This window comes from Schistocerca cancellata, chromosome 9 (genome assembly GCF_023864275.1).
Source record: "Schistocerca cancellata isolate TAMUIC-IGC-003103 chromosome 9, iqSchCanc2.1, whole genome shotgun sequence".
Lineage (NCBI taxonomy): Eukaryota > Metazoa > Arthropoda > Insecta > Orthoptera > Acrididae > Schistocerca > Schistocerca cancellata.
In genome coordinates, this window is record NC_064634.1 from 183,328,627 (window position 1) to 183,616,984 (window position 288,358).

General features: G+C 41.6%; 2 protein-coding genes across 2 annotated transcripts in view; both read right to left on the reverse strand.

Annotated features, from left to right (window-relative positions):
* Window positions 1-54,199: 54,199 nt before the first annotated feature.
* On the reverse strand, window positions 54,200-217,906 carry LOC126100865 (hydroxyproline dehydrogenase-like). The gene is made up of 9 exons (XM_049911532.1): window positions 217,817-217,906; window positions 173,390-173,579; window positions 151,556-151,740; window positions 133,022-133,145; window positions 132,752-132,917; window positions 113,114-113,265; window positions 96,182-96,342; window positions 66,452-66,645; window positions 54,200-54,405 (listed from the first exon to the last, which is right to left on the reverse strand). The coding sequence occupies exons 2-9, from the start codon at window positions 173,555-173,557 to the stop codon at window positions 54,227-54,229; spliced, it is 1,329 nt and encodes a 442-aa protein (XP_049767489.1). The 5' UTR covers window positions 173,558-173,579; window positions 217,817-217,906; the 3' UTR covers window positions 54,200-54,226.
* A 713-nt stretch (window positions 217,907-218,619) lies between these two features.
* LOC126100891 (retinol-binding protein pinta-like) overlaps window positions 218,620-288,358 on the reverse strand; it is a 341,960-nt gene continuing 272,221 nt past the window's right edge. Inside the window, exons 5-7 of the mRNA XM_049911558.1 lie at window positions 241,186-241,296; window positions 235,529-235,631; window positions 218,620-220,180 (exon numbers count right to left, since the gene is read on the reverse strand). Coding sequence (XP_049767515.1) covers window positions 220,023-220,180; window positions 235,529-235,631; window positions 241,186-241,296 — 372 coding nt within the window. The 3' untranslated portion in view covers window positions 218,620-220,022. The remainder of the gene's footprint in view (window positions 220,181-235,528; window positions 235,632-241,185; window positions 241,297-288,358) is intronic.

Here is a 288,358-nt window from a genome sequence, read left to right on the forward strand (position 1 = left end):
CTAGACTCCTCACTTAATGGGATTTGCCAGTATCCTGCCGTTAGGTCTAAACTAGTCATGTACTTTACACCATTAAACTTCTGCAATAAATTATCTATGTTCTCTGGACGATCCACCTCCCTCTTCACTACTTTATTCAGAGTACGAGCATCTATCACTATTCGTACACTTCCATCCTTCTTACCTACTATCACCAATGGGTTATTATATGGGCTAGAACTCCGTTCAATGACCCCACATGAAACCATTTTATCTATTTCTTTTTGAACTGCTTCTTTCTTAGACAAGGGTACATTATATGGAGGTTTAAAGAAAGATTCATGCTCCTCTACCTCCATGCAGTACTCATAATTTATCACTCGTCCTGGTTTGTCCGAAAATACCTCCTGATTTTCTTTCAGAATTTGCCATAGATCCTCCCTTTGGGCATCAGATAGTCCTTCCGTTTTATCCACTACATTTCGAAGGAGTGTCTCCTTATTTCCATCTTCAACTATCTGCCTCACCAGAAACCAATCGAATTTTTGACCTATTCCTGAATCATGATCATCTCTAAATTCTACCCATCTCAGCTGGTTCTCTTCCATTACTCTAGATGATTCAAATGGTATTTCTAATACCGCACTATCAACTTTACAAACTATTATCCCTTTGTCACAATCTATAATTACTTTTTGTTTTATTAACCAATCAATGCCTAAAATGATCTCGGCACTGAGCTCTGGAACTACTAAAAATGCATTAGAAAATAGCTTGTTTTTTATCTTAAATTCCATCATCACTTGATGTTTAACAGGTTTACTACATTTCCCTGTCGCCCCTATCACTTTAACACCTGTTACTGGCATCATGACTACTCCTCGTTGCTCTTTGATCATCTCAAAAAATGCGTGCGAAATAGCACTTATTTGAGCACCCGTATCCAACAATACATATAAATCGTACCCACATACATTAATAGGTAGGATTGTTTGCATCCTATTGTCCTCTTTCATACTTTCTTTATCTTCCCATAATAAATCCTTTTCCACCGCCAAGTCTTGCCATATTATTTTTCCGGTTTTTATACTGACCATTCCATCCGGAGGTTTCTTTCTCCTTTTCATCCTAAATTCTTTCACCACTTTTTCCAATAGTCCTTCGTCTAGGCTCTTTAATGCCATCTCGTTCACATTCGAATCTGTCATGCCTGAACTCTCGGTTGCGGAATCGGAAACTTCCTCTATTTCTTTTTCTCCCTGGATGCTTTCTGATGATTCTGACGATAATTCCTCCTCCTTAGAAATATGACCTTCTTCGGGTTCAAATAATTCTCGCAAATTATAATCCATTTCAATACTTTCCCTTTGTTGGATAGTGCATTCGCCACTCTTACTTTCATTATTTTCCCCTACTAATGGAAATCCAGTCTCACTCAACTCATTTGCTTCAGTACTACAGGGATCACAACACTCTTTATCTTGGTTAGATACACTTTCTCTAATTTCTTTAAAAGAATCTTCATCACAGTCATGTACTCTTGCTGTCACTAGGTACACATCATAATCGGCATGGCTCTCTAACACTGTCATATTCGGGTCCAAATTAATCACTTGAGTGGAAGATCTTTCTAATTGTGCTGGCTGGCTTTTGAGCTGATGTATATATTCTGCATACGAGGCAATTTCTGAATCGGCATGCGTCTCTGCACTATGCCCCTTTTTCTTATCCACCCTTTCCTCTTTAATTACTTCTCGATGCGATTCGTCGACTATTCGTACGAACCTTTTACCATAAGTCACATCACTCCTCCCTTGCCCCTGCCTCTCTGCACAGTTGCCATCCCTACCGACAAACGACGCCTTCTCTGACTCTTCCTTCATCAATTCGTCACTCTGACCGCGAATTGTACTTATTTCATTCACGTGAGCCTTCACATCCGACCGATATTCTTTTCCTACTTCATTTCCCTTAATAATTCCTCCCTGCTCTCTCTCCTCTGTTTGTATCCCTGCATTATACTTCGCAAAGTTTCGTTTATGTAACTGCTCTTCAGGCGAACGACGCACTATCCTACTATAGTACTGCCTACTCCGATCTTCCCTATATTTGGGCCATTTCTTTCTTTCCGCGCGCGTTAGGCCCTTGACCTGCGCGGTATTTAGTTTTCCTGATTTTGATAATGCATCCTGTTTCCCTGATAGTGTCCTCTCCCTCGCTGAGAGTTACCTTCTTGACCTCTTCCTCTCATCATGTTAATTTGCGGTTCATTCCTACCACCTTTTACTATTCCATTCTGGTTTCTGAAACCTCGAAACTCTCTAGTTTCACGCTACCTATCTTCATTCTCGATTTTTTCTAAAAATTCATCGAATGTTCGATGAGTGCCTCCTACATAACGCTTTGAATCGTCAGGTAGCTTTTTCCACAACTCCCACACTATCTCCGATTCTGATCTACGATCTTTAAGATACTCCAAACGCTTGAACCATCCTTCACAGTATTCTTTCATGAGCCCACGCCCATGTTCTGGCATTCTGGCGACAACGAATTCTCTCCACAACCTATCTCTCTGTTGTGTGCTCCAGAATTCCTCAAGGAACTTTTCTTTGAAGTCTGTAAACTTCAAATTGTCGATATCCAAATTCAATCCCCAACGTTTAGCATGACCTGCTAAAGCGTCTATTACTAAATTAATTTTTTCTTTATCCGACATGTCTGTTGGTAAGACACGTTCACAATTTTTTATAAAATCCATTGGATGCCATCCACCTTGTTTCTTTTGAGGATCGTATTTTTCCTCCCTACTCAGTATTTCCGATTTTTGCATTACCAATGGGATACCACTACAGTTAAGAAACGTCTGATTCTGAACTTGCAGACTTAATAATTTTATCTCATTACGCAGTGTATTTTCCTGCTCCTGCACACATGCATCAAAACTCAACATGGTATTGTGCAGTGTTTCAATATCAGCTGCCGTTTCTTTAACAATCTCTTTCTTTAGAACTGGTACTATCACCTGTAATTTACTTTCAATTATCGGTTCTAATTTTTCACTAACCAAAGGTTCCACTGATTTCTCTATTCTCTGAATTTCGGTATCAAATCTTTTCTCTATTTCTGTGACTTTTCTCTGAACATTTGTTATTTCAGCCCTAATGCTATTTACTGATTTGTTTACCTCTGTGATACGTTGGCTTTGCGTATTCAAAATATCTAAATTGGCTTTTATTTTACCAGATAGGTTTTCATCCAATTGGGATATATGACTAGCCATTTCTGCTTTCAAACTAGCATTCCCTTCTTGAATTTGCGCCATCATCCTATTTAACAAATTTGTTAATTCCATATCCTCTCCCTTGTGACTTGCATCCACAGAAACTTTGGGTTCACTTTTCACTACCTTTGGTTTCACTTCCCGTTCCTCCTGTCTTATGGGTGTGGATTCATCTATAAGATTTTCCAACCCTACAACAGTATCTATGGTCCCTAATTCTGGGTCTGACCTTGTAATGTTTTCGTCTTGCTTGTTACTATTCGACTCCATCTTATGCTGCTGTATTTCGTGCCTAATAGAAATGTTTATTAAACCAAGTATTACTTGTTTAACTCCTACTATTGGACTTTCTTTTGCTGCTTTGCAGGTTGTCGCCTTGAACTTACCAATTGTGGTATATTTGTCTACAACAGAATTCTAAATTAAAAATTTTCTTGAAACTACAAGTTTATATAAAACACTTTTATTGCAGCCATTATTCTACAAACTTGGTTAGTCCTGTCACGGTCGCCACATGCGACCGGACCGCTGAATCTTTCCATCAGTAAATGGGGTATGTTCTCCACTGACTCGGTTGTTTTAACCCCCTCCACTGATGGAATGACCCACTTCCCAATTCCGTATGTATAAAACCAATACGGACTTGAAGCTGTCACGCCTTTGCGCTTACTGCTACGTATTTTAACTGTAAATAGCTCAGTCCCAATGGTAAGAGGCAGTAGTGAATTCACGTAGTTAATATTTGAATCCAGCACAGCTGCCACAAGCTTAGCTCACTTTTACTCCACTCCTACCCTCGCCATTGCACCACATTAACTAGGTGCTACGTGGACCTTGCTAAATTCACTTGCGTATACATTTTTGACCGTTACTCGCCAGTATTTACCTAATGATTAGTACACTCCTAACCGGACTATTTCCCTAAGAGCTGTGATGATTGAACGGGTTCGATCCACGGCCTACAGTGCCCTACAGTTCACATGGTAACACTGCCTACCTGACCCACTTAACTTGGTAGTGAGCTTATGTATCCAATCACCACTGCTAGCAGCAGTGGATAATCCTATCAGCACGACGAGAGCAGCAGACTTACCGTCGAATCCTCCTGAAAATACTTATAACTACGGTCGCCAGCTCTGAAGGAGCAAAAGAATAAATCAATTTTTCGGCTCGTTTCAAAGTGAAATGGCTTGAGTTGAATTTAAACTTAATTCTGAATATTACTATTTCTGATCATTCTAGATGATTCTACAAAGCAAATACTCTCTCAATTTCTGTGAGTTGGCTTGGTAATTACTACCAAGACAGGTTATGCAACTTCGGTTAACAAAATTCTATCCTTCAACTTATTTAATGATTTTGGATATTACTCTTTGGACCATTGATACGGAATTAGTTAAGTGACTTTACTTGAAAGGTTGCTCAGAAAAATTTAAGTAACTGTAAATAGGCGACTCATTCTGGTGTGACCATTGCTCTTTTCAACATTCTTATACGCTAAAGTATTCTACAACCAAAAGAATTGTAAATGAAAGAGGCGATGGTGGCCTCAGTCTGATTTCACTATACTATGTTTGAGGTTACTACACTTTACAATGAACAACATGCGTCATAATTTTACTCATTACTATATTCTGTCCTCTGCACTTGCATAAAAGAAAACTGGTATTCTCCTTTTACATGTATACAAAGTTCGAGTTAACAATTGCAAGCAGTCTTGCCTTGGGTAGACGTGTCGGTGCTGGTGGTGAGATGCATGTGGCTAACGCAGCTCTTCACGCCTCATGCCCTTAATGGCGGCTGGAACTACGAGCTGTAGCACTTGTATAAGCTACTGCATGTCCGCCATAAAATCTGGGCACAGGAACTCTTACAATCAGCCCCAGTGGCATAGAGGCGGCTTCAACAACCATTCGTCGCGTTTTACTCCAAAAACGGCGACGATATTCGCCTTTTTGCTGTTGCACAATCACTTTTGCGTGAGCACAGTTACGCACGTCCGATCACGTCAACACTCCCCAGGCCATTCCATTGTTCAGTCCCTGTGTCTCCAGCTACCCCTAGCTACGCTCGTATCACCAAGAGTGGGGGCGTTCCCCTACCACCTTTTTACCGAAATCATTTAGTATTTAAGAATATTTATATTTACTACCCTGGAGTCCATACCAGTCATAATAATTTACTACTAGCGTTTTACAACATTAAATTATACAGTAATAAGTTATAATTACCAAGAAAAAGAATACATTTGACTCTGAGAGCTTAGTGCATTGTCTGACAGCGCTAATTCCCAGTTTCGCCAATAGATGGCATCAGGGTGCACTCCCTGGCAGTCTCACACAAGCGCGCCCGTTTCAGACGCGCGGGCTCCAAATTACTGTCAGCCCTCCATCATTTCAGTTCCGTTACAAGTGTCGCCTCAGTTGTGCGACTGGATTCGTGATTTTCTCTAGAAAGGTCACAGTTCGTGGTGACAGACGGAAAGTCATCGAGTAAAACAGACGCAATATCCGGCGTTCCCCAAGGAAGTGTTATAGGCACTCTATTGTTTCTGATCTATATTAACGACATAGGGGACAATCTGAGAAGCTGTCTTAGATTGTTTGCAGATGATGCTGTTATTTAGCGTCTTGTAAAGTAATCAGATGATCAAAACGATTTGGAAAATGATTTAGATAAGATATCTGTATCGTGTGAAAAGAGGCAATTCACCCTGAATAAAGAAAAGTGAGAAGTTATTCACATGAGTACTAAAAGAAAGCAGTTAAATTTCGATTACGCGATAGGTCACACAAATCTGAGGGCTGTAAATTCAACTAAATACTTAGGGATTACAATCACAAATAACCTAAATTGGAGCGATCACATAGATAATATTGTGGGGAGAGCAAACGAATGACTGCGATTCATTGACAGAATACTTAGAAGGTGCAACGGGTCTACGAAAGAGTCTGCTTACACTACGCTTGTCCGCCCTATTCTGGAGTACTCCTGTGCAGTGTGGGATCAGCATCAGGTGGGACTGACGGATGACATAGGAAAAGTACAAAGAAGGGCAGCTCGTTTTGTATTATCGCGAAATAGGGGAGATAGTGTCACAGACATGATACGTGAATTGGAGTGGCAATCATTAAAACGAAGGCGTTTTTCTTTGCGACGGGATCTTCTCATGAAATTTCAATCACCAGTTTTCTCTTCCGATTGCGAAAACATTATGTTGGCAGCCACCTGCAAAGAGAGAAATGATCATCGCGATAAAATAAGAGAAATCAGGGCTCGCACGGAAAAAATTTAAGTGCTCGTTTTTCCCGCGTGCCGTTCGAGAGTGGAACGGTAGAGAGACAGCATGAACGTCGTTCATTGAACCCTCTGCCAGGCACTTTATTGTGAATAGCAGAGTAATCACGTAGATGTAGATTTAGGTTGTGCATGTTTCCGCTGCCCCTTGTTAGTGCGTATTCCCTAGGTCTCCCAGATGATCTTCTTGCATTCCGGCTCGACATTGGCGGTCATGTAGTTTACCCATGTAGATACGATATGGACTTTTGTCCATCATTAGAGATGAAGTAGACACAATAGCACCTCCTCAGCACACGGTAGATTGCGAATTTCCATGATTTTCAATTTTCCCTGAACAGGCAAAGCTCCGCTCTTCAATCATGTGTGTAAAACTGAGAGGCCGGAGAAAATGTCGTGCTTATGTAAGAATGCAGCAGTTACGCAACCACTGCAGACAAACCAGAGCACAACGTCGCGTGCCGCTTCTGGCGATCGGAAATAATTTATTCCACTAGAACCAGCATTGCGCTACGAAGCCGTACACACCACGTGTATTCTTCAGCGAGAATATGTATTATTTCTTTGCTTTAGCTTATGTCAAATTTTATTTCGTAGCACTAGTATAACTTTGCCACGCGATCATAAACATACAACCACGTCAGATGAATAGCGAATAATAATTAATCACGTCCTCACGGTATTCAGGTGAAACGAAATCTGAGAACCATGATGGCAGAATTGTCACATCATAGCCCATATTCTGTCCCATTCATTCCTGAAGAAATCTCAAAAGCTTTACAAGACACTAAATCAGATGAAGCTCTGTTTTGATGACATACATGTACAGAATTCCTTCTGTACGATGATAAAACATGGCTAGCTTAATTTTTCTCCAATATTATGGAGTCAGTGTTCATTTCAAGAGCCGGCCACTGTGGTCGAGTGGTTCTAGGCGCTTCAGTCCGGAACCGCGCTGCTGCTGCGGTCGCAGGTTCGAATCCTGCTGCGGGCATGGATGTGTGTGATATCCTTAGGTTGGCTATGTTTAAATAGTTCTAAGTCTAGGTGACTGATGACCTCGGATGTTAAGTCCCATAATGCTTAGAGCCATTTGAACCATTCATTTCACGAGCTATGAAACAGACGAAGATCACTGGCATCTTCAAACCAGGTAAACCCAACGACAAACCTCAAAGTTGTCGTCCTTCTGCCTTTCTCAGTATCATGTACAAATTACTTAAGAGATGGCTGTGTAGCAGAATACGTACCGAGATACTTGGAAAGATTCCTGTTGACTAGGCCGGATTCCGGGCAAACATGACTCTGTCGATCAATTACTTTCACTGACAACTCACATAGAATATGGCTTCCAGAAATAGGGCTTCTGATGTATTGATTGACCTGCCAGTAGCGTATTATACCGTGTAGGAGCAGGGTGTTGTCTTTCAGCCTTGCTCCGTGCAGTACCCTGCAGAAGAATAGCACAGTATGCTGAGTGACAGATCGTTTCAGGTAATTGTAGGCAACACCACAGGTGTCCAAAAGACTTTCAACAATGGCCTACCTCAAGGTCTAGCTCTGCTACAATTTACACTCCTGGAAATTGAAATAAGAACACCGTGAATTCATTGTCCCAGGAAGGGGAAACTTTATTGACACATTCCTGGGGTCAGATACATCACATGATCACACTTACAGAACCACAGGTACATAGACACAGGCAACAGAGCATGCACAATGTCGGCACTAGTACAGTGTATATCCACCTTTCGCAGCAATGCTGGCTGCTATTCTCCCATGGAGACGATCGTAGAGATGCTGGATGTAGTCCTGTGGAACGGCTTGCCATGCCATTTCCACCTGGCGCCTCAGTTGGACCAGCGTTCGTGCTGGACGTGCAGACCGCGTGAGACGACGCTTCATCCAGTCCCAAACATCCTCAATGGGGGACAGATCCGGAGATCTTGCTGGCCAGGGTAGTTGACTTACACCTTCTAGAGCACGTTGGGTGGCACGGGATACATGCGGACGTGCATTGTCTTGTTGGAACAGCAAGTTCCCTTGCCGGTCTAGGAATGGTAGAACGATGGGTTCGATGACGGTTTGGATGTACCGTGCACTATTCAGTGTCCCCTCGACGATTACCAGTGGTGTACGGCCAGTGTAGGAGATCGCTCCCCACACCATGATGCCGGGTGTTGGCCCTGTGTGCCTCGGTCGTATGCAGTCCTGATTGTGGCGCTCACCTGCACGGCGCCAAACACGCATACGACCATCATTGGCACCAAGGCAGAAGCGACTCTCATCGCTGAAGACGACACGTCTCCATTCGTCCCTCCATTCACGCCTGTCGCGACACCACTGGAGGCGGGCTGCACGATGTTGGGGCGTGAGCGGAAGACGGCCTAACGGTGTGCGGGACCGTAGCCCAGCTTCATGGAGACGGTTGCGAATGGTCCTCGCCGATACCCCAGGAGCAACAGCGTCCCTAATTTGCTGGGAAGTGGCGGTGCAGTCCCCTACGGCACTGCGTAGGATCCTACGGTCTTAGCGTGCATCCGTGCGTCGCTACGGTCCGGTCCCAGGTCGACGGGCACGTGCACCTTCCGCCGACCACTGGCGACAACATCGATGTACTGTGGAGACCTCACGCCCCACGTGTTGAGAAATTCGGCGGTACGTCCACCCGGCCTCCCGCATGCCCACTATACGCCCTCGCTCAAAGTCCGTCAACTGCACATACGGTTCACGTCCACGCTGTTGCGGCATGCTACCAGTGATAAAGACTGCGATGGAGCTCCGTATGCCACGGCAAACTGGCTGACACTGACGGCGGCGGTGCACAACTGCTGCGCAGCTAGCGCCATTCGACGGCCACACCGCGGTTCCTGGTGTGTCCGCTGTGCCGTGCGTGTGATCATTGCTTGCACAGCCCTCTCGCAGTGTCCGGAGCAAGTATGGTGGGTCTGACACACCGGTGTCAATGTGTTCTTTTTTCCATTTCCAGGAGTGTAGCTTGTAAGTTGCAGACATACCATCGTTGTTTGGGAACATGACGTTCATGAATGACTGCAAATAGTCTCCAAGTAGCCGAATACCCAGAGAACTCTCTGCATACCATGTAAACACACCATTATTGAGCCACCACCAGCTTTCACAGTGCCTCGTTGACGTCATGAGGTCAGCGCCACACTTGAACCCTACTATAAGCTCTTACAACTGAAATCGGTTTTCAAATCGTGTAGGGTCCAACCGATATGGTCATTAGCCCAGGAAAGGCTTTACAGGCGATGTCGTGCTGTTAGCAAAGGCATTCGCGGCGGTCGTCCGCTGATATAGCTCATTAACGCCAAATTTCGCCGCAATGTCTTAACGGAAACGTTCGTTGAACGTCCCGGATTGGTTTCTCGGTTATTTCACACAGTGTTGCGTCTCTGTTAGCAATGACAACTTTACACAAATGCCACTGCTCTCGGTCGTTAAGTGAAGGCCATCGACCACTGCGTTGTCCGTGGTGAGACGTTATGCCTGAAATGTATTCTCCGCACACTCTTGATACTGTGGATCTTCGATTATGGATTTCTTTAACGATTACCGAAATGGAATGTCTCGTGCGCCTAGCTCCAGCTACTATTCCAATTTCAAAGTATGTTAATTCCCTTCGTGCGACCATAATCACGTCGGAAACCTTTCCACATGAATTACTTGAGTACAAATGACAGCTCCGCCAATGCACTACCCTTTTATACCTCGTGCACGAGATAATACCGCCATCCGTATATGTGCATATCGCTGCACCATCTTATTTGTCCTCTCAGAATAATACTTCACCATAGATCCATAGCTTTCCCTATGCCAATAACAAACCATGGCTACGTGATCTGTCCCGGAGGACATAGAATAGGATCCAGACCAACCACAGCAGATGCGATGACATAGTCTACATTTTGGGAAAGACTACCATGCAAAGTACATCCGTGGATTCCCACACATTGTCGAAGAACACTCTCAAAATTCGTAGCAAATGTGATAAATTACATAAATAATATGTCTGTTCATTTGTAAATTCTGTATTGTATTTTATTTATACTGTATTTTTATTTCTAGAGTGATGTGTATGTGCCATACGATTAATAATAATAATAATAATAATACAGTGAATTCATGGGAGAAACATCAGAAGCATTGCACATCCATACTGGTGTTCGCCAAGGAGATGGAATGTCCCCCCTTCTATTTAACATGGGTCTGGAAAAAATTGTGAGGATGGGGAAAGGAAATAAAAGGAATTCAGCTTGGGATTAGAAAAGAGCAGAGAATCAGGGTGAAGTGTCTGGCTTTCGCGAACGATCTTGCCATTCTAACGAACAATAGAGAGGAAGCCAAACTTGCATTAGAAAAACTACACGAAATCTCACAGAAAACTGGGCTACAAATCTCCTACGAGCGAGCGGTTCTAGGCGCTTCAGTCCGGTACCGCGCTGCTGCTACGGTCGCAGGTTCGAATCCTGCCTCGGGTATGGATGTGTGTGATGTCCTTAGGTTAGTTAGGTTTAAGTAGTTCTAACTCTAGGGGACTGATGACCTCAGATGTTAAGTCCCATAGTGCTTAGACCCATTTGAACCATTTTTTTCTCCTACGAGAAAACACAGTATATGGAAAACAACCCTGTAGATAGTCTCCCCATTACTACCCTGTACGGGAAAGTGGCACAAGTTGCCCACTTCAGATATCTGGGAGAGATAATCCAACCATCAGGACTGAACTCAGTAGCCAATAAAAGAATCTCCAGATTACAAAAAGGGTATGAGCTCACTTGGAATCACTATAATAAGAAATCTATTTCTGTCAGCGTGAAACTAAGGCACTACAACACAGTAGTCCTACCAGAAGCCCTTTATGCTGCAGAAACAACAGTGATTCATGGTAATATGAAGATCACAGAGACTGAAAAGCAAGAATGAAAAATTCGGAGGAAAATATATGGACCAGTGTTTCGAGAAGGAATTTGGATGAAGACGCCAACTAGAGAGAGTTACAAAGACATAGAAACAATAACAGACACCATTAGAAAGAGAAGGGTGAAATTTTATGGACATATTAGTAGGATGAATACAAACAGGCTCACAAGGCAATTCTTTGAGATAGTAAACAAGAGCAAAACCAAGACAAAGTGGATCACTGAAACAGAAGAAGACATTAAAGAACTGGGGATCACACAAGACAACATGAACATTAGAGAACAGTTTAGAAGTAACTTGAAGAAACACACATTGAAACAAGAACACACGAAGAACAGAACAGGAAAAAGATGGTCGGAAGGAAACAAGAGAGAACTCAGTGAACGTATGAAGAGAATTTGGGAAGAACGAAGAAAGAAGAAGAAATCATGACTACTCAAGTTCAATCGCTCTCTTAAAAGGTGTAAGAGGTATGCGCCATATGCGCTGCCTGCAATAGGCAAGGCATAGGAGAGTCTCTGACCAGAGAGCAGTATGTAGTTAGTTGTTGCTTGTCGCTAGTCGGCAGTAGTCTGCGTGAGTCTTCAATAGTCGACAGTAGTCTGCGTGAGTCGGCAGTAGTCGGCGGTAGTCGGCGCGTGTCGGCAGTCTGCTCTGGTCGGGACTCCGGAGGATGAGTATTATTGTAGAAGGTAAAGAAGCAGCCTTGCGCATATCTAGTAATGTATGTTAACTGTCATCCAATTTCTTTAAAAAAATGCCCCAGTAATAATTTTTATAATATAAAGTAATTTTTTTTAAAAAAAGCATTTATTTCAATTTAAAGATTTTATTCAGTGGATTATCTTTCCTTTCATGAATCACAAAGCATAGGCCAGCATTGCACGGAGCTGTGCCGAAATTTTTTTATATAAGAGCAGATATATTCGCAGTTTTTATTGAGGTAAGAATTTTTGCTTTTTTTATTCAGAATACAGGGACGAGGCGCAGCGCTGCTGTCATCATAAAATTTACCAGGTTACTGAATTTTTTTTATTATTTTGGTGTTTAGGAATTTTTCTGTTTCGAACTTAACATTAAATGAGAAAAGTATTTTGTGGGAACATTAAATGTGAATGCATTTCTGCACAGAGATTATAAATGGGAGCCAATTTTGTTCAGAGGTTACAATATTTAAAAATTCATTTAATTATTATTTTTGTGCAGAGGTTACACTTGGTTCATTTAATTAATATTTCTATGGGGAGGTTACACTTGGCGACCCTGCCAGGATCGTATTTCTTTGTGAATCTTCTGAGAAGTAGTCATATATCTGCTCTTATTTACTTAAATGTAGTTTGCATCTGGTGCAACGCATTTACTAATTTGTCACTCTTTCTTTCACAGATCATCGGCAATTTGTTACTCTTTCTTGTAATTGTGTTTGTTGCATTTTTGCATTGTCCTTGTTCCATTTGGGCTTAATTTTGATTTGTGAAAAATGCCGCGAAAAACTGTTAACAGTACATCGCGATGTGTAATGAGTGAAATAGCCGACTCTAATAATTTGACCGATAATATTTGCGACACTCAGAGTAATGATGACAATCCTCCATTTACAGACAATCAGTGCGTACCAACCGCTAGTAATGATTTTGATCCTAATGATGAACAAACTGCTCCTAAAGGCGGAGGAGCCACAAGGTGGCCAACGGCATAGAATGGAGAAGGCAACGGGAAACCACTCCATTAAAGACCCGGGCGGGTATCCCAAGTATCAACAGCTTATGATGGAAAGCTCTTTGGTTAAATTCTCCGTAGGTAAAATAGTCCCCCATTCGGACCTCCGGGTGGGGACAACTAAAGAGATACCAAAATCCAAAAGCATTAATGTAAGAAGGATAGCAACATGGAACGTCAACTCACTTCTTAAATGTGGTAAACTGGAAAACTTGAAAATGGAAATGAAACGAATGGATATTGATGTACTGGGAGTCTCAGAAATGAGATGGCCAAACGCTGGTGACTTCTGGTCCCGGGATTACAGAATCATACACACTGGAACAGCACAAGACAATCCCGGGATTGCAGGAGTGGGAATTATCCTCAATAAAGAGATGGGGTTAAGACTAAAAGGATTTGTTCAACATAGTGAGAGGATAATCTATGTCCGATTGGAAACTAAACCAAGAGACACAATCATAATCCAAGTATACACGCCAACTACAAGGCACGAGGATGATGAAATCGACATGATGTATGACCACCTTGAAGAAGTAATTGGCAGAATTAAAGGAGCTGAAAACCTTGTCATCATGGGAGATATGAATGCCGTTGTTGGGGAAGGTAAAGAAGAGGATTTGACAGGGAATTTTGGAAATGAAAGAGGGGATAAACTTGTAGAATTCCGCCAAAGAAATAAACTTTGCATTACTAAAAAATTCTGTGAAGAAGGAAGACCAAGAGAAATACAAGAGTCTGAAAAATAGAATCAACAGAGGGGCAAAACAAGCAAGAGAAAAATACCTTGATGATCTCTGTATTTCAGTTGAGGACAACATGAGCAAGGGAAATATCGACAAGGCCTATAAATGTGTGAGACATTGCTTTGGAGACAGAAGAAACAAGTGTAGGGCTGTGATGGATGAAAACGGCAATATGTTGGATGACGATGATGAAGTTGCAAGAAGATGGAAACAATATATAGGAAAACTGTACAGCGGACCAGACCTGTCTGAAAACATCATGGAAGAAGAAACAGAAGTAGATGCACACAACATAGGTAAACCTATATTAAAGGAAGAGTTTGAACTAGCTCTGAAAAAATTGAAAAACAACAAATCGCCTGGTATAGACAATATCCCAGCCGAACTTCTGAAATCTGGAGGAGCAAAACTGAATCAGGAGTTGCATAATCTTGTTTTCAACATGTACGAGCAGGGTAAAATTCCTACAGACTTTGAGAAAAACATTATGATACCCATTCCAAAGAAGGCAAATGCTACAAGATGTGAAAATTTTAGGACGCTCAGCCTAGTTACTCACGCCTCTAAAATATTAACCTCAATTATCCTAAAACGCATAGAACAAAAAGTCGAAGCTACACTCTCCGAAGACCAGTTTGGATTCCGAAAAGATAGAGGAACCAGAGAAGCAATATTTGCTCTAAAACTAATAATAGAGAAACGACTAGATAAGAACCTGAAAACATACATAGCTTTCGTAGATGTAGATGTTTGAGGTACTCAAAAAAGTAGATGTTTGAGGTACTCAAAAAAGTAGATGTTTGAGGTACTCAAAAAAGTAGATGTTTGAGGTACTCAAAAAAGTAGGAATAGACCATAAAGATAGAAAAATGATATGGAAACTGTACAAAAACGAGACAGCAGTTATCCGTGGACGGACAAAACAAGAAGAGGTGCAGATACGGAAAGGTGTCCGACAAGGTTGCGCACTATCCCCTGTTATCTTTAATGTATACACTCCTGGAAATGGAAAAAAGAACACATTGACACCGGTGTGTCAGACCCACCATACTAGCTCCGGACACTGCGAGAGGGCTGTACAAGCAATGATCACACGCACGGCACAGCGGACACACCAGGAACCGCGGTGTTGGCCGTCGAATGGCGCTAGCTGCGCAGCATTTGTGCACCGCCGCCATCAGTGTCAGCCAGTTTGCCGTGGCATACGGAGCTCCATCGCAGTCTTTAACACTGGTAGCATGCCGCGACAGCGTGGACGTGAACCGTATGTGCAGTTGACGGACTTTGAGTGAGGGCGTATAGTGGGCATGCATGAGGCCGGGTGGACGTACCGCCGAATTGCTCAACACGTGGGGCGTGAGGTCTCCACAGTACATCGATGTTGTCGCCAGAGGTCGGCGGAAGGTGCACGTGCCCGTCGACCTGGGACCGGACCGCAGCGGCGCACGGATGCACGCCAAGACCGTAGGATCCTACGCAGTGCCGTAGGGGACCGCACCGCCACTTCCCAGCAAATTAGGAACACTGTTGCTCCTGGGGTATCGGCGAGGACCATTCGCAACCGTCTCCATGAAGCTGGGCTACGGTCCCGCACACCGTTAGGCCGTCTTCCGCTCACGCCCCAACATCGTGCAGCCCGCCTCCAGTGGTGTCGCGACAGGCGTGAATGGAGGGACGAATGGAGACGTGTCGTCTTCAGCGATGAGAGTCGCTTCTGCCTTGGTGCCAATGATGGTCGTATGCGTGTTTGGCGCCGTGCAGGTGAGCGCCACAATCAGGACTGCATACGACCGAGGCACACAGGGCCAACACCCGGCATCATGGTGTGGGGAGCGTTCTCCTACACTGGCCGTACACCACTGGTGATCGTCGAGGGGACACTGAATAGTGCACGGTACATCCAAACCGTCATCGAACCCATCGTTCTACCATTCCTAGACCGGCAAGGGAACTTGCTGTTCCAACAGGACAATGCACGTCCGCATGTATCCCGTGCCACCCAACGTGCTCTAGAAGGTGTAAGTCAACTACCCTGGCCAGCAAGATCTCCGGATCTGTCCCCCATTGAGCATGTTTGGGACTGGATGCAGCGTCGTCTCACGCGGTCTGCACGTCCAGCACGAACGCTGGTCCAACTGAGGCGCCAGGTGGAAATGGCATGGCAAGCCGTTCCACAGGACTACATCCAGCATCTCTACGATCGTCTCCATGGGAGAATAGCAGCCTGCATTGCTGCGAAAGGTGGATATACACTGTACTAGTGCCGACATTGTGCATGCTCTGTTGCCTGTGTCTATGTGCCTGTGGTTCTGTCAGTGTGATCATGTGATGTATCTGACCCCAGGAATGTGTCAATAAAGTTTCCCCTTCCTGGGACAATGAATTCAAGGTGTTCTTATTTCAATTTCCAGGAGTGTACATTGAAGAGGCGCTGAAAAAAGGAAGGGAAAATTCACACAGGTGTAGTAATTCATGGCCTACGAATAGATATGATAAGATATGCCGATGATATAGCTGTCCTGGCTGAAAGTGAAGAAGATCTTGTAGTCCTACTGAATAGAATGGATAAAGTTATGGGTGAAGAATATAATATGAGAATTAATAAAGCAAAAACAAAAGTAATGGCATGCGACAAAGAAGATCAAGTGAAAGTCCAAGTTCATGTAGGCAATGAACTGCTTGAACAAGTTGATAAATTTACTTATCTGGGCAGTAATACTACCAGGGATGGAAGGAGCAAGGCAGAAGTGAGAAGTAGAATAGCTCAAGCAAAGGCTGCTTTTAACAAGAAGAAAAACATATTAACATCTAAGAGCATCAGCCTTGAAATCAGGAAAAGATTTTTGAAATCGTATGTGTGGAGTGTGGCATGCTATGGGTGTGAAACATGGACTCTCGGGACAGAGGAAGATCAGAAGCTAAATTCTTTTGAAATGTGGTGCTATAGACGCATGCTCAAAATAAAATGGATCGACAAGGTCACAAACGAAATGGTTCTGGAAAGAGCACGTGAGAAGAGAAGCTTCTGGAGTTTCATTGTTAAAAGAAGAGTGCAATTTACAGGCTATCTATTAAGACATAAAGGACTCCTGAACACAATCATAGAGGATATGTCGAGGGAAAAAGACCAAGAGGAAGACCACGACTGAGGTACATGGATCAAATCGTGAAAGATGCGGGATGTAACACCTATAAAGAAATGAAGAGAAAAGCTGAAAGACGCACAGAATGGAGACAAGCTGCCATTGTAGCTGTTGCAAACCAATCCTTGGATTGACCACTACAGAAGAAGAAGAAGATGAACAAATAAATTCAATTGTGTCCTCTGTTAATTTAACGACAATTGATGACGCGGGACGTTCTGTTACAATGAACGTTACCCAGTTTAACACACCCGATTTGCAAAATTTGAATTGTGAACAGATAAATTTTTCTAACGAAAATGAACAGTGTACTCAAAGTACGGCAGATTTATTTGATTCCGAGGTAGTGACTAACAGTGCACATCCGATTGGGAAACATTTTCAAGAATCACAGAATGACCAAATGGTTACACAAAACGTGACAATTGCAGGTACGTCATCAAACAGCACAGAGAATAGACTAGGTAATATTGGGTTGGATCAAATTATGGCAGTATTGCTACAACAGAATGAAAAACAAGACAGCCTTAATGAAAGTTTCAAACAACTTAGTGAACAGAACAAACAACTTAATGAAAAACTGGATAACAATTCCAAACAGCCTAGTGAACAGATTACAGCCGTTGCCGTGCAATGTCATGATAGTAAGGAACAATTACGTGAGGAAATTAAGGCTTGTGCTAGGAACAGTAGTGAAGAAATTAGATCTCTGGCACAAGAATTAAATAATAGATATGCAGCTACAATTAAATTACCATCGTACAATATGCGTTAGATGAGTATGTGCCAAGCAAGATCGTAAGAGATGGAAAAGAGCCACCGTGGTTCAACAACCGAGTTAGAAAACTGCTGCGGAAGCAAAGGAAACTTCACAGCAAACATAAACATAGCCAAAGCCTTGCAGACAAACAAAAATTACGCGAAGCGAAATGTAGTGTGAAGAGAGCTATGCGAGAGGCGTTCAATGAATTCGAAAGTAAAGTTCTATGTACTGACTTGGCAGAAAATCCTAAGAAATTTTGGTCTTATGTCAAAGCGGTAGGCGGATCAAAACAAAATGTCCAGGCACTCTGTGACCAAAATGGTACTGAAACAGAGGATGACAGACTAAAGGCCGAAATACTAAATGTCTTTTTCCAAAGTTGTTTCACAGAGGAAGATTGCACTGTAGTTCCTTCTCTAGATTGTCGCACAGATGACAAAATGGTAGATATCGAAATAGACGACAGAGGGATAGAGAAACAATTAAAATCGCTCAAAAGAGGAAAGGCCTCTGGACCTGATGGGATACCAGTTCAATTTTACACAGAGTACGCGAAGGAACTTGCCCCCCTTCTTGCAGCGGTGTACCGTAGGTCTCTAGAAGAGCGTAGCGTTCCAAAGGATTGGAAAAGGGCACAGGTCATCCCCGTTTTCAAGAAGGGACGTCGAACAGATGTGCAGAACTATAGACCTATATCTCTAACGTCGATCAGTTGTAGAATTTTGGAACACGTATTGTGTTCGAGTATAATGACTTTTCTGGAGACTAGAAATCTACTCTGTAGGAATCAGCATGGATTTCGAAAAAGACGGTCATGTGAAACCCAGCTCGCGCTATTCGTCCACGAGACTCAGGGCCATAGACACGGGTTCACAGGTAGATGCCGTGTTTCTTGACTTCCGCAAGGCGTTCGATACAGTTCCCCACAGTCGTTTATTGAACAAAGTAAGAGCATATGGACTATCAGACCAATTGTGTGATTGGATTGAGGAGTTCCTAGATAACAGGACGCAGCATGTTATTCTCAATGGAGAGAAGTCTTCCGAAGTAAGAGTAATTTCAGGTGTGCCGCAGGGGAGTGTCATAGGACCGTTGCTATTCACAATATACATAAATGACCTGGTGGATGACATCGGAAGTTCACTGAGGCTTTTTGCAGATGATGCTGTGGTGTATCGAGAGGTTGTAACAATGGAAAATTGTACTGAAATGCAGGAGGATCTGCAGCGAATTGACGCATGGTGCAGGGAATGGCAACTGAATCTCAATGTAGACAAGTGTAATGTGCTGCGAATACACAGAAAGATAGATCCTTTATCATTTAGCTACAAAATAGCAGGTCAGCAACTGGAAGCAGTTAATACCATAAATTATCTGGGAGTACGCATTAGGAGTGATTTAAAATGGAATGATCATATAATGTTGATTGTCGGTGAAGCAGATGCCAGACTGAGATTCATTGGAAGAATCCTAAGGAAATGCAATCCGAAAACAAAGGAAGTAGGTTACAGTACGCTTGTTCGCCCACTGCTTGAATACTGCTCAGCAGTGTGGGATCCGTACCAGATAGGGTTGATACAAGACATAGAGAAAATCCAACGGAGAGCAGCGCGCTTCGTTACAGGATCATTTAGTAATCGCGAAAGCGTTACGGAGATGATAGATAAACTCCAGTGGAAGACTCTGCAGGAGAGACGCTCAGTAGCTCGGTACGGGCTTTTGTCAGTTTCGAGAACATACCTTCACCGAAGAGTCAAGCAGTATATTGCTCCCTCCTACGTATATCTCGCGAAGAGACCATGAGGATAAAATCAGAGAGATTAGAGCCCACACAGAGGCATACCGACAATCCTTCTTTCCACGAACAATACGAGACTGGAATAGAAGGGAGAACCGATAGAGGTACTGAAGGTACCCTCCGCCACACACCGTCAGGTGGCTTGCGGAGTATGGATGTAGATGTAGATGTAGAGACGAAATTAGTGCAGTCGGTAAACAATGCTCTGAAAACGCAACACAGTTACGCGACGAGTTTAAATTAATGTCAGCAGAACTTTCACGCACACTGGATGCAAAAGTAGACTCGAAATTTGATCAACAGAACAGTCAAATTGATAAACGTTTTAATCACCACCTACAAAACAGTGAACCGCGTTACTGTAAATTCATACAGGAACAGAATAAAGTAATGCGACAAGTGATGGAAACAATTACTGCACAGAGACAGGAAGATAAGCGTAAATTGTTTACGAAGGCGAAAACATACGTAGATAACAATATTGCTACAGTATCAGACGAAATTAATACTATCAAACAGTTGAACACCGAATTGCGTGATGAAATTTCCGATCTTAAATCAAAAACAGACACACACATAATAGACTTTCAGACAGTGACCGACAGACTTGAACAATTAGAACTAATACAGGATTCCGATGTCATCAAAGCAGACGTTAAAAAATTGAACGAAACCACACGTAAAATACAAAAACAAATTAATGCTTGTGACACTAAAAGCGATGATCAGGTAAAAATACTGACTGAAAAATATGATGAATTGGCCAGTCGTATTGACGTTATTGAAAGTAATAATGACAGCAAATCAGACGATACTTCACCGATTTCGTTTAATCAAACACCTGAATTCCAAAATTTACAGCAGACGATCAGTGAGATAGATTCGTCCAATAATACGTTACGTAGAAAATTGTCAACTTTACAGCAAGAAGTGACAGAGATGAAAAATGTTTCAGTCAATAACACGCCACAGTATACGGCACATTCCGAACATTTCTCACACTCACACAGCCAGTGTAACTTAGGTAATTTACAGAGACTACGTGACTTAGAATACGAAGTGTCACAGACAAACAGATTCTCACACAAACCTAAACCTGTTCATAAATTCAGTGACGATAACGTTGATTGTAAGCAATTTTTATCCGTAAGAAAATCTAAGGTATTTGAAAATGACAGAGCACAGGTACACGTTTTGAACTGGATACGTCGATTTACTTTTGTATTTTCATCAGCTTGGCCTGTAATGCAGAAACTAGAATTGGCATGGATACAGCAATTTGCTTTTGAATTTTCACCGGTATTGCCTGTAACGCAGAAGCTAAAATTTATTTGCAGCGCGTAATTGACCTCAGGGGATTCATTACGCTTTAATGAATATGTGCCGTAACGTGCACAAGGCCCCGAGCCGTAGTAGTGCTGTTTCATCTTTAGTTTTCTGCACTGCTGCCTTCTCTTCTACTATCCTTTATATCTATCAGAATAGCTCTTCAACTATCGATCTATCTATAATTATGAAAGAGTAAAGAAAACCTGATACGACAAGTTATACCGAAAGTGACATTTATCTTTAGACGCTCCAGAAATGACAACCACGAGAACTTTAATAACAGACAAAAATTTAATCATCAGTATGTGTAAAATTATCAGCAACAGCGAACGCATTTTGGTAACAATAGAGGTTTTTTCACCGCAACAGCAACAAAACCAGCCGGTTAGCATACCTAACCAACAATGTAATGTACAAGGTCAACCAAGCTTTAATGTTTCGCCGCCTGCACGTATAGCTTCAGCTCCAACAAATAGTAATGCACAGCAACAAGGAAATAACTACGTACAGAAAACACACCATTTCAATTCCTATCGCAATGCACCGTATAGAAATGACTATCATGACAGACGTAAAACTAATGAGCACAATTTTCAGCGTACGTTTAATAACAGTCGGTCTTACCAGCAGCAGAATCATCCGCGACAACTAATTATTATGAATGAACCAAACAGTAGATATCATCCCGAACGTAATACGTCAGGACGAAATAACAGAACAGTACAAATAGTGGAAATGCCACAGCATCCTCCCTCAGATAACAGCACGTCAGAAAGTATTTGACTAGATACAGTACAGGTTGCATCTTCCAGCAACGCAAGCAATACTTCAGATACACAGAATCTTGTTCACGAAAATGTTATTTGAAACATGCTTTGTTGAATGCACCAATTTTATCACATCCAGATCTTACTAGAAATTTTTCCATTGCCACCGACAATTCTAACACCGCTTTAGGCGTACACGTTTTTCAGGAAATTGAAGAAGATAGCACTACAGTAATTAAAAACATAGCCTTTGCGAGTCGCATTCTGTCACCTGCTGAACGCAATTGTTCTGTTACAGAACTTGAAACATTATGTGTTGTATGGGCATTTACGAGATTTCGGCAATTTCTTTATGGAAGACATACCACCGTTTACACAGATCGTAGAGCTATACAGTTTTTACTTTCCGTTAAATTTACACACGACAGATTGAGCAGATGGAAACTTTATTTGCAGGAATTTAATTTTACAATTGTTCACATTCCCGGTACACAAAATATTGTAGCAGACGCACTATCCCGTTCTCTCAGCAACAATCAGCAAGACATCGCAACCAACTTCTGCAAAGCAAATTTCAGCGTCATGTACATTCAAAAAGTTGCATTTGAGAATTTCATTTCGTCGTCATTACGAGACATAGCACAAGAGCAGAGTAAAGACAACGTATGGAAAGAAATTAAACACCTTTGGCAAGATAGGAATAATGTTACCATTAGAAATCATTACACTGTACGCAATAACATTCTGTTTCGCCGCTCTCACCCTGACAGCAACAATTGGTTATTATGCATTCCTGACGAACTTGTTAACAAATTAATTTGGTATACTCATTTAAGTTACGCACATTACGGAGCCAGAAAATGTTTTCTTATACTGAGACAGAACTGTTATTTTACCAACATGGAGAAACGTATTCGAAGAGTTTTAGCGTCATGTAAAATCTTCCAGAAAGCTAGGTCAGATACGACTTCACATATTCCTCCATTACATCCCATTGTACCTGTTAAATTGAGACACATGGCCGCTGTAGACATTTTTGGTCCGATTCCCAGAACTAATAGAAGTTTTTGCTACATTTTTGTCGCTGTTGAACTCACTTCAAAATTTGTTACCTTCACTCCGTTACGCAAAGCTACTGCTAAAACTGTTTCGAAAGCATTTGTAAAACATTTTCTATTTCATGTAGGGCATGTGTTGAAAGTAATTTCCGACAATGGATCACAGTTTCGATCTGCTATATGGAGACGTATATTACGAGCTAGAAACATTTCTCCGATCTATATATCCAGGTACCATGCTTCTTCGAACCCTTGTGAACGACTAATGAAAGAAATTGGTAAACTGTGCAAAATATACTGCCATAAAAAAACATATTGATTGGGACACACACATACTCTCGTTCCAGGATGTAATTAATTCCATACCAAATGAATCTACTATGCTATCTCCGACTGTTATTCTGAAAAATGTTGAACCACCTAACGAAATTAAAGAATTAGTGACCTTTCCTACATCTCGTCGACTACGACACCATGAAATAATTGACATTACGCTGAACAACATCAAACGTGCCGCAGAGCGCCGGAGAATACAGCAAAAACAGGTTTGTACACGCCGTGACTTTCACATTGGACAGAAGATATTAGTACGCACGCATTATTTATCTAATAGAGGAAAAAGTATATGTAGTAAATTTGAGCTTCTATATGCAGGTCCATATCGAATTCGCAGCATTCCTCACCCCAATGTAGTACATGTCGAAACTTTGAGAACCAGAAAAACCAAAGGGAATCACCATATCTCCAACATCAAACCCTTTATTGAATGAACATACTTTATGATTTATCACACTGTAATGTCATTTCCTGATTTTTTTTATGACCACTTATGCAATTATATTCACATGAACACTTACTTATGATTATCGTATTTTTTCTTGGCAAGTGCCCGGCAAGGTAAGGTTAGCAGGTCGCTTTTCTTGTCGTTACACATCAGACCATGCACATTTTTCCAGATAAACTTACATATTTTATGACCAATTATGCGATTCTATCTAGTGACATATTAATTTTTTCAAATTCTTTCTCCATTAAAGTCTTCAACTCTCGCCTCTATCAACTACACAACATACAAGCTGAACAAAGAGAGGCATTTCTTGTTGTTACACATCAGACCGTGCACATTTTCCATTTTTTATGTATGTATGATTGTTTTACTGTTTTGTTTGTATGCACTATGAAATATTTAAGATATAACAAACACCAATTGACTTTGACATTTTGCCTTATGATATCTCAACATCGTGACTATTTTTACATTTTTTTTTTTTTTTTTTTTTTTTTTTTTTGCTGCTACATTGTGATACCCTGTGTACATTTTTGCATCTGAACACTGTCTATGTTTTTTGACATATTACGTTTTCTGTCATGCTATGCTGTATGCTCAATTATATCACTAGAAACCAGCTTTTATTTAATGGGTATATGATTTCAATGCAAGACATTAATCATTGTTCATCATTTTCAGAAAGAAATAACGTGTAAAAGAAATAAATTAAGCAGAAATGGGAATTTCACCTTCGGAATGAACGAAAGAAGATGCAATACCTCGTCACGAAGAGTAAATGGATCAGAATAACAAGCATTAACAAGAATATACTATACACATCGTATGATAGCAGTTTAACTAATTTTTCTTTCAGAATACGAGGCGATTGATGCAGGCTGTCAGACAGAACTACACATCTTAGTTTTAGTGATGAAATATGCTAGAAATAAGGAACTTTATACTATGAATAGTTGTATGATGAAGTGTCTTTTTGCAGATGATAATGAATGATGATGAATAGTGATGCAGAATATTCTAATATGGATAATGAAGTTTTTCTTTACAGGTGATGATAATAATGGAATTATGGTGATATGGATAATGAAGTTTTTCTTTGCAGGTGATGATAGTAATGATAATGAAGTTTTTCTTTGCAGATGAAAATAATGATGAAGTTTATATATTTACTGTTAGTTAAGAAATGCTATGTAGTTATTTAGGTATTTGTTGCAGTTCGTTTTGACAGTATGTCTTATGTCGCATGGTATGATGACTGAAGGTTTTGCAAAGGACAGCTAGAGAAAGTATGCATTTAATACACATTTCATTACCTGTTAATTCGAAGATCACTACTTTTCAGCATAATATGCGTTTCTTCTTTCAGTTAAATAACCCATTTTGTATATTTTGCAGGAGAAATTATTCATGAAAGTAATGTGCTATAAGCAGTTGGTCATTAAACCTGTGTCATTCATGAATGTGATCACATATACTCTATTTGTTTCATAACCTTGCTACAGCTGACTCATGATGAATGACTTTACACATCTTCATTTGCAGCAATAAGTCAGATGCAAATATTATTATGCCCCAGCAATTAATTATCGATCCCAACGCAATGCATTGCTAGCACAAAAAAAGTATTACCAGTCCCAAATAATGCTACCAATTTAAAAGAATTATGAGTAATACTGAATGATGTTTTCTAATCACAGACTTTGAGTAATAGTTACAGAGTGTTACATTTTAATTATGTCTTATGTCACTTGAATGATGAGTTCTGAGTAATAGTGAATCATATTTTGTAATAATGCATGCATGCTCTACACTCATTAACTCCTGTTTTGAATGATGACTTCTGATGATTTGTAACTGGCCACTGAGTGCCAATAATTATTTTTAAATATGTTATATGTCACTTGAATGACGAAAAATGTTTTGTAATATTCAATACTTGCTGACCAATGAATGCCACTGTTTCTTATACTTTAAATTTATATTATGTCACTCTCATGCTATATATATGCATACCAGTAGCTTGATGCTACACTCTTTAACTCCTGTTTTGAATGATGACTTCTGATGGTTTGTAACTGGTCAATGAGTGCAATGTTCTCTGTAAATAGATAACTTATGAACATTATTCTGTAATACTTCATACATGGTACAGAAATGTTCAGTAACTGGGCGATGAGTGCCTCCAATTAATCAAATCAGTTGATAGACTAGTAATTATCAATGATGACTGGCATAAGACTTAATGTCCTTCACCTTCTGATCTAATTACCAGAAATTACTGTAATATCCGTTTGACCTGTCTATCCTCATGCTCATGGAGCACTATATTTGGTTTTTGCACGAATTCTACGTTGGTGTACCTTACAAGAACGTGGTGTTGACACGACATGCTGTCCACCACCTTGAGCGATGGAGATGTTATTATGGTCCCACTGTTTGCTGTACCTAATGTACTACCAAAATGATAACATGGAATATTACTACGACATTTCAGTGTCTTGGCTACACTGATTAATACTTCAGGGAAAAGAACTTCAGATTGTCTCACTTGGTGTAGTGCTTCTGTAGAAAGATATGGACTTTCAGTGCAGCTGCGTGCAACCTAATGTGCTACAACCATGATGCAATCCTTCCCTTTCCTATCCTAGTTCTTGTAAAATAGTAAAAAAAAAAACTACAGTGCGTGTGCACTTATGTCATTTGTTAATATGATTTGTATTCATTGCGTATACATTTTGTAATTTGCTGATATATTCTGAACTACAGTGCATGTGCACTTTTGCCATTTGTTAATATGTTTTGTACTCATTGTGTACACATTTTGTCTTTGCTTGATATGTTCTGTACTCATTGCATGTGCACTATATTTTATTTCATGTTCTGCACTTATATATATGTATATATTCTGTGATTGTAAACTTAGTTAATTAGGAAAAATTTGTTGCTCATGGCAAGTCCAATTGACTCACATCACTGCCAAATTTTTGCCCCCCCCCCCACCCCAGTGGAGGGTTATGTAAGAAGTATGTGCTATATGCGCTGCCTGCAATAGGCAAGGCATAGGAAAGTCTCTGACCAGAGAGCAGTGTGTAGTTAGTTGTTGCTTGTCGCTAATCGGCAGTAGTCTGCGTGAGTCTTCAGTAGTCGACAGTAGTCTGCGTGAGTCAGCAGTAGTCGGCGGTAGTCGGCGCGTGTCGGCAGTCTGCTCTGGTCGGGACACTGGAGGATGAGTATTATTGTAGAAGGTAAGGAAGCAGCCTTGCGCATATCTAGTAATGTATGTTAACTGTCATCCAATTTCTTAAAAAAAATGCCCCAATAATAATTTTTATAACAAAGTAATTTTTTTAAAAAAAGCATTCATTTCAATTTAAAGATTTTATTCAATGGATTATCTTTCCTTTCATGAATCACAAAGCATAGGCCAGCATTGCACGGAGCTGTGCCGAAAATTTTTTATATAAGAGCAGATATATTCGCAGTTTTTATTGAGGTAAGAATTTTTGTTTTTTTTTTATTCAGAATATAGGGCCGAGGCGCAGCGCTGCTGTCGTCATATAATTTACCAGGTTACTGAATTTTTTTATTATTTTGGTGTTTAGGAATTTTTCTGTTTCAAACTTAACATTAAATGAGAAAAGTATTTTGTGGGAACATTAAATGTGAATGCATTTCTGCACAGAGATTATAAATGGGAGCCAATTTTGTTCAGAGGTTACAATATTCAAAAATTCATTTAATTATTATTTTTGTGCGGAGGTTACACTTGGTTCATTTAATTAATATTTCTGTGGGGAGGTTACAAAGGGAATAATCGGACATTATGATACAGTTAATATACTAATAATAACTTCCAGGAGGCTATAGGCCTTACGAGATAGCTTGGGTAATGCCTCCTAGATATGGGTGGTACACGACAAATTAAATAGTCCTCGTGGTCCAACAGTCTTACACTAATGGAAGAAAAACCACAATACCAAGAAAGAGTTGAGCGACATAAACGAACGTTGGTAAGCGTGTTTCTACATCTGAAAGATGGTGTCTGTTAAAATTTCGCGCCCGTCGCAAGAGAAGATATGCAAATCAGATTTGCTTTCAATATGGTCTTAAGCTTTACTTACCTTAGAGATGGGGCGTGGCGAGTTGATGTTAGTCAAGAATGCCTTTAAGGCGAGAAAGACGCTATTATTAATAACCTCAGAGTTTAAACGAGGTCTTGTAATACCAACGAGGAGTTAGATGTTTCTTCTGCGATATTGCAGAGGAACTTAACAGAGATGTAGCCAGTGTACTTGGTAGCTGCCAGCCGTAGTGATGAGAATGTACAGTCACAAGAAGGCTGGACTCCGGACGGCCACGTGACACTATCGAGAGGGAAAACCATCTCGTTGCCATTTATGGCCATGTGTTGTTAGAAGAGGAAGTCAGCTGAGGCCTGCTACCAACCTGTTTGCGTTCTACACTCACTGGACCTATGTACATCTGGCGTTATGGTGAGGGATACGATTTCGTATGAAAGAAGGAATACTCTCGAGTTTATCCCATGCACCCTGATTGCAAATTATTACGTCAGTCTGGTGCTCCGACCTGTTGGACTACCATTCATGAACAGCATTCCAGGTCGTCCAGAATGAGATTCTCACTCTGCAGCGGAGTGTGCGCTGATATGAAACTTCCTGGCAGATTAAAACTGTGTGCCGGACCGAGACTGGAACTCCGGACCTTTGCCTTTTGCGGGCAAGTGCTCTACCATCTGAGCCACCCAGGCACAACTCACGCCCCGTCCTCACAGCTTTACTTCCGCCAGTACCTCGTCTCCTACCTTCCAAACTTTACAGAAGCTCTCCAGGACTAGCACTCCTGAAAGAGACATGGCTTAGCCACAGCCTAGGGAATGTTTCCAGAATGAGATTCTCACCCTGGAGCGGAGTGTGCGCTAATATGAAACTTACTGGCAGATTAAAACTGTGTGCCGGACTGAGACTCGAACTCGGGACCTTTCATTCCAGGTGGTATTTTCCAACATGATAACGCTCGCTCACAAGTTGCTGTTGTAGTCCAACATGCTCTACAAAGTGTCGACATGTAGCCTTGGCCTACTCGATCACCAGCTCTGTCTCCAAGCGAGCACATACGAGACATCATCGGATGACAACTTCAGTGTCATCTACCAACAGCACTAATCGTCCCTTCATTGACCGACCAAGTGCAAGCAGCAGGCATGGAACTCCACCCCACAAACTGAGATCCAGCACCTGTACAACACAATGCATGCGCGTAAACACGCATGCCTTCAACGTTCTGCCGATTACACCAGTTATTAAACTACTAGCATTTCAAATTTGCAGCGGCTTGTCTCGCTCGTAAACTAACTTGTGATCTTGCAATGTTAATCACTTAATTATATTACCTAGACGAATCTATTCACGAAATTTCATTACTGTACATTGATTATCTTTTGCTGTTGCGATTGTTTCTCCGTCAGTGTTTCTGAAGTATCTGTTACGTCCATTTCAGTTAGAGACTTCACTGACAATATCTTTATATCTTTTATGAGGTTTTTAATTTGTATGTGTTAAAAAAGCTTAGATGCACTGTGTTTTGGAGCCCACGTTTAGGTCAACCTGTAACTGATAACTCAGTTTCGAGGTCTGATGAATGTAATGGCTACAATACGCATTAAGTCCATGTCTAGTAAAGCAATGTGTGTTCCAACTAAACCGCAGGTTTAGGGCAGCTTCACCTTTAGCTGAAGTTCGTAAGTATGTAACTCAGCGTATGAACGATCATCTCATTTTTCAAATTACGCAGTTTGAGATTGCAAATGGGACCTTAAAGGCTGTGCGTAAGTCTAAGAAAAAAAGAAAGTTAATCCATAATACGAAGGGGAACCCAACAGATTCACTTGTGCCATGTAACATCAAGAATGAAAGTAAAAATAGACCAAAAGGACCATAGAAAAACTTATTTATTGTCGTAACTCAGTTGCCTGGAGAATTTAAACTCCAGCCGAGAGCAGATACGTCCATGATTTAAAGGAAGAACAATGATCCAGAATATGTAACATAGATCCACAAAAGATCTGGTCGTAAGAACAGAGAACTATGATAAATAGAGGTGATGTACATGGTGCGTCTGAAAAGTTCAGTGAATGGTCCCAGGAAATAAAGAAAACAAGGGTTACAAACAAAATACCTTTCCTGGCCTTCAAAGTGATTACCATTACTTACAAAATACATTTTACTTTGGTTGTAAAGCTGTTGGAGAATGTCAGCGAACTCAGTAGGACAGTGTCTGTATTTTATAGTGTCTCCATAGTTCGATGTAATGTTCCTTCGGACATACATGCACACATATCCGAAGGAACAGACACTGCTGATGATTGCCGTATTAAATTATCGAGCACATTCGCTAACTGGGAATATGAGTGTACACCGGCTATACGATTTACTAATAGTGTATGAAAATGTATTCCGGACTTGGACTCGAACCCGGATTTCCCACTTTAAGCGAGTGGTCAGCTTAAGCACTTTGGCTTTCTGTGCATGACTAGTGCCTAAACCCAAACTTCCATATGTCTAGTTTCAACATACCGTAGTGGTCACATACAAATCGTATGATTTCCGCACAGGGAGAGACATTGTTTTTGCTTGTCGGGTTGTCTTGCTTTGGGATGAAATACAGACACTGCCTTCTCAGTCTCTAACAAAACATCTGCTCACAGCCGTCTACCAAAAGGATCCATTGACTGAAGCTGCAGCAGCTGTGTCAGGTGTTAGACGATGTCCAAAACTCAATGGATATGGTGTTGTTGTTGTTTTCAAACCAGACTGGTTTGGTACAGCTCTCGATGCTAGTCGATCCTGAACAGGTCTCTTCGTCTCTGCTTAACTAATACACAATGAAGTGACAAAAGCTGTGGGTTAGCGATAATCAAATGTACAGATGGCATCGCGTACAGAGGGTATAAAAGCACAGTGCATTGAGGTAACTGTCATTTATACTCAGGCGATCCATAAGGAAAGGTATCCGACGTGATTAAGGCCGCGCGACGGGAACTAACAGACGTTTAACGCGGAATGATAGTTAGAGCTTTGAGGGTAATCCCAATGGAAGGTCTTCTATTTCTTTATAAGTACAGAACTCTGTTTGTGTGGCAGTTGGTCACACTGTTATGAAGAGTGCTTCACGCGCTGTGTGTAAACATGCACACGCCGCGCTGAGGCACTCAGTCTTGGCTCGGCAGCCGTTGAGAATGGAGTTCCCGTTGGATGTTACCGCCAAGTGCGAATTGCTCGCAGTTATTCGCATTTTGAACGCAAAGGGCACTGCGCCGATTAAAATCCATCGCCAATTGACGGAAATGTATGGTGAGTCGTACATAGATGTCAAAAATGTTCGTAAGTGGTGTAGAGAGTTAGCAGCTGGTCGGATCGAAATTCACGCCGAACAAAGGAGCTGGAGACCATCAATTTCTGAGACAATGTTGAAGGTTGGGCAAAGCATGAGTGAAGATCGGCGGATCAACCTGGATGATCTCTGCATTCTGGTTCCTGAGGTTTCCCGAAGCATCGCTCACAGAATTTTAACGGAAACATTGAACTACCGGAAGGTGTGCGCAAGATGAGTGCCACGCATGCTGACTGAGGACCACATGTGGCAACAAGTTGATGCTTCCCGCGCATTTCTTCGCCGCCTTGCAGCCGAACAGGACAACTTTCTGCACTCAATTGTGAGGGGTGACGAAACCTGGGCATACCACTTTGGCCGGAAAGCGATTCAGCTCCGACGACGAGGTGAAAGAAGAGGTTCATAACTTTCTGAACACCATGGCAGCGAGCTGGTATGACATGGGCATACAAAAACTGCCACAGCGTCTACAAAAATGCATCGACAGAAAAGGTGCTTATGTCGAAAAACAGCTAAATGTTCAAGCTGTTTACTTATGTAAACCATTGTAGAAATAAACAGGTCTATGTACTTATAGACCATACTTTTGGGATTACCCTCGTAGATGCATAGGACATTACATTTCGGAAATCATTAGGTAATTCAGTATTCCGAGATCGACAGTGACAAGAGTTTGCCAAGAACACAAAATTTCAGGCATTACCTCTCACCAGGGACAACGCAGTTGGCGACGGCTTTCATTTAACGACCGAGAGCAATGGCGATTGTGCAGAATTGTCAGTGTTAACAGACAAGCAACACTGCGTGAAATAACTGCAGAAATCAATGTGGGGCGTACAACAAACGTGTACGTCATGACAGCGTGTTGAAACTTGGCGTTAATGGGCTATGGCAGCAGACGACTGACGCGAGTACCTTTGCTAACAGCTCGACATCGCCTGCAGCGTGTCTCCTGAACTCGTAACCATATCTGTTGGAGCCTAGATGACTGGAAAATCGTGGCCTGATCATATGAGTCCCGATTTCAGCTGGTGAGAACTGATAGAAGGGTTCGAGTGTGGCAGAGCTATGTTCTCAACAAGGCACTGTGCAAGCTGGTGGTGGCTCCATACATGGGCTGTATTTTCATGGAATGGGTTGGGTCTTCTGGTCCAACTGAACAGAACGTTGACTAGGAATGGTTATGTTCGGCTACTTGAAGACCATTTGCAGCCACTCATGGAATTCATGTTCCCAAACAATGATGGAATTTTTGTGGATGGTAATGCGCCGTGTCACCGAACCATTCTGGACAATTCGAGTAAATGATTTTGCCAACCAGATCAACCGACACGAATCACATCGAACATTTATGGTACATAATCGAGAGATCAGTTCGTCCACAAAATCCTGCACCGGAAACACTTTCGCGGTTACTGACAGCTACAGAGGGTTCATGGCTCAATATTTCAGCAGGGGAATTCAGTGACGTTGAGTGCATGCCAGGTCGAGATGCCTTACTAAGCCGGGCAAAGGGAGGTCCGACCCGATATTAGGAGGTGTCCCATGACTTTGGTCACCTCAGCGTAAACCGCATCCATTTGAACCTACTTTGATGTGTTGGCAGAAGAGCCAACACCGTATAGCTAGAGGAGGCCGAAATGCACGCGTTAAAGCTCACGCAGGCTGGTGTGAGGTCTGGAAAATGACAAGGAATTATAGTAGCCAAAAATAGTACATAGCTTCTGGAATACTTAACTTTATTCCATAATTGGAGAACATCGGTCTTGATGATACATAAGTGCAATCTCAATATACTGGTAATGGCGCCTTGCTAGGTCGTAGCAAATGACGTAGCTGAAGGCTATGCTAACTATCGTCTCGGCAAATGAGAGCGTATTTGTCAGTGTAGCTTCGCTAACAAAGTCGGCTGTACAACTGGGGCGAGTGCTAGGACGTCTCTCTAGACCTGCCGTGTGGCGGCGCTCAGTCTGCAATCACTGACAGTGGCGACACGCGGGTCCGTCGTATACTAGCGGACCGCGGCCGATTTAAAGGCTACCACCTAGCAAGTGTGGTGTCTGGCGGTGACACCACATTCCTCGCCCGCAAATCGGCGAACGGTTGTATTATAAGGCTTCCGCCCGCCGTGGGGAGGACCCCATGTTGACGTATGCGACGAGGTGGGGAGCCTAACAACAGGCGAGGCTGTGCCACCCGCACCCGGCCATTCGGTCCGAGGGGAGCTAGGAAACGCCTGAAAACATAGTCCAGGGTGCACGCCAACATGCGGTGTATGCGCCCGTAGATAGTCAGGAGGGGCTGAAGGGTCGACCTCCATCGAGTCGGAGCACCCGACTGGCGAAGACGACAGATGGTCCGGAGCGGGCAAGAGTTCCATGGCGGAGGACAACTGGTCACGGGAAGCGATCGGCGGCGCGTGACCCAGGGAGGCGCCCGGCGGTTGCAGCGGGCGGCGCCGGCGAGAGAACAGGCGGCGGCGGCGGCGGCGCGTCGCCATGGGGCAAAATGGAAGGCAGCGTCGGTAACACCTGGGGCTGAGGCGAGCCAGTAGATGGGTCCCCAGGGCGCTGACAGGACGGCACCGTTGCTGAAAGCAGACGGGGAGCGGCAGAACCCGGGCGACGACAGAGGCGCAGCTGATTGAGATGCCGACGCACCTCACCAGAGGCCCCCAAAACCAAATACATCGCGCGGCCAAGGCAGCGAAGAATGCGCCCTGCGATCCAACGCAGTGAACCTCGAAAGTTGCGATAGTATACAACGTCGCCTGGAGCAAAAGCAGGTGTCTGCCGCTGCACAGGAACCTGATGCGGCGGATGTAGCAAAGGCATCAAGGTTCGATGAGGACGACCATGGAGCAACTCAGCCGGCGAGCGACCATCTCGGGGCTGAGAGCGATACGAGGACAAAAAGAGCAATAACGCGTCCTTCCGAGAATGCGACTCTTTCAACTTCAACATCTGTGACTTGAAAGTCCGGACCAATCGTTCAGCGGCACTGTTTGACTGTGGCGAAAACGGCGCGGACGTCAGATGTTGAATACCATTGGCCTTGCAGAATGACTGAAATTCTGCGGACATGAATTGTGGGCCATTGTCGGAAACAATAGTCTGTGGCAGACCTTCAGTGCAAAAGATAGCGGACAACGCTTGGATTGTGGCAGAAGACGTTGTGGAAGACATCTGGACAACAAAAGGAAAATTACTGAATGAATCGACGACAACCAACCATCGAGCATTCCAGAATGGACCAGCAAAATCGATGTGTAAGCGTTGCCAAGGGGAAGTGGCTTTTGGCCATGCAAAGAATTTCCGCGGCAGTGCGGATTGTTGTGCGGCACACGCCATGCAAGAAGAGCACATAGTCATAATCGCAGCATCGATTCCGAACCAAGTACAGTGCTGACGAGCAAGTTGTTTCGTTCGCACTATACCCCAATGGCCTTGGTGGAGAAGCTGTAAGACAGAGGACTGTAACGAACATGGGACCACGACCCTGGACTGATCATTATCAGAAAGCAACAGCAAAACACCACGTCGTACAAAAAGTCTCTCCTTGTGAGCAAAAAATCGGCGAACCAACGAATCCTCGATCCGTGACTTTGACAAGGGCCATTGCGTAGCAACAAAACGCAAAACGGTAGCAAGGACAGGGTCAGCTGCTGTGGCTGTGGAAACGATTCGACCACGTCATCGGTTTCCGAGTCAATGAACATGCAAGCAAGTTCGGAGGAATCGAATGCTCTATCCTCAGCAACAGCCAAAGGGGACAACGCATCGGCGTTCCCGTGCTTAGCAGTGGACCGATACAAGATATCGTAGCGGTACTGCGGGAGGAAAATAGACCAGTGAATGAATTTCTGCGCTGTACGCGGAGGTACAGGCTTGTTCGGATGAAAAAGCGACGTCAAGGGTTTATGGTCATACATGGCACGGTAATCCCATCCTCGTCGCCATGTGATGTGTTGGCAGAAGAGCCAACACCGTATAGCTAGAGGAGGCCGAAATGCACGCGTTAAAGCTCACGCAGGCTGGCGTGAGGTCTGGAAAATGACAAGGAATTATAGTAGCCAAAAATAGTACATAGCTTCTGGAATACTTAACTTTATTCCATAATTGGAGAACATCGGTCTTGATGATAGATAAGTGCAATCTCAATATACTGGTAATGGCGCCTTGCTAGGTCGTAGCAAATGATGTAGCTGAAGGCTATGCTAACTATCGTCTCGGCAAATGAGAGCGTATTTGTCAGTGTAGCTTCGCTAGCAAAGTCGGCTGTACAACTGGGGCGAGTGCTAGGACGTCTCTCTAGACCTGCCGTGTGGCGGCGCTCGGTCTGCAATCACTGACAGTGGCAACACGCGGGTCCGTCGTATACTAGCGGACCGCGGCCGATTTAAAGGCTACCACCTAGCAAGTGTGGTGTCTGGCGGTGACACCACATACTTACTGTATTCAACCTTCATAAAAGGTTTAAGTAGGCTGTTTAGATTTTTATATTGGTAATGCCACGTAGCACTCTGTATGAAAATCACTGGCTGTGCTGTGTGCAGTATGTGGCTAATTTGCATTGTTGTCTGCCATTGTAGTGTTAGGCAGCGGCAGCTGGATGTGAACAGCGCGTAGCGTTGCACAGATGGAGGTGAGCCGCCAGCAGTGGTGGATGTGGGGAGAGAGATGGCGGAGTTTTGATAATTTGTAATACTGGATGTCAATTATGACTATTAAGGTAAATACATTGTTTGTTCTCTATTAAAATCTTTCATTTGCTAACTATCCCTATCAGTAGTTAGTGACTTCAGTAGTTTGAATCTTCTATTTAGCTGGCAGTAGTGGCGCTCGCTGTATTGCAGTAGTTCCAGTAACGAAGATTTTTGTGAGGTAAGTGATTTGTGAAAGGTATAGGTTAAAGTTAGTCAGGGCCATTGTTTTGTAGGGATTATTGAAAGTCAGATTGCGTTGCGCTAAAAACATTGTGTGTCAGGTTAAGCACAGTCTTGTATAAATTGTTCTAAGGGGACGTTTCATATGTCGACCCTTAGCCTAGGATACCTCACTGGAATCTTCTGATGTTTTCTTGTAGTTTGTGTATTTAGTGTAGCTTTTGTTTATTGCTAGCGCGTAATTGTAGAGAGAATCTCCTTTGTAGTTGCAGTCTTTCATTGTTGTACTGTAAAACAGTTGTGGCATGCATGTAGATTTGCACCAAGTATTTCGCAGCTGCGCTTGTAATTAAGTACATATTATTTTCAGTGCTATGTTAATGTGTTCTCTTATTTTTGCTATTCAAATTGTGCTTTTCTGTGTTATCGTGCGAAATATTGTGACAATAATGGCGTGTGAAAAACGTAACACTCGGCTCCAAAGTAAACTGAGAAATGACAGTGAAGACGAAAGCCGTGTGTTGGCCCCACCATGTAATGAATTAACTAATATTCAAAGTAGTAATTTGGTAACTGTGCATAGGGAAATGGAGCGGGCGTCAAACAATGGCGTAGGCAGTGAAACAGGTAGTGAACAGGGAAGCATTATCGATCGATCGGTCGGCAACAGCTCGCCTCAGGAATCCGAAATGATAGGACACAATATTGCAAATACTGTAGATTCAGGTTTTGCGTCCTCACCGTTTTCTCAAATGAGTCAAGACACATTTTCCGCTTGTCAAAATGTGAATGTTGCCGGTGCAAATTCACTGCCGAAAAGCACTGAGGAACATGTTTCAGACACCAGTGCATTGTTATTACAGTTAATGCAACAAATGGGACAAAGGCTACAAAAGTTAGGCACAACGCTTGAACAAAATCAGAAACAAATGGGACAAAATCTTCAAAAGTTAGACACAATGGAACAAAATCAGAGACAAACACAGCAAAAGCTTCAAAAGTTAGACACAATGGAACAAAAGCTTCAAAAGTTAGACTCAGTGGAACATACGCTTGAACAAACACATGAAGATTTAACTACTGAGTTACATAAAATCGAATCGAAATGTCCGAAAGTCTGTAATGACGTAAAAACACAAATTTGTGAGCATTTCCAACCTATATTTTCGCGTCATGAAAATGCATTACAGAATCATGAAGCAGCCATAAAAGAACTGCAAACTATTGTTCATGAAAATCACGACACCTTGCAAGCTAAAATTGACTCAGTTGCATCTACCGATTTGGTTACGCAACTTGCAAAAACTCAGAAAAATTTAAAGGACACAGTAGATTCGATTTCAACACAAATGGACACTCTGAAACTTGGTTCAGAAAAACACACTGAAGAAATGTGTTCACTATCGGAGAAAGTAGCCGAACTTTCGGATCAGGTCACTAACTTATCTACGAAGGTAGATGATAATCTGAATGATACAAAACCGGTAGTCTTTAATGACACAGAAGAGTGCGAACAAATTAGGAAACTGAAACAAAATCTGAATCAAATCAATACACAGTACAAAAGAGAAATCCGGGAAGTACAAGATCAGGTGACACAGGTAATACAAGAATTACGTATTTCAGAGGACACTCGCGCCCCAATACGGGAAGAGGGACATAGAAATACGGAACAGCCACAAAATAATAACACAGGGCATTTCGGAAGTTATGAAAGAAATTGGCAATGTGCACCGAATTTTGAGATCGAACCGCCGACACGACGTAACAATGACCGATATGCTACTCGCCGACACGATGATTTTGACTATAAGCTGTTCATTACTACACGTAAATTCAAAATGTTTAAGAATTCTGCCAACGAGATTCATCCACAAGCGTGGCTCCATCAATTCTCTCATTGTTTCCCTCCTAACTGGTCATTGGAGCACAGGTTAGAATTTACGTGTGGCCATTTAGAGAATGAACCAGCTGTAAGAATGCGATCGGTCATTCACGATTGTCACAGTGAAGGAGAATTTTACCATGCGTTCCTCTCAGCATATTGGTCACAAGCTACACAAGACCGAGTAAAACATAGTATCATGATGATGAAACAGTTATAACAATCTGAATTTTCCAGTCTTGTCAAATATTTTGAAGACATGTTGCACAAAAATCAGTACCTGTCAAACCCATACAGCCCCTCAGAACTCATCCGCATTTGCTTAATCAAATTACCTGAACATTTACGGTATATTATTTTAGCAGGACGTTGCAAAGACGACATTGAAGCTTTTCAGGAACTTTTACAAGAATTAGAAATTGACACAGACAGTCGCGGGATGCGAAAACAGGAAAACAATCACTACAGGTCACATCCGTCACAATTCCGTGACGACAGAAACGATAACTGGACGCGACAAGGCTATTCTCACCACACAAATCGTGACCAAAATAGACACCACCCGTATGACAACCGTTGGCAGAGTAGTAATAATTATAGGGAAAGATCACCTCTCCGCAGTAATGACTATCACAGAGACAATCAGAGAAACAGACAATATGGGAACCAAAATAATTATTATCAAGGGAGACAGAATAACTTTAGACGCAACGGTCCAGCGCGCAGTTACGATTCAGGGAGAAATTCTCCACCACGTGACCGACAAGAAAGAAACTATCGAATCTACCGACATGACGACAGACGATATGATCGTAACGACAGACCTGAATTGCATCAGAACTGGCGAGATTTAAACAGAACAGAGCACTCTCGTCACGATGAATTTGTAGAAGTTATGTCTCCAAATCCCAATAACGATGCGCGCCAACAAATAGACAATAGGCAATGACTCACTCCGCTGGCAGCCACAATACGTACTTATGAAACTGACGACGCAGCTGCCGTAGCTAGTAATTACGTAAAAATGGAAGACATTAGGGACATCTTACTCCAGGAACACGACGTAAAACATAACAACATTGCATATCCTATGATTCACATTACTGTAAATGACGTAAAATTTACGGCAGTACTTGACTCTGGCAGTTCCATTTCAGTAATTAGTGAAACAGCTTTTAGCAAATGCAACAAATCGAACGATAGCCCCACACTTCCGTTACGTAAGATTAAATTACAAGGTGCAATCTTTGGAAAAAGTGTAGATGTACGCCAACAAACCAATTTAGAATTCTTTTGTCAATGCCACAGTTTCTCTATGAACTTTCTTATTGTTCCATTATTGTCGACGGAAATTATACTGGGAGTAGACTTTTTGAATGAATACAAAGCAGTCTTAAGCTTTCACGATGCTGAAATAAGTTTAGAGAAAGAAGGTAAGTCAATAGCTTTGAAATTTGAAGACTGGCTCTCAAACCATGATGAGGAAATTAATCGGCTTTACCTTCTGTTAGACAACAGTTCGGAATTTTCTACGGAACTAGACACTAACAATCACTCTGCAAGTACTGACAGGGATGACATCGACGGCATATTTGAAATTAATGAGTTAATTCAGAATAAAATTCAAACAATTGAGAATTGTAATGACACTGATAGGCAGGACCTTTTTGAGATTTTACAAGCACATTCCACAGTTTTTACTCACAAAACAGGAACAATCAAGGGATTTCAATACCAATTTCGTGTTCGTGAGCATACTAAATTTTGTGTTAGACCATACGTAATTACAGCACATTATAGGGACCGTGTTAGAACAGAAATACAATCTATGCTTGACGAGGGCATTATTGAGCCTGCAGTAAGCTCATACAACAATCCGTTACATGTTGTTGAGAAGAAAAATGGATCGATCAGGCTTGTCTTAGATTCGAGACAAATCAATACTATCATTATTCCTGAAACAGACAGGCCGCAGATGATGGAAGAACTTCTTCAAAATTTTAATGGTGTAAAAGTGTTGTCTTCCATTGATCTCATATCCAGCTTTTATCAGATCGAACTTCATCCAGAATGCAGAAAATACACAGCTTTCCTTTGTTTCGGCGTTTGTTATCAGTTTCGGAAACTTCCTTTTGGTTTGAACATTTCTTCGGCAGCATTCATTCGTGGGTTAAATTCCATATTACCTGAGTTCTTAAAACGTCACATCACCTTATATGTGGACGATATTCTAATAGCAGAAGCTTCATGGGAACAACATAACCGCATCCTCAACAGTTTGTTACGTATTTTTGCAGAATCTGGAATTACAGTTAACTTGGAAAAGTCTGAATTCGGTAGGACAAAGGTGAAGTTTTTGGGACATTTTATTTCTTCTGAAGGCATTCAGCCGGATCCTGAAAAGTTAGAAGCAATCAGAGCCATTCCAGTTCCATCCACAAAAAGACAAGTCCGCAGTTTTCTAGGTCTCGTAAATTTTTACCGTCGTTTTCTGAATATGCAAATTCTAGTTACACCAAAACTTTGTTCTCTCACTGGAAAAAATACTATTTGGAACTGGGACGAACAAGCACAGTTGGAATTCAATTCTTTGAAAGAAGCGTTACTTCACGCGCCAATACTAGCTCATCCAGATCTGTCACAAGATTTCTGCCTTAGCACGGATTCTTCTAAAGTCGGTCTTGGTGCCCACTTATTTCTAGAAGCCATAGAAAATGACACTACTGTTCAGAAAACCATTGCTTTTGCTAGCCGAGTGCTAAAAAAATCTGAAAAAAATTATTCCGTTACTGAATTAGAAGCTTTAGCTATCGTTTGGGCATTTAACAAATTCCGTTTCTTTCTTTCTGGTAAGCACGTAAAAGTATACAGTGATCATCGTGCATTACAATTTCTTATGTCTTCAAAATTAAATCATGGTAGGTTAAAACGTTGGGCATTGTTTCTGCAAGAATTCCGCTTCACAATAGTCTACATTCCCGGCAAGGAGAACATTGTTGCGGACGCGCTGTCACGCGCACCGGCTGGGCTTGAGAAAAGTGACACAGAAGGCAATCTCGAGAAAAATTTCAGTATTCTTTACATTCAGAAAGTCGCCTTTGAAAACTTCATCACCACATCTTTAAAGGACATTGCTCATGAACAAGATAAAGATCCGATTTGGAAAGACATCAAAAGTAAATGGCATGAAAAGACACACACTCAGATTCGGCATTATTACCTGGTTAGAAACAACATACTCTTCAAACGCTGCACTGTTGATGACAAGCTATGGGTACTTTGCATTCCAGACGATTTTGTTAATAAGCTCATTTGGTACATTCATTTCAGCTACGCACATTTTGGCCCACGAAAATGTTATCATATTCTTCGAACGACTTGTTATTTTAACAATATGGAAAAGCGAATTCGAAGAGTCTTGTCTATTTGTAAACTTTGTCAAAAGGCGAAACCGTCTACTATCTCGCATCGTGCTCCGCTGTTTCCTATTATTCCTTCTAAATTAAAAGAATTTGCTGCTGTTGGTCTCTTGGGACCACTTGTCAGAACATCTAATGGATTTGCGTACGTTCTAGTCGCTGTTGAACTTACTTCAAAATTTGTTTCTTTCACTCCGTTACGTAAAGCCAATGGACGGTCTGTATCCAACGCCTTTGTTAAAAATTTCTTACGTGAAGTTGGACACGTTAGTAAAGTCATTTCAGATAACGGACCGCAATTCAGATCTGCTGTTTGGTCCCGCATGCTTCGGAATCATAAAATCAAACCTGTTTTTATTTCATTGTATTCACCACATTGTAACCCGTCTGAACGGATTATGAAAGAAATCAATAAGCTTTGCAGACTTTATTGTCACAGAAAGCATCAGCATTGGGACAGATATTTACACTTATTTCAAAATGTGCTGAATGAAATGCCTCATGATTCCACTGCTTTACCACCTACTCTTGTACTGAAGAATGTAGAACCTCCGAACAGAATCAGAGAGCTTGTACCTTTCCCGAATACACGTAAACTTCGACACAAAGACATAATTGATTTGGCTCTTAAAAATATAAAATCTGCAGCAGACAAAAGGAGAAAACTACACGGTAAAGCAAATGCAAAGAAATTATGTATTGGTCAGAAAGTTCTCATTAAAGCTCATTCATTGTCACATAAGAAGAAACACTTGAGTCACAAATTCTTTCTAGTTTACAATGGACCTTACAGAATCCGACGTATACCACATGATAATTGCGTTGAAGTTGAAACTCTGTGTACTAGGAAGAGTAAAGGTTTACACCACATTTCACATGTAAAACCATTTATTGACAGATAATCTGCTTTTTAACTTAGTCTTTGCAATTTTCACTTCACGCTACTTGTACAATTTGTCACACTGAGAAACTGTTAACATACAACAATGTTTGAAGTTAAATATCCAGTCAAGAACCAAGAGAACTTATTTAAACAGAATTACGAATGCATTGTTATTGCGAACAGACGACACAGTGTAATTGTGTGTGTACATTCTTGTTTGTTAGTTGCACGATTAGAACATTTACCAGTACTGCTAATGAGATTTTAATGCAACATTTTGGTTTACTTGAAAATACATTCTGAATTAAAGTACTTTCTGTGAGATTAAAGATGACTTAGTATTTGGTTTCTTTGACAGCTACACGGTTATATTACGACACTACTAATGTGTGACATAATTTACATTGTTGCTTTTGCGGTGTATCTGTTTTATATCTGCGCAGTTTTTCTGAATTATTCTGGAGAGCAAAACATGTTTTATTAGTAACTTTTGTGGTATAGCTACAAGGAGACAGCCTTTTCCATAGCACAACAATACGTTACAGCACAGTACTTTCATCATCACAACAATAAGCGTAATAACTAAGATATCTATACGCAAAGCATTTCACTTTTGTTTATCATGAGGTAAGTACATTGGCTTCTGCAGAACTTAGCTTTCGGAGGAAAATAACTACGACACTTCCACAGAGATTATCTTACAACAAGATGCACATTTAGCGCTACAGGACACGCATTTCAGTGATTAATTTTGTACTTAAAACATTTATTTTTAAAGATTTTTGAATTACAAAGAAAGTTTTTCGTGATACATTTCATTCCATTGCTGTAATCTGTAACACCTGAGGGTATAATTACAATAATCCTCAGGGGGGGTACATGCTTACTTTGTGTACCATGTGTTTGGCAAGCACAAGGAGCCCTAGCTAATATGGTATTTGCTTATACAACTTTACACATCGGTACCATATTTCTCTAACACAAATTACACAGCTATCTGATCATTTAACTGAGAGAGACAAACTTTTTTATTACGTCAGTGACAGATGTTTACGTGATTACACCGTTGGGTAACTTCACACTTACGAAATTGTATTTTGTCTGTACTTTGTAAACTGTTCATATTTTTTCGGACCCATTGTGATATTATGAGAGGTTTGAATGATGTATTTGGTATGGGATCACGATTTTTAAAGTACGTTTGAGGCAGATGACACTTTTAACATGAGCAGAGAATTTTTTTAGGTTTTGAAATTATTGGAGGAAGCTACGACGATTTTGAGATCTGACTGAGGTGTTATGATGTTATTATTACAATGACGATGCGTATTACGCTGTTGAGGTATGTTTATGATCAATAAGCTGAGAGTCGTACTTTAAGAGTTATGAAATGCGTGTAAATGCGTGAATGTATCACAATTAAGGCGAAAATTTTTTGGACACTGTTATTTCATAAGATAATGTTTCTACACATTTGCAACGCAAATTCTTGACCTGTGAAATATTTTTATATGAGACTGTCACTGTAGTGGAAACTGCTGTTGTAAATATTTCCGTAAGAAAGTTAAGTGACCACCTGCACGTAATGCGTCGTGGGCACACAGCTGTGTCAAACACCTGGAGAACAAGCCATTAGGGTGTACCTTTCCGGAAGCACAGGTAGAAAAAAAAGAAAAGAGGCAGGCCTTTATCCTCGCCATTGACATTCCTTTAGAGAAAATATTGCAAATGCGACACCCTCATTACTTCCATTAACATTGCTCTTGACATTCCTTTGTAGAAAGCATCGCAAATATTACACGCTCATTACCTGAAAACATATGATTACTCGTACTTTGTGCTAATTACTGAAATGCTTATGAATTGATGGGAAATATTCGTACATCTGCACACCTGATTATGACAAGTGTCTTTCTACGAGAGTTGAGAGCTACTGACTTACGAAATGCAACATGACTATTGAATGATATTTTTATGCTTTGGTTTGCGTAATTGCTTATTTCATTTGATATCTGGTTTCCAGCTGTGTTGCAGCATTGCTTTTATAAAATAAAATGCATTTGCTAATGTGAACACTTTCTGTCAACAGATCTATTAAATAATTATTTTATGATCCACATTCTTCGAAAAAGGAGCTTTTGGAATGGAAAGAACAATAAAAAATTTATGATCTACTTCCAAGAAAACGAGGGCACATAAATAGACATTTCCCTTCACAGGAATTGCATAAATAATTTCTTTACAATTTGGTAACTTATCTGCTAGTGTAAATTCTCGTGATGCATCACTCTAGTGTTAAGATGTGACATAGGTATTAGACATGGCCATTTTAGTGTAATATTTTTTCTGCTTAAGCTTTGTCATGTTTAGATATAAGTTGCTGCTGCTGTTTGCCAGGTATAGTGCTACTGAATTTTAAATTGTGTTACTCTGTTAAGCTAGTTTTACTACTGACTTATATTTATTGTTGCTGCACATTGGCTCATATTAGTTGTAATGTTGCATTGCTTGGTAATTTAGATTTACTGTAGCTTGCTTTGCAATTTTCCATTTTTTTGCATTGCTGTTTGTGTTAATTTGTTATGTGCTGCTGCATTGCCTCGTCCCTTGGTATATATATCTGAGCTCAGTAGATTTAAGTTAGCTTAAGAGGGGGTAGACTATATAAGAAACTGACTATGGAGAATAGGTAAAGAATGCATTGCGAAGTTATATGAAAAAAATTTGGGCCCAAATGAGTATTGTACAATCAGAAATAATTATTTTGAAAGAAATATGAATAGAATACAGGAAGGAGGTATAGATAGGACTTTTTGGGAATAATGATGAATGAAGGGAGATCTCCGAGAAGTAAAGAAAGTTTTGTTTGCAAAGTACTGCAGTAAAACAAACCCTGTCCTTTCCTTTTGTGTCATCCCTCTATATGTTTGTGTACCCTTGTGTATTTGTGTTTTTCCTGTCTTTATGTGTTTAGCTGATGAGCGCTATGTTGTAGAATTTTTCTATGTTATTTACTTTGTAAAAATGTTGAGACATTATTTACTCTGTTTTGTTTTAATGCTCATGTGTAAAGTTGATGTTTCAAAATTTATTTTGATCTTTTATGTATGTACTCATGTTATAATTCCTGTAACACTGATGTATATGTTTATTTCTATTCTGTTGTAAAGCCTGTACTACAAATGTTATCTGTATTGTTATGTTCTTTAATGATGTATTTTGTACTTTTGTAATTGTATTCTCATGTTATAATATTGTAATTGACGCCAGTTAATCAAATTAAGTAACTTGTAAGCATCCATTTCACTGCACACGTTTCTGTTGGTCATAGTATGTGGACAATATGTGAGAAGTAGGGACTGTTAGTGTTTGCACGTGTGTTGATAATTCAGCAAGGGACTGGATAACAGCATTGCTCATTCTAAGGACAATTCCACAAACTTTGTGAGTGCACAAGTGGTGGTTTATGGACTTGCTATCTTCTCTGCAAGACTCTTTGATGGTGATTGTGCACCTGCACAGTCGCAACAGATGGCTGCTGGCCGTCTCTACAAGGACTACAGTGGGTCTGCATCTTTGATGGCCCACCAATACTCTCTACCAGGACTGCAGTGGGTCTGCTCTGTGATGACCTACCTACCAATCTTCTTCAAAACGTCGACTGACTCTGCTGTGGTTTGCTCTGTTGAGGCCCATTACCTGTCAGCATGTCAAGAGTCAGCACTGTCTTTCTGTTGGAAGGACGACACTACTTGTTCAAGACTGCATGGACATCCACTACTTCCGTGTGCATTGTCTTTTACTGCTCAGACTTTGATAAAAGAAACGGCAGTTTTACTGTGATGAATGATCAGGACTGTCTTTATGGACTGTGAGAAAATTTTAGCTTTTGACCAACATTGTATAAATAAGTGTGTGCATTTGATATCTTTGTTATTGTAATTATGAAAAATTTTTACAAATCATTATTGGCCACTGGCCAAAAAAATTTGTAAAATTTTTTGTGGGGAGCATGGGGGCTATGTAAGTAGGCTGTTTAGATTTTTATATTGGTAATGCCACGTAGCGCTCTGTATGAAAATCACTGGCTGTGCTGTGTGCAGTGTGTGGCTAGTTTGCATTGTTGTCTGCCATTGTAGTGTTAGGCAGCGGCAGCTGGATGTGAACAGCGCGTAGCGTTGCACAGTTGGAGGTGAGCCGCCAGCAGTGGTGGATGTGGGGAGAGAGATGGCGGAGTTTTGATAATTTGTAATACTGGATGTCAATTATGACTATTAAGGTAAATACATTGTTTGTTCTCTATTAAAATCTTTCATTTGCTAACTATCCCTATCAGTAGTTAGTGACTTCAGTAGTTTGAATCTTCTATTTAGCTGGCAGTAGTGGCGCTCGCTGTATTGCAGTAGTTCCAGTAACGAAGATTTTTGTGAGGTAAGTGATTTGTGAAAGGTATAGGTTAAAGTTAGTCAGGGCCATTGTTTTGTAGGGATTATTGAAAGTCAGATTGCGTTGCGCTAAAAACATTGTGTATCAGGTTAAGCACAGTCTTGTATAAATTGTTCTAAGGGGACGTTTCAAAGGCTACACCCTTAATAAATACTCTCGGAAAATAGTTCTTGAGACTAATTTGTGCTAGATCTTGAAAGTTGTCTTTTATACAGGGTGTCCCAAGAGGAATGGTTAATGTTCAAACGTTTGACAGGAACGATCATTTGAAGCAAAAAATTCTAGTAAATATGGGCTCTAAAACGCTTAACTGAAGAGCTATGAACAATTTTTCAATATAAGAGACATTTCACAGCAGCGAAGATGAAGTGTTCGTAGCTCTTGAAGCACGCACATTGGAGCCCATGTTTAATGGACAAGTATTTGAGAATGAGAGCACCTAGTGACTTCCAACAAACTTTAAACATAAATTCTAACCTTGATGAAACTTTTTCTCACTGACAACCTTCGCAAAATGGTAAGAGGAAAAAGAAAAACTTATCGCTCGCTACGTTTTCGCTGTTCTTGCAATAAAACATCAGGCATGGGGTTTTAATTTATAATTTCTTTACTACCCACACTATCTGCAACTCTTTTTGCAGACGATACCCTCATATACCACACTTGCAAAATTATAACTTCGTATGATACGTAGTTCACGTGATGATTGAAAAATTAGCTTTTGCTTAAAATGGAGCACAAATTTCCCAGACTATATTCAACCAGCGTTTTTCGTAATGAGAACACTTAGTGACTTCCAACTAACTGAAAACATAAATTCAAACGTTTTCTAAACTTTTCCCTAAGGTCAAATATTTAACAGAGTGACTCATATGCATACATACGAATGGAGCTGTTTTACACATGGCAGTTCGAGTCTAACGAAACGGGGGTTTACTGGTTGAAAACTGAGCCACTAGAATTTGGCTGTAGCACGCGGAAACGACAGCTAAGAGCGTCACTGCAACACGAGATTAGGGTCGGGTTGGTCGTTTCTTGTATATATATATAAACTTTTTGTGATTGGTGTTCTCAATCAATTGGAATTTTTTAAAGGACGTGGTCAGTGGCGAGTAAGACGTCCTTTAAAAATTCATTGACATGTTTCTAAATAATGAGGAACGACCTGATACTTTTACAAACAAAATAATTTGGTTCCTGCCAGATTAAAACTGTGTCCCAGAACGGTTCTCGAACCTGGAATCTTTGCCTTTTGCAGGCAAGTGCTCTACCGACTGAGATATGTTTTTTTAACAAAATATTTTACGAGCCCTTTAAAAATGTCGGTATACAGCTTAACAATTACTTTTATATCGTTAAAAATGTATATATCAACCAAAGAGTTAATAAACCAAGCATAGCCCACATTTTACCCTCACAATGTCTTTCCTTCGAAACTTCAGAAAAGTTCTCCCGTATATCCTGCTGGACTTGCACTTAACGTAAGAAAGTGTATTGCGAAGACATAGCTTAGCCAGAGCCTAGGGGATTGTTTTCTGAATGAATTTTCACTTTTCAGCGGAGTGTGTGCTGGTCTGAAACCTCTTGGCGGATTAAGACTCGAAGTTGGGTCTTTCGCCTTTATCCTAGAATTTTTTAAATAAACTTTGCTATGCACAGCCCGAAATTTGTGAAACCGTTTCACCCTAACTTCGGGTGACTTTTTTTTTATGGTCCATGTTTTACTTACCAACTGTGTTTAGAGATGATTGTTCTTACCAGAAATAATGTTACGCTTGTCTCAGATACGGCTGGATGAATATTCACTGAAAATATTATGAAACGAACATAGAAATCAAATTCAAAGAATGGTAGAACCTAACTTAAAAAAAGAAAATAACAATAAAACATTTTTCAAAAATAGGGACAATAACCTCCTCCTGAAAGCCATTTCCTGTTTCTCGTAAAGTTTCCCACGCAGCCTTTTCCATCAAGTCCTTTTGTGTCATCAGAATATGATTCTTAACAATCCATTGACATGTTTCTCCTGTGTAACAAAGTCACAAAGTCGTCAAGACTCTTTTCTTGCAGTGTATAACATAATGATTTATGAGGAAATTTTCCAGTTTCTACGTCACTGACGGTTTCAGTCAAGTCATCAGATCCTAGTTCAATTGCTCCAAGTTCCATTAAATCGTTACCATAAACCAAAACTAAAGCTTTCTCAGACTCTTTCATCAAATCAACAGTAATACGAAAGGAGATTTTATATATGGAAGAGATCTAAAGACACTAGCAGGTGTCAGATAGGTTATATAATGGTAAGACTAAGATTACGGAGCCATATTTTAAAATGAAAACATTTGCAGGGGCAGAAGTGGACTCTCCGTAATTTAATGGCCATGAACTGCAGGCCAAAACTGAAGAAATATCAGAGGTATGAAATTAACGAGACAAGACCTGGATAACTTCAACGAATGAGAGGCCGGTGAGGGTTTGAAAGGGATTGACTAAACAAATGGGTAGCTTTGAAAGAGAAATAATGAAGGCAGCAGAGGATCCAATAGGCAAAAATAAAGGGCCAGCAGACATCCTTGAACACATGAGATGTTGAAATTAATTGACAAAAGGAGAAAAATGCAGCACATGAGAATACAGACGACTAAAAATGAGACGCCAAAGTGCAAAATGGTGAACCAAAAATGGATAAATACGTAATAGAAGGCTGTAGAAGCCTGAATGCTTGTAAGGAAGATGAATGCCGCCTATAGGATCATTAAAGTGATCTTTGGAGAGAGAAAAAGGAGCATGCGTGGGATTTTAAGAGCACAGATGGCACGCCAGTACTAAACAAACAAGAGAAGACTGAAATGTGGAAGGAACACACAGGCGACTTATAGAAGAAAAACAAATATGAAGACAATTTTGAAGAAAGAGACGTGGAAATAGGTGATGAAATGAGAGAGAAGGTACTGTTAAAAGAATCTGGCAGAGCACTAAATTGGCCTAAGTCAAAGCAAGGCTCCTAGAATAGACGGTAGTCAGCCACGACAAAACTATTCGGTTTCATTATTAATCTAACTCTTGATTAACACAGTACAAGGAACTATGCGATTGAAACCAGTGAATTTTCAGGTTTTTGTCATTTCGTCCTGGACCACACACGTAAAAGTTTCCCATGTTACTCTTGGAGGAAAAATACTGAGACTAAACAAACTAGTGCCACTTCTAGTGCAACTTCTGAAATTCTAACAGATGTTGTCATGTAGTTGAATTTTTTTTTTTTTTGCTATATTGGTAACCAATAACATCAAAATTTTCTCATCAGTTTTGTCACAAAAAAGCATTTAAAGTTACTCACCCTGGCCCAGGAAAGAAAGACGCTTCATTCTTAAAATAATGTAGGAGCTTATAAAACGAAGAAACTGAAATCAGGCAGTAGATGTAGCGTGGGTTAGAAGCAGCATAATTATCGCCAATAAAGAGACAGCTGAAAAGCTGGTAAAGTGGCAATGCCTAATTAGTTATGTCTTGGTATTATGCTCACCATCAAAAGAATTCTATGTCTGTTCGCCACTGAGAATTACGATCGAGTGAAAAGAATAGTGGAACGCGTCTAAATGCGTTTTGGGGTGCAGAGGTAACACCTGTCATCCCGAAAGATCTGATCTACGGATCGTCATTTGCCAAACCGAACCGTTAACACGATTTACGGAATAAGATTTGGTCTTGGAAGTTTTCTGCCTCACCCGTATAGAATCACTACCAGTGCACCGCCATTTTGTGACCGTGACAATCAGCCTGTGTGGGGCATCTAAGCCATCTGCTGTCTTTTTCTTGCAAGTGTGAATTTGTGAGGGAAAATGTATGCACCGTTGGAGTTCATTACTTGCCCAGTTCACACAGAACGCTCTTTTACTTTTTGATGAGAACAATGTACAAGTCCTTACAGCAATCATTGAATTCGTATGGTAAAGCAATTTTACTGTTTCACTCTGAGTGTAATTTAATTTGCAACTATAAGATCTTTTGATGTTCTGTACAGTTTTAATTAGTGGTTTACTTGCATAGGATGATCCATTACCAGCACATGTCTTGGTTCACTAAATTACGAGCTTTGTTGTAGGCACACAACAGAGAATTGAATCTGCCTAATTCCTCTTAGAGTAGTTGTTGCCCTCAATTAATTCGTATTTCGCTTTGCAACTGATTGTTAAAATTTTGATTGCTTGCAGTGGACGGACACCTAACGTCGTTTGTTATTCTAAATCAATAACAGTAACATCTCTGTTTTCTGTACCCCGTTTCTTAATCGCTAGTGTTTAATGCACTGTTGGAAAATACAGTTTTATGATGGTACCTTTTGTAATGTCTTACTATAATTTCTCCCGTTCTGCCAGAGACGCTTTTCGGAACATTTGCTTCAGAAATGTTTTGGAACGTTTGGTACAGTTAATATCGTTCCGAGATCCAGATGTGTTTCTGACCAGCCAGTCTGGCAGTTCATTTCAGTATGTGGCTGTATGAGTTTTAATCTAAGTGAAGTCAATAACACAGTCGTTCTTTTGCATAATTCTACTCTTGTTACTTGTTTCATCAAACAGACTGTTGTGATGGTATGTATTCCTCAATTTTGGGCTACCATCGGCCTACATCGTGCCGTGACAAGCTTTTCAAAAGCATTATACGTTTCATGTGAACTGATTTTTAATGCATACCAATGCCTGTTGAGCATCCCAACGGGTTTACTGAATGAAGTTTGTGCGAAAGGCTTGATCTTAAAAATTTAATGAAAATCATTTTAAACACAAGAACGATAATTACTATGTGCAGCTGTCAATAATGAAATAGCACTACTGTAAATTCTTACGGACCAACTATCAAAAAATGAAACAGTCTCCACACTGGAATAATATTACACAGCAGGACCAACATGTCAGTTGTGGGCGTACAGAAACCCAGCTTCTTTATGTGCATCATTTGTTTTTGTGCACTAATGTAAGGAAAGCAGAGAAAATCAATGAAACAAATAGTACACTGCATGACAAAAAAGTGAAACTCATAGAAAGGGGGACGAAACGAAACCTCACGGGCTGAGAGGATATGTGATGTTTCTGCACTGATTACAAAATCCACTTAAATCTACAATGACCTTGGCAGTATGAGCCCACTTATGAGTATAACAATGCACCGCTGTGGCCTGTATTCATGCGCTGATTCGGTTGGGAAGGGTGTCATAAAGGCGTCGTATTCTCTCCTGAGGCAAGGAGACTCATAACTGGGGATGTCCCGGGTACGGGTACTGGGACAGAGTCCCCATCCCAGCTGGTCTCGCAAATGTTCAATCGGGGACAGATCTGAGGATCTTGCTGTCCGAAGAAGTATCTCATCGTCACGCAAACAGTCTATAGACACACGTGGCTTGCGTCGACGAGCAATGTCTTGTTGAAAAATGGCATGACAGTACTGTTGCAGGAGAGATAACACACGAGGACGCAGGATGTCCGTGACATCATTGTGCCACGAGATTTCTCTGAGTCGCTACCAGCCATCTGAAGTCGTACCTAATGGTTCCCTACACACAGCATGACCCTTGGTCGAACACCGCTGTCCGTTTCCACAGTATTGATATGAAATGTCGTGTGGCTAGGGCCTCGCGTCAGGTAGAGCAGTCGCCTGGTGTCAGTCTTTTTAGTTGACGCCACTCCGGTGATTTGCGTGTCGATGGGGATGATATGATGATGATGAAGACACACAACACCAAGTCCCTGAGCGGAGAAACTCTTCGACCCAGCTGGGGATCGAACCCGGGCCTCTTTGCATGGCATTCCGTCGCGCTGAATACTCAGCTGTCGAGGTGGACTCCACAATAGTAGAAGAATGTGACCTTTCTCCAGGTGACATCTCTCCAGATCGCCGTCATATTAAGAGAAAGATGGTCATCCGTGTTAGTGCTAGATCGCGTCTCATCACTGAACACAAAGTGATGCCATTCATCAGCAGATCATGCTCCCAGTCATGGCATCACTCCACACGCAGCCGTTTGTGTTGTGTTAACGGCAGGCTAAGTGTGGGATAGTAATGCCCTAGTCCGTCTGCTCTCCGACGAATGTTGCAGGCTATCCATTACTTGGCTCGGATGGCAAGCGCACAATATGTGAAATGGTTACGATGTGCTTGGTGCACGATATGAAAAGGCTCCATTATGATGGTCAGATGTGGACGACAACAAACTTGAGGTCGATTACGCCTCACCTGAGGTTCCTATGCAGCTTAACACCCGGTGACTGTCTGAATGCCCCACAAAATCTGGAAATTGCACGAATCTAGCAGCTGGCCAAATGGAGACCCAGAAAGAGGGCCCTCTCAAACTACTGTGCCATGTACTGATAACACTGTCTCACGAGAGCACGAGCTACTTCTGTGTCCTTCACAGTGATCATTCAACGTCTGACACTGTTCGCACCCCGTTTGTACCCTACATCTACAACTACATCTACATTTATAATCCGCAAGCCACCGAACGGTGTGTGGCGGAGGGCACTTTACGTGCCACTATCATTACCTCCCTTTCCTGTTTCAGTCGCGTATGGTTCGCGGGAAGAACAACTGCCGGAAAGCCTCCGTGCGCGCTCGAATCTCTCTAATTTTACATTCGTGATCTCCTCGGGAGGTATAAGTAGGGAGAAACAATATATTCGATACCTCATCCAGAAACGCACTCTCTCGAAACCTGGACAGCAAGCTACACCGCGATGCACAGCGCCTCTCTTGCAAAGTCTGCTACTTGAGCTTGCTAAACATCTCCGTAACGCTATCACGCTTACCATATAACCCTGTGACGAAACGCGCCGCTCTTCTTTGGATCTTCTCTATCTCCTCTGTCAACCCGACCTGATGAGCAATACACAAGTATAGGTCGAACGGGTGTTTTGTAAGTCACCTCCTTTGTTGATGGACTACGTTTTCTAAGGACTCTCCCAATGAATCTCAACCTTGAACCCGCCTTACCAACAATTAATTTTATATGATCATTCCGCCGCAAGTCGTTCCGCACGCATACTCTCAGATATTTTACAGAAGTAACTACTACCAGTGTTTGTTCCGCTATCATACAATCAGACAATAAAGAATCCTCCTTTCTATGTATTCGCAATACATTACATTTGTCTATGTTAAGGGTCAGTTGCCACTCCCTGCACCAAGTGCCTATCCGCTGCAGATCTTCCTGCATTTCGCTGCAATTTTCTAATGCTGCAACTTCTCTGTATACTACAGCATCATCCGCGAAAAGGCGCATGGAACTTCCGACACTATCTACTAGGACATTTATATATATACTGTGAAAAGCAATGGTCCCGTAGGACTCCCCTGTGGCACGCCAGAGGTTACTTTAACGTCTGTAGACGTCTCTCCATTGAGAACAGCATGCTGTGTTCTGTTTGCTGGGTAATTACACTAAACCCTAACAGCACTAACACACCCTGGTGAACGTTCTTCCTATCACAGAGAATTGAAAGTCTGATCATTAGCATACCCGCCTATGGTTTGAAAGCGTACGAAATCAAATTGGCATCCGATTGGTTGGTTCACTTTTTTGCCAGGCAGGGTACTTTCATTACGATTGCAAGTATTTATTCACATGTTTCACAGGCAATAGAGGCAAAAGTGCGAGAGGCGGCGGCGGCGACGACGACGTTCCGCTGCGATCAGCGGGTGGCGCCAGCAGGCCGGAGCCGACGTCGCAGCTCCCTCTGCAGCAGCTGGCGCTCGTGGCGGGCGCCGGCCAGCACGGATCGGTTCTCCGCCAGGCGGCGAGCCAGGTAGGGCAGCGCCTGTCCCAGACCGCCCACGGGGACCGACTTGTACACCGTGTAGCCCGCAGCGGCTGCGAACACACCGCACCGCCTTCATTCCGTTTTGTTCCTGTCGCCGACCTCCGTAAGTCGAAGCAAGAAACATTTCCAAAAGGAGTGTAACTCATACTGGGTGGTTATCATTAAAGTACAGCTATTCATCAAGTTCCAGTGCCGGCTGTAATTATAGTATGACAGCTAAGCTTGGTAGATATGCTAATGCGTAAATGCGGAACTGATTTATGATGGAAAAAAATTAGTTCCAATTTTGGCCACCAGGTGCAAATTTGGCGCTGTGAATGCAACAAAGCCGGCCGCGGTGGTCTAGCGGTTCTAGGCGCTCAGTCCGGAACCGCGGGACTGCTACGGTCGCAGGTTCGAATCCTGCCTCGGGCATGGATGTGTGATGTCCTTAGGTTAGTTAGGTTTAAGTAGTTCTAAGTTCTAGGGGACTGATGACCACAGATGTTAAGTCCTATAGAGCTTAGAGCCATTTGAACCATTTTGAATGCAACGAAGATCTAGAGAAAAGCTTCCAAATGTAATGGATCAGGAACGGGAGGTGAACAGCATCAAACAAATACGAGGGTAATCCCAAAAGTAAGGTCTCCTATTTTTTTATGAGTACAGAACTCTGTTTGTGAGGCAGTTGGTCACACTGTTATGAAGAGTGCTTCACGCTCTGCGTGTAAACATGCGCACGTCGCGCTGAGGCGCTCGTCTTGGCTTGCCAGCCGTTGAGAATGGAGCTCCCGTTGTTTGTTACCGCCAAGTGCGAATTGTGCACAGTTATTCGATTTTTGAACGCAAATGGCACTGAGTCGATTGAAATCCATCGCCAATTGACGGAAGTGTATGGTGAGTCGTGCATGGATGTCAAAAATGTTCGTAAGTGGTGTAGAGAGTTTGCAGCTGGTCGGACCGAAATTCACGACGAGCAGAGGAGCGGGAGACCGTCAATTTCTGAGGAGTCAGTGTTGAAGGTTGAGCAAAGCACGCGTGAAGATCGGCGGATAACCCTGGATGATCTCTGCACGCTGGTTCCTCAGGTTTCCCGAAGCACCGCTCACAGAATTTTAACGGAAACATTGAACTACCGGAAGGTGTGCGCAAGATGAGTGCCACGCATGCTGACTGAGGACCACATGTGGCAACAAGTTGATGCTTCCCGCGCATTTCTTCGCCGCCTTGCAGCCGAACAGGACAACTTTCTGCACTCAATTGTGACGGGTGACGAAACCTGGGCCTACCACTTTACACCTAAGACCAAGCAACAATCACGCCAGTGGCGGCATCCTTCTTCACCAAAGCAGCGGAAATTCAAACAAAAACAGTTTGCCGGTAAAGTCATGACGTCCGTTCTTGGGGGTCGGAAAGGGGTATAGGGGTATTGTTGGTCGATTTTTTGCCCACTGGGACTACAATTAACGCTGACAGATACTGTGAGACTCTGAAAAAACTCAAACGGGCAATTCAGAACCGGAGAAGAGGAATGTTGAGCAAGGGCGTACGCATTCTCCATGACAACGCTCACCCAAACATCGCTCGGCAAACCTTTGCTCTCACGCAACAGTTTCAGTGGAACATAATCACCCACCTACCCTATAGTCCTGACTTGGCACCCAGTGACTATGACCTGTTCCCTAGGTTAAAAGAACATTTGGCGGGAAAGCGATTCAGCTCCGACGACGAGGTGAAAGAAGAGGTCCATAACTTTCCAAACAGCATGGCGGCGTGCTGGTATGACATGGGCATACAAAAACTTCCACAGCGTCTACAAAAATGAATCGACAAAAACGTTGATTATGTCGAAAAATAGCTAAATGTTCAAGCTGTAAACTGATGTAAACCATTGTAGACCAGGTCTATGTACTTATAAAAAAATAGGAGACCTTACTTTTGGGATTACCCTCGTAGTATTCCTAACTGCCACTTACTATGTACTTATAAAAAAAATAGGAGACCTTACTTTTGGGATTACCCTCGTAGTATTCCTAACTGCCACTTACATGGTTTGTTCAACATGAGCATCGGAGATGACGATGAGATGCCGCATCCGTAAACGACGTGATCAACAGTTGCTCGCAGCGATTCCATTGGAATCTGAGCAACGTGTTTCTGCACACAAGCCATCAGATGAGGTAGAGGCTGAACTTGTCACCGGTAAACGCATAGTTTTAGAAATTATCAGAACCAAAAATCACTTGGATTCAGGTCAGGTGGTCTTGCAGGCAATGCATCAGGAAAAAGCTCTGGAGGTTACACGTTCCTGGAATGTTGCATTATGCAGATCTTTCATTGGGCGAGTGACCATCTCGCATGAAAACAGCGCTTGCCACGTAACCACGCTCTTCCAAACCAGGAACATAGGCTGTACAAGATGGCCTCGATTACGTGCAGTTGTCGCGGTACACCTGACGGACCCTGTGGGTGTATTCTGTTAAAGAGGAACGGACAGGCAATAAAGGAGCTCGTGAATCTCATACAGTGAGTGAAAGTGCTCCTCGTGCACAACACGAAGTTTAACAGGACCCCATATTCGGCAGTTCTGTCTGTTCTCTGCACTCCGTAGTGCAAAATGTGCCTCGTCACTCCATGGAATATTGCCCACACACATGTCACTAACTTCGATTCGTGCCAGAAACAGAAGAGTAAGTTCAGAATGTTGTTGCAGGTCATGATGTTTCAGTTGCTGCACCTTCTGGATCTTGTACGGGTACCAGTGTAATGTAGACAACAAAATTTTCCGTACTGTTGACCATGGGATGGACAATTCTCGCGACACTGCGCTAGCACTACCTGGGGTACTTGCTGCTTGGTCACTTAATAGCAACAGGAACCTCGTCAGTAACTTATACCAGGATAGGACGCCTTCCTCTTCCACATGCGACATCAAACTGACCCGTGTTTTTGAATTTCGTTATCATCTTCTTTAAACCGTTTAAAGAGATCAGGCCTCTCCTCAGACCCTTCACACGGCGATACACTCCCAATAGAGTATTATAGTTGCTGCCGTTCACACGAGACAGTTTCACAAACAGTGCACGGTTTCTCTTCTCGATAGCCATACAGTTCAATGGCTTTAAAATGGCGACGTGGATGTCATACTGTGTACAGCGCCAGATTTGTTCCTGGTGGCCAAAACTGGAACTATTTTTTTCCAACATAAATAGGTTTCGCATTAACACATTAGCGTGTCTACCAAGTTTCGCTGCCGTACGATTATTACAGCACACACTGGACCTCTACGAGTAGCTGCACTTAATTTGTAACCATCCAGAACCACACCAACGCTTATTAACGAAAACACAATCATGTGGCGACATCCAAAGAAATTTGTGACTGGATTGTTCTTGGCAGGGAGGCAGACGTGCATAGAAACAGGTCTATAGACTTAAAAGTAATTTTAGCTGCACCGTGGGGAAGCACACTATGTGATCAGAAGTATCGATAACTTGTTACTGGACATTAATAGGGTTGTGCCACTCTTTCGTCTTTATGACGGCTTCAACTCTGCTAGTGTCACTTTTAACGAGGTGTGAAAGTCCATAACGACATTTCGCTTGCGTCTCAAGGGTGTGTGCCTCAGTTTCTGGCGCAGGTTATTACATTCTACGCACGTGGGGTTTTGCAGTGTTGCAGTGAGGTGGGCACCTCCTTCCCTCACCTCCTCAGCTCGATGCTGTTGCGGTGGGTTGAGGGGGAGAGGTTATGCTGTTGTTCGTAATGGACGTTCAAGGTCAAATTAATTGTAAGAGGCGGTTGTGTACTATCTGGGACGAGACAGCCTTTTCAGCAGTCTCCAAAAAGGTAGCGCACAGTTTCGCAGCGTTCTCTTTGGTGTACCTACGAATTATAATATGTAAGTACTGTTCACTAGCTGGTGCGTTGGTCGCAGGTGACAGTTAAGAAGTAGGTCTTAAGTGGTCTGTGACTCAAAATGGGGGTCATTGTACGCCATTTCATCGCGTTGACAAATCATCTTTGTCGTTAAGTGACAATGCGAGCACAACCTATGCTTGAAATGACACTTCATGACATTTTGACAGACCGAACTGCGTCCTTTACTGATTGGAGACGCGATGTTCTGAGTTGAACTGAACGTTCAATTTTACCACCACTACACAGGGCGCAGACTAAGATCTGATGATCAGGAACTGTGCTTCAACCCCTATGGTCTCCTTTTTGGGTGAATACTTTCCTCCATCTGGATTTGATATGTAGGTCGAGCACCATTACATTATTATTCATTGCTGGGCATTATAACTGCAACTTCACCACGATGAGGGCAAATGACAAATTTGCATCAAGCGTACTACATGGTTGGATATGCATATAATTTGCATTTCAAAGCAGCCGCACAAAGTAGGTAGGCGTAACATAACTTTCATCCTGTGCACGAGAAGACGTTATGCATCTACTTCCTTATTGAGAAATCACATTTCAGTAGTGTATGTGTGAGAGAGAGAGAGATGCACAGAGAGAGGAGAGGGAGAGGAGAGAGAGAGAGAGAGAGAGAGAGAGAGAGAGAGAATCATGTAAGATGGACAAACATTTGTCAGCATACGTCGGAATTCCACAACAGCCGTGGCCTATTAGGGCTGTAGTATACTGTCTTGCTGCTCATTTGACCACGACCCGACGACTGAATAACGAATATGGAATCTGTGGGTTAAGGAGGGTCATAATCAACGTCATACCGGATCTCTAGGACTGGCATACTGCTTGCCCGGCCGTTCAGGACTGTACAGCCATGTTGCTTATCTTGTTTCAAGAAAAGTGCATGTTTGCAGCGGCACAAATTACCCACGCGGACGATACGACCTCTGGAACACAATGGACAGTCAGCACGATGACTATCCTTTGATGCGGCGGTAGATGGACGCATTGACAGTTGTGCATTCAACGGCAACAGTGGACACAAGAGTGGCACCGCGTCCTAATTCCAGACGAATCTCGGTTCTGCATGTAGCATCACGTTGGACATGTTCGTGTGTGGAGGATCCGACCAGAACGCACGTTTCTAGGTTGCATTCATCATCATACAGGTTCACCATATAGCCTGATGGTACGTGGTTCCGTTGAACACGCAACAGAATCCCTTCTGGTTCGCATAGCCAGTAACATGGAAAGCTGACTTTACATTTCAGACGTGTTAAGGCCGACGGTTGTGCCTCTTCGTCAAGCTCTCCGTGATTTTATCTCTCAATATGGCGACGCAAAACTACAGGTTCTTCATATTGTCCTGACCTACCTCGATGCAGGTGGTGTTCAACCGTTGCTCTGGCCAGCAGGTTCTCCAGACCTCTCAGCTGATGAAAGCTGATCATGAGTCGTGACATACTGCCACGCCACCACTCGCCCACCACTGTGACTGATGATCTCTGGGATAGCTTTGCTGCAGCGTGGAGTGTCGCCCCCATATCCGTGATCCAAGTTCAGTTCAACTCGGCAGCCCGCTGGGTTGAGGCCATTGTTGCTGCTAGAAAGGGCTGCTCAGCGTACTAAGTTTCGCACCCTTTACATCCAAACATCACTGCAACGTTAGATCGTCCATTCTTTCTACTATACTGAATAGGCACAATAACTACGAGCGTAAATTTTCGTTACTCGCTGTACTTCATAATGTTGCCATTTATTGGCCAACAGTGTAGTTTTGTCGTGCGAATGAACACTGGCGATTCATTTTTATTATTGACAACTACTCTAAATGAGCTCAAAAAGAGGAGAGGAGAGAGACAGATACTTGTAACTTTGCAAGCTGCGGGAAAAACGTAGACTTACAAGGGGACCGCGCATGCTCGTCATCACCGCTTTCGTCCACATTTATGGTATGTGCAGGGCTTGACCAGAAGTGAATGTGACAATGACAAGTGGGACTTCCAGGCGCCCAAGAGTTTAGGAAAAAGATAGCATTTACGGTGCAGATCGTGCGAGGGATGAGTCATTTATCTCAGCGTGGTTTCGAGGCTGCGGTTGATGCAGCGGAAAGAGTAGAGAACGGTTAACTTAAGATCGCAGGTTCGAGTTACCGTGGCGAAACCAATTTTCCTTTTGTATTTTACGTTACTTACACTGTAAATAAGCCGAAATATTGTTCAGTATATTGCATTAATTAATATTTTCATAAAATCCTTGGAAAAGGAAATGGTTCAAATGGCTCTGAGCACTATGGGACTTAACATCTGAGGTCATCAGTCCCCTAGAACTTAGAACTACTTAAACCTAACTAACCTAAGGACATCACACACATCCATGCCCGAGGCAGGATTCGAACCCGCGACCATAGCAGTCGCGCAGTTCCGGACTGAAGTGCCTAGAACCGCTCGGCCACCGCGACCGGCTTGAAAAGGAAAGGCATACGAAAAATGTGTCATGGCAAATAAATTTCCAGGAACAGATCGTAATGCAGTGAAGAAAACTTTGTATGTAAAATAATGTTTCTCATTTTACAGTTTATGTTTTACAAATGCTGGGGAAATAGTCGTAGTAAAAATGGGGAAAGCAATAATTTTCTCGGCGTCTTGCACACATTATAAATGTCAAATTTATACGGATACCTGGTTGTTTTAAATTTTCAATAGGGTTCAAATGGTTCAAATGGCTCTGAGCACTATGGGGCTTAACAGCTATGGTCATCAGTCACCTAGAACTTAGAACTACTTAAACCTAACTAACCTAAGGACATCACACAACACCCAGTCATCACGAGGCAGAGAAAATCCAAGACCCCGCCGGGAATCGAGTTTCAATAGGGAAAAAACTGTTTACATTCATAAAAGGTTCTCCCTCATCGTACAGTCTGGCAGCAAACCATGCCAAATATTGGCAAGGACAGCTTCTGATGTAAATGGAATGTAGTTTGATGCAGTCTTCTCGGGATGTGATTTCTTTTTCTCTCTTGCTGGAATAAAAGCAATTTTGAGTATTTTCGAATAATTCGTTACGTGACCATAACAACTGACATTTCGGGGCTCCTCTAGTGAAATGAATCTGAGGGGAATCACTTTTCATCTAGAAAAATTTCATCGTATAATTGTGGATTTGTGTATCCTCCCCACGAGTTAGTTAACAGAGGAAACTTGTTCTCCTGCCCGTAGGACTTTATCACATCAGTCAAAAATTTTGTTGTATAACATTGTTGTGAGTTTTCCAGATTTTAGTGAAACAAAGACGACGTTCCTATACTTTGCCGTGAACACATCCACCGGTTTTTGAATCTTCAGTACAAAAGAGTAGTCATAACGTAGACCGTTGGTAATAATTCTCTAGAAAGGGTTGTAAGTAGGCTGTTTAGGTTTTTATGTTGCTAGCGCGATGCAGCGCTCTGTATTAAAATCGCTGACTGTGCTGTGTGCAGTCTGTGGCTAGTTGGACTCGTTATTGGAAGTTATTCGCCAGTGGAGTGTTGGGCAGTTGGGTGTGAACAGCTCGTAATGTTGGGCAGTTGGAGGTGAGCCGCCAGCAGTGGTAGATGTGGCGAGAGAGATGCTAGAGTTCGGAGATGTTAATATGAGCGGACGATCTGGACCTGTATCCGTCAGAAAAAGGAAATTTGTTAAACTGGTTGTCACGGATTTATATATATATATTATGACTTTTGAACATTATTATGGTAAATGCATTGTTTGTTCTCTATCAAAATCTTTCATTTGCTAACTGTGTGTCTATCAGTAGTTAGTGCCTTCAGTAGTTAGAATCTTTTATTTAGATGGCAGTATTGGCGCTCGCTATATTGTAGTAGTTCGAGTATCGAAGATTTTTGAGAGGCAAGTGATTCATGAAAGGCATAGGTTATTGTTGATCAGGGCTATTCTTTTGTAGGGATCATTGAAAATCAGAATGCGTTGCGCTAAAATATTGTGTCAGTTTAGAAATGATCAGAATAAGCAAAGAGAAAACAGTCTCAGTACGTTCAGGTTCACTCTGGAGTCTGAAAATCAAGTAACGTGAACTTTTACCAGCACAGTCATTACTTACACTAAGAAGAGGAGGTTTCAGGGTTTACTTTGTTCATATCCCGTCGTTTCACGAGAACTTATTTTGCCCCCGGTGGTACAGGGCTCGGTTATAAGTCGATTGTTACTGGCAACATAGGAAGGATACGACCTAAATACTTTATTATAAGTGACTATAAAAAGGTTTTTCTATTGACTTCAGTTAATGAAAATTCTCGGTTTACCTGTTTGATCCAAACTAAACTCCACCTAAACAGGTCACGGAAGGCCCAGTGGTACCTACCGACCACCTTGTCATCCTCAACTATAAGCGTCACTGGATGCGGATATCGAAGGGCACGTGATCAGCACATCGCTCTCCAGACCGCTGTCTGCTTCAGTCAGAGCTTCTCAACTGGCGTCACAGGGGCCGAGTGCACCCCGCTTGGCAACAGCGCACAGCACACCAGAACGGTCACACATCCAAGCGCTAGCCTAGCCCGCCAGCGCTTAACTTCGGCGATCTGACGGGAACTGGTGTTACCACTGCGGTAAGGCCGTTGGCTTTACCTGTCTCGTAGGACATTTTAAATACAATCCCTTCTTGGAAAGTTATTTACAGAGTCCTTGACGGCGCTGTAAGTACAATACTTTCATGGAAATATGCTTGTAACCTCAAATTTTTCTTTGCTTTTCCTTTTTGTGCGTTGTATGAGACTATTAATAAATACAATATGTTGCTGTTGTTGTTGTGGTCTTCACTCCAGAGACTGGTTTGATGCAGCTCTCCATGCTACTCTATCCTGTGCAAGCTTCTCCATCTCCCAGTATCTACTGCAACCTACGTCCTTCTAAATCTGTTAGTGTACTCATCTCTTGGTCTCCCTTTACGATTTTTACCCTCCACGCTGCCCTCCAATACTAAATTGGTGATCCCTTGATGCCTCAGGAACATGTCCTGCCAACTGATCCCTTCTTCTGGTCAAGTTGAGCCACAAATTTCTCTTTTCCCCAATTCTATTCAATACCTCCTCATTAGTTATGTGATCTACCCATCTAATCTTCAGCATTCTTCTGTAGCACCACATTTCGAAAGCTTCTATTCTCTTCTTGTCTTAACTATTTATTGTCCATGTTTCACTTCCATACATGGCCGATCCACACAAATACTTTCAGAAACGACTTCCTGACACTTAAATCTATACTCGATGTTAACAAATTTCTCTTCTTCAGAAACGCTTTCCTTGCCATTGCCAGTCTACATTTTATATCCTCTCTACTTCGACCATCATCATTTATTTTGCTCCACAAATAGAAAAACTCGTCCACTACTTTAAATGTCTCACTTCCTCATCTAATTCCCTCAGCATCACCCAATTTAATTCAGCTACATTCCATTATCATCATTGTACTTTGGTTGATTTCATCTTATATCCTCCTTTCAACATACTGTCCATTTTGTTCAATTGCTCCTCCAGGTCCTTTGCTGTCTCGTAGAATTACAATGTCATGGACAGACCTCTAAGTTTTTATTTCTTCTCCATGGATTTTAATTCCTACTCCGAATTTTTCTTCCGTTTCCTTTACTGCTTGCTCAATATACAGATTGAATAACATCGGGGATAAGCTACAACCCTGTCTCACTACCTTCTCAACCACTGCTTCCCTTTCACGTCCCTCGACTCTTCTAACGGCCATCTGGTTTCTGTACAAATTGTAAATAGCCTTTCGCTCTCTACATTTTACCCCTGCCACCTTCTGGTTTTGAAAGAGAGTATTCTAGTCAACATTGTCAAAAGCTTTCTCTAAGTCTACAAATGCTAGAAACGTAGGTTTGCCTTTCCTTAATCTATCTTCTAAGATAAGTCCTAGGGTCAGCATTGCTTCACATGTTCCAACATTTCTATTGAATCCAAACTTATCTTCCCTGAGGTCGGCTTCTACCAGCTTTTCCATTCGTCGGTAAAGTGTTGGTATTAGTATTTTGCAGCTGTGGCTTATTAAACTGATAGTTCTGTAATTTTCACATCTGTCAATAACTGCTTTCTTTGGGATTGGAATTATTATATTCTTCTTGAAGTCTGTCTCATACATCTTGCTCACCAGATGGTAGAGTTTTGTCAGGGCTGGCTCTCCCAAGGCTATCAGCAGTTCTATTGCAATGTTGTCTACTCCCGGGGCCTTGTTTCGACTTAGGTCTTCAGTGCTCTGTCAAACTCTTCACGCAGTATTATATCTCCCATTTCATCTCCATCTGCGTCCTCTTCCATTTCCATAATATTGTCCTCAAGAACATCGCCCTTGTATAGACCCTCTATATACTCCTTCCACCTTTCTACTCTACCTTCTTTGCCTAGAACTGGGTTTCCATCTGAGCTCTTGATATTCATAGAAGTGGCTGCCTTTTCTCCAAAAGTATCTTTAATTTTCCTGTAGGCAGTATCTATCTTACCCCTAGTGATATACGCCTCTACATCCTTACATTTGCCCTCTAGCCATCCCTGCTTAGCCATTTTGCACTTCCTGTCGATCTCATTTTTGAGACGTTTGTATTCCTTTTTGCCTGCTTCATTTACTGCATTTCTGTATTTTCTCCTTTCATCAATTAAATTCAATATCACTTCTGTTACCCAAGGATTTCTATTACCCTCTCGTCTTTATACCTACTTGATCCCCTGCTGTCTTCACTAATTCGTCTCTGGAAGCTATCCATTCTTCTTCTACTGTATTTCCCTAATGCTCTCCCTGAAAGTCTCTGCAACCTCTGGTTCAGTCAGTCAGATTACCCAGGTCCCATCTCCTTGAATTCCCACCTTTTTGCAGTTTCTTCAGTTTTAATGTACAGTTCATAACGAACAGATTGTGGTCAGATTCCACATCTGGCACTTGGAAATGTCTTACAATTTAAAACCTGGTTCATGAATCTCTGTCTTACCATTATATAATCTATCTGATATCTTCTAGTATCTCCAGGCTTCTTCCATGTATACAACCTTCTTTCATGATTCTTGAACCAAGTGTTAACTATGATTAAGTTATGCTCTGTGCAAAATTCTACCAGGCGGCTTCCTCTTTCATTCCTTACCCCCATTCCATATTCACCTATTACGTTTCCCTCTCTTCCTTTTCCTACTATCGAATTCCAGTCATTCATGACTATTAAATTTTCGTCTCCCTTCACTATTTAAATAATTTCTTTTATCTCGTCATACATTTCATCAATCTCTTCTTCATCTGCGGAGCTAATTGGCATATAAACTTGTACTACTGTGATAGGCGTGGGCTTCATATCTGTCTTGGCCACAATAATGCGTTCAGTATGCTGTTTGAAGTAGCTTACCCTCATTCCTATGTGTTTACTCATTATTAAACCTACTCCTGCATTACCCCTATTTGATTTTGTATTTATAACCCTGTATTCACCTGACCAGAAGTCTTGTTCCTCCTGCCACCGAACTTCACTAGTTCCCACTATATTTAACTTTAACCTATCCATTTCCCTTTTTAATTTTCTAACCTACCTGCTCGATTAAGGGATCTGACATTCCACGCTCCAATCCGTAGAACGCCAGTTTTCTTTCTCCTGATAACAACGTCCTCCTGAGTAGTCCCCACCCGGAGATCCGAATGGGGAAATATTTTACCTCCGGAATATTTTATCCAAGAGGACGCCATCATCATTTAACCATACAGTAAAGCTACATGCCCTCGGGAATAATTACGGCTGTAGTTTCCCCCTCCTTTCTAGTATTGCAGTTTATTTGCAGTACGAGGGGCTCGAACATACGATCCTCGAGTTAGCATTCCCTATTTCTCTCGCTGCTCCAGCCGCTGGCTGGGACCTACGTTAATATAAATGGATCACCTCTCTCCTGGCCCGCGTAAAAAATGCCTTTTTTTTTTTTTTTTTTTTTTTTTTTTTTTTTTTTTTTTTTTTTTTTTTTTGCTAGACGCTTGGCCATCTGGCGGTCATCCTTCTGTCATTTCATTTCAGTCCAAGCCCTGCATGTACTATAAATTTGGACAAATCGGTGATGAGTAGGCGCGGTCCGCTTGTTAGTCACTCTTTAGGGAATGCTCAGGTACTTCTAGGGGATAAGAGTGCTATGGAGAAAAAGCACGATGGATGGAGTGGATTTACCCAGTGGTACGGATATCTGCTCCGCCATCCCGTAGATCTGAGCGAACGCTATGTCCTCCTGGTCAGGTCGCACTCCGAGCTGCCCCAGCTTCTCCACGGCGTGGTGGATGGCGCTCTCGTTGTGGGTCGCAACCACGAGAAAGCTGGGTCTCTTCCGGTTCTCAACAACGTAGTCCAGGGCCTGATCCATCACTCTGCGAACATACAGGATGAGATCGTTCTGTACCAACACACCAAAACTCAAGAAAGAAAAATATCAGCAGATAATATGCGGGAATCGTTGTCTGTTCAAAATTACTTTATTCTGAAGTCAGTTACGGAGGAATTACACTGGTGCACAAGCCTGAAGGCTACGGCCACACTTGCGTTTTTTAAAGCTGGACGCTCAGCGTCTAAAGAAGCAGCTTCAAAAGTCGCCTGGTGGTGGCCACATTCGACCGTGTATATAACTTCTTTCAGCTCAACGCTTCCTAGCGACCAAAGACGTGAATGTGGCCATATGTGGCTCAGTAGCGTTTCAGACCTGCCTGGGTCACATCACTTCATTGAGAAATGAATGTATTAAGTAAACAATCTGCAACAGCAATATGTACTGCATTGTGTAAGTAGGCTGTTTATGTTTTCTTATTGGCAACGTTACGTAGCGCTCTATATGAAAATCACTGGCTGTGCTGTGTGCAGTCTGTGGCTAGTTTACATTGTTGTCTGCCATTGTAGTGTTGGGCAGCGGCAGCTGGATGTGAACAGCGCGTAGCGTTGCGCAGTTGGAGGTGGGCCGCCAGCAGTGGTGGATGTGGGGAGAGAGATGGCGGAGTTTTGAAGTTTGTAATACTGGATATCATATATTATGACTATTAAGGTAAATACATTGTTTGTTCTCTATTAAAATCTTTCATTTGCTAACTATCCCTATCAGTAGTTAGTGACTTCCGTAGTCTGAATCTTTTATTTAGCTGGCAGTAGTGGCGCTCGCTGTATTGCAGTAGTTCGAGTAACGAAGATTTTTGGTGAGTTAAGTGATTTGTGAAAGGTACATGTTAATGTTAGTCAGGGCCATTGTTTTGTAGGGATTTCTGAAAGTCAGATTGCGTTGCGCTAAAAAATATTGTGTGTCAGGTTAAGCACAGTCGTGTATAAATTGTTCTAAGGGGACGTTTCATATGTCGACCCTTAGCCTAGGATACCTCACTGGAATCTTCTGATTTTTTTCTTGTAGTTTGTGCAATGAGTGTAGCTATTGTTTATTGCTAGCGCGTAATTATAGAGAGAATTTCCTTTGTAGTTGCAGTCTTTCATTGTTGTACAGTACAACAGGTGTGGCACACATGTAGATTTGCACCAAATATTTCGCAGCTGCAATTAACTAGATATTATTTGCAGTGCTATGTTAATGTGTTCTCTTATTTTTGCTCTTCAAATTGTGCTTTTCTGTGTTGTCGTGTGAAATATTGTGACAATAATGGCGTGTGAAAAACGTAATACTAGGCTCCAAAGTAAACTCAGAAACGACAATGAAGACGAAAGCAGTGTGTTAGCGCCACCGAGTAATGAATTAACTAATGTTCAAAGTAGTAATTTGGTAATTGTACATAGGGAAATGGAGCGGGCTGCAAACAATGGTGTAGACAGTGAAACAATTAGTGAACAGGGAAGCATTATCGATCGATCGGTCGGCAACAGCTTGCCTTAGGAATCCGAAATGACAGGACACAATCTGGCAAATACTGTAGATTCAGGTTTTGCGTCCTCACCGTTTTCTCAAATGAATCAAGACACATTTTTTGCTTTTCAAAATGCGAATATTGCCGGTTCAAATGCACTGCCGAATAGCACTGAGGAACATGTTTCAGACACCAGTGCACTGTTATTACAGTTAGTGCAACAAATGGGACAAAGGCTACAAAAGTTAGACACAACGCTTGAACAAAATCAGAAACAAATGGGACAAAATCTTCAAAAGTTAGACACAATTGAACAAAATCTTCAAAAGTTAGACACAATGGAACAAAATCAGAGACAAACACAGGAAAAGCTTCAAAAGTTAGACACAATGGAACAAAATCTTCAAAAGTTAGACACAATGGAACAAAATCTTCGGAAGTTAGACACCACACTTGAACAAACACGTGAAGATTTAACTACTGAGTTACATAACATCGAATCGAAATGTCAAAAAGTCTGTAATGACGTAAAAACACAAATTTGTGAGCATTTTCAACCTATTTTTTCGCGGCACGAAAATGCATTACAGAATCACGAAGCAGCCATAAAAGAACTGCGAACCATTGTTCATGAAAATCATGAGACCTTGTGGGCTAAAATTGACTCAGTTGCATCTACCGATTCGGTTACGCAACTTGCAAAAACTCAGGAAAACATAAAGGACACAGTAGATTCGATTTCAACACAAATGGACACTCTGAAACTTGGTTCAGAAAAACACACTGAGGAAATGTGTTTACTATCGGAGAAAGTAGCCGAACTTTCGGATCAGGTCACTAACTTATCTACAAAGGTAGATGATGATCTGAATGACACAAGACCTGTAGCCATCACTGACACAGAAGAGTGCGAACAAATTAGGAAATTCAAACAAAATCAGAATCAAATTAATACGCAACACCAAAGAGAAACGCGGGAAGTACAAGATCAGCTGACACAGGTAATACAAGAATTACGTATTTCAGAGGCCACTCGCGCTCCAATACGGGAAGAAGGACATAGAAATACGGAACAGCCACAAAATAATAATTCAGGGCACTTCGGAAATTATGAAAGAAATTGGCAAGGTACACCGAATTTTGAAATGGATCCACCGAAACGATGTAACAATGACCGATATGCGACTCGCCGACATGATGATTTTGACTATAAGTTGTTCATCACTACACGTAAATTCAAAACGTTTAAGAATTCTGCCAACGACATTCATCCACAAGCGTGGCTCCATCAATTCTCTCATTGTTTTCCTCCCAACTGGTCATTGGAGCACAGGTTAGAATTTATGTGTGGCTACTTGGAGAATGAACCGGCTGTAAGAATGCGATCGGTCATTCACGATTGTCACAGTGAAGGAGATTTTTATCATGCCTTCCTCTCAGCATATTGGTCTCAAGCTACATAAGATCATAATGATGAAACATTTCGAACAATCTGAATTTTCCAGTCTTGTGAAATATTTTGAAGACATGTTGCAAAAGAATCAGTAGCTATCAAACCCATACAGCCCCTCAGAACTCATCCGCATTTGCTTAATCAAACTGCCTGAACATTTACGACATATTATTTTAGCAGGACGTTGCAAAGACGACATCGAAGCTTTTCAGGGACTGTTACAAGAACTAGAAATTGACACTGACAATCGCGTAACGCGAAAACAGGAACACAACAACTACAGGTCACATCTGTCGCAATTCCGCGATGAAAGAAATAATAACTGGACACAACAAGGCTATTCTCACAACACAAATCGTGACCAAAACAGGCACCACCCGTATGACAACCACTGGCAGAGTAATAGTTACAGAGAAAGGTCGCATTTCCGTAGTAATGAATATGATAGAGACAATCATAGAAACAGACAATATGGTAACCAGAACTATTATTATCAAGGGAGACAGAATAATTTCAGACGCAACAGTTCAGCGGGCAGTTACGATTTAGGGAGAAATTCTCCGCGACGTGACCGACAAGAAAGAAACTGTGGGATCTACCGACATGATGACAGACGATATAATCATAACGACAGACCTGAATTTTATCAGAACTGGCGGGATTCAAACAGTGCAGGGCCCTCTCGAAAACGTGAATTTGTGGAAGTTAGGTCTCCTAATCCCAATAACGACGCACGCCAACAAAGAGATAGCAGACAATGACTCGCACTGCAGGCTGCCGCATGCGCCGGCTGGCTCAGAGAAAAATAACATAGACGCTAACCTTGAGAAAAATTCCAAGATTCCTTACCGACGTATACCACATGATAATTGCGTTAAAGTTGAAATTCTGCGTACTAGGAAGAGCAAAGGGTTACACCACATTTCACATGTAAAACCATTTATTGAAAGATAATCTGTTTTTTAACTTCGTCTTTGCCATAAAACGTTTCACTTCACATTACTAGTATGCTTTAGAAACTGTTACCATCCAACAATGTTTGAAGTTAAATATCCAGTCACGAACCAAGAGAACTTATTTAAACAGAAATTACGAATGCATTGTTATTGCGAACAGACGACATAGTGTTATTGTGTGTGTACATTCTTGCTTGTTAGTTGCACGATTACGTAACGACTATAAGGCTCACATACTTAGAACATTTACCAGTACTGCTAATGAGATTTTAATGCAACATTTTGGTTTACTTGAAAATACATTCTGGATTTAAAGTACTTTCTGAGAGATACCAGATGACACAGTGGTTAGTTTATGTGACAGCTACACGATTATATCATGACGTTACTTATGTTGCTTTTGCGGTGTATCTGTTTTATATCTGCACAGTTTTTCTGAATTCTTCTGTAAAGTAAAACATGTTTTAGTAGTAACTTTTGTGGTATAGCTACAAGGAGACAGCCTTTTCCGTAGCACAACAATACGTTACAGCACAGTACTTTCTTCATCACAACAATAAGCGTAATAACTACGATATCTATACGCAAAGCATTTCACTTTTGTTTATCATGAGGTAAGTACATTGACTTCAGCAGAACTTTGCTTACAGAGGACGATAACTACGACACTTCCACACAATTATCTTACAGCAAAACGCACATTTAGCGCTACAGGACACGCATTTGAGTGCTTAATTTTGTAGTTAAACCATTTATTTTTCAAGATTTTTGAATTACAAAGAAAGTTTTCCGTGATACATTTCATTCCATTGCTGTAATCTGTAACACCTGAGGGTATAATTACAATAATCCTCAGGGGGGTACACGCTTACTTTGTGTATCATGTGTTTGGCAAGCACAAGGAGCCCTAGCTAATATGGTGTTTGCTTATACAAGTTTACACATCGGTACCATATTTCTCTAACACATAAATTACACAGCTATCTGATCATTTAACTGAGAGAGACAAACTTTTTTATTACGTCAGTGGCACATGTTTACGCAATTACAGAGTTGGATTACTTCACACTTACGAAATTGTATTTTGTCTGTACTGTGTGAATTGTTCATATTTTTTCGGAACCATTGTGATACTATGAGAGCTTTGAATGATATATTTGGTATGGGATCACGATTCTTAAAGTACGTTTGAGGTAGATGACACTATTGAAATGAGCAGAGTATTTTCTTTAGGTTTTGAAGTTATTGGATGAAGCTATGATGATTTTGAGATGTGATTGATCTTTTATGATGTTATTTTTACGACGACGATGCATATTATGCTGCTGACGTATGTTTGTGAACAATAAGCTGATGCTATATGAGAAATTTGATTATGCTACGTATTTATTATGATGAAATATTGAAGTGTCGTCGCAAGATTGACGTGTCGACGAATATGTGTATGTGTAATAAGGTAAGGAGTAATGAATAGTGGTTAGGGACTCTGGTTTGTGAAGAAGGTTGTTGGAAACCAAGAATCGTACTTTAAGAGTTATGAAATGTATGTAAATGCGTGAATGTATTACAATGCCGACGAAAGTTTTTTGGACTCTGTTATATCAAAAGCATTTTGTCTCTACAGATTTGTAACGCAAATTCTCGACCTGTGAAATATTTTTATATGAGACTGTCACTGTAGCGGAAACTGCTGTCGTAAATATTTCCGTAAGAAAGGTAAGTGACCTTGACGTAATGCGTTTTGGGCGCCCAGCTGAGGTCGTCTGACAAAAGAAAGCCATTAGGTGGAGGAAAAAAAAGGCCATTATCGTCTCCATTGACATTCCTTTAGAGAAAGCATCGCAGATACGACATGCTCATTACTTGGAAAGATACTTACATCTGCACACCTGATTATGACAAGCGTCTTTGTACGAGAGTTCAGAGAATTTATACTAACTTATGAAATGTCACATGACTATTGAATGATATTTTTATGTTTTGCTTTTCGTAGTTGCTTATTTCATTTGATATCTAGTTTACAGCTGTGTTGCAGCATTGGTTTTATAAAATAAAATAAAATGCATTTGCTAATGTGAACACTTTCTGTCAACAGATCTATTAAATAATAATTTTGTGATCCACATTCTTAAAAAAAAGGAGCACTTGGAAAGGAAAGAACAATAAGAAGGGACTAGTAACAGTAACTGCATACATAATATTCTTTTCAAGTACATGGTAATATTTTTTTTTACAATATGTTGTTGTGGTGCACCACTTTAATTACATAGACATTAAGATGTGAATATACATTTCCCTTATCTGCATTGTTGTTTTTACTGTAATATTTTTTATGCTTGAGCTTTGTCATGTATAGATATAAGTTATATATTTTTTATATTTTTTATATTTGCTGCTGCTGTTTGCCAGGCATAGTGCTACTGAATCTTAATTTGTCTTACTCTTCTAAGCTAGTTTTACTACTGATTTATTTTTCTTGTTTGCTGCACAGTGCCTTATCTTAGTTGTAATATTGTTGCTTCACCAATTTGAATTTTTTTTTCATTGCTGTTTGTGTTAATTGTTTTGTGCTGCTGCATTGCCTCATCCCTTAGTTTAGCATCTGAGCTCAGTAGATTTAAGTTAGCTTAAGAGGGGTAGACTATATAAGAAACTGACTATGGAGAATAGGTAAAGAATGCATTGCGAAGTTATATGAAAAAGATTTGGGCCAAAATGAGTATTGTACAATGAGAAATAATTATTTTGAAAGAAATATGAATAGAATACAGGAAGGAGGTATAGATAGGACTTTTTGGGAATAATGATGAATGAAGTCGGATCTCCAAGAAGCAAAGAAAGTTTTGTTGGCAAAATACTGCAGTAAAACAAACCCTGTCCTTTCCTTGCATTATTCCACTATATGTTTGTGTACCCTTGTGTATTTGTTTTCTTCCTGTCTCTGTGTAGTTTCATAGAACTTTTTCTTCTTTTAATACTAAGCTATATTCACTATGATGAGGAATACTGTTATCCTCAAATATAACTGACATTAATAATATGTTATTTACTTTGTAAAGATGTTTAGACATTATTTATTCTGTTTTGTTTTAATGCTCATGTGTGAAGTTGATGTTTCAAAATTTATTCTGATCTATTATCTATGTACTTATGTCATAATTCCTGTAACTCTGATGTATATGTTTATTTCTATTCTTTTGTAAAGTCCGTGTTACTACAAATGTTATCTGTACTGTTATGTTTTTAATGATGTATTTTGTAGCATTATTATTGTATTCTTATGTTATAAAATTGTAATTGACAGCAGTTCATCAAATTAAGTAACTTGTACGTTACATTTCACTGCACACGTTTCTGTTGGTCATAGTATATGGACAACATGTGAGAAGTAAGGACTGATAGTGTTTGCACGTGTGTTAATAATTCAGCAAGGGACTGGTTAACAGCATTGCTGGTTCTAAGGACAATTAGAAAAAAAACTTTGTGAATGCACAAGTGGTGGTTTATGGACTTGCTATATTATCCGCAAGACTCTTCAATGGTGATTGTGCACCTGCACTGTCAAACAGATGGCTGCTGGCTATCTCTACAAGGACTACAGTGGGTCTGCATCTTTGATGATCCACCAATACCATTATCTCTACAAGCACTACAGTGCGTCTGCATCTCTGATGGCCCACCAATATCATCATCTCTACAAGGACTACAGTGGGTCTGCATCTTTGATGACCCACCAATACCATTATTTCTACAAGGACTACAGTGGGTCTACACTTTTGCTGACTCACCAGTACCAGTATCTCTACAAGGACTACAGTGGGTCTACACCTTTGCTGACTCACCAATACAATTATTTCTACAAGGACTACAGTGGGTCTGCACCTCTGGTGGCCCACCAATACCATAATCTCTACCAGGACTACAGTGGGTCTGCTCTGCGATGACCTACCTACCAATATTCTTCAAAACTTCGACTGACTCTGCTGTGGGTTTGCTCTGTTGTGGCCCATTACCTGTCTGCATGTCAAGAGTCAGCACTGTCTTTCCGTTGGAAGGACAACACTACTTCTTCAAGACTGCATGGAAATCCACTACTTCCGTGTGCATTCTCTTTTACTACTCAGACTTTGAGAAAAACAAACACTGTAATTTTACTGTGATAAATGATCAGGACTGTCTTTATGGACTGTGAGAAAATTTTAGCCTTTGACCAACATTGTATTGATAAGTGTGTGCATTTGATTTCTTTGTTATTGTAATTATGAAAAATTTTATCAAATCATTATTGGCCACTGCCCAAAACAATTTGTAAAATTTTTCGTGGGGAGCATGGGGGCTATGTAAGTAGGCTGTTTATGTTTTCTTATTGGCAACGTTATGTAGCGCTCTATATGAAAATCACTGGCTGTGCTGTGTGCAGTCTGTGGCTAGTTTGCATTGTTGTCTGCCATTGTAGTGTTGGGCAGCGGCAGCTGGATGTGAACAGCGCGTAGCGTTGCGCAGTTGGAGGTGAGCCGCCAGCAGTGGTGGATGTGGGGAGAGAGATGGCGGAGTTTTGAAGTTTGTAATACTAGATATCATATATTATGACTATTAAGGTAAATACATTGTTTGTTCTCTATTAAAATCTTTCATTTGCTAACTATCCCTATCAGTAGTTAGTGACTTCCATAGTTTGAATCTTTTATTTAGCTGGCAGTAGTGGCGCTTGCTGTATTGCAGTAGTTCGAGTAACGAAGATTTTTGGTGAGGTAAGTGATTTGTGAAAGGTACATGTTAATGTTAGTCAGGGCCATTGTTTTGTAGGGATTTCTGAAAGTCAGATTGCGTTGCGCTAAAAAATATTGTGTGTGTCAGTTTAAGCACAGTCGTGTACAACTGTTCTAAGGGGACGTTTCAATTGTTACTGATTTGATGGAGACGACGTAGACAAAAAAGACGTTTTTGGAGTCATCCAGTAATTGAGGACAGATCAGAGAGGGGGGACATTCAATCTGCTACACAACAAACTTAAAGAAAACCCTGAAAAGTTTTTTGAGTACTACAGGATGTCTGTTAATTCATACGAAACTGAAGAAACACTCGACTATATGATTGTGTAAGGGCTGAAGAAAAACTATCAATTACTGTGAGGTAAGTGAAGTTTTATTACTTATTGTATCATTTGTTTACAATGAATAAAAGGACAGGATTGAATCTTCTGATTTTTCCTCGAAGATCATTGTAGGTGCGCTGCTTATGGACTGAGATGATTGCTGGAGACTTTCAGATGTAATTCTGGACGGCTGTGCATGTGTGTAGGACTGAACCAATTGTAAATATTTCAATTGAAAATCCATCTTGTCAGCTGGGCTAAAGTTCTTAATAAGGGGCATTTGCGAAAGTAAGTTCCTTAGTATGTGATTGTTGCACACTCGTTTCCAAAACGCCCAACAGCTTGTTTTCAAACTCGTCGTGTTTTCGTTTCTTCGGAAATGGACTTTCTCCCTTTGTACTGTGCGAGCAGGGGGAGAGGTTTTGGATGTAGTATGTTGTATTTCAGGTGTTGTGTTTGCTTCTTGTTGTGCAGTGTTGTTGTCTGCATCTTGTGCACTTTCTGTTAGATCGACAGCCATATTTCCAGATGTCCTATGGTACAAAGAGAAAATTGTAATTGTCCACAGTCAAATTTTATAATTTGTGGCCAAGCATTGCTCAGTCTGGAACTTAATAATGCATGAACATTATAAATATGGAATTCTCACTCTCTTTCTACACATAAAGATTGGAGAAATGACAACTGTTTGTGATAAATGTAATGTTTCCTGGATTTTGATGAATCTCCACTTTTGCCATCGTGGATTATGACATTTTGGTAGTAACAATCCTTAATGCTCTTCCCCTTTTTTTTGCACAACCCTCCCTAAAAAAAACTTAATATAAATATTGGTTCTACTTTTAACCCATTATCAATGTTTCATTATAGGTATCGCGTAACTGGGACTTCCATCAGATCTCTACACTTCCAGTTTCTACTTGGACGTTCAAGAATTCCAAAGATTATTCGAGACACATGCTCAGAAATCTGGGAAACAATGCAAGACCAATATATGAAACAATTAACTGCTGAAGGTTGATTGAATATTAGTCTAGTGTTTTTACAAATAGCCAGTTTTCCACATTGCGTGGGATGTATTAGAGTGATCAGTACATGGGGATCGAGTAGTGAATACTTTAACTACAAGAAGTATTTTTCAATAGTTTTAATGGCAGTCGCTGATGCAAATTACTGTTTCAGATATATAGATGTTGGGGCCTTTGGACACGAGGGATATTCAAACATCCTGAAGAGTACTAATTTTTGCAAGAAACTGTATTCCAACAATTTACCATTACCACCACCAGCCCCCTTACAAAACGATACATCTGGTCGATTACTGCCATATGTGTTTCTGGCAGATGAAGCCTTTGCTCTGTGTGAAAACCTTCTGAGACCATACCCCGGTAAGTACATGACTAATATTAAAAGAATTTTTAACTACCGTTTATCGAGCGTCAGGCGGTACATGGAATGTGCATTAGGCATTTCAGCCAATAAATGGCGTACATTCCATCATACGACTGACGTCAGTATCGATTTGGTTGACATCATTGTTAAAGCCACTTGTGCACTGCCCAACTTTGTGAGGGAAAACGATGGGTACAACTTTGAAGACATGTTATCGTGTCATTTGGACAGCATTTCGGCCCACGGGACAAGGGGACCGTGAAAGCAACACACACAAGAGATCAGTTTGCTGAATATTTCTGTTCTACCGCAGGTTCTGTACCCTGGCAAAACCGATACGCAAACATTGCTGAGTGAAAAAGACTGCTGGCATAACAAGACACCTCTAATAGTCTACAATAAAGCGCATATATTGTGACTTCTTGTACTTACTGAATTTAACAAATGTAATTCACCAGATGTTTTTCATAAAATTTAGGTATTTTATTGTATTTTTGATATTTTATACTACGCAGATTAAATGTTTTTACTACACTTATCTAAGGCTTCTTTTGTTTCTTTGTCTATATTGTCCCAACCTTCACCGACAACATTAGATGTCACAGCTTCTTTTTTGTCAGTTTTTATAATCCGCATTTTGAATGTCGTATAAGAAAGGTAGAGCTTGAACTTCTAAAATAATACGTTCGCTATCAAGTTCAATTTTTTCCATCTCACACATCGAAATAGCTGTAATGAAACATTTGACTACACACACTACTTTGTGTTGACGCAGTGCAAGATTACTACTGGGTTCACATGGGAACGCAATGTGAGAAGCGTCTTTTGACACAGGGAATGGGCCCCGGCCCATCCGACTACCGTGTGAGCTTAAGGATGCGCCTTCCCGTCGGACGTTGGCAGAAAAAGACGCTGTGTGTGGCCACTAACGGCCTTCTGCAGCCTGCCTATAACTGTGGCGTCTTTTGACACTGAGCGTTCAGCTTCAAAAAACGCAAGTCTAAGTGCGAAAGAATCTTTTGCCTGACCTGTCACTCCCAAGAAAAATAGTTGCATGAGTAAAAAGAACTGCAGTAACATAGCACAAAGGGTAACAAAGAAATACACAATAAGACGAACAGAAATAATACTTTTACTCAAAGACAATGATTACACTGAAGGTAGCGCAATCATTGTGATCCCCTGGCCTTTAGAAATGGCAGCACTTAAAATTATGCATGATCACAACGGACGCAATACATGCTCTGCAACTTGGTCCGATGCTGGCCACACTGTTGGTAAGAAGTTCTTGTAGCAGGCCGTTCCATTCCTCCACCAGCGTGGTTCACAGCTGCTGGATCGTAGTTGGTGCATGTGGACGTCCTGCATTGTATCTCCCCAATGTGTCTCACACGTGTTCGATGGGAGCTAAGTTGGTGGTACAGGGAGACCAGCCCATTCGCCGAAAATCCTCCCGTCCCAAGAGCTCCCCCCCGCCCACCTACACAGTTCGATGCGGTCGCACACTGTTATCGACAAAAATGAAGTCAGGGCCAAAAGCACCCCTAAAAAGACGCACATGGTGAAGGAGTACAGGATCACAATAACGCTGATCGCTGAGCGCCCATTGTTCAAATATTTGGAGATCATCATACGACTGTTGTGTGGGAAGATGGTGATCACGCACTCCATTCTCAGGGAATGATCATCCTCGCAGATCGTATAGAGAAAAAATTAATGTGGTTTTAATAAACTGCAGGAGCATCTCAGGAAAGGTGCCAGAATTATTGCCTATTAAAAGTTATAACGCAGAGAGAGTGTTAGGAACAGAAAGTCGGTTGAAATCGGTAGTGAACAGCAACGAAATCCTAAGTTCTGACTGGAATATTTATCGCAAGGATAGGTTAGTCGCCAGAGGTGGCGGCGTGTTGACTACAGTAAAGAGTTCGATAATGTCTGGTGTGGTTATCACTGATTCAGAATGTGGAGTAATCTGGGTGAGGTTAAGCACCGAAGGTTGGTCAAAAGTGGTATTCCGATACTTTTATAGACCACATGAGTCAGGAGATGTAGTGGTAAAGGGCTTCAGAGAAAACTTGCAGAATATTGTTAATAACTTCCCTGATCATGCAGCTGTAATAAGGGGTGCCTTCAAATGCCTTCAACTTGCAATGTGTAGATTGGAAGAGAAATGCTATCAAAACTGATGCCAGAGATAGCGGTTCGTGTGTATTATTCTGAATGTCTTGTCCGAAAATTACTTCGAGCAGATCATTAGAGAACCAAGTCTAGAAGGGAAACATCTTAGATCTCCTAGCTACAGACAGACCTGAACTTACCGAATCAGTTAACGTAGAGGGAGATAACGGCAGTCGTAAGGCTGTGCTAACAACAATGATATGGGCGTTACAAAGAATGCTAAGAAGTAGGAAAATATTTTCCCTTAGAAAGAGTGACAGGATACAAACTGCAGAGTCCCTGAATAGTCAACAACAAATATTCAGTCCTGAGGACGAAGATATGGTGCAAAAATATAAAAAAATCAGGAACATCGTTCAGTATGTCTTACACAAGTGTGTTCCGAGCAATGTCTTAAGGAATGGAAAAGACCTACTGTGGTTTAACATACGTGTTACAAAACTGCTACGTAAACAAAGAGAGCATCACAGAATCAAGAGAAGTCTAAACCGAGCAGACAAACAAAAGCTTAACGAAGCGGAAACGAGCATAAGGTGACTAATTAGAGAAGCGTTCAATGAATCTGAAAGTAAAATTTTGCTAACTTATGGGATTAAAAACCCTAAGAGGTTTTAGTCTTACATAAAAGCGATTCGAAGTCATCTATTCATTCACCCAGTGACCATACAGGCAGCGAAACAGAAGATAATAAAGAGAAATCAGAAATTTTTTCTCCGTGGAAAACGGTAATGTGATCCCTCCTTCCAATCATCGTACGAATTGTAGATCATTGAGATATACGATCACAGAATAGAAAAGCAACTATGAATGCTTAGCAGTGAAAAGGTATCAGGACCAGATGAAATAGCTTTAAGACTCTATGAAGATTATGCGAAAATACTTGCTGCCATTCTAGCAGCAGTTTATCACAATTCATTTGCTGGAACAAGCACGGGTACCTAGGTATCAGGAAAAAAGCGCAGGCCATAGCCGTTTTCAAGAAGGGTCGTAGGCCAGATGCACATAATTATAGACCAACATCGTTGACTTCAATCTGTTGTAGAATTATGGAACATGTTTTATGCCCAAGAATAACTACTTTTTGGATAACGAAAACACAGGCGAATCAAACAATATTTATAAGGGAATAAATAGTAGCTGTTTACTTCATGCATTGTGTTTTTATGTAGCACATAACGTCATATGCATCAGCATTTTTCTCCTGCAATAGAGCTGATTTTTTTGCATAAATATATTATCGAATGAAAATACCTTCAAAATAATTGAAAAGCCACGAACGCTTCAATCGTTTATTAGACGACCGGTTTCAGCACTCTGAAGGTGCCATCATCAGATCTGAAACGTGGATTAACATTTATAAAACCATGATGTCCACATGGTTTTATAAATGTTAATCCACGTTTCAGATCTGGTGATGGCACCTTCAGAGTGCTGAAACCGGTCATCTAATAAACGATTGAAGCGATCGTGGCTTTCCAATTATTTTAAAAACAAAGTGATCGCCCCACGACACACTATGTGTTCACTGGAAAATACCTTCATCAACATACGTTGATGAAAAAATAATACAAGCCCGTTTGCCATGAAAATGATGCAAAATAACAAAATAAAAGTTAAGATGATACAAAAGCACAAAATCCACAACTATAACACGAGCGGCGCGGCGAAAGTAGGTTACTTTCTGATATGGTCAGACAACGAAACAGGCGATCTCTTAGTACTTAGCGCGAAATTTGACCATTTTGCATCACATTTAACTGAAATTATCTCTTTTCAGAAAACTCCGACCGATATCTGGTTTGGAGCAGATGAAAATGTCATGTAATCTTTCGTTCAGATAATACGTCCTTCAAAACTCAATGACAATAAAATGGTAGAAAATTCACTAACGTCGACAGAAAACCCATGTTCGTAAACTGTCCGTATATTGTCTTAATAATTTTTTGCTACAAATAAAACTGAAATAAAAACGTAGTGTAACTCTTACAAAACACACTGATCCCAATTCTACATTTTTATACTGAATAGTTTTCAAATTGAATAAAAAGTAAGATGCTATGTTTTGTGCAGGACATAGTAACTCTGCTTCACTCGTCCATATGTTCCTGCCGAATGATGAGTCCCGAAGTACAGGGGCAAACTATAGTTCTATTTAAAATTAATCTTAACTGTAAAGCCAATCAACAAATTTACGTTTAACGCAATAAAAATATACAAAATCCTCAATCACATTATACATGTAATCTCAGAAATGACTGCGCTGTGCTCCTTCCCTCTTTGTTGTTCATCCTATGGAAAAAAATGAATACTTGGGTTGAATTTTTCTTAGTATTACTATTTTCTTCGCTATTTCCACTTTGACGTTTTATGATTCAGTATTCTGAGATTTCTTATTTTTTCTTTTAGAAAGTTCACCACATTTAATCATTTTTATGATGTTATGTCACTGATGTAGAGGTCTGAGGGAAAAAATGTAAACAAGAAAGTAAAAAAGAAAAAATGAAAAATGTACATACTTTACGACATTAAACATGTAAAACTTCAAATTAACTAACAACTACAGCCTTTCCTATCTGCCTTCTAACCAACCAAACTTTTAATTACTATGCAACTGATTAACTGTGAGTGTAACATCATCTGTTACAATTACTGTTGGACATGTGTATCCACAATGCACTGAGCAAAAGTTTTAAGCATGGTTGCCAGTTCGTCTATGAATACTGCACGAAAACCACAGTTAGTTTTCCATTCAGTATTCGCCAAAATTGGAAAATTCGTAAGTTACCAGTAATCGCTTGATGGTTAAAGTATCCAAGAGTGGCACTTACAGGTTTCATGATCTCACATATGCTCCATCAGTAACAGATAAATTATACATTGTCTAACAGTGATCGTTTCCATAGCGTAGTCTGCAGTTAGACATATTCTGATGCGATTTCGATAAATCACTTCAAGCTACTGCCAGGACTGTTCTGTAAACAGGTCACGACCTAAACGTTCAATGTCCTTTCTGCCACTAACCTACATGACATATCTAATGGCTAAAATAGGGACAAGATGTTAATCTGCAATACTCTTTCTCTCTGTCTGCTCTGCTGCATTCGCCTTATCCAAGGAACATTCTGTCAAAAAGGCACTCACTTAATATTCGGTATCATTTTATACCAAATTTATTTTTGTCATTACATGTTTCATTTTCAATTGTTATTAAAACGATTCTTAAACTACCGATGCTACAAAAATTTTTTTTTTCTGGATGTTATTACCGTCTGCTTTTGCAACTTTTATTATGATATTCATTTCCAAGTAAATGGCAAAGATGAGAAAACGATAAACTTGAAAAACTATACTTGTAAAAGCTTAATATATCCAGTACACAATTTCTGATTCATTGTAAAAAAGAATGAACCAATAACTAATTTTAATTACCTTACAGTACTAATAAAGAATTTTCATATTCAAAATATGTTTTGTTTTACAGGAAAATCCATGCACGACACGTTTTATAAGAGCTAATGAAAGAACATTCACTCAAGTAAAGCAGGTTTCGTATGAATGTCACAGGTAATGTATGGAATATATCAGGAATTTTTCTAGAAGTTGTGGAGTGGGGAGGGATGAGAGGAGTCAGGTGTATTTCTCATACTAAAGGAAGAAAAAGTCTGAATTAAAATATAATTCAAAATCTCGTTTTTCAGTAATTAATGAAAGACCTAGTTATCAAGCCAGAAAATTATGACAAATTTTCATAATGTTCTCCATTTGCTTCTGCATTTGCATGAACTCCCAAGGCGTTTGTGAGTGTATGTAAATCCTCATCCTACAATTCAAGGTAGATGCAAGGAACAGTTTAACAGTAACATCTGGGCAGGAATTGCAGCTGGCTGATGGTTAAGTCATAAGTCCTCCTAGCATATATTATGAGGAATGAACTGAAACTTGCCCTCAGGGGCCTAAATACAGTCATGGGGACCCTGGGCAAGTACAACATATAAACTAGGGTCCAATACCCCACGTACAAGACCACCTCTCTTCACCACATTCCCAGTTCGACGAAACATCGCCCACACACTGTCTTTCACAGCCAGTCTCCCACTCCCTTTCCTCTGACATACACAAACATCACATTACACCATTACTCTGGTTGCTCTCCTCTCACTTGTATCCAAATATTAAACTAAGTAACAAAAACTAAAAAACAGCATTTTATTTTCAACACTTTGGTGAAGCAGAACATAACTTTAAAAATTTTTCCCGAATTTACCCATATCTGTAACACCTATTGGTCCCTGCATCATTGCACATAACAAATACTGCACACGACTCAAGGTACATTTTAATTAAATACGAAACCCCAGCTGCACCGCTTCGGTCGTCCCAGGCTAGGTACATCCCTACAACACTAACACACACAAAAACGACGCACCACTAAGGGACTACGCAAATTGGTCACAAATTGATACTGATATAGGTATCGACGGAAATGCAGAACTGTAAACTTTGGCGGCCGATGGATGCATATGTTACGCTGTAGACCAATTTAACCGCACATCCAGCTAGGATGGTAAAGAGGGAACGTGTCGATACCACGGCATAAAGTGGTTGCGTATTTCACCTTGTGCACTCAGCCGCACAGTAACTATGCCTCGCAGGCAGGCGTTTGAGCAATATACATAGATGTCCGCATTTGAGAGAGGATATGTAGAAGCTGGAAGCCTGTTGGAGTTGATGGCGAATCGCTCGACATATGAATAGGAGCGATGCCACAATTCAACAGTGTTAGCAGGAATGGGCGAACTATGATGGAGCACAGCATCAAGAAGGAAGCGGTCCACACAGAGGGACAACAGAACGAGAGGGCCGAGCAATCGTGAGAGAGGCACTCACAGCCCTGGATTCATCATTATCATTGATCCGACGTGCAGCTGGTGTTGACCGTTAACATGCCGCTCGCAAAAGGGGGCTGAACTCAGCGTTCCTGGTGCTGACTACCACTCATCACTGTATACAAACAAGCCCATCTGCTGTGGTGCCGGGCACATTCGGCGTGGAATCTCACTGGAGTCCCGCTTCGAATGGAGCCCCGACGACCAGTGAAGACATGTCTAGAGACGGCTCGGATAGTGGTGAGATACCAACCTGAGAGTCGCCCACAGACATGGCCCGACAACCAGAAGTGATGGTCTGGGATACCATTTAATTTCATAGTGGGACCTCTTTGGTTGTCAACCGCGACACCCTTACAGCACAGCAGTAGGTAGACAATACTCTATGCCCCATTTTGTTGCCTTCATGGCATGCGATCTAGGCGTTACGTTTAAGCGAATAGTGCCCGCTCTCACACGGCGAGATTTTCAGCAGCATGTCTTCGTGCTTGTCAAATCCTGCGTTGGCCAGCAAGGTCGCCACATATCTCCTCAGTTGAGAACATCTGGAGCATTACGGGCAGAACCCTATAATCAGCTCGGGATTTTAACGATCTAATGTGTCAGTTGGATAGAATTTGGCATGGTATACCTCAGGAGGAGAGCTAACAACTCTGTCAATCAATGCCAAGCCGAATAACCATTTGCGTAAGGGACAGAGGACGACCTTGTTAACTTACTCAATTTGCGAAGCTCTTTTTCTTGAATAAATCGTGTATTTTTTTCCTAAAATTGAAATCATTATTTGTTTGTCTATACATGTACATCACTTCTACCGATTTCCGTCCCATTCGGATAATTACTTCGTAATGCGTCTTTTTTTGTGTCTTAGTGTGTATTATCGCAGGATGGTTGGTTTCCTTAATTGTGCGGCGATTATTTACCGTATAACTCTCAGAGCAAACAGCACATCGCAATGTGGCGCAGTTGTAAACAATACAGAGGTCTCTGCAGCGGCCGACGCATTTATTTAGCGTTGGTTTGAAACGTGGCGAGCCGTGAATAACATTAAAGTGTCTGTCTCGTAAGAGAATCTTAAGGATACCGGGAAATGCAGTCGGGGCATGGAGCAACGACGGTAGTCAGAAGGTAAGGCAAACAAATATCAGAGTTCGGACAATCATTGGCATCCAAAACACAGGCTTCAAATCGACTGTACCTTTCTACGGACGCATAACAATCTCTCAAAGGCATGTATATTTAATGAATATGGAGGTCTTCGATACTATAGTTACGTTCAATGTAGTTGTATTTTGCGAGCCAGCCATCTAGACTGTTTATATAGGTTTGTCTGAGGTAGTTTGCGTTGGAGAAGCATGAATTTATAAATCTAGTAATTACAGAAAATTCAGAAAACTGTAAGTTATACTCGCTCTTACGAAGTTTCCGTGCCAAATGAGCTCTGTATCGGTCGTACAGACTTTGTCTAACAAATACAGTGTGTCATGGTGGTGTCTTGTCAGCCACGTTTTCCATGAATATATTTTAAGAAATAATGCATTTTTATAATAATTTCTGTTACTGAGGAATTTCAAACTAAGCCGCATTTTTGCCAGACCACTAATTTGCCTCTTAATTCTTAGGTGTTTTATGAATTTTATGAACAGGATTTTGGAACTGTTGTTTCTGCAGTAGAAATAATATGTAGGTTGGAACTTAAATAGTGGCAACACTGCTGCAGAGATATTATGCAATGGAATCTACTATTGTCGCTGATAGCACACGTTGTTAACATACCTACCTTCGAGCAAATGGACTAGCCCGTTCCACGTCACCGGCGTGCGCACAATCGAGGGAAACTCGTGAGCTGTCTAACGTAAAGGTGTCACTATGTTTTCGAAACAGGAACAACGGAGTTGGAGTAAGATTGAATGTGCCATGGTCACACAGCACGACATTGTCATCAAGGTCTTCAAGAGGCGTGCGGGGAATCGGCATTGCCGTACAGAACAGTGGCACGTTGGGTAAAAGCCTTTAACGAAGGTCGGCAAAATGTGGCAGACATGCATCGGGCAGGTCGTCCTAGCGCCTCTGAAGAAGTAGTGCATGCTGTTGCCATGTTAGTAGACAGTGATCGACGCCATACGATTCACGAGCTCGCCCGCGACATCGGATTAGAGCATACGATTGTGCTTCGCATCCCGAAGGAACGCCTGGGCATGCGAAGAATTGCATCACGATGGGTTCCGCATGACTTGACGAAAATGCAGAAATGGATGCGTTATGACGCTGCTCAGGCGCACTTGGAGTGCTATGAGCGCGAAGGAGAGGCTTTCTTACGCCGTATCGTAACACTGGATGAGACATGGGCCACATCGTATGAGCCAAAATTGAAACGCCAATCCAACGAATGGCGTCATTGTGGGTCGCCGCGGAAGTCGAAAGTACAGGGCTATTACAAATGATTGAAGCGATTTCATAAATTCACTGTAGCTCCATTCATTGACATATGGTCACGACACACTACAGATACGTAGAAAAACTCATAAAGTTTTGTTCGGCTGAAGCCGCACTTTAGGTTTCTGCCGCCAGAGCGCTCGAGAGCGCAATGAGACAAAATGGCGACAGGAGCCGAGAAAGCGTATGTCGTGCTTGAAATGCACTCACATCAGTCGGTCATAACAGTGCAACGACACTTCAGGACGAAGTTCAACAAACATCCACAAACTGCTAACTCCATTCGGCGATGGTATGCGCAGTTTAAAGCTTCTGGATGCCTCTGTAAGGGGAAATCAACGGGTCGTCCTGCAGTGAGCGAAGAAACGGTTGAACGCTTGCGGGCAAGTTTCACGCGTAGCCCGCGGAAGTCGACGAATAAAGCAAGGAGGGAGCTAAACGTACCACAGCCGACGGTTTGGAAAATCTTACGGAAAAGGCATTTCTTAAACAGGAAATTGGTAAACCGATGGATCGGTCGTGGTGGAGATCATGGTGAGCAATTCATGTCATGGCCTCCACGCTCTCCCGACTTAACCTCATGCGATTTCTTTCTGTGGGGTTATGTGAAAGATTCAGTGTTTAAACCTCCTCTACCAAGAAACGTGCCAGAACTGCGAGCTCGCATCAACGATGCTTTCAAACTCATTGATCGGGACATGCTGCGCCGAGTGTGGGAGGAACTTGATTATCGGCTTAGTGTCTGCCGAATCACTAAAGGGGCACATATCGAACATTTGTGAATGCCTAAAAAACTTTTTGAGTTTTTGCATGTGTGTGCAAAACATTGTGAAAATATCTCAAATAATAAAGTTATTGTAGAGCTGTGAAATCGCTTCAATCATTTGTAATAACCCTGTACGTGTATGGTGTAAGTTATGGTGATTCTCGTGTACGACAGTGACGGTGTTATCCTAAAGGATTGTGTTCCTCCACGGCAGACCATCAGTGCACAGTATTACTGATCGTTTTTGGAGCATCACCTGCGACCAGCTTTGCGAAAGAAGCGGCGACACTTTCTGCGCAACCCACCCATCATTTTGTGCAAGTACTGTACCATCCACCATACTCCCCGGACTTCAAGTCCTTGTGACTTCTATTTGATTCCTAACTGTTCCAGAGATTCGACAGGCAGTAGACCGCTCCATTCGCACCATCAACAGAACAGGCTCTGCTAACGGTATACTACGCCTTCCACATCGCTGGCAACGGGTTCTACACAACGCTGGTGACTACTTTGAAGGACAGTAACAGGTGCACACATGTAACGCTTTTGTATCGGTTGTGAATAAATAGTTGCCACTATTTAAGTACCAACCCTCGTATACTGTTGAGATGCCGAAACAATCAATAGCTTTTTCTCTTCGTATAATTGCTAGTTTTATAAAGGTTGAAATCAATTTTGTAAAAAATTTTACGCAATTCCAATTATTAATGTCTTAGGGCATAATTTTCTGCATTAACTCATCACTGTGAAATCACTGATTGTTCAAAAGAGAGCGAAGGGAACAGTATGTGGTGTTCGTCTACAATCGTACCTACAACACTAGAAGGAGAAAGGATCTTTATTACTCCTCCTTAAAGAAGTCAATGGCTCAGAAAAAGAGTTGAATGTGCAGCTAAAAAAATCATTTGCCAAATGATATGTCAGACAGGTTCTAAAGCACATTTTAAATATACATAGTCTAAATTCACTTCTCTGGAACAATTCCTTCTATTCTGTAGACAATCATGTATCAAAATCTGGTAACAGGTGTATTAAAAGAAGCAGAATTTAAATGTATCACCACATACGCAGTACTAAAGAGTGATATGGTAATTCACTTTACATATCAGTTAGTGTGTCGACTAGTAGCCGATAAATGGTCACCACATAGCCATACTCACAAACATGACTCACTCCATATCATCCATATTTGATCCCGATATCATGAAACTGACACATTTCAGTCACATTTCTCTAGAAGCAATGTGTGATATCTACCATAGCAGATGGATGTGTAGGGATGGACTAATTACATTGCCTGCATATTCCTCCCATCTCTAACCATAGGATAATTATAGGCGATGCCATCTTAAACTGTTGGTTTATGCAGCAGACGCCCACAACACAGAGGCGCTGCCTCATTAACGTGTCATGGAAATCTATGAAAGCATCGATGACACCCAGCGGTGTTTGAGCGGGTGCGAACGCTTGCGTGTGTGAAAGGATGAAGAGTACGTTTTAAACGTTTATTAGGAATTAGTATATTTACATTTATTGTTACATGGATATGTACAACCGAGAAACTCTGAATGAAATTTTCTCTCTGCAGCGGAATGTGCGCTGATAAGAAACTTCCTGGCAGATTAAAACTTTGTGCCAGACAATGACGGTGGAGCACTTGGCCGCGAAAGCCAAATGACCCGAGTTTGAGTCTCGGTCCGGCACACAATTTTAATCTGCCAGGAAGTTTCAACCGAGAAACTTGTTTAGCTGATGAGTTTCATTTCTTCTTCTTCGAAATACGTACTTTCATATCTTATCTGAAGTTTCGCTTCCGTTCGTATGTCCATGCTCTTATGATTCCAATTCTCGGTTTGTCTCCAAATTGATGTCTACATCTAAATCTACATGACTATGCTGCGATTCACACTTAAATACCTGGCAGAGATTTCATCGAACCACTTTCACACTATTCCTCTACCGTTCCACTTTCGAACAGCGCCTGGGATAACGAACCCATCAGCAATCCCGTGCGAACTGATTTTCCTTGTTGTATTACAATGATCTCCCTATGTAAGTGGGTGTCAATAAAATATTGATGATTCGCGCCAAGTGTTATGAATACAGGTCTGTCCTGTCCCATCTCATCTGTGATGCTAATTTCCTGGAGAACTCTTTCAGATTCAAGCAGCCAACTGTTCGTAACATTCCTTGAGATGAATTTCCTGTAGTTATCTGAATTTATTATTTGAGGTATTCTGCCAAAATTAGTTACCACAGGATGTCCATTAAGTTTCGTCTCTTTTACAGCGTTTTCTATATGCGATTATAATTAAAGGTTTTAAAGCATAAGTTTGTATGGACGTTTTTTTATTGTCAGCTTGACAATTCATTCTGAAAAATTTGACCTTTTTACTGACCTTTATTTCGTATATACAGGTGTTAATTTTTCCATTTGGCTGTGTTAGTGGTAGAGGGTGACCAAATGCCCTTCCTGTTGGCACCCCCCCCCCCCCCCCCCTTCACCCTTCCTGCCTGGGTCTAGCGTTCTCCGCGTGAAATTGGGCGAACGTTTTCTAAATATTTGCGAATCGTTCAACCGAGAGGCGGGACGTTTGGTACCACCTCGGTATTCACCTAGTCGCGTGTGGAAAACTGCCTAAAAACCTCATCCAGGCTCGCTGACACGGGCACTCGTCGTTAAACCACCCGGTAGATTCGAATCGGGACCGGCGCACTTCCTCGAACCCCGGAAGCGGCGTGCTGTGGTGCGCGGCTATCCGGGCGTAATTTTTCCTGAAAATTTGACCGTAAAAATTGAATCATCTCTTTAGGAAAGTGTCAGAAATATTTCTCAATATTCTGTTGTAACTCCTGAGATTTCCTGTGCTTCCAAATTCCACATATGCAGATTGGTCAAACAATTATTTGAGAATATTTCTTTCTAGGTTTTTTATATTTTTAATTAGAGATCTGCGTCTAATTATCCAAGTTTACGAAGTGTATTATGCTTGCGGTCTCATTACTTTGTTGTTCTGTCTTAGTTATATGTTCTGGGATATTATTATTTTTTCCGTGTTGTATCTTGTCGAAGGGGTAGGCTTTTATTACACTTAGAGATTCTCTCTCTGTTTGCTTCACTATTTAAGCTATAAGGCTGGGTGATTTCCTGTAGTTATCTGAATTTATTATTTGAGGTATTCTGCCAAAATTAGTTACCACAGGATGTCCATTAAGTTTCGTCTCTTTTACAGCGTTTTCTATATGCGATTATAATTAAAGGTTTTAAAGCATAAGTTTGTATGGACGTTTTTTTATTGTTTTGGCTTTAGCAATCCGTTTCTAAAGTATGTAAAAGTAATTCTTTTTAAAGTACGTTAAGTTCAAATTTATGTCAAATCCTAAGATCTACGGTCTCCTGGAGGCGTAAATAATTTACTCTTTCAAGTCAATGCAATCGAACGATACGGCTATATACGCCACATGTTTTGATACTAACAAACTGAGTGATCATGCGTGTCGCGCGTGGCCGTCTAAGCCGGCCCGTTAGCTCAGCCCGTTGGAAAAAAAATAAATAAATAAAAAACTGAGTGGAGTATTCAATGATGAACTAGGAGTGTCGTGTGACGTTCGCCCAGATCAAATGAAGAGGACAATGACAAACAAAATGAAGGGGAAAAAACCAGTAAAACATTTGTCTGTCAACCGTGAGTTCGCGAGATCGAACCTCGTCGGACGACAGATTTTCCAGTCTTCGTTTTAACCTATCCTTCACCTCTCACTGATGTGAGAAATCGCCAGAAGCAACATGTGGGTTCGATTTCACAGTAAATTATGGGTCCACTTTCCCAGGTCGGATAACTCGGGAAGGTTGGGGACACGCAAGTCGCCGAAGTGGCATCCAATAGGAAGACTTGCACCTGGCCACTTAACCACACGAAATAATAATAATAATAACAATAACAATTATTATTATTATTATTATTGTTACTATTATTATCTGTCATAATGTTAAACACGCGGGCCGGTCGAAGTGGCCGTGCGGTTAAAGGCGCTGCAGTCTGGAACCGCAAGACCGCTACGGTCGCAGGTTCGAATCCTGCCTCGGGCATGGATGTTTGTGATGTCCTTAGGTTAGTTAGGTTTAACTAGTTCTAAGTTCTAGGGGACTAATGACCTCAGCAGTTGCGTCCCATAGTGCTCAGAGCCATTTGAACCATTTTTTTGTTAAACACGCGAACATCGAAAATTGAAGTACCAATTTTTAATATTAATTATACAAGGAGGCTAATGAAACTTACATAATTCGAAAGGTTCATAGCCATAGGTGTGAACAAAGAAATGGTGTGTACGTACCGCTGAGAGAGGTCAAAGGAAGTAGACATCAGAAAACGCATATGATGAAAGTTTCCCTTTTCTCTCGCACTGCTACCAACTTCTAACCCGCGTACCGATCTTGTGCTATTGTAGAAATGAGCTGTGAAAGTAACAGCGTTTCGTAAAGTCTCATTCTAGGGGCTTTCATGTTTAAATGTTGCGGATGGCTTATTTGCAATAACGCATCTCCAATGCACAACTGATGCACAATGCTGTTGTCAGCAGTGGTAAACAAAACATCATAGTAACGAAGCCTTCCGAGCCAACACAGATTGTTCGAGTACCTAACATTGTTCATTGGGTCCGCCCCCGGTAACTGAGTCGTCAGCGCGACAGACTGTCAATCCTAAGGGCCCGGGTTAGATTTTAAGAAATTGATGAAATTTGTCTGGAAAGAATAAACACGCACTGTATCATGCTGAAGGCAGTCGTATTTCATTAGTGCTTGAGTCTCTGTAGTAAGCTACAAATGGTTGAATTGCAGCCTGTGAATTATTCCAGTGGAATCCTTGTACCGCATCCTGAATGGTGAAGGAGTAATTTTCTGCAGTCACAAAGAACAAGAAACTCATTTACTTTGAGACCTTTAGTGATTTTACAGAAACGTGACTGCTGCTGGGAGATAAATGAGTGCTGTAGGAGCTGTTGTAACCTCGATGCAAACACCTCAATGAAATCATCTGTTAACTTTGTTATAGCCTCTAGAACTACCCCGCCTGTAGTTAACCAACACTTATATGCACTTTCATCAATGCAGTGCTCACCAAACAGACCATACAAATAATCAGGTAGTCTTGTCACGTCTGGACAATAGGGACATGAACCTAAGAAACATGCTGGTAGTGCAGGAGTACATGTAACAAATGCTACACAGTGCTTGTATGATGGTAATGTGTATTCTTCACTCTTTGTTAGTGCTTTAAGTTTACAACCTTCAATCATTAACTTGAAATTCACACAAACAGCATGGGTTGCACTGACATTGGCACGAACACAATGCTTTGGCCGCAACTCACAAAATTTGGAGAAACCAATATTTATAACTAGGTATTTATGTTTGAAATACGCATACAGTTCCTTAAGGTTGTGCAACACTAGCTGCTTTTGTTTATGTACCGTTAATTCCATTTTCCTTCACAGACACAAAGTATTTTCTTCCTGGCGTCATACGGCTCACGTCATGATCACAGTAAAAATCACGCCACACTGAACAAAAAAAAAAAAAAATGGCTCTGAGCACTATGGGACTCAACATCTTAGGTCATAAGTCCCCTAAAACTTAGAACTACTTAAACCTAACTAACCTAAGGACATCACACACACCCATACCCGAGGCAGGATTCGAACCTGCGACCGTAGCAGCCTCGCGGTTCCGGACTGCAGCGCCAGAACCGCACGGCCACCGCGGCCGGCCCACACTGAACAGTTTTCTCACATAATGTCTTACCTGGCTTTGGATTTGGTGTCACTAATATACCATGTTCTGCTACTGTTTTGCTCTCAGTACCATGTAATCTGAAGCAGACAATTCTTTCATAGTTTTCCTTATACTCCAACTGTTTGGATTGGTTCAAATGGCTCTGAGCACTATGGGACTCAACTGTTGTGGTCATAAGTCTCCTAGAACTTAGAACTACTTAAACTTAACTAACCGAAAGACATCACACACATCCATGCCCGAGGCAGCATTCGAACCTGCGACCGTAGCGGTCGCGCGGTTCCAGACTGTAGCGCCCAGAACCGCTCGGCCACTCTGGCCGGCAACTGTTTGGAAGTACAGTTAGAGTTTGTATTTTGTCGCACATACGGTCTGAATTGTGAAACTTATCTTTCAGCTGGGTAATAACTTCACTTTCTCCATTTTCACTCTCTTCTTTTCCCTGTTGTGCCAGAGGCTATTTTTTCAATTTTTGCTTTGGGTACTTTTTCTCACTCTGAAGCGTCTTTTTCTTCACAGGAGATTCACCTAAATACTGAAGGCTACTATTTAAGGCATCGAGTGCCAGATCTGATGCTACTTCATCTTCACTTAAATCTTCTCTGGAAGTACCTGGCACAAATGAGGCAACATCTGCAGCGATTGTTGGGTTTTGCGATATTGTTTTTCTACATCTACTGCAAATTTTTCCACCTAACAATACATTAGGATATTTGTTTATCATCCACTCCTGAACATTCCTTAAATTCTTTTGCACTCTTGCATGACCTTCCTCCCTAAACGGATTGCAACAATAAAATTTTGACTTGAAATGCATTTTTACCAAATATTACATTATGACGCATTTACACTGCACTTTGTTAAACAAGCCACAGCTGTAAAACACATAAAACAAAATTTGCATAATATATAGAGATCAGTGGACTAATGGTGACTAGTTGAAATAAGAGTCTGTCTGATTCGCTGTTCACTAAAACAGGCTAATGTTGGTTGGTTGAAATAAAAGTGTCTCTCATTGGATGTTCACAGCTAGAAATATTAAACAACTGGTCTGAATAAAAGTAACTGCTATTGGCTGGTGTTATAGAAAAAAACTGGATACATAGCTGCTTACTGCATGTTGATGGTGTACTTAAATTGACAAAATAATTTTTTGTGCATGATGCCTTTGGTGTGTCATCTTGATATTTACCATATTTATAGTACCATACTGGAGCAATTAAATATATTTTTCAAAAAAATTAAAGACGGGGTGTTTTGAGATATTCAAGGTCAGTTTCATTGCTGTAACTGAATTAGAACCAGAATTACAGTCATTTATGACGTGACAGGCGCATGTAAATTTAGCAAATATTCCAAACTTTCCAGACCTGTAACTTTCTTCACAGTTGTAATACACATCTGCAAATTGGTATTTTTCCATCTCTTATCTGTGCCATTGAATGCACCAAATTTGAAATAAATCTGAGATGGTCAGGTTGAAAATGTTACTTTACTGATTTGAATTGACGTGGAATGACTCATACACAGGTGGTGTAATGTCGGCCACAGGCGATACTAGTAAACATAATTAAGTTTCATAAAAGCGTTGGCGGATACAGCAAGGAAAATCTGTGAACCACAGCTGCTTGAGGCAGAATTAAAACATCTCAACAATACATTGCTTAAGAATGGTTATTCCTTCGCCGAGGTGGTTCAAATGGCTCTGAGCACTATGGGACTTAACATCTGAGGTCATCAGTCCCCTAGAACTTAGAACTACTTAAACCTAACTAACCTAAGGACATCACACACATCCTGCCCAAGGCAGGATTCGAACCTGCGACCGTAGCGGTCGCGCCGTTCCAGACTGAAGCGCCTAGAACCGCTCGGCCACTGCGACCTGCTCGCCGAGGTGAAAAGAGCGTTAAGACCACCGTGTAGAAATCATAGTGATGCTCAAGCGCCGGTGAACTCGAAAGTTTTCCTGCCATTCATTAAGGACGTGACTGAGCGCGTAGAAAAAATCTTGAAAAAGCTGAACATCGCGGTAATTTACACACCCACACGGAAGATACGTGATCATTTAAAATTGACCAAGGATTCTCGCCATCGCTGGAAAAAGCTGGAATTTATAGGATTCCGTGTAGTTGTGGGGCGATGTACTGAGTACTACAGAAAGAACTGCCAAAAAACGACTAGAAGAGCATAAGGGCAATTGCAGGAGAGGGGAGACTGAAAGATCAGCTGTTGCGGAACATGCTTCACAGCCAGGAGACCACCACATTCATTTTGATAGGACTCAAGTACTGGCAGCCACAAGAGGATACCACGAAAGGCTATACAGAGAGGCCACGAGACTATGAAACATTTTTCATGATTTTAAACATGGCTGCGGCAGCAACTGTTAAAGTTCTTCACAATAAAGGCTGTCATCCTTTATTGTGAACTATGAAACATCCCAGGAATTTCAATAGGAAGGAGGAGGGCGTGAAACTGAATGAAATTTGGATTTCGCTGCTGAAGAAGATGTGTATCAATCTTCCACCATGGGATGATAGTAACAGCTGACGGCGGCAGTCGACAAGGGCCAATTGCGATCGCGTATTTGAAACATGTGACGTCACGCCACTGCGCGGGACGTTCCCGGAAGCGAAATTTTGCTGTAGTCAGTAGCGAGCCAGGGTGTGAACTGGACATTCGACAAAGCTACGATCCTTCTTGACAAGTCCTCCGCAGTTGGGGACGAAACGTCGGGTTTTAAAGTGGAAATCCCTTCGACCACGGCATAATAGCCCGGAATATTTTATTAATTGTGATAATTCCGGCCGTGAAAGTTTACACTTTACATGATTAAGTTTGTGCAGAACCCCCAGGGCACTTGTTCTTCTCATACTTGTCCGGTTTCTTTTATTTTATCAAAAGGCAGATTCAGTTTTACTAAAAAGTATTCATTAACAACATCGGATACGACCCCTACGCCATTATCAACTTATAAGATATACATACATATTATAACAACAGTTGCAGCAGCCCTGTGCCCAAAAGCAGTGTGCACAAAATAATAAAAATAATTCTACTACAGCCTGTATAATTATAAAAATTAGATCGAGTACTAGGGAAAATGTACTTACTTGCAGTAATTGATTCCTGTGGCCTCATATGATTCGCAGGTTAATGGGACAGGCTGCTGCCTCTCCTTTTCCAAGTAAGCGCCTCGGACGAGTTTTGCTGCGAAACATGCTCCAAGCTCTTCCAGTATTTTAAGTTCTTGTGAGAGCATGTCAGAGGCGCCCTTTAAATTCCAACAAGAAGAAGATTTAAGTGAAAATTGTGGAGAGAAAAAGGTCGGACATGTTACTAGAGTAAATCAGAGCGTAAGTTTCCCTAGTGCTGTTAATAGAAACAGCTGCCTAAAATGATTTATTCGAACGTTATACAGCAGTCGTTGGGCAGTTTATCGATACAGTCGCAGCACGTAATGAGATTATTTATTACCGTGGAATAAAATTTGGTGCCTTAGAAATCTGCTGCCTTTGATTTTAATTATTGTGTGACAGCTGTCTGTACCTTTTGGCTACTGTTAAAATGTTGACCAGATAGTAATTTCTTCAGACGTAAGAGTAGATGGAAAATGGCTGGAGCAATATAGCGGAACCGTAGGTCGGACGACAGAAATGTCTTGTTCTCTGTGGTTCGCCGTGAATCGGCATACATCGGGTAAATGGCCTCTTAAGCACTAAGCACTAGGCATTAAGCACCAGGAGCAACAAAACTGCCAACTTAAGAGAGCAGCCAGATCTGGGCTCGTCACTTTTATTGTTCAGTGAGCTGCGAGATGGACGCAGAAGTCCAGTCGTAGTAATTTTTGGGACTGCACAGATTAAAATGACCAAGCAAATGGGTGCGCCCTCTGCTGCAAGAACGAATAACTAAGGGTATGTTCAAAGTTTTCTGACTTTATCTGAGAAAATATGGTAAGACGTCCTTCACGCGAGAACGTCAGTAACAGTAGTCCTGCGCTTTCTTTCGTCGATTTTTTACATAACGAGATACGAAAGCAATGAGCTAATTACTTTCGCGTCCTTAGTATTTGACCGTTCGAGGTGATGTCCTCTGGTCCTTGTGATATAGAGTTCAAGAATAGTGGTACTGGTACACTGAAAATCCAGCATTGGACTTATCATTAGTTTCCGCTGTTTATCATTCTAACTAGCCGACAGTTCACACTGTCTCATACCGTATCGGGTATATCAACATTGGAGTACGTTTCCTGTTGCTGCACTATCTGACATACACAGCGATGTATATGTTGTCCAAACCACAGCAGAACTGTCTGCAATAAACCCGGAACATGGACGATATTCTGACAATGCGCCACTCTTGTTGTGCAGTAGTACTAACCATGTCATACACAGCATAACTTCGGTGACCTTACGGGAACCGGGACAGCAAGGCCTTCACATAATGCGAACTTGTTCGCCGATGCCATTCTGCCTCATCAGGGTCCGTACAGCCACGGATTGTAAGCCGGCCGATTTGGCCGTGCGGTTCTAGGCGCTTCAGTCCGGAACCGCGCTGCTGCTACGGTCGCAGGTTCGAATCCTACTTCGGGTATGGATGTGTGTCATGTCCTTAGATTAGTTAGGTTTAAGTAGTTCTAAGTGTAGGGGACTGATGACCCCAGATGTTAAGTCCCATAGTGCTTAGAGCCATTTGAACGACTTGTAAACAAAGACGGTACACAAGAGCTGAGTTCTTGTGAATGCACAGTTGTCCGTGTGCCTCGTAGTGATGCACAATAACTCGGAACAGATTCTCCATGCCGGACTGTATCAAAATCATCACATTGATGGAACAAAGCTAAAACAAGTTGACGTTGCGAATATTTTTCACATTAATCAAACTGTTGTTTCCAGACTGTGGAAAAAGTTCCAGGAAACGTATTCAGTGTCAGAACGGCATCACGAAGGCCGCAGACGCGACAGCAGCTCAGGACCGGTACGTAATTATATCTGTACGGAGACACCATATAAACATAGTGACTGCTCTTCGAAACGAGCTTCGAGAAGCCACAAGGGTTACTAAAACGCTATTCACAAATTGCGAATAGGTTTGCATCCTGACGACAGCTCTGTTCACATATGGAGGCGAAAAGGAGAACGCAATCATCCCTCAGTGACTGTGGAACGTCACCAACAATCCGGTGGCTCAATCGTATTCTGGCCAGATACACTAAGTGATCCAAAGCGTACAGACACCTGGCTGAAAATGACAGGTTCGTGGCGCCCTCCATCGGTAACGCTGGAATTCAATATGGTGTTGGCCCACCCTTAGCCTTGATGACAGCTTCCTCTCTTGCAGGCATACGTTCAATCAAGTGCTCGAAGCTTTCTTGGGGAATGGCAGCCCACTCTTCGCGGAATACTGCACTGAGGAGAGGTATCGATTTCGGTAGGTGTTGCCTGGCGTTCGAAAACATCCCAAAGATGTTCTGCAGGATTCAGGTCAGGACTCTGTGCAGGCCAGTCCATTGCAGGGATGTTATTGTCGTGTAACCACTCCGCCACAGGCCGTGCGTTACGAACAGGCGCTCGATCGTGTTGAAAGATGCAGTCGCCATCCCCGAATTGCTCTTCAACAGTGGGAAGCAAGAAGGTGCTTAAAACATCAGTGTAGGCCTGTGCTGTGATAGAGCCAAGCAAAACAACAAGGGGTGCAAGCCCACCTTCATGAAAAACATGTTGTTGTTGTTATGGTCTTCAGTCCTGAGACTGGTTTGATGCAGCTCTCCATGCTACTCTATCCTGTGCAAGCTTCTTCATCTCCCAGTACCTACTGCAACCTACATCCTTCTGAATCTGCTTAGTGTATTCATCTCTTGGTCTCCCCCTACGATTTTTACCCTCCACGCTGCCCTCCAATACTAAATTGGTGATCCCTTGATGCCTCAGAACATGTCCTACCAACCGATCCCTTCTTCTGGTCAAGTTGTGCCACAAACTTCTCTTCTCCCCAATCCTATTCAATACTTCCTCATTAGTTATGTGATCTACCCATCTAATCTTCAGCATTCTTCTGTAGCACCACATTTCGAAAGCTTCTATTCTCTTCTTATCCAAACTATTTACCGTCCATGTTTCACTTCCATACATGGCTACACTCCATACAAATACTTTCAGAAATGACTTCCTGACACTTAAATCTATACTCGATGTTAACAAATTTCTCTTCTTCAGAAACGCTTTCCTTGCCATTGCCAGTCTACATTTTATATCCTCTCTACTTCGACCATCATCAGTTATTTTGCTCCCCAAATAGCAAAACTCCTTTACTACTTTAAGTGTCTCATTTCCTAATCTAATACCCTCAACATCACCCGACTTAATTCGACTACATTCCATTATCCTCGTTTTGCTTTTGTTGATGTTCATCTTATATCCTCCCTTCAAGACACCATGAAAAACATGACCACACCATAATACCACCGCCTCCGAATTTTACTGTTGGCACTACACACGGTGGTAGATGACGTTCACCGGGCATTCGTCATACCCACACCATGCCATCGGATCGCCACATTGTGTACCGTGATTCGACACTCCACACAACGTTTTTCCACTGTCCAATCGTCCAATGTTTACGCCCCTTACACCAAGCGAGGCTTCGTTTGGCATTTACCGGCTTGATGTGTGGCTTATGAGCAGCCGCTTGACCACGAAATCCAAGTTTTCTCACCACCCGCCTAACTGTCACAGTACTTGCAGTGGATACAGATGCAGTTTGAAATTCCTGTGTGATGTTCTGGATAGATGTCTGCCTATTACACATTACGACCCTCTTCAACTGTCGGCAGTCTCTGTCAGCCCACATACGAGGTCGGCCTGTACACATTTGTGCTGTGCGTGTCCCTTTAAGTTTCCACTTCACTATCACATCGGAAACAGTGGACCTAGGGATCTGAACACGTTCGAAATCCGTATGTTACGCGGAGCGCCTCATTCTGCTCTCTAACGATGTCTAATGACTACTGTGGACGCTGATATGGAGTAGCTGGCAGTAGGTGGCAGCACAATGCACCTAATATGAAAAACGGATGTTTTTGGGGTGTCCGGATGCTTTTGTTCACATAGTGTATGCATGGCCGCCGCACACACTCGTTAATTGAAACGAGCAACATGACTGCTGCAGTGTATGAAAACAACATTCTTCGACCCATAGTCAGTGGTTTCGCAGAGACAGTAGGGGAAGGGTTCACACTACAGTATGATAACGCCCGACCTCATCTTGCTCGCAGTGTGTGTCGGTATCTGGCAGGGTGCGGGATCCGAAGAACGGATTGGCCATCATGTTCACTAGACATGGACTGCGTAGAATATACATGGATCTTGCTCAAAGGAGCAATCTGTAGTCGGCAACATCCTCCATTAACGATTGAAGCTTTCTGGACTGCTGCCATTGACGAGAGGGACAATAGGTCTCAGGGGGCCTTCAGTGAGTTGGTACTGAGCATGTCCCTCTGCATTCAAGAGTGCCTGAGTGTTCGTGGATGGTCTACACGTTATTGAACAGTGCACTGAACACACTATTTTGTGTTATGGTACATTGCAACTTTGTTTTTTCGAATAATGTTCCTTCTTCATTTCATAATGGGTTCAAAGAGAACCTTTTCCTTCGCCTAATATTCTGTATTATCAAAACATGCAGTATAAGACATGTATCTCATTTCAAGAGAACGAGTTATATTACGCCTGACACAAACACACACAATATGTATATAAAATATATTAGTCTAGTATGTAACAACAGCAAAACAGAAAGGATACATTGCAACTCATCGGATAGAGGATGCACTGAGTCACAGACGGGCACACTGAAACAGACTGCTAAAATATTTAGGCATCCAGACAAAGTTTGTTCCGGCAAGTTGAAAAAGAGAGGTTGAGGGAGAGAGGCAGATACGCACACGCTTATGATGAACCCCTTCCATCTAAAATTTCTCTCCTTCATACCTCCTCTGTGTTACCACAGATGACGTGTCACTGATCTCATTTGTTACTGAGATTGTAGTACACGCGAGTGCCTATTTCTTCTGCCGCCCTGAGTGGATTGCGTAAGTTGTAATAAATGTCCACCAACCCGCAGGTTTCTACAACAGTTGTCCCCTGCGCAGAAAACAGAACGAGGTCGTGAATCCGTTATCTTGAGGCTGTAAGAAACTCTTAGCAAGGAACTGATATTATGTAATAATTAAATTTCCAATTAGTTTGTTTATATGGAATCCCATTCGCTTTTTATTGGCAGAACACGAGAAACTCCACAATTACATTCCACTTCAGAGTCACAAATAATTTCCATTCTTCAAAAATGGTTCAAATGGCTCTGAGCACTATGCGACTTAACTTCGGAGGTCATCAGTCGCCTAGAACTTAGAACTAATTAAACATAACTAACCTAAGGACATCACACACATCCATGCCCGAGGCAGGATTCGAACCTGCGACCGGAGCGGTCGCTCGGTTCCAGACTGTAGCGCCCAGAACCGCACAGCCACTCCGGCCGGCTTCCATTCTTCAACAAAGTAATGAACTACGTATTTCCGTAATTACTGTCACACTGTTCTCAACTATCCTCCAAGGCTTCCCAACCAGCTCTGATCTTACAACCAAACCACGTTGCCTACCATCCACGTTAGGCGCGATCCGAAGATCACCGAAGTTCTTCGTCTGCCTTTTAGTTTAGTAGTTTTTTATCGTTCTGCTGTTATTAATACTTGTGAAATAATGGAACGATAGTACGCTATTGAGAGATGCTTTAATCTGAAATGCAACTAAATACTCTGTTTAGTTTTCCTAATATTAATAAAAGAAGATTTTGGCGCGCAGGTTCTGAATGCAGCAGCCAGTCGCAGAGAAGGACCACAATATAGGTGGTCTTTCTCGCGATATCCGTACCGAACAAACCAACTGTCATCGGTACCCCACAGCGCATTACATCGTATTGCCACTGCTGCGTTCTCAACCTCTGTAAGAGGAGCTTCTTGTACCTCAATATGATGGCTGTAAAGCCAGATATATTATAGCTTGTGCTTATGTATTTCCTGCTTTGGAAAATATGCCTAAATACTTTAGAAGTCTTTTTCATTATGCTTGTCTCCAATGAAATACCTCCAAGTGGCGAGTAGCATCCTATTCTTTCCCTGACGTAACAGTCGTCAGATCCATTCTCTCTGGTGTTTCGCCAGATATTTGCAATTTCATTTTTTGAGTGTGTAGCGAAACAAATACTGCTCAATCATGTCTCATGCGACATCCAGAGTGGATAGAAAATATTAATCTGTTTCGCCTTACAAACAAAATTATTTCTAAAGCGGAATTCTACGTTCGAATGTCCCTGTTTATACACAACGATAAAACAAATATCGTACAAGACTTAACCTGGGACCGCTCTATTGGAAGGGAACACAAAATTCCGTTTTGAAAATCGTTTTGTTTGTAACGGCACACAAACCGACCGACGATTTCCATGGACACTGGGAGTCGCATGAGAGACATTAGCAGTATTTGTTTGGTATGACTCCAGCAACTCATAGCCAAAACGAAAACGCCACAGAAAAAGTGCCTGACGACTCATCCTGTATATACAGGGTGTAACAGATTAAGTGACTGAGGGCTGTGTACTGAACAAGATTACGTCACTATTTACGTCATTTTCAGACTAATAATTACAGGTCGTGCGTTTTTAGGTTGGGTAGAACCTCCAAGTAGATGTAGCAACATCAAGACATTAGTCCATACTTTCATCTGGCCAGCAGATCGAGTGTTGAAGTGTGGACGCAAAATGGTTATTCTATACTGATAGATGTAATCCAGTTAACGGTGCAGTTATTACTGTGTACGCGACGGGCTTTTAGGATTGTTCAGCTCAGAGAAAAAGCAACCAACACACAGATGTGCGAACATATTGAGGTACCACATACAAAAAGGTCTGCATTTCTACCCCTTTCAGTATATACAGGGTGGTCCACTGATCGTGACCGGGCCAAATACCTCACGAAACAAGCGTCAAACGAAAGAACTACAAAGAACGAAACTTGTCTAGCTTGAAGGGAGAAATCAGATGGCGCTATGGTTGGCCCGCTAGATGGCGCTACCAACTGCGTTTTTTAAAAATAGGAACCCCCATTTTTTATTACCTATTCGAGTAGTACGTAAAGAAATGTGAATGTTTTAGTTGGACAACTTTTTTCGCTTTGTGATAGATGGCGCTGTAATAGTCACAAACATATGGCTCACAATTTTAGACGAACACTTGGTAACAGGTAGGTTTTTTAAATTAAAATACAGAACGTAGGTACGTTTGAACATTTTATTTCGGTTGTTCCAATGTGATACATGTACCTTTGTGAACTTATCATTTCTGACAATGCATGCTGTTTCAGCGTGATTACCTGTAAACACCACATTAATGGAATAAATGCTCAAAATGATGTCCGTCAACCTCATTGCATTTGGCAATACGTGTAACGACATTCCTCTCAACAGCGAGTAGTTCGCCTTCCGTAATGTTCGCACATGCATTGACAATGCGCTGACGCATATTGTCAGGCGTTGTCGGTGGATCACGATAGCAAATATCCTTCAACTTTCCCCACAGAAAGAAATCCGGGGAGGTCAGATCCAGTGAACGTGCGGGCCATGGTATGCTGTTTCGACTACCACTCCACCTGTCACGAAAGTCATGAAATATGCTATTCAGTACCGCTTCAACCGCACGCGACCTATGTGCCGGACATCCATCATGTTGGAAGTACATCTCCATTCTGTCATGCAGTGAAACATCTTGTAGTAACATCGATAGAACATTACATAGGAAATTAGCATACATTGAACCATCTAGATTGCCATCGATAAAATGGGGGCCAATTATCCTTCCTCCCATAATGCCGCACCATACATTAACCCGCCAAGGTCGCTGATGTTCCACTTGTCGCAGCCATCGTGTACAGGGGTATTACAAATGATTGAAGCGATTTCATAAATTCACTGTAGCTCCATTCATTGACATATGGTCACGACACACTACAGGAACGTGGAAAAACTCATAAAGTTTTGTTCGGCTGAAGCCGCACTTCAGGTTTCTGCCTCCAGAGCGCTCGAAAGCGCAGTGAGACAAAATGGCGACAGGAGCCGAGAAAGCGTATGTCGTGCTTGAAATGCACTCACATCAGTCAGTCATAACAGTGCAACGACACTTCAGGACGAAGTTCAACAAGGATCCACAAACTGCTAACTCCATTCGGCGATGGTATGTGCAGTTTAAAGCTTCTGGATGCCTCTGTAAGGGGAAATCAACGGGTCGTCCTGCAGTGAGCGAAGAAACGGTTGAACGCGTGCGGGCAAGTTTCACGCGTAGCCCGCGGAAGTCGACGAATAAAGCAAGCAGGGAGCTAAACGTACCACAGCCGACGGTTTGGAAAATCTTACGGAAAAGGCTAAAGCAGAAGCCTTACCGTTTACAACTGCTACAAGCCCTGACACCCGATGACAAAGTCAAACGCTTTGAATTTCCGGCGCGGTTGCAACAGCTCATGGAAGAGGATGCGTTCAGTGCGAAACTTGTTTTCAGTGATGAAGCAAAATTTTTTGTTAATGATGAAGTGAACAGACACAATGTGCGAATCTGGGCGGTAGAGAATCCTCACGCATTCGTGCAGCAAATTCGCAATTCACCAAAAGTTAACGTGTTTTGTGCAATCTCACGGTTTAAAGTTTACGGCCCCTTTTTCTTCTGCGAAAAAAAACGTTACAGGGCACGTGTATCTGGACATGCTGGAAAATTGGCTCAAGCCACAACTGGAGACCGACAGCGCCGACTTCATCTTTCAACAGGATGGTGCTCCACCGCACTTCCATCATGATGTTCGGCATTTCTCAAACAGGAGATTGGAAAACCGATGGATCGGTCGTGGGGGAGATCATGATCAGCAATTCATGTCATGGCCTCCACGCTCTCCCGACTTAACCCCATGCGATTTCTTTCTGTGGGGTTATGTGAAAGATTCAGTGTTTAAACCTCCTCTACCAAGAAACGTGCCAGAACTGCGAGCTCGCATCAACGATGCTTTCGAACTCATTGATGGGGACATGCTGCGCCGAGTGTGGGAGGAACTTGATTATCGGCTTGGTGTCTGCCGAATCACTAAAGGGGCACATATCGAACATTTGTGAATGCCTAAAAAAACTTTTTGAGTTTTCGTATGTGTGTGCAAAGCATTGTGAAAATATCTCATCAAATAATAAAGTTATTGTAGAGCTGTGAAATCGCTTCAATCATTTGTAATAACCCTGTATTTTCCGTTGTCCAATAGTGCATATTATGCCAGTTTACGTTACCGCTGTTGGTGAATGACGCTTCGTCGCTAAATAGAACGCGTGCAAAAAATCTGTCATCGTCCCGTAATTTCTCTTGTGCCCAGTGGCAGAACCGTACACGACGCTCAAATTCGTCGCCATGCAATTCCTGGTGCATAGAAATATGGTACTGGTGCAATCGATGTTGATGTAGCATTCTCAACACCGACGTTTTCCAGATTCCCGATTCTCGCGCAATTTGTCTGCTACTGATGTGCTGATTAGCCGCGACAGCAGCTAAAACACCTACTTGGGCATCGTCATTTGTTGCAGGTCGTGGCTGATGTTTCACATGTGGCCGAACACTTCCTGTTTCCTTAAATAACGTAATTATCTGGCGAACGGTCCGGTCACTTGGATGATGTCGTCCAGGATACCGGGCAGCATACATAGCACACGCCCGTTGAGCATTTTGATCACAATAGCCATACATCAACACGATATCGACCTTTTCCGCAATTGGTAAACGGTCCATTTTAACACGGGTAATGTATCACGAGCAAATACCGTCCGCACTGGTGGAGTCTTACGTTTGTGACTATTACAGTGCCATCTATCACAAAGCGAAGAAAGTGGTTCAACTAAAACATTCATATTTCTTTACGTACTACACGAATATTGATGTTTATTTTGCGAGATATTTGGCTCGGTCACTATCAATGGACCACCCTGTATAATTAACACCCTTCCCAAAATATACGTGATCTAGGCATAAATGTAAGTTGCGAAATGTAGAAAAACTTGCAGAGGGTCAACGTTTGGTGCAATTGCAAGCAGCTGGCACTCAACAAGTTTACAAATGTTGCACCCAAATAAGCGAAAGGACTCATAACAGTGTTCACTCACCGAAAACAGTAACAACGGAAACAAGTTTAGAAATTGAGCCCATAGTGACTTGAAGTGTGTAACAACCACAAAAAACTAGAAGGAGAAACAGATTGCAGACTGCGATACGATGAAAGAATCCTACAGAAAAAGTTCACGTTAGAAAGAACTGACAAAAACGGCATTTCGCTGTTCCGCAAGAACGACTCAACTGCGAAATTCACCAAACCGACGTTATTGCACCAGTCATCCCAGAAAAAGGTAGCGCATGCAGTGAAATATCGATTGTTATGACTTGGTTGGAAAGAACATTGTCGTAATTGTCAGCTGCATGTTTCAATTTGGTGAGTGTAGTAATGTATCCAGTGAAATAACGACACAAGTTATGAATACTGCGGACTCAGAATCATTTCAACTAAAATCCTTGTAACGACGTAAGTGTACATTGTGTCATTGTTTTCCCGACGTCTGAATAACTTCTGCGTCGTAATTGTTCATAGCTTCATTGCTTCCTCAACTTTTAAATAACTTTTTTGTCATAGCTGTTCTTCGCGTCATTGTTAATGTGAACAAAATGGATTTTTAATACATTTACGTCAATTTAATTTCCGTTTTATAGGGGTAAAAATGAGCAACACACCAAAGAAGATTTTGCGACTTGCTCTTCGAGGGCTAGAGGAGGATAACAAACGGACAAGAGAAGTAAACTGTTCCATAAGTAAACCACAAGCACGGGTGAGCAGTATAGAGCAACAACTACCAAGCCCACACTGTGAAATAACAGACAAGCAAGTGAGTAAGGTGGAACCACAGGCATCATCATCAAAACATAAATCCAAGGTAACACAATTGCCGGAAGCTTCAAAAGTGTATGTGGTTGAAAGGGTAAGTGCGACAAAACCAGTTTTGAAAAGGGTGCCAGTAACATTCCCTTTGCCGAGCAGCACTTCCGATAGCAGTTCAGATTTGTCCCCTGGCTCAAGTGACAATTATCATCCATCAAGCAGCGATGAATCGTCTAATTCCGGTGAAAAAAATCAGTCGTCCTTAAAGAAAAATCTCTCATTAAACAGCCTAAAAAAAGAAATCGAAATGTCAGCAACTGGGGCAGAGTAAGAACCAAAACGTTGAGAAACAGTGAGAAAAGTTGTACATCACGTACGGGTGAAACTGCCAAGGCACAAAGTGGGTGCTCCGTGTACTGATAAATGTATCCTCTTTGTACAAAGAAAGTAACAGAAGACTATAGATGGCAGCTGTTCACTAATTACTGGGCACTGGGATCGTTAAAAAGACAATGGAAGTTTTTAAATACATGCATGAAACGCTCGTCCTCAAATATCATCGCATTACTGCCCAAGAACCTAGAATGCCGAATTGCTTTTTCTACTTGGTGAAAGATTAGCACAAGATTCGTGTGTGCAAAACGTTTCTGATAAACACTTCGGGAATAACCGAAAGGCGAATCCGTACTGTTATAGAAAGCGAAGAGGACTGGGACTAGGATGTCACCTGTGGACAAAAGGGGAAATTATGGAAAACACCATAAGACTGATCCAGAAATCTTGGAGTCAGTTAGGAATCACGTAAACTAAATTCCCCATGTTGAGAGTCACTATGTAAGAAGTGACACAACAAGAGTATTCATCGATGGTGGCTTATCGATCGCAGAAATGCACAGAAATTGCTCTTCAGAGCTATCTTCCGCCAACCTGCCAGCTGCGAATTATGACGCCTACGCGCATATATTCAATACCGAATTTAACATGGGATTTTTTGTTCCAAAGAAGGATCAGTGTGACCAATATGAAGCTTACAAAAACGCTACATATGAAGACAAGGCAAAGCTACAAGAAGCATTTCAAGAACATCAGGAAGAAAAAGAACTGAGTCACATAGTACAAACTTGGATAAGAAGTTGGCTCAAAATAAGAAGATAGAACTAGCTGTTTATGATTTGCAAACTGCCTTACCGGTACCTACGGGACAAACATCTGCCTTTTTCTACAAGTCGACGCTCAACTGTTACAATTTTACAGTAAGTGTCCATACATACTTTTTTTCACTATTATTACTCTTGAAGTCTGTTCTGCTTATTTTTGTTGTTTGTTGCAGGTCGCTGAGATTGGAAAGGACAAAACTACTTTTTTTTTCCACGAGGACATTGGAAACAGAGGCGTGGTAGAAATAACAACTTGTGTCTTACAACATCTTGAAGAGTTATCCAAGAACCTTTCTGGGATGGATGTCAGATTTTACTCCGATAATTGTGGAGGGCAACAGCAAACAAGTAAGTGCCATAAACTCAGACTGTGATTCGCAGAAATCATGCGACAAAATGTTTCTATTGTAAAAATCAGATTGATTAAAATGTTCATTCTCTTCTATTTCAGGTAGATGATAGCAACATATTTGTATGCAGTACAAAGGCTGGATATTCGGTCCATTATGCACAAGTATTTGATTCGTGATCACACCCAGAAAGAGGTAGACACAGTTCACAGTACCATCGAGAGCAGTTAATAGTGTTATGAAGTCAGGGCCAATTTATGTTCCGGATCAATGCAAAAAAGAAGGGAAGTCTGCTACACCTTAGAGTAACGAGTTTTTCAGATTTCAATGACATTAAAGCTTTGCATGATGAGATGGCTCCTTACATGGTCAAGGATGTTGACAGGAGTATTTTCAAAGTGTCCGAAATTAAATTATTTCGATGTGAAAAGGGAAGTATCGTGTTTCAGTATAATAAAAACTACAAACAGTCCGAGTGGGGACAAGTTCAGTTCAAAGTGAGAAAAGGGCGTTTAACAGAGAATGTAGATGGGAGTAATTTGGATCTGAAACCTGCTTATACTACAAAAAAGAAGCTCTCAGGAAACAAAATTCAAGATTTAAACAATTTGGTTAACAGCAACATCATTCTTAAATATTACAAGGCTTTCTCCTGTTATGGTTCTCTTTCCATATAAATGTAATTTGTTACTTTTATGTAATTTGGAAGTTCTTTATTTCACTTAGTATATGATTTTATGTCAGTTATAAGATGCAAATAATAAAAATGATAATAAAACAATGAAACTATAAGAGTAAACAAAAAATTATGGTTTAGAGATATACTCTAGCTAATCAGGCCCTCAGTAGCCCGGCCTCTCAGTAATCCACATCCAAAAATACGTGCACAATGAATTATCATGCGCAACAATGCTTAGTTAAATAATGCTTTATATACTGTTATAAGAGTCGAGGGGCATGAAAGGGAAGCAGTGGTTGGGAAGGAAGTGAGACAGGGTTGTAGCCTCTCCTCGATGTCATTCACTCTGTATATTGAGCAAGCAGTAAAGGAAACAAAAGAAAAATTCGGAATAGGTATTAAAATCCATGGAGAAGAAATAAAAACTTTGAGGTTCGCCGATGACATTGTAATTCTGTCAGAGATAGCAAAGGACATGGAACAGCAGTTGAACGGAATGGTCAGTGTCTTGAAAGGAGGCTATAAGATGAACATCAACAAAAGCAAAACGAGGATAATGGAATGTAGTCGAATTAAGTCGGGTGATGCTGAGGGAATTAGATTAGGAAACGAGAACTTAAAGTAGTAAAGGAGTTTTGCTATTTGGGGAGCAAAATAACTGATGATGGTCGAAGTAGAGAGGATATAAAATGTAGACTGGCAATGGCAAGGAAATCGTTGGTGAAGAAGAGAAATTTGTTAACATCGAGTATAGATTTAAGTGTCAGGAAGTCGTTTCTGAAAGTATTTGTATGGAGTGTAGCCATGTATGGAAGTGAAACATGGACGATAAACAGTTTGCACAAGAAGAGAATGGAAGCTTTCGAAATGTGGTGCTACAGAAGAATGCTGAAGATTAGATGGGTAGATCACATAACTAATGAGGAGGTATTGAATAGAATTGGGGAGAAGAGGAGTTGTGGTACAACTTGACTAGAAGAAGGGACCGGTTGATAGGACATGTTCAGAGACATCAAGGGATCACAAATTTAACATTGGAGGGCAGCGTGGAGGGTAAAAATCGTAGAGGGAGACCAAGAGATGAATACACTAAGCAGATTCAGAAGGATGTAGGTTGCAGTAAGTACTGGGAGATGAAGAAGCTTGCACAGGATGGAGTAGCATGGAGAGCTGCATCAAACCAATGTCAGGACTGAAGACCACAACAACACCAACAGCAACAACTGTATTTGAAATTGTAGCTTTCTTTACAGCTCAGAATCGTGTCTTCTATAAGGAAACACTTTACGCTAGATCTCAAGCAGAAGCTCGAAATTTTAGATAAGTTAAATCGAGGTTCTTCGCAGAAAGCCATTGCTGCTGAGTTCAATGTTGGACGAGCAATTATTTATGACATCAAAAAGAAAGATGATGTTATTCGACAGTACTCAACGCAAATGAATAGTGAATTGGGAAAACGGAAGCTTATGCGAAAGAGTGAGAATGAACTGGACATAGCTCTTTATAAATGGTTCATACAACAACGCAGTAAAGGAATTCCAGTCAGTGGCACGATTATAAAAGAAAAAGCAGCTGTATCTAACAAACAACTTGGCGGTATTAACTTGTTTGTAGCGAGCAAAGGTTAGCTATCAAACTGGATGTTGATGAGTATATAAGCAAGAAACGAAAGATAATAGAGGAAGACTATTTAACTGCTGACGCCTTGTATAATGCTGATGAAACAGGACTCTTTTACAAAATCTTCCTTCCAAAATGTTAGCTGCTAAGAACGAGAAGGAAGCTCGTGGTTACAAGCAACAGAAACAGCGCATAACATTAATGGCGTGTTGTAATGTAAATGGGAGTCATAAACTACCGCTTATGGTGATTGGAAAATCCCAATATCCATGTTGTTTTTAACACACTGACATAAATACTCTACCAGTGCAGTATTGGGCTCAGAAGAGAGACTGGATGGACAGACAAAAATTCTATCGTTGGTTCCATGAAACGTTTGCACCAGCAGTGAGAAAAGAGCTAAAGAATGAAGAGCTGGAGGAAATTGTGGCCATCCATTGATGCTGAGTTGGCTCCAGTAGTGAGTAACAGCGATGAGCCAGTCAATTCGGAATTATCAGTTACTTTGTACACTGACATGTTCCACAACCTTCCAGGAGGAGAAGAAATTGATGATGAATATGTTACTAAGTGGCAGAATGAGGACAACTGTAATACGGACCAAACTTTCACAGATGAAGAAATAATCAGAAGCTTGCAAGTAAGTAATGATGCATGTGATGAAGAAGAGGACACAGGAGGAGAGAGCATGAAGATTTCTCACACTGTTGGTGTCGAGGCTGCCGAGGTCTTCCTGGAGTACATTATGCAACAACCAGATACATGCAGTACCGATGTAATGCTTGTAAAGCGGTTGCGTGATAAAACATGCCGCCATCGCGTATCATCATTGCGACAGTTAAAAATTAGAGACATGTTTCATAGTGAGTGATACGGCTGTACAATTATGTACAGTATACACTAAGGACTAAGTTTTCTTTGAAAATTAATGTATTTTTGGATGTGATAAAGTATATTCTCTATGTTTTAAAATTGTATACTTCGGTTTAATAAAATACAGTACACTATATCCCCTATGTTTCCAAAATAAATAAAAAACAAAATAAATGATAAAATAAAGTTCAGACACTCAATAATCGGGCACTTCCGCTAATCCGGCACCCATTATGTGCCAGGAATGGCCGGATTAACTAGAGTCTAGTGTGTTTCTTTTTTTCCCCCACACACGTTCTCTTAGTAGTATTTGTTAATTTCGATAACAATGTCGGAAGAACACTGACACATTTACTTAAAGGGTTACAAGGGCGTGAATGGGATGCTGTTTGAAGCAAATAATTTTTGTATTTCGTAGAGAACCTTGCTTCACAATTAGGCCGAGTTTCAATTCCATAAATATTTTTACTGTTGTTTTATGAACTGTTTAAAAATGTCTTTTGGTTTTCTGCCTTTCCTGTAAACTATGCATTTCGGCAGTTATGTCATTATTCTTCTGGAAAGGCGATTTGTCGATGTAGAAAAAAATTCTCTGCTCAGAAAACTGTTGCCCCCCCCCCTCTTTGTTGTTAACGTCATGTTTCCTTCAGGCCACCCAGAATAAATACTACAAGAGCCAAGAACCTTCAACATATCTGAAGTAAAATAAAAGTCGACGCTAAATATTTTCTGCGCAGCCCAAACACACGCTACAGACAGACGCGGCATATAGACACTACTGGCTGGAGCGTCACGTGGTACGCTACCACACTTCCCTTGCTACTGCACATCACACTACCACTCGCCATCTTACGTTCACACCACTATAGTGTGTCCCGAGAACCTATTTCTAAGCTAGACAGAATCATTCAGTGGGTGCAACGGGACCAACTTGTATACCCACATTCTACCTTCCACGTCCTGTAACGGTATATATTACCTTCTGATCTGATTATTCTCTCAGATGTTGAAAAAGATGTACATGTCACAAGTTGCGAGATAGCCGTGGTTTAAAGTAATGATCCCGGAAGTGTAGAATGACTTTAATTTTTTTTCACCAATGATCACAAAATTTTTGGGCCTTAGACTACCAGTTTCGGTCAGCAACGACCATTTTCAGATCTGTCTTGTAACATGTCCTAAAATAGCATCGTCGCACATACTTAAAATATGATTTAAACTAGGCCGCCGATCTGACATACTGGCTCTATTACTATAGGTAATAAACTATTTACCGTACTTGTAGTCTAAGGACCAAAAGCTTTGTGATCATTGGTGGAAATAAAAGAAATTCATTTTCATACTAGATTCGTTTTAGTACATACCTTAAAGTAACATTGGTAAGTATATCCGATCACTGGTGACACCTGATTGAAAACAGTCATCATTGCAAGGGTCATCAAACTGCAGCCTCCATTGACGTAACTGTACTCTGCATCAACCAGTAACCGCACGGATTTCGATGATGCTGCTTTCCCTGGAATTGTCGTTTACATATGAAGTCATAACATTTTAACCGTTAAATCAAAGTCATAATTTCACATCAGACAACTATTCTTTGCAATATTATGCCTTTCTGACTAGCTACGCAACTATTTGTGAAAACTGTGTCACTATAAAAAACTGGAAATTAACGAGATTCAGACCTATAATATGGAGAATTGTATGAAGTAGATAAAACTGCGAAATAAAAGGTACATAGGAAAATTAGCAAATGAGACTTGTATAAAATAAAACCAGAGATAATTGAGAGTTTTTTGAAGCAGTATTATGCAATGAACAACAGAAACAGGAGGAAGGAATATAATATAGTAGATGAATGCAGGAAAGGGTAAAACCAAGCAACAAGGCAAGCCCTAGAACAGTTTCTTAGACGTCAAACAGGATATTAAAATAGCAAAGGGAGAAAATATAAAAACGTACTTGTTGTGGTCTCCAGCCAAATTACTGCTCTGATACACCTCTCCGGGCTACTGTGCAGGCCTCTTCATATCTGTGTTAAGTACACATGCTGTACTGTGGGAGCGTTTGAAATAAAGAATGAGGAACACACTTCGTATGCCGCGATCGCGGTGTAGAAACTTTCATTGTTCCAAAATGACCGGTTTCAGCAATTTTATGCTGCCGGCTGTCATCATCTGATCTAAGAAGAGAACATGAAGATAATGAGGGGTGGGGGGGGGGGAGGGAAGACTTTGATTAATTTAACTTATTATATAAAATACAAATTTACACGTACGTCTTACAAAAGTGTCAGGGTAGCGTTTTAAGAGTGACTGTCTTTGCCATCGCTATTAATAGCATTACCTCCATAATGAAAAGTCCTGTCCAGTGTTCTTTGTTTGTGGATGATTTCTCTTTGTTTTGCTCTTCTTCAAGCCTTGCAACGACAACGCGTCAGTTGCAACTTAACACTTAAACGTTTGGATGACTGGGCGCAGAAGAGTGGTTTTAAGTTTTCCACCGAGAAGTCAGTATGTATTCTTTTTCACCGTTCTCGTTCGATTTTAACCTTTCCTGAGTTGAGGATAAGGGACACTGTCCTCGCTTTTAAAGACACGGTGAGATTTCTGGTGCTCATTTTTGACTCAAAGCTTACGTGGTTATCTCATCTTAAACACCTGAAACGATGGTCACGTAAGACTTTAAGTATTTCAAAATGTCTTAGCCACAGTACATGGGGAGCCGACAGGACTTGTCTGCTCCAGTTTTACAGGGCGGTTGTGCGATCTCAGCTCGATTATGGGTGCACGGTTTATGGGTCTGCGAGGCCTTCTTACTTAAAGATGTTGGACGTTGTGCACCATGAAGGGCCACAGGGGCATTCAGAACTAGCCCCATACCAAGCCTCTGTGCGGAGGCTGGTGGACCGTCACTTCATATGCGGCGGCGGCTACTTACGGTGCGCCAGGCGTATAAAACTTTGTCCACACCATACGCATCTGCATACCATACCGTGGCTCAGCTTCCTCTGGCAAGGCTATTTCATAACTGGCAACGAACGACGCGGCCCTATGGGATTCGCGCACAGGATTGCCTCTCTGCGATGAATATGGCTGGTCTTCACGTTTTCCGTCGCGGTTGGAGCAGATTTCCACCTTGACTCCTCCGGAGACCCAGACTTATTTTAGATTTGACTAATTTTAAGAAAGATAGTACACCAGATTTTACATTCCAATCTCAGTTTTTTAACATTTTAGATCCGCATCACGGTTTTACCGTCGTTTACACTGATGGCTCCAAACAGGAGAATTTCCTTGGCTGTTCTGTAGTGATCCCTGATCATGTTACCCGGATTCGCCTACCTGATGAATATACCGTTTTTACAGCGGAGCTCCACGTGATCCTGAAGGCACTGGAATCGTGTTCGGGGCAATCGATTTCTCCTTTGCTCCGATTCTCTTACTGCCTTACAATCATTTCAGAATCTGTACTCAACTGAGGAGATGGTCCAGCTGATATATGACCAACTATACTTGCTCCAACGGCGGGGTAAGGAGGTGTCCTTCTGCTGGGTGCCTGGTCATGTAGGAATATGGGGCAATGAACAGGCCGATCGGGCTGCCAAGGAGGCCTGCAGAGAGCAAGATGTGGTCCAGTGTTCTATTCCCTTGCAGTCTGTCATTTCTGCACTCCACAAGAAGCGCATGGAGTTGTGGGAGGAAGAATGGCTGACGGTAACAGCTTATAAACTGCGGTTAGTGAAGTCAACAATTCGGCCGTGGCGTACCTCCTGCCGGGTGCTCAGGCGGGAAGAAGTGACCCTCACGCGTCTTCGGATTGGGCACTGTCCTCTCACACGTAGCTTTCTAATACTGCAGGATGATCCCCCCTTTTGTGATGCTTGTGGTGTGCACATCTCTGTCCGGCACATTTTAACAGGCTGCATTTTATACCGTGATGCAAGGGCAGAAGCACAAGTTGATGGGGATCTGCACTGTATTTTAGCTAATGATGAGACGTGTGTGTCTAGGGTTTAAAGTTTTGTGATGTGTCTGGACTCTGCCCTAAACTTTTAGGCTGGAGGTTTTAGTGTATTGCAGAGTGGCTGGCTCCTCCCTTTTTTCCTTGCGGTCAGCCAGCCTCTTACATCTGCTATATTGTTTTAGCTCCCTCTACCACTTTCTTCCTGTGTTGTCCATGTTTTACTGCTGGCGGCATGCTTCGTCCCACGCTTCGGTGTGGGTGGCCACATATTTTTCCAAGCTTGTTTCCTGTGTCTTACGTTCTGTTTTATCTTATTATTCTGAGTCTTTTCTTGACACCCGTCTCAATCTGTTACTGAGCGGGCGCTGAAGACCTTGCCGTCGTGCGCCCTTAAAACACTGCATCCATCCATCTATCCATGTTACATTACAAAGCACAAAAGGCACTCCACACACATATATATCTCGATAAAAAAAACACGCAGCTGAGAAAACGCACACAGTTAATGATATCATCGTGTCATCGATGCATATCGGCGTCGAACAAGACTCTCTCATGCTCGCCACACAGCAATACACTACGGGCGGAGTGTTAAAATAGGCCGGCCGCGGTGGTCGTGCGGTTCTAGGCGCTCCAGTCCGGAGCCGCGCTGCTGCTACAGTCGCAGGTTCGAATCCTGCCTCGGGCATGGATGTGTGTGATGTCCTTAGGTTAGTTAGGTTTAATTAGTTCTAAGTTCTAGGGGACTGATGACCACAGCAGTTGAGTCCCATAGTGCTCAGAGCCATTTGAACCATTTTTTTTGTTAAAATAGGGGCGGCATATCCGCTAAAAAGTTACCTATCTCATCATTGGATGGCGCAAGAAGTACACACTAAATGAACACATCCGAGGTTATAAGCAATGAACAGCGGTGCACCAGAAATAAAGGTGGATTTTTCAAAATGCCCGGTATAACAACAAGGAATGCCAACTGATCTACATTTAAAATCACCATGGGCTTACGCTCCATACAAAATCTATAGTCATACATACTGATTGCTTATTGCACAGTGAGGCAACTACAGTAACAGTCAAAAAATTTTAAAAGTGACCCATATCTTTAATTATCCAAGCAACATGAAGAAAATAGAAAATCACAATGGTGCGAGCGCGAATGCTAAACCGGCCAGACCTAGGAAGGGTCCCGCAAAGTACCACTCGTGAAAAACCACACGGAGGTAAACTTACTTCAGGAACAATCTAATTGAGATACGAGTCATACCGGGTGCGAGCTGTCTACTGCAGAGTCGAATGTAAATGGTGTATTATAAAAAGTAATGTAGGCTACTGCAATAAAATTGAAGGTACAAATGAACCGAAAATATGTTTGTGGATAGGTCATGACAGCGCGTGAAGTATTTCTGCAATCCATGTTGTGTGTCAGCAAACTATTATAAACGGGGACATTCAGGGAAATAGCAATGACGAAAATCAAGTAGCTGAACTGAGTCCTAGGTCCTTATTAGCATTATGGCTGACGGATGAGACGGAGTCTGTTACAGCCACGACTCCTCATGGTAATATGATGATAAAAGTTCAAATTAATGCACTAGACGATTAAATAATGAACGACTGTCATATGAGATATCCGTTGCGTGCTGGGTGCAAAGTATATACACACATCAAAAAAAGTTTTTGCATTAACCTAGTTCTCAGAACTCCTGAAGATAGACGTTGACTGTTGACATTGTATTACAGACACAGTCCCTTTCACTGTTCAGAAATGTCACTAAACTTGCCCAAAGATTTAAACAACCATGCATGAGCAGCGCCTATTAGACTGAGGGGGTCCGACGGCCGATTAGTTCCAGTCATTCCACCAGGAAGGAGGTACACGGCTCGTGTTGTCTGTAGTTCAACCATGCTTGGACGGTCAATACCGCGATTCGATCGCGTCCGCATGGTTACTTTTGTGCTAAGAAAGGCTCTCAACAAGGGAAGTGTCCAGGCGTCTCGAACTGAACCAAAGCGATGTTGTTCGGACATGGAGGAGATAGAGACAGGAACTTTCGATGACATGCCTCGCCCAATGGGCTACTACTGCAGCAGATGACCGCTGCCAATTGATTATGGCTCAGAGGAACCCCGACAGCAAAGCCACCATGTTGAATAATGCTTTTCGTGCAGCCACAGGACGTCGTGTTACTACTCAAACTGTGTGCAGTAGGCTGCATGATGCGCAACTTCACTCCCGACGTACATGGCGAGGTCCATCTTCGCAACCACGACACCATACTGCGTCGTACAGATGGACCCAACAACATGCTGAATGGACGGCTCACGATTTGCATCACGCTCTATTCACCGATGAGTGTCGCATATGCCTTCAACCAGACAAAAGTCGGAGATGTGTTTGGAGGCAACCTGGTCAGGCTGAACGCCTTAGGCATACTGTACAGCGACTGAAGCGAGGCAGAGGTTTCCTGCTGTTTTGGGATGGCATAATGTGGGGCCGACGTACGCTGCTGCTTGTCATGGAAGGCGCCGTAACGGCTGTACGATACGTGAATGCCATCCTCTGACCGATAGTGCAACCATATTGGCAGCATATTGGCGAGACATTCGCCTTCAAGGACGACAATTCCCACCCCCATCGTGCACATCTTGTGAATTACTTCCTTCAAGGTAACAACATCGCTCGACTAGAGTGGCCAGCATGTCCTCCAGACATGAACCATATCGTACATGCCTGGGATAGATCGAAAAGGGCTGTTTATGGACGACGTGACCCACCAACCACTCTGAGGGATCTACGCTGAATCACCGTTGAGGAGTGGGACAATCTGGACGAACAGTGCCTTGAAGAACTTGTGGATAATATCCCACGACAAATACAGGCATGCATCAATGCAAGAGGACGTGCTACTGGGTATTAGAGGTACCGGTGTGTACAGCAATCCGGACCACCACCTCTGAAGGACTCGCTGTATGATGGTACAACATGCAATGTGTGGCTTTCGTGAGCAATAAAAAGGGCGGAATTGATGTTTATGTTGATCTCTATTACAATTTTCTGTACATGTTCCGGATCTCTCGGAACCGAGATGATGAAAAACTTTTTTTGATGTGTGTATTCGTTTTACAATGAGACGTTTACACGTGTGATAGGTTATCTGTAAGGTTTGGGATGATGAAATGGTACCTAAATGCTGTTCTAAGAGACTATATGTCCATATGTGTACACTTTATAAATAATCCAACCAACTTAGCAACCTGCAATCTCTTCCATTTCCTTACATAAACTTACAATACAGCATCGAAAACGTTAAAAAATATTGCTCACCTGACTCTAATTGGTTATTAAGAAAGTGACCTGGGTATCTCTTTTTATTTCTGTAAATTTCTATGTTTGTCACTATAATAAACTTTTGGGAGCTTGTAGAATTTCCATACTGTGGCGAGTCTACTATTTTATGCTTACAATCAGACGTGCGAAGGTGATCCGGAAAGGTAATTCTGTTATGTACGCTTGTGTGTTCTCTGAAGTGGTTGAAAAAAGATCTCCCCCCTGTCTGGCCAACATAAAAATTAGTTGTTTAATTAAAGATATACGTTATTTTTAAAATTATTGACTATTACTACACTGAAGAGCCAAAATGGCTGATACACCTGCCTAATATCGGGTAGGGCCCGCAAGAGCACGCAGAAGTGCCGCAACACGACGTGGCATGGACTCGACTAATGTCTGACGCTGTGCTGGAGGGAACTGACACCATGAATCCTGAAGGGCTGTCCATAAATGCATAAGAGTACGAAGTGGAGGAGATCTCTCCTGAACAGCACGTTGCAAGGCATCCCGGATATGCTCAATAATGTTCATGTCTGGGAGTTTGGTGGCCAGCGGAAGTGTTTTAACTCAGAAGAGTGTTCCTGGAGCTACTCTGTATCAATTCTGGTCGTTTGAGGTGTCACATTGTCCTGCTGTAATTGCCCAAGTCCGCCAGAATGCACAATGAACGTGAATGGATGCAGGTGATCAAACAGGATGCCTAGGTTTGTGTCACCTGTCAGAGACGTATCTACACGTATCAGGGCTCACATATCATTCCAACTGCACATGCCCCACACCATTACAGAGTCTCCACCAGCTTCGACGGTTCCCTGCTGACATGCAGGGTCCATGGATAAATGAGGTTGTCTCCATACCCTACACGTCCATCCGCTCTATACAATTTGAAAAGAGACTCGTCCGACAAGGCAACAAGTTTCAAGTCATCAACAGTCCAATGTCGGTGTTGAAGGGCCCAGGCGAGGCGTAAAGTTTTGTGTCGTGTAGTCTTCGAGGGTACACGAATGGACCTTCGGCTCCGATAGCCCATATCGATGAGGTTTCGTTAAATGGTTCGCATGCTGCCACTTGCTGATGACCCAGCATTGAAATCTGCAGCCATTTTCGGTAGGGTTTGCACTTCTGTCACGGTGAACGATTGTCTTCAGTCGTCGTAGGTCCCGTTCTTGAATGATCTTTTTCCGGCCGCAGCGATGTCGGAGATTTGATGTTTTACCGGATTCCTGAAATTCACGGTACACTCGTGAAATGGTCGTACAGGAAAATCCCCACTTCATCGCTACCTCGGAGATGCTGTGTCCCATCGCTCGTGCGCCGACTATAGCACCACGTTCAAACTCACTTAAATCTTGATAACGTGCCATGGTAGCAGCAGTCACCAATCTAAAAACTGCGCCAGATACTTGTTGTATTATGTAGGCACCGTATTCTGCCTGTTTACGTATCTCTGTATTTCGATATGCGTGCCTGAAATCTGTTTATTTGACGCTTCAGTGTGTTACCAGCTAATGAAGAAATTACTACTCGATAAAATGTTAACCTTAAAAACTAGCGCTTCTTAGAATGCGACAACATATACTTACGACAACGACAATAATTAGATACTGTGGAAACAGTAATACCAGGTGTTGTACGTAAAACCGGCCGGTCGTACGCAATGATAATGTTGCAGAGTGTCCGCGCGCGTCAATAATAATGGAAAACGACCAACGCCGTCTAAGCAGTCGCGCACGAACTAATAATTTCCTCTCATGTACCAACACTGTGCGGTACTTTTTTGTTGGTTAAACACCTGCAGCCACAGCTAGTAAAACTTGTGTCGAGACCAGTTGAGAAAAAGGCCTAGTTGTGTGAAGCCGGTTTAGTGTTAGTGTGAGATAATGCCGTATTCGTTACCCGAGCGTGTTGTCACTGTTGAAGCGTTCATTCGCACTGTATCTTTTGTGAAAACAAAGAATTCGTTACAAGAGAAGTTTCCAGGACGTTCTGTGCCAGCAAAAAGCACCATACAGGAATTCATTGAAAAACGGCGCCATACAGGATCAGTTCAAAATGCTTCCAGGAACAGACCACCTGAATTAAAGGGCAGTTGCAGGAGATAATGACAAGAAGTCCTCGCAAGTCAAGCAAGAGGTTAAGTCAACAGGTTCATGCGAGTGAGAGAAGTAGGTGTTTTAAGGGGAAGGAAGTTATTAAAACCGTACCGCAACAGCTCTCTTGATAAAACAATGAGTTGTTCAAATTGAAACATTTTCAAAAAGTGATTTAGGGCTATTTCTCTGATACCAACAAGTCGTTATGAAAGGACGGTTGCGACCGAACCGCTGAATCTTTCCATCAGTAAATGGGGTATGTTCTCCACTGACTCGGTTGTTTTAACCCTCTCCACTGACGGAATGACCCACTTCCCAATTCCGTATGTATAAAACCAATACGGACTTGTAGCTGTCACGCCTTTGCGCTTACTGCTACGTATTTTAACTGTAAATAGCTCAGTCCCAATGGTAAGAGGCAGTAGTGAATTCACGTAGTTAATATTTGAATCCAGCACAGCTGCCACAAGCTCAGCTCACTTTTACTCCACTCCTACCCTCGCCATTGCACCACATTAACTAGGTGCTACGTGGACCTTGCTAAATTCACTTGCGTATACATTTTTGACCGTTACTCGCCAGTATTTACCTAATGATTAGTACACTTCTAACCGGACTATTTCCCTAAGAGCTGTGATGATTGAACGGGTTCGATCCACGGCCTACAGTGCCCTACAGTTCACACGGTAACACTGCCTACCTGACCCACTTAACTTGGTAGTGAGCTTATGTATCCAATCACCACTGCTAGCAGCAGTGGATAATCCTATCAGCACGACGAGAGCAGCAGACTTACCGTCGAATCCTCCTGAAAATACTTATAACTACGGTCGCCAGCTCTGAAGGAGCAAAAGAATAAATCAATTTTTGGCTCGTTTCAAAGTGAAATGGCTTGAGTTGAATTTAAACTTAATTCTGAATATTACTATTTCTGATCATTCTAGATGATTCTACAAAGCAAATACTCTCTCAATTTCTGTGAGTTGGCTTGGTAATTACTACCAAGACAGTTTATGCAACTTCGGTTAACAAAATTCTATCCTTCAACTTATTTAATGATTTTGGATATTACTCTTTGGACCATTGATACAGAATTAGTTAAGTGACTTTACTTGAAAGGTTGCTCAGAAAAATTCAAGTAACTATAAATAGGCGACTCATTCTGGTGTGACCATTGCTCTTTTCAACATTCTTATATGCTAAAGTATTCTACAACCAAAAGAATTGTAAATGAAAGAGGCGATGGTGGCCTCAGTCTGATTTCACTATACTATGTTTGAGGTTACTACACTTTACAATGAACAACATGCATCGTAATTGTACTCATTACTATATTCTGTACTCTGCACTTGCATAAAACTGGTATTCTCCTTTTACATGTATACAAAGTTCGACTTAACAATTGCAAGCAGTCTTGCCTTGGGTAGACGTGTCGGTGCTGGTGGTGAGATGCATGTGGCTAACGCAGCTCTTCACGCCTCATGCCCTTAATGGCGGCTGGAACTATGAGCTGTAGCACTCGTATAAGTTACTGCACGTCCGCCATAAAATCTGGGCACAGGAACTCTTACAATCAGCCCCCGTGGCATAGAGGCGGCTTCAACAACCATTCGTCGCGTTTTACTCCAAAAAGGCGACGATATTCGCCTCTTCGCTGTTGCACAATCACTTTTGCATGAGCACAGTTACGCACGTCCGATCACGTCAACACTCCCCAGGCCATCTCATTGTTAAGTCCCTGTGTCTCCAGCTACCCCTAGCTACGCTCGTATCACCAAGAGTGGGGGCGTTCCCCTACCACCTTTTTACCGAAATCATTTAGTATTTAAGAATATTTATATTTACTACCCTGGAGTTCATACCAGTCATAATAATTTACTACTAGCGCTTTACAACATTAAATTATACAGTAATAACTTATAATTACCAAGAAAAAGAATACATTTGACTCCGAGAGCTTAGTGCATTGTCTGACAGGCAGCGCTAATTCCCAGTTTCGCCAATAGATGGCATCAGGGTGCACTCCCTGGCAGTCTCACACTAGCGCGCCCGTTTCAGATGCGCGGGCTCCAAATTACTGTCAGCCCACCATCATTTCAGTTCCGTTACACGGTGTACTAACTGGCCATGTTAAGATATTGCAAAGGCGGCGACATTACATTGCCTACCTGACAAAGCGTTATTTTTTGTCACAGACGCATTCAAATATCCTCTTCCTAGTGAAGTCACTATTAAAAATGAGTATCAAGTAATTTAGTGTCCCACCAGATTTCATTGATTTAGCCCTTTAATGCATAGCGTAGCTGATCAGCCACAGACTTCATTTCTTCGATGTATCCTATACTGATCAACATTTTGTAACGAATTCGTTGTGTAGTTAGGTGTATACACTCTACTGCAGCTGCTAAGCTGCTAGTAGTTCTTCATAGCGATCGTAAATGGCAGGATGAACTGAACCAGTTCGACAATCAGCTGTGTGGATGTAATGCCGTGCGTGTTTTGGCGGAAAGTAGAGACGTTTTTTTAATGTTTGTGTGCTGATTTGTGGGTTTGAAAATTACTTTTTTTATTTTGAAAACGTAAGTAGATATGGTGTAGACAGTTAATTCGAGTGTCTTTACGACAGATTTGAAATTAGATCTGTTTTGTGTATGTAGCGATTGTCAACAATAATGCTTTGTTAATTTAATTACAAAATTTTTTAAATATTTTTTTTCGTAATGTAGGCACTATAAACTAATCGTGGTAACTCTTGCAGCTTGAAATAAAACATCATGCATTTAGCGGTAAGCCTTAGCTTAGCGTTTTTAGGTCAACGGTCTTGCCGCAGTGGTAACACCAGTTCCCGTGAGATCACCGAAGTTAAGCGCGGTCGGACTGACCATCCAGGCTGCCATGCGCTGTTGCCATTTTTCGGGGTGCCAGTTGAGGAGCTACTCGACCGAATAGTAGCGGCTTGGGTCAAGAATACCGTCATAACGACCGGGAGAGCGGTGTGCTGACCCCACGCCCCTCCTATCTGCATCCTCGATTGAAGATGACACGGCGGTCGGATGGTCCCGGTAGGCCACTCGTGGCCTGACGACGGAGTGCTTAGCGTTTTGAAAACTCAATCAGACTTATAAACAAAATTTGAAAAAGACGGAGTTTGGACGCTTTACACTAGCATTTCAACAACCATAGTAAACAACATTAACTAATATAAAGCTTAATAACAATAATACACTGAAACCTGGAAAATCTCGACAGCAGTCATACCTACATCTACATCTACATCTACATCCATACTCCGCAAGCCACCTGACGGTGTGTGGCGAGGGTACCTTGAGTACCTCTATCGGTTCTCCCTTCTATTCCAGTCTCGTATTGTTCGTGGAAAGAAGGATTGTCGGTATGCCTCTGTGTGGGCTCTAATCTCTCTGATTTTATCCTCATGGTCTCTTCGCGAGATATACGTAGGAGGGAGCAATATACTGCTTGACTCTTCGGTGAAGGTATGTTCTCGAAACTTTGACAAAAGCCCGTACCGAGCTACTGAGCGTCTCTCCTGCAGAGTCTTCCACTGGAGTTTATCTATCATCTCCGTAACGCTTTCGCGATTACTAAATGATCCTGTAACGAAGCGCGCTGCTCTCCGTTGGATCTTCTCTATATCTTCTATCAACCCTATCTGGTACGGATCCCACACTGCTGAGCAGTATTCAAGCAGTGGGCGAACAAGCGTACTGTAACCTACTTCCTTTGCTTTCTGATTGCATTTCCTTAGGATTCTTCCAATGGATCTCAGTCTGGCATCTGCTTTACCGACGATCAACATTATATGATCATTCCATTTTAAATCACTCATAATGCGTACTCCCAGATAATTTATGGTATTAACTGCTTCCAGTTGCTGACCTGCTATTTTGTAGCTAAATGATAAAGGATCTATCTTTCTGTGTATTCGCAGCACATTACACTTGTCTACATTGAGATTCAATTGCCATTCCCTGCACCATGCGTCAATTCGCTGCAGATCCTCCTGCATTTCAGTGCAATTTTCCATTGTTACAACCTCTCGATACACCACAGCATCATCTGCAAAAAGCCTCAGTGAACTTCCAATGTCATCCACCAGGTCATTTATGTATATTGTGAATAGCAACGGTCCTACGACACTCCCCTGCGGCACACCTGAAATCACTCTTATTTCGGAAGACTTCTCTCCACTGAGAATGACATGCTGCGTCCTGTTATCTAGGAACTCCTCAATCCAATCACACAATTGGTCTGATAGTCCATATGCTCTTACTTTGTTCATTAGACGACTGTGGGGAACTGTATCGAACGCCTTGCGGAAGTCAAGAAACACGGCATCTAACTGGGAACCCGTGTTTATGGCCCTCTGAGTCTCGTGGACGAATAGCGCGAGCTGGGTTTCACACGACCGTCTTTTTCGAAACCCATGCTGGTTCCTACAGAGTAGATTTCTAGTCTCCAGAAAAGTCATTATACTCGAACACAATACGTGTTCCAAAATTCTACAACTGATCGACGTTAGAGATATAGGTCTATAGTTCTGCACATCTGTTCGACGTCCCTTCTTGAAAACGGGGATGACCTGTGCCCTTTTCCAATCCTTTGGAACACTACGCTCTTCTAGAGACCTACGGCACACCGCTGCAAGAAGGGGGGCAAGTTCCTTCGCGTACTCTGTGTAAAATTGAACTGGTATCCCATCAGGTCCAGAGGCCTATCCTCTTTTGAGCGATTTTAATTGTTTCTCTATCCCTCTGTCGTCTATTTCGATATCTACCATTTTGTCATCTGTGCGACAATCTAGAGAAGGAACTACAGTGCAATCTTCCTCTGTGAAACAACTTTGGAAAAAGACATTTAGTATTTCGGCCTTTAGTCTGTCATCCTCTGTTTCAGTACCATTTTGGTCACAGAGTGTCTGGACATTTTGTTTTGATCCACCTACCGCTTTGACATAAGACCAAAATTTCTTAGGATTTTCTGCCAAGTCAGTACATAGAACTTTACTTTCGAATTCATTGAACGCATCTCGCATAGCCCTCCTCACACTACATTTCGCTTCGCGTAATTTTTGTTTGTCTGCAAGGCTTTGGCTATGTTTATGTTTGCTGTGAAGTTCCCTTTGCTTCCGCAGCAGTTTTCTAACTCGGTTGTTGTACCATGGTGGCTCTTTTCCGTCTCTTACGATCTTGCTTGGCACATACTCATCTAACGCATTATGTACGACGGTTTTGAACTTTGTCCACTGATCCTCAACACTATCTGTACTTGAGACAAAACTTTTGTGTTGAGCCAACAGGTACTCTGAAATCTGCTTTTTGTCACTTTTTCTAAACAGAAAAATCTTCCTACCCTTTTTAATATTCCTATTTACGGCTGAAATCATCGATGCCGTAACTGCTTTATGATCGCTGATTCCCTGTTCTGCGTTAACTTTTTCAAATAGTTCGGGTCTGTTTGTCACCAGAAGGTCTAATATGTTATCGCCACGAGTCGTTTCTCCGTTTAACTGCTCAAGGTAGTTTTCAGATAAAGCACTTAAAAAAATTTCACTGGATTCTTTGTCCCTGCCACCCGTTATGAACGTCTGAGTCTCCCAGTCTATATCCGGCAAATTAAAATCTCCACCCAGAACTATAACATGGTGGGGAAATCTACTCGAAATATTTTCCAAATTATCCTTCAGGTGCTCAGCCACAACAGCTGCTGAGCCAGGGGGCCTATAGAGACATCCAATTACCATGTCTGAGCCTGCTTTAACCGTGACCTTCACCCAAATCATTTCACATTTCGGATCTCCGTCAATTTCCTTCGATACTATTGCACTTCTTATCGCTATAAACACGCCTCCCCCTTCACTGTCCAGCCTGTCTCTGCGGTATACATTCCAATCTGGATTTCATTACTGTTTACGTCTGGTTTCAGCCAACTTTCTGTCCCTAGTACTATATGGGCGTTGTGACCGTTTATTAATGAGAGCAGTTCTGGGACCTTTCTGTAGACGCTCCTGCAGTTTACTATTAGCACATTACTATTGTTATTCCCTGTTGCATTTTGCCTACTCCTACCTTGCCGCGTCTCAAGAGGCGTCTTGTCGGGCCTAGGGAGGGGATTCTCTAACCTAAAAAACCCCCATGTGCACTCCACACGTACTCCGCTACCCTTGTAGCCGCTTCCGGCGTGTAGTGCACGCCTGACCTATTCAGGGGGACCCTACATTTCTCCACCCGATAGCGGAAGTCGAGAAATTTGCACCCCAGATCTCCACAGAATCGTCTGAGCCTCTGGTTTAAGCCTTCCACTCGGCTCCAAACCAGAGGACCGCGATCGGTTCTGGGAACGATACTACAAATAGTTAGCTCTGATTTCACCCCGCGAGCGAGGCTTTTCGCCTTCACCAATTCCGCCAACCGCCTGTACGAACTGAGGATGACCTCTGAACCCAGACGGCAGGAGTCATTGGTGCCGACATGAGCAACAATTTGCAGTCGGGTGCACCCAATGCTCTCTATCGCCGCCGGTAGGGCTTCCTCCACATCTCGGATGAGACCCCCCCGGCAAGCAGACTGAGTGAACACTGGCCTTCTTCCCCGACCTTCCCGCTATTTCCCTAAGGGGCTCCATCACCCGCCTAACGTTGGAGCTCCCAATAACTAATAAACCCCTCCCCCCGTGTGCCTGCTCGGACCTTGATGAAGGAGCAGCCACATGTCCACTCACAGGCAGAGCGGGCGATGCCACACGGCCAGCCTCCACATTGACCCTCCGCCTCGTGCGCCGCGAACGCCGCTGAACCCGCCACTCCCCTTGGGGAGAGGGTGGCCCAACCGCGCCCAGTACCCGCGAAGATGTCTCGACAGCAGGGACAGTGGGTGAAGCATGTAACACCTGGGGTGTACCTTGCGACGCACCAGACTCCCCACTGCCGCTACACTCCGAGGCAGCAGCCTGAAGACGGCTGACCGCGGCCATCAACACGCTCAGCTGTTCGCGAACAGTGGCCAGCTCCTCCTGCGTCCGTACACAGCAGTCACACATCCTATCCATCCTAAGGATTCAATTTACTGAAGAGAGTTAATCAACCTTTAACTAGACTGTTAATTCACTAAAGGCGGCTGTTTATTCACTAAATTGTAGTTGCTAGCCACTTCTTGTAGAAAACAATGAAAGTAGCACTACCTGTCTCTGGACTGTATTGAAAACAAACACTAGCACTACTGGCACTTTGGCTGACTACAGGGACTCTCTCTGACTGTATTCAAAACAAACACGAAATCTATGGAACTATTAATAGGACTCGACAATTAAAGCTTCCTAAAAGCAAATACACACGGAAGAAGAAGTGACAAGTAAGAAAAATACAGTTAATACTTAAATTAAAGTAGCTCGCTGCACAGCAGACGTGAAGCAGACGGCAGTTACGACGACGACCTGCGAATGAGTTAAACATGTGAGCGCCGTTTGCCTATGAGCTTCAATGCAGTGCGATGTGGCGAGAGGATTCCCGGTGACGTCACAGCTCACGTTCCGCCTGCGTGTGACCCCCTCCGTGTATGCTTGTATCCACGACTGCCTGCAGCGTAGGGCTCTGCGGCAAGCTCAGGAAAGTTATATCTGATGCTGATATGCATGGATAGTGCGTTTTTTAATCGAGTGTGTATATGTGTGTGGAGTGCCTCTTATGCTTTGACTTCATGTAATGAAACATGGCACTTTTATAAGTTTCATAAGATATATAAAATTTTGTATTTTATATAATAGGTGAAATTACAGATGATGGCAGCATAAGATGTTGAAACTGGTCATCTTGGAACCATAAAAATTTCTATAGCGCCATCACGGCATGCAAAGTGTGTTCTACATTTCCTACTGTAACTTACATCCTGAACCTACTTGCTATATTCAAGCCGTGCCCTCCCTCTACAATTTTGTCTCTCATACTTTTTCCATTACCAAACTGACGACTTCTTGACACCTCACGATGTCGCTATCAACCGACGCCCATCTTATAGTCACGATGCGCCACAAATCCTTTTTTCTCAATTTGTCTCAGTACCTTTTCATCAGTTAATCATTCTATCCATTTAATCTTCAGCTATCTTCTGTAGAGCCATGTGCCAGCAGTTTCTATTGTCTTCTTATCTGAACTGTCTATTGCCTATGTCTCACTTCTGTACAAGGCTACACTCCAGACATATTTCTTCAGTAACGACTTCTTAACGCTTAAATTTATTTACGATGTTAATAGATTCGTCTTTTTCGGAAATGCTATTCTTGCAATTGCAAATTTGCATTTTGTATCTTCTCTACATTGGCCATCGTCTGGTAAATTGCTGTTCAAATAGTAAAACTCATCAATTACTTTTAATGTCTCATTTACTTATCGAATTCGCTCAGCAATAACTGGTTTAATTCGACTGCATTGTATGTTACATATACGAGAGGCGATCAATAGGTAACGCAACACATTTTTTTTTCTCGTCCAATTTTATATGAAAAAAATGCGGAATTTGTTGTGGGGCATCATGGAATGTTCCCGCTCCCGCCACGATAGTTCCACGAAATTCCGATAGGTTGCGACACTATACGTAGCTTTGAAAATGGCGTCTGTAACGGAGGTGCATTCCAAGCAGAGGGCTGTCATTGAGTTTCTTTTGGCGGAAATCCAGAGCATCGCAGATATTCATAGGCGCTTGCAGAATGTCTACGGAGACATGGCAGTGAACAAAAGCACGACGAGTCGTTGGGCGAGGTGTCTGTAATCATCGCGACAAGTTCGTAAGAACCTGTCCTATCTCCCATATGCCGGCCGGTCGCACACCGTTGTGAGTCTTAAGCCTAGTTTACACGACGACATTGGGTTGCGCCACTCGTTACGTGGAATAAGTTGCACGCAAGTGGTTTCATATATGACTGTAGACAAGGCGACACCAGTATACACTTCAGTTTCGTCGTTTTGTCGGTCCCTGAGTCGTGTCTGAAATGAAAGTTTCGGCAGCTGCACGTTGCACGAGTTGTGATGGAGTTATAGCTTGTTGCGTGGAATCGCTGCAAGAGAAAAAATAAGAAACGTGTTTCGATTCGTGACTGGATGATGAAAAGACGTCAGCTCGGTTGCTCAGCATCCTTGCTGAAATAATTTATAATGGAAGATCCGAGAAGTTCTTTTAATTATCTTAGAATGTCACCAGAACTGTTCACGTTTGTTCTAAATAGAGTTAATTATGCAGTAAGGAATAAAGGTAATGTAATGCATGAAGTACTGTCGGCAGAACTTAAATTACATATCATATTGCGTGCATTACAATCGAGAACACTCGGCATGCTATAAGATACGGTTTTAGTTGTGTGATGACGCTATTTTGTTAACACCGATAATTATTAACATTAACAGAAATAATTATTAACATTAGCAACAATAATTTTTCGAAGCAGGCTGCATTAAGAAGAGAATGGTTTGCAAACTATTCTCTTGAAGATAGATCTGTATAGTGGCAATATTTCAAAATTCTGACATATGTGAATGGGGAGTGCTGCAGCGACGTTTTAAATAGATGAATATTGAATAAAGAATGCAGCTTCGTGAATTTGTATAGCCTTCCCTCCTGGCAACAAGATTCCTTAACAAAGAGTTGGCCAACTCAAACGATGGGATTTTAGTCCTGTAGACGAGAGCATTGCCACAGTTAGAATTTCACTTGCTTGTAGTTTTCTTAATTCAGTTGTATATGTGCTCCTAACTCAATAAATTTTGCCCAGCAGCTCAGATATTGTCAAACCATCTATGTAATGATCGCACATGACGGTCTCAGCGGCAGCAATATGTTTCTTATTTTTGTAATCAGCATCACTGAAATCCCACAAACATCTATGCAAAACATAGATATCCAAAGAGCGAACATTATCCTCAGTTCCCCACTTCCTATTTCAGTTTGTCTACACTCTACGAAGACACATAACCTCAAAACCCATGCAACTAGTGTCGCCAAAGTTGGAACACGCCGAAAGTGTTTAGTTTCACCAACGAGTTGCGCAAGCGCATGGCGCGCACGCGCAGTGGCCGGTAGCGCAGTTGCCTGCAACCTAGTGTCGTGTAAGCTAGGCTTTACAATGTTGGAACATGCGGATACTCTCATTCGAGGTGATGGATGCATCACACTCAAACACTTCGCTGCACAACTGGATGTCTCTTCTGGTAGTGGTGAGACATTCGTCCACTACTTGGGGTAATCAAAGGTGTCTGTCCTCTGGGTCCCTCACTGCCTAACAGAAGACCATAAAGGGCAATGAAGAACCTTCTGTGAGGAATTGCTTGCGCTTTATCAAGCTGATCGTGACAATTTTTTGTCGAACATTGTCACAGGCAGTGAAACATGGGCTCCTCGCTTCGAACTGGAGACAAAACGGCAATCCATGGAATGGCGCCATACCGTATCTCCTCCAAAGGAAAAGTTCAAAGCCACAGCCTCAGCTGGTAAAATCTTGACGACGGTCTTCTGGACTCCGAAGGGGTTATTTTGTTTGGTGTCCTCCCTCATGGTGCAAGGATCAACTCTGAAGTGTATGGTGCCACCCTCAGGAATCTGATCAAGCGACTTCAACGTGTTTGTCGCCACAAAAATACCAATGAACTTCTCCTTCGTGATAACGCAAGGCCTCACACAAGTCTGACCACCCGAAAAGAACTCACAAAAGTTCATTGGATTGTTCTTACTCATCCAGGATCTCGCACCTCCCAACTTCTGTATGATCCAATGAAGAATGCAATCTGTGGGATGTAATACATGGATGATGGGGAGGTTACTGATGCAGCAAGACATTGGCTCTGATGTCGACCAGTAAAGTGGTACCATGAAGGCATACAGGTGAACCCAGTAAGGTAGTGTAACGCCTTCGTATTGAACCGAGATTATATTGAGAAATGGGAGTTTTGTAGACAAGAGAGTGGGGAATAATATTATGTATTCTGAATGAAACCAACCTGCTTTCAGAAAGAAATGCCTTGCACTACATATTGAACGTTTCTCATAATATGCCTGCCTCTTTCACACTTTACTAGCTTTCATAAACGTTAAAATTAATCCTTGTATGTTTTATTTTCTTGATTATTTGTCTTGCTTTTTGTTTTACGTAGCCGGTCGCTGTGGCCGAGCGGTTCTAGGCTCTTCAATCCGGAGCTGCGCTGCTGCTACGGTCGCAGGTTCGAATCCTGCGTCGGGCATGGATGTGTATGATGTCCTTAGATCAGTTGGGTTTAAGTAGTTCTAAGTCTAGGGGACAGATGACCTCAGAGCCGGCCGGTGTGGCCGTGCGGTTCTAGGCGCTTCAGTTTGGAACCGCGTGACCGCTACGGTCTCAGGTTCGAATCCTGCCTCGGCATGGATGTGTGTGATGTCCTTAGGTTAGTTAGGTTTAAGTAGTTCTAAGTTCTAGGGGACTTATGACCACAGATGTTAAGTCCCATAGTGCTCAGAGCCATTTGAACCATTTTTGATGACCTCAGATGTTAAGTTCCATAGTGTTCAGAGCCATTTGAACCATTTTTGTTTTGTGTATCACTAATTGAGAGAGAAAGTAACTTCTCTTTTCCTTACCAAGAATGGATAGCCTTCGGACAGCATGGCGAAGATTATTGGACTCTTCTGCGGTTAGGCCTTGTATGTCGCAAGATTTCCCATCGTCGGATATTGCCGCTGCGACTTTTTCGACCATTGACGTACAGCTGCTGTCTCCACTGTAGAACTGTCTCGTTAAGCTGACCTGCAGTGAAGAGAAAATTACTTAATGGTGCTTGAACAACAAACGATGCTCCAGTCAAGTAGTGGCATCGCCGACATAAGTCTGTGCTTATCGCAAGTGCTTACCAAAGTGTCTGCTGAGAGAAGGGATGTTATCTTCGTCTGCAGACATGGGTTTCGGCCACCGTGCTTTGACACCATTTCAGCCAAATTTACCAGTTCACTTAAATTTCTGTCATACTTCTCCTGCCTGTGAAAAGATACGAGTATAATCCCAAAAGTAAGGTCTCCTATTTTTTTTTTTATCAGTACAGAGCTCTGTTTGTGTGGCAGTTTGTCACACTGTTATGAAGAGTGCTTCACGCGCTGTGTGTAAACATGCGCACGCCGCGCTGAGGCGCTCAGTCTTGGCTTGGCAGCCGTTGAGAATGGAGTTCCCGTTGGATGTTATCGCCAAGTGCGAATTGCGCGCAGTTATTCGGTTTTTGAATGCAAAGGGCACTGCGCCGATTGAAACACATGGCCAATTGACGGAAGTGTATGGTGAGTCGTGCATGGATGTCAAAAATGTTCGTAAGTGGTGTAGAGAGTTTGCAGCTGGTCGGACCGAAATTCACGACGAGCAGAGGAGCGGGAGACCGTCAATTTCTGAGGAGACAGTGTTGAAGGTTGAACAAAAAGCATGCGTGAAGATCGGCGGATAACCCTGGATGATCTCTGCAGGCTGTTTCCTGAAGTTTCCCGAAGCACCGCTCACAGAATTTTAACGGAAACATTCAACTACCGGAAGGTGTGCGCAAGATGAGTGCCACACATGCTGACTGAGGACCACATGCGGCAACAAGTTGATGCTTCCCGCGCATTTCTTCACCGCCTTGCAGCCGAACAGGACAACTTTCTGGACTCAATTGTCACGGGTGACGAAACTGGGCCTACCACTTTACACCTGAAACCAAGCAAAAATCAAGCCAGTGCCGGCATCCTTCTTCGCCAAAGCCGCGAAAATTCAAACAAACACAGTCTGCCGGTAAAGTCATGACAACCGTTTTTTGGGATCGGAAAGGGGTTTTGTTGGTCGACTTTATGCCCACTGGGACCACAATTAACGCTGACAGGTACTGTGAGACTCTGAAAAAACTCAAACGGGCAATTCAGAAGCGGAGAAGAGAAATGTTGAGCAAGGGCGTACACATTCTCCATGACAACGCTCGCCCACACATCGCTCGGCAAACCGTTGCACTCCTGCAACAGTTTCAATGGAACATAACAACCACCCACCCTATAGTCTTGACTTGGCGCACATTGACTATCACCTGTTCCCTAAGTTAAAAAAGAACATTTGGCCGGAAAGCGATTCAGCTCCAACGACGAGGTGAAGGAAGAGGTTCATAACTTTCTGAACAGCATGGCGTCGAGTTGGTATGACATGGGCATACAAAAACTGCCACAGCGACTACAAAAATGCATCGACAGAAATGGTGATTATGTCGAAAAATAGCTAAATGTTCAAGCTGTAAACTGATGTAAACCATTGTAGAAATAAACAGGTCTATGTATTTATAAAAAAAAATAGGAGACCTTAGTTTTGCCATCAGTTAAGTAAGCTACCAGTGCAGAAACTTGTGGTCACTTTACGGAAATAAATTCCTGAGGTATTTAAACGATAAAAAATCACAGTCAGCCAACTGAAATGTCAACAACTGAATCAATAACTTCATGCCTAAGTTGTATTCCATTTCCATGAACATTTTTGCAATCTTTCACTTTTTCGTATCTGGGATATCAAAGGACGGAAAACGTTACAACCCAACAGATATTAAAGGAATTGACTTAATGATGCTGAGTAGTTTTCTGAGAAACTATGGCTGGAATTTTTATGTGACTACTACTCCACGGGTATCACAAATGTAATAACATAGGTCAACGTGGATTGCTTTGCGACGGCCAAGCATGTTGCAAGTATAGTGGGGCGCGGATTCTTACAGGTTCCATAGTGAGACTTCGAGATAACTGCTCATATTACAGAGCGAAGGGTAACTCTTTGAATCTACCCGCAGCCTTACTGACGATTGGGTGGTGCGTAGTACGGCGTATGTTTGGTCAGGTAGTTTTTTTAGTGTTCCGTGCCTCAGTCGGTAAAAGTGGAACCTGTGTAGAATGACTTTGCTGTCCCTCTATCTGTCTGTCTGTCCGTCTGTTGAAAACCTTGTTCCTCAGGAACAGGTTGACGTATCAAGTTGAAATTTATGTCACATACTAGGATCTACAGCCCCTTGGGGCCGTGAAAAAGTTAAGCTTCTAAGCCGATGCAGTCAACAGATACAGCTATGTAGGTAACATACACTACTGGCCATTAAAGTTGCTACACCAAGAAGAAATGCAGATGATAAACGGGTATTCATTGGACAAATATATTATACTAGAACTGACATGTGATTACATTTTCAAGCAATTTGGATGCATAGATCCTGAGAAATCAGTACCCAGAACAACCACCTCTGGCCGTAATAACGGCCTTGATACGCCTGGGCATTGAGTCAAACAGAGCTTGGATGGCGTGTACAGGTACAGCTGCCCATGCAGCTTCAACACGATACCACAGTTCATCAAGAGCAGTGACTGGCGTATTGTGACGAGCCAGTAGCTCGGCCACCATTGACCAGAAGTTTTCAAATGGTGAGAGATCTGGAGAACGTTCTGTCCAGGGCAGCAGTCGAACATTTTCTGTATCCAGAAAGGCCCCTACAGGACCTGCACCATCGGTCGTGCATTATCCTGCTGAAATGTAGGGTTTCGCAGGGAACGATGAAGGGTAGAGCCATGGGTCGTAACACATCTGAAATGTGACGTCCACTGTTCAAAGTGCCGTCAATGCGAACAAGAGGTGACCGAGACGTGTAACCAATGGCACCCCATACCATCACGCCGGGTGATACGACAGTATGGCGATGACGAATACACGCTTCCAATGTGCGTTCACCGCGATGTCGCCAAACACGGATGCGACCATCATAATGCTGTAAACAGAACCTGGATTCGTCCGAAAAAATGACGTTTTGCCATTCGTGCACCCAGGTTCGTCGTTGAGCACACCATCGCAGGCGCTCCTGTCTGTGATGCAGCGTCAAGGGTAACCGCAGCCATGGTTTCCGAGCTGATAGCCCATGCTGCTGCAAACGTCGTCGAACTGTTCGTGTTGTCTTGCAAACGTCCCCATCTGTTGACTCAGGGATCGAGAAGTGGCTGCACGATCCGTTACAGCCATGCGGATAAGATGCCTGTCATCTCGACTGCTAGTGATACGAGGCCGTTGGGATCCAGCACGGCGTTCCGTGTTACCCTCTTGAACCCACCGATTCCATATTCTGCTAACAGTCATTGGATCTCGACCAACGCGAGCAGCAATGTCGCGATACGATAAACCGCAATCACGATAGGCTACAATGCGACGTTTATCAAAGTCGGAAACGTGATGGTACGCATTTCTCCTCCTTACACGAGGCATCACATCAACGTTTCACCAGGCAACGCCGGATAACTGCTGTTTGTGTATGAGAAATCGGTTGGAAACTTTCCTCGTGTCAGCACCTTGTGTGAATGCTCTGAAAAGCTAATCATTTGCATATCATAGCATCTTCTTCCTGTCGGTTAAATTTCACGTCTGTAGCACGTCATCTTCATGGTGTAGCAATTGTAATGGCCAGTAGTGTATTTTGATATTCGCAAACTCACTCATTAAAAACTATAGATTACTTACCGTTGACTTACAACCATGAAATCTGGAAGAAGTGAGTTTTCACAGTACAAGTAAAGGAAAAAAATCCGAAAACTGTTAATTTGTAACTATATCATACGAAAACGTTTTGTTATTTTTTATCTGACTGACTGGCTGTCCGTCTCTCAAGAACCCTTTAACTCAGGAATGGGTGAGGTAGCAAGTTGAAATTTATGTCACATGCTAAGGTCCATGGTCCCTTGGTGCTATAAAAAGGTTAATCTTCTAATTCATTGCAATGGAAAGCTACGGCCATTTTTGTCACGTGATATTGGCATACTCACTCATTAAAACCCATACAGTCCTTCCCTTTCACCCAGAATCACGAAACTTGGAAGAAGCAAGATTTTACAGTACAAGTAAAGTAAAAAATCCGAAAACTGTTAATTTGCAATTATACCACACGAAAAAAGTATCATGTTATCCGTATCCGATTTCAAACTTGAAATTAAAACATTCTCAAATGTCTTGAAATTCCCATAACCAAAATCTTGCCAGTCTCACTGTCGATAGTAGGCAAAAATGTTCGAGTTTAATAATTCCCGCGATGAATGAGTTATGGAAACACATAATTAAGTTTGTACGGAATCCTCCAGAGCGCGAGACCTATTCGCCTCTCACCAAGTTTCCTCATCTGCTACAGCGATTATCGGCCTTGCCTCTGCCTCAGAAAAATACCACAAGAATACACAGAAAAGAATTATATTAAAAATATAAATTCACAGGATAAAAAGTTTAGCTACTCACTTAAAACCGCACATTGGTTGGCTAAGAGTGATGCGGTTGGTGTAGAAGTGTTATCATGAGGTCACGTGTCCCACAAATATGAGCATAGGTCATGCCCCAGAAGTGGTGCGTATCTGCCATTCGGTTGTATGGAATCAGCGTAGCAGGATCGCTTGACATGGAGACGTGAAAGAATGAGCTATCACGTTTGGAAGTGCCCATGACCACATCGTGAATGAAGTTGTCCGATTTGTTGGTGTGTCAATTAGGATTGTCCAACGTGTCTGCGAGGAATGGGGATTTCAAAACCAATAGTAATTGTTGCTGTCAATGAATCTAGGTCAATGTCAACCGGTTACTGAGCAAACATTGCGTTAGGAGCTACATGGTAACTCATATTAATGTGACCACCTGTCAAAAGGCTGAATAACGATCATTAGCAGTGCGGATGTGCGGGAAGAAAGTCATTGAGGCCCTCTGAGGTACACACAGGAATGTAGAGCCTCGCTGCGTCCAGTGCCATGGCCAATTACACTAGATTTCACAGTTGAGGACCCATGGCATAAACAGCCCTGCCAAAGTTGTCCCACAGATTCCCGATCGGGTTTAAATCCAGGTTATGGTAGCCGGGGGAGTCCGATAAACTGATCATGGTGCTTTTACCAGGTGTACCGGTATGAAATGAGCGTTTTTTTGTGAAAATGAAACACTAATTTTGAATTGAAAAGTAAAAGCATTTTATTCAAAGTACTGACCATTGCTTTCTATACATTTTGACCACCTTTCTGGCAATTTGTGGACACCACGCCAATATAAATGTTCGTCTTTTGAAGCAAACCAATCAGACAACCAATTTTCGACTTCTTCGTAGGAATTGAAGCGTTCCTCAGCCAATGGGTGTCCCAGTGATGAAAACAAATGATAGTCGGAAGGGGCCAAGTCTGGTGAATACGGAGGGTGGGGTAGCAGCTCACAGCCAAGTGTTTTGATTGCCTCCTCAACCAGTTTTGCTTTGTGTGCAGGTGCATCGTAGTGTAAAAAAATTACTTTGCCATGTCTTCTGACCCATTCTGGTCTTTTTTCGATCAATGCATAGTTCAAATTGATCATTTGTTGTCTGTAGCAATTAGTATTCACAGTTTCACGGGGTTTTAGAAGCTCATGATACACCACACCTTTCTCATCCCACCAAACACAGAGCATTGTCTTCTTGCCGAATCGAGCTGGTTTTGCAGTCGATGTTGATGGTTGTCCCGGATTAACCCATGATTTTTCCCGTTTAGGATTCTTAAAATAAATCCATTTTTCATCGCCTGTAGCAGTTCGATGCAAAATTAATTTTCTTTCATGTCTTTGAAGCAAAATTTGACAAATGGTTTTTCGGTTTTCCATCTGTCTTTCATTCAATTCATGTGGCACCCATTTTCCACACTTCTCGATCTTTCCCATAGCTTTCAGACGGCCAGATATTGTTTGTTGTGCAACATTTAGCATTGCTGCCATTTTCTTCTGACTCAAAGTATCTTCATCCAATATTGCTTGCAATTCGACGTCTTCGAACTTTTTTGGTGGTCTTCCACGTTCTTCATTTCTTACATCAAAATCATCATTTCTGAACCGTTGAAACCATCTTTTGCACATTGCTTCTGATAGAGCATGACCACCATATGCCTCGACATGCATTCGATGCGATTCTGCAGCACTTTTTTTTTCAAATGAAAACAAAAAATTAATGCTTTCCGCAAATCATCACTTTCTGGTACAAAATACGACATTGTTAACACGATGAAAACATATGATGTTGTTTGTTCCATGACTTGATGTATACCAAATATCTTTGACAGACGTCATACCAACCAAACAAAAAAAAGAATTAAGGCTCGTACACAACAAATATTCCCTATCGACACATTTGTATCTTAACGCTCATTTCATACCGGTACACGTGGTAGAACCATACCCGTACACTGAGAGTTGTGTGACTTGTTGAATTGTCCTGCTGGTAGATGACTTCGTGTCAAGGATGAACAAATTGCACGTAGCGGTGGACATAGTCACCAAAGATAGATGTATACTTGTGTCGATCCATTGTTCCTTGCAGAATGATCAGATCACCCAGGAGATGTAACAAAAACATTCCCGAGACCACAACTCTCCATCCTCAAGCCTGGGCCCTTCAGCCGATTGTTGCAGGGCCGTGCACGCCAATGGCCATCTGTCAGATGGAGCATAAAACGAAATTCATCTCTAAAGGACACCTGCCGCCACTCTGTGAACGCCGGTTAAGATATTGGCGCAAAGATTCCAGCCTTTGTCGACGATGAACAGCACGCAACCGCGAACTGTTAAATTTCACTGTCATTTTCATACCTAACAAAAGAAGCCACAAAATAATTTAAACGCCTTACCGCACGACAAACAACAAACCAATAACACCAATTGTCATCGCAATCATCATCATCATTTAAGGCTGATTATGCCTTTCAGCGTTCAGTCTGGAGCATAGCCCCCCTTATACAGTTCCTCCATGATCCCCTATTCAGTGCTAACATTGGTGCCTCTTCTGATGTTAAACCTATTACTTCAAAATCATTCTTAGCCGAATCCAGGTACCTTCTCCTCGGTCTGCCCCGACTCCTCCTACCCTCTACTGCTGAATCATGAGTCTCTTGGGTAACCTTGCTTCTCCCATGCGTGTAACATGACCCCACCATCTAAGCCTGTTCGCCCTGACTGCTACATCTATAGAGTTCATTCCCAGTTTTTCTTTGATTTCCTCATTGTGGACACCCTCCTGCCATTGTTCCCATCTACTAGTACCTGCAATCATCCTAGCTACTTTCATATCCGTAACCTCAACCTTGTTGATAAGGTAACCTGAATCCACCCAGCTTTCGCTCCCATACAACAAAGTTGTTCGAAAGATTGAACGGTGCACAGATAACTTAGTCTTGGTACTGACTTCCTTCTTGCAGAAGAGAGTAGATCGTAGTTGAGCGCTCACTGCATTAGCTTTGCTACACCTCGCTTCCAGTTCTTTCACTATGTTGCCATCCTGTGAGAATATGCATCCTAAGTACTTGAAACCGTCCACCTGTTCTAACTTTGTTCCTCCTATTTGGCACTCAATCCGTTTACATTTCTTTCCCACTGACATTACTTTCGTTTTGGAGATGCTAATCTTCATACCATAGTCCTTACATTTCTGATCTAGCTCTGAAATATTACTTTGCAAACTTTCAATCGAATCTGCCATCACAACTAAGTCATCCGCATATGCAAGACTGCTTATTTTGTGTTCACATATCTTAATCTCACCCAGCCAGTCTATTGTTTTCAACATATGATCCATAAATAATATGAACAACAGTGGAGACAGGTTGCAGCCTTGTCTTACCCCTGAAACTACTCTGAACCATGAACTCAATTTACTGTCAACTCTAACTGCTGCCTGACTATCCATGTAAAGACCTTTAATTGCTTGCAAAAGTTTGCCTCCTATTCCATAATCTTGTAGAACAGACAATAACTTCCTCCTAGGAACCCGGTCATATGCCTTTTCTAGATCTATAAAGCATAGATACAATTCCCTGTTCCACTCATAACACTTCTCCATTATTTGCCGTAAGCTAAAGATCTGGTCCTGACAACCCCTAAGAGGCCTAAACCCACACTGATTTTCATCCAATTGGTCCTCAACTAATGCTCGCACTTTCCTTTCAACAATACCTGAGAAGATTTTACCCACAACGCTGATTAAAGAGATACCTCTGTAGTTGTTACAATCTTTTCTGTTTCCATGTTTAAAGATTGGTGTGATTACTGCTTATGTCCAGTCTGATGGAACCTGTCCCAACTCCCAGGCCATTTCAATTATCCTGTGTAGCCATTTAAGACCTGACATTCCACTGTATTTGATGAGTTCCGACTTAATTTCATCCACCCCAGCCGCTTTATTGCACTGCAATCTATTGACCATTTTTTCCACTTCCTCAAATGTGATCGCAATTACATAAACAAAAAAAATTGGTAACTGACAGAAACCAATTTCCTTTCTTCAATCGCAGTCAATACAAATTAATTCACACTGTGACCAACGACGCTCAAATGAACCCAATACACCACTTAACACGCGGTCTATACACACACCACTAGAGAAAACCACCAACCGCAACAAACACAACAAACTCAAACTAAACTCCGCGCCGTAGCACAAGACGATATCTACAAACACAACCAACTCATAAACTAAACTCCGCGCTGTCATGATGTCAAAGACCATAACACCCTTACGTCACGGGTCAAAGCAGACGGGTGGGATCGGACGCCTCCGATGACCTGAAAAGTAGCCTCGTGAGTTCAGGGTTAGTGCCAAAGTGACGCATTTTGTACTCAGACGAAGGTTTACCGGCAATCATTCTTCCTGCAGACTATTCGCGACGGGACAGGAATGGAGAGAAGTACCAATTTAGTACCTTACATCACAAGGTGGTCTGCAGAGTACCTATAATTGTAAATGTGCTTGTGATCCTGTTTTATGCGGCTTTAACTAGTTTTCAGTTCAGGCTCTTTTCAGTATGTTTGTTTACCGTGTTTCAACCTATTTATGAGAAGTTTTCATGCTTGGATTGATTTTAATCCAGTAAAATATGCCTTTGTGCTTATTCTCAGCGACGGTATCTTGCAGTGTTAGTTTCCAGCTTCCACCACTAAGCATAACGTAGCAGGCTTTGCCAGTCAAATTGGTTCAAATGGCTCTGGGCACTGTGGGACTTCACATCTATGGTCATCAGTCCCCTAGAACTTAGAACTACTTAAACCTAACTAACCTAAGGACATCACACAACACCCAGTCATCACGAGGCAGAGATAATCCCTGACCCCGCCGGGAATCGAACCCGGGTACCCGGGCGCGGGAAGCGAGAACGCTACCGCGCGACCACGAGCTGCGGAACTTTCCCAGTCGGTGTGTCGTGATGTATAACTGAGTGGCATAGTTCTACAGGGCGAAATTTTCTTTTATCCAGAGCTCTAAATTTTATAATTCATAACATGATGAGTTTTACTTTTTAACCTGAGCTGTAATAACTTGTTATCAGTTTCGAGACAATCAGCGTGCTTTAGCGACTGTGCAATGGTGGGCAACTGTCAGTTCCCGCCATTAATTCGCGAGACTGCAAAAATTTGAAACAGTGTGTACCTAAGACTTCGAGTTTAGTAAAAAGAAGAGTAGGAGCATCTTGGTACTTCATCAGCGTCAATGTATTCCCGTAATAAGTTCATAGTGATTCAAAAATTTTATTCTGTAGGAGACTTTATAAGCAGTAGGTCTACAGGTCGCCGCACTTTTACTTGCCTCCCTATGATCGGGGAAGTCGGCTGAAATCGTGTGGCTTCGGAATGTTTCTGCTATATCCCAACCTTAGCAACGTAATGGTATTGTGCGCCGTTAACAGTAAGTAACCGTTGCCAATAAAGTGTTGATCCGTGTGCGTAGAAATCGTTAATATTATTTACAGACATGAGCAAAGAGACTGTACATGTTCCTTGCAGCAACTTGCAATCAACTTTTTGTGTCGCTACTGCGACGCATTAATCGATTACATGTTCGTTTCTTATATAAGTTACGACCTCTAGAAGAGCTTTTGCACAATGAATCAAACTCGAAAACGAGTTGCTATGTAAATGCAGCTAACAAGATGGAATGTTGATTATGGTGCTCAGTTAACCGTTCAAAAATGAAGCTGCTCAGCGTTTTCCACAACCATCAGTGTTATGGGTTCAACGTGACCTGAAACCGCCAGTGCCTCATCAGACCAGGAACATATGCATGCAGCCATTTGAACATAGGTTTTAGCATCTCGGTAGACGGTAGTGTACACAACATGCTAATCTTGAAGATGTAAAAGTGTAGAAGGAAGGACAACACCCGGTCATCGATAATGTGGAAATCAACACCCACCAATCAATCAATCTAGTTCTTGTTCATGGTAACCTGAATGTCTGGCCCCAATCATGGTATGAAAAACCAGTACAGGAACAAACTACAGCCTCCAAGCACTACAGGTTAAACGCATCACTGGGCCAAAGTGCACTCTTATGCATTTCTTCATATGAAAAGAAGAGAAACCACAGCTAGTGGAACCACACAACACACCTCCAGTCAGCTACTGTCTAGTTTCTGTGTTATTGACCCATTCACTACATGCAGTTGTATGTGCCACTGTGATCAGTAGTCTTTTGCAAGGTGCCCGACTCCAAATGGCCATTACATGCAGTTCTCTTCTCACTGTTAATTCACAAACTGGTTGACCACAGTAGTTCCTGTTTGGTGTGAAGTCAGTTACCATTGACAAGGTGTGACATTGGCTTCGGTTCTGTGCCAATTGTATCTTTTTATGACTAGTATTCTTACGCCCGGTAACTTGGCTGTGAGTAGTACCTTGTTGCTTGTGGGGGAACACTGGACAACCTGCAATGATACATGAACAAATCAGGCAACTTCATTCATGGTGTGGTCATGGACACACCCAACCGCAATAACACTGTTCTGCCATTCTGTCAAATCTTCAAGCAACCCACCTTACTGTGCTGATTCTGTACAAGTGACTGGTACATACACACCACACCATTGACATATGATCTGTATCAGTAGCAGAGGATGTTGTGACTGCTTGGTACATGTTCTATACAACCTACAGCACTTCAAAGCACCTGTGTGCTTTTTCAAGGGGTGACAAATATTTTTTGCTGTGAGCTCACATCTCTTATGTATCATTCTCACAGGGATGGTATAGACAATAGTAGACTAATTACAGTGCTCATAGAGGCATTTAAGCAGTCATTCTTTTTGTGCTCTGTGTGTGAGTGGAACAACAGTAAACCCTAGTGTGTAATACAATGGAAAGTACCTTCTGCCATTCACTTCACAGTAATTTGCAAAGTACAGATGTAGACGTAGAGTCATGAACAAATGTAGCTTGGCCTGACGAATCACAGTACATGCTGGTACCCCTCAATGGCAGAGTACCAGTACATTGAAAACCACTGTAGATGAGGCACCATATTTCCCAATAAGGACACAACTCAGCATGTGGTGGGTGTATTACAAGGCATGTTTATAAAGTAAGTGTACTGTGACTATAATGGGCTGTAGATTATTGCTTTTTGAGGGTTGGAAACACTGAGTGGTAGAGAGGGGCCCCCTGACCAGAGCGAGCATTGCACTAACACAGTAGTACATAAACTCACATTGCAGTGTTCAGTTGCATGAAAAATGTCAGAAATCCCATCAAGTGTGAGCTACATGCTGTAGTCTGCATCCTACTCATGGTAGGAATAACATGTACTGATTTTTTTATTTTTTTTGACTGATGAGTTGGTGGAAAAAATTGATGAAACTGTTCGTGACTACTATTAGTTGACAATGGATGAAATTTCTGCAATGTTTCCACAACTCTCCAGAATTATCTTATATGAGACTGTCACAGAAATGCAGGAACACTGCAGTCTGTGCGCAAAATGGGTCCAAAACAGCAGCACAAGAAAAATTGGGTTAGCAGTGCCTGTGAATTTCTTGAGCGATTTGAACTGGGCATAGTCCATATCAATTCAGGCAACCTAGCAAAAATTCTTAGGCTTACCTTCATAGTCTTGGATGTTATTGAATTTAGCCTATGTTAAAATGAAGGACTAAGTAAGGAACATGTATTTTTTGTTTTCTCCAAAAAAAATTCTGCTCCGAGATACAGCCCTCCAAAGATGACACAGCACGTACAATTTGAAGATGCGAATTTTGAAAAAAATTTTTAAAGTGCTAACAGTTCTAGGTATTTTGTTGTTTTTTTATTTAAAAGATAATTGCTTTATGATTACAAAGAAATCCTCCATTTGGACGTATCTGCCACAGTTCTATTATCGTAACATTCTGAACTTTTTTACAATTTATGGAATTTTTTTTTCAAAAATGTCAATCCATAAAATTTTGCTGTAATTCTGCATTCCCTGAAAAGGAGAGCTTCCACTTTTAGATTGAACAGGTTTTATAAACAACTGAAATTTTTGCTATGCATAAAACCTGTTTTATTACCACATTATCACATAACAGGCTCATAAAAATCAAAACCTAGCCTTATTTAACATAATTTTAGTTTTGAAAGATGAGTAAAAGACTCATATTTCAAGCATATTAAATGGTTGCAAAATGTATGTGAAAGGTCCAAAGACTTAAAGGTTTCAATTTATACAACTTCTGTGCATTCTGTTTTGTACTGAAATTAGCCAGTCAATGAACTAAAAATGTGTTCCACTGCTTCAGTATTTTCCTTTGATATAGAGTGACATCTTCCTGTTGAACTAATAGGAACTGGAGCACTTACAATCTTCAAAACATTGTGAACAGGAAGTGAGCACTGATGGCGTTGTTGCAGTCCTTCAGCTGTAAACCTATACCCAGCAGCTGGTCCATGTGATAGCTTAAAGTTCACTACAATTTTGTTTTTCTCATAATTGGTGTCTATGATCCCTGCACACAAGCCACAAATATCCTCCTTCTCAGGTTGTGAATCTGAATATTATCCTGCTGTTTCTGAGGTGTTGGCTGAATGAACAAAATTTCTTCTTTCTTGCTCTTTAAGGTGCATGCAATATGAGTTCGTCCATCACTTTGAGTCCAAAAATGTATCTTCTGAATTCGTTTCACAGGAGTATTTTGTTTGGACTATTCTTCTTTTTTCTGCTCATGGAGGTCTTTGATTTCCTCTTTGGACAAAAGAACGAGGGCTGTGGATGTGAAAGATTTCACGACTCTCGTAAAATCCGCAGTATTCTGAACTGCAGATGTATTTTGTAACATGGTGCATCAGCAGGGCTCCTGCACCATCATAAGTCCCCTTCCGATGACCAGTATCACTGTATACCCAATCAGTTGGCACAAATGACTTACTCGATACAAACAGCTGATAACGATTTTTAAAATGACTAGGAGCCCCATCAGAAATAATGATGATCTTCTCTGCCCCTGTTCACAGTTGAAGAATTTTGCGCATTGCTAGCAAAGCATGTGCTGAGCCATGTCCTGTGTCATCACTTATAAGTGCAACGCTTGTGGTCTTGTTTTGAAAATATGTCACTCCTGTAAAAATTGAAACCTGGTCATTACTCCAATGATACCCTTGTACTTCTTGTGGAACAATTACAGACCAGTTTTCAGCAAAATCACAGTGAAGCATCCAACATAGCTCCTCAGTCTGTACACACCCTTTCACTTCTGCAATGTGTTGTTGTTGCAATTTCTTCAGACACTGGTGTGTTACTACTTTTACTGACCATTTCCCAAGTTCATCAATGAAACTGTCAAAGGCAACAGTTTTCTTAATTAGTTTATTTTCCTCCCATGTCAGATTCGGCAGAGTTATCTGCTACGTCTTCCAGGCCAAGTGTCTGTAAAGACAGTCCTCCCATTCCAGGACAGTTCATTATTCTTGAAACAAACAAGTCTCTCACTTTACTCCACAGACTATTAATGACTTCACATGCCCAACGAAGGTGTCATATGTCACGTGTTTCAGTAAGTTCTTCAAAGTTACCACACAAAGTTCAAAATTCGCGCAGTACACACATAAATATACATCTCTAGGTGGGTGTGGAACTACCCACTTAGGTCATAGTGCATAAAATTTTGATCTTGTATAGTTGCTCTTATAAATTGCAAAAGTTTCTTTAATACTGCGAGTCATGTACCTCTTCACTTTCACAAAGTTTTGACCTTCAACTGTTACAGTAATAGTGTCTTATATGTTGGCACTCTGACAAGACAGTCCCATTTATCTTTCAGTTAAAATGATTGCACTATTTGAACTTGAGCTGCTTCTACTGGATGACTATAATAGGGATCTGATCTACCAAAGACTCCTTTTACAGACCTCACATTTCTTGATTTGTCTACCATGTACTTTGGTACTGATAGAATGTGGTTCAGAATCATTTTATGTGCAAATGTCTCTGGAATAATAGTTAAAACTTGCACCTTTTCACTGTAGGATGCACAATATTCAACAGCTGAATTGATGTTTGTGATAAATTCCTGACAAAAGGTGCAAGAGTGCTTTGGTTCATTTTCTTCTGAAGATGGAATTTCTACTTTAAAGAGTGTGGTCAGTTTTGCTGTGGAGTATTCATTGAAAGCTTCCCTGTGCTTTCTTGATGCATAGAGTGCATGACTAAACTTTACTGACCACAGTTTCTTGACAAGACTAGCACCTACCTTTGTAGTTGAGTGATTCAGGGTATTTAATTCTTCCTGTATTGATGCAAAATCTGCATCATCTGCACCATGGGAAGCACCACCTTGTTCAAATACTATCATTGTTGTTATTCTGTCAAAACATTTAGAGCACAAAAAGTTGTCACTGGAAAAATCTTCACTTTGAAACAGAGTCTTCAAATGAGAACACTTATTCCCAACCTCAACATAGTCTGATTTTTTTGTTTGTCTTATATATCACTGTTTTATGGATATGCAAATAGTGAGCACACTTCACTCTCCTGTGACCCCAGTTAGAAGACAATTCAAACAGTCATTTTCACAAAACACACTGCAGCTGTGTTAACTGGCAAATTCCTCAAGAAAACACAGAACTCACTGGATGATCTCAGATTTTGTAGAAGCCTCTTCAGTAAACAAACTAGCACTGAACAACAACAATACAGAAACCTGCAGTGAAGAACCACGACAAAGAAACTGACAAGAAACTACAACGAAGTGTAAGAAATATCTGCAACAGTGAAAGTGAAAAGGAATAATTGCAACAAAGAAAGTGATAAGAAGTAACTGCAACAAAGACAATAGAAATAAACATTGTATCAAAGAAATTAGTAAGAAACGACTTTAGTGAAGACATACATCACCCTTGAAAGTTGGGGAAAAAAATGATTTTTTAAAAATAAAACCTGTCCAACTTAAAAGTGGAAGCTCTCCTTTACAGAGAATATGGTACTACATGGTACTAATCAACAGAAAAAAAATCTAACTTCTCTGGATTGACATTTTTGAAAAAAAAAAAAAAATTCTGTAAATTACAAAAAAATTCAAAACGCAACAGTAAAAGAACTTTGACAGTGGAGGATACCATTGTCATCATAAAGCAATTATCTTTCAAATAAAAAAAAAAAAAACTCTAACAAAATATCTTGAACTGTTTAAAATTTTTTCCGAAATTCACATCTTCTAAATGGTGTTCACAGTGTCATCTTTGGAGGCCTGTATCTCAGTGCAGGAATTGTTTTGGTGAAAATAAAAAAAATATATGTTTCTTACATGTGAATTTTAACATATTCTAAATTCAATAACATCCGAGACTATGAAGGTAGCCCTGCTGCCTGAAGTGGTACAGATTATGGCACTGGAAGTTGAATATTTTTGAGCTCTAATGTGACTGAAGATGATACGTGGCTTGCTTATTACATGCCTGAAACAGTTATCACAGTGCTGTAGTACCAATTCCCCTTCCGCAAAAAAATTTGAAAGCACAATTTTGAGCTAAAATGTCGTGGTCCCATTGTTTTGGGACCAAAAAGGCATCATTTTGATCGAATTTTTGTCTCACAGGGAGACCATCTATGCACAGTGATATTTTGAGACCCTAAAAAATTCAAAAAGAATATTCAAAACAAAAAGAGGGAAGGCTGATAAAAAGAGTGTGCTTGTTGCATGAAAATGCTCATCCTCATACAGCCTTAGTCCCCAAGGCACTCTTGGACTCATTTGGTTGGGATGTTTTGAACCCCTCCCCCCTCCGTATATCCCCCTATATTCCACTGATATGGTGCCTTCAGATTATCATCTTTTCACCTCCCGAAGGCACACATGAGTGGAATTAAATTTTCAACCGACAAGCAGGTACAGAAACAGGTTGTGAAGTGGGGGAATGTGAAGTGGGGGAATGTGAAGTGCGGGAAGGAGCAGGTGGGAGAGTTCCACGTGGATGGCATAAAGAATCTGGTGCTACAGCTCACTTCACCACATGTGTTGAATGGGATGGCAATTATGTGGAAAAATAGTCACTAACTTTATCAACAATATCCTGTATTCTTTTTTTTTTCAAAATATACTTTTTCTAAAAAAAAAAAGACATAAAAATATAATACACTTACTTTCTGAACGTGCCTTGTATCGTGTAATTTGTTTATAGTTTGTTCACAGCATTCTGACTAAGTTTGCTAGGGGGTTTCAGGAGAGGGTAAAGCAAGCTCCACGTAAGAAAAATGTACGTATTTACATTTGTGAGGAGAGTGGCAATGTGATATGAACAATCTGCTCTTTCATCACACAGCTCTGGCACTGCTCATGTGCTCGTAAGGGCCATAGGACACTCAGGTACTGTATTGTTAGTTTATTGAAGTGGGGAGTAGTCAGACACAAAACACTTGTTGCCTAAAGCCTGCTGACAACCACAGGTTTCAGCCAGTCCAGAGCTTGGGAGTGCTTTTCCAGAATGTTGTGAACAGTCTATATATGGAGCGAGGTGAGGTGAGTCTCCTGCAGGGACTGCTATTGTCTCTCACTAGCGAAAAATATGAGTACCCATTGAAATGAAATGATCATATGGCATTTATTGGCCAGGATATCCCCTTCAGGGTGTGGCCGTCATATTGCAAGTCTTTTTAGTTGACCCCACTTTGGTGACTTGGGTGTCAATGATGATGAAAATGATGATGAAGAACACACAATACCCAGTACCCTGCAGGGAATCAAACCCGGGCCCCCTTGCGTGGTAGGCGGTAACGCTACCGCTGCACTACGGAGGTGGACCAAGTACCCACTGTCAAACCACATGCATCTATTTGTTCACCAAGAGCCTTTATTCACCAAGTGGCCTTTATCTTAAGCAAGACAGTGCACTCCCCCATCACTTACTAACTGTGCCAAAATGTTTTGAGCATCACTCAACGGGTATAAGGGTGGTTGTGTGATATCCAAATCCAGCTATTGAGCACATCGAGGAACGCACTGAGAGATATTGATATGCCCCATATTGGATCAAGATCTGACATATTTGTCAGAGTTTTGGTTGACAACTGAGCTTTCATAGATATATGTGGCTCCCAGTGCTTTCAATGCCTTATGGATCTCGTGGCAAAATGTGTCACCTCTGTCATCAGGGCAGATGATACTGCTACTCCTTCTCCACCACCTGAACTATACAGAAATGGGAGGAATAATTAATAGTCCATTTCAGCCTCATTACTCAGCTTTTTCACTTGTAAGGATGAAAAATTGACTATTTGTCAAGGAAAAATGCCCTCACATCTTGTTACTCTTGTAGAACTGTCATGATGAAAATGTCTCAACACAGCTAGAAACTGTTGCTAGAAACTGTTGTCTCATGGCCCTTACACTTAAGATTCTGCCTTAGCAATTACTTATTAATGCAAAATCTGTATCTGATACTTTGGTAATGGTTGTTGGGAAATGCGGGAAACTTGCAATGCTGTATAGCACAATGTATTAGTGGAGATGGTTTGCCATGGCCTTCTCTTATCTCTTGCAAAGAAGAGAATTTGCATCTGTGTCATATGGAATTCATATTTTGAATGACCACAATAGTGCTTGTGCGACATGCTGTTGTGTTTGTGTTGTTATGAAAGAGTAAATGAAATAAAGGAAGAGAGTAGAAACCCAGTGCTAACACTGACCTATTCATCTTAAACAATACCAAGGGGTTACAGAGGATAATATCTCCATCAACACTGACACATGCCTTCAATCTGTGGGACACTATTGGAAGCTTTAGGATTTAATCTAGAACTACAGTGCAAGGTCTGGTCATCAGGAACATTTCACATCCTGTGTCCTTCTCTTGCTGACCAATAATTGGAGATTTTTATTTCCGACACCAAGATTAATTCCAGTTATCTCTCTGTCAAATGCTGCCACACTAAAATGCCTTAGCAATTGGCCTAGGACATTGTATAGTTTGTTAAGCTTACTTTAGTGAGAAATGTGCATATTGGAGTAAAATGAGAGTATGTTGAGAAATAATTTGGATTTAAGAAAAGACATTGTAAGGAAATGAGCTATATGTTATTCATTTCATTATATTAATCACATTATCACCTTTAGAAACACATCACCAATATGATTTGAGCATTCAGCTTACTTGTCACTGGCCTCTCCTTTATCTTCTTCCAGAGTAGGGGCCACCATGAGCCTCAGGTTGAGATCCTTCAGGTCCCTTGCAGCTCTTGAAAGGTCTTGCTCTGTGCTGCCCGCTACAAACTGTGCATACACTGTTGGTTTCAAGACCAGTTTGCTGAGTCCCAGTCGATCTGCCAACCGTAACAGCTGCAATATATAATTTTTAGTGTTCTAACATCATGTTAACAGACCTCAGTTTTGTCAAGAAACTCTATCAAATCACATTATTATGATCATTTACTGGTACCTAGTATCTGTAGTAACCACTGTTCTACTATGCACAGCAACTAGATAAACTAGATGTATCTCAGTTCAGTTCCTGATAGGTTGTACTGAACTTTCTTTCTGTCATCCTATGGAGAAGCTAAAACTTAGAACACTGAAGTTAAGTAAGGTATTAACTGTAATCACTGATAAAAATAATGGGCTGGCTTATGAAAGGTTACATATCTTTTATGTTTATGGTCACCAGAGGTACACACTTGAATATATTAAAAGAAATACAAAATTTAATGAAAAACAAATGCCTGGAGAATGGATAAAAACCAGACCAAATAAAAAATGAGGCTTGCTCAGATTTGTTATCAGAATTGGTGCTCATTGATAATACAACTGAGTATCAAACGTCAGTCATTAGCAACTGTGCGGACGCAGTTATGTCCACTCTGCAATATCTGTTATGCTTGGTAGTTTTTCACTGTGGGTGCAGGAAGAGATATTTTACTTGTGTATGCCCTAATATTTGCTGGTGAGGCTCTTGTGTTCTGACTGATAGTTGGTGGCTTGAAAGTTACAGCTCTTATGGTCAGTTGCTCTCTCTTCTTTAAAAATATTTTTACACATATGCTACGCGTAACAAACATCTGTTGTAAGTCACAGAAATTGAACACATGCATTTAGATAATTATAAGTTAGTATTACATTACTGTAGTGTAATTGAGGAAGAATAATGGTAAGACAGAGACTTAGGAACCAGGTATTAAATTGTAAGACATTTCCAGGGGCAGATGTGGACTCTGAGCACAATCTATTGGTTATGAACTATAGATTAAAAGTGAAGAAACTGCAAAAAGGTGGGAATTTAAGGAGATGGGACCTGGACAAACTGATTAAACCAGAGGTTGTACACAGGGAGAGCATAAGGGAACAATTGTCACAAATGGAGGAAAGAAATACAGTAGAAGAAGAATGGGTAGCTCTGGGGGATGAAGTAGTGAAGGCTGCAGAGGATCAAGTAGGTAAAAAGACGAGGGCTGGTAGAAATCCTTGGGTAACAGAAGAAATATTGAATTTAATTGATGATAGGAGAAAATATAAAAATGCAGTAAATGAAGCAGGCAAAAAGGAATACAAACGTCTCAAAAATGAGATCGACAGGAAGTGCAAAATGGCTAAGCTGGGATGTATAGAGGACAAATGTAAGGATGTAGAGGCTTATCTCACTAGGGGTAGGATAGATACTGCCTACAGGAAAATTAAAGAGACCTTTGGAGAAAAGAGAACCACTTGTATGAATATCAAGAGCTCAGATGGAAACCCAGTTCTAAGCAAAGAAGGGTGAGCAGAAAGGTGGAAGGAGTATATAGAGGATCTACACAAGGGCGATGTACTTGAGGACAATATTCTGGAAATGGAAGAGGATGTAGATGAAGATGAAATGGGAGATACAATACTGCGTGAAGAGTTTGACAGAGCAGTGAAAGACCTGAGTCGAAACAAGGCCCCGGGAGTAGACAACATTCCATTGGAACTACTGATGGCCGTGGGAGAGCCAGTCCTGACAAAACTCTGCCATCTAGTGAGCAAGATGTATGAGACAGGTGAAATTCCCTCAGACTTCAAGAAGAATATAATAATTCCAATCCCAAAGAAAGCAGGTGTTGACAGATGTGAAAATTACTGAACTATCAGTTTAATAAGTCACAACTGCAAAATACTAACGCGAATTCTTTACAGACGAATGGAAAAACTGGTAGAAACCGACCTCGGGGAAGATCAGTTTGGATTCCGTAGAAATGTTGGAACACGTGAGGCAATACTGACCGTACGACTTATCTTAGAAGAAAGATTAAGGAAAGGCAAACTTATGTTTCTAGCATTTGTAGACTTGGAGAGAAAGCTTTTGACAATGTTGACTGGAATACTCTCTTTCAAATTCTAAAGGTGGCAGGGGTAAAATACAGGGAGCGAAAGGCTATTTACAATTTGTACAGAAACCAGATGGCAGTTATAAGAGTCGAGGGACATGAAAGGGAAGCAGTGGTTGGGAAGGGAGTGAGACAGGGTTGTAGCCTCTCCCTGATGTTATTCAGTCTGTATATTGAGCAAGCAGTAAAGGAAACAAAAGAAAAATTCGGAGTAGGTATTAAAATCTATGGAGAAGAAATAAAAACTTTGAGGTTTGCCGATGACATTGTAATTCTGTCAGAGACAGCAAAGGACTTGGAAGAGCAGTTGAACTGAATGGACAGTGTCTTGAAAGGAGGATATAAGATGAACATCAACAGAAGCAAAACGAGGATAATGGAATGTAGTCAAATTAAGTTGGATGAAGCTGAGGGAATTAGATTAGGAAATGAGACACTTAAAGTAGTAAAGGTGTTTTGCTATTTGGGGAGCAAAATAACTGATGATGGTCGAAGTAGAGAGGATATAAAATGTAGTCTGGCAATGGCAAGGAAAGCGTTTCTGAAGAAGAGAAATTCGTTAATATCGAGTATAGATTTAAGTGTCAGGAAGTCGTTACTGAAAGTATTTGTATGGAGTGTAGCCATGTATGGAAGTGAAACATGGACGATAAATAGTTTGGACAAGAAGAGAATAGAAGCTTTTGAAATGTGGTGCTACAGAAGAATGCTGAAGATTAGATGGGTAGATCACATAACTAATGAGGAGGTATTGAATAGAATTGGGGAGAAGAGGAGTTTGTGGCACAACTTGACTAGGAGAATGGACCGGTTAGTAGGACATGTTCTGAGGCATCAAGGGATCACAAATTTAGCCTTGGAGGGAAGCATGGAGGGTAAAAATCGTGGAGGGAGACCAAGAGATGAATACACTAAGCAGATTCAGAAGGATGTAGGTTGCAGTAAGTACTGGGAGATGAAGAAGCTTGCACAGGATAGAGTAGCATGGAGAGCTGCATCAAACCAGTCTCAGGACTGAAGACTAGAACAACAACAACAATTGGGGAATGGGGCACCAGCTTTAGATACAAAATGTGGAATAAAGCCCAAAGCTATAGACTCAGATAACAGTGCACTGAACAGCTGTTTGAGTGATGTTCCTCAGTAACAGACTTGTAAATATACAAGATAGAAGTTCTGGCAATCTGCAGGCCCCCAGCATGAAATGTTTTAAACTTCATTAGGCAGATAGAATAGGCACTAATAAGACAGTACAGATAACTAGGAAGTAACTGTATGTGTAAATTTCGCAGAAGATTTTTTTTCTGATAGTTTTGATCAAGGGCACCTAAAATTGCTGATGTCTAGTTTGACTCCACATGTAAGTAGCTGCAAAGTTCTAGTTACAACCCTATTAAAAACCTGAATAATACTGACTTTCAAATCATTTTCTTGAAAGAAAAACACCTGACCATGCAATACATTTTTCTTTCACTGAGATCTGGAAAGGGGGGGGGGGGGGTACTGCAGCTCCCCCTTGCTCTCGGTTCCCAGGTATGAGTGCACTTGCCTCACAGTAAAATTCCCAACAAGATCAGAAGCATGTATGCAACAGCAGCTGATAATTTATTCCTGAATCAAACTACCTTTATTGAAATAGCTGTGAGCCCCAAAATAATTGTGTTATCTGACTATGGTTGTCAAAGGGCAGTATTAAAACATCCCCATCAATCAGGTTTAGCTAAGAAAGGAAAAGTAAAATTTCACAGAACTATAAATGCTGCCTCATTTAAACCGTTCAGAGATAATTTAGAGGATAGAAAATGGGAAGAAGTTTTTCTGAGGATATATAGTAGATGAGAAATGTAATTCTTTTCTAAAAATGTTCTTACAGCACTATGAATCTGGCCTGCCTTTGGAAGCAGTAAGAGATATTTACAGTGGCAGTCATGGAAAAGAGTGGCTATCATGTTGGGGTCAAAATATTTTGCATCAGCAACCGAGAGCTTTATTTAATGCAGAGGACTAGCTCTACTAAAGACTCAAGATTGCACAAAAAATCATATCCCAAAATTCAAAAGGCAACAATCATGTACTGTGAACAGAAAATGCAGATTTCCAAGAACAAGGCAAGAACAGTTTGGAGCACTATTAGGCAAGAAACGAATAAACTTGACAAGGCAAATAACATTGACCTCAGAAGCAGATCTAATAAACTCACTTAGGCAATGCATACTCTTGCACTAGACATCAGTTTTACCAGTTCATCTTTTAAAGAGATCATAAAAATGATTAGGCCACTAAAAAGTAGTAACTCATATGACTATGACAGTATTTCGGCCAAAGTACTAAAATCTTTTGCTGGCCTGGTAGGGCTGATCATTCGATGAGGCAAGGTGGTTTTCCAGAAAGACTGAAGTATGCTGTAGTGATATAAGAAATACAAAATATAATTGTTAAAAATATACAAAACTGGATATGTACAACTGACCTCTAATTAAAGACCAATCTCCCAGCTTCCGCTGCCCTGAAAAAATTATTGAAAGGTGGCTTACAGTAGAATACTGAACCATCCTCCTAAGAATAGCCTTTAAACAGCAGCTCAGTTTAGCTTTGATTGTCTGCAGGCTTATGAATGGCTCCAGTACCTCTGCATAAAGGGGTATGGACAGGGAGCAGCCTTGTCAGATCGACCATTGAATTTGTATCGGATCTGCCACATGCCCATTGACCTGGACCAACGAACGTGCACTTCTAAAGAGCCGCTGAAGGACACTGATGAATCAGGCAGTGAAACCCACCCGTTCCAAAACAGAATATAGGAGGACATGGTGCACCCTTTCAAAAGCACTGTCAAAATCTACAGCATTCATTGCTGCATGAAGTCTGCACTTCTCTACAGTACAAACATGTCATGACAATCTCTGGTTGCTGTCTGGACATTAAATGTGCAACCTGGCATAGTTTTTGCAGTGGAGAGGACACGTGGTAAGAGGGGTCTGCAGGGTACCACCAATAACCACACAATAATCTTGTAATCACTATTTAGTAAGATGATAGGGCAATAGTGATTCATAGTAATTCCAGGCATCAGTTTATGAATGGAAACAATAAGGCCCTCGACAAAAGCTGGAGGAATCACACCTGCAAACGTGATCAATTCATTACACATCTCCATCCATTGTGTAGACATGAGACCACAAAATGTATGACCAAATTCAGTAGGGTCCCCATCTATGCCTGGTGATGTGCACAGTGCACCCCTGAAGATAGTGGTAGTGACCTCCTCGGAGGTGAAAGGTTGCATTAACAATCCCTTATTCAAGTGTGAGATTGCATGGAAAGTCCACTGATAGGATTGTAGTCCATGATGGCCCCATCATTGGCACAGTAGACTTAATGATAATGTTCAACAAAGCAATCGACTATGTGTGCTTGGCAGGCGACCCACTGCACATGATGATCTGTGATCTATGAGTTTGGCTACTATCTGTGATTGTTCACAATATTGTGCATGGAGGGATTCTTTCGCCACACCACATCAGGTCTGCGGGTGCTCTCCACATCCCCCTGAAGTTTCCATCGAGTAATCGCCAGTAGCTTTGCCTCAATCACACTGCATTCAATTTATACTTTGGGGGAAGGTGGCTGGCCATCAAGGTCGTGGAGAGCGGTGAAGTAGAAGTCAGTAGTGTGCCAAATGACTCGATTGAAATATGAAGACCAGGATATCGGTGCACCGTACCTGCCAGGTAATTCACAGGGCTAGATCACTAACAATGTGACACAACTCCTGGCATGGAGCAAAATTTGGGTATTGATCTTTCCGGACGAGTATACGGTTAAAGTCCCCTTGAAAGGGAATATGTTCGTGTCAACCTGAAAACAGTGGGGCAATCTCCGCCACATAAAGTCGTGCTCTTTCACGCTGACATCCACTACCAGAAGGCACATAGACATTAATGACATGCGTGAACCGTAAAAGCCATATCCCTGGCAGACTGTAGATACATGATGTCATCAATCAGGATGTGTGTACATTCATAGACTGTCACTCCACAGCCAAGGTGATCGCTATGAGAGACATAGAACTCCTATCCTGCTATCAGGGATAGCGCTAAATGCACCTCCTGTAATAGTGTAATGCCTAGTTCTGAAGCCAGTATCATTTCTTTCAGAAGATGGATCTCAACTGGTGCATGAACACTGTCAGTATTCAATGTCATGATTCGATATGCATGGAACCGTGCCCTACAAGCGTGGGGGACTGCAAGTCGCTGCTGTGTAGATGCAAGGGCACTCGGCAGCAGTGTCTGCTGCTGCCCTTCACACACCACAGAAGTTGACATCAGCAGACTGCTCCCCCTAATGGTGAAGACTCCTGTATGAGATCTGCTGTTTCTTCAAAATTTTTGCTCCATGACGACGGTGACTCTGTCGCAGTGGTATACATATGTTCAGTGGCTGCTGACACTGCCAGATTGCCTGGTATCATCCCTTCATCAGTAGGGGTTTCAAAAGTAGGAACATTCCATTCCAACGATGCGAGAGCCATTGAGGGCCACCATTCCACAGATGAATAGACATCATCATCGTCCATGTTCTCAGAAGCTGAAACATTGATTTCCTCAACAGGTATTGTATCATTTGGCCGGGGTGACGAGACCTATTCCAACGTCGTATGGCACCTCCTTCTGCATCGTTCAGGGGAGTGTTATTTATGCAGTTGTCCTTCCATGTCCAAAGATGGGAGGGAGTCATGCCAGCCAGGCAGAAAGGCCGCCATCAGGACAACCAGAGAGTCGATCAAGGAGTCGTGTTCAATATCAGCATTGGCCACGGGTGCAGCCAGAACAACCACCGGAACTGAGAACATGGCTGAAGTCACATAATCAGTCACCTCATCCGGAATCTGTTCAGGAAGGAGCAGAACACTGCCCATCAGCTGTTCACGTGATTCCGAGAGCTGCCAGGTGGCCTGTGGCGACTCAAGCACCATCTCATATGTGCTCGGAAGTACCATAGATGACGAGGGAAATACCACTCCTCTAGTTGGTAGTTGCATTATCCCTCACTGCAGACATTCAGATCTGATGTTCCCCTCTTTTCAACAGCCATAACAAGAGTGCGGCTGTCTGTCGTACATGATTATGACCTGACATCTGCTGATGGTCAGATAAGATGGAACATGGCTGCACAGATCGGTTGGGTCCAGCATTCTGCCTTATGGTCATGAACAGAAAGCCACTAAGATGGCTTCTGTAGGTACCTCACATGGCAGTTTGAAAAGGTGAATAGTTGTAACACCTAATCCTGCATGTTCAACTTTGACTATGCCGACATTACCCTCAGTGTGTCGGAAACAGAGTCCCTGTTTGGTCTTGCTCAAAACATGCTTGCACATAATGTTGTTGATCATTGAAACATGATGTCGATTTCCTGAACTTATTAGCCTTGATCTCAATGCGTGCTCACGCGTGGACTAAGTCGCTATGTAAACAAACACAAGCTCACGTGTTCCACAGCTAGAAGTACAACACATCCACTCCAGGCAGCTGCTATAACCAGACTCTGTGTTTGTAAATATAAATACTATCTTACATCAAAAGAACATTGTTGTTCACTAGAATTGCACCAAATATGACTGATCTACTGAACAAATGAGGTGTAGGTGGGTAAAACAATTATTTGCACTAGGAGTTTAATTTCGTTGAATGATGCTATCCTTGGTTGTAACATTGGCAGAGCATATTTTGGAGGTAAGTTAATGTTAACTTCACAGTGCAACACATTTTTAATTAAGTTAGTGAACTTGTGTATCAACATGGTGGCAATTTGCCAGTACAGTGCAACCACATTTTACTCACCTTCTCATTCTCTGAAAAACAATGTTTCAGGAGGTTTTGTAGATGTATTCGTAGAATATGGTACTACACACCATTTTAATCCATTTTCCAAAATGTTAAACATTAAATGTGGTGTGCTGCAGGGTTTGATCATAGGCTTGCTCCTGTTCTTGGTCTATATAAATGATTTACCTACATCATGGAGGACTTGGCATAAACTGTAATGTGTGCTGATGACACATGCACATGGTAAAAGAAGAGACTTACAGATACCAGCAGCAGTGATTAGCAGGTACATGTGTGAAGTTCTTCAGCATCTGGATAATAAATTGAAGTGGCACCAGCATGTGGATAAATTAAACAAAAAGCCTGCTTCTGCTGAGAAATATCTCTCCTTGTATTGACCTGCAGACAGAATTGCTAGCATACATTCACTCAGTTCTGTCCTTTGGCATAATCATCTGGGGCATTTCAGCTAAGGTGAAAGAAGTACTTATTCTGCAGAAGTGTGTAATAAGAATATTGCGCAAAACTGATAACCAAACATTTTGCAGAAGCTTGTTCATGGCCCTTGGGTTTATTACTCTTACATGCCAAAACATATACTTCCTAATGGAATTTATGATTAATGACAAAAGTTAATTTAGGATGAACTCAGCAATTTGCAATCACAATACAAGAAGTAAAACTGATTTCTGGATAAGCCATTCATCACTATCAAGGATTCAAATGGCATTTTATTTTCTGATGCAAAAGTCAATCACATCTGGCAGAAAATTGAAAATCCCCCAATACTTAAAAACTAAGTAAAATAAGACCTCATTAGCTGCTCCTACATGTTACACTGTCTGACTGAAAGTATCTGGACACCTATTAGTGTACATTAATATATGGTATTGTGTAGTGCCCACTCTTCACTTTATAATGGCTTGAACACTGCTGGGGACACCTTCAGTGAAGTGTCATGGAGGAATGGCGGACTATTCTTTCTCAAGAACTGAAACAAGAGAAGGTAGTGATGATGTGCACTGGGGTCAGGCAAGAAGCTGATGTTCTAACTCATTGCACAACAGTGTTTCATTGGGTACAGGTCAGGAGCTTGGGTAGACCAATCCACTTCAGGAATGTTATTGTACACAAACCATTGCCTTGCAGATGCTGCTTTATAATAGTGTGCAGTGTCATGCTGATAAAATCACTGTCTCCTAATTGTTCCTCTACTGTATGCAGTGCAGAATACTGTAAAATGTGTTCATATTCTTCCGCATTTAGCTTTTTCTTAAGCATGACATGGAGACCATGCTCCTGTACCATGACATCAGCTTCTCTGTACTTATCTGTTTGCATTACACATGATAGCAGCTGATGTTCTGCAGGTTTTTGTCAAACCCACTCCCTTCCATTGTACTGGCTTAGGGTATAGCATGATTAATCACTCCTAGTCACTCATGTCCAGTCATCTGCTGTCCAGTAATGTCAGACTTTATGCCACCTCAAATTTCACTTAGCACTTGACCGCATAAATGTGTGGCTGATGAGGAACTTGTCGACCATTGTACCTAATTCTTTTCAACTCCTTATACACAGTCATTATGTTAGATGGCTGCTGGTAGCAAAGTGGAAAAAACTAGTGATTCCTTCCATTGATTCCATGTGATTTTTTTTTACAACCATCCTCCACTATGCTTACTGGTCCCTGTCCAACAGTGCATGAGGTCTGCCTATTCTAGGTTTAGTTATGGTTGTTCCTTTGCATTTCTATTTCACAATCACATCACTAACCATTGACTTGGGCAATTTTAGAAGGTTTGAAATGTTCCTGATGGATTTGCTGCTAAAGTGACATCCAGTGACTAGTCCATGTTTAAAATCATTGAGCTCTCCTGACTGACTCATTCTGCTGCTACTGCTTCTCTACAAATGACACAGTGCTTTCTGCCTTCTTTTCTAATATCAGTTCCTCCTCTTGTGACATCTAGTGGTCAGTTCTGCATCATATTTTTTCTTGATTCATATTGCTAGTTAGATCAGATAGTGTTTCAGAATACTGGAAATTAGGAATGTAAATTCTAATATTTGTATTAGATAAAACCTACATTACCAGTACATTGACAGCTGGTAGTAGAGTGGGTCAAGTTGCATAAATGTTGCATTTAAAGTATTATATGAGAACAGCAGCTCAGTGGTGTAGGATGAGGAGCAGTGGATTTTTCAGAAGAGCTGTTTTTCTCCTAACACATACATATTAAGTAGTATGGAGGTAATTATCATAATATCAGTTTGAGCAGCTTAGCACTGGTTTTAATTTTTCTTAGTGTACTTTTTAAAAGTAGTCAGCAGTATCTGCTTCTGGTTGTTAATTCATAACTTGATTCATTCTATATCCCTGAAGGCTCTCCTTTATAATAGGAGTTTTGGAACATGGTGTGTGGATCAATTAATGAATCCACAGACACTCTTGCTTTGACTTCCCTAAATGCAAAGATCCAACTATTCACCACTCTCACTTCCTGCCTAAATTGCAGATCACACTGTCCGAGAGGGATAAGTCTCCAGTCACATTGTACCTGCCTACATTCATTGTAGACATTTATGGTTTGCTAACCAGAGAAGAGATTTTGCACGCTTTTGCTCTGTCTTCCCCATTGGTTATAGAGCAAGTGTATCCTCAGCATTAAATCACCAGACTCTTGGCAGGTGTAGATATATTATGAAACTATGCTCCTTTTGATATGTGTTGAGATTGGGGGAATATTAGTTAAGCCCATTATACAGTCAGAAATTTCCACCTACAAGTAAAGTACACACTAGAACAAACAATTTTGGTGTTCCTCCAGGTCATGTGATTTGTCAAGAGCCTATGAATCTTTGTCTGCTTTGTCTTAGTAGAATTTACACCCATATTCTGCAATTCTGTGTGAACTGCCTGGTAGAAGGTACTTCCCACTTCAGCGCATATCAAGGTGTCTTTCCATTCCATTCACATATGGAGCAATGAAGGAATAGTTGCACAAATGCCTCTGTGTATGCTGTAATTAGTCTAATCCTTTCATCACACATCATACGGGAGTGGCAGATAATCAAGGTGATGTGTCTCTAGATTCATTAGTTAATATCTGTTCTTGAAACTTTGTGAGCAGGGTTATGTGGCACAGCTGACATCTAGATTAAAGTGCTTGCCAATTCTGGTTTTTCACCATTTCTGTGACACTCTTCTGTGAGTCAAACAAATCTGTGACCAATCATCCTGTTTTTTTTTTCTTTTCTTTTTTTACAGTCAGTATTCCTTGTTAGTGCTATTTGCTATAGATTTATTTATTTACTTACTCATCCTTTGATCATTGTTTGGAATGATATTGAATATGTCAAAGAATATGAGTTTTTAGACTTCCCTAACAGATTTGTTGCAAGCACATTTCTCGGGCTTACCACCAAATACTAGTGTGCAAATCCCACAATATTCCATCAATGCAATTGTTCAACATCTTCAGGAGGCTGTAGTTGCTGTTGTCAATGCTGCAGTATGTGATTGTTGATAATCCCATGGTGGCATTGAAATTTATCAGGCTAGGTGCAAAAAATATGCTGGCGGGAGAAGGCACTCACGAAAGTAACATTCATAGTGGCCACTGCCGGGAGCTGCAGAGAGTCCTTTCACATGTGTGCTGTGTGCAAAGACTGTGCTGCTGGATGCTTTTGAGGTTAAAAGCTGAATTAAATCTCTGCAATGCACTGTTTCTGATCGTGAATTGGAAGTTATTGTTTTTGCTGTTGCTCCCTAATGGGCAAAGAGAAGACTCATTCAGCGACAGAACAGGCAATTTTGAAACTTCCCAGTGACATTACAGAAGAGATTAGGAAGGTCACCAGCTGAAATTTAACCTGAAGCTGCCTAAAATGAGTAGTATCGCTTCAGCAGAAAGGCAGGTTCTGCTAGACTCGAGAGCAGACAAAGGCCTCATTATTTTGCCTGCTGACAAGAGTAATGTCAATGTCCTTCTCTCATGAGCTGAGTGCAGTGGCAGGATAGAGGCATTGCTTGACAACCCTGCACCTTGGAAGCTAAGAGAAGATCCCACTGGCGAGATTCAGAGAAAAACTGTAGGCCTTCTGAAGAAGATTTATATTCTGACTGATGTCCTCAAGGGCCTTCACCAACAGGCTGCAATTCCACCAAGACTATACAGCCTACCAAAGATTCATAAAGGTGGGTCTCCTCTTTGTCCAGTAGTGAGCAACATTTGAGATCCTACCTATTTCGTGGATAAACATCTTAATTAGCTGTTAGAACGTTTTCTATGCAAATGTGACCATCACCTCCAGAATTCAGGGGACTTAAGGCATTTAAACAAAAATTGACAAATCTTTCGGTTAGCTTTAATATAGTATTTTTATCAATGAAAATACCTCTATAGAACTCATTAGAGCTTATCAGCAGTATGTTTGAGAAAGATGTTATGGCATTGTTTAACTGTGTACTTTCCTCAGCTTATTTTATTTAATAACCAGTATTTTGAACAAGTGGGTGGTATCATCATGGGAAGTTCTCTGCCTCCCAAGGAGGTCAGCTGTTTTATGGAGGACTCTGAAGAAAAAGCACTACAATTGGCAAGTCTCGAACCTTCCTGTTTCTGGTGGTTTATAGATGATACATTTGCAATGTAGCCCCATTGAACAAAGACATTACTCATTTTCTCCAGCATTTGAACTCACTCCATCCGAATATTAAGAAAATCATGGAAGTGGGAAAAAGATGGCATCTTACCATTCCTGGATGTCATGGTTAGAAGAAAAGTCTGCAGTCCCTTGGGACATAGTATCTGCCATAAGGTGACTCATTTATGGTTCCTTGGTAGGCTATACAGTCTTGAGGGAATTGCAGCCTGTTGATGCAGGCCCACAATGACATTAGTCAGAATAGAATTCTTCAGAAGGTCTAAAGTATTTTTTGCAGGTCACAAGCTGTCACCATCCTGCATAATGCACTACTGTCTCATGCTCTCTGGTACATAGAGGATATGTGGTCTAGATACCAATAGCACCTAAAAAAGTTATTGCAACTGAACAGTTATTCTGACAGATAGATATTCCATGTTTTTATTTTCTAAGCAAGTGTTTTTCATCCACCATCAAAACTGAGGAATTTGTTGTGTTTGGTCACAAATAATCTTGGAGATAGAAAATGTGGTGAATATAAGATCCCATGCCAATCTGTGAAATCTTACATTGGGCATACATGTCGACCATGCAAGAACGCATTGCCTGACCGTGAAGCTTTGCGAGTTTTATGAGGAGACTGCAATTTTATTCTCAGTGTCATAATTCTAGATAGGGTTTTTAAGAAAGCCAAATTAATCCATACAGCAGGCAATATTATCAACAGGGATGCAGGTTTTCAAGTAAGTTCTGCCTCGAAGTCAGCACTGGTTGCCACTAAATTAAAACAGGAGAAACAAGAACCTCTGATTCATGATTGGATGCAGCACACTGTAGAGATTTAATTTAGTTTTTAACCTCAGAAGTGTTGAGGAACACAGTCATTGCCCACAGTGCACATGCAGAAGGCCTTTCTGCAGCTGCTGACAGGGAGCACTTTGTGTGCTGCTTTCGTCCGACTTGGGGTGCTTTCTCATGCATGTGTATTTGCTGCTCCTAGCCTGACAAATTTCAATGCTGTCATGTGGTTACCATCAATCACATCTTCAGCATTGAAAACAGCAGTTACCACCACCTGAAGAAGTTGTACAATTATATTGATTAAAAATTGTGGGATTTGCACAATGTTATCCAGTTCCGAACCTGAGAACCATATTTTTATGTCATGTCAAAGTATATTTACAGCTGCAGGGTAAATTGCAATTTGAACATTTATAGCATTTTTACTGTTTGAACACTTAAAAGTGATGCACTGTAAGTTACCTTGTATTTTACAAAATTTTAAACAATAAAATAATGTTGTTGTTATTGTTGTTGTGCTTCTGTGGTCTTCAATCGAAAGACTAGTTTGATGCAGCTCTTCATGCTAGTCTGTTCTGAGCAAGTCTCTTCATCTCTGCATAACTATTGCAGCCTACATCCATTTGAACCTTACCATTATAATTAAGAGTTAGTCTCTGCATACAATTTTTGTTCCACACTTCCTTCAATTACCAGTTGCTGATTTCTTGATGCCCAAGCATGAAGCCTGTTAATGGATTCATTATTTTAGTCTGGCTGTGCCATCAGTTTCTTTTCTGCTCATTTCGATTCAGCGTCTCCTCATTAGTTATTCAGTCTACAAATCTAATCTACGGCATTCTCTTCTGCAACACTAAGCTTCTATTCTCTTTTTGTATGAACTGTTTGTTGTTCTTTTTCACTTCTGTAAAAGGCTACACTGCACACTTATACCTTAAAGAAGGACTTTCTGACATTTGGATTTGTATTAGATACTAAAAAATCTTTCTTTTAAAGAAATAGTTTTCTTGCTGTTGCCAGTCTGCATTTTATATTGTCTCTATTTTGGCCATCATCAGTTATTTTGCTGCCCAAATAACAAAATTCATCAACTATTTTTGATGTCTCATCTCCTAGTCTTAATACCCTCAGCATTGCCTATTTTGTTGATGTCCCTCTTATAATATTATTTCATGATGGTATGTTCAACTGCTCTTCCAAGTGCTTTGCTGTCTCTGCCATCAGTTACAGTATCATAGGTGAACCTCAGTATTTTTGTTTTTTCTCCCTTCTCCTTGGTTTTCTTTGCTATTTGCTCAATGTATAAACTGAATAACATTGGGAATGGATTACAGTCCTACTCACTCCCTTCTAACCACTATTTTCTGTTCATGTTCTTCCGTCTGTATAACTTCAGTCTGGTTCCTTTATAAGATATGGGTAACCTTTTTCTTCCTGTATTTTATCCTTGCTACCACCAGTATTGCAGAGCATATTTCAGTCAACATTGCTTAAAACTTCATCTACATCTACATCTACATACATACTCCGCAATCTACCATACGGTGTGTGGCGGAGGGTACCTCATACCACAACTAGCATCTTCTCTCCCTGTTTCACTCCCAAACAGAATGAGGGAAAAATGACTGCCTATATGCCTCTGTACGAGCCCTAATCTCTCTTATCTTATCTTTGTGGTCTTTCCGCGAAATATAAGTTGGCGGCATTAAAACTGTACTGCAGTCAGCCTCAAATGCTGCTTCTCTAAATTTCCTCAGTAGCTATTCACGAAAAGAACGTCTCCTTTCCTCCAGAGACTCCCACCCGAGTTCCTGAAGCATTTCCGTAACACTCGTGTGATGATCAAACCTACCAGTAACAAATCTAGCAGCCTGCTTCTGAATTGCTTCTATGTCCTCTTCAATCCGACCTGATAGGGATCCCAAACGCTCGAGCAGTACTCAAGAATAGGTCGTATTAGTGTTTTATAAGTGGTCTCCTTTACAGATTAACCACATCTTCCCAAAATTCTACCAATGAACTGAAGACAACTATCTGCCTTCCCCACAAGTGCCATTACATGCTTGTCCCACTTCATATCGCTCTGTAATTTTACGCCCAAATATTTAATCGACGTGACTATGTCAAGTGCTACATTCCTAATGGAGTATTCAAACATTATGAGATTCTTTTTCCTATTCATCTGCATTAACTTACATTTATCTATATTTAGAGTTAGCTGTCATTCTCTACACCAATCACAAATCCTGTCCAAGTCATCTTGTATCCTCCTACAGTCACACCTTCCCGTACACCACAGCATCATCAGCAAACAGCCGCACATTGCTATCCACCCTATCCAAAAGATCATTTATGTAGATAGAAAACAACAGCGGACCTACCACACTTCCCTGGGGCACTCCAGATGATACCCTCACCTCTGATGAACACTCACCATGGAGGACAACATACTGGGTTCTATTACTTAAGAAGTCTTCAAGCCACTCACATATTTGGGAACCAATCCCATATGCTCGTACCTTAGTTAGGAGTCTGCAGAAGGGGCACCGAGTCAAATGCTTTCCAGAAGTCAAGGAATATGGCATCCGTCTGACACCCTTCATCCATGGTTCACAAGATATTATGTGAAAAAAGGGCGAGTTGCATTTCACAGGAGCGATGCTCTCTAAAGCCGTGCTGATGCATGGACTGCAACGTCTCTGTCTCAAGGAAATTCATTATATTTGAACTGAGAATATGTTCGACAATACTGCAACAAACCGATGTTAAGAATATTGGTCTGTAATTTAGAGGATCCGTCCTTCTACCCTTCTTATATACAGGCGTCACCTGCGCTTTTTTCCAGTCGCTCAGGACTTTACATTGGGCGAGAGATTCGCGATAAATGCAAGCTAAGTAAGGAGCCAATGCAGTAGAGTACTCTCTGTAAAACCGAATTGGAATCCCATCAGGACCTGGCGATTTATTTATTTTCAACCCATTCAGCTGCTTCACAACCCCACTATGTCCTCCATACGGGAATGTGTACGAGACTCAAACAGCAGTATGTTTGTACGATCCTCCTGCGTGAAAGATTTCTCAAATGCTTAATTTAAAATTTCAGCCTTTGTTTTGCTGTCTTCCGTTGCCAGGCCAGACTGATCAGGGAGTGACAGGATGGAAGCCTTCAATGCGCTTACCCATTTTACGTAAGACCAGAATTTCCTTGGGTTTTCAGCAAGATCTTTTGCCAAGGTATGACAGTGGTAGTGGTTGTATGCTTCGCGCATCGCTCTTTTTACAGCAGCACAAATCTCTACTAACTTTTGCCTGTTCTCATTCTCCCGATCTTTCTTGTACTGCGAGTGCAACTGTCTTTGCTTCCTGAGCATTCTCTGAATTGCGCTGTTAAACCACGGTGGGTCTGTTCTGTCTGTAACCCACTTTTTTGGCACATACTTCTCCAATGCGTGATTTACAATGTGTTTAAAATTTGCCCATAATTCTTCCACGTCCATCGTACCGGAAGTAAATGAAGTTGATTCATTTACTAAGTGGGATGCTAACAACTGCTTATCTGCTCTTTATATTAAGAATACTCTCCTAGCCTTCTTGACTGACCTTCTAACTTTCGTAACCCTAGTCATAATGACAACATCATGATCACTAATCCCTGTCTCAACACTGACACCGTCAATGAGGTCTGGTCTACCAGATCTAAAATATTTCCATTACGCATTGGCTGTCAATTTAGCTGCTCAAGACAGTTTTCGGATAATGTGTTCACAAGTAATTCACACGGCGGCTTGTCTGTGCCACCTGTAATGAATCCATAGACATCCCAGTCTATACTAGATAGGTTGAAGTCACCTCCAACTAATATAGCATGATCCAGGTACTTCTGCAATACAGAGTGTAGACTCCATTTGAATGATTCTAGAACTGTCACAGTGGAACCTGGTGGCCGGTAAAAACACCCAACAATTAACTTTATTTCTCCTAGCCCTGTTAAACGTGTCCAGATAACTCCACAATCACACTCTACTTCAACGTCAGTAGACACAATATTTTTGTCAACTGCAATGAAGACACCACCTCCTACGGTGTCTAATACATCTTTCTGATACACGTTCCAATTCTCACTAAATATTTCAGAACTTCCTATCTCAGGGTTCAGCCAGGTCTCAGTCCTGAGAATAATTTGCATGCCACACGCTTCCTGGAGGGCAGTAAATTCAGGAACCTTATTCCACTCTGAAAATTTACTGCTAATATCTTGAAAGCTGAAGTGTCTTTACACTGAGCGCGTCCTGATTTTCCTGCCTGCATGTCGAGTGGTGAGTGTTTGTCAGGACACCTCACACTACTGCCTAACCTAAAAAACCCCCATGTGCACGCCACAAGTACTCTGCTACCTGAGTAGCCACTCCCTTTGTGTAGTGCACCCCTGACCTATCTAGGGGTGTCTGACAATTCCCCACCCAATAGTGCAAGTCTAGAAATCTGCAGCCAAAACGATCACAGAGTCGATGAAGCCTCTGGTTGAGACCCTCCACTCGGCTCCAAACCAAAGGACCCCGATCCACTCTGGGAACGATGCGGCAAATAGAGAGCTCTGCTTGCACCCGGCGTGCAATGCCAGCGGTCTTCACCAAAACCGCCAGCTGCCTGTACGAAGTGAGGATCGCCTCAGAACCCAAGCGACAGGCATCATCGGTGCCAACGTGAGCAACTACTTGCAGACGATTGCACCCCGTACGCTCGATAGCCACAGGCAAGGCCGCCTCCACATCGTGGATGAGGCCCCCTGGCAGACAAACCGAGTGCACGTTGAATTCTTTCCAGACCTGTACGCTATTTCCCTAAGGGGCTCCATCAACCGCCTAGTGTTGGAGCTCCCAATAACCAGCAAGCGTTTGCCCCCATGTGCCTGCTTGGGCCCTGCTGAAGGAGTGGCCACCTGCCCACTGACTTTGTCTAAATGTACAGATGTTAAGGATGCAAGTTTACATTGCGTAACCCTTACAAGGCTAAAAGTTCTCTTACATATATTTGAAAAATATTGGGCCACCACTGTCTTCCATTATGTTCAATAATACACTTTCACCACCAAAATAATTTTGAGGTGACCAATTCTGAAAATCAGTGAGGAGTGTGACATGTGTTCTATGAACCTAATTAGGTCCATACTTTCATACAAATCTTGGACTTTCGGACTTAAAGTTTTGTTTGCAGAGTGATTTTATCAGGATGTAAAATATAGAAAAAGTATTACAAATCAAAGCCAAAACTCATTTACTCTCATGACAGTTAAAAACATGAACATTGCACACAAATTTACCAAGTAAATATTATGATGTGGTATATTGATAATTTTTACTTATTGGATCGTCTGACAGCAACTGAATAAAACACAATTTTAGTGTCATACGCGTTTCGCCTTTATTTTCTGCAAGGCATCATCAGTGGCCTGGAATATGTACATATGTTAGCTTTTTTATTTATATTTTTGTCATTGTGCCTATAGGTTATAAACAGTTCTGGTGGTTGGTATTTCAACAACAGGAGCGTAATATGTAATAAATTGTCCACGCAACCTGTAAGTACAGTTCAAAACATTACTACTTAATAGGAAATACCAACCACCAGAACTGTTTACAACCTATAGGCACAGTGACAAAAATGTAAATAAAATAGCTAACATATGTACATATTCCAGGCCACTGATGATGCCTTGCAGAAAATAAAGTCGAAACGCGTATGGCACTAAAATTGTGTTTTATTCAGTTGCTGTCAGACGGTCCATAAGTAAAAATTATCAATATACCATAATATTACACACAACTGAGGGAGACAGGACTACAAAAGTTGAAGATTGTGATGTGGGTTTGACATATCATATACCAATCTCTTGCTGTTTATGTACAAACCAACAGAACCACTAAGGAGTGTAATAATGTTTCAGGCCAATGTATATTATCATAAAAAACACAATTAGTTACTTCAGACCTTCTTGATACAGAGAAGATGGTGATTTGATCTGATTTTCATGAAACAGATGCACTATGCTAGCTATAAACATGCACTAGCCAATTTAATCACGCACAGCCTTATGTATGTGCACCTAATGGTCCATAGCTTTCATAGCTTTCGTTTTTTCTCTTTCTTCTTTTTTTTTCTTTTTTTTTAAAGTTTCAATAGCTCCTCACTACATTGTAGCATAGCAGTAGACAGATATGGGATACAGACATCCTAATGCTCAAAACTGTATTTCACTTTAGTGGGACATATGTGTCCCATCAATCACAAAAGGGTTAACGTATCTTCTAAGATGTAAATGTTGTGTGACTAGGGCCTCTCATCGGGGAGATAGTTCGCCAGGTGCGAGTCTTTCAATATGACACCACTTTGGCAACTTGCACGTTGATGGGGATGAAATGTTGATAATTAGGACAACACAACACCCAGTCGCTGAGCAGAGAAAATCTCTGACTCAGCCATGAATTGAACCCGGGCCCTTAGGATTGACATTCTGTCGCACTGACCACGCAGCTACCGGGGTCGGACATCTTCTAAGATAAGTTGTAGAGTCAGTATTGCCTCACATATTCCTACATCTCTCTGGAACCCAAACTGATCTTCCTCAAGCTTGGCTTTCTTAGTTTTATAAAATATTTTGAGATGTATTATTTATATAGATTTCAGTTTTTTTTATGCCAGCTGTTTGTTAAAATATTGATACTATATTAAACTGTTTGGTGAAGAAATAGAGCACTTTAGACTGGGTGACTGATAAGTGATGACTGATGAGTGATGTCAATCTGTTCAGTGTTATGTTGATTGTCTAATCCTGTACATGTGATGCTGTCTGTAAAGATGTAACTCTTATCATATTAAATAACAGCAGTTAATGAATGCAAGGACACTTGGAATTGTTGCCCACAGTCTTAAGACCAACATTTGAAGCTAAGACAGTGTATGACACTTGTTCAGGAGACTGAAATTGCTTTGATTGCACTTTGCTATTTACAGTTAATTAAAATGCTAAGCATTCATAATTTCTGTACTGATCTTTCATAAGCAAGTCTTAAAATATCTTGTAGGCTCATTCATAATGGCAAATGTTATTTATGCTGCATTGCAACACACCATGTAACATTCTTTTGAACAGCTGATGGAATGATGTTCTGATAAACAACATTAAGACTTATTTTCCCTTTGCGGTGGACTTGTACATAAGACCCTTCTACTACATTAATTTCATACAAAGTTAAAATAAAATTTCAGTGGGTGGCCAGATATCTAAATGGCAATGTGTGTTAAAGAGGCATGTGAACACCTACACATCAAGAGGCATTTTGGGAAGTGCCTTCTAGTACTGGACACACTGAGGTTGTGCCAAGATGAACACTGATTTAACTCATATAGGAAGTAATGCTTAAACATCAAGTTTGGTTACAAATTGAGAAAACCAGATACAGAGAGTTATACACTGTTGGTCCAAGTGTATGAAACAGAAGCCATGTCAGACAATATGTTTAAGATTGATTTATTTGCTTTGTAGACAGAAAGGAAACTGTTGCTGATGAGTCATATTCAGGTCAACTGTTAACAAGCAGCTACTGGTAAAAATTAGGTTGATGGTGGGTGAATTGCTACTTAGCAAGGGCAGTGTTGATATCACCATATAATAAAGATTTGAATAAGTGGAAGATCTGTTCTCAAGTTATGTTGAAAGTTTGAGTAACAAGTAGAAGTAAACAGGAATGCAGACTGCAGAAGATTTCACCAAGACATCTGCAAATTATCATCAAGGGAGGTGAAAAGCTTCGGTATCAATTTTTACCAAATATGTCAGAAAGTTCTCATCATTTCAGCATCACGTATTGAAGGGCTTCTATAGACATATCAAATCAATGTTTCAAGCACTTCCAAAAGAAGCAGTCACTGATAATTTCCAGTAGCCTTACAAATATTGATAAATATGTATTTGGTCAATAGAGATGACTTTGAAGATGCATAAAGATATTTTCTCTTCTTCTTTTTAATTTATTTACTGGGTGCCATTCTTCAAACTTCTTGGCACACCTTGTATTTCCAATAAGAGACTAGTTTAGAGACAGTTAATGACAGCACCTCTCGAGAATATTCCTTAGTTGATTAAACAGTCACACTTCCCAAACATTCAGCTTAAAATTGCCACAGGCTAAGGTGATCAGTTTTATCAGCCTCTATGTTCTTGTTATGTCTACACATTTTTATAAGAGGTTAGTTTGATAAATCAGTGAAACAGCTTTTTCTCTTGCATCTATGCACAAATTATGCTGAACTTCAATTACAGAATATTAAAAGCATACACAGGATTTATAAAAAGTTCAATATACAAACCGGGAGACTGTTGTCTACCAGTCGATCAGAACCACACACTAGCAGGACACTAAGTGCTCGCAGGAGTTCCCAGTTAGTCTTATGGCTGAACACAGCATGATGATCATCGAAAGTAAGCTTCCCCAGTAGCTGCTTGGCTAACTGTGATAATCTGCCACTGACATGCATCTTCTACCCGGAGTGCAGTATGCTGAAAATAAAATTATAATATCAGCTGATTACATTCATTTGTTATTCATTCATTCATTAGTTCACTCATTCATTCATTCATTCATTCAATCATCATGTTCCATAGACCCCATGATGAAGGAAAACCTTTGGGGATATGGAACAAGCCAAGGTATACATTAATAATCTGTGTAATCAAGGTATATATTAATAATCTGTATTCTCTATTAACAGTAAACTATCACCCTACTGCTTAGTGCTACTCATGCTCGTGCTAGCTAAATTTAATCAAGTAAACTAGAAAGAAAGCTTCTATTTTGGAATAAACTGTTACCTACTCAGTTTTACTATATAGTTGCTATTTGCCTGCTATTAATAACTCAATATTTACTAGGTTACCATAGTAATTTTCAAAGAAAATATTTTCTTGCATCTGTAGATATTGACTCAAATTTACAGTAGACAACTACCTGTCACACATATTTATAACAAACACTGCTGCTTGCCATGTAACTAACAGAACTTTACAGTCCATGAATGTAGATATTCAGATAGTTTGTAGATGGAGTGGCTAATGAGTAGTAAGTTTCAAGTGCAGATATACTGTCCAGTCACACTGTGATCATATGTCAAAAGCCTGAACAACCACCTTTTGTAGTGTGGACCACTGTGAGACATGCAGTAAGAGAGTCAATGAGGCTCAGGAAGTACCGCCAGGGATGTGGAACCATGCTGACTCCATTGCCATGGCCAGCTGTGCTAGGTTTCTTGGTTGAGGGTCTGTGACATGAACAGCCTGACCAAGGTGTCTCCACATATTCTCAGTTGAGTTTAAATTTGGGAACTTTGTTGGCCATTGGAGTACAATAAACTCGTCCTGGTGTTCTTTGAAACATGCTTGTTCACTGTGAGTAGTGTGACATGTTGCACTGTCTTGCTGGTAGGCATTAGCATTCTGAGGAAAAACAAACTGCATGTGGGTAGAAATGGTATTCAAGGATAGATGCATGCCCACGTTGATCCATTGTGCCTTCCAGAATGATGAGATTCTGCAGGAAATACCATGAAAACAACCCCCAGACCATGACACTCTCTCTTCCCCTGTCGACCCTTGGCTTTCAAAAATTTCACGCCCTACACACCAACGATCACCTGTCTGTTGGAGCATAAAATCTGATCCATGTCACCCTCCTGACACACTGTATACACTGAAGAGCCAAAGGAACTGGTACACCTCCTGACATTGTGTAGGGTCCCCGCGAGCACACAGAAGTGCCGCGAAATGGTGTGGCAGGCAACAATGTCTAAAGTAGTGCTGGAGGGAATTGAAACTATGAATCCTGCAGGACTGTCCATGAATCCATAAAAGTACAAGGGAGTGGAGATTTTTTTTCTGAGCTGCATGTTGCAAGGCATCCCAGATATGCTCAGTAATGTTCATGTCTGGGGAGTCTGGTGGTGAGCAGATGCGTTTAAACTCACAAGAGTGTTCCTGGACATGTGGGGTGTCACATTGTCTTGCTGGAATTGTACAAGTCCGTTGGAAGGTGCAATAGACATGAATGAATGCAGGTGATCAGACAGGATGCTTACATAAAACTCACCTGTCAGAGTCATATCTAGACTTATCAGGGATCCCATATCACTCCAACTGCACAAGCCCCATATCATTACAGAGCCTCTACTAGCTTGAGCAGTCCCCTGGTGACAAGCAGGATTCATGAGGTTGCCTCCATACCCCTACACATCCTCCAACTTGATGAAATTTAAAACGAGACTCGTCCAACCTGCCAACAGTCTAATGTTGGTGTTGACAGGCCCACGCAATTCATAAAGCGTTGTGTCATGCAGCCATCAAGGGTACATGAGTGGGTCTTTGGCTCCAAAAGCTCATATTGATGATGTTTCATTAAATAGTTCACATGCTACCACCTGTTGATGGCCCAGCACTGAAATCTGGAGCAATTTGTGGAAGGGCTGCACTTCTGTCATGTTAAACAATTGAGGCGTTGAGATCAGAAAAGGGACTTGTCATCATTTTAGGGGTGTATGAGTTATTACTGTAGTTGGTATTTTCACATGATTATGCATGTGTTGGTTCTAAAATGGGACTTGTTCAGTTTTTTCTTCCCTGTCAAAACCAGTGTTGAAATTATGTTTCATGCAGAAAGATAACTTGTCACAGAGACAAGTCCCTATATTGCACAAAAGAACGTGAGGCGTGAGGGCAGCACTGTAACGGTTTGCAGCAAGCAGCTGTGAGATTTCAAAACCATCAGATGAGTCCCAAGACGATTTACATGAATTTAGAAGGAAGAAAAGATGCCCCCAATTGTGGAAGAAGAATGTGATTAAACAAAAGAAGGTCAAGGGCACGTTGTGAAAAAATTGTACAAGGAGAAGAGGTGGGAAAATCAGAAATGATCACATTTGATTTCATGCAGAACATGCCTGTTCCCCACATACCGATAACTGATATGTTCTATTTGCGGCAGCCATGGGTATTTGTATTTGGTATTCATAGATTTTCTGATAACAAAGCTTTAATTTATATGTTGATGAAGTAACTGCTAAGAAGGGTCCTAATGCAGTGGTTTCTCTCCTTATGGATTACATAACTAAACCTGTGGCCTCTAGTGTGAAAACGTTGTATGGATTTTCAGATGCCTGCACAGGACAGAATAGGAATCACGCAATGGTTAAATTTTGGTACACTTTAGTTCATAGTGGTAAATTTTCCGTTTTCCACATGTTCCCAACCCGTGGGCATTCCTACAATGCCTATGATAGGGAATTTACAAGTCTGGAATTACAGAAAAGGAAACAGGACACAGTGTATACTCCCCACCTATGGTTCACAGTACTACAGAAAGCGAGGAAAAGCATGCATATTGAACTATGCACACAGGACACATTTCTTGACTATCAGAAACATCTAGATTCATTTTTTAAGAAGTCTGTAACTGTGAAAGGAGAAAAATGGGCTGTTACATGTTACAAACAATTTGAGTACACTGACCAATCAAAATGTGTCTCTGTTTCACCTAATAGCAGTGGAATGGTGAAATATGACTTTCGTCTGGTTAGGGTTGGAACAGTCCCTCGTTTCCATAATGTGCCGAGAGCATACATGGACGTCATTCCATTGAAACCTGAGAAACTGAAGGATATTGCATGCATGATTGATGTTATCTCTTTGCAGTTTCATGAGTATTTTGATAGCCTTCTAAAGCAATGCGACATTAATAAACTGACTGGTGGAGAGAACACTAATGAATCTGGAAGTGAAGTTTGGGACAGTGACCAAGAGTGACAAATTTATGAACATATATCTCTGTCAATATAAAAGTGGTTATTTAATAAGTAAAACATTTGGAATTAACTCTCCAATGTTACATGTGTATGACCATGTTTCACTACACAACATTTCAGACCAATGACTGTTGTTTAAATCAAAAAGGGGATATGTCAGTCATTTTCTATTACCATTTTCTATTAGTTGCCTTCATCCTATGATTACAGATTGTTAGTATAACATTGCATTCTTCCTCATGAGTCTGTGGGACTAACTATAAGGTTTGGGAATAACACTATTCAGAGTTATACAGTTTTTTCAATGTATCTCAGAACATCAGTTGAGTGACATATCCCCTTTTTGATCTCAATGCCTCAGTTCTCTTCAGTCGTTGTTGGCCCTGTTCTAGCAGGATCTTTTGTCCAGCCACAGTGATGTTGGAGATTTGATGTTTTACCATATTCCTGATATTCACAGTACACTCGCAAAATGGTCATACGGGAAAATCTCCACTTCATCACTACCTTGTATATGCTGTGTTCCATCGCTCATGCGCTGACTATAACACCATGTTCAAACTCAGTTAAATCTTGATAACCTCCCATTGTAGCAGCAGTAACCAATCTAACAACTGTGCCAGACACTCGTCTTTTATGGACTGCAGTATCGGACTCTTCAGTTGACTTCACGCAAAGAAACCATTTCTTCTTTTCTGGAACCACCTGAAGATGACACAGATACTGTAGCCCAATGCTGTGCAATGTTCATGCCTTGTTTATTTCTTTCTATGCCTAAACTTCCTACTTCTTTGCAAATTCTGCAGCCAAGTTTTTTGCTTGAAATCACGAAGGATCATGGTAGCGGGACTGTAGAGACATCTATTGGTAGCTTGGCATTTGAGCGTACACATATCCGTTTAGCACTACCATCGCCCACTATTAGCAGGTGATGGCACTACATGCTTGTCGAACTGACTGCCAGCGATTCAGTTGTCGAGAACGGTTGCTGCAGCTTCAAAATGCTTGAAACAGTCAATGACATTGCTTTTCCCATCAAAAACTGCACTGGTATCGTTCATATTGCAATTACCAACACAAAAAAATGAAATACAAAAATTATATCTGTGAAATAAATCTTTGGCACTCTTCCAAGTTCTCAGCATCATAACAGAATTACTTTGTCGACGAAAAAGTTTAGGGATATGCATCCCCCAGCGTTCCCCCAGAAAAACAGCACTGGCTATACCAATTTCTTTGGCACTTCAGTCTATATCCTCCACTGCTCGTGCTGCCGCCTGCCATCTGTGAGTGGTTATTACACATTGACATTGAATGTAGGTGGTGGTCATATTAATGTGACAAGACTGTGTATATTTATTCTGCAGCTTTGTGTTTTGGACAAATTTTGCCCAAAAAGGCATAATGAACACACTGAGTATTACTGGAAAAGAATAGATACTTCTTTTTCAGACTGGATTCCACTGGCACTTAGTCATAAGTTGCCCCTTACCAGAAGCATTTAAATGCAAATCATGACATGTATGATGTGACTAAGTGATAAGTTATGCATGTGGGGGTTTCAATGCAAAAATGATGAAAAATCCAAGAAAAATTTTTAAACAGGACATTTTTGATATGAATGAGAAAAGACAGAGGTAATATGTTATGCTTATTATTATTATTATTATTATTATTTAGACTGATGCAGGACCACCCACATTTTGCCAAGATTCTTTTGAGTACACTGCAGAAATTTCACTGGTAAGCCATTACACATCCTCTATATGGTCCTGATCTCCCCCCCCCCTCCCCCCCAAGCAATTTCCATGTTTTTGGAGCCCTGGAGAAAAACATTTATGGCTGTCAGTTTGCTTTGGACAGAGAGGTGCATGCCTGAGTACAATCATGGTTCTACATAAAGGCACTAACCATCTTGTTTCACAGTTGGACAAATGTGTCAGTAGTTAAGGCAATTCCTTTTGAAATAATTAACAGTTTATGTACATTTTTCCATCTCTCTTATTTTCATTTGACTGTCCCTTATATTGACATATGAGTTAGGGGGTGGCTCATTATCTGGAGGAGTATAAGGTGTTAAGTATGTGTAGCAGCTCAGGAAGTGAAGCTCAGTACAGTAAGAAGTATAATGATCTTGTTTAAGTTAAGTATCATTTTCAGAATTTTATTTTGGTTTGTTGTTTTGTTATATTTATTGAGCAGAGTTTTCATGTTGCCAGAGTCTAAGAATTGTAGGAAATGTATGTTAGTTTGCACTGTTGGGAACAGACACAAAATATTTTGTGGTTTGTTTAGTGCTGAATATGGCTTGGTAAGTAAACATGTAAGAATAGAGGGAAGTGTTAGGATAATAGTACATTTAAATGTTACCATTTTGTTTTTTCTCATCATTTTTTGTTGTTCATGTAGCTGTTGTAGGGTTAATCATGTCATTTACAGCACCTCAGAGGGCTGTTCAGGATAAAACATTACGAATTTTAGCAGCTGAAGTAGCTGGGTTGCAAGCTGCCTATGCATTAATGTTTAAGTAAATAAAGGCTGAAGAAAGAAACAGAGCTTCATGCAGGAGAGTTACTCTACAGTATGTGATGGAGAAGCAGAAGACATTTTATGACTGGGTAGTTAGAAAGAAGCACAATTTGCTAGCAGTAAGGAATGACAGGATTTTGTGGAAATTAAGAAAGATGAGGGAAGCAGAAAGTAAGGAGAGTGAAGTTGCACAGAGCAGTAATGTTGTAGAAGTTAAAGAGAGTAATCAGTTCCGAATCTGGTGAAAATACGAAGGCTGAAGTAGCTGTCATACTAGAGAAGCAAGTTGGGCTATACCAAAGTAAAGAAGTATGAAGATAACAACGTGAGTGATTTAAGTGCAGCAGTATTTACCCCATTGTGTGATAATGGGTGTTGTTTCCAGGCTGGGGAGGCTGGGCCAGATCTACAGGAAAGTACATGTGATTATGATTTTTGTGTCATGCAGAGTGGAACTACAGGCAGTAATGTTGTTGTAGATACAGAGAATTCACAGAAGCTTTTTATTGTTGCTGATTGTTTTGCAGATGTTACAAGTAGTAAAGTAATACATACAGATACATTTATTAATATCCACCTTCAGAAGTAGCTACATTTTCCAAGATGGCAGAATCCTTCAAGGAATGTGAGCCTGATGATGAGAAGGTTATGGCAGTACAAACACTAGGTCACAGTCTCATGGAGTGGCAGACAGCACAGGCTGCTGATGCAAACAGTGAGCTGTTTAGAGTGCAGCCATGGTTCACTGTGCAAAACAGATGTAACTTACGTGAAGGATACCGCACAACCTGGGCTAGAGTTTTGGGTCAAGCATTATGCCAAAACTGACCTTCTGTGAAACACGGTGTAACCTAAGGGAAATTGTTCTATCAGGGGAAGCTGTTGGCAGTGAAATACTATCACAAGACTCCTTTATGTTAAGGAGTAATCAGTTGAGCTGCATATAAACTCACTAGGGCTTAATTTGCATGATGTAATCTTGCATAACATCGGAAAGTTGCTTTGGGTTAGTGGGGTTACAGGAAAGCCTAGTACTATGAGAGGAATTCAGTCTGTGATTAGCACTACAGCAGGGAAGTAAGTAGAATTACCTTTCAGTGTATTTTTTGTGGTAGTACTGTATGTGGTTTATACGTGAACATGATTTTAGGGGTATGTTTTCTGTGAAAACATAAGGGCAACTTTGGTCATAGAAACTAAGTTTCAAATGTTGTACCAAAATGGTGAACAAAGAAACCATCAGATAATTGAATAGAAATGCCAGACATAATAGATTAATGAAGTTGAACCATTTACTGTTAAGAATGATTTGTTAAGGCTAATTTGTTAAGAGAGGCAGAACTACAAGTAGACTGGTCTACCTGTGGAGTACAGAATGCTGACCGGTGGAGCCAAGTGGTTCCAGGTGCTTCAGTCTGGAACTGCGCGACCACTACAGTCAGAGGTTCGAATGCTGCCTCTGGCATGGATGTATGTAATGTCCTTAGGTTAGTTAGGTTTAAGTAGTTCTAAGGTCTAGGGGACTGATGACCTCAGATGTTAAGTCCCATAGTCCTTAGAGCCATTTGAACCATTTTGATAATGACAAAAAGTCCTCGAAAGTCAACCAAGAGATTAAGTCAACAGGTTCATGAGAGTGAGAGAAGTTGCAGAGGTGTTTTAAGGGGACTGAAGTTATTACAACCGTACCGCATAAGTGTTGTGCGACAGCTGAAGGAGCCTGACCTGCAGAAGAGAGTGCATTTCCGTTCATAGCTGTTGAGGGAAGTTGCCAGTAGTGTCTTGGTCCCACCAAGGTTCATCATGAGTGACGAGGGGTGGTTCCATCTGTCTGAGTACATAAATCTCCAGAACAACTGGTACTAGTCGACAGAAAATCCTAGCATCACAACACAGGAACTGACAAGGGTATATATGAATCTCCTGAAATGTGCTCACGTGTGCTGAAGTACGGGCACTTCTGCACCTGCTGTGAAGGTGAATAAACATAGTCAATACATTACATTTTATTTTATGTAGCCGCGCCATCTGGGGTGCCTTGCCATGCTCCCGCTCCACATCACTGTCAGTGGAAATTGTGTGCTGAGTCTTTACATATTTATCCAGAGCTAAGATACAGGGACTGGATCTACTGTGGGAGGGAGGCACTGTAGCACTGCCACTAATTTTCAGCACTATTAAGTAAAATAGCAGCACTGTGGCTGCTTCACTAATGGGCTGCAGATGCCAGTGGATGCAGAGAAGAGCAAAACTCCATTGCATCAGATGGAGTGATATCCCCAGCCAATTTCCACATTGTGTGCCAGGGGTCAGTGCTTGCAGTACTGATGATGCAACAGAATGGCAGGCTGGCCATGGCAGTGGCAGGCAATTTGCCACACCTCCAGACTCTGCGCTGTTTTGGTGTCTGTGATCAGAGGCAATGCCTCCTCAGCACAACAACTGGGCACTGAACCTGCAAAATACCCACCATTTTCAATAGAGACATTCACAATCTGGCAGAACATACTAAGAATTGAGGCACACACCAGCTGATAGGACAACATGGTTTTGCAAGCTGCCACCTCAAGTCCCAGACTACACCACTGATGATCTGTCTACTGCTTGTAAGCACACTCCTGTGGGCTTGGAACCGTCCCACTGGTGGCCACCTCAGGCTCACTTCAGTGCAGTTGGACTTCTGTTGTGGAGGGCAGGTGTTCATAAACCCAGGGTGATGCAGCCTCCCATCTGCCTGTATATGCAGGTAAACTGACATTGCATGCCTCCACTTGCAAGGGTGGACATCACTGCTGGAAGCTGTCTTCTACTACAAGAACTGTTGTGGTCTTCCATATCTGCAGCCACTTTTGGCCCTGAATTGCAGAGTTGCACTGAGATGGTGCATGTGGTACGACAGGTATCCCACTGTGACATAGAAAGTTGAGCTGTTCCACATGTTATGATTTCAACTCCTGTTAATAACTGTCTTTTTATCTGTTTTGCTTTGCTTGTTTTTATTGTACATTATTCAAATTGTATACATGTAGAAGGTTTTTGATATTCCAAAACATCAATAAAATTGTTTAACACTTAGATTCATTATTCAGTGTAATATTTTTGATGTGCTGATTCTAATATTGCACTCAGTCTACTAGGAAACCTGTCAATTAAAGTTATACCTAAATGAAAATTCCACCTCATTACATAATAAAAATAGCCTGGTGAGGTAGAATGCCTTTCTAGGCATGGTGACATCACTAGCTGTAAAGATTGGCTATTAAACTTTCAAGTAGCATATTTCAAATTCTTTGAAACTAATTAATTTACACGATAGTTAATATCCACCTTCAAAAGTAGCTACATTTTCAATTGCAGATTTTTCCTCTAAGCTCATTAAATTCTGATGTTCACCATTATAATTTGTAGACCTAAATTTTATTCATATGATGATGTGCTTCATTAATTGATTAATTAAGATTTTTGCATAATTTACTGTAATTTTCAATTGGCTTTTGTATTTGTAAGTTGGGTATTCCTAATGCAGATGCATAAAATGTGTCCATAAACTTTTCTAATTTTTTTAAATAGTCAGACATCACCCAAAGCCATCAGTCTGCACCCAATTCCACTGGAGCTAACAAACAAATAATACCTTTGTGGTGGTTTGATTCTGGCACCGTGGCTGCCACTTTGAATTCCTGCTGAGTGGTGCTTCCAGTGGCTGCAATGACTGAGAGGGAACTCTGGGATTGGTGGTATCCATGCTGCTGGTGGCATGTGGGCAGAACCTTCTGGATGGGGACGATGAAAATTTCTCACTGTGACAGAGATGGCTGATGAAGAGTGGCTGCAGTCATTGCCCTGGAGATACATTGGACTGGTTGGAGCACATGGTCATCAACCGGAGGCTACGAGCCTTTGTTGGATAGGTGGACATGAAGAATTCTATGAAGGGGACCACTGGAAGTGCTGCATATTGCCATTTGCCTAATTGTGGACCTTGAGCAACCTTAAACAACCTCATAAAAAATGGTGATGTTGGCTTAGATGACCATTTGTAACTGTTAGCCTATGTGGATTAATGTGGCTGTTACAACTTGTAAAGTAACAGAATGCATGCTGCTTCGCAGAATGTGTTTTTCATAATTAAAAGAAAAGATGGGAGTTTTGAAAAAGTTTCACCACTTTATATACAGAAGGGCTTAGAAGGTATTGCTGGCACATTAAAATCTGTAAAGCGCTTGCGAAATGGCAACTTGTTGGTTGAAACATCTAGCGTCCAGCAAGTCCAGAACCTTCAGAAGGCACAATTTCTTGGGGAGTTTGCGATAGAAACTGAATTTCACAACACCTTTAACTACAGCAAGGGTGTTGTGACTTGCAGAGAACTCGTTGACATTCCCCAAGATGAACTGAAGGCTGAATGGTCCCGGGAAGGAATTGTCGACGTGCAACACATTATGAAACGGGTGGATGGTGCTCTCATAAAGACTGACCCATTTATCCTTACATTTAACAGTACCAAATTGCCAGAGCATGTGAAGGCCGGTTTCCTACGTCTCAGTGTATGGCCTTACTACCCCAACCCCATGCGGTGTTTTAAATGCCAACACTTTGGACACACTACTCTCGGCTGTAAAGGGGAAGCCACTTGCGGGAATTGTGGTAAAGCCGCCCATGAGGGAGTTGGTTGCTCCTCTCCTCCCAAGTGTGTCAACTGCTCTGGGGATCACCCTGTGTGGAGTAGGGAATGCAGAGTTTTCCTTGAGGAATGGAAGATCCAGGAACTAAAAACTACAAAACGCATCCCGTATGGTGAGGCGAAGAAAATTTACAAGTCCATGCAGCCGCCCATGTTCGCTGCTTCCTTTTCTTCCGTTCTCAAACAACCAGTCTTGAAAACCGATGCCGCTACACAAACGGAGGTTGCTACTGTTAGCACTAGCACCTGCACTTGTCAATGTACGTGTGCTGCTGCCGTTCCTGTGACGCCTGCTGCTCCCCCCTGGCCTTCTGACCAGGCCGTGGTAGCTGACATCATGGAACTTCCTGCCCCTTCCCGGGTCCAGTCTTGTGCACTGCCCAGCGCTGCTACACCCCCTACTGCTTCTGAGGTTTTGGCTCCAATGCCACTTCAGGCCAGAACATCAAAGCCAAAGACAAAGGTGAAGACTCGCCCACTAAAGGAGACTGCAGTTATACAGTCTCCTGATGTGGATGTCATTATCTCTGACGTCTCTCTCGACTCCTCTTCTGAGGTGATGGAGGTTGATGTCAGACTGGGGCAATCATCTCGCCCCAAAACTGAACCTCTCCTCCCCGACAGAAAGTGAGGATGAAGGTACTCCCACCCTGATAGATTATACAGTGGAATGGATTCCGGGCACATGTGGAGGAACTGAACCTCCTAGCACGGCAACGCCCCCTGCGCTTGTGTTTGCAGGAAACGCATTTAAAACCATCTGATGCTCCTGTACTAAGGGGCTATACGTTATATCGCAAAGATGACCTAACTGGAGAAAGGGCCAAAGGCGGAGTCATTGTGTTTGTCAATAATGACCACCACTCCTCTGCTCTCCCCCTGGATACTGACCTGCAAGCAGTTGCAGTTGAAATTCATTCACCTCGGAGGCTTACCATTTGCTCCCTTTATTTACCCCCTCTGGATGCAATGACCGTAGATGCTCTCACAGATCTTATCGACCAACTCCCCCGCCCATTTCTCCTCCTGGGAGACTTCAATGCCCATCATGTCCTGTGGGGCTCCACTTCTCTTTGCGCTCGAGGTCGAATTTTGGAGAGCCTCCTAACATCTCAAGTGTTGTGCATCCTCAACACAGGTACTCAGACTCATTTCTCTACTGCTACAGGGTCATTCTCAGCCATTGACCTATCTTTCTGCTCTCCAACCCTCACCGACTCTGTTCACTGGGAGGTCATTGACGACCTTCATTCCAGCGATCACTTCCCTATCCGCATTCATCTCCTGGATGGTGTATTGCTAGAGCAGCGGCCACCATCGTGGATGATTGGCAGGGCTAACTGGCCACTGTTCACTCAGTTGGCTGTCTTTGACCGCCACAATAACGTACAGGAATGGGTGGATCACATCACGCTTGTGGTCCATCATGCTGCTGACCTGTCCATACCACAGTCTTCTGGCACTCGTAAGCGGCGCCTTGTGCCTTGGTGGACAGAAGAGTGCCGTTCAGCCATCTGGGACAGGTGTGCGGCTCTTCGCCGATTTAAATGCTGCCCAACAGCGGTCAATCTTACCGCCTTTCGAATCGCGAGAGCCAGGGCGTGCCGTGTCATTAAAGAGAGCAAGAAAAGGTCATGGCAGGTGTTCCTGGACTCCATCAACCGTTCCACTTGTTCCACAAAAGTATGGGAAGCCATCCGGAGGATTTCCGGTAAACATAGCCGTTTACCGATAGCTGCTGTCCTGAACCAGGGATGCCTCCAAACAACACCCACAGCCATTGCTCAGACGCTGGCAGAGCATTTTGCACAAAGTACTGCCACTGCAAATCAGGATCCAGCGTTTCGTCGCTACCATGCGACTGTCGAAAGAGCGACCTTGGACTTTCGGTCGAACAGTTCTGAGGCCTACAATTCCCCTTTCTCCATGTGGGAACTTGAATCGGCACTTACTGAGACTTCTGACACTGCACCAGGTTACGACCGCATCCGGTACTCCATGCTTCGACATCTGCCAGCGGCGTCAAAGGAAATCCTCCTCGAATGTTTTAATCTCATATGGCAGACAGGAGTGTTCCCCACCTCATGGAGGGAGGCAATCCTCATCCCTCTCCTCAAACCAGGAAAGGACCGCACATGTCCCGGTAGTTATCGTAGTATTGCCTTGACAAGCTGTGTCGGAAAGACCCTGGAACGGATGGTTAACCGGCGTCTGGTCTGGCTGTTAGAGACCAGACAGCTCCTTAGCCACTTTCAGTGTGGATTCCGAAAATTTCGGTCCACGGTCGACAACCTGACCCTCCTAGAGGCGGCTATTCAGCAGGCTTTTCTCCGTCAGCATCACTGTATCGGTATCTTCTATGATATCAGTAAGGCATATGATACTACTTGGAGACACTGTATTCTTGCACAGATGCATCAATGGGGCTTTTGTGGCCGCCTCCCCATTTTCATTCGGTCTTTCCTGTCTCAGCGGTTTTTTCGGACCCGCGTTGGGAACACACTGTCTGATCACTTTGAGCAAGAGAACGGTGTCCCCCAGGGCAGTGTTTTAAGTGTTACCCTCTTTGCCATAGCCATAAACAGTATAACGTCTACAGTGAGGAGTCCAGTACAGTGCTCCTTATTTGTGGACGACTTTGCTGTTTTCTGTTCCTCCTCCAGTGTTGCAACCGTGAGCCATCAGTTGCAGCTAACAGTGCGGTGGTTAGAGGAGTGGGCTGCAAAGACGTGTTTTCGGTTTTCTGCCGATAAGTGTGTTTGTGTTCATTTTAATCGTTCTCGTCATCCTTTTCCTTTGCCTGCCTTGCATATGGGGGATACTGTCCTACATTTTAGAGACACAGTGCGGTTTCTAGGCCTAATTTTTGACTCCAGGTTGTCATGGCTGCCACACTTAAGTGACTTGAAAGCCAGAACACTGAAGGCACTGAACATTCTCAAGTGCCTCAGCCACAGGTCTTGGGGCGCGGACAGGGCGCGTCTCCTTCAGTTTTATGGAGCTTTTGTGCGTTCATGGCTGGACTATGGCTGCACAGTATATGGGTCAGCGAGGCCATCTTATTTGCGGATCCTTGATGCTGTTCACCATGCTGGGATCCGACTGGCCACGGGTGCTTATCGGACCAGTCCCGTACCCAGCCTCTGTGCTGAGTCTGGCGAACCGCCACTTACCATCCGGTGGCAGCTCCTGCTGGTGCTCCAGGCTTGTAAGTTTCTTGCAGCTCCCAGCTCGCCTGCTCACCGTCTTGTTGCCCATCCACCTCTAGACCGCCTTTTTTCCCGCCGTCCCCGGGCTACGTTGCCATTTGGGATCCGTGTGGAACGTGTACTAGAGTCCCTCGGTGTGGAGTCTGTACAACCCCAAATCCAAGGTTTTAACCGCCTGCCACCCTGGTTACTGAAGAGGCCCAGAGTGATTTTAGATTTATTGCAGTACAAGAGAGATTGCACTCCTGCCACCGTTTTTAATGCAGCATTTTCTGCCATTTTATCTGAGCACCACGACTATGTAGCTGTTTTTATGGATGGGTCGAAACAAGGGGATTCTGTTGGTTGCTCAGTTGTTTTTCCATATCGTGTCCTCAAGGTCCGACTGCCTCAGACTTTTACTGTCTTTGATGCAGAATTGTCTGCGATCTTGTGGGCACTGGAGCACATGAGACATTCTTCCTCTCCTAAATTTCTTGTCTGTTCCGATTCACTCAGTGCCCTTCACTCATTGCAACGTTTGTATCCGACAGACAAAATTGTCCAGACCATCCAGGATGCCCTCCTCTGACTACAGCGACTGGGGAAGGTTGTAGCTTTTTGCTGGGTTCCAGGGCATGTCGGCATTGCTGGGAATGAAAGGGCAGATCTCGCAGCCAAGGAGGCGTGTCTCAATCCACAAGGATCTCAGTGTGCTATCCCCTTGCATGCACTCACCTCGCTGTTGAGCTCACGGGTCATGCGTCGGTGGGAGGATGAGTGGCTGGAAGTGACTGACAATAAGCTCCGTATAGTCAAGCCCACAAAGCGTGTGTGGTGTACTTCCTTTCAGCCCCATCGACGGGACGAGGTTCTCCTCACTCGGCTTTGAATAGGCCACAGCCCTATGACGCATGGCTTCCTTCTCCGGCGTGAGGACCCTCCAATGTGTGGTGCTTGTGGCGTCCAGGTCACTGTGCACCACATTTTATTGGATTGCGTTTTATTTTCTGACCAGCGGGTCGCGGCTGACTTGCCAGCGGACCTGCCATCTCTTTTAGGCAACACTCGGACGAATGTGGTTAAAATTTTAAAGTTCTGTGCCCTGTCAAATGTTTTTACAAAGATTTTAGGGAGAGGATTTTAATTTGCTCACTGTGTGACAAGCTCGCCCATATTTTATGTAAGTGGCCAGCCAATAACAATTTCCTGTGACATTCTTGTTACTACGTTTCCCCTTTACTTAGGTTTTACTTTCTTATGTAGCATTTTCCTTCTTTTCCTGCTTTCTTTGAGTGTGTGCTTTAGTTTTCTTAGGTCTGTCCACATTCGTTTCTTTTAATGTGTGCCAGGGCACTGATGACCTCGATGTTGAGCGCCCATAAGCCCTAACACACCACCACCACCACCACGTTTTTTTTTTATTGCTCATACAACTGAATAACTTTGTTGGTTGTAATGAAGTATGTTATTTGTGTACATTGTGGTTATTGTATTGAGTCCACATGGTTTTGGATGTTCATGCTTGCCTTGACAAGGACCATATTTGTTACATTACGTTGAGTGTGGCATATCCTGTTATTCATTTGATTGTTGTTGTGAAAGGTGTCATTCACATTCTGGAAGGAGGGCTGAGTGTGAGTAATGTTAACATATGAGCTATCAACTCATTGTAGTAATGGAAATGCAGGACAGTGAACTTAGTGCATAAATTTAAATCTTTCTTGTTAATTGGTAGTGAGATTTGTGCAATTTCTGTCTGCCATGTTAGTTGATTGAATTTGTTTTTTAATGTAAAGATTATCTGTGGGCCCTTTTAAAACTGTTTATTCTCACTGCAAGAAGATGAACCCAGTAGATAATTTGAAAGTTGTTTTGGTTGATTCCAAGTGTGTTTATGTCATGCTGGTTCATTAGCTGCTGTCTTAATATTAGTTGTTTAGTTATTTATTAAGGGTAAAAGGGTAATGAAGATTTAAATTCAAATTTTCCCTGCTCATTGATCTTAAAAGGTGTTATTAAAAAAATAGAAACATTGTATGATAAAATTGTTTTGTTGATTCTCTTGTAAGGCTAACTGGGGCACCTCTTGAGTTTTCTGTTTAAATATTCTTGTTCAATAAAACTAAGAAATTTTGTTCATTGGAATGTGATTATGTATGCCTGTAAACCCCAGCACCATTGCTACATCACATCTTTGGTAGCAGAATGTGGTTGTGCTGGATTGTGGGTGGTGTGCATAATTGCATTCAGTAGGGTTAAAAAAGGTGTGTTGCTGTTAGGGATGGTGATGCTGCCAGGAGCACAGCTGAGTTAGCACAGTGGATGAAGTAGGTAGTCAATAAGCCTGTCACTGCACAGAACTTGCATCCAGACCAGGTGAGTGATGTCATCACCAGCATTCAGTGTGTGTTATCAGAGATTAGCTTATTAGTGTCCTTTTTTGAAACTCGGGAGCCTTCATGCTTGCCGGTTAGTAGAATTAGAGTGCATGTGGTGCACTATGCTAATAAAGTTCAGAATTTGCACAATGTCATGCCCATGGATGTGCTCTGTGAACAGTTGCAGGACTCAGTTAAGGAAATAGTTGCGAGACTGCAGGGGCTAAGTAGTTGTGATAGTGATTTTTCAATAAACAACCCAACCCGCTAAAAGGAATGTAACAAGGATGTTGAGCAGTGCCTGTACTTTTTATTAGTACTGCAGGATCATGGGGAGATATTTGGTTTAGCTGACCTGCAACTATATCAGATACTGCGTCATATGGTTTAGGGCCATTTTGTAAGCACTGGTAGAGAAGTGGTATCGAGAATCAGTCTAGAGTGGCTACTATTGAGGGAGTTAAGGATGGTTGTGATTTTAGTCATCTGTCCCTTGAACAGGCAGGGGGGTTATGCCAGTTGTGTAATGAATTTGGCAATGTATTGATGGGTACAGTGAAAGAGGAGGAGAACAAATTTGAGGTTACTGACAACATACCATTATGGCACCCACCATATCATCTCTCTCCACCTCATATTAAGTATCTCAAGAAATGCATAGACAAGATGTTGATAGAGGAGGTTGTAAGGATGTCTAAATCAACCTATGCATCCCCATATTTGTGGTACTTAAGGAAAATGATGGGGTATGCCCAGTAGTGGATTATAGAGCCTTGAATAAGAAGGTAGTTCTGCAGTCAATACCATTAGTTGATCTGCATATGGGTTTTGGCTGGTTTAAGAATGCCAAGATTTTTACAGCTCTCACACGTAATCAGGCCTATTATTGGGTTCCATTAGCGAGGCATGTCATTGACAGTTCCAAATTACTGACTGGAATCTCAACAGTGCTGTTTGGACTTTCTACCGGCGCCACAGTCCTGTCTAGAATTTTAGATAATATTTTTTATGGGTTAAAATTTAGATGTATTTATCATTACCTTGATGACCTAGTGATCATTAGTAAGAATTTCAAACAACATATTGAGCATATTAGAGAGGTTTTGGAGTGTTTTAAGAAGGTTGGGTTCACTGTTAAGCTTGCCAAAGCTAAGTTTCCCCATCCTGAAATTTCCTTTTTAGGACACCTAGGGGGCAAGGTAGACCAAAGCCATACTGACAGCCATCCATCATTTCATCCTCCAAAGAAAACAAAAGGGGTGGTACATTATATACACATAAAAAAAAGTTTTCCATCGCCTTGGTTCCGAGACTTCTGGAACCTGTATAGAAAACTGGAATAGAGATCAACATAATCATTTCCACCCTTTTTATTGCTCATGAAAACCACACATTGATCATTGTAACACCATACAGTGAGATCTTCAGGGGTGGTGGTCCATATTGCTTTACACACCGGTACCTCTAATACACAGTAGCACATCCTCTTGCATCGATGCATGCCTGTATTTTTCATGGGATACTATTCACAACTTCATCAAGGCACTGATGGTCCAGATAGTCCCACTCCTCAATGGAGATTCAGGGTAGATCCCTCTGAGTGGTTGGTAGGTCATGTCATCCATAAACAGCTCTTTTTAATCTATCCCAGGCATATTCGGGGGGGCTTCATGTCTGGACAACATGCTGGCCTCTCTAGTCAAGTGATGTTTTAATCCTGAAGGAAGTCATTCACAAGATGTGCATGATGGGGGCACAAATTGTCATCCATGAAAATGAATGCCTCACCAATATGCTGCTGATATGGATGCACTATTGGTCGGAGGATGGCATTCACGTATCGTACAGCTGTTACAGTGCCTTCCATGATCACCAGCGGTGAACGTCAACCCCACATAATGCTCCCCCAAAACAGCAGGGAACCTCTACCTTACTACACTCTCTGGACAGTGTGTGTAAGGCATTCAGCCTTTCCGGGTTGCCTCCAAACATGTCTCTGACGATTGTCTGATTGAAGGCATATGCGACACTCATCGGCGGAGAGAACATGATACCAATCCTGAGTGGTCTATTCGGCATGTTGCTGGGTCCATCTGTACCACGCTGCATGGTGTTGTGGTTGCAAAGATGGACCTTGCCATGGATGTCAGGAGTGAAGTTGCACATCATGCAGCCAACTGTGCACATTTTGAGCCATAACACAACATTCTGTGCCTGCCCAAAAAGCATTATTCAACATGGTGGCGTTGCTGTCAGGGTACCTCTGAGCCATAATCCATAGGCCATAGGTGGTGGTCATCCACTGCTGTAGTAGCCCTTGGGCGGCCTGAGCGAGGCTTGTCATTGACAGTTCCAGTCTCTCTGTATCTCATCCATGTCCGAACAACATCGCTTTGGTTCACTCTGAGACGCCTGGACATTTCCCTTGCTGAGAGCCCTTCCTGGCACAAAGTAACAATGTGGATATGATCGCACTGCAGAATTGACCATCTAGACATGGTTGGACTACAGACAACACGAGCTGTGTACTTCTTTTCTGGTGGAATGACTAGAACTGATTGGCTGTTGGGGCACTGCTCATGCATGGCTGTTTACATCTTTTGGCAGGTTTAGTGACATCTCTGAACAGTCAAAGGGACTGTGTCTGTGATACTATATCCACAGTCAATGACTATCTTCAGGAGTTCTGGCAAGCAGGGTGATGCAAAATTTTTTGATGTGTGTATTAGGATGCTTAATCTTCTTGGGAAATTCATACCTAACTTTGCCCAGTTAGCAGCTCCCTTAAATGATCTTAGGAAGAAAATTCGAGTGGAACCCACCCCAAGAAGCCACATTTGAGGTGCTGAAGACTGTTTTGGTGAGCACTCTGATTTTGGCAATGCCTGACCTTAAAAACGAGTTCTTGGTGCTGGCTGATGCCTCGATGTTAGGTGTCACAGCTGTTCTTTTGCAGGAGGAGAACGAGCAGTGCCACAATATTGTGTACGCTTCACATGCCCTCTCCTCACTAGAAATGAAGTACTCCATGTATGAGCTGGAGGCACTGGCAGTGTTATTCACATTTGCAAAATTTAGAATCTGTCTTTAACACTGTCAATTCATGTTAGAAATGGATAACCAGGCCCTTAGCTGGGTGTTGGCAAGACCGGGGCATACCAGGCGCATTGCTGGTTGGGCAGTGAGAATGTCGGTGTTCCAGTTCAAAGTAAGGCAAAGTAAGGCCCATAAGAGGCACAGAGAATATCATTGCAGACAGTCTGAGCAGAATGTTTTGAGATGAGCAAGATCGGCTCCTGGTTGAGGAAGTAGGTGGATCAAATGCATCAGATGGCTTAGTTCATGTAATTTGTCCGAGCTTAAGTGGTTGTCTGCTTCTCTTTAAAGACACTGACTGACTACAGGATATTGAGCTAGAGTTACCAGAGCTGAAGGAGAGAATTAGGAAAGGTGACTCAAATAAGCCATATTATCTGAAAGGGAATGTTCTGTGTCATATGGTGCGAGGGAGTGACCATAAAATTGTCTTTCCCAAGAATTTGGTACCTTTGGTTTTTAAGTACTTTCAAGAAAGCCTGGTGGATGATCATCTGGGTGTTTTCAAGACCAGAATGGAGGTAAGGGAGCATTTTATTTGGAAGTCTATGGATAAAGAGATAAGTTTCTGGTGGCAGGTTGTAGAAGTGTGGCATTAGAAAACCAGCATTGAATACCCACTCAGGGTTCCTGACATCTGATGTGGTGAATCAGCCTGTGGAGAGGATGTACATGTGGGGCCATTCCTGTGCTCACGAGGTGGGAACCACTACACGCTTGTACGCATGTGCACATTTTTGTGTTTTTGTTGGTTAATCCTGATGCATGGTATGACATTCCAATTACTATCAGATGCCTTCAGGTGATATTTGGGACCTTTGGGCATATGTAGTGAATTAGTTATGGACAATGCTCCTAAATTTACTTCAGAGGCCTTCTGCAGTTTCTACTTTGAGAGTGGAAGTAGTCACACTGCTACAATGGCGTACTACCCTAATCTGTCATTTGCCAAGAGAGTAACCTAGAACTTGTGGGCGGCCATTATTGCCTCAATCATGCAGACCATACCTGGTGGGGCAGCTTACTGCCCCGGATGGGGTATGCTTTTAATACATGAGCCGCACAAGCAAACTCTGATAGCCATGAAGTTTGTGTTTTAGCCCAGTTCTCCATTATCTAATTTGTGGGCATTGGATGACCTACTGCCAGAGAAAGTTGCCTCCACATGAATACAGGCAAACTGGAAGTGTGCCAAGAGAAATCTTGAGGTACACATGAGAGGTTAGGATGCCGCTATAATGCTGGTAAACGGCCAGTCTCATTAAGGCTGGGTGACAAGATTTGGATTAAAAACTTTGTGGCAGTGAGTTGGGAGGCAGATAGGGTGGTGGGGAAACTCTTAGCCAGATTTGAGGGCCCTGTCCAGATCCTTTGCTTTGTAATACTTGTCACCTTGCTCATTAAAAACTCACAGACCTAGAGAATTTTGAGGGTCTATGTTTTTCAAATTAAACTTTTTGAAGATGGTGATGCACCAGTAATAGCTAGTTTCTTTAATGTTATACTCACTGTGAAGCTTTTTAAAAAATGCTTGAGTGGATATGAAAAATTTTATGTAGGCCCCCGTTGGAACTGCTGCATACTGCCTTTCGTCAATTTGTGGACTCTGACCAACACTAAACAACCACATAAAAAAAAGGTGATGTTGGTTGTGATGGCCATTTGCAACTGTTAGTCTATGTGGATTTGGTGACTTCAACAGATTGAAAAGACACATTTAGTGCTCACACGATTGGATGACTTAGTTGGCTGCAATGCAGTACGTTACTGGAGCACATTGTGGTTATTGTATTGAGTCCATGTGGTTTTGGATGCACCTGCTTATACTGACAAGAACTATATTTGTTATATTATATTGAGTATGGAATATCCTGTTATTCATTAGATTATTGTTGAGAAAGGTGGTGTTCACATTTTGCAACGACAGCTGTATATGAGTAATGTTAACATGTGAGCTATCATTTCAACGTAGTAATGGACTTGCCTATTGTGTAAGGATTACCTGTGGCCATTTCAATATTATTCATTCTGAAAAGCGGGATGGTGAACCCAATGTGTGAATTTAAATCTTTATTTTCAGCCATAATGGCTATGTTTGTGGACCATGACTGTATGGGATAATTATTTATTTCAAGTTTCCGCTACCAGAAACTTTGACTGGTAGCAGAAACTTGAAATAAATAATTAAATCTTTCTTGTTAACTGCTAGTGAGATTTTTGCAATTTCTGTCTGGCCTGTTAGTTGATTGGATTTGTTTTTTATATAAAGATTATCTGTGGGCCCTTTTAAAACTGTTTATCCTAACTGCAGGAAGGTGAATCCAGTAGATAATTTGAAAGGTTGACCCCAAGTACATTTATGTCATGCTGGTTCATTAATTGCTGTCTTAATCTTCTCATTGATCTTAAAAGTGGTGTTAAAAGAAATTGTGTGATAAAATTGTTTTATCGGTTCTCTTGTATGACTAACTGGGGGTTCACCTCTTGAGTTTTCTGTTTAAATATTTGTGTGTAGCAAAAGCATGAAACTTTGTTTGTTGGAATGTCATGTATGCCTGTAAAATCCAGCACCACCACTCCATTGGTACGTCACAACCTATGTTGAGTCTGCTCCTGGTGTTCGCCAAGATGATAGCTATGCACAGTTTGTTCACGAATATGCTTGTATCAGCATCCAAAAAAACTCAGTGGTGCTGATGTTTTCTGTAACTCAAGTTAATGAATATTTTGACTGAATTGTGTTGTGGTTGGTAGGAGGCTTGAACTATCATTGTCATTGGAATGAGTAATTGTTGAGAAAGAGGTGACTTTAATTAATGGCTGATCTAAGCAAACTGTTGTTACTAGGAGAGAATACTGTCATGAACTGTAATGTTTAGTGTAAACATAAAGGTAGTTCTGTGCCACACTTAATTGCTTTGTTTAGTGATTGCTTAGAGGTACCATTGATTCTTGGACAGTGTTTTATTAACTTGTGCTTCAACGACTTTATAATTTATTCAATGAACTATGCCACTGGCTCTTGTTTGTCTGTGAACTGCAACTTGATTTATGTGCTATTAATCTTATGAAGTTGAAAAACTGGCAAACATCCCAACAACAGCACTTCATGGACAATAAATGTGTGGGAAGGTGAAATCAAAATTGTGGTGCTGTGTATATTACTGAGTAAGCACCATCCAGTACTCAATAATATTATCAGCTTCAAGATGACAGACTGACATGTTACTAAAGAAGTGATGGAAAAGAGACTGCGAAAATTAGGTTGGTGAACTTACACCATGTTGGCAGTCCTGCTCCACTGCTGATGTCAAGCTGGCCACTGGTCAGCCATTCCATCAGAAACTGCCATCCATATTGCTATTGGTGCATGCCAACAGGACACAACTACTATGGAACAATGCTTTGAATGTTGTACCTTGTTTTCTAATAAAAATATGTTACTGTTAATGCTCCTGTTTTCCTGAGCCACCAGTGGTCAGCATCCTGATGTCAACCCACTGTCTCAACTCAACTCTGCCACTGTAGAGGCCACCCACCCAAGGCCTCTATAGCTTCAAAGAAATAGTGTTGATGGCACTGACAGCTTTATACCAAGTAAATTAATAAGAGATGGCATAGAGCTCTTGTGGTGCAAGGACACAGTTGGAAAAGCAATCAAAAAAGAAAGCATGCCATGTTTAAATGGTTGCAGGATCTCCAAGATAAGATACTTGATACTTAGCACAGACTTCAATACGAGATGATTATAACAGATTTCACAGAATAATTATGCCTGGAAATCTGACAGGAAATCCAAAGAAATTCTGATCAAATGTAAACCATATGAGGAGCAAGACACAATCAACACCATCCTTGTGTGAATAGCCTTGAATTTTATCCATTTGTGCTCAATGATTTCAATACCAGAGATGAATGTTTCATGTTGACAGCTTAGGCAACTGGAATCATTTCTTTTCACATGCACAAAACAAAAATATCTTCCTAGTGTTCTTAACATTTGTATTGACACCCCTAGACAGCTATGCCATATGTTCTCATGACCACTGATTCTTTATTGTACATTAACCAAACCAAAAATTTCATACTTGCTTGTAAACATGAGATCTAAGCTGTTACCCTCATGTTTCATCTATGTGACAAAATGCTGAAGCTAATTTTCAGATAATGCATGTAAAACAGTATCACATGAATGCTGTTCCTGGTAACTTCCATATTCACTTCAGTCTGTCACTTTATAGCTAGTTTGAATCTCCCTCTAATGCTATAACATGACAAATGGATTGACTTGTGTTGTTCCAAACAGTCTTAAAAATTTTCTATGGGCTTGTTCACTCATAAACTGGTTAAAATGGATTTTCATTCAATGACAGCTACAATTCCTGTCAGATCTGTTGCCATTTGTCACTGACAAGATGTGAAACTTGTCTCAGGTTCCTGTCAGTTAGGATCTTCCTATGGCCACTGCTATTATATCATTCTACATGGCTGTGAGTGGTATATTGTTGCTTGGAGGCACATTGGATACTCTGTGTTGAAACACCAGTATATTGAACTACTTCATTTATGGTGTGGGGTCAGCACATCCAAACAGTGTAGCTCCTTTCTACCATTTAGACATGTCTCTGGGTTGACCCATTTTACTGTCCTGATTCCACACAGCCAACTGAAACATACACACCAGTTCACTGTGTAATAAAACAGGGTCTGATGGAACCTTTTTCCCAACTAATGAAATATATGATGTCACCTAAATTCTGGACAGAGATGGTCTCATTGTCGTTTATAGAGTACATAATCCATTACTATGGATGTTTGTGAATGTTTCTAACTCTTGAGTGTAATTTTTCCATAAGCATATTTTTTATGTATGCATCGAAAAGTTCACTTTATGCAAAGATGCACTTTGAAAATTAGTTTACACAAGTTTAACAGCAAACCCTCTTTAAACAGAACTAATGTAGTTCTGTTTATTAATAATTATTAATAATTTTAATAGACTATTTCAACTGCAGATAAAACTTACATCACCGTTTATATTTTTGTATTTCAAATATCAAAATGTTATCAATGTTGTAACATAACAGGAAGTTTACAGTTTTAATAATTGCAAATGTTTTAACCTTTGTTGTCAACTTTTATTACTACAAATCTTCATATAAATACAACTCCTCAAGAAACATTCTAAATTTGATGAATAATCTGAAAACAGGAATCACACTAAATTGGAGTTTCTAATGCTTTTTTGGACAACAAAAGACAGTGCTGTGTTGGGTTGCATGACTCACATGTCTCTTCCAGTTGACTCGTACATTGTTCGTGCAGCCAATCCTCTTCTTTGGGTCATCAGCTACGTCGCTCTCACCGTTTAATTCTTCTCCGAAGACTGTATCAGGTTAAAGGGAATAATATTAACCAACTCTCTATTCTTGAAATAAATCATGTACTCATAGAATCTTTTCAGTTCAACAACAATATATTTTCAACTCTCTTCCCCAAAGTAACAAATAATTGTTAATCTGTACAAGCTCCAGCAAGCCAACTGGTTCCAAGATAAATGTCAGAATCGACAAAACACCCATACAATTACATACATGCTGCCTCATGCAGAGCCAAGACATGAAGTAAGAGTCTCTATACAATACACGTTTCATTTGTCTCTGTAACAATCCTTATGACACCACAAACCATGGAACATTATGCAAACATTCTTTGACTTTTTGATATAAATTCCAAGGCACTGCTGGTAACCACTTGTCAGGGCTGCTCATCCAATGCAGCTGTCCCTCCTGACACACAGATATGTGTGACGCCAGTAATGCTCTCTCACCCTCGTCACTAAAATATCGGGTGTTCGAGATGGTGGAGAGCCAAGTGTTTCTAGAACTTACCCTGAAATTCTCGAAATACTACATGTTGACATGTCAAATAATCTAGAAGCTTTGAGAGAGCCATAGCATATCATATATTTTGTTTCCAGATACTAACTGCATCAGACCAATTTGGATTTGGATGAAGGCCTGTAAAGCTGTAAATAATCTTCACAGGTTTGCCACCGGATCACACTGTGCAAATTCCACAATATTTCCTTAGAGCAACTGTCCAACATCTTAAGGTGGTTCAGCCTTGCTCGTGGCTAGGTACGACTGCTGGTATCCGCGCACCAATGCCCCATTTTTAGAACGTGCGCTTGAAGAATGTGCAGCCGCGGAAATAGTGCATGCACAGTGAATTGCCCTATTCAAACTCCCTCTGCTGAAAATCACTGAGTGGCTCTCCCACCCATGCGCTGTGTTTGTCAACAGTGCAGCCAGACGTTACTCACCAATGGCTGTACTAGGCCAATGTTATGATGGGCCTGTTATCGAAGAATCTTGATTTTTGCATCATTTAATACCAGCCAATGCAGGGTTCCAGGCTGCGCTCAGTTGAAATCCCGTATCCTTGTTGATGAGATTATTGGCTGTACAGATATGAACTGCTTCCTTAATGATGCAATCCCAGAAAGATGATGCTGGGGATAAAACTTCTGTCTTTTCATAAATCATATGATGTCCTGTATTCAGGCAGTGTTCTGCAATTGCCTACTTTTCCGGTTGATGAAGGCGTGTATGACGCTGATGTTCATCACAGCGTGCTTGTACTGTGCAGAATGTCTGGCCTATATATGCTGCCCCACACTGACAAGGCATCTTGTACACCACATTTCCTCAGTCCAAGGTCATCCTTAACTGAACCCAACAGGTTTCTCAGTTTTGCAGATGGTTGAAAAACACACTTAATTCCGTGTCTCTCGAGGAAAGACACATAATTAAGTGTATTTTTCAACCATTGTCATTTTCTTCATTTGTAGTTCACTGTTGCTATCTGAGTTTACATATTGTCATTTGGAGATGGTAAGTGGAGCCTTGGGCACTAGAAAATAGAGTGCCAAGTGGGAGAAATCTGAACATTTTTGACATATTCTTCTGTTTGTGTTCAGTAGAGGGATGATAGCAGTGGAGGCAGGCAGAAACTTTAGACTGTGTATCGGGATAATGCCATTTGAGAGAGCATGGCAAGAAAACGGTTTTCTCATTTTAAGGAGGATCATTTTGACATTGGCAACTTCCTAGTTTTAGGAAGACCTTGGGGATTTGATGATCATTTAAGTGCATTAATCCACAATGATCCACATCAGTATACTGAAGATTGGTAAATGTGATGAACAGTGATCATTCCACAATCATGCAACATTTGCATGCTGTGGGGAAGGTTCAAAAACTAGGTTTATGGGTTTTTCATGCTCTAAACCAAAATCACAAAAATCAGTGGGTGGTGATATGTGCATCTCTGTTTGCTCATCACCAATTGTCTCATGAACAGTACTGACCATTCCTACCCTGTATCGTTACTGTCTTTATGCTAACATAAGGAAAAGAAAGGAATGGTTGAGCCCAAACAAGGCAGCAACTCCCCATACAGAAACCTGTGCCCAGCCACAGCAGATGATGGAACAGTGATGATGTAGTGTGCTATAAATTGCTTCCCTGAAATGTAGCCATCACTGCTGACATTTACTGTCAACAACTGAGAACTCTTACAGACACAGTCCAAGAACAATGACCAGAAAAACTGTGTAAAGTGATGCTTCTCAATGACAATGCCCACCCGCTTTCTGCTAGACTGACAAAAAACACTGTACAGGAGTTGGGTTGGGAAGTCATGCCCCACCCATCTTATTCACCTGATCTTACCCCCTCAGATTTTCTCCTTCTCCCTCCAGCAAACAACCTTCAGAGAACTTCATTTCTGGGTGAAAACGCTCTCTGAATGTAACTCAATGAGTTCTTACCTTCAAAACCATGTGATTTCTACAGTCACATAGCCAAAAAGTTACACCAAGTAAATTGTGAAGGCGAATCTATTATTGATGACTAAAGTCTCTGTTTAACAAGTTGTGACATGATCGCAGATTAAACCAGTGATCCAAGAAGCGTGTAGTAAATTTCTTTTATTTCTATCAATGATCAGAAAATTTTTGGTCCTTAGGCTACCAGTTTTGGTCAGCAATGACCATCTTCAGATTTTTTTTATAACACATTCTAAAATAATACAGCTGGCCAAAACCAGCAGTAGTGTAAGGACCAAAGTTTTTGTGATCATTGGCGGAAATAAAATAAATTCATTCTAAAATCTCTGTTATGTGTATCTGTTGTGTTTAGTAAACTCATGGAAAAATGCTGCAAGCTTATGCACCAACACAATATTATATATTTTTAGGTACGTGAGACAACAGTGTGTCCTTACCCCCAGCTACTAACAATATTAAAGGCATTCATGGCAGAGGGAAAGGAAATACTTAGGTGAAAGGAAATCCTTCCATTGGAAGTAGCAGTACAGCTAATGATGGAACAACATGGACTATTACACCTACACAAACTGTTCCTGGAAGACAGCCACAGCAGAACACCTTGAATGTAGCGCTGGCATCTAAGGGCTATGTGAAGAAGTCTCTCACGGAGGGTATGTATTACAGTGCTTGTAGGCTAATAATTGATGACAGCTTGCTTCAAAACATACAGAAGTTTATAATAGCAGAGCATGTTGAGAACTGCATGGTGATGATTGGATCATTGGCCAAGATGCAATAGGTGCCACTGTGTCATCTATGTATGAGGGTAGTGAAAGGGTAATACAGTATGTAAAGGGATATGAAAATCTAGTAGTCATTGGAGACTGGAATGCAGTTGTAGGGAAAGGAGTAGAAGAAAAGGTTACAAGAGAATATGGGCTTGGGACAAGTAATGAGACAGGAGAAAGACTGAGTTCTGTAACAAATTTCAGCTTGTAATAGTGAATACTCTGCTCAAGAATCACAGGAGGAGGATACGGGTGATACGGGAAGATTTCAGTTAGATTACATCATGGTCAGACGGAGATTCCGAAATCAGATACTGGATTGTAAGGCATACCCAGGAGTAGACATAGATTCAGATCTCAATATAGTAGTGATGAAGAGTAGGCTGAAGTTTAAGACATTAGTCAGGAAGAATCAATACACAAAGAAGTGGAGTACGGAAGTACTAAGGAATGACGAGATATGGTTGAAGTTCTCTAAGGCTATAGGTACAGCAGTAAGGAATAGCTTAGTAAGCAGTATAGTTGAAGAGGAATGGACATCTCTAAAAATGGGCCATCACAGAAGTTAGGAGAGGAAACATAAGTACAAAGAAGGTAACTGCAAAGAAACCATGGGTAACAGAAAAAATACTTCAATTGATCGGTGAAAGGAGGAAGTACAAAAATGTCGTGGGAAACTCAGGAATAGAGAAATACAAGTTGCTGAGGAATGAAATAAATAGGAAGTGCAGGAAAGCTAGGATGAAATGGCCGCAGGAAAAATGTGAAGACATTGAAAAAGAAATTGTTGTCGGAAGGACAGATTCAGCAGACAGGCCAGTCAAAACAACCTTCAATGACATTAAAAGCAAGGGTGATAACATTTAGAGTGCAATGGGAATTCCACTATTAAATGCAGAGGAGAGAGTGGATAGGTGGAAAGAATACATTGAAAGCCTCTATGAGGGGGAAGATTTGTCTGATGTGATAGAAGAAGAAACAGGAGTTGATTTAGAAGAGATAGGGGATCCAATATTAGAATCAGAATATAAAAGAGCATTGGAGGACTTAATGTCAAATAAGGCAGAAGGGATAGATAACATTCTATCAGTTTCTAAAATCATTGGCAGAAGCGGCAACAAAATGACTATTCATGTTGGTGTGTAGAATGTATGAATGTGGTGACATACCATCTGACTTTCGGAAAAGCGTCATCCACACATTTCCAAAGATGGCAAGAGGTGACAAGTGTGAGAATTACTGCATAATCAGCTTCACAAGTTGTTTACAAGAATAATAAACAGAAAAATGGAAAAGAAAATTGAGGGTGTGCTAGATGATGATTGGTTTAGCTTTAGGAAAGGTAAAGGCACAAGAGAGGCAATTCTGATGTCATGGTTAATAATGGAAGCAAGACATGTTCATAGGATTTGTCGACCTGGAAAAAGTGTTTGACAATGTAAAATGGTGCAAGGTGTTCGAAACACTGAGAAAAGTAGGGGTAAGTTATAGGGAGAGATGGGTCATATACAGTACATACAACAGCCAAGAGGGACTAATAAGAGTGGATGACCATGAACAAAGTGCTCGTATTGAAAAGGGTGTAAGACAAGGATGTAGCCTTTTGCCCCTACTGTTCAATCTATACATCGAGGAAGCAATGATGGTAATAAAAGAAAAGTTCAGGAGTGGAATTAAAATGCAAGGTGAAAGGATATCAATGATACTATTCGCTGATGACATTGCTATCCTGAGTGAAAGTGAAGAAGAATTACTTGATCTGCTGAATGGAATGAACAGTCTAATGAGCACAGAGTATGAATTGAGTGTAAAATGAAGAAAGATAAAGGTAATGAGAACTAGTAGAAATGACAACAATGAGAAACTTAACATCTGGATTGATGGTCATGAAGTAGATGAAGTTAACGAATTCTGCTTCCTAGGCAGTAAAATAACCAATGACAGATGGAGAAAGCAGGACATCGAAAGCAGACTAGCAATGGCAGAAAAGGCATTCCTGGCCAAGAGAAGTCTACTAATATTAAATATTGACCTTAATTTGAGGAAGAAATTTCTGAGAATGTATGTCTGGAGTACAGCATTGTATGGTAGTGAAACATGGACTGTGGGAAAATCAGAACAGAAGAGAATTGAAGAATTTGAGATTTGGTGCTCCAGACGAATGTTATACATTAGGTGGACTGATTAGATAAGGAATGAGGAGGTTCTGTGCAGAATTTGAGAGGAAAAGATGAGGGAATGACTTCTATGATACCAGAGGGAGCTGTAGAGGAAGACAGAGATTGGAATACATCCAGCAAATGAGCAAATGATTGAGGACTTAGTTTGCTAGTGCTACTCTGAGATGGAGAGGTTAGCACAGGAGAGGAATTTGTAGTGGGCGACATCAAACCAGTCAGAAGACTGATCACCCCAAAACAAAATGTCACTTATGTATTTATGAGACATGTACAGAGCAAAAAACTTTCATTTGAAGTTATTATGGTCAAATTTGTGGGGACCCAATATTTTTCCAGAACTCAATGAGCAGGAAAAAAAACCACTGTAGTTTTGTAGTTTATGTGATTTGATGAAAAGAACATACATTTCCAAAAACTAAGAACATATTGCATTGCACCTGCTATCCTGTGTGGAATCCTTTCATTGTCAGTTCCTTGCAGTGTTGCATTCCGTATGAAAATATCACTGTGGATGAGCGACTGTTTCCATGCAAGGGTAGATACTCTTTCATTCAGTATACTGGCAATAAATCAGACAAATGGAATATACTTTGGGCTTGCAGTTGATATAAATTCCAGGTATCTGGCGAATGATTTTCCTGAGCTACGCAAAGATGAGCAGTAACCTAGAGGCGTTCCTCTTGCAGACCATGTTGTAATATGTTTTATACAGTCCTTTGTTTCCACAGGAGGGAGTATTACATGTGGTAATTTTTCAGAACCAAATGTCTTGTAGAAACTTTGAAATGCTTGAGTAGAAGCATTTTAGGCACAGTGAGGAAATCTAGAAGGGAAATCTCTCAATTGGCAAAATCTGCTGTAGCACCTTTGCACATAACTATAGTTATAGTCAAGTGAAATGACTGCTATTAGGGGAAAAAAGAACAAAAATGTGCTTCTTTTGAATTAAAGGCATGACATAGTTACTATTATTGAATGACATCCTAAAAGGCTGCCGGAATCAAGGGTGTACAACAGCACCAACAAGCACGGGACCGACATCATCGACCAAATGGCCATACTTTTTTTTTGTTCTGTGTATTGGATGTATTGGACTCGGCAGCTATTAATGCAGGGGTACTCTATAAGGAAGCAACAGGTGGAAAAATAAGCAGACATCAGTTTATATACAAGTTGGCAGAAGAGTTGCCTTCAGCATATAAGGCCACAAGGGTACTAAATACACTACCTAATACAGGACTGCAATGTAGTGAGATTCACAAGGCTTGTAAAATTGGAGGATATATAGGGAAGAATAGAAGCAAGCACTTATGTATGAAGTGCAACTAGAGTGTCTGTGGACTGTGCTTAGGCAACACTGAATACGCATGTGTCACGTGTTGTAATGCAGCAGGTGGCTTTGAATGCATGAAATTAGGGTCATAAATGTTTACTGTACTATATATTGTGCTATTCAAAATTTTATTTTGATACATATTTTTGCTAGGCAAAGTTATCCATTATGTATTTTGTTATCATATGTATTTGGAGTAATTATTAGATACAAAATGTTCAGTTTACCATATAATTCTTCAGCAAAAAGTAAAACTGTTTACTGATAAACCATATAAATAAGATGAAAAATTGCTATATATCAAAATTAATTTACTATTTTAAAAAAGGTAGATAATATTGCACCCATCAGAATGACGGTTGGTCCTTATAGGTTAGACCGTATCACCCAGTTCTAGTGTTAAGAGATTTCACACAAAAAATTCAGAGGCATTACTTTTCAGCATCCCCTCATATTTTGTGTCTCTAATTAAGCATAAATCTGTTTCTATAGGAATGCAGAAATCATTTCTTTGAGTGCTGTCATAATGCATCAACTACACACCAGCCAGTACAGTGCCATGAAGTGTCATCAAGAAGGCGTTGACCCATGCACCAATGGAAATAGCACCACATCTCCAGCAAGACAGAGTTCAGCAGCACCTGTCAATGCTGACTTAACCAGCCGCCCATAGCTGGTTGGGCCCAAGTTCGGTCACAGACTTCCAGAGCATCAGTAGTGAGTAATAGTGAGATGATACTTAGCCTGCATTCTGCAGATAGTAGTAGTGTACAAATGTAATTGGATGTAGAAGGCCCAAGATGCACCTCAAGCCACCTCATTACCAAAAGTTAATTATGTTTCTTTCCTTTTAGAAATAAAGTATCCTATTAATTAGAAAGCTTAATGTACAGGTCATTTTGGATTTCTGCTACCAGCCATCACAACTTTTCTCCTTCCTTGTTTGTGTTAGTGCTGACTCCCACAGTAGCTGACACAGTATCTGGTGCCACAGATTACAGAACAAACAGTGCCTTTGTTCTTTACTGCTCCGTCACAGCATGTCACAAATATTTCTCTCTTTTCTTTCAAAGGAGAACTGTTACTAATTGTGTTCTTTTTTGTGGACTAGCCATGATACTTCCACTTTTTGTATCTTTACATTGCTAATTATTTTGTTGTCGTGCTCCTCTAATTAAAATGGCCCCCAACTCACCTCCTAGACCAACTGCGCCTGTACCTCAGATTGCTGCAGGCTTTGATATAATTCAGTTTACTCAGTTTCAGAACTACCAAATGTCACAGTTGATGACAGAAGTCCAGCAGCTCATTAATACACAAGCCATTGCTGCACCATCTGCACTACAACAGCCAGCTACATCCACATCACCACCTACATGGATTCCACTGTTCTGAGCTTTTAATGAACAACAAAAAGAATGGAATGAGTGGTATGTTCAGTTCAATGCTCATTGTTGTGCACATCAAATGCAAGATACTATGAAATTTTCTTATTTCGTGTCGAAGGCCAGCACAGGAGTTTACTGCCTTGCTCAGAAGTTATTCCTGGCTAGTAGGCCAGAGTTGCTAGTTTTTGAAGATTTGGTTTCACCTCTCACTAAGTATTATGAGGTTCAGGTTCAGGTTGCTGCAGCTCATTACAAGTTCTTTTGATTGCAGGAAAAGACAGAACAGAAATACTGTCAGTGGGCCACTGAACTTCAGGGTTTGACATGACGGTGTTGTTTCCATTGCAGCTGTGGTCAGTGCTATAGTGATGCAATGATTCATGATGCAATTATGTACAATGTGCCAGACAGTAGGATTCATTAACAAATTCTGGCCCTACTTTGAAACAAGTTGTACAATTTATTGAACATTGGGACTCTTGTGATAGTACCTTGGAAAACTTTGAGATAGCTTCCATTTGCTGTGTAATGCAAGAGACAAACAGGTATGGCCTTTCAGCTGACCACTGTGTGCAAACAGGCCACTGTGCCATGAATAGAGTAAACAAGTGTCAGTGCATCTGTCTGCTGTGAAATGATGCCTCTTTAGCTTTCCCATGCATAAATGACAAAATTGCCCTTCTCGGAATACAACTTGCCTTGCTTCTGGAAAGCCAGGTCATGTACAGTCTGTGTGCTTGGAACAAAAAAAGAACATTCACTCTTGTAAGTGTGGAGCATCTTCTCACCCAGTGAATATAATTTTTCCAAAACCAGCTAGTCGTACTATGAGGGTCACTCCAAAAGAAATGCACACTATTTTTTTTAAATCCATCTTTTATTCTACATGTTTGAAAGTTGTACAGTGTGTAGATACATCCTTTAGGAACAATATTTTCATTTCTCCACATAATTTCCATCCCTCTCAACTGCCTTATGCCATCTTGGAACCAGCGCCTGTATACCCGCACGGTAAAATTCTGGACCAACCTGTTGGAGCCACTGTTTGGCAGCATGCACAAGGGAGTCATCATCTTCAAACCTTGTTCCACGAAGAAAGTCTTTCAGTTTCCCAAAGAGATGATAGTCACATGGAGCCAGGTCAGGACTGTAATGCGGGTGTTTCAGTGTTGTCCATCTGACTTTTGTGACCGCTTCCATGGTTTTTTGATTGACATGTGGCCGTGCATTGTTGTGAAACAGCAAAACATCCTGCTTTTGCCGATATGGTCAAACCCGACTCAGTCGAGCTTGAAATTTCTTCAGTGTCTTCACATATGCATCAGAATTTATGGTGGTTCCACTTGGTATGATGTCCACAAGCAAGAGTCCTTCGGAACTGAAAAACACCGTAGCCATAACTTTTCCAGCAGAAGGTATGGTTTTGAATTTTTTTTTCTTGAGTGAATTTGCATGATGCCACTCCATTGATTGCCTCTTCGTCTCTGGTGAAAAATGATGGAGCCATGTTTCATCATGTCACAATTCTTCCAAGAAATTCATCTCCACCATTCCTGTACTGTTCCAAAAGTTCACTTCATACCGTTTTTCTTGTCTCTTTGTGAGCCATCCTGGGAACCCACTTGGCACAAACCTTTTTTAATGCCAGCACTTTCAGTATTCTGCTAACACTTCCTTCCCCTATCCCAACGTAGCGTGACAATTCGTTCACTGTGATGCATCTGTCAGCAGTCACCAATTTGTTAACTCTCTGCACATTGTCTGGAGTGTGTACAGTACGAGGCCTGCCGCTGCGAGGACAATCCTCAATATTGCCGTGCCCAGTTTTATCATGTAACCTTCTTGCTCACCAACTAACTGTACTGCAACGGACAGCAGCAATTCCATACACCTTTTTCAACCTCTTGTGGATGTTTCCCTCTGTCTCGTTTTCACAGCACAGGAATTCTATGACAGCACGTTGCTTCTGACGAACGTCAAGTGTAGCAGCCATCTTGAAGACATGCTGTGATGGCGCCACTCATGGGAACAGGTTGAACTAAGTTTGAAAATAAGCAGGAAGGATGTATCTACACACTGTAAAACTTTCACACATGCAGAATGAAAACTGTATTTTTACAAAAATAGTGTGCATTTCTTTTGGAGTGGCCCTCGTAGTAATGACCAAATTCAGGATGTGCCTTCACCTCAACTAAGTGCTGTGCAATGACAGTCTAACAAACTGTTTGTGAACTTAGTCATTGCCGGATGCTTCAGTTAGACACTGGCACTTCCATTTCATTGCTTTATAGTGCCACTTGTGAACAGCTGGGCTCACCACAGTCAACAAAATCTTGCACGCAAGTTACTGCATATAATGGTCTGAACATTCCAGTGCTTGGTACATGTAGTTTGTCTGACAGATTCCAGTCTCAAACCAGAACAGTGTTCATGAGGCTGTGAAAATATTTTTGGGTTAGATTCTTTTGATTTGTTTGGTCTCCCTAATCAGGACAGTGTACTTTCTGTTTCTGCTTTCAATGCACAATTGATTGTGGAATTTCCTGATTTATTTTCTGAAGGACTTGGCAGAGCAAATAATTTTATGGCACACGTTGAAGTGAAGGACAATGCGCAACCTAAGTTTTTTTGGGCACATCCCATCCCTTATGCAGTTAGAGACAAAGTTGCAAGTGAACTTAAAGAATGGCAAGACAGTTGTGGTATTGCTCATATCCAGGCTGCCTCACCCTGAGGAATTAATGGATAGGCTTGGTGCAAGCCACTATTTTTCAAAAATTGACTTACGTGGCATATTTGCAAATTCCGCTCTCAGAAAGTGTTGGTGGTCAACACACATTTAGGGTTGTTCAAATTTTTGTGCTTACCCTTTGGCAGCAGTTTCACATCTGCCATATTCCAAAGCTACCAAGAACAGTTCATGCAAAAGTTCCATTCTATTCAAATTACTTGGATGATATTGTAGTGTCAGAATATAAACTGGAGGAACATATTAATAACCTTCGTACACTTTTTCAAGTCTTTTCAGCGGCAGGTTTGAAGTGTTGCCTGGACAAATGTGCCTTTTTTTGGGACTGAAATTCAGTACTTAGTCCATGTTTTTAATAGCCAAGGTATTCATCCCCTTCAATCACACTTGCTGGCCACCTGGGACCACCCTGCCCCATGGAACATGATGGAATTACAGTTAGTTCTGGCAAAGTTGACATATTATATACAGTTTGTACCCAAAACAGTCCAGATTGTGGCTCTATTGTATCGTTTTCACTGGAAGAATGTGCCTTTTGTCTGGGCCAAAGACTGTTACGATGCATTCCAGAAACTTAAAAATGCCTTGTTCAATGATGGGTGCCATGTTTATATCAATCCTACTAAGCCTCTGGGTTTGACAGTGGATGCTTCTAAATACAGAATCAGAACTGTGCTCTCACACCAATTTGGTTTACAGGACAGGTTGACTGATTTTGCTTTCGAGATATTGACCATGACTCAGTGTAACTATTCCCAAACTGAGAAGGAAGTGCTTGCTATTATCTACGGTATGACAAAGTTTCCCATTATCTGTTTTGTCAGAAGTTTTACCTAGTGATGGACTGTAAGCCACTTCAGTCTGTTTCATCCATCCAAACCTGTTCAACCATGGATGGCTCAGAAGCTGCAACATTGGACTTTGATACTGTCACAGTATCAGTATGAAAAGTTTTACCAGTCCATGTCGAAGCACGCAAATTCTGATGCCCTTTCTTACCTTCCTGTTTGTCCTGATTCTGAATTTGGTGCTACTACCACATCTTGTTGTCTGATATATGTGCAAGACACTGAAATTCTACAGACTTTTCCACTGCTCTATAGGGAAATTGTGCAGGTCACAGAAGCAGTTCTTGAACTGAACCTTTGGTTGCACTACATCCATACTGCTCGCCCTCATTCAGTGAAAAACATTCAGAATTCTTTTGTGTGCTGATATTTTGCTCATCGGCATAGACTTTCCATCCAGCATGGTGTGATTTTAAAGCAAAATGACTCTGGACGTTCACAAGTGCTTATTCCTAAAGTGTTGTAAAAAGATATGTTGTGATTGCTCCAACAAGGACATTAGGGAATTGTATGCATGAAACAGTTAATGCATTGGCACTGTACTTGGCCGGAGGCTCACACTGAACAGATGAGGTCACAGTGTCATGCTTGTGCTGAAAATCTATCTGCCTCACCACAAACATTTTCATCTTGGCCAGTCTCAATCGCTCTGTCAACAAGTGCATATTGACTTTACTGGTCCATTTCGTTGGCTTATTATTGTGCACTCTTTTAGCAAATATCCATTTGCAATGCCCGTGAACTACTGGATTTTTTTTTTTTTTTTTTTTTTTTTTTTTTTTTTTTTTTTTTTTGAAGTTAGTCTAAAGTATATGCTTACCAGTGCTCCATTTCATCCTCAGTTGAACAGAAACACTGAATGATTTGTGCATGCATTCATTCAAGCAATGGATGAACAAACTACGTGCCTCCTACTCACGCACTCACGGGCACAAGCACTGCTGCTCTTCCCCTCAATGGGCAGCTCCCAGCCCTGCAATGGTACATCACCAGTGCAGCTTCTACATGGCCGGCACCACCGCATGCTGCTCCAATAGCTGCATCCACCACAGCGCACAGTGTGTCACATGCTCTGCAAGTATCATTTTGCACATATGGTCCTATCCATTTCAGAGTTTTTTGTCATACCAGGTGCTGGGAGAGTGGAATGATTCTTCAAAATTTGGGAACTTGCATGTATTTTCAAGGTCCTGATGGGTCGCTGCACTGCCATCAGAATCAGATTTGTGCTTGTCAATTGCAAGATTTTTCCACAGGCTTTCTGCCCGCAGGTTCGCATCCTATTGGGGTCATGTGGCTGGTATGGCTGCCTCAGCACCACCTACAGAACCAATGGAGCTGGACCCATCACTCTTGCTGCTGCAGCAGTTCAACTTAGCTCTGTTGTCATCACCACCCTCTCTGTTTTTCATCAGACAGGCTCAGGAAGAGGGTGAGTACCCTTTCGGGTTTTTTTGTGATCATCGTTCCCTTTGGAGTGCAGGATGGATGTCGGAGCTTGGCTGGGTGTTTGGTGTTAGTTCCAGTTGCAGCTCCCAGCTCATCATGCCACCCAATTTCCCACCACCCCTCTCTCCCGTTGTCATAAGATGGCTCCGTACATGACAACAGTGTGATACTTGTTGGGGGGGGGGGGGGAGGGGAGTATTGTGCAATCATGAAGCACTGAATGAACACTGACCAGTACAGTGCCACAAAATGGCATCAAGAAGGTGCCGACCCACGCACCAAAAGAAAAAGCGGGCAGCACCACACCTCCAGGAAGACAGAGTTCAGCACCCCCTGTCAACATTGACTTAACCAGCCATTGCCATTGCCATTGCCATTGCTGGTTAGTCCCAAGTTCAGTCACAGACTTCAAGAGCATCAGTACTGAGTAGTAGGAACATGATACTTAGCCTGCATTCTGCGAGTAGTAGTAGTGTACGAACATAATTGCATTTAGGAGGCACAAGATGCACCTCAAGCAACCTCACAACAAGAAGTTAATTATGTTTCTTGTCTTTTAGAAATAAAGTGTCCTGGTAATTAGAAAGTCTAATGTACAGGTAATTTTGGATTCCTGCCACTGGCTGTTGCAAATTCTCTCCTTCCTCACTTGTGTTGGTGCTGAATTGCACAGTAGCCAACACAACTCTTTGCTCTAAAGATTTTTATATCAGCTGTAATCCACCTTTTGTTTCCAAATGGTTTTAATCTATGCTGCTTAATTGGGAAGACTTTGTTGAAATAAACTTTGTGTGGAAGTTATTGAACATTCTATTGACATCTCTTTTCTTGGACTTTACATCCCATGTTTCTCTGCTTAGTAGATAGCAGAAATTTAATGATCTTACATCAGTAGCATTATCAGATGCTAAGTTTGTTTTGTTAGCAGAGTATATAAACATTGTGATAAACCAGCAAATTGAGTGGAGTTTCAGAAAGAGCTGTTAATCAAATTTTCTTGGTTTATAATATGCACATCAAAAAATGTTTTGCATCACCTCCATTCCGAGAGATCTGGAACCTGTACAGGAAACTGGAATAGGGATTAACATCATTTCTGCCATTTTATTGCTCATGAAAACCACACATTGCATGTTGTACCACTATACAGCAAGACCCTGAGAGGTGGTGGTCCAGATTGCTGTACACACCAGTACCTCTAATACCCAGTAGTATGTCCTCTTGCATTCATGCATGCCTGTATCCACAAGTTCATCAAGGCACTGTTGGTCCAGATTGTCCCACTCCTCAACAGCGATTCGGAGTAGATCCCTCAGAGTGGTTGGTGGGTCACGTCATCCATAAACAGGCCTTTTCAATCTATCCCAAGCATGTTCAATAGGGTTCATGTCTGGAGAACATGCTGACCACTCTAGTCGAGCGATGTTGTTATCCTGAAGGAAGTCATTCACAAGATGTGCACCGTGGGGGTGCGAATTGTTGTCCATGAAGACGAATCTGATGATATGGTTGGAAGGGTGGGAAAGTGTGCTGAATCCCTACCTTAATGATAATCATGATCTGGTGATAGCAACTCTAGTAACAACCTTCCTTTTGTTCCTTGTGTTATTTGCAACAGCTATAATTTAATTTCTCAGTCACTTATACAAATAAACACCATTTTTGAAGATGGCTGTCTCTATCATGAGCTTTCGTGAATCGTTGTTACTTCCACATGAAATATGCCAATTGGTACGTCCTGATGTTAGACACAAACATTTCTCCTCAATATGCTCTGTAACAGGATGACAGTTTCTGCCATGTTTTTCAAACATGATGTCCCTAAACTGAGCATCCTCCTTGTCAGCAGCAGACTGTAGATTTTGTGGCTTTTGTTCTCTGTTTATGAAGCCTGTCAACTTTATTATTTTAACAAATATTGTGATACAAGTTTTATTTACTGTAGTTTTTTTACAAACATCAGTAATAAGCCTCACATCAGAACATGAATATCTTTTTAATGTGGTTTCATGAAAGACTTTTGCTTCCATGTTTTATTTACATCATCGGACATGATTGGAATGAAGAGGGGAACCCAAGTATGTGTGTGTGTGTGTGTCAGCACTCATCCACTGCCTTTGTGATTGTCATGAAGTCATTGGCTGAGTGCTAACACACACAAATATGTGTTTCCTTTTTCATTCCAACCATGTCCTATGGTGTAAATAAAACATGGAAGCAAAAGTCTTCCATGAAACCACATTAAAAAGATATTCATGTTCTAATGTGAGACATACTATTGACAATCATTATAAAATTACATTAAATAAAACTTGCAACACGATATTGATTAAATTGCTACAGTTGGCAGTCTTCATAAACAAAGATCATCATCATCATCATCATCATCATCAGTTATCTGCTATATTAGCAGGTCCTTTGCCTCTCCATTTTCTGCGATCCATTCCTTCCTACTTAAGGCTGCTGTATGTTGTACCGTCCATCATGTCATCCAGTATCTGGAATCTCTTCCTTCCTCGCTTCCTTTTCCCTTCTACATAACCTTCTAAAACTGTTTTTATCAGTCCGTCATTCTTTCTTAATATATGCCCAATCCAATTTCTTTTTCTTCTCTTTATTACATCTAGTAACTGTCTTTTCTCTCCCACTCTTCTCAGTACCTCTTCATTTTTTACTCTGTGCATCCAACTTATTCTTTCCATCTTCCGCCATGTCCAGATCTCAAAAGCCTCCAGCCTTTCTCTGTCTTTTTTCCTCATAGTCCATGTTTCAGCGCCATATAGAAGAACACTCCATACAAGATATTTTATGAGTCCCTTTCTGAGTTCTCTGTCCAGACCGCTGCAGAAGATTCTCCTTTTCTTATAAAACGCCTCTTTTGCCATTGCTATCCTTGTTTTAATTTCTGTGGTGCACTTCCAGTCGGTGTCTATCCTGCTTCCAAGATACTTAAAATTTTGCACCTGTTCTAGTGTTTCTCCATTCAGCACAATTTTTATTTCCTCATTTCCTCCTATTGCCAATACTTTTGTTTTATTTGTGTTAATTTTCATTCCATATTTTTTCTGTTAGTTGCAATGGTGTTCACCAAATCCTGTAATTCTTTTTCCCCTGTGGCTAGAAGGACCATGTCATCAGCAAATCTCAAGCACCCTACTCTTCTTCCTCCAATTTCTACTCCTTTGTCATCTAATGAGCATTGGTCAATCATATTTTCCAAGTACAGGTTGAAAAGAGTAGGTGATAAACAGCATCCTTGTCTTACTCCTTTCCCTAGTCTGATCCAGTTTGTACTTTCTCCTCTCACTTTAACTGAAACTTTTTGATTAAGGTATAATGAGTTTATAAGTCTTCTGGTTTTCCAGTCCACTCTCTTTTCCCTCATAATAGTCGCCAGCTTGTCCCAAACCACATTGTCAAATGCCTTTTCTAAATCAATGAAGCACATATATAGGTCTCTTCCTTTTTCAATAAACCTTTCTCCCAAGATTTGTAGGAGCCCTATTGCATCTCTGGTGCCCGTATTCCATCTAAAGCCAAACTGCTCCTCGCCGAGATTCTCCTCTATTACTTTTTCAAGTCTTTTATTAAATATTCTTAACATCACTTTGGCTGCATGTGAAATGAGGCTGATTGTCCTGTGCTCACTGCATTTCATGGTTCCTTGTTTTTTCGGTAATGGAATCATTACTGTTGTCAAAAAGTCCTCAGGCCATTCACCACTGTCATATATTTTATTACATAACCTCAATATTTCTCTTATTCCATTGTGGTTCAAGCATTTTAGTATTTCTCCCGGTATTGTATCTGTACCTACAAAGATCACTAGGCACAAAATCTACAGCTTGTTGTTTCCTATGCTTTCCTGTATTTTACACTTTCATGAATTTTACACTTTTTTTGAGTCAGACAGCTAAAAAGTGTAAAAGGGGTTGTTTTACTGTATATCTGTCTAGAGAGAGAATCACATATTTGCAGAGCACATTACATGACATAGAACAGTTGCGCTTGACGAGGAACCTATTCAACTAACAAGGTGAAAATATGAATCTGTCAATGACTGAATAGTGACATTCTTGCACATACACCAATCAGCCAGAATGCTATGACCACCTGCATAATAGCTGGTATGTCCACCTATGGCACAGATAACAGTGGCAATATGTCATGATATGAGACCTTAGTAGGTTGCTGGAGGGACTTGGCACCACAACTTCATACACAAGTCACCTAAATCCTGCAAATCCCAGGAAGGTGTGCAGTCACCTCCAAGATGTGTTCAGTCAGATTAAGATCTGTGAGTTGGTGGGTCAGCACATCAATTGGAACTCATCACTGGGTTCCTTGAACCACGTTAGCACACTCCTCTCCTTGTGACATGGCGTATTATCTTGTTGAAAAATGCCACTGCTGTCAGGAAATAAGATCTTTTTGAAGGGTGCACATGGTCTGCAACCAGTGTACAATACTCCTTGGCTGTAATGGCGCCTTGCATGACCTCCACTGGACCCATGAATGCCAACATTAATTTTCTCCAGAGCATAATGGAGCCACCACTAGCCTGTCTCCGTCCTGCAGTACAGGTGTCAAGGAGCTGTTCCCCTGCAAGATGACAGAGTCATGCTCTCCCATCCACATAGTGAATAAAGTATGAAGATTCGTCAAACCATGCAATGCTCTGCCACTGCACCAACATCCAGTGCCAATGGTCACGTGTCCATTTCAGTCGTAATTGCCGATGTTGTGGTGTTAACATTGCCATATGCATGGGTTATCAGGTGTGGAGGCCCGTCATTAGGAGTGTTTGTTGCACTGTGTGGTCAGCCATGCTTGAACTCTGCCCAGAATTAAAGTCTGATGTTAGTTTCATCACAGTTTGCTGCTTGTTCTGTTTTACCAGTGTGGCCAGCCTATGACATCTGACATCTGTAATGAGTGGCTGGCCAACTCCATGACGTCTGGACTTGATTTCACTTTGGTTTTGCCATGTGTTGAAGACATTCACCACAGCACTCCTTGAACACCTGACAAATCATGCTGTTTCTGAAATGCTCATGATGAGCATCAGAGCCATCACAGCCTGCCCTCGGTGAAATTCAGATAGATAGCGTGACTTCCCCATTCTACACATAGACAGCACACTCACTGATACTTCATGTACTGTGCATGTGTCTGACTAGCAGACATCCATCACTGGATGCTGCTGCCATCTGATGGGCTTATATCAGTAGTAGGATGGTGGTCATAATGTTTTTGTTGATCAGTATTTCACTCCTTTATAAAGTCACATAAAACAATTTGATAGAAACAAGCTCAAAACTCAGTCTATTATTGCTCATTGTGGCTAATAAAGTGGGCTACCAAAATGAACAGTGTGCTATGGAAAATGTGGTGTTCATCAGACAGACACACAGTAAACATCTGTTAAGCCTTTCAAATTCGAATGCACAATTTCTAATGAAATTATGAAAATCATCTGTCACCTACATCATTAAAATGTTTGGATATAGTGCCATATTGAATAAGGTATTAAATTCACTTGCAGTCTGCACCAATGACAAATGACTGTTCTATAGTATGAGTGAGAGGGCAGCAGCTATTTTGAAAGTTGTCTTCACTCATTCCATATCCCTGATGTTCTCCTTCTTGAAAGGATCGACAGAACACAGTAAATGAATGAATGAACAATGTATTTTGCTATCTGTTTAATCGAACAACAAATTAAAAACAGGAAGAGTTTGTATTTCATTGAGTTAGTGTTAGCTGAAAAGCTATTTACATTTTCGTGGGACTATTTGAGCAGTTGTATTGGTAATTGTTCTCAAATATGTTAAACTGTGTATTTTGTATGATGATTAAAATATATGCAAAGACATCACTACAACACATTTTATGAGTAATTGTTCTTGTGTATTAGTCTTTGAATAACAAAATGTTATGGAAACTAGATAACCATTTTCCATATGTCAACAAGGGAGTGAAATATAGAGCAATTACCATATGTAAGTATAATTCTGGACTTTCCATTGTTGGTTTAATAAAAGTAGTAATTTGTCTGATATTGCTATTAAGTACTCTTCAACAGCTTGTTAGAATTAATGTTTTGTTCTGGTCAATTTACAATGTTATTTTCCAGTCAGGGCCTTCCCCATTATAGCATGTGGTTGCTGTTATCTATTAGTGATTATTACATATATCTCTATATACCTGTAACTAATCAGAATTATATTTGAAATTAAAGTAAAATATGAATTTAAAACATTGTATGCATATGAGTTATCAGTTCTGAGTGCTTCAATTTATCTTCCGCTGTGTGACTGCAAGAAGCAGTCAGCAGTAGTCACTTGATGAGTCTTCCTTCAATATATTAGATGAATTTATGTTTGTTTTATTACCTCAGTCATAGCGACTAATGATGCTTGTCATTTAAATTACAGAAGTCTTGTTAAAATGGTGTCAGATGAAATTATGTATCTGTATAAGTATGGACCGCTACTCACCGAAATGAAGCGATGTTGAGTAGCAGACAGCTTGGTGTGCATGTTTGATTATTATCTCCCCAAAGAAGGCCTTGTGTGCATGTGTGCATTTGTGTGTGTTTGTTAGTTCTCTTAAGAAGGACCTTGTGTGGGAGCTTACATACTAATCTCTCTCTGTCTCTTGTGTGTGTGTGTGTGTGTGTGTGTGTGTGTGTGTGTGTGTGTGTGTGTGTGAGTATTTGTTTGTAACTTCTTTGGAAGAGGACTTTGCACGAAAGCTTAGCAGTTCATTGTCCTTTGGTATATATCTGTCTACTGCTCAGGCCTGCTAAACACTCGTTCTTTTACTATGAACACTTTTAGCATCTTTCATCAGTTGTCAGCGTCTTATGAAGATGTTACTGTCTTGTACAGCATACTATTTTGAACTCTGGGGTGGCATACAGACTCAATGTGCATTAACTTTAGTTTTTGGTGAGACAGTTTCTTTGGTTTATGACTACAAACAATGTTAGAAGTCACAAATATTTTAGGGCATGTAGTGCTGAAATGTTTATGTAAGAAAATGTAGATCTTTGAAGAAGCACTTCACTAGATCTACAAGTTGAACCATCCAATTCAGTCACATACAGACCTTAATACAGCGTAGCATCTCATCATAATATCAACAACAAATACAGAAATACCAACTGAAACTGGCTTATTCAAAAATTCACTTTGTGATTTAGGTCTGTGGCCTGAACATTTCTCATTATTTAATTTGTTTCAAAGTCACAACATGTGCGTAAAATCCAGAAAAAGAAAACAAGTTTATTGCTGCACTGATTATATATTTCACAATAGCAAATCACTGATGGCCAATGCCATAAACACTTTTTTTTTGTGAATACATGGGAGTACTTGCCTAAAAAGGTAGAAAACTTGAATATACTTTTACAAAATGCATAATTAAAATAATATTATATGTTTTACATTAATAACTAACATGATAAAATAACTTGTAAATGCTCAGATGATTAATGATCAGTAAACTGTAAAGCCATACCAAATACATAGCATCACTCAGCAGCTAGAAAATAACATTCATTTTCACACTCTGTTTTTAGGTTGTCTGATGAGCATTGGAAAAAGTGCTAAGATTTATCGTAGACTATAGTACAAATAGAGCACTTGTTATTTCAATTAGAAACATGTCTCCATGTTTTGCAGATTTGCTTCTTTTGATCTACAGCAAGAAAAAGTCAAGTTGAGAAATGAATTGAAAATAAAGAAAATAAAAAATTATTAATAAAACAAAACCAGCAGACAGAGAAATAGTACCTACTTCTGCATCTGAATATTGAAAATACACAGAATTTCAAACTGTAGCTCAGTAAAAGAGTTGATCTGTGACATAATTTTAACTTTAGAAATAACCAGTCTTTAAGAATAATCAAGTATGGCTATTCATAAAGATCATCAATCCTTATATTATAAAACAAACTAAAATTACTGCAAAAGTATTGCACATTCCCATTGCTTTGGTTCAGAGTATAGATTATGATAACATTATAACACCATTGACATATAACACTAGAATGATATTTTGTGTTCATAAGTTCTGAGTCTTGTTTTCCTTAATGCTGCTCCAGATATGTGCCAACATTATGACTAGGAAAATTCCATTTTGATGTATAAGAAGCTATGTTCAGTAGATGAATAAGAAGATTTATTGCTATACAGATTAAATACAATATTCTGTAACATATTTGGTATGTTATTTGTTTTTATAAAATTCTTTGTCACTAGAGACTTGCAGGTTCAAAACTGAGACAGTAAACATCATTATAATCAACATAATAACAAAATGTTACAATAATAACACTGCTGACAGTTGCCAATTATACACGCCAGCAAACACAAATCTAAAATCTACAGCACACTACCATATTACTATGGCCTTTGAACTTATAAAAGAGTAAAAAGTAAGTGAGTAGGCCAATATAATATATACACATGAAATCAAGTATATTGTAGTGGAATTGTGACACCTGTGGGGTGACTATTCACTTTAAACATTGTCATTTTACTCAGTTGGGTAATTCACAAAGTCAGTAGTATATGTAACTTAAGATATGGAAAATGCGTATAACATTCAGTTGGTGGGAGTGTCAGGAAAAGTGAAAGTACTGTTTAATGCCAAAAATGTGACACAAAATTTTTAATATGCAAGGACTAGAAGAATTTTTCAATCGAGAGAAAGCTGTTGAAGAGAATTAGTGTCACTGCCCCAGAAGATCTGCCACCAACTTTGTTTCGGAGGACGCTTACTTTCATCCACACGCAGAACTTCTTCTTCCATTAAAAATGATCTGTAACTTGTCCGCAGCAAGGTGCGATATTTATCTGTAATTTCAAGTAATCAAATTGAGAAGAGATAAATTTTATTTAGTTCAAAATTAGTATGTAACTAAGAATGGAGACAATGGAGACAAGAAACATGGTTAGAGGACAAAAAGCAATAAAAACTAAAAATGAAGAATAACACACACACACACACACACACACACACACACACACACACACACACAGAGAGAGAGAGAGAGAGAGAGAGAGAGAGAGAGAGAAGAGGAATCAAAGACACAAATGATGGCAAGGCTTCTCTTTATATGGAAAAGGGTTTGTGTGATTTTTGAGAAGTATTTTAAATTCACATCATATCAGAAACATTTTTTCTTCATTAATGGAGATCAGAATATTCCTTTAATAATTATCATATTATTCATTTTAGTCATGAAGAATAATGACAAAGAATAAAAATAAATTGTTTTACTATGTGCAATTGAACTGTTCTGTTTTTCCTTGTTAATTATTTGTAGAGATTTTGTGAACCACTAATATACTTTGATTTGAACCTGAAAGTTTACACATTACAGCAAAACAAATAAGCATATTGCAACTGAGATGTGTCATATGCACAAGAATACTATAAACACATGCAAAGATCTAATAAAATACAGTTCAGTGTTTAAAACCTTTCAAAGGTCAGTGTGTAAATAAACTTGCTGCTTCATTTAAAAGATGAGCTCTGTATAATTAGCTCACAAAATCAATTATTAATGAACAGTTGTAAGAATCTGTAACACAGGGACATTTGTTCAACAGTAGATAACAATTCCTATCCTGATTGATGAAATTTGCAATTCCATTTCTTTTTTCAGCTATGTTCTATTGACAATTGCAAATCTTATGTACTAAAAGAGAGCCTTTAGGATTGATGTATTGTACTGTGTGAAGTGATCGTATGGCATTGTTGGCTGGGAGGCCCCATGCGGGGAAGTTCGGCCGCCATATTGCAAGTCCTTTTTAGTTGACGCCACTTCGGCGACTTGTGAGTCAATGATGATGAAATGATAATGAAGAACACACAACACCCAGTCATCACGAGGTTGAGAAAATCCCTGACCCCGCTGGGAATCGAACCTGGGACCCCGTGTGCAGGAAGCGAGAACGCTACCACAAGACCACGAGCTGCGGACGATGTATTGTACTTATTTCAGGTTTCATTATTCATGTTTTGGGAATTGATTTTTGTCTTTGATTTTAAAGAAATTAATAATCCTGTAGATTCCCTTTGCTTCTTTCTTATATAACTGGCAAATATTCTAGATTTTTTGGTATTTGGTCATGAAAATTCCATTTCTATAAATTTTATTTGTGTCTGGAGTCATGTTTTCATGGGAAATATTAACTTGAGCAGGAAGAAAAAATATATACAAGATTTAATTTACTCATTTGTCAGTTTTGCAAAGATTGAGATTTTCATGCTATAAAATTATGTTGTTGGTGTTACAGACCAAAGAGTTAATCAACAGAAATAATCAGTTTTTGAACATGCAATGTAATTGGATAGACAGTCATTTATTACTCAATATTATCGCGGCCTTGACTGTACTAAGCAGCTACTTTGACAAGGCTATGGCTTCCTAAAATCATGCTCTAAAATGAGGTCCTTTCTGTCCAACATTTTGCCCACCACACTTAGAATTGCTTTTCGTCACTCTCCTAATCTCCACAATATCCTTGCAGACCCTATGCTCCTTCTGCTACATCTCCCTACCGTATGGCTCCTACACCTGCTATCATCCCTACTCTAAGACTTCCTCCTACCATCACCTATACCAGCCCTGTAACTGGCAAAAAATATACTATCAAAGGGAGAGCCATCAGTGAAATGACACATTGTATACCAGTTGATACATCAGAATGACCAGCACCAAGTTATCAGTCAGGATGAATGGATGTAGGCAGAGGGTGTATACTGGCAACACAAAATATCCTGTTGAAGAGCATGCTCTACACCATGACAGTCATGACTTCAGTTCCTGTTTCATCAGACCTGCCATCTGAATTGTTCCCTCAGACACCAGTTTCTCAGAACTCCACAGGTGGGAACTAGTATTGCAACATATCCTTGTTTCTCGTCATGCACCTGGCCCTAATTTACATTAATTTCTTTGGTTGAGTAACTGTTTCTTTCTTCACTCCCTTTATGTTTCTGCGTCTTTCATTTCCAGACCTGTTCACTTTTCACCCCCTCCCTCCCACCTCTTATCACATATAATGCATTTAGCTTTTTGCTCTAACTAACTGGTGCACAGTGCTTTGGCAGTAATCTCTGCCTTGTGTATTATGCTGTCTTCCACTTTTAAGCTCTCAGGTTTTCAAATATCATCTGATGCAATTCCCAACAAGCAATCTTCCCTTCTCATCTCGTCTGGTAGGTCTCCCCTGACCTGGGGTTCAGGGTGACTTTTCCAAACTCTAACCCTTTTTCTAAACCTCATCAGTCCTTTTCCTTCAACATTTTGCCAGAAGAAGTAGCCACTGGACCTGAAAGCTTGCAAACTTTAATATATTTTATATGTGCATTCTCCTGCTGCTGCTTGGAGAGTAGATTTTTTAGCTATTCAATTACATTACACCAAAGAGCTAGACAGTCTTTGATTAATTTTCAGGGAGAGTAGTGTTGATTTGGAACTGGAGCAGAACAACTATGTGATTGCTTTAGAGTGAAGTTGCATTCTTTGTCTGAATATTGAGAACTAAGTCTTTATCATGTACAGTATTTTTATTTAATCTTGTGACTACTAAAGGACTATGGAAGTGAAATGCAATTCCATCTCATTAATTTACAAACAGTGAATTTTATATAGAAACCCAAATGACTCCCTGCAGCAAAGTTCATAAAGCTGAAAATGTGAAGTTGAACTGTTGAAACTGGAAATATATTGTGAGTCTTACAGTGTGAATTAAAACCTTCACAGATACTTTAGAAACCTCTGCCTGAAAATCATACCCAAGAAATATGAAGTCAACAAGCTGAGCCATAGATGTTTCTGTAGATCAAAATGAGTATTAAAAGTTGTTTTGGTAATTCAACAACCATTATTGAACTCAGAATCTATACTACTGTTTCCCTTACATTAAGCTTAGCATTTACAAATCAGATAGTCCTGATAAAGAAATACAAATACATCATTTATTATATTACAACAAAGACTTGTTGATTGGACTTTGATAATGGCAGTGATTAGACAGTCCACAAGAAACAATTATTAATAAATTGTAATAAAAGTTTTCTGCTAAGATTTCCCCTGAAACTTTTGATTACTGTCACCACATTTGTAAAAGAGTGCAAATGTTCATGTTACACATTAGAGTTACTAAGAGATACCTATTCTTGAACTTAGCAGCTGTCTGGACTTGAGTGCCTAACCTGAGCACCAGTTTGCCATTTGCCCAAGGATCTTCCCTACACCATTTGTGCAACTTAATGGCTTCCCTGATTTTGGGAGAGGTGTTAATACCACATCCTTCCAAGAGTTAGGAAAGTCTCTTGTCTTTAATATGTGGTTGAATAGAGTAGGGAGGACTTTCTATACGGTACTTAATACTATGTAATGGGTTTTGTCATGATAGTTGTTGCATCAGTGCAACTCTTTACTAATGTGGGATTTCTGCAACTGTTTATGGGATTGAAGACAATCTCATCTCCCTCTCCATATTATGATGGAAATACATAATGTTTCCCACTTGAAAGGCTGCTAGGCTATCTGCAGTGGTCGGGACTTAGAGCACTTCAGATCCTGATTTTAGTGTCGCCTTTTCACTCCACTATGGGGCAGGCAGCTTCTGCTGGCTTTCTGAAGATTTTAGAATGTATGCACCAGTGGATTTGTGAATCATGTTATAAAGTGATCCATCCATTCTTAACCCTGTTGCAGTGTTCAAAGACAGCCAGGTAGTCATACAAATCTAGCCTGATTTTCTGAAAATCTACTGTGATGGCTTTCTCTCTGGCACTTTTACACCTGCTGTTCATATCCAGATAGGGGAGGGGTCAGTAAATAGGGAATCATTGAATCCTTCAGTTTGTCTGAGGGCAAGACATCATGTTGACAGATCAGTAACAGATAACGGCTTGGTTACAGTAGTCAAATACATGCTCATCTTCTATTCAGGACACATAAAATTTCTGATTTAGTAAGTGAGTCCAATGGCACATATAAGCATTGAAGAAGAGAGATGTGCAATGAGATTAGTTAGAACTTTTAGGTTTAAATCTTCATTACGTATAGTACTATATATGACTTACACTCTATTACAATACCAATTTATAGATGACAATGAGGGAAAGAGGTAAGGTATGGATTTTCATTGTCAGCGAGTATGACACACAACCTTTAGCCATCCCCATACTAATGCTGGAGGCTGAAATGCTTGAACACAGAGTAATGCAACTGTTTTAGAGATGTCTCTTGAAGACAAAAACATGTTGATCTTCCCTGTGCTAAGAGTCTTAGTCCCTCTGCATGAATTTAGGAACCATTTACATCCCACTGGATTATATGAGCAATTTTATTAGTGAGGTCTTACATCTGATCTATTACCTGTCTGTAGAGATTGTAAGTGTGTGGCAGTTGTGGATTTAGAAATGAGAGTGTTTGATTACAGCAGACTTCATAGTCAATTGCTTTCACAGCAGATTTGATTTTAGACTGTTCTGCTAGCAGTTTTCCATTGTCTTTAGGATGGATAGGAACTATGAATCCTATGTTTGGATGCGAGCTGAGTTGGTGACCTTCACTCATATCTCCACAGAGGTGCTGGCTTCAGTCTCATTGCTTGAAGCTGTTACCAATAGGCAACACTGTGGGGTTCCAAGGGATGTCCAGAACCCCACATGTCCCACCAATAGACTTGCTACTGTGGTCTGTCCAGTTACTGCCCACATTGAAGTGTGGCGGGTAAAGATTCTTAGCCTGGTACAGTTGCCTGCAATGTTTGGGCACTCACAGAAGGTATGATTATTAGTTGTTGGGAGCTCCAATGTTAGGAATGTGATGGATCCTCTTAGGCTTATAGCAGCTGAGGAGGGTGCAGTGTACACTCTTTGCACATTCTGGAGGAACAAGTTCTTCCAGATATCACAACAGGAGCAGTGTGCAGCCAACTGCAACTGGCGGCTCATATCAGTACTAGTGATGTGCATCAGTTTGGACCTGAAGTATTCTCTCTGGATTCTGCCGGCTATTTGAGTGGTAAAGGCAGCCACTATTACTTGTGAGATGAAGACAGAGCTCACCATCACTAGCATTGTTTACAGGACCGTCAGAACCTCAGAGGGTTCTGAAACCGTATAGGCTGCAGATTCGTTAACTTGAATCATAGAGTGGAGAGATGTCAGGATGCATATAATGTCATGGGTCAGTTACACACAGGAGGTGCTTACACGGGTAGTGGGGACTGTGTGAAAAAGACTGGATGATTTCTAAGTTTGAAGGTTGTGAAAGTGTAAAAATATGGGTTCAGTCTCAAGGGGTGCATGTCACACATGAGACGAGGGTAGACCTAAGAAACATTAGTATTATAGTTGTAAATTGTCATAACTGTAATGGAAAAGAATCAAAGCCCCAAGTGTTCATAAGAAGCACTGAAGTAAACATTGTTATAGAAGCTGAAAGCTGGATTTTAGTTCAGCTGAAGCATTTACCAAGGACATAATGGTGCTCACAAAGGATAGCATGTTTGTTGTTGTTGTTAGTAGTTTCTTTTGTAATGGAATTGAAGTAGATAATTGTTGTGTTTTAGTGTGGTTAGAAGCTATACTCAACAGCCAGAACAAATTAATAATAGATTCATTCTCTGTTGCTTCCAAACTAGGTAAGTGTAAACCTGTAAACCAGACTGAGATGTGGCAAGTTGGAAACTCTCCATCTGTTATGCTTCCTACTCCCATCAATAACCTGATTTTTGATTCTAATTTTAATACAGTTGCAAATGAAATACATAATATGCACATGACTATTTCAGAACATCAATTTGGCAAATTTCCATTTAAATTAATTATTCAGGTGATTAATTTGGATATACATATTCAATTAAGATGAATAGTTTTTGTTAGAGGATCATTAATTGAAAGTTACTGCTTATTGAAAGTTCTACAACAATACACAATGGAAAAACTACATTTTACAGAGTGAATTTTGCCTCTGTGATATTGCCTATGTGATTATTAGATTCTGAAATTTGGCACTCTAATTATGTTAATGAATCACATGATAGTCCTCAATAATTAATTAAATTTTGCATAAGTTATAATAATATAAAATTATTTTCAAGATGGATGCCATACCTGTAAGATAGGTATTTTCAAATGGAAGCATAAGATGGTTCTGTATACTATATTCTAGCCTTCAACATTTTTCATAAAACTGAAAACAATAAAGTCTTGTAGTCCATCCAAAACAGCAAGCTTTAACCTACCTAATTTTCAAAATATTATGTAGTTTCTGAGATCAACAAATATCTGCATGCCAATCTTTAAATAGCACATGCCACCCCAAAATTTCCAGTCTGAGTCCAACGTTCAACTCATACCACCTATGTATATAAAAGTTGTGACCTCGAAGCTTACAGGCAGCAACTATGTCTACTGAGGTTCACATCTATGTGAAATCAGTGTGTAAAAAATACCAACTGCTAGCAATTATATTGGTTGATATGAAAGAATCTGTAGGACCCAGTTGTCATATTAATGTACTCCCAAAAGTCTGGGCTTGGATAGCAAAAGTTGTTTTGCTCACTTGTAAAAGCCTGAAACTGACAAATAACCATGTAAAATTTACATATCTTTAAATCTCGTGTATGATTGTAAACATGCAATATCAAAAAGTGACTATTCCATAAAAGTTGCTTATTAGAATTTCAAAAAATTATGTGGTTGTCTTTCTACATGAAAACAACATGTACACTGTGTGTTATCATGTGTTGCCACTGTGTCAAGTTTTTATTGTGATGTCCAGAGAATAGTTAAGTCACTGAGCCAAGGTATAGTATTGTGCACAAATTTATGAAAGGAGATGAGCAGTTCTCTTTATGTATGAAAACTGCATATTGTATGACAGGAACTGGCTACCGAAATTTTGCAAGTGCAAGTGAAGTGAAAAGGAATTACTTATATTCAAATAATGTGTGCAGTGAATCATTTGGCACTATCCTTTTTAAAGTCAGTCTTCAGGATATTATTTCAAAAACATCAGGATATTATTTCAAAAACATCAGGATATGAGACTTCAAGTCAATGAGAAATGAGTGCAAAATAGGAAAGGGATTATGCCACAAGATGTGGCTTAAATTCAGAGAAATAGTAATGACAGCAGTTGAGAGATTTATACCAAATAAACTGCTAAGAGTTAGAACAGTTCCTTCATGGAACACAAAGCAGGTCAGACCACTCTTGTAGAAGCAAAACTCTCTCTCGAAATCTGGCAGGCAATCCATAGATATTCTGGCCATATTTAAAGTGTGCCAGCACCAATCAATACCATCACTGTGTGATAAAAATGGTAATATTACTGATGATAATGCCACTAAAATGGAGTTACTAAACATGGTTATCCAACATTGCTTCACCAAAGAACATGAAGAAAATATTCCAGAATCGAAATCAAGAACAGCTGCTTACATGAGCACCTCAGAAGTAGATTCTCTTAGTGTAGCGAAGCAACTTAACAGTAGAACGCCTGGTAGAGCTCAACTGACCATTTTTTATCTTAAGATGCAAATTTCTTTGGTGTTTAAAATAGACTGTTCCTGTGATTTTATAGTTTAATTGTTTTAGAGGAGTTTTAATTTGCCTTAATTTGTTTGCTTTGCAACTAAATTTTTTTAAGATAACCTTTGGTTCCTGGAGCTGTCAATTGATCACTTCTCACAGATATGCATTTTATCTGTTTTATTTGGCTGTTTCCTTAGCCAACAACAGTGAACTTTGTGCAATGTTGTGTGGAACAGTTTTTGTGCATTTGGCTGTTCTCACTAGCAGTTCAGCTGTTGGACTATAATGGATCATTATTGTAGTCGCGTCTTTTCTGAAGCCGAAATTATAGAAATTATTTGGATGTCTCCAACTCAGTAAGAAGCACAAGGGTTACAGGGAGAGCACAATGAAAATGGTGCATTAGGCAATGAATACAATCCTTCATGCTGGAAGGGAAAATCCGCAAAATGTTATTTGAGAGACTCCGTGATCTATAGGGCATGCAAAGTTAGGGAAGAATCCTTGCCTAGTGCACTTTGCCAAGCCATTCATGAAAATACGTTGTGCCTGGTGAAAAACACACTGAAACAGAAGCACATATCGTACTCAATGGAGCTATCCTTGATTTTGGAGGTGTGACTAGGGCCTCCTTTTGGGTAGACCGTTTGCCCGGTGCAAGTCTTTCGATGGAGGTGCTGGAAGCATTATTATGCAAGAAAAAATACTAAAAGCAATATTAAAGATAATAAATATGAATAACATAACATTTTGTAATAAAAAAAGTGTAAAATCCAATAAGAACCTTAAGGGGCAGTTGACCTCCATTGTGTATTCTAAGGAATGATTCAAAGCTTGGTGTTCTAGTGTTAAGTCACTTAATAAAGACAAGTCTTCAGCCCAGACTGTACACCAGTCAGGGTCCTTTCAGACTATGCTGATGTAATAGATGCATACTTAGCAATCATATACGACCACTCGGTTGATGAAAGATCTGTACCTAAGGACTGGAACATTGCACAGATCACACCAATACACAAGAATGAAAATGGAAGTAATCCACTGAATTGCAGACCTATATCACTCACATCAATTTGCAATGCAGTTTTGGAATGTATACTATTTGAATACCAGGGTTATCCACAAAGTAAGTTCTGTTTCTATTTCTATCCGTGGCAGTGCTACGATTGCAGTTCCGAGCATGCGTGGCAGTTACGTCGACTTAAGGAGAAGACATGTATGCCATTTTCAGATTGCTGCTGACAACATGTGCTTTGTAGTCCTTCTTTATAATGTCAGCCATAATTGAAAATGCCGCTGGGTGTGAAATCGGATTTGTGATTCGTTTTCTAAATGCAAAGACAGTTAAATCAAAGGAAATTCATTGGAAAATCTGCGACATTTACGGGTGAAATGCTATGAGTGATTCAATGGTTAGGAGATGGGTCAGACTGCTCAATGAAGGACATGATCAAGTGCACGATGAATGTGACCAAACAACTCTTACGGGAATTTCACTGGGACGTGTTTGATCATCCTCTGTGCAGCCCGGACCTTGCTCCTAGCGACTTTCATCTCTTCTTACACCTAAAATCTGTCCTTGGTGGTCAACACTTCAACAATGATGATGAGCTGAAAGAACATGTTACCACATGGTTGAATACCCTGGCATTAACCTTCTATGAAGAAGGCATATAAAAACTTGTGCCACGCTGTGACAAGTGCCTACAAAATTTCAGAAGCTATGTAGAAAGGTAGTTTAACAGTTGTACAATAAATATTTTTCTGTATCTTTACATGTTTGTTTTATATAACCAAATGGAACTTACATAGTGGACATACCTCATATTATGAATTATCTCAAAGAAAATGATCTGGCACATAGTCAGCATGGATTAAGAAAATATCATATTTGTGATTCACAACTGGCCCTTTATTCACATGAAGTGCTGTTGGCAGGGGATCTCAAATTTATTCTGTATTTCCAGAAGGCTTTTGATGCCATTCCTCAGAAGCAGCTTCTAATCAAATTACATGCCTATGGCGTTGTATGACTGGATTTTTTATTTTCTGTCAGAAAGATCACAGTTTGTAGTATCTGATGGAAAGTCATCAAGTAAAAAAAAAGTGTTATCTGGCATTCTCTAAGGAAGTGTTATAGACCTTTTGCTCTCCTTAATCTATATAAACAATTTAGGAGACAATCTGAGTGGCCCTCTTAGATTGTTTGCAGATAATGACATTGTTTACCATCTCGTTAAGTGATCAGAAGGTCAAAACCAATTGCAAACTGGTTTGGACAAGACATGTGTATGATGAAAAAGCTGCAAAGTGACTCTAAGCAATAAAAAGGGTGAGGTCATCCACATGTGCACTAAAAGGAATCCTTTAAATTTTGGTTATAGGATAAATCACACAAATTTAAAGATGTCAATTCAACAAAATACCTAAGAATTGCAACAATTATGAACAACTTAAGCTGAAATGATAATAGATAATATTGGAGGGGGGGGGGGGGGGGGAAGGGGAGGGGGATAAACCAAGAACTGTATTTTACTGCCAGAATACTTGAAGATGCAAGAGGTTGCCTACACTAGGCTTGTCTGTCCATTTCTGGTGTAGTGCTGCACCGTGTGGGATCATGACTCAGTAGAATTAACAGGGGACACTGAAAAAGTTCAGAGAAAGGCAGTTTGTTTTGTTTATAATGGAATAGGGCAGAGTGTGTAATGAATATGATACAAAAATTGGGATGGCAATTATTAAAACAAAGCATTTTTGTTGCTGCAAGGTCTTTTCACCATATTTCTGCCACTAACTTTCTGTTCCAAACATGAAAATATTTTGTTGTTACTTACCAACATAGAGAGCAACTATCGTTGTGATACAGTATTAAAAATCAGAGCTTGCACGAAAAGATTTAAATGTTTTTTCTCTTTCTCATGCTTGTCTGAAGGAGATTAGATGATCCCTCTGCCAAGCACTGAAGTGTCACTTGCAGATAGTCATGTAGATGTAGATGCTTATATAAAGGCTCCTTATGTATGAAAGAAAGGTTTCATAATTCCACTAGCATTAACACATGTTTGTGCTCATGTTGATAGAAAGTCTCTGTGTCAGCTTTTGTCATAGATTTCTGCACTTCTGGCATGAAAGACAAGAGAGATGATGATCTACATTAATGAACTGAGTACCGTATTTACTCGAATCTAAGCCGCACTCGAATCTAAGACGCACCTGAAAAATGAGACTCGAAATAAAGGAAAAAAAAATTTCCCGAATATAAGCCGCACCTGAAATTTGAGACTCGAAATTCAAGGGGAGAGAAAAGTTTTAGGCCGCACCTCCAAATCGAAACAAAGTTGGTCCATTGTAATATGAGACACAATTTAGGTCAAATGAATGACGATACAGCTACAATAGTTTGGTTTGAGTTGTAAGCTTAGCAGTTAAGCTTTACCACGTAGCCATTGCTATGCGTCAGGCGCTCCGTCCGTATTTATACGGGTACCCTTCCTTTTTCACGTGCTTCGTCTGGTTTGAATCGATTGCTTATTTTGCTTTGATCTGATAAGTGCCGTTTTCTTTGTTATAGGTGTTTGCGTCACTCTTAAGCTGAAAATGCATTACTGCACTGTGTCGTGCATTGTTGTCGCATTCTAATAGTGCGTGTTTACGGCCTGTCGCGGCTCGCGGCATGGCTTGCTTTTGTGCGCGCTACCGCCGCGTACAATAAAAAAAAAGGAGAGGAATCGTCTCATTAGCGAAACAAGAGACTGCTATTTGTTGTTACTTACACTGCTGCTTTCTTTGATAATGATCAACAAGAATCAAATAATAGACTGCGTATGATAGAACATGTTCTGAACAAGAGTTAGGCGAAAATTTTTCTCCGTTTGAAAATCTTTGCGGCCGCTTCTTTATTACATCAAATTCTGCACAGAAATTAGTCATCGTAGATTTAAAAATCTAGTCACTTGCCGTGCTTCATTTCTGACTGCATCACTATTAGGCATAAGAATAATACGAATATAAACATGACACGATACGTATATTCTTCCGCGTTTGCTGTTGTCTCACTCTAGTTTCGTAGTTTATTAGGCAGACAGGATTTAAATGAGATAGCAGCAAACACGAAAGAATACATGGCAAAATGTTTATATTCGTATTATTCTTATGGTGAAGAGAATACTGTATGTGATTCAAATTTCATCAGGTTCCTATTAGCACCATCTCTGCTCACAGATAGGAAAAAAAATCAGAACATAGAGTTGGCCATATTGACAAACATCCCAAACAGTCTTGTCAGTCAGATTTTCGTAGTACACTGAAATTGTGCCCACATTCGAAGATGAACAATACGGAATTTGTATTTACTTCGTTGGATAATGTATGAAAATGCAATGGTCGAAACTCGCGGCGGAGAAAAAAAAGCTCGTCTTCCACTTCTTTTTAAAAAATTTATTTACTGACGCAGAGGTTTTGGCGCCAGTATTTATCTTTGTGCCTACAAAGTATGCCTGCGTAGCGCTACATATATTCGACGGCAGAAGTTAGTTGTGGCAGCACGTACCAACATTTTTCATAACTTTAGCTTGCTTTGCACTCGAGTCTAAGCCGCAGGCGGTTTTTTGGATTACGAAAACTGGAAAAAAAGTGCGGCTTAGATTCGAGTAAATACGGTACCTTCTCTGAATCCCTGTAAGACATTTTATGGTAGTTTTTATTTCTTGCATCTTTTTCCCCCTTCATTCTCACAAGTGGGTCACTCTCAGTCTGAGAGTTCCATAATGTGTCTCTCACTCCCAGCCTTCCAAAACCTATCCCTCTTTCCTCTGTGAAGAAGAAACTAACAGTTCCAATGATTACTAACAATTTTTTCGCATTTGAGTGTGTCTCTTAGTAGCATTGGAATTTCATCCTATGAAGGTAAAAACTGGCCAGCTATTTAGTCTCACTCTAAATAATTATGTAATTGATTTTTAAAAAACAGGAGACTTTTCTGGGTTGCCTGTTTAGCTCTCTTGGATTACTCATAACTCTTTTCCTCTGATTCATGTAAACTGTTCTCCTGGGTCCAGAGAATTTTTATGTCTTCAACTCAGCATGTGATGTATTTATGATAATCAATATGCAATTAATATCAAAATAATAAATAAAAGGAGAATTAATTTTAAAAATAAAATGATTACATGATTAAAGAAAATAAAAGATAAAACAACAAATAATCTACTAATACTGCTACTTAATTTTGTTCATTATAATAAATGTTTTTGGAAAGCCTGGTGTAACTGGTACTGTTTTTCATCATTTAAAACAATACTGCAACTACAAAACAACCAACAGTTTTTATTATAAAATAAAACATAGAGTGGAACTTTGTATGCTGGACCGAGACTCAAACTAGGTATGTTTGCCGTACATGGGCAAGTACTCTACCGACGAAGCTACTCAAGCACGACTTACGACCCCCTGTCACAACTTTGCTTCCACCAGTACCTCATCTCCTACCTTTCAAACTTCACAGAAGCTCTCTGTTGCAGAGTGAAAATTTCATTCTGGAAACATCCCCCAGGCTGTGGCTAAGCCAAACCTCCACAATATCCTTCCTTTGAGGAGTGCTAGTCTTGCAAGGTTTTCAGGCGAGCTTCTGTGAAGTTTGTAAGGTAGGAGATGAGGTACTGACAGTAGTAAAGCTGGGAGGAGGGGTCATCAGTGATGCTGGGGTAGTTCAGTTGATGGAGCACTTGCCTGTGAAAGGCAAAGGTCCCAAGTTTGAGGCTTGGTCCAGCACTTAGTTTTAATCTGCCAGGAGGCTTTATATCAGTGCACACTCCACTGCAAAGTGAAAATTTCATTCTGGAAACAACCCATAAGTTGTGGCTAAGCCATGTCTCTGCAATATCCTTTTTTCCAGGGGTGCTAGTGTTGAAAGGTATGCAGTGGAGCATCTGTGAAGTTCGGAAAGTAGGAGATGGGGTGCTGGTGGAAATACAGCTGTGAGGAGGAGACATGAGTTGTGCTTCAGTAACTCAATTGGTAGAGCACTTGCCTATGAAGGTAAAGGTCCTGAGTTCAAGTCTTGGTCCTGCACACAGTTTTAATTTGACAGGAAGTTTTATATCAGTGTAAATTCTGCTGCAGAGTGAAAATTTCATTCTGAAAATATAAAGTCTTTTTCTAATCTATTTTTCCACATTTGTGGTGAACCCTGCTGGTTGCATTTGTTTCTAGGAATGGAAATTTAATTCAAGAGACAGTCAGCCAATCCCAAATGGAAAATGTTCATTTTACCATGTACATTGTTGGTGAGATCTTCTCTTTCTTCAGGTTCTGTGTGTAGAATTCCAGGACCACCCACCCACAGTACCTACTGAGACCATGGTCATTAGGTATGTTGCTCTAAGGTCTTCTGCTGAAAGCCTCACTAAAGCCAGTGAGAATCACTAGTCTCAAAAATCCTCACACAGTGTCCTCTTTGTGTAGGCCTCCTTCTATTTCTCAGCCAAACCTATAGCTGTTTTACTCTCTGTCTGATCTTCCCATTCTCTAATTCATGTTGTTATAACCAGCATCTCTGATGTGTCTGCACAGGTTTCTGACATGACTGCTCAAGCTCTTCTTCCCTTGTGTATATTTCTAAGTCTTTCAAGGAAACTTGTTAGATTTGTTAGCCTTTCTCGTCTCAGTATTATAGAAATTGTTGGATTCTGAAAGAAATTTCCATTGTCATCTGACACTACTGACTGTTTATTAAACTGCCATACCCCATGGGCAACCACACTCACATGCACTGATTAGTCTTAATTTTATTCTTTTCAGATAGCCTGGGTATGTTCAGTATCCAATAGAGTGATGACTCATCCTCCTGGAGGGCTACATGTATTTAAAACTGAGCTGCTGATACAGACTTGAAAGGAAACGAACACACTTTGCTGTTGGTGCTGTTTCCTAGGAAAGCTTGCATGCTTGCAGGAGTCATACATTATTTTCTTCTTTCGTTGAAACAGGTTACATGAATACAGGAAAAATCATGATTTTGTGCTGTCTGAATATTGGAACCACTCATGTAGACTTGTGGAAATGTTTATGGGCTGCCAAGTGCACAAGAATAGTGTGTCAATACAAATGATGCTTTAAACTCCATAGGGGGCTTGGGATGTATGACTACATTTTGAAATGGAGGTCAGTGTCATTCATCAGATAATTCATATTTCAATTAATTTATTATCAATTCTCATTATACCACTTCTTGAGACAACACATTTTCTGTCAGTAATTGTGCATGTAAGTGCTCCTGCCAAATAATACAAGTTTGAAATCTGTACTGTAGTGTTGTGCACTTTGTTTATGTGTGCTTGTCTGCTACTCAAAAGCACTTGCTAGCTGTGAGTTGATACTGATATTAGTTTGTTGCTCATTCCCATCAGACAGTGTGTAAAACTGCCTTTGTGCTAGTGCACAAGCAAACTTTATTATTCAGTAACTTATTATCATGTAGTATGGTAATTAAGGCCCAAAATTCCTAAGATAACAGAAACAAAAGCCAAAGAAATATTAATATATATTAAACTGTAAATTTTGTTGCCATAGCAAGACCATCAGGAATTAAACAGAGCTGGCAACATTCTCCAGGACCTATATATACATACCAGCAAGTTCCTGACATTTCCCTCCTGTTCCACCATATTCTTCAGGTAATATATCAAGTGGTAAAAATTTTCCTAATGATGTTACTGGGCCATGGAAGTGAAGCTAAAAAAAAGAACAAAGTCTAGTGGTTTACACATAACCATATTTGCACAAGCTACATATGTGACAGTGTGTTGAAGCTATAAAGAAGGAAATATTCTTAACCATTTATTGTTGACCACAATACATTGGCAGGGTTTCAGCTGTCAATTTTGGTCACAAAATGTTGAAAAAAGAGTTGAAAAATGAAGCAGTATGTAACAATTCTGTAGTGTGCCACGTTCTGAGAGAAGAGCCAGTAAAATAAAATTTTAGTGGCTCATTGTCCTGACAGCAATATGCAAAAGAAGATTGTTACAGACATTACAGGGTTTGTATTTCCATTTTAATTTTGAGACAAATCAAGGTAGAATCCTACAAAATACCACCTCCTTCAGACAAAAAATACATATTACATTAAAAACATTGTCTTTTCACTGCTGCAGAGATGACATGTCATAAACTGATCATCTTTGAATGACTGTACAGCTTATATGTGATTGAATGTCATTTTCCTGGAATAAAAACTGTCAGGAAATAACTGTTTTTGAAAGCTCAGATTACTCATACTATGGGGTACTATTTGCTGCTAGTAAAGTTTTTCTAATTTAAAAACCACATAGCTTGGTTAACATACATCATACTCAATACAACATGCTTCCTGAAAGTTTAAAATCAAATAAAGCACAATTAATGAAAAGTGAAAATGTTGCTTCAGAAGAACTGCTTGTGTACAGTAGAAGAATTTGTGAATATCACTCTAAAATAACAAAGTTAAATATTTTCTTATGTACCATAAGCTTCTAGCTGGTTAGTTCATTCTTCAGATCAAACAATTCTGTTGGAGGAACATCTGCAACTGAGCATTAAACCTGAGATTGAAAATCTGGTTACAGTTGTAAGGTTCTTTTATATAGAACGCAACTGGTCGCAGGCTCTTATACTCCTATCATCAGGTGTTATACTGAAAATAGCACAAGACTGGATATAACAATTGTTTTTACACAGAGTCAGACAAAAAAAAAGTTCCATACAACCTTTTAGAAACCACCAGTCAGGCTAGGCACTGTAAAACCTAAGTCAATGGTAAAGTGACACCAGATGACTACAGATGATTGCCTGGGTAAAAAAATATGCAATGAATACCAAGACACTTACGCTTCATGCTGCGACCTCAAGGGCTGCAGTGGACAAGTACAGGATGTGGTTTTTTACCAGCAAGTGCAGAGCACAGAGCAGTGTGCACAAAGGGGGAAGCACACTGTTAAACCAGAGTGGCAAAAGCACTGCCATCTGTTGATGAGAAGAAGAACATGGGGCTATTAGCCCAGTTGTTCACAATTTGAATTAGTGATTTACATTTAAAATAATAAAAAAAACATAGGAAGTTACACAAAAAATGTTAAAAGTGCATTATGAGTGGTAAAGGAACATTCTATAGTATTGTCTGGTGTCATTTTGCCATTGACTTAGGTTTTACAGCACCTACCTCATCCAATGGTTTCTAAAATGTTATACAGAATTTTTTCTTTGCTTTTTCATGCATATTACTCCATGCAAGAACCATTATCATCTCAGGTCTCTTGCTATTTTCAATATAATACCTGATAATGGGCATATGAGTGCCTGAAGCCGATCATGTTCTAAATAAAAGAACCTTACAGCTGTAGCGAGATTGCCGGCCGCGGTGGCCGTGCGGTTCTGGTGCTGCAGTCCGGAACCGCGGGACTGCTACGGTCGCAGGTTCGAATCCTGCCTCGGGCATGGGTGTGTGTGATGTCCTTAGGTTAGTTAGGTTTAAGTAGTTCTAAGTTCTAGGGGACTTATGTCCTAAGATGTTGAGTCCCATAGTGCTCAGAGCCATTTGAACCATTTTGTAGCGAGATTTTCAACCTGTGGAATTCTTCTGATGCTATTTTTCTTCGGAATAACCAAGTGAAATGTTTTCTTAAGTACAAGTTTTCAGTTGATTTATTTCATTCTACAGATGTGACAGTCGTTTTTTAATTAAGAGTTCCTAATAATATTTATATAAATTGTAATTGCAATTTGTCCCATATCCACTGTTTTTTGTATCATTAGTTAATTATAGTTTTTATACAAATTCAGATTATCATTTATCCCATATCCACATGTAACAACACACAACATGATTTATGAGATCAATACAATTCAATTTTTAAAAAATGACTAGGTTTAGCTGCAGCATATTTAATCTTACAGCCTAGTGTTGAACACAGGGTGAAGTGTCACTTACTTCTGCAGGTTGTAGTATGGGTCAAAATAAGAAGAAAAGTTCCTACAGTATTATGTCTGCAAACCAATACTTGTTGAGAAATGAGCTGTTGAAGATCGCAGTTCACAGCCTTAAGTATGTTTACAGATAAGGCATGGGTCACAAGAGATGGCATAGTAAATTACTTCAAAATGTTTGTGGGGACAAATGTGAATCCTCAAGCAGTTATGCAGGTGAGGTATTAAGATCACTTCAATATCAGTGTATGGGCAGGAACTGTAGTTGACAGACTCATATGGTCATACTTTTACCAAATGGATTAATAGGAGCTGTGTATCACCGATTTCTGTATAATACATAACCAGCACCACTGGAGAACATTGCCCTTGCAAAAAGACAATGACTATGGTTTATGCTTGAAGGGACGTCTCCCCATTTTCTATGTATCATGTGACAGTACCTCATTGCCACATTTCATCATTAATGGATTGGTTGAGGAGGTCTGATACCATGGGATAAACATTCACTGGATCAGAATCTGTTGGACTACTTGGCTACGAAGATATTTAAAGGTATTGGTGTGTACTCTACCCACTGAAATGTGCAAAAGTTATGAGTGTGTGACCAATGCCTGTGATGCAGTTTGAATGAAGCCAGATGTGTCTGAAAGAGTGCATGACTCACTTTGAAGAAGGGCAGAAGGATGTGTGAAAATATGTGGTAACCATATGCAGCAGTGCATATAGTGCCTACTTCTATGCAAGAGAGATGGGTATGAGAGGAATGATTGATCCATGTGTTATGAGGTAGAGGGCTATGGGACATATCATTATAGGAACATTTCTTCTAGTTTTGACCAATGGTACCTTCTGTAGGAATAAGTGTCATTTTTTAAAACAGCCTGTGTGTGAATTAGAGGGGAGTGTTTTTTTTTTAAATGCCTGTACAGTGGAACTTGACATAGTGAGTGTAATTCATTTCAGAATGTTATGCTGTGAAACAATTGTTAAGTGAAACAGTTTACCCTGTATAAATTAATGTAAAATACAATAATGTGTTCCACACAGAAAAAGTACTAAAAGTTTTATCTTATTGATGACATTTATTCAAAGAAAATTGTACATATAGTGTTATATACTTAACTATTTACAGTACATAACTAATTCTTTTTCACTAGGAAGCTATCTATAGTCATTTCTTTCTGCCAATGCTTCAACACCTGGTGAAAATATGACACAGCATTGTTGACAAATAAATTTGTAGCGTGCATAGTCACTGTTTTATTGAGGTGATGACTTTCCATGTATGATGCAGCCAATTCCCATGCTTTCAGCATTCCTCTTATTGCACCAGAAGATTACTGTGCTTTGGAGTTACCACCACCACCATCTCCTCCTCCTTCTCCTCCTTCTCCTCTGAAAAACTTCTCTCCACAACCTCCTGCTGTGAAACACACTGCAACTCCATAAGCTCTTAGGTGGTCATTTTTCGGCCATAATCTTCCACAAGCTCATCGATATCATTGTTATCCACTTCTAGTTTCATGCTCTTGGCCAAAGACACAATCTTGTTGACAACAAGCTCCACAGGTACTGACTCAAATGCCTCAGAGTCACATTCGACAATGCACTCTGGCAAATCTTATTCCAAGCAGAAGTGTGAGTTCTCTTGGTAACCCCTTCCCGTGCCTTTCCGATCATATTGATGCAGGCAACAAAGTTTAAGTGATATTTCCAAAACACTCTGAGAGTAAGACTGGTAGCTTCAGTCAACTCAAAGAAATGCAAAAGAGTTCTTTAGTGTACCATTTCTTAAAGTTAGAAATAATCTGCTGGTCGATAGGCTGGAGTAACACGAGTGGTGCTGAGAGGCAGAAATTGGATTTTGATGAATTGAAATTCTTCAAGGAGGTGGTCTTGTATGCCTGGAGAATGGGCAGCAGCATTGAGTGCCAGACTCATCTCAAGCAAATATTTATTCACTGAAGGACCAAACGCTTCACTGATCCAGTCACAGGAAAGATCACATGTACCCAAGCCTTGTGTTGGACCTCCACATCACATTTAACCTGCTCCTCTGGACTTCACACTTCTTGAAGACTCATAGAGTTTCTGAATGGTAAACAAGCAGTGGTTTAATTTTCCAACTGCCACTTGCATTAGCACAGCATAGCAGTGTGAGAAAGTCTTTCACTGGCTTGTGGTGGGGGAATGTATTCTCCTCTGGTGCTATAGAGGTACGCTTCAGCATCTTTTTCCAGAATAGACCTGGCTCATCACAATTACAACTCCACTGCAGCAAATAACCTTCATAATCTACAAACATCTTGAAGTTGCTGATGAAGTTCTCTGCTGCCTTTGTGTGAGAGCTGGCTGCTTCGCTGTGCCCCACAATGCTGTAGATGTTGGTTCTTCTCTTAAACTTCTCAAATCATCCATGGCTTCCCTTAAACATGTTTTTTTTGGCTGCTGATGATCCTGGCATCTTATTAATGAGGTCAGCAAAAAATTATTCTCGCCTTCTCATAAATGATGTTTTCTCTAATAGTGTTGCCTTGCAATTGCTTTTCATTTATCCATATAAGGAGCAACATTTCAACAGCATCCAGAATATGAAACTATTGTTTAGATGCCCTTGCCACTTCCTTTGAAGCATTTGTCTCCTCAATTTTGTCCTTGTTCTTGAGGATTGTGCACATAGTTGATGTAGACAAATTGTATGTGCGTGCTAAATCAGCAACACTCTCACCATGTTCGCATTTTTCAACAATTTTAAGCTCCATATCTGAGGTCATTTTCTTTCTCTTGTGGTTATCTTCTTGTGGCTTTATCTTCAGGGACTTTTCTACAATGGTTATTAAAATTTGCACACAAAAAACACTACGTGAACACTAGTTGAGAAAAATGTGTGATCACAAGCTTCACAATGATGATAGCAGAAAGAGCGCTAAACCCAGACTGGAGTATGTACTAAAGTCATTGTTCATATGCTGCTGCCAACAATGAAAGGTGTTCATATTGTTGAATGTTTTCCTGCTGCATGTGAACAGCTGCTAACATCACATTAAATTATTGTCACTCGTTATTTGAAACATTGTTCATTAAGTGAGTCATTTTTTGCAATTTGTTTAGCTCATTATGTGAATTGTACATTACAGTAGGCGCTCATTAAGCCAGGTTCCATTGTAATGTAAAAATTAAATTACTATTCAATTTAGTACAGCAACTGTCTTTTTAGTATGTAATAGCTATACAAAGTGTATGGTACCCTTAAAAAATAAATAAAATAGGTTGTAGATAATAACATTAAATGGGGCTAAATAAAAATATAATGAAGTCTCACCAATTTTATGATTTCACTTTTTAGGAAGGGCTTCACAAGTGCTAACACTTTGTCAATGAAACCGACTGTGTTGATGACGTGAACCCCTTTCAGTCGGACAGGATGGCAGTCCTGCAAAAGAATAATCACCTTTTTATTGTGTTTCATTTAATTGCTGTCTTCACAATATTCTAAGTGAGATTGGTTTTCCTATTTAAATAATGTGATGAATAAGCATTCCTGAAATAGATTACATGTGGAAAATGGAACATAAGCTGTGATTGTACCAAAGTAAAAAACGAATGGAAGTTGGAAGCTGAAATTTTTCAAAACTCATAATGATTAATATTACAGTCTATCTAAATGACAGTAGTCTGTCTCTGATGAAATCAAAGCAATGAAGAAACACAATAATTTTAGCCTACAAAGAAATGCTCAAGTATAAAAAGTACTAGCCAACCCCCATAGAACAAATAATCTTTGCAAACTGGACCTGTTTCCTGCCTGCCAAATAAACAGAGATAAGGAATGTATAAGGGTGTACTAAAAAGTAATGCCTTTGAATTTTTAAAACTTTAGAAAATAAAACAAATTTTATTAATATTCTACATTTTATTCTTGATGCCTGTATATTTGCAGTCTTCTGTCACCAGAGGACTCTGAACTGTGTTTTGTAATGTGGCAATGTCTAATGTAATTATTTTAGTGCATGGGAAACAGTAGGCCGTAATCAAGTTTTGAATTCAAAGAGTTCATCCACATGGAGCACCCTCTCCTTCAGGATGATAATGTCAGAGTACACATGAATGCATTGACATCTGCAACAATTTGACACTCTGGATGGACTGTCATTGATCATACAGTTCTGATTTGGCCCATACAATTTTTGTCTGTTTCCAAATCATCAATAACACATTCCAAGACTTCACTTTGATAGTGAAGAAGCAGTGCAAGCAGAGGTGAGGTTGTGGCTCCATTGACAAAGTTAAACATTCTAGAGTGATGATACCAATAAACTGTGGGTGTAACCAGTACTATATTTTTGGGAAGAGGGGAAGGGGGAGGTGGGGACAACTCAATAGATAGGGTGCACAAGACTGTATAAATGGGAGACTCCCTTGTAAAAATCTGGAAAAAATTAGGACCTAAAACCAATCTTTGTAGCATTTTTGATGCCTCAGACCACATATTTCAATGGAACTTAAATCTCGTAAAGGATGCCATTTTTAGCCTGGATTAAAATGTATTTTGCAATTACTGAATATAAAAATGTTATATAGTGTTAACATTTAAATGTATTGACTGTATGCGTGCAATTATTATGGAAACTGTTTCAAAGTGAATAGTTTTTCAAAATAAACAGTGCTTGAATTATCACTCATTGTTGTATCTACAAAGATAATTAAAACTGGCACATTAGTAAATGCCACAAACCATTAATTCTTACTGTGTAAGAACTTTTAATATGTGTAATTGTTAAGCTTGGATGAGAATGCTGTGTTGTTTTATGTCAACTAAGACTCAAAAATTGAAACTGCTTCTCAAAAAATATTGGGGGTGGGCGGCAGGGGGGAGGGTGAACACATCCCCACTGTCCCCCCTGGTGGTGATGCCCATGCAATAAAGTGGTCTCTTGTTGGGAGAAATTTGTTCATTGCAAGGGTGACTATGTTCAGAAATAAATATACAGACATGAAGAATAAAGATGTAGAATTTTAGTAAATTTTATTTTTATTTGAAATGCTTTAAGAATTTTCACATAAAAATTGGAGTAATTAATTTTCAGCATGACCTTATAAGCTTCTATGAGACATCTTACTAGGTATGTAATTTTTTAAAAGCAATTCAATCAACAAAATATAGTTCCTCATTAACAGTACATAATTTTTACTATAAATGTATTTAACTATTTCTGTGCTGACCACTTTTGTGAAAACTAAAGACACAACAACTTTTCTATCACCTTAATTGATTTTGGCAAAACAATGTGATGAAGCCTTTGTGACAAAGTTGTTTGATTCTCTGGCAGCTGAAATAAAATTCCTGACAGAGAAATAACTTAAAACAAAATGACAATATTTAATCTTGGAAACTCTTCCTACTAATTTTTTTTTTTATTTTGCTGTGAACTCATAAACACATATAGTGTAAAAAAATACAAACTAAACTAACTTATTCGTTCTGTTGTATACATTATGAAATATGGTAATATGTAATCATATACAATAATTAATGACATTAAGAGCTTGTAATCTGATCTATTTTGCATTTTTATGTCTTGAGAAATGATTCATGGAACAGATAACTGGTGAACTAACTTAACATTTGACATGCAGTCAAAATTTCAGTGGTATTTGGCCACAAATTGTGAGGCTTTCAACAATTAGCAACTGAAATTTTTATTTTCAGTGGTTAAAAGTTCATTTTATTGCTGTGGTGCTCAAGACAACAGGCACTGATGACACCAAACACAACATATGCATAATAATAATAATAATAATAATAATAATAATAATAATAATAAGGGTGCAGCAAGATCAACCTCTACAGTGTAGAAAACTTGGGATTTTGCAGCCCTAGAACTTTGCAGCCAGGTCATCAGAGGGCATCAACAGCACTCCAGCCAGGCCACTAGGTGGTTTACACAGTGATGATAGAGCTCATTGGCAGAAAAGCAACTCTTCATGCATCCACCATGTCACTTGCATAAATAGGCCCATAAATATCCATTTATGAGAAATGCAGCTTCAGAAAGCACTTCTCTTGCAGCCACATCAAGGAATCAGCTTGGACAGCACACCACCTTCATGACCATGCAACTCTAGTGTTCAGCAATGTGCTGGCTGGGACATGGTATAATTTGTACTGTTACTCTACTGACCAACAAGATACTGTCAGACTTAAAGTTTTGTTGGGCTCATAAATTTTTGTTGGGCTCTTGATACTTCAGCATGTGGAGTACCTATGTACAGTATTGTCCTAATTTTATATTACAAACAAGCTTCAGACTTCGCACAATGTCTGGAGAGTGATAAACAGTTTTGAGTCAGTCAGAGACAAATCCTGTATGGACTTTCTTATTGACCACAGTAGGATGGTAGTAAAAGATCATATGGAAATTGCTAATATATTCAGTTGATATTTTTCTTCATTAGGGAAAGCTATCAATGACAAACATAACAAGTTGCAGTATATTTTTAAAGGCAATCCATCTGAGCATAGCATATATCTAGCCCCCACAAATTGATAAGAAATAATTAACATCATTAGCTCTCTAAAATCATCCAGTTCCACAGGGCATGATGGCCTAATTATTAATGTATTAAAAGTGTGTAGACAAAATATCTCTGTATGTCTGTCTGTGACAAGAAATAATGTAATAGAATCAGGCACCTTCCCAGATACACTAAAAATAGCTCAGGTGACACCAATCTTAAAAAAAGGTGACAAACTCTAGATTCAAAACTACAGACAAATCTCAATACTTCCTGTCTTTTGCAAAATAGTTGAAAAAGTTACATATAACAGAATTACAAACTTTCTCCAGATGCACAACCTAATGTTTGAAAATCAAAATGGGTTCTTAAAATGTAACTCAACTAGCACAGCAGCTGCTCAGTTAATTGAAGAGACAATAAATGGCATCGAGAACAAGCAACATATATCATGTGTAAAGATTGACCTTGAGGAAGCCTCTGAGTGTGTGGATGCCACTATCCTATTAGATAAGCTATGGAACATTCGCATCAGAGGGACTGCTCATGACCTAATAAAATCTTACGTAAGTAACCAAAAACAGTTTGTACTGCTTGAAACTGAAATTTGTATTCACAAATCCAAAATCACGAATATAAAATATGGAGTTCCCAAGGGCTCAGTATTGGGTCCTCTTCTGTTTTTGATTTATGCAAATGAGATAAGATATTGCACTCAAAGTTCCAAAATAGTTCTGTATGCAGATGATACATCCATTGTGTGTAAAAATAAAACATCATTTAATGAAATAGAGACCCACTGTAATAATGTGACAAATGAAACTGTTAATTACTTTAATGAAAGCCACTTAAATGTAAGCAGAAGTAAAACATGTCTCATGGAGTTTAACAGAAAGTTTTAGTGATGAAATTAAACTATACATATGCAATGAAGTAGGGAAAAAAAGGAGTTTGGTGTAAAATACCTCATTTTAACAATTCAAGAAATCTAAAATGGGACACGTTGACACTCTAGCATATAAGTTGTTTAAGAATACTTTTGAAATTAATATGATTAGCAAGTTCTGCAAAGACACTGTTGTCCTAAAGACTGCATAACATGCTCTGTTTTCCTATCACCTGAATTACAGAAATTTGGGGAGTCCTACCGAAGGAAATCTGAATAAGCTATTGCTACTTCAGAAAAGGGCTACAAGAATCATCTGTGGAGCAAACTGTAAGGAATAATTCTGTGAGTTGTTTCAAAAAACTGATGAGCTAACTGTAGTAAACATGTACATTTTAAAAGCCATTTTAAAAGACTGCAGCCCAACATTTGCTCTGATTTGTATCAGTACAACACCAGAAATAAAGAAAAATTTTACATCAGCAGATACACAACAGCAGTCTATGAAATGGGTTCACAATATACAGGTTTAAAGTTAGCAATGCACTGCCTGGTATAGTTATGATCCTGCCCACAATGAAGCTTAAATTTCAGCTAAAGAAATTCCTGTTACAAAATCCCTTTTATACCTTAGAAGGCTACCATACTTACATGCAGAAAAATAGGTGCTTCAAAAAATATGTAAAAAGTGTTTAACAAACCATTTTATTTGTACTTTGATCGTATTGTTAATCAATTAGTGTGCTACGCGCCAAGAATTGTAAGCTGTTTTATACATATGCAATGAATCACTCGACGCTGAATAAAGTATTATTATTATTGTTGTTACTTTACAAACCAAACACTTATGTCACACATAAGCTTTGACACATTTAACATGTTTCACTTGAATTTGTGTACATATTTTATCTGTATCTCTAGCAACTTTTACCCTGCAGCTTTATCTGAATTCTGAGGAAACTTGTAATCCTGCAAGCAACTTGTTGTCATTTTGGAAAACAGGACACCACTGCAACTGTCTGATTCTCCACTCTTCTGAACTCCATAACATGTATCTCTCATGTGTGTGTGTGTGTGTGTGTGTGTGTGTGTGTGTGTGTGTGTGTGTGTGTGTGTGATATCTCTACTGTGTGTGCTGCATCTAAAAGATGCCAAGGTATTGGGTTTGCAATTGGCTAATGTTCATGACATCATAGTGCAACTTGATTTGAGCATGAAACTCCACAGCAGTCAGACCCCATACTGAATTTCATCATATTTCATTGTGTTTATGTTATAAGTTGTGTGTTATGTCAGTATGCTGGTTCAAGGCAATGGTGCAAACACAGCACTCATGGTATAACTTGTTATAATTAAATGTCAGTTAATAACATATCAGTTGTATAAGACTTCAGAATATCTTAAGATGAAAGATAATGCCTAAAGTTGCAAGAGTTCGATGATGCATGATGAACAGGTTTGTGAAGTTATGCAGTCAATGGAACTAGTTTTTCATATTGCTATATGCTAATTTTTTTCACATTCTCTACATTTGTTACAGATTTTGGGACATTGTTATTAATGTAATACAAGTTTGTTTTGCAAGATTCGTTTTTATTTACATATGAGAGTATGCTCTCTCAGGAATACTGGGTACAGAAAGGTAGCTGAAACCTGAAATTGATAGCAATGAGTTTTTTGGGGCAAATTTAATTGTATATAGAAGGGATAGGGTAATGGAAAATGGAGGTGATGTATTTGTCAAAGCAGACAAACTCAAATTCACCAAAATATTAACTGTAACTGTATGTGAGATTGTCTGGGCAAGATTCATTATCAGGAGTGGGCCTAAAATGCTAACTGGATCCTTCTATCACCAAGCAGACTTATTTCCCGATATAACCAACAACTTTAGAGGAAACCAAAGTCCACTTTTACCTAAGCTACCCAATCATACCGTAATCATAGGTGGAGACTTTAACTATCCAACAATCAACTGAAAAGAATCACAGATTTGTTAATGGTGGGCATGACAAGACATCCTTTGATACATTACTAAATGTCCTCTCTGTAAACTACCTAGAACAAATAGTTTGGAACCCCATTCATGAGGGATATATATTGGATCTAACAGCAATAAATAGGCCTGACATCTTTGATGATGTCCATTTTGAACCTGGTAACAGTGACCATGATGCAGTTGTGCCAACAATGATTAACAAAGTACAAATGCCAAATAAAAAAAGCAGGAAGATGTATACGTTCAATAAACTAGATAAAAAATCAGTAGTGTCATATCTCAACAAGAAACGAAATTTTCAGCACTGGGCAGGAGCATGTACAGAGCTACAGCTCAAGTTTAATAGAATAGTTGACCATGCACTGGATAGATGTGTACCCAGTGGAACAGTTCACAATGGGAGGAACTGTCCATGGTATATAGTCAGTGTAAAGAAACAAAGACTACTGTATAATAATGAATGACTGTCTGAAAGAGATTGCATAAATGCTGAGCCAGATCTTGATAGGATTTCAAAGTGGTACAAAGATTGGAAACTTGCTGTAAATGTACAGAAATATAAAACTGTGCACTTTGCAAAACGAGAAAATGTAGTATCCTATGACTATAATATCAATGAGTCACAGTTGCAACCGTCAACTCACACAAATACCTATGTGTAACACTTTGTAGGGATATGAAATAAAGTGATCATATAATCTCCACTGTGGGTGAAGCAGGTTGTAGGCTTTGGTTCATTGGGGGAATACTGGAGAAGTGCAGTCACTACAAAGGAGATTGCTTACAGTCATTCACATGACTGGTTCTAGAATATTGCCCAAGTGTGTGCGACCTGTAACAAACAGGACTAACAAAGTGTCACAGATATGCTGAAGAAATTAACTTGCAGACTCTTGATGGCACACGTAAACTATCCCAAGAAAGCCTACTAACTATGCTTCAAGAACCAGATTTGAATGATGTTTCTACAAATATTCTACAGTCACCTTCATGTCACTCGCATAGGGACTGTGAGGATAAGATTAGGATAATTACAACAGGCACAGAGGTATTCAAACAATCATTCTTTCTGAACTCCATACATGAATGGAATGGGAAGAAACCCTAATAGCTGGTACATTGGGACATACCCTCCGCCATGCACTTCCCAGTGGTTTGCAGAATATGAATGTAGATGTAGGTGTAGAATGAGTTTCTTCAATCTTATAACTTCCGTGTGATTAAAAAACAAAAGATTTTTGTTGCTGCTCATAGCAATTTCCAATGGTGTAGTTAGGCTGGAATCTAAGAGACAGATTAAATGTCAGTAGAGCTATTCAGAGGCCAATACATCAGGTGGCACTGTTACAGACTTTCTGGCTTCCTTATGATGACATGAACAATAGCCAGTCAGCAACCAATACTCCTGGCAGCTGTGAAGGCAGATCATCATGTTACTCAAGACAGGACATTAAATTGTTTGTGCTGTTGAGCCACGTGGCATTATCTTTGGCCATGAAACATGATGTCATTGATGCACTGAACAATATGAAATAGACAGAGGTTGTGATTCATACATTTGAGAATAACAGTGACATACATACCTACAATGCTAAAGGGAAAAATTGCCTGTTATTTCAAAATTTTTGATCATTTGCCCAATAATATAAAATTTCAAGCAAAGAAAGTTTCAAGCCTACTTCAGTGTCATTTCTCCTGGATAACTCCTTCTGTACCATTGATGAATTTCTTCTTAAAAGTTGGTATCCAATAACAAAAATAAATAAGTAAATAAATGAAAATGAGTCTAGTCAGATGAGTAGGACTAAAAAGTGTTAATTGATGTTAATACTAATCAGGTATACATATCCTGTAAACTGACTCATTCAATGTCACCTCAATAAAAGAATTGTTCAGATGATGTAAAGAACTTGTAACATATATTCCAAGTCAACTAAATCAATAAATGTCACAGGAAATTTTCGGACATTGCTACACATTACTCCTTCTCATTGTCACTCCCACACTAGTGATAGAGACCAAATTTGGTTGAAATTGCTTCAGGCATTCCTGAGTTACTGGTAAGCTTATGTTATGTGCCCTATTAATCCCAAATCCACTGCCTTAGGGGTCATTCATTGTCACAGTAAATTTTTCCAGACGGCAAGTGTGTGTGCCAATATTGGTACAAAAAAATGAAATGATCGTACGGCATTGTTGGCTGGGAAACTCTATGTGGGGTGTTCAGAGATATAGTGATATGTCACCTGCCCTTTCCCCAACTCAAGGGGTGAAACATCATTGTGACTGTCATCAATAAATCTAGTGGCCCTGAAAAATGTAGATTTAGTGTTAATATTGGTCATTATCAAATATTTCTACATGTCATGTTTGCTCACCCCATCCATAGGAGTGAATGGGGTATTAATCCCATAATATGTTTATACAAATAATGAGTCATGTATATACACAATTTGACTGAAACTGCTCCAGATGTTCCTGAGTTAAGCTCCTATGTAACATCCTTTTCACCTCCATGCCTATGGATAGTAACTTGTTCTCACTCCAAAGAAACCTTTGCAGGCATGAGCACAACAACTCACCAAAGTTTCATTGTAATCGAATGAATGGTATATGAATGCATAGAAGACAAACAAATGAATATTCATTTTTATATACACTAGGACAAAAATAGGCACAACAAAATAATTATCCGAATAGGACGGAAACCGATAGATGTGATGAACATGTACAGCTAAACAAATAATTTCAATTTCAGAAAAAAAGTATGATTTTGTTAAGGGAAAGAGCTTCACAAACTGAGCAAGTCAGTAACACACTGGCGTGATTGATAGAGTTGTTAGATGCCCTCGTGAGGGATATTGTACTAAATTCTGTCCAAGTGGCACATTAGATCATCAAACTCCTGAGATGATTGGAGGCCCTACCCACAATGCCCAAATTTTTTCGATTGGTCAGAGGTCCAGCAACCTTGTTGGCCGAGAGCAGCCATTATCCTGCTGGAATATAAGCCAAGGATGGCTTACCATGAACAACAATGAAATGGGTCATAGAATATAGTTAACATACCGCTGCGCTATAAGGGTGCCATGGATGACAACGAAAGGGGCCCTGCTACAAAAAGAAATGGCACCCCACACCATCACTCTTGGTTGTTGGGCCATATGGTGACCAACAGTCAGGTTGGTATCTCACTGCTGGCTGGGGCATCTCCACACACTTCTTCTACCTGGAATCTCATTGATTGGAGTAGAATTGTCTTCAGTAATGAGTCCCACTCCTAGGCAGTGGTAACCAGCAATGATGTGTCTGGAGACACCCCAGACAGCAGTGGATACCAACCTGACTGTTAATGCTTTACGGCGAGACAACCAACAGTGATGGTCTGGGATGCCATTTCTTTTCATAGTAGAGCCCCTTTGGCCATCATCCATGGCACTCTTACAGCAGAGCGGAACGTTGAAGATATTCTGTAATCTGTTTTGTTGCCCTTCATGGCAAGCCATTCTGGGATTATGTTTCAGCAAGATAATGCCTGCCCGCAAGTGGCAAGAGTTTCTGCTCCTGGTCATCATGGATGCCAAATCCTACTTTGGCATTATGGGCAGGCCTTCCAAGCATCTCTGGCTTTGAATATCTAACGTGCCACTTGGATAGCAATTGGCACAGCATCCCTCAGAGGACACCCAGCAACACTATCAATCAATCCGAATAATACAGGGGTCACCTTTTGAGGATTTGGCACACTTCATTTAACTGGCCGCGAACTTGTCTTGGCGCTGGACTCCTCAAGGTAACTTGGAGGGGAAATCGTACACGCAACCTGTCTGTGAATCGCGTAACTATGTTCTGCGTTGTCGTTTTTTCACTCTTTTGTATTGTATTCTCTGAGGCGAAATCCGGAGACCAGCATAGCATTTGCCTAAACGAGCATTGAAAACAGCCTAAAAACGACGCTCATGCTGGCCAGTGGACCAGTCCAACATCGTTAGTCTGGTGCACAGATTCGAGCAGCTTCCAGCTCACCTCCCCAACTCACAAGTTAGTATGCTGCGTGTTGCACTATACGATTGCACTCTGCATCAGCAATCATAAATGGTATCATTACTTCCCATTCAAACCTGATGACAGTGAAATGTCTCCCGAGAATTTGGGCAGTGAGCTTGCAAAGACTCTGGTACTGCAGAGCCCATGCTTGTGCTGTAAAGGTTAACAACCTTTGGCTCTCCCACACGTTTTCAATGTGTAAGGCTGAGCAAACATAACGCACATTACCCAGGTCAGTAAATAGATCAAATCAGTGGCAACTTCCACACATTTTCTCTCTCTCTCTCTCTCTCTCTCTCCTTTTACAGGCTATATCAAATCCACAATTGACCCAACAAACACAGTTGAAGCATGAGAGGCAGGACGCATTAAACAATACTTGACCTTCACCTCAACCATGACTGGAGTTATTACTTTACTGTGCATTTGACTCAGTACCACACCTACACTTGTCGGAAGTACGATTGTGTGGGATATCAAGCGAAATTTGTGTCTGGACTGAGAATTTCTTGGTAGGGAGGATGTAATATGTATTATCCGAATAAGTGCTTGCATAAGGGCCAGAGGTTGACCAGTGCATTACTGACTTGCTCAACATGTGAAGCTCTTTCTCGTGAATAAATCATACAATTATTCCAAAATTACAATCATTTGTTTGTCTGTACATTTAAACGTATGAGATGAACAGCAAGACTGCCACCACTCGACTCTGGAACACATTCCAAAGTTACTTCTACAACTGTCTAAGAAACTTCGACAACTGTCAATGACTCTCCTTCTGCAATGACATATTACATCCTCCCTACCAAGAAATTCTCAGTCCAGACACAAATTTCGCTTGATATCCCACACAATCGTACTTCCGACAAGTGTAGGTGTGGTACTGAGTCAAATGCATAGTAAAGTAATAACTCCAGTCATGGTTGAGGTGAAGGTCAAGTATTGTTTAATGCGTCCTGCCTCTCATGTTTCAACTGTGTTTCTTGGGTCAACTGTGGATTTGATATAGCCTGTAAAAGGAGAGAGAGAGAGAGAGAGAAAATGTGTAGAAGTTGCCACTGATTTGATCTATTTACTGACCTGGGTAATGTGCATTATGTTCGCTCAGCCTTACACATTGAAAACGTGTGGGAGAGCCAAAGGTTGTTAACCTTTACAGCACAAGCATGGGCTCTGCAGTACCAGGGTCTTTGCAAGCTCATTGCCCAAATTCTCGGGAGACATTTCACTGTTAGCAGGTTTGAATGGGAAGTAATGATACCATTTATGATTGCTGATGCACAGTGCAATCGTATAGTGGAACACGCAGCATACTAACTTGTGAGTTAGGGAGGTGAGCTGGAACCTGCTCGAATCTGTGCACCAGACTATCGATGACGGACTGGTCCACTGGCCAGCATGAGCGTGGTTTTTAGGCTGTTTTCAATGCTCGTTTAGGCAAATGCTATGCTGGTCTCCGGATTTCGCCTCAGAGAATACAATACAAAAGAGTGAAAAAACGACAACGCGGAACATAGTTACGCGATTCACAGACAGGTTGCGTGTACGATTTCCCCTCCAAGTTACCTTGAGGAGTCCAGCGCCAAGACAAGTTCGCGGCCAGTTAAATGAAGTGTGCCAAATCCTCAAAAGGTGACCCCTGTATTAGACTGGATATAAACTATTGTCTACAACAAAACGGACCTTACTTAAAAACATGCCTCGTACATACTATGATCACATGTAATTCACAAAGAAAGACGAAAGGAAGATTGGGTATAGCTCCCCATCGACGTCAAGATCAATAGAGCCGGAGCACAAGCTCGTATTGACAAGGGTGGGAAGAAAATCGGCCGCGCCCTTTCAAAGGAACCATCCCAGCATTCGCCTGGAGCGATTTAGGGAATTCAAGGAAAATCTAAATGTAGATGGCCAGATGCGGGTTTGAACTGTCGTTCTACCACATGCGAGTCCAGTGTGTTACCACTGCTCCATCTTGCTCGGTACATGTAATTCACATAGCCAGTAATGTGGCCACGTTACTGCATTTGTGACGGCTTAAGGTCGGTTGCTGCGTCCTATCTTCGAGGTTTCTGTGATATTGTCTTTCAGCAAGATAACGCAAGACGGTGTGTTGTCCGTGATGCCCTAATCTAATTCGACAACAATTGTTTTACTGCTAACCTGGCCAGTATATTCCCCAGACTGCTCGTCCGCTGAAAACATGTCGTCACGGATTTCCGAGTGACTGGCGCACCATACCACTATGATTGACAAACTGTAGCATTCATTTGAAGCAGCGTGAAATGGGATGCCCACATCTGTCATGCAAGCTCGTTTCGATACGATGCCCGGGCGTTTAGGGCAATTGTTGCTGATAGAGCTGGCAGCTCTGTATACCAAGTATCACGCCCTGTGCACCCCCAAAACTCGTACAAATTTAATTATGTAGCAGGTGGTTATAATTAAACTTTCCATATATACAACGTTATAACACGGAAACCAACTATTGTACGAGTACCAAACTCGGTAGCATTAATGTCCATAGTATGCGGCGCATGATTTCCATGCACCACAGCGCTACCGCCCGGTTCCAACTATGGCCACCAGGTGCCGTGATCAGTCATCGTGATTCATAGTTCACATACCTAATCAGTCGCAGTGCATTTCTTGACGTGTCGATATGATCTTGGACAAAAGGAGCGGGGCAGTATTGGTGAAGCTCTATTATCAAAACAACAGTAATGCTGCAGCTACATTTCGGGGATATCGCCGGCTGAAAGGATTACGGAAGAGCCCTCTTTCTCCACCTGCTGTGCGGAACATGAAAAAGAAGTTCGAAGCAACTGGAGAACGTGGCGTCGCTCCGGAAAGAGGCCGAAGACCGGTTGCACCGAAGGTGGTTGATGAAATCGCTGTTGCTACGGCAGACAATGCTGCGGGCAATTCCAGATCGCCAGGCAGTGCGCATGCCGTGTCACGATAGTTGAACATTCCGTGGTCGACTGTACGGAAGATGCTTCGAACCATTCTCAAATGGTGTCCGTACAAGGACCATGTCGTATAGCAGCTTGCACCACAAGACGCACAATTATGGGCGAAGTGACCACACAGAATTGCCGAGTGTGGGGATCTTCACCTCCAGTCACTGTGCATGAAGTTCCTGTGTATGGTGAACGTGTCACTGTATGGTATGACATCTAAATCCATACTCCGCAAGCCACGTGACGGTGTGTGTCAGAGGGTACCTTGAGTACCTCTATCGGTTCTCCCTTCTATTCCAGTCTCGTATTGTTCGTGGAAAGAAAGGTTGTCGGTATACCTCAGCGTGGGCTCTAATCTCTCTGATTTTATCCTCATGGTCTCTTCGCGAGATATACGTAGGAGGGACTCCTAGGTGAAACTATGTTCTCGAAACTTCAACAAAAGCCCGTACCGAGCTACTGAGCGTCTCTCTTGCAGAGTCTTCCACTGGAGTTTATCTATCATTTCCGTAACGCTTTCGCGATTACTAAATGATCCTGTAACGAAGCGCGCTGCTCTCCGTTGGATCTTCCCTATCTCTTCTGTCAACCCTATCTGGTACGGATCCCACACCGTTGAGCAGTGTTGAAGCAGTGGGCGAACAAGTGTACTGTAACCTACTCCCTTTGTTTTCGGTCTGCATTTCTTTAGGATTCTTCCAATGAATCTGTCTGGCATCTGCTTTACCGACGATTAATTTTATATGGCCATTCCATTTTAAATCACTCCTAATGCCTACTCCCAAATAATTTATGGAATTAACTGCTTCCAGTTGCTGACCTGCTATACTGTAGCTAAATGATAAAGGATCTATCTTTCTATGTATTCGCAGCACATTACACTTGTCTATATTGAGATTCAATTGCCATTCCCTGCACCATGCGTCAATTCGGTGCAGATCCTCCTGCATTTCAGTACAGTTTTCCATTGTTACAACCTCTCGATATACTGCAGCATCATCCGCAAAAAGCCTCAATGAACTTCCAATGTTATCCACAAGGTCATTTATATATATTGTGAATAGCAACGGTCCTACGACACTCCCCTGCGGCACGTCTGAAATCGCTCTTACTTCGGCAGACTTCTCTCCATTGGGAATGACATGCTGCGTTCTGTTATCTACGAACTCTTCAATCCAATCACACAATTGGTCTGATAGTCCATGTACTCTTACTTTGTTCATTAAACGACTGTGGCGAACTGTATCAAACGCCTCGCGGAAGTAAAGAAACACGGCATCTACCTGGGAACCCGTGTCTATGGCCCTCTGAGTCTCGTGGACGAATAGCGCGAGCTGGGTTTCACACGACCGTCTTTTTCGAAACCCATGCTGATTCCTACAGAGTAGATTTCTAGTCTCCAGAGAAGTCATTTTACTCGAACATAATTCCTGTTCCAGAATTCTACAACTAATCGACGTTAGAGATATAGGTCCATAGTTCTGCACATCTATTCGACGTCCCTTCTTGAAAACGGAGATGACCTGGGCCCCTTTTCCAATCTTTCGGAACGCTACAATCTTCTAGAGACCTACGGTACACCGCTGCAAGAAGTGGGGCAAGTTCCTTCGCGTACTCTGTGTAAAATCGAACTGGTATCCCATCAGGTCCAGCGTCCTCTTTTGAGCGATTTTAATCGTTTTTCTATCCCTCTGTCATCTATTTCGATATCTACCATTTTGTTATCTGTGCGACAATCTAGAGGAGGAACTACAGTGCAGTCTTCCTCTGTGAAACAGCTTTGGAAAAAGACATTTAGTATTTCGGTCTTTAGTCTGTCATCCTCTGTTTCAGTACCATTTTGGTCACAGAGTTTCTGGACATTTTGTTTTGATCCATCTACCGCTTTGACATAAGACCAAAATTTCTTAGGATTTTCTGCCGAGTCAGTACATAGAACTTTTCTTTCGAGTTCGTTGAACGCCTCTCACATAGCCCTCCTCACACTACATTTCGCTTCGTGTAATTTTTGTTTGTCTGCAATGCTTTGGCTATGTTTATGTTTGCCGTGAAGTTCGCTTTGCTTCAGTAGCAGCTTTCTAACTCGGCTGTTGTACCACGGAGGCTCTTTTCCATCTCTTACGATCTTGCTTGGCACATACTCATCTAAAGCATATTGTACGATGGTTTTGAACTTTGTCCACTGATCCTCAATATTATCTGTACTTGAGATAAAACTTTTGTGTTGAGCCATCAAGTACTCTGTAATCTGCTTTTTGTTACTTTTGCTAAACAGAAAAATCTTCCTACCTTTTTTAGTATTTCTATTTACGGCTGAAATCACAGATGCTGTAACCGCTTTATGATCTCTGATTCCCTGTTCTGCGTTAACTGTTTCAAATAGTTCGGGTCTGTTTGTCAGCAGAAAGTCTAATATGTTATCGCCACGAGTCGGTTCTCTGTTTAACTGGCCAAGGTAGTTTTCAGATAATGCACTTAAAAAATTTCACGGATTCTTTGTCCTTGCCACCCGTTATAAACGTTTGAGTCTCCCAGTCTATATCTGGTATATTAAAATCTCCGCCCAAAACTATAACATGGTCGGGAAATCAATCGAAATATTTTCCAAATTTTCCTTCAGGTGTTCTGTGACAACAGCTGCTGAGCCAGGGGGCCTATCGAGACATCCAGTTACCATGTTTGAGCCTGCTTTAACCGTGACCTTCACCCAAATTATTTCACATTTCGGATCTCCGTCAATTTCCTTCTATACTATTGCACTTCTTATCGCTATAAACACGCCTCCCCCTTCACTGTCCAGCCTGTCTCTGCGGTATAATTCCAGTCTGAGTTTAGAATTTCATTACTGTTTACATCTGGTTTCCGCCAAATTTCTGTCCCTAGTACTATGTGGGCATTGTGACCGTTTATTAATGAGAGCAGTTCTGGGACCTTTCTATAGACGCTCCTGCAGTTTACTATTACCACATTAATATTGTCATTCCCTGTTGCGTTTTGCCTACTACTACCTTGTCGCGTCTCAGGAGGCGTCTTGTCGGGCCTAGGGAGGGAGTTCTCTAACCTAGAAAACCCACATGTGAACTCCACACGTACTCCGCTACCCTTGTAGCCGCTTCCTGCGTGTCGTGCACGTCTGACCCATTCAGTGGGACCCTACATTTCTCCACCCGATAGCGGAGGTCGAGAAATTTGCACCCCAGATCTCCGCAGAATCGTCTGAGCTTCTGGTTCAAGCCTCCTACTCGGCTCCAAACCAGAGGACAGCGATCAGTTCTGGGAACGATACTACAAATAGTTAGCTCAGATTCCACTCCGCGAGCGAGGCTTTCCGCCTTCACCAACTTCACCAACCGCCTGTATGAACTGAGGATGACCTCTGAACCCAGATGGCAGGAGTCATTGGTGCCGACATGAGTAACAATTTGCAGTCGGGTGCACCCAGTGCTCTCTATCGCCTCCGGCAGGGCCTCCTCCACATCTCGGATGAGACCCTCCCAGGCAAGCAGACAGAGCGAACACTGGTCTTCTTCCCCGACCTTTCCGCTATTTCCCTAAGGGGCTCCATCACCCGCCTAATGTTGGAGCACCCAATCACTAATAACCCCCCCCCCCCTCGTGTGCCTGCTCGGACCTTGCTGAAGGAGCGGCCACATGTCCCCTCACAGGCAGAGCAGGCGATGCCACACGGCCAGCCTCCACATTGACCCTCCACCTCGTGCGCCGCGAACGCCGCTGAACCCGTCACTCCCCTTGGGGAGAGGGTGGCCCAACTGCGCCCGGTACCCGCGAAGATATCTCGACAGCAGGGGCAGTGGGTGAAGCATGTAACACCTGGGGTGTACGTTGCGACGCACCAGACTCCCCACTGCCGCTACACTCCGAGGCAGCAGCCTGGAGACGGCTGACCGCGGCCGTCAACACGTTCAGCTGTTCGCGAACAGTGGCCAGCTCCTCCTGCGTCCGTACACAGCAGTCACACATCCTATCCATCCTAAGGAATCAACGATTTACTGTAGAGAGTTAAGTAATCAACTTTGAACTAGACTGCTAATTCACTAAAGGAGGCTGATAGATGATTAAACTGTGGTTACTAGACACTTCTTGTTGGAAACAATGAAAATAAGCACTAACTGTCTCTGGACTGTATTCAAAACAAACACGAAATCTATGGAAAACTATTACTAGTACTCGAAAATTAAAGCTTCCTAAAATCAAAAACTCACGGGAAAAGAAATAACAAGCAAGAAAAACACAGTTAATACTTAAATTTACGTAGCTAGCTGCACAGGAGATGTGAAGCAGACGGCAGTTGCGACGACACTTCACGCCTACGTTCGTCACTGGCCCATTGTTTTTTGAGCAGATTGGCGCTCAACGACCAAAGACGTGCAGTGTGGCTGGCCAGCGTTACGGCGATATGTTCGCCAGCATGTTGTACCCGGCCTACAGGAGAAAGACGCAAGACGTTTTCACGCAAGATGGGGCCCCACCACACGTCGCTCGTGCTGCTCACTTGCTTCTCCGAAACGCATTTGGAAACGATAGAGTTATCAACCGATCGTTTCCAATTGCTTGGCTGGCACTATCACCTGATCTCGCTCCCTGTGATTTCTGGTTGTGGAGCTACCTGAAGGACAGGGTTTACCAGGGAATATTCATACATGTGCTGATCTGAAGAGCAGTGTATCAAGAGAGGTAGCCAGCATACCTACGTACATGCTTCGTTCTGCTGTGCACAAAGCAATCCTGTGCTTTCAATCTCTTTTGGACAATGATGGGCGTCATATCGAGCCCCTTTTGTAGCAGTAATGGTACCGGTATGTAATGGTATGACGCACCGTAGCAGAAGGTTAAAAGTGTTTCAGCTGAATTGATTCAGCATGATTTCTCTTCCCCCATGTCCTTGACATTAATGCTACCAAGTTTGGTACCCGTACGGTAACTAGTTTCCGTGTTATAATGTGTTAAATAGGGAAAGTTTAATTATAACCACCCGGTATTATTCCTACATTACAGTATAGACACGATACGTAAAGTTATTTGCTATCCTACAGCAGATACTGATCCATAGGAAACAAAAATTATTAAAGCAGAAGAAGCGGTAGGTATATGCCTATAGCCTACGTTGTTCCTCATTCTACACTCCTGGAAATGGAAAAAAGAACACATTGACACCGGTGTTTCAGACCCACCATACTTGCTCCGGACACTGCGAGAGGGCTGTACAAGCAATGATCACACGCACGGCACAGCGGACACACCAGGAACCGCGGTGTTGACCGTCGAATGGCGCTAGCTGCGCAGCATTTGTGCACCGCCGCCGTCAGTGTCAGCCAGTTTGCCGTGGCATACGGAGCTCCATCGCAGTCTTTAACACTGGTAGCATGCCGCGACAGCGTGGACGTGAACCGTATGTGCAGTTGACGGACTTTGAGCGAGGGCGTATAGTGAGCATGCGGGAGGCCGGGTGGACGTACCGCCGAATTGCTCAACACGTGGGGCGTGAGGTCTCCACAGTACATCGATGTTGTCGCCAGTGGTCAGCGGAAGGTGCACGTGCCCGTCGACCTAGGACCGGACCGCAGCGACGAACGGATGCACGCCAAGACCGTAGGATCCTACGCAGTGCCGTAGGGGACCGCACCGCCACTTCCCAGCAAATTAGGGACACTGTTGCTCCTGGGGTATCGGCGAGGACCATTCGCAACCGTCTCCATGAAGCTGGGCTACGGTCCCGCACACCGTTAGGCCGTCTTCCGCTCACGCCCCAACATCGTGCAGCCCGCCTCCAGTGGTGTCGCGACAGGCGTGAATGGAGGGACGAATGGAGACGTGTCGTCTTCAGCGATGAGAGTCGCTTCTGCCTTGGTGCCAATGATGGTCGTATGCGTGTTTGGCGCCGTGCAGGTGAGCGCCACAATCAGGACTGCATACGACCGAGGCACACAGGGCCAACACCCGGCATCATGGTGTGGGGAGCGATCTCCTACACTGGCCGTACACCACTGGTGATCGTCGAGGGGACACTGAATAGTGCACGGTACATCCAAACCGTCATCGAACCCATCGTTCTACCATTCCTAGACCGGCAAGGGAACTTGCTGTTCCAACAGGACAATGCACGTCCGCATGTATCCCGTGCCACCCAACGTGCTCTAGAAGGTGTAAGTCAACTACCCTGGCCAGCAAGATCTCCGGATCTGTCCCCCATTGAGCATGTTTGGGACTGGATGAAGCGTCGTCTCACGCGGTCTGCACGTCCAGCACGAACGCTGGTCCAACTGAGGCGCCAGGTGGAAATGGCATGGCAAGCCGTTCCACAGGACTACATCCAGCATCTCTACGATCGTCTCCATGGGAGAATAGCAGCCTGCATTGCTGCGAAAGGTGGATATACACTGTACTAGTGCCGACATTGTGCATGCTCTGTTGCCTGTGTCTATGTGCCTGTGGTTCTGTCAGTGTGATCATGTGATGTATCTGACCCCAGGAATGTGTCAATAAAGTTTCCCCTTCCTGGGACAATGAATTCACGGTGTTCTTATTTCAATTTCCAGGAGTGTATTTCGCGGACGGTCAGATGTTAACGCTACAGGCAGGTCTTCTCACAGGCTTGTAGAACACTGCACCGCACGGAACGCAACGAGGGCGACCTGACCGAAGGCCACGTTTCCGCTGTGTTTTGCTTTGGGGAAGTCAGCACTTGGGGGCGAGACGCTCCAGCGAACCTGAGTTCAATGCCATCCAGATGTGTGCCGTAGCGGAACCACGGCCAAGGTCAGTAATACATTGTCAGACGGCGTAGGTGGAGCAGACTCACGGAAGCCGTGACTGAGGAGTGCGCGAGGACAAGCTACTGCCAACTCCTCTCGCGACTAGGGTATCCGTGCCAGGAAGAAATATTGTAAAGAACAAGGGAAGAACCGTTGCTTAATGACAGTGGTGTACTGGCTTGCTAGTATCGTGGGCTGGAAACCCCTCCGTAAGACTACGTGAGGGTCGCAGAAAAAAAAATTGGGTCACATTATTTATTTCACAAACATTCATTTTTTTGTAAAGCCCCGACACCAGTTTTGTAAAGGCTTCGTCGATACTGCTGTGGAGGCCGAGATGCCACTGTTGCGGTACGCCTAGTTTGTGAGTTCGTGGAATGGCTACTGGTGCAGTACACCTCTAAGACAATTTTCCTCTCCCACTATCATACAGCTATGCCTTAGGGTCAGGTAACAGGATTGGAGAACGAAGGTTCTACAAAACTCCAACAAATTAGTAACAAAGTCACACAAATGAGTTAAAAGGCTTACTTATCTTTGTGACTAGTTGAAATATGAAGCCCGCATCTCGTGGTCGTGCGCTAGCGTTCTCGCTTCCCACGCCCGGGTTCCCGAGTTCGATTCCCGTCGGGGTCAGGGATTTTCTCTGCCTCGTGCTGGCTGGGTGTTGTGTGCTGTCCTTAGGTTAGTTAGGTTTAAGTAGTTCTAAGTTCTAGGGGACTTATGACCAAAGCAGTTGAGTCCCATAGTGCTCAGAGCCATTTTGAAATATGAAGTCTGCAACACTGCTTGAAATATAAGACAAAAAAGGCTCCTCAATGGCTAAGTGCAAATAGTCGTAGGTAAACTTCACAGTACATAGCACATGCAATTACAACAACTGTCTGGTCAATTCTAAGAGTTCACTAACGATGTCCCTGTCTAAGTCAGCCCTGGATGATGATCTACAACCAAGTGGGAGAGAGCTGCTCTTCTATCTTTCGAGTAGGCTTCTCTCCGTTGTCGTCCAGTCATTGGCGGATTGTTCTCGGCCGGCAATTGGCCGAGGCGAAGTCGATATCTTCATCCTCAGCGCCGCCCGTGGTGCTGATGGAACTCGCACAACCTCGCATTTTTGCGCCTGTGGTGCTTTTGCCCTGGCCGTGTCCTGTTTGACGACACAGCACATTTTATTTAAATTTCATACCTTTGTTGTATTACTATTGTCCGCTGGTCGTGGACTAAATCCTTACTGTTTCACATAAATACATAACTTATTGCTTACCTTCGTCGCAAAATGTTCTACACACTAATGAGTAGGATGTTCTGTAGATTAGCACTGGCGACTAAAAAATATCGTTCCCTGCAGGTCCACGTGGTGCTCATGTTGCCGAGACTGCAATGTCGGGCAAGTACAAAAATAATGTGCCGTGAGATAAGTTACTATTTTAAATTGGGATCCCCGTACCCCAGTTCCAGCTAGTCTAGCGTGGCTCAAAAGAACTAACTTCTACAAGGGTCCGCCGCCCCCTTTCCGGGAGGGAATAAAAGATGAGAAAAAAATTAAAAAAGAAAAGAACTACAGTATCATTCTTGCCCTCCTTCTTGTCAGTGTTTTTCATATATTCCTCTCTTTGCCGGTTCTGCGAAGAACCTCCGCATTTCTCTCATCAGTCCACATCATCAACAAGCTTCTATAGCACCACACACCCAACGCTTCGACTTTACGCAAATGGTTCAAATGGCTCTGAGCACTATGGGACTCAACTGCTGTGGTCATAAGTCCCCTAGAACTTAGAACTAATTAAACATAACTAACCTAAGGATAACACACACATATCCATGCCCGAGGCAGGATTCGAACCTGCGACCGTAGCGGTCGTGCGGTTCCAGACTGTAGCGCCTTTAACCGCTCGGCCACTCCGGCCGGCCTCGACTTTACTCTTTTCCGGTTTTCTGCAATCTTTGATTCGCGTTCATACAATGCTATGCTCCAAATGAACATTCTTTGAAATACCCTTCCTCAGATAGGGGGATCTTTGACACTAGAAGACTTCTTTTGGCCAGAAATGCCCTCTTCGCCTGTGTTAATCTGCTTTCTATGTCTTCCTCGCTCAGTCCGTCACGTGTTATTTTGCTTCCAAGGCAGCAGAATTCCACAACTTCGTGACACCAAGTTTGATGTTAAGTTCACGGCTAATCTCAACACTTCCGTCTTTCTTCGGTTTACTCTCAATCTAACGTAAGGGGTCAACAGATAATTCAGCCCATTCAACAGATCATGTTCAAATGGCTCTGAGCACTATGGGACTTAAAACATCTGGCGTCATCAGTCCCCTAGAACTTAGAACTACTTAAACCTAACTAACCTAAGGACATCACACTCATCCATCCCCGAGGCAGGATTCGAACCTGCGACCGTAGCAACAGCGCGGTTCCAGACTGAAGCGCCACACCGGCCGGCAACAGCGGCCGGCGCAGATCATGTAATCCTTCTTCAGTTTCACAGAGGATAGCATTGTCACCAGTGAATCTAATCATTGATATCCTTTCTCCCTGAATTTTAATCCCATTCCTGAAACATTTTTTTAAAATTTCCGTTATCGCTTCTTCAATGGATATACTGAGCAGTAGGGGCGAAAGACTACACCCCTGTCTTATATTCTTTGTAATTCGAGCGCTGCGTTCTTAGCTTTTCATTCTTGGTTCTTTCTCTTGCTCCTTGTATAAACTGTTTTTCAGCTGTCTTTCTTTACAGTTTACATCTATTTTCTCAGAATTTCTGACGCTTTTTCCATGTCGGCCAATCGTCTGAAGGTGTCTTGACTTCTTTTTAGGTCTTGATTCCATTGTCATTCGTTACGTCAGAGCTGCCCCCTCTGACAACTTACCTTTCCTAAAGCCAAACTAATCTTCATCTAACAGATTCTCAGTTTTCTGTATGGAACGGTTTAAAGTGGAATGACCATATTAAAATAATCGTAGGAAACTCAGAAGCCAGACTGAAATTCACTGCAAGAACACCTCAGAAAGAGTAGTCCATCCACGAAGAAGCTAGCTTACAAAACACTCATTCGACCGATAGTTTAATACTGTTCGTCAGTTTGTGACCCTTAGCACGTAGGATTCATAAATACGAAAGATCCAAAGAAAAGCCACGCGTTTCGTCACTACTTTGTATAGTAATCAAGAAAGCCTTACAGAGATGCTCATATAATTCTAACAGCAGGCGCTACGGAGCGTAGCTTTGCAAAGGTCCCGAGTTCAAGTCTCGGTCCGGCACACAGTTTTAATATGCCAAGAAGTTTCAAATCAGCGCACACTCCGCTACAGGGTGAAGATTTCATTCTGGAAACTATATGTTGTTTAATGAGGACTTTTTCACAATTAGTCTTGGTGAAAACTAAATTACGATATCTTAAACACCTGAAGTGAAAGCTTAGCTGAATCCCCCGTGTTCTGATTAAATTTGATCATTAGCAGATGTATGCATATTCCTGACTTCTTGAAACCAAACACACCTCATTTCGACCGCTTACAGTAAATGGAAGACTCAGAATAAGGAAGTTCGCAAGTGGGAACATTATATTCCAAGTGAATATTAAATAGGTGGTAATCCCCGCTGAAGATAATGAAGTAATCTTCGAAACGTGCCTGAAAATTTAAATAAGTAAAAATGGAGGTATGTGTGTAGGCGGCTATTATGGCGCAACTGTAGATTGTCTGGGCAAATCTTGACCAAGCTTGGTATGCACACTTACTACCTCGAAAAAATGCTTTGGATCTAAGAAATCTCTTGGTACCCCTGTACAGGGACGAGGTGGCGCTGATAACTCTATAGCCCTTCCAAAAAGTTTCAACCAAAGTTGATGCACCCTCGATTTACTAACAGACAAAGTACTGTAAGTGTAAATACCTCTTTGGTACAGGTTAGGTGTATGAATGTGTTTGGGGAGGGGGATGGGTTGGCGGGGGGAGGGAGGGGGGCTGCATGGGGATGGACGGGAGGGTGTGACATGTAAAAATGAGGTTATGTTGAAGTTCAGTTGAACAGAAGTCTGTGGAATCTTTTGCAAGGTCTACGCATGCTGTAAATCATATTCCCGCTGTTTCATATTTTGAGTAATCACTCGCCTTCTTCTGTACGTACATCCAGGCTCCGTCGTTTGTAAATGGAAGCTGGACGTACATGTTTGTATGTGTGTGTGTGTGTGTGTGTGTGTGTGTGTGTGTGTGTGTGTGTGTGTTGTAAAAGTGCCCGGTGTCCTGGTCTGAAATAGTAAGGAAAATCTAAATCAGGATGGCCCCCATCATGATTTAAACAGGAAATTGAGCAGTAGGGAGACAAGATGGAAAGTTGTATTTATTGAGTGGTACATACCTAGGAGAGTAGGAGAGGACAGTAAAGCTGCACATAAGACCGAGTTCAAGTTGGCGTGTGACATCTTTTTGAATAGTGCTCGAATGTTTGTGGTCATCAATGGCCGAGTCAAAGAAAAGACTCAAATGGATTCAGAATTATGCTGATAGCTTTGTAATATACCGGTGTAATCGGCGCATGAGTGCTACGGTTGCTATGTTTGTACAGAAAATATCTGTATCCAAACTACGGCTCCAGTGCGGGATGCACGATGTGGGTAGCGTGGGATGCATGATGTGAATGGTGTCAGACAGAGTATATCATTTATATGGGCTTTAGCAAAATTCTGTTGAGAAAGTTTCCACAGCGAATATTCGGGGCGGACTGTAAAACGATTCTAGCATGCGCGTTGTATAGCACGCATGAAGGGCCGTAAAATCGAGATAAGAGAGATCAGAATATGTTCCAACGGCCCATAGGCACTCTTTCAGCGCTCCATTCGCGAATGGAACAGGCTTTGAAGTAACACACTACTGGCCATTAAAATTGCTACATCACGAAGCTGACGTGCTACAGACGCTAAATTTAACCGACAGGATGAAGATGCTGTGATATGCACATGATAAGCTTTTCGGAGCATTCACATAATGTTGGCGCCGGAAGCGACACCTACAACGTGCTGACCGATTTCTCATACACAAACAGCAGTTGACCGGCGTTGCCTCGTGAAACGTTGTTGTGATGCCTCTGTAAGGAGGAGAAATGCGTACCATCACGTTTCTGAATTTGATAAAGGTCGGATTGTAGCCTATCGCGATTGCGGTTTATCGTATCGCGACATTGTTGCTCGCGTTGGTTGGGATCCAATGACTGTTAGCAGAATATGGAATCGGTGGGTTCAAGAGGGTAATACGCAATGCCGTGCTGGATCCCAACGGCATCGTATCACTAGCAGTCGAGATGACAGGCATCTTATCCGTATGGCTGTAACGGATCGTGCAGCCACGTCTCGAGACCTGAGTCAACAGATAGGGACAGTTTGCAAGACAACAACCATCTGCACGAACAGTTCGACGACATTTACAGCAGCAAGGACTATCAGCTCGGAGACCATGGCTGCGGTTACCCTTGACGCTGCATCACAGACTGCGACGGTGTACTCGCCGACGAACTTGGGTGCACGAATGCAAAACGTCATTTTTTCGGATGAATCCAGGTTCTGTTTACAGCATCATGATGGTCGCATCCGTGTTTGGCGACATCGCCGTGAACGCACATTGGAAGCGTGTATTCGTCATCGCCATACTGGCGTATCACCCGGCGTGATGGTATGAGGTGCCATTGGTTACACGTCTCGGTCACCTCTTGTTCGCATTGACGGCACTTTGAATAGTCGACGTTACATTTCAGATGTGTTGCGACTCGTGGCTCTACCCTTCATTCGATCCCTCAGAAACCCTGCATTTCAGCAGGTAATGCACGACCGCATGTTGCAGGTCCTGTACGGGCCTTTCTGGATACAGAAAATGCTGCCCTGGTGAGCACATTCCCCAGATCTCTCACCAATTGAAAACGTCTGGTCAATGGTGTCCGAGCAACTGGCTCATGAGAATACGCCCGTCACTACTCTTGATGAACTGTGGTATCGTGTTGAAACTGCATGGGCAGCTGTACCTGTACACGCCATCCAAACTCTGTTTGACTCAATGCCCAGGCGTATCAAGGCCGTTATAACGGCCAGAGGTGGTTGTCTGGGTACTGATTTCTCAGGATCTATGCACCAAAATTGCGTGAAAATGTAATCACATGTCAGTTCTAGTATAATATATTTGTCCAATGAATACCCGTTTGTCATCTGCATTTCTTCTTGGTGTAGCAATTTTAATGGCCAGTAGTGTATGATGCGAAGCGGAATAGTTACGTAGATATAGATGCGGAGGACAACCTAGAAATCGATAAAACATCACCAGCTTATTCATGTAGATACAGATCTAGACGATGACCCAGCCACTCAGTTAATATAACTCCTTCCACATCTACATCTTTATCCACATACATACTACGCAATCTAGGTACCACGACTGGAGTGGCCGTCACGTACACACCCCAAGGTCACACCCGCTACCCGCTGCCCGCCAGCGCTAAGCGCGGCGATTCGCTTGTCTATAGCTCTGTTGCTACATGTATACGGTTAAATAGGGCTGTTGACAAAATACCGATATATCAACATGTTTTCCAAAATATATCTGTATACACCGGCGATATTTTTAACCCCGATGTAGCATTATCGAAATGACAATAACGAGTGCCGATATTTTTATTTTATATTTTTTTCTCAACTTCCGGGAAATATATGAAATTGTCCTTTTGAAATTGTAGTAGAACGTAATTTTACTTTCACTGTGTGAAGGAGTTTTACTACTTTTTGAGCTGCAATCACGTCCAGTCTTTTTCTGTGACTGTGTGAAGCAAGTGTAGTTGGCTCAAACAAGAAGTCCGATTGCACAGGGGCTGGCGGTGTGAACGGAATAACAAGACATCCGATGTGGAGAAATAGCACACCAGTTGCGTTGAAAACCAATTTTTAACGCAACTAGTGCGCTGTTTCTTCACATCGGCGTCCTTCAAAAAACAGCTGCTGAAAAAGATGACCATTATCTAAATGGCAAGGTTGGATTTAGCGATAGGTGGAGACGTGTGAGGCGATATGCTGACGTAATTGGGCACTCGGCGCATCACGCGATTTTGAACGGGAAACTCAAAAAGTTTTTTTTCATACATGTTCAATATGCCCCCCTTGAGATGCCCTAAAACACTAATAATCATCATCATCATCATTGAGATGCACGGCATGTGTCAATGCGGTGTTCAAAAATTGTTCCCACACTGCAGCGAGTGTGTCTTCAGTTGCAGCTTCCACAGCTGCTGTTATGCAACGTCTCAGTTCATTCACTGTTGTTGGTAACGGAGGCACATAAACGCAATCTTTTATATACTCCCACAAGAAATAATCACATACAGTCAGCTCCGGTGACCTTGCAGGCCAGTAATGTAAGGCTGAACCATTTGTACCAGTGCGACCGATCCGTCGCTCTGTAATCCTTTGATTTAAAAATTCCCACATTTCCAGATGCCAGTCTGGCAGTGCCCCATCCTGTTGGTAAATGGAGTCGTTCAAACCAGACTTCAACTGTGGCAAAAGAAAGTTCTCAAGCATATAGAGATGTGTGCTTTGTGTAACAGTGTTCTCGGTAAAGGAAAATGGACCATTGACCGTATCTCAAAAAACATAATACTTATCAAAAAATGGAAAATCCAGGATGGAATGTAACAATACCAGAGAAGGAAAGTTGCCACTCACCATATAGCGGAGATGCTGAGTCGCGATAGGCACAACAAAAAGATTCACACAATTATAGCTTTCGGTCATTAAGGGCACAGTGTGGTTTCAGCTTTCTGAGACTGTAGTCGTGTGTGCAAGTTGCGTTTGTATGTGTGTGTGTGTGTGTGTGTGTGTGTGTGTGAGAGAGAGAGAGAGAGAGAGAGAGAGAGAGAGAGTGTGTGTGTGTGTGTGTGTGTGCGCGTGTGTGTATGTGTGTCTACTGCTGACAAAGGCCTTAATGGCCGAAAGCTATAATTGTGTGAATCTTTTTGTTCTGCCTATCGCTACTCAGCATCTCCGCTATATGGCGAGTGGCAACATAATAGTTATGATTTTTTTTTAAAAAATGGCTCTGAGCACTATGTGACTTAACTGCTGAGGTCATCAGTCCCCTAGAACTTAGAACTACTTAAACCTAACTAACCTAAGGACATCACACATATCCATGCCCGAGGCAGGATTCGAACCTGCAACCGTAGCAGCAGCGCAGTTCCGGAGTGAACGCCTAGAAGCGCTCGGCCACAGCGGTCGGCGGACATTGTACAGGTGCCACTCGTGGTCAAATACAACAGCGCAACCTACGGGCTTGGCTAGCATACGTTTATGTCCATGCATGCATTTATTGCGGATTTTCTTGTGTTAATGGAGTATTTGCTTACGTATGAAAATAAAAATGCAAAAAAAGTCTTTTTCATTGAGGTACTGAAATTCTGGTTAAACGTACTTTATGTTTTCGTATAACCATTAACATCAATTGCTGTTATTATTATTATTGTTACTACTTTCACTACTATTTTCAACATTATTAGTACGATTTTTACAATTATTATCAATATTATTATTACTATTTTCATTATTTTTACCAGCATTAATACTGAGTATCGAAATAACAGAGCCAAAATCGTAAATTATACAAGTAGTTCCTTTTACCTATGTTACAATCGATATTAATGTCATGTAATATCTTTGATTATCTTCGGCAGCTTTGGCGGGAAACGAGTTGCAGAGAGACGTAAGTCGTAATCGGACACGTGTAGCAGTTGCACATGTTTTTGGGTGAAATTGTGCTGTGTGAATTGAACGCAAAAATCAAATGGTTCAAATGGCTCTGAGCACTATGGGACTTAACGTCTTAGGTCATCAGTCCCCTAGAACTTAGAACTACTTAAACCTAACTAACCTAAGGACATCAGACACATCCATGCCTGAGGCAGGATTCGAACCTGCGACCGTAGCAGTCTCGCGGTTCCGGACTGCAGCGCCTAGAACCGCACGGCCACCACGGCCGGCAATTGAACGCATAATGCGATGAGTTATCCTGAAGGAATTTATTAAAGTGTGGAATATATAAACAAAAATCCTGTATGTTTTCGTTTATAAACATATATGAAACGAAACTGGGCACTGGATTTCTTCTGAAAGTGTGAATATCATATTTTCCGGCAACTATGTGGAATTTGAATCGACTTGAAGAAAATTCTAATCACCATTCCTTATTGGTTCTCAAAGTAAGGAGAAATATATACATGAACCATTTCACTGTATCGTGGAGGTCTGTTAAACATAATTTATATTTCATTTATTTTATCATTATTATAACAAAAGAGAAAGATATAGACGCTGAAGTGCCGTTTACAGAAGAAAATCGGCCGAGTCTCTTCCAATGGAATCATCCTAGCATTTGCCTTAACCGATTTAGGGAAGAAATCTTGGGAACTGAACTACTGAGCTACCGAAAATGGCTGCAGTGTCTAGCAGAGGGCCACCTTGCTCTGTGACATCTTCAGATTTTTGGGAATGTGCGTTAACGCTAGAATGTCCCAGTGTCCGCTACTGTAAGCACCGTTTCTACGATGCAGGTCGTTGCACAGATTTGTTAGCCATAGGCTTCCATAAAAGGGGCGGAGGTGAATTTTTAGGAACGATTGTCTGTGTTTCTACACTGAAAAGCCAAAGAAACTGGTACTTCTGGCTAATATCGTGTGGGGCCCCCGCGAGCACGAAGAAGTGCCGCGACAGTACGTGGCATGGACTCGACTAATGTTTGAAACAGTACTGAAGGGAACTGACACCACGAATCCTGCAGGTCTGCCTATAAATCCGTAAAAGTACGAGGCGATGGAAATCTCTTCTGCACAGCAGGTCGCAAGACGTCCCAGAGATGCTCAATAATGCTCATGTCTGGGGTCTTTGGTGGCCAGCGGAAGTGTTTAAACTCAGAACAGAAACTCTGTAGCAATTCTCGACGTGTGGGGTGTCGCTTTGTCCTGCTGGGATCACCCAATTCCGTCGGAATGCACAATGGACATGAATGGATTCAGATGGTTAGGCAGGATGCTTACGTAGATGTAACCTTTCAGAGTCGTATCTATATGTATCAGTGGTCCCATATCACTCCAACTCCACACACCCCACACAATTACACAGCTTCCACCAGCTTGAACAGTCCCCTGCTGACACGCAGGGTCCATGGATTCATAGTTTGTCTCCAAACCCGTACACGTCCATCCTCTCGAGACAATGTGAAACGAGACTCGTCCGACCAGGCAACATGTTTCCAGTCATTAACAGTCCAATATCGGTGTTGACGAGTCCAGGCGAGGCGTAAGGCTTTGTTCGTGCAGACATCACGCCCCGAAAGCCCATATCGATGATGTTTCGTTGAATGGCTTAACACGCTGACACATCCAGAATGAGATTTTCACTCTGCAGCGGAGTGTGCGCTGATATGAAACTTCCTGGCAGATTAAAACTGTGTGCCCGACCGAGACTCGAACTCGGGACCTTTGCCTTTCGCGGGCAAGCGCTCTACCATCTGATCTACCGAAGCACGACTCACGCCCGGTACTCACAGCTTTACTTCTGCCAGTACCTCGTCTCCTACCTTCCAAACTTTACAGAAGCTCTCCTGCGAACCTTGCAGAACTAGCACTCCTGAAAGAAAGGATATTGCGGAGACATGGCTTAGCCACAGCCTGGGGGATGTTTCCAGAATGAGATTTTCACTCTGCAGCGGAGTGTGCGCTGATATGAAACTTCCTGGCAGACGAGGTACTGGCAGAAGTAAAGCTGTGAGTACCGGGCGTGAGTCGTGCTTCGGTAGCTCAGATGGTAGAGCGCTTGCCCGCGAAAGGCAAAGGTCCCGAGTTCGAGTCTCGGTCGGGCACACAGTTTTAATCTGCCAGGAAGTTTCACGCTGACACATGTTGACGGCCCAGCATTGAAATCTGGAGCAATTTGTGGAAGGGTGCACTTTGTCACGTTGAACGACTGTGTTCAGTCATCGTTGGTCCCGTTCTTGCAGGATCTTTTTCCTGCCGCAGCGATGTCGGACATTTGATGTTTTAACAGATTCCTGATACTCCCGGTACACTCGTGAAATGGCCGTAGGGAAAAATCCCCACATTATCGCTACCTCGGAGATACTGTGTCACATCACTCTTGCACCGACTATAACACCACGTTCAAACTCACTTAAATCTTGATAACAAGCCATTGTAGCAGCAGTAACCGATTTAACAACTGCGCTAGACACTTGTTGTCTTATACAGGCGTTGCCGACAGCAGCGCCGTATTCTGCCTGTCTAAATACACTCCTGGAAATGTAAAAAAGAACACATTGACACCGGTGTGTCAGACCCACCATACTTGCTCCGGACACTGCGAGAAGGCTGTACAAGCAATGATCACACGCACGGCACAGCGGACACACCAGGAACCGCCGTCAGTGTCAGCCAGTTTGCCGTGGCATACGGAGCTCCATCGCAGTCTTTAACACTGGTAGCATGCCGCGACAGCGTGGACGTAAACCGTATGTGCAGTTGACGGACTTTGAGCGAGGGCGTATAATGGGCATGCGGGAGGCCGGGTGGACGTACCGCCGAATTGCTCAACACGTGGGGCGTGAGGTCTCCACAGTACATCGATGTTGTCGCCAGTGGTCGGCGGAAGGTGCATGTGCCCGTCGACCTGGGACCGGACCGCAGCGACGCACGGATGCACGCCAAGACTGTAGGATCCTACGCAGTGCCGTAGGGGACCGCACCGCCACTTCCCAGCAAATTAGGGACACTGTTGCTCCTGGGGTATCGGCGAGGACCATTCGCAACCGTCTCCATGAAGCTGGGCTACGGTCCCGCACACCGTTAGGCCGTCTTCCGCTCACGCCCCAACATCGTGCAGCCCGCCTCCAGTGGTGTCGCGACAGGCGTGAATGGAGGGACGAATGGAGACGTGTCGTCTTCAGCGATGAGAGTCGCTTCTGCCTTGGTGCCAATGATGGTCGTATGCGTGTTTGGCGCCGTGCAGGTGAGCGCCACAATCAGGACTGCATACGACCGAGGCACACAGGGCCAACACCCGGCATCGTGGTGTGGGGAGCGATCTCCTACACTCGCCGTACACCACTGGTGATCGTCGAGGGGACACTGAATAGTGCACGGTACATCCAAACCGTCATCGAACCCATCGTTTTACCATTCCTAGACCGGCAAGGGAACTTGCTGTTCCAACAGGACAATGCACGTCCGCGTGTATCCCGTGCCACCCAACGTGCTCTAGAAGGTGTAAGTCAACTACCCTGGCCAGCAAGATCTCCGGATCTGTCCCCCATTGAGCATGTTTGGGACTGGATGAAGCGTCGTCTAACGCGGTCTGCACGTCCAGCACGAACGCTGGTCCAACTGAGGCGCCAGGTGGAAATGGCATGGCAAGCCGTTCCACAGGACTACATCCAGCATCTCTCGATCGTCTCCATGGGAGAATAGCAGCCTGCATTGCTGCGAAAGGTGGATATACACTGTACTAGTGCCGACATTGTGCATGCTCTGTTGCCTGTGTCTATGTGCCTGTAGTTCTGTCAGTGTGATCATGTGATGTATCTGACCCCAGGAATGTGTCAATAAAGTTTCCCCTTCCTGGGACAATGAATTCACGGTGTTCTTATTTCAATTTCCAGGAGTGTATATCTGTATTTCAGTACGCATCCCTATACCAGTTTCTTTGGCGCTTCAGTGTATAAGGAGTTGTCAAATGAAAACCGAACACTCACCCCATCGGGAGTATGGAATGGTTCTATTCCAAAGTGATCACAGTACGTGTTATGACATTTACAAAGATGGGAGACGAGACGACCAATTCCTGTTCCGTAGAACGCGGACGGCCGCTGACGAATCCACAACCCCACCCCATTCTCGCACTTTCTCGTCCGACTTAAACCGACGTCCACGCTTGTCCTCCTTCAGTTCGCCAAGAATGTGAAAATCACGCGGTGAGAGATCCAGGCTGTACGGAGACTGCTGCAGTGTTTCAAAACCAAATCGCTGAAGCATGGCTTTCGAACGATTGACAGTGTAGGGGCGACCGTGATCGTGCCACAGAATGATTACGTCCGACAGCTTTCGTGGGCTTTTCGCTTCATGACACGTCGCAATAATTGCTTGTCCTGATTAGGGAGACCAAACAAATCAAAAGAATCTAACCCAAAAATATTTTCACAGCCTCATGAACACTGTTCTGGTTTGGGACTGCAATCTGTCAGATAAACTACATGTACCAAGCACTGGAATGTTCAGACCATTATATGCAGTAACTTGCGTGCAAGATTCTGTTAACTGTGGTGAGCCCAGCTGTTCACAAGTGGCACAATAAAGCAATGAAATGGAAGTGCCAGTGTCCAACTGAAGCATCAGGCAATGACTAAGTTCACGAACAGTTTGTTAGACTGTCATTGCACAGCACTTAGTTGAGGTGAAGGCACATCCTGAATTTGGTCGTTACTACGAGGGTCACTCCAAAAGAAATGCACACTATTTTTGTAAAAATACAGCTTTCATTCTGCATGTGTGAAAGTTTTACAGTGTGTAGATACATCCTTCCTGCTTGTTTTCAAACTTAGTTCAACCTGTTCCCATGAGTGGCGCCATCACAGCATGTCTTCAAGATGGCTGCTACACTTGACCCTTACGTAGATGATATGGGACCACTGATACATACAGATACGACTCTGACAGGTTAGTCGTATCTATATGTATCAGTGGTCCCATATCACTCCAACTCCACAAGACCCACACAATTACACAGCTTCCACCAGCTTGAACAGTCCCCTGCTGACAAGCGGGGTCCATGGATTCAAATTCGATGAGCGCAGGGTCCCAGCAGTCGAAGAAGAAAAACATCATGAGCTTACCGGAACTAGTGCGAACAGCTTTGGATTTCTTTGGCTGGGGAGCTGTGAGATGTTTCCACTGTTGGCTTTGCCGTTTACCCACGGGCTGTCTGAATGCTGTCGGACAGAATCATCCCCTTGTACAATAAGGCCCCCAAAAATGGTTCAAATGGCTCTGAGCACTATGGGACTCAACTGCTGAGGTTATTAGTCCCCTAGAACTTAGAACTAATTAAACCTAACTAACGTAAGGACATCACAAACATCCATGCCCGAGGCAGGATTCGAACCTGCGACCGTAGCGGTCTTGCGGTTCCAGGCTGCAGCGCCTTAACCGCACGGCCACTTCGGCCGGCTAATAAGGCCCCCCTCCATCCCCCTCCTGCGCCCCACTACCAATCAGGCTACGCTTCAACGATTTGGTTGGGAAACACTGCAACATCCTCTGTACAGCACGGATCCCTCATCGAGTGATTTTCACATATTCGGTGACCTGAAGAAAGACGTTCGTAGACGTCGGTTTTGGTTGGACGACGGAGTGTGAGAGTAAGCGCGGTTGTGGAAACGTCGGCAGCCGATCGAGTTCTACGAAACAGGAATTGCTCGTCTCGTCATAAAAAAATGTTCAAATGTGTGTGAAATCTTATGGGACTAAACTGATAAGGTCATCAGTCCGTAAGCTTAGACACTACTTAACCTAAATTATCCTAAGGACAAACACACACACCCTTGCCCGAGGGAGGACTCGAACCTCCGCCGGGACCAGCCGCACTGTCCATGACTGCAGCGTCTTAGACCGCTCGGCTAATCCCGCTTGGCCGTCACCCAGTGGGATAAATGTCTTAACGGGTGTGATGATTACTTTTCAATGAAACCATTCCATGGCGGGTATTCGGTTTTCATTTGACTGCCAATAACAGTAGTACTTATAGCATCATCGAATACAAGTGACACTATGGCCGTTGCAAGAACTACATAACTTGGGTTTACTTGCCTGTCAAGCTGTTCCCTGTAAAATATGCCGATCTCTTGTCGCAGTAACGGTTTCTGTCCTTTTTTGGTCATTAAGGATGTGAAACTTTACAGAAAATTGATGAAATACAATTCACGTTGTTACATCTGTCGATCCCTCGAGTATTCCTTATCAAGCTGCAGAGAGGGACAGTTCAACACCCAGCATAAGGCAAATGTGTATCCAGTTACCCTCTCATTTCTGCACAACTTAATCGTAACCGTAGTTTACCATTCGTCTATGGAGAAAGACGAATAATCAAGGCGTGCTGAGACTAAATTGGCAGCAGAGCGATTGTATAAGGGGCAGTCAAATGAAAGCGACAAGACGGAAACAGTAAGTGCTTATGATTTCAAAAGTAATAGCCGTAACTGTTAATACATTTATCCCACTGTGAGACTATAGTCCGATCCACGAACGATGGCGGTTCGCGCAGATCTAGAGCAGAACTGGGATTGCATTGTTGATGATTCCAAGCGGAAGTTGCGGTGCGCGCATGCGCCTGCTTTCCGCTTGAAGAAAGCGTATATCCTGCAAATTATGTCTCTCGCTTGATTATGCAGAATTTATCACTTAGTACCACAATCAACGATGACAACTCGCAACAAACGGAAACGAAATTCACCAAACAATTCGCTACGATCACGTTTAATGCTCGCATTAGCTACGGCTTTCACAGCGCTCAGAACACTACTGAGCGCTTATTGGCTATCGGAGAATACGTGACGTCGGTGCGCAGAATAAGCCTAAAATTGGTCACCATTGTTCATGACTCCAACTATAGAAGGTCAGTGCCTTTATGGAAAAGTGTTTGTGGTTGCCTACGGAACCCAGGCATGCACCTCTTCCTCCGAAGCAACTCGACGGCCGCGAATGTCTTTCTTCAGGCTCCAAAAACGTGGATCGAGACTGTATGAAGGATGATTGGGGGCTTCGCAGCGAAAATTTAGCCGCGAAGGTGAAACAACCTTGGCAACATGTGGTCCAGTCCATGACTATTCTGCAGATGTTTCGCTGGGAGAGTCTTACACATCCTTCATACGTCCCGATCTCTCCCCATGCGATTTCCATATTTTTGGAGCCCTGAAGAAAGAAATTTGTGGCCACTGATATGCTTCGGACGAAGATGTGCACGCATGGGTACACTCGTCATTCCAGAGGCAACGGCAAACATTTTTCCGGAAGGCAGCAACAGTCTAGTCTCACAGTGGGATAAATGTACCGACAGCTATGGCGATTACTTTTCAAATAATAAGCAGTTTACGTACTTTTCCCATCTCTCTCGTTTCCATTTGACTGCGTCTTGTAGAAGACTCTGGAGGAAATGGCTCTGAGCAGTATGCGAGTTAACTTCTGAGGTCATCAGTAGCCTAGAACTTAGAACTAATTAAACCTAACTAACCTAAGGACATCACACATATCCATGCCCGAGGCACGATTCGAACCTGCGACCGTAGCGGTCGCTCGGCTCCAGACTGTAGCGCCTAGAACCGCACGGCCACTTCGGCCGGCCGACTCTGGAGGACACCGATGTATTATAGCGTAGGTGCGTTCGCCAATATACCGGGTGATGAAAAAGTCAGTATAAATTTGAAAACTTAATAAACCATGGAATAATGTAGACAGAGAGGTAAAAATTGACACACATGCTTGGAATGACATGGGGTTTTATTAGAAAAAAAAACAAAGTTCACAAAATGTCCCACAGATGGCGCTGGACAGCAAAACGTCAGTGACTGCACATGACAATCGTGTATAAAAGGAGCTGTAATGAGAGAGAGAATCAGATGCGCCAGCAGTCGCAGCATCTTGACCTTACCTGAAAAGGCGCTTTTAGTGAAGCTGTATTATCAGAATGGGGAATGTGCTAGTTTTGAGTTACGATCCTATCGCCATAGGAAGGGGATTCGAACGGGTAAAAGGTCCGTTGACAAATGCAGCTGTGGCGAGAATGATTTCGAAGTTCGAAGTCACGGTTTGTTTAGACGATAGACCCCGTAGTGGCCGACCGAGCACAAGGCGTAATGCTGTTGAGACAGTTCAGGAAGAAATGGAGACTGTAGAGGGTTCGTCTATGCACGGGGAAGTCAGCGCTCGTGCAGTCGCACGTCGCACCATACACTACTGTTTGGTTGGCACTTAGGCGTACCCTCCGATGCTATCCGTACAACATTCATCGGCATCATGAACTGTTACCTGGCGATTTAGTGAAGCGGAGGGCATTTGCGGTGTGGGCGTTTCAAAAGATGGCGGAAGATGACGATTGGTTGAGTTACGTGTTGTGGACCGACGAAGCTCATTTCACGCTCCGAGGGTCTGTCAACGCCCACAACTGCAGAATTTGGGCTACCGAAAATCCTAGAACTGTCGTGGAAACTCCGTTGCACGACGAGAAAGTCACGGTATGGGCTGGATTTTCCACATCTACCGTTATCGGGCCCTTTTTCTTCGAGGAAATGCATGATTCTGGTTTTGTAACTGCTACCGTGACGGGTGAGAGGTACGCCGATATGTTACAGAAACGCATCATTCCCAGCCTGACTATAAACACCTGCTGGAACGTACGATGTTTATGCAGGATGGCGCTCCACCCCATATTGCTAGACGCGTGAAAGATCTCTTGCGCGCGTCGTTTGGTGATGATCGTGTACTCAGCCGCCACTTTCGTCATCCTCGGCCTCCCAGGTCCCCAGGCCTCAGTCCGTGCGATTATTGGCTTTGGCGTTACCTGCAGTCGCAAGTGTATCGTGATCGACCGACATCTCTAGGGATGCTGAAAGACAAACATCCGACGCCAATGCCTCACCATAACTCCGGACATGCTTTACAGTGCTGTTCGCAACATTATTCCTCGACTACAGCTATTGTTGAGGAATGATGGTGGACATATTGAGCATTTCCTGTAAAGAACATCATCTTTGCTTTGTCCTACTTTGTTATGCTAATTATTGCTATTCTGAACAGATGAAGCGCCATCTGTCGGACATTTTTTGAACTTTTGTATTTTTTTGGTTCTAACAAAACCCCATGTCATTCCAAGCATGTGTGTCAATTTGTACCTCTCTATCTACATTATTCCGTGATTTATTCAGTTTTCAAATTTATACTGACTTTTTGATCACCCGGTATTATCGATAGACCCAAGTAAATCAGTCGAAAAGAAGAAATACCATTTTCGGCGATATAAGAGAGAAAAACAATGTGAAACTTCAAGGCTGAGAAGATTGCATCTATAGGACTTGGAATCTTCCGACACAGTATGGGTTGAAGCAAAGCGCAACATGCAGCCATATAGTTATACATTCTTCAATCCAGTTGGCATGACTTCACAATATTGGGTAAAACTGAGGAGGTGAGTACAACCTTACTTTATTCCTAGGCTGGTTCTAGCGGTCGCCGGCTTGAGTGGCCGTGCGGTTCTAGGCGCTACAGTCTGGAGCCGAGCGAACGCTACGGTCGCAGGTTCGAATCCTGCCTCAGGCATGGATGTGTGTGATGTCCTTAGGTTAGTTAGGTTTAATTAGTTCTAAGTTCTAGGCGACTGATGACCTCAGAAGTTCAGTCGCATAGTGCTCAGAGCCGTTTTTTCTAGCGGTCAATTTGAAGGTTATTTTAATCTCGTCAAATGCTGGCCCAAGGCTACACTCTAACAAAACAAAGTAAAAAGATGTAGCTTTGACAACATTTATTGGGCAAATTTTATCATACCCATCAACATTAAGAAATCAAAGATATGAAAATAATGTATCAATCCAGTATTAAGTTTTGTGAAAAAAAAGTGCTACAGATGGCCTCAACGTTTTTTAAAGTTAGCTATTTCTCCACTCTGAGTGGTATTGATAAGTGGCATTTTTCGGGTTATTTTTGTAAGTATCTAAGAGGATTCCATTAGTCAATCATTTTTCAAAAAAAATTTCTGATGTTTCATTTTCAGTATGAACACAACATTATTAGTTTGCGAATAAAAATAGCTTTCGTGGATATGTTCTATTTCCTAACTCGTTTGATACACTGAGAATGTTTCAGATTGTTAATTAAAAAAGGTGGGATCCAAATTCATATTAATAATAAAGAAACCTTATACGTTGCTTAGGCTAGTGAAACACGAGGGTGTGCTGAAAAGTAATGCCTACGAATTTTCTACGTGAAAACCCATGAAGCTTTCTGAATAAAACGAATGTTATTAACAATCTACATTCTTATTTTTCATGTCTGCATATTTCCAGTCCTCTACCGCTTGACGGCTCCGAACTGTAGCAAGTTACATAGCGATTGGTACCGTCGCTACGTCGGTGGGTGAGAAACAGTGTTCTGTAATCGAGTTTCGAATTCGAGTGAGTCCACACATGAAACACACTCTCCTTCCGCATGACAACACGAGCGCTGCGACATCTGCAACAAACTGACGCATTGGCTTCACTGTCATCCACTGTCATCCACCTCCCTCCCGGCATGGCCCCATCCGATTTTCATCTGTTTTCAAATCTTCAAGAATTCCTGCGAGTCACTTTGATAACGGTGAAGCGATAAGCAGAGGTGAGGTTCTGGTAACGTCAACAAAGTTAAACAGCGCACGGTGACGGCATCAACAAACTGGTCTCTCGTTGGGAGAACTGTGTTTGTCGTCAGGGTGATTATGTTGAGAAATAAATACTTAGACATGAAGAATAAAGATGCAGAATGTTAATAACATCTGATTCTTATAAGAAGCTATAAGAGGTTTCACATAAGACATTCGAGGCATTACGTTTCAGCACGCCTTCGTGCGTTAGGTACTTAAGAATCTAGGTAATCTACATCACAAAAACATTGGACAACTATTAAACGTTTTTGATAATTTATTGTACCTGCAGTCAGATTTAGTTGTTGGAGACGATGCCTTCTCAAGCTCATCGGATCACACAAGTAGAATACCGGCAGTTTTGAAATTTTGCCCGCTATTTGATAAATTTCTGCGTAGCCCAGGTTGATATCGATTTATAGCATTGTTCTGATTGTTTCGTCCACGACTGCTTCTACTTCGTTCCATTTAATATCGCCGCAATCGTTATTTGCAGGTTTGAATGACCTGGGTTTGCTCTTTTTCTATGCTGTATTCTGAGAAGATGGGAGAGTGAGTAACTCGAAACAATAGTCTATTCGGTACACGGAGAAAGATCAGCTCAGAACGACGCTGTGATTTCCTGTTCCGCTGAGTGCACGAGACCGTAATTCGGGCATTTTTATGACCTGCCCCGCGCGTCCGGGAGCAGGAGCTTCACGGGGAAAGCGCGTCCTCCGTGGTAAAGAGGTCACTGCTAGGTGCTCGCCGTCTGGCGGGAAACGCAACAACACAACGCGCGCACGTCTAGCTGCACAGCTATCTGGGTCACCAGGCGTCCGTGCGGTTGGCGCGGTCGCCGGCAGATCGCAGCACGTGCACTGCTGCCGCTACAACAGGTGCGGGTGCAGATCGCGCGCGCGTCTGCGGCAGCAGCGGGACATTCGTACTAGAGTTGGGCAACACGATTCTTCTTCCCGATTCGATTCCTACGATTCAGTCTCACATTGCGAATCAATTCCTACGATTCGTTCACCATTCTTTGGTTCAAATGGCTCTGAGCACTATGGGACTTAACATCTGAGGTCATCAGTCCCCTAGAACTTAGAACTACTTAAACTTAACTAACCTAAGGACATCACACACATCCATGCCCGAGGCAGGATTCGAACCTGCGACCGTACACGATTCTTTCACGATCCATTCTAGTCTGCGATGGCACGATTCTTACGGAATGCAAAAAGTTCTACATCTTACTCATAGATGGCAGGATATGTCTGAAATTGTCAATGGGATTAGAATCGAACTGTGTCATGATAAGATATACCAGAAATAGTTCATTTATGAGTAAAAATGCATATGACGTTACAAGTGTGATTCTCGATTTATACGTGTAATGCCTTAACTGATGAAAGGCCACGTTTGATTTGATTGCATCTATTGTTTTATTTCAGTATGACAGGAAAGAGGAGTCGATTTGTGCGAAAGGTGGTGCAAAATTACGTGGTATGCCAGTCTGGTTGTGTGACTTGAACGTATCTAACTACAGACGTCTGTTTTATAGTAACAAAATCTAGCAGTGAGGCAGACGTGGTTTGGTTCATATCATCCTATGTTTTTCTGTGCTAAGATGTCAGGCCCACATCACCCTTGTAATTCATAACGCAGACGACAGCCCTCCCACACAGCAAATTTAGCTTAACTTTTATTTCTTCTAAATACAAAGCATAGGTATTTTGCTTTTAATTTGTCCGAGAACTTGCCGCTGTCACTACTATTTACGTGAGAGGACGACATACTTCTAAACAGTAGGATTCAATCGTATACAGCGACATTACTTCACTAAAATTTGATATGAATCTGAACACGATAACGCCGGCCGTGGTGCCCGAGCGGTTCTAGGCGCTACAGTCCGGAACCGCGCGACCGCTACGCTATGCTCAGAGCCATTTGAACACGATAACATTCGAAAACTCGAACTTGAAATTGAATCGTGTATATTGGGAGCTGTGTACTCGCTGCATATCGTTTCTGTATTGACTAGTTCGTGTATTACTCGCGCAAACTAAGCTGACGTCGGCGCGGTGTTTGATGGTAGCGATAGTAAATGCGAAATGCCTTTACGCTCGTTCCCGTCAGCCACCGCCGCTTGGGCGCTTGCTATTCACGAGTAATATTACGGCCCACGAACTTCGTTTGTTCGTTCCGAGCTTTCTTTGTTCACACGCATCCTCCACTTGACTGCCATCTAGCGGTCGTAATCATTCGGCACGACTCGGCATGATTCGGAAGCTGCCTTCGAAGCATAGCGTACTATGAATCGATGAATCGTTGGAACTTGGAATCGTCACGACTCGGAAACACGCAATCATTCTTACGATTCTTTTGAACGACGATTCGTCCGTATCACGATTCGATTCTTACGTTTCCTTATTTAGAGTCGTTCAAATGAACGACTCATTCACGAATCGCCACAACTCTAATTCGTACAGCTGCAGCACCTGCCGACTTTGGAGTCTGTGGTCGTCAGTACGAAGACTGGTTTGATGCGGTGCTCCTGGTCACTCTCTCCTGTGCAGTTTTCATCTCTACATAACCACTGAAACTTAATCAGTTTGAACCTTCGTTTTTGGTATTCATCCCTTGATCTCCCCCTTCCCACACCGACACACAAACACACTGACACTTCTCTCCTTTACCAGACTGACGATTCGTTGATGCCTCAGGATTATTCCCCAATTCGATTCACGAGCTCCACATTAGTTATTCGGTCTACCAGCCCAATCTTCAGCATTGTTCTGGAGCACCGCATTTGAATAACTTACATTCTCTTCTTGTCCTAGCTGTTTATTGTCCATGTTTCACTTCCATACATGGCTACATTCCATACAAATACTTTCAGAAAAGACTTCCTAACATTTAAATCTGTATTCGATGTAAATTTCTTTTCTTCAGAAACGCTTTTTTGCCATTGCAAGTCTACATTTTATATCCTCTGTGCTTCACAATCATCAGTTAAGTTGCCGCCCGAACAGCTAAATTCCTTTGCTGCTTTTAGTGTCTCATTTCCTAATATAGTTCCTCAGTATCGCCTCCATTTCATTAAGCCTTTTTGTTGATGTTGAATGTTCATGTTATAGCCTCTTTCCACGACACTATTCATTCTGTCCAACTTTTCCTTCAAATCCCTTGCGTCTCTTACAGAATTGCTCTGTCATGGCCAAATCTCAAAAAGTTTGAATTTTTTGTCCCTCAATTATTTCCAAATTTTTTCCTTTATTTCCTTTACTACTTGTTCATGATCCAACAACAACAACTCGAAAACACAACTGTTAAAAGATGAAACTTTATATCCTATTTTATAAACACACCATCTAGATCAAGTATGTTCATTGCAGACAACATTGCCTCACCGTAAATTTGTGCCTTGTCAGGCACTTGAAGATCTGGTGATGTTCGAATACAGCATTAAAAGTGTGCTTCTTGACACAGTGAGGTACGAAAGATATGTAGGCGTAACGCTGCAAAGCGATATTAAATGACACGAGCCTGTAAGGATTGTAGTGGGAAAGGCGAATGGTCGACTTCAGTTTATTGGGAGAGTCTCAGGAAAGCGTGGTTCATCTGTGAAGGGTCTGCGTATAGAACACTAGCGCGACCCAATCTTGAGTATTGCTCGAGTGTCTGGGACCCCACCAGGTCGAATTCAAGAAGAAGCATTTGAAGCATTCAAAGGTGGTTTGCTAGATTTGTTATCGGTAGGTTCGACCTACACGCAAGTATTACGGAGATGGTTCGGCAACTCAAATAGATCCATGTGAGGGAAGGCGGTTTTCTTTTCCGAGGAACGCTATTGGGAAAATTTAGAGAACCTGCACTTGAAGATGACGGTTGAGCGATCCTACTGCCGGCAACGATCAACATAATGGAAATTAGCGCTCATAAGGAGGCATGCAGATAGTCGTTTTTCTCTTGCTCTATAACTAGAAGAGGAAGCGAAATGGCTGTGGTACAATGTACCGTAGGCTGCGCGCCGTACAGGGGCTTTGTTAATAACAGGTTCATGGGCTAGTGAGAAGGAATTTTTTGCTGAGTGTGCTAGTAATATCATATTCCGAAATAAACTTTCCGCTGTCCAGCGATATCAGTTAATGTTAGTGTGTTAGTCTGTATGCTATATTATTTAAATAGATACGCGAATAATTTAATTGTTTAAATTTCAAAAATGGTTCAAATGGCACTGAGCACTGTGGGACTTGACATCTGAGGTCATCAGCCCCCAGAACTTAGAACTGCTTAAACCTAACTAACCTAAGGACATCACACACATCCATGCCCGAGGCAGGATTCGAACCTGCGACCGTAGCGGTTGCGCGGTTCCAGACTGTAGCGCCTAGAACCGCTCGGCCACTCCGGCCGGCAATTATTTAAATACCGATTATACAACACCCAGAGTGGTGCACAGTAACATAAATTAATCTTACTGGGAAGGGGCCTCAATATTTCGGAACAAACCTCACTGGTACACCCAAGAAATTAATAAATACATATTTTCTCATTACACAGGAATATGTAATTAACAATAATCGTGACTGAAGCCGAAAAGGCCTTATTTTATCAGTTTCGCAATACAACTGCAGTTCTCAGACAATTCCATCCAACATTGACAAATTTAGGTAAAACAACAACAACAGTTACAAAATCAACATTAATAATAATAATTCCGTGTAGCTCAAAGACTAGGTGCATGTCTTTGAGTTCGTCGCCCGTTCGGAGGTTTGTGTGTCTCAAGCCAAGTAAGCCTGTCAGGGAAAGGGATCCTACAGTTTAATATGCAATCCGAACGACGTCACTCTCCTGCCGAATTTTTACATCATTGAGAAGTGAAAGTTAGGTTAAAAGGAGGCGGGAAATTTCGTAGTCAGACCCGGAAACGACCTGGCGACCCTTCGGTTGACGGGCATGCGCGTTACCACTGGGCCACCATGTAGGAAACAAAACTAACACAGTTGCTGGTTTAGAACGGCAATCATATCAAAAGCGGAGAGCTGTAGCATCCGTTCTGCGAATAACCTGTAGACGTATAACCTTATAGAACTCCAGCGTGTAAACACACACGTGCTCAGTTCAGCCGAAGGCGGCAGCCGAGTGAGACGCCGGTGGGCCGGAAACAGGCATCGTTGCTTCCAAGCCGAGCGCAGTTTGCCACCTGTTGCAGCGTTCTGATCTCCTTTGTGGCCACCACCCGCCTCTCTCCAGTACGCTGGCCGAATCCTCCGCACAACCATACTGAGGGGCTAACTGGTTTTTGATTCCCTTGTAGCCACCTGTCTGATGTATTACTATACCTGTTGTGCATGCGACCTAAAGAACGCAAATTGGGCTTAAAGCTCGAACGAGAAGGAAAATGCATTTTGTCGAATACTGTCGATTACTCCAACGCAATGCGATTGCGAGTGCTAAAACAATTAATATCTGAGCCGCGATGGAATTTGGTGTTCGACTTTACCTTGACTAGGGAAGCACCCCAGCGCCAAACGGCAAAAACCAAATAAAAATGATTTTAAAATATTATACGGATGAGTCTGTTCTGCTGTCTGTCAAGGTCATTTATCTGGGAAGCTCTGCATTTGCGTACGATCGGTGTTTGACTGTTAACGACTCTAACAGGCAACATTACGAGCAGCACATTATCGACAGTCATAAATCAGGTATTATTTGGCAAAAATTAAACATTGCTTGAAACGGTATGCACACTTGTAGAGTCAAATTTTCTAAAATAGAAGTTGCTGTGCATTTCTTAATATTACCCCGAAATGTCACGTACTCGACATGTTCGCCACCAATCTACACTCATGCTGATAAATTAGGGATAATTCTGATACACGATGAAACAACGCGCTGGTGGGCGGTTTGCATTTGACCTGTGGTCGTCGCAGTGACGCTGGCAGCAGTCCACATACGCAGAGGTGTGTTGGTGCATGTCAGAGTACGGTGCAGCGAGTAAGTGTGCAGACATTTTCAGACGTGCTAATGGTGACTGTGTGTTGAAAATGGCTCAAAGAACACATATTGATGACGTTATGAGGGGTAGAATACTAGGGTGACTGGAGGCTGGTCAAAAACAGCAGGTCGTAGCACGGGCCCTCCGTGTGCCACAAAGTGCGATATCAAGATTATGACAACGATTCCAGCAGACAGGAAACGTGTCCAGGCGCTACAGTACGGGACGTTCACAGTGTACAGCACCACAAGAAGTCCGATATCTCACCATCAGTGTCCACAGACGGCCACGGAGTACTGTAGGTACAGTCTACAGACGCCTGAACAGACATGCAAGGTGCATTCCACTGACCCCTGGTCACAGGAGAGCCCGTAAAGCCTGGTGTCTGATGATGATGATGATGTTTGGTTTGTGGGGCGCTCAACGGCGTGGTTATCAGCGCCCATACAATTACCCAACCATTGCTCAGTCCAATTTCGCCACTTTCCTGGATGATGATGAAATGATGAGGACAACACAAACACCCAATCATCTCGAGGCAGGTGAAAATCCCTGACCCCGCCGGGAATCGAACCCGGGACCCCGTGCTCGGGAAGCGAGAACGCAACCGCGAGACCACGAGCGGCGGACGCCTGGTGTCAAGAACACAGTACATGGTCATTGGAACAGGGTCCCAGGTTATGTTCACGGACGAGTCCAGGTATAGTCTGAACAGTGATTCTCGCCGGGTTTTCATCTGGCGTGAACCAGGAACCAGATACCAACCCCTTAATGTTCTTGAAAGGGATCTTTACGGAGGTCGTGGTTTGATGGTGTGGGGTGGGATTATGATTGGTGCACGTACACCCCTGGATGCCTTTGACAGAGGAACTGTAACAGGTCAGGTGTATCGGGACGTCATTTTGCCCCAGTATGTCCGCCTTTTCAGGGCTGCAGTGGGTCCCACCTTCCTCCTGATGAATGATAACGCACGGCCCCACCGAGCTGCCATCGTGGAGGAGTACCTTGAAACAGAAGATATCATGCAAATGGAGTGGTCTGCCTATTCTCCAGACCTAAACCACATCGAGCACGTCTGGGATGCTCTCGGTCGACGTATCGCTGCTTGTCTTCAAACCCCTACGACACTTCAGGAGCTCCGACAGGCACTGGTGCAAGAATTGGAGACTATACACCAGCAGTTGCTCGACCACCTGATCCAATGCCAACCCGTTGTGCGTCCTGTGTACGTGAGCATGGTGACCATGTCCCATATTGATGTCGGGGAAAATGTGCTGGAAACAGTGGCGTTTTGTAGTACATGTGTTTCGGTACGGTTTTTTCATCACCAATACTGTGGACTTACAGATCTGTGTCGTGTGTGTTCCCTATGTGCCTATGCTATTAGCGCCAGTTTTGTGTAGTGCCACGTTGTGTGGCACCACATTCTGCAATTATCCTTAATTTATGAGCATGAGTGCAATAATTAGATACTGTCGGGTTCCTTCTGTTTTTATGGACATTGTCTTACATCCATCCACATCCAAGAAAATGTGGCAGTCACTGCATGAAGTAGAATTTTTGGCCAGTTCTTTCTACAATCCCTTACAATCGTCCAACCTCGATACTGCCTTTCCCGGACATAACGGCATCGTCAGCAGACGATCTTGTGGTGCTGCTGATCCTGTCTGATACACAGTTTATGCATATTAAGAACATTACGGGTACTGCACCGAAATCGCTACAAAGAGGCGCCAAGTGCTTTAACTCTTACCTATCTGAACTGCACCTACAGTGAGTCCAAAAGGTATTCGCCTAGTTGTAATTTTTTTAAAAAACTAAGTATATGTCACGTGAAAGGAAGGGAACATAAAATGCGAACATCCAGT

Coding starts and splice junctions, on each gene's coding strand:
- LOC126100865 (XM_049911532.1), bottom strand. CDS start 173,557: ATGCATGTCAGTGGCAGATTATCACAGTTAGCCAAGCAGCTACTGGGG. Junction 133,146..151,555: donor AAAGGAGAGGCCAGTGACAA/GTAAGCTGAATG, acceptor ATCTTTTCACAG/GCAGGAGAAGTATGACAGAA. Junction 54,406..66,451: donor GCAGATATCCGTACCACTGG/GTAAATCCACTC, acceptor GTGTGTTCGCAG/CCGCTGCGGGCTACACGGTG.